Consider the following 288,358-nt stretch of genomic DNA (forward strand, 5'->3'; position numbering starts at 1 on the left):
GGGTAAGGAAGAAGCGCTGTGGGTTAAACTGGCAACAGAACAAGGAAAAATTATTTATATTGGTGTAATATACAGGCCATCTTCACAGTCAGAAGAATTGGACAGACTTAATTGAAGACATCCACAAGATAGCTAGGAAAGGGGTGATTTTAATATGCTGGACGTCAATTGGAGTGTCCCTGCTGTGAGGTCGTCTAGAAGCAAAGGGATCTTGGATTCTCTACAAGAAGAATTGTTTCAGCAGTGGGTGATGGAACCGACACAGGATGGAGCTATTCTAGACATGGTGCTTACAAACAGGGACAATGTTTCTGATGTTACAGTGGGAGATCATTTGGCATCTAGTGATCACCAAATGGTGTAGGTCAATATTAAGACAAAAGAGGAGAGGGCTTTTTCAAGATTAAAGGTCCTAGATTTTAAAAGAACTAACTTTGCAGAGATGGAGGAATTTCTCAATGAAGAGTTAGTTGAATCGGAACAGCTGAAGGAAGTAGATCAGCAGTGGCAAAAACTGGAAAAAGCTGTCAGGGAAGCCAAGAGGCAAATGGAGGAAAGGATAGTCGATATGGTAAAATTGAGGGAGAAGACATTTTTCAGATATATAAGTGACAGGAGGAAGTGCCATAATAACATTGTGAGGCTCAAAGCTGAGAGTAAGGAATATGTAGAATCCGATGAGGATAAAGCTGAACTACTTAACAATTACTTCTGCTCTGTGTTCACAGATGAAAGGCCAGGGGTAGGACTGCAGAAAACAAATGCTAATAGTGATGGATGTATGGTAGACCTGGACCGATTCTCAGAAGGCTGTGTTCATGAGGAGCTAGCTAATCTAAAAGTAGACAAAGCGATGAGGCATGATGGGATACATCCGAGGGTACTCAAGGAACTAGGAGATGTCCTGGCGGCTCTGCTGTCTGACCTCTTCTATGCTTCTCTAGAGTCTGGTGTGGTCCCGAAAGACTGGAGAAAGGCGGATGTGGTCCCTCTTCACAAGAGCGGAAGTAAGGGGGGGGGGGGGTTGAGAATTACAGACCTGTCAGTCTGACCTCAGTAGTGAGTAAACTAATGAAAACACTTCTAAAGCAGAAGATCATGAGGTATCTGTTACGTCTGTGCTCACCTCGCCCTCTGGTGGCCAGAACCGGTGGCTACTCTGGACCGTCACCCGTTCCAGATTTCAGCCTAGTCCGGTCCGGATCTTCCAGGCTGCCAGGTTTGCTTGTGCTGTTTGAGCCTGCACAGCACCCGTAGCTGCCTGGTGATTGCAGCAGCTGAGTTCCAACTGCTTCTAGGCTTATCAGCCATCTTGGAACATTTCTGATTTGCCTTTGCATTGCGTCTAAGGCCCTGGTATGTTGGTACTTGTTACACTTCTGCTAGTCCGGTTGTTTGCCTGAGATTCTTGCTTGTTTCTAGTTAGTCTGTGTTTAGTTTAGTTTAGGTTTTACTTGCTTTCCTTGCCTGGTTTCTTGTTTGTAATTCTGTGTTTAGTTTCTGTTTGTCTGTGTTCTGGCTTTGGGGCTGCTTGCAGCTCTTGGTTCTGTGTCTTGTTAGTCAGTGTTTGTTCCCTGTTTTGTGGCTATTCTGCAGCTTTCTGTTCTGCCCTTTAGCTTTCCCTTCCTTGCTCAGTCTCCTGCCTTGCTGCCCATGTTCCTCCCTTTCCCCTCTGACCCTCAGTCCCTTTGCTGCCTTGCTGTTATCCAGTCCTGCCCTGTCCAGCAAGTCCTGCCGGCCACCTGAAGCCCAGAGCTCAACTCTTGGTGAAAAGTGGCCAAGTGCAGGTGAAGTCTAACTGCTTGCCTGAGATTTGCCCTGTTTCTAGCGTGGGGTGGTAGTTTCAGTGTAGTAAATTTAAAACAAATCGGAGAAAATGTTTTTTCACCCAACGCATAATTAAACTCTGGAATTCGTTGCTGGAGAATGTGGTGAAGGCGGTTAGCTTGACAGAGTTTTAAAAGGGGTTAGACGGTTTCCTAAAGGACAAGTCCATAAACCACTACTAAATGGACTTGGGAAAAATCCACAATTCCAGGAATAATATGTATAGAATGTTGTACATTTGGGAAGCTTGCCAGGTGCCCTTGGCCTGAATTGGCCGCTGTCGTAGACAGGATGCTGGGCTCGATGGACCCTTGGTCTTTTCCCAGTGTGGCATTACTTATGTACTTATTTACTTATGTTGTGCCTTCAGTGGTGTTACAGCAAGGCTAGACAAATTTCTACATTGATTTTCAGCAATCACACACAGACAGGATGCATTTTAACAGTTTGAACAGAAGTGAATAACTCTCTCTGCCAGTACATTTGATCCAAATTCCCACTTTTATTTACTGAATTCTTAATCTAATTGCACTTTTAAACTTTATTTCACTGCAATACAGTGCCTTAGAAAATATACAGGGAGGATACTTTTATAACTGGCTGCCTAATGTTTGTGGCAAGTATGTACTGAAGTTGAACCCCTGCGTCTACACATTAACTCTTTCTTAGCCCCTTCCCCTTCCTCAGAATGCCTTCTCTTAGTTGGGGTAAATCTATGAACCCGCTGCCTGTACCTGCAGAGAATACAGGCAAAGTTACAAGAAGTCATTTCTGTGCATAAACCTCTGTTCCATATGTGATGATGGCTTTTAAAATCTCCTCCCTCCCCTGAGTGTTCACATCAGTATATTTGGTGAACTCACTGTAACAACATTCATTCTATTAGCATTGCACTGTGTTTGAGATCCATGAACAAGTGTGACTTTTAACCTCCTTCTAACAAACATTCATACACACTCTTTCAACGACACATGCATGCTTCATCGACTAGGCATATATATGCATTTTTTTTCACGGACTTTGGCAACTCGGTAGGTCTGTGAGCCAAAAAGAAGGCCACGCCTCTTCTGCATACAGTGTCTTATAAAGCTCTGCTTTTTATCCTGTGCTTAAGTTCCCACTGCTTTTACTGCTGCTGCTGCTGTGCTGTGATCCTCAGTTCAAACCAGAGCCGAGAGGACGGCTCACCAGTCTTAAGCAGTCACTAGCAGTTTTTAATTTCTTTTCGCCTGGTGAGCTTTGTTTTAGCTTTAGGAAGCATGGTGTTGTACCACAAAGAGTTTGCTGGAGCTGGCCAGAAAAGTGGGCTCCAGGTCTGGAGAGTTGAGAAGATGGATCTAGTACCGGTACCAGAAATTTTATATGGTAATTTCTACACTGGGGATGCCTACCTGGTGCTGTATACCGTCAAGGAAAACAATAATAACTTCTATAATCTACATTTTTGGCTAGGTAAGTACTCAGATGCACTGTATTTGTAAAGAGAGAAAAAGAACTACACTAGGTCACATTTTTCAAATTAAAAAACTTGCATGCTTTATGATTCATCAACTGCTATTACATAAACAGTTTTTTTTAAACATAGGTGTGTATTTGTTAAGCTAAGTCAAAACATGATGAAGAAATAACCCAAGTAAAAATAAGGTGCAATTTGTTTTGCCTCGCTCATCTTCCTGAAAGTTACAGAGAAATGTTAGAACCTGCAAGAACTCATCCTTGCTTTTTAAATATAATCCTTGCAAAAATATGCACAAAATGCTGAGTACACTGGCTGTGTCCTGGTTGATTTCATCACCAAACCTCTTCCCCTTCCCCTTTTTAGGATGCAGCACTTATAGACAGGGTGGACCACTACAAGGAAATGTCTTGAGGCAAGAAGAACCTGAAAGACACACACTGGGCTCTTAAATTTCCCCTTCAGTTGCTGCTGTTCATATCTTTTTATACTGCATAAAACTAGTTAGTGTCTATGGGATCTCCTTTCTGCTCTAGTTCCTGTGGGTTGATCCTTAATGTATTTGGAATTATACAGGACAGCTACTGTTTAGAGTGGAGGAGTAACTTACAGGATAAAGTAGTAGCCTGTAAACCAGAAAGATTAAGGTTCAAATCTCGCTGCAGTCTTTCTGGCCTTGGGCAAATAATTTAACTCACGATTTCTTCAGGTACAAACTCAGGGATCATCTTATTAAAATGCCTAACAGGCAGGCTTGATGCATCCTTGCACGAAGCTTATTTCTAGCCCAGCTGTCAAAAAGGGCTTTTTTCTATTTCTTGACTATATGGCCATGCATTAATATTAGGGTTAATGCAGGCCATTTTAAACGTAGGGGCCTTTTACTAAGGCATGTAGGCACCTACATGTGTCCAATGAGCGTCACATTGGAACTACTGGCCAGCTACTGCGTGCCCCAGACGGTAATTCCATTTTTGACATGCATCCAAAACACACGGTAGAAATTTTCTACCGCATGGCTCTTTCCTGGTGGTAATCGGCAGTGTACGTGTGCTGATGATTACCACCTGGTTAACACGTGAGACCTTACCGCTAAGTCATTGGGTGGCGGTAAGGTCTGAAGCCGAAAATGGACGTGCACTGGTTTTAATTTTGCCGCGCGTACATTTTCAGCCACAAAAAAAAGGCTTTTTTTGCAGGCACGCTGAAAAATGGACCTTCGTACATCCAAAACACGAGCCTACATCGGCACAGGCCATTTTTTGACATGCCTTAGTAAAAGAACCTCTTAATGAAGGAGCACTTACCACTTTTCGTTTAGGAGGCACTACGGTCCCCCACGTTATGGACACACTGACCAGTTATCATGGCGGAAATGCCAACACACTAGCTAATTAGTGCATCCACATCCATTCTCTGTCTCTGAGTTGCCCCCTTCTAAAAATACACAAAATAAATAGTGCGCACTTAGGGGAGAATTCTATAAATCGTGCCTAAAAAATTGGCACCAAGCCCCCCCCCCCCACACACACACACTTAAGTGCTATTCTTTGAGCTATGTCTAAAGTTAGCTGTGGTTTATAGAATAGCACTTAAGTCATGGGTATTGTGCATAAATTTAGGTGCATCCATTTGCACTAACAAAAATGTGGTGCAAATGCCCCCCTAAATTTAAACATGGAACTCCCTTATTCTATGATTGCAAGTGAAACCCAAAACCATGTCCATGATCCACCCCAAACCACCCATAACCCCCATTTTCAGGATTCACGTAAAATTTAGGCGCGGATCATGTGCATACATCTTAATTGATTCCACTTAGTTGCAAGAATTGCTTGTTAAAAAGCCAATTATTGGCCCTTATTGACTCGTTATTCAATTAAATGGCAAGCGCTACAAGTGGCCTCAGTGCATGGGAATTCCACATGCTAAAACTAGCGCAGGCCAATATAAGGGGCCCTTTTACTTAGCCATGTTAGGTGCTAACACGCACCTAATGCAGCAAAAATGACCTAACACAGGATGTGCTAACAGTGAGGTAAAAAAAAAAAAAGGTCATTTTAGAAACCCTTACACATGTAGATGGCATGCACATGTAACTGATTTTACAATGCCATAGTTGAAATGCATGATTTAAAAAAGGCACTTCTTCTGGGCATGGTTTGAGTGAACCAAAAAATTATATATGTACTTTATTTATTTTTATTTGTTAGGATTTATTTACTGCCTTTTTGAAGGAATTCACTCAAGGCAGTGTATAGATCAAACATGAGCAATAGGCAGTTAAAGCAGTAAAATTATTCAAATAACAATACAAAGTATGGCATGGTATACTACTTACAATGACAACACAATATATACTAGAACATTATAATTGGTAGTGAAGGGTAAGGCAAAGTTGTAACATATAGATGAGTAAGAAAGTAGGAAGAATTAGAAAGTAAGGTGATTGATTTGAAGAAAGTTGCACATGAGGTCAGAGAGATGGTTAAATATTATCTCAGCTAGGGTAGGAGTGGATAAACATGTCCCGCTGCAGTATGTGCAGCCCAAGTCAATCCTTGTGTGTGTGAGTGAGACTAACAAGTTAGTTACTTCTTCCGTTAAAGGCTTGGTTGAAGAGCTAAGCTTTCACCTGCTTCCTGAAGTAGAGATAGTCTTGTGTTAAGTGGAGCCTTTCAGGCAATGCATTCCAGAGTGTGGGGGCTACTCCGGAGAAGGCTCGCTTGCGGGTATCACATCGTGTAATGTCTTTTGGAGAGGGTGTAGTTAGTGAAAGTCCTTGGGAGGACCTTAGTGTCCTTGGCGGTGTGTGGAGTATCATCCATATTCTTTAGATACTCGGGGCCATTTCCTTTCAGGGTCTTGAAGATCAGACACAGAGTTTTAAATATTTCTTATCTTTCACAGGTAAACATGTAACGTTATATTAATCTAGCTGTTCTGATGACATCATAGGAGTAAAGATGGCATCTGTGACTAAAAAGAGCTAAATCCTCTTCCCCTTTAAACACCTCAGGCCAACATTCAAAGCAATTTACGTGGACAAGAGCCTCTCCTGTCCACTTAAATTGCTTCCTGACACCTAAGTGGGGATATTCAGTGGCACTTAACTGGAAAGTGCCACTGAATATCCCCTCAGACTGCCCAATTAAAAAATGGGCAGATCAGGGGTGGCACTGGGGACAGCACTAGGGAGGAGTCCCAGGTTATGCGGGTGCCAGCATCCACATAGCTAAACAGCTTAATTTAGGACAGTTCAAAAGTGTCCTAAATAAAGCCGCTTAACTATGCGGATGCTGGCTCTGAACATTGGGCCAACACACACATAACTTATATAAAAAAAGCCTAAGGCATAAGTTTGGTGCCTAAAGCTGGGCACGGAAACTGGCGATAAGCACTATTCTATAAAGGGCACACACTTTTTATAGACTAGTGCTTATCACCAAACTTTTCCAGCCCCCATTTTTGAGCACCATTTATACAATTCCCCCCTACGGGCTAGATTCTATATATGGCACCTGAAAAATCCACATGGACTAAATTTCCGCCTAAGCCTATTCTATAAGCGGTGCCTAGATTTAGGCGTGGTATATAGAATACGCTTAGTTGATATCCTAGTGCCTAGAACTACATGCATCCATTTACACCAAGGGAAATGTGGTGTAATTAATGGTGCATAGATTTAGGCGCAGAGGGTCATATTCTATAAAAGTGCATGTAAAGTTTGGAATGCCCATGAAATGCCCATTTCCCCGCCCATAACCACACCCCTTTTGGCTCTGCCCATTAGAATGTAGGTGCTGTGGACTACAGAGTACGCTAAGCGAGTTATACTTGTAATAATTAATTATGAATTAGTGCTCATTATTTCTTGTTAAGTGCTGTTAAAAACGTTTATTGGCTTCTTAAGCCAATTCAGTTACGTGTGTTGTTACAGAAAATGTTTGGATTTCAGTGTGGTGCAGAAACTTAGCATCATTTAGGAGAAGGACCCCTTAGTTTGGATTTTGAGACGTTCCAGACCCTCTTTATTTATTTTATTTGTTACATTTGTACCCCACATTTTCCCACCTGTTTGCAGGCTCAATGTGGCTAACATGGTGCCGGAGAGGTGTTGGTAGACTCCGGAGTAAACAAATACAAATACTAGGTTAAGTTATGGTAGGAAAAGGTTCATGTGGTGGGAACCACATAAGGGTTCATGTGGTGGGACCACATGAAGGAGAACAAGAACAGAAGGAATTGTTTGGTGATCATTACGAACTGTAGTGTTGTGGTGTCGCGTAGTTCAGGCATTTATGTTGGGTCAGGAGGGTATGCATTTTGAAACAGGTGAGTTTTTAGTTTTTTCCTGAATTGGAGGTGATCGTACGTGGTTTTCACGGCTTTTGGTAGAGCGTTCCACAGACAGAATATAAGCTAAGGTAAAATGTGTTGATGAATGGTTTACTTTCAGAAACAGTTGTAATTTGGGTGGAATAAATTTGTGATAATTAGTGTAGTTGGGAAGGCTATTTAAGAAGTGTAAATCATGGGGTGGGTGGGCTTAAACTTAAAACTTGTGGACTGTGTTTCCTGCAAAATCTATCTGTAGAATCTATATAAATAATGGCCAAAAACCAAGCAAAGCCAGGTAGACTTATCTGTGGTCTTTCAGTACTGGAGGCTGGATTCAAAAGACCTCATGGGAGGCTCCAGGTCCCTCAATCAGAATCTTAAACCACACCTAGGCAATTCAAAACTGTTTGAGGAAACCAGGTGGGGGAAGGGGGGTTCAGCACACTTTTTGATCAGCGGGAAAGAGCAATGCAGAGTACAAGCAGCCTTAATTCCAGATTTTGAGATTACTTGATATGTTCTTGTGGTTAGGAAACCTTCAAGCCATTTGAGTATATTTCCTCCAATCCCGAGCTTGTGGAGTACTCTCATTAATATGTTATGGTTTACCATGTCGAATGCACTAGACATGTCAAATTGAAGGAGGAGGATGTTGTTACCTATTGCTATTTGCTGCTTGAATTTGGCTAGGAGAGTGAGTAGTACTGTTTCAGTGCTGTGTAGAGGGTGAAAGCCTGACTGTGATTCATGTAGTATTGAGAATTTGTTTATGTAATCTGTAAATTGTATGGTCACCATGCTTTCCATCATTTTGATTGACAGTGGGATGAATGCTACCGGTTGGTAGTTGGTGATTTTGTTTGCTTTTTTCGAGGTGTCTTTTGGTATCGGGGTGAGTAGAATGTTGCCATGTTCCTTTGGGAAGAGACCTTGCTGGAGCATTCAGTTTAGGTGGGATGTGAGATCTTCTATGAAACAGTCAGGGGCGGATTTCAGTAGGTAGTTGGGGCAGGTATCTAGTTTGCAGTGGGTGTTGGCGAATCTATTGAGCATCTGTGCTATTATGTCAATGGTTAGGGGGGCGAAGTTCAGCCAGATGCGGTCAGTTGGGTATTCACCCATGGATGGGTCAAGTTCATCTAGGAAGTTTTCGATGTCGGAGTTGTCTTTGGGTAGCGTGTTGCGTAGGTTTACTATTTTTTCATAGAAGTACTTAGTGAGTTTGTCTGCAGGTGGGATGTCTGTGTTAGATGCAGTGATCGGGTTGGTATCTAATAGTTTGTTCACGAATTGATATAATTTCTTTGTGTCTTTGTAATCTAACCCTATTTTAGTTTTAGAGTAAGATCTTTTGGTCCGTCTTATTGCCTATTTGTATTTTCTTTGTGCTTGTTTCCATGTGTTGAGTGCTTGTTCATCTTTTGATTTTTGCCATGCTCCCTCAAATTTCCTGACTTGTGTTTTTAGTTTTTTCAGTTCATCGTTGAACCATGGTATCGAGCTATGCTTGCGTGTGGATCTCGTTCGTTGTTATGATTCTGCCGGTTTGGCTGAGGAGGAGGGGGGACGTCTCTTCTGATTGGCTGCCAGGGGTTGTGCTAACGTCAGGGGATAGTACTTTAGCCTGCAGCTGAAGAGTTTCTCTGCTTTTGTGTTACTTACTTGGTGGTAACAGGAAAGCCTGATAGGTTTCTCTCAGAACGTGCTCTAGGTTCTGACAGGGATATGTGTTGTATTAGAGTTTTCTTTTCCTTCCCTCTGGGTTAGCTGCTGCTGTGTGTGTGTGTGTGCCTAGTTCTGTAATCAGGGTCAGCTGCTCATTTGTTTAGTGGGGGCTGGGCATTGCTCAGCCTCCGGGGCTCTGGGCTGAGTGAGAGCGTTCTCCTTTGTTTGTTTGTTTTAAGGATTTCTCTTCCCAGTGTCCCGGCCTGCTGGCTCAGTGAGTTTAACCCTTTGTGTACTGTGTGTTTGTATTCCTGCCTCTGCCAGTGTGTTTGTTGGATGGGCCCCACTCCCTCTCGTGAAGGGAAGCGTTCTCTTTGATTGTTTGTTGATTTATGGCACTCTCTCTCTGCTGGCTCTACAAGCTTAACCCTTTGTGTTCCGTGTGCCTCTGTCTACAGTGGGTTTGAGGCAAAGGCTTTCTGCCTTCCTTTTGTGTCTGGTTCCTCTGGCTTCTGCCTGGGGCTCCTACCCTGGTGGGGGTGGGGTTGCTGTGTTAGTTCCCCTATCCTGCGCTAGTCCCCTGCGTGGGCGTGGCCCGCTCTGGTCCTTTGTTTCCCCCTCTGCTCTATTGCTGGTGTTCAGCGCGTGTCTGGCATCTTGGAGCCCTCTGGGTTCTTTCACCCCTCCCTGTGTGTGATTGGGTTCCAGTTCAGCCGTGAGGCTCGCACGAGTGGCTCTGTGTGCGTGGGTTCCGGTTCGGCTGCGAGGCCCGCCTGTATGCCTATTTCCCTTCTTCCTGAGGGACTGTGGGGAGGGGTAGCTTAGGGAGTATTGTGTAGCTGGGGTGTGCGGTGGTGGGTCGGTCTCCCCTTGGCCTAGGTTGGCGCCCTGCTGGCCTCGGCCAGGGCCCAAGGGCTCACGACCAACCCAACGGATTACATTCGTAGTGGTGCTATTTCATCTAATATGTGTTTGCATATTTTATCCCATTCCGAGAGGTAGTTTATGGATTCTGATTGTGCTGTCCATTCGTTGTTGTATATCAGTTGCCAGAATATTTTCGTGTCTACATGTCCTCTTGTTGAGTATGTTGAATGTTCTTGGGTTTGGTGTTCTCCCTTCCTTCGCCATTGTAGGGATATATTTAGTTTATAATGATCTTGTTTTACCTATAACTGTTTAAGGTAAGATGTTATCTGATTCTAAATCTCCTAGGTACTTGTAAATGGGTAAACAATTTATCATTTTTTTCATTTCCATTATTATTATTGTTGGGGTTGATATTCAACATGATTTAACTGGTTAGAAACAGCTTTTGGCTGGCTAAATTTCCTGTTTGGGGCTAACCGCTAATTTTCAGTGGGAAGTAGCAGATTAATGCTATTGAAAATAACCAGTTAATGCTGAACTAAAAATCAACAATTTTGTGGGCGTTCTGGGGGTGGAATCAGCACTTGGATGGTTAAGTGCCAATATTCAGCATTTAACCTCCTAGATTAGCTGCATAAATAGGATTGCATAAAAGCCTGTCCTATCTTTAACTGTAACCCATAACCGGTTGAGGGGCCCTTTTTGCTAAGGTGTGTAGGTGCCTATGTGTGTTCAACGTGCATCAAATTGGAACTACCGCCTGGCTACCACATGCGCAGGGCAGTAATTCCATTTTTTATGCACATCCAAAACACTCGGTAGAAATTTTCTACAGCGTGGCGCTTACCCGGTGGTAATCGGTAGTGTACACACACTGACATTTATAGCCCGGTTAATGCGTGAGGCCTTACCGCTAAGTCAATGGGTGGCAGTAAGGTCTCAGGCTGAACATGGACGCACGCTGGTTTTAATATTGCCGCACGTCCATTTTTGGCCACAAAAACGGCCTTTTTGTAGGTGTGCTGAAAAATGGACCTGCACATGTCCAAAACATGCGCCTACACCAGCGCAGGCCATTTTTCAGCACATTTTAGTAAAAATGACCCTAAATGCTGAATATCTTACTCAGCTATGCATTAGCTGGCTCCAGAACCCAGTAATTCAATGCTGGTGCCCAGACATGGCCTGGCATTGAATTTCTGGATTGAGCAGCAGCTGCACTTCACTGCCAGCTGAATATTGGGCCTATTATTATTATTTATAATGATAATGAAAGTAAAATTTGGCTAGTAAATAAGCAGAAGTATAATTTAAATGAAGGAACTATAAAGTGCACTCTTACAGTATGACACACCGATGTGTTTGTCTTTTCTATATTTGTAGACTCAGGGTGTGGTGCATTAGTGGTTATACAGTGTTTGCAGGTGGTGCAGGGGTCAGTAAGTGCTTGTACAGAAAAAGTCTGGAAAGGTTTCCAGCCATTCAGACAGAGTTATACACATAGGGCCAGACAGGGGCATAGCCAGACCTCGGCGGGAGGGGGTCCAGAGCCCGAGGTGGGGGGCACAGTTAGCCCTCCTCCCCCAGTCGCCGACCCCCCAACTTTTGACAAACCCTGTCGCCGACCTCCCTGCCACTTTTGACCCCCCTTCTCCTGCCGACCCTCCCCGCCACTTTCAATCCTCCTCCTTCCACTCGACCCCCGTTCTGTTGCCGACTCTCCCCCGCAGCCGCTGCTGTCTGGTACCTTTGCTGGCAGGGTTCTTAAACCCCCCGCCAGCAAAGGTACCAGGTAGTGGTGGCAGGGCAGGGTCAGCGGCAGCGGGAGGGGGGATCGAAAGTGGTGGGGGAGGGTCGGCGGCCGGGGGGAGTCGAAAGTAGAGGGGGCCAGGGCTAAATCTGTGGGGGCCCATGCCCGCATGGCCCTACCTAGCTACGCTCCTGGGGCCAGATCCTGTATATGGCATCTAAAATATAAACACATTCAAAGGGTCAGATTGTATATATGGCACTTAAAAAAATCCACGAGGAAAAAATATACATCTAAACATATTCTATAAGCGGCGCCTAAATTTAGGCGCAGTATATAGAATTGCTTAGTCAATATCCTAGTGCCCAAAACTACACACATCCATTTAAACCAACGAAAACATGGTGTAAATCCTGGTGCATAGACTTAGATGCAGAGGGCCATAACCCAAAACAATGCACGTAAATTTTAGAATGCCCACAAAACACCCATTTACCCACCCATAACCATGCCCCTTTTTGCCTGTTCGCATTAAAATGTAGGTGCAGTGCGTTACAGAATATGCTTTGGGACTAATTATTGCCAATTAATGCTCATAATGGCTTGTTCAGTGCTGTTAACAATGATAATTGGCTTGTTAATCCAATTAAGTTATGCACTTTGTTATAAAATAAGCTTGGATTTCAGCACAGAATACTAGGCGTACTATATAGAATCCAAGGGAAGTGCATAGCGCTATTTTGTAAACTGGCTAAATTATGCGCTGGTTACAGAATAGCAATAAGGTGAGGAACAAGCCTGCATTTAGGCGTGACCATTTAGGCCACTGGAAACCTAGTGTAAATACCCGCGGCTACATGTAGGCGTGTTTCTCCAAATTCTGTAACCACGCATATAAATTTGAGTAACGGATACGCACACCCTCTTTTCAGCTTCACATGTTGGAATTTATGCACACCTCTTTTTAGAATAAGCCTAAAAAGAAGTGCATGTAAATTCCAATTATTGCCAATTAGTGATGATAATTGGTTGTTATCGGCCAATTATCATCACTGATTGGCTCGTTACTCAATTAAGGTGCTCGTGTAAATTGGACATGTGCCCAATTTAATGTGTGCAGCTCTCTGCGCCTTATATAGAATCCTGGGGTTAGGGTGTAATTTATAAGAAGATACCAAAGTGCAGAGTCTGAGAATCTGCCTATTTTAAGGCTTTTCAATAAAAACAAACTAGCTCACTTTGTGCCTTTATAAAATAGGTACCCAGAACCACATTCAACAGTGTACAAATACACATGCTGCATATATTCTATAAATATTATTTCTTTATTTACGCTTGATATACCGTCATATGGCCTGTTATAGGCTTCAAAGCAGTTTACAATACAATAAAATGAGAGAGGAGAAGAGGGAGAGAAGAAAGAAAGAAAAAAACCTAGTGAAAATCTGAAACAAAGACTCCATAATACATATTAACTCCATCATTTTTGACCCAGCATTTATCTCTTGGTTGGGATCTTGTGCTATAAGCCTTAGGAGAGATGCTAGACTGGTTGGGAGTGGGGCGGGGGCAGCATCTCATCCTTGCCTCAGGCAGCAGATTGCCTTGGACCACCTCTGGTGGGGGAAATATATATATTGGGAAATGAATCTGTAGGAATATTTGTATGGGAAATGGAGAGTTGTGTGTGATACAAGGAGAAAGAGGAGTGTAGCGGTGTATGTTGGAGGCAGAAGGATAGAACTGAAGATGAGGATGGGAAAGATGACAGGAGGTATGTTTCTTGAGGTGGTCACTATGTATTGTGGGGGTAGCAGAAGGAAGGGATGGGTGATGGGATGGGATGGGGTGGAAGGAAGCATGCATAAATGTGTGTCTCTGTGTGCATGTGTGTGTCATAAGTAGTGCCATACTGGGAAAGACCAAAGGTCCATCTAGCCCAGCATCCTGTGATAGAGATCTGCATTTCACACTCTGTCTTCTCACCACTCCATGATTTTCCCTTCTCCTTTCTCTTTTCTAAAATTCTTTCAAATCCCTTTTTTCTCCTTATCAGCTCTCCTTCTCCCTTTCCTCCCTTCTCCAACCGTCTCATCTGCCTGCAAACCTCGGAGTCATCTTCGACTCATCCCTCTCCTTCTCTGCGCATATCCAGCAGATAGCCAAGACCTGTCGCTTCTTCCTCTATAACATTAGCAAAATTCGCCCTTTCCCTCTGAGCACACCACCTGAACTCTCATCCACTCTCTCATTACCTCTCGCCTTGACTACTGCAACCTACTCCTCACTGGCCTCCCACTTAGCCATCTATCCCCTCTTCAGTCCATTCAGAACTCTGCTGCACGTCTTATCTTCCGCCTGGACCGATATACCCATATCACCCCTCTCCTCAAGTCACTTTACTGGCTTCCGATCAGGTACCGCACACAGTTCAAGCTTCTCCTACTAACCTACAAATGCACTCGATCTGCAGCCCCTCCCTACCTCTCTACCCTCATCTCTCCTTACGTTCCTACCCGTAACCTCCGCTCTCAAGACAAATCCCTCCTTTCAGTACCCTTCTCCACCACCATCAACTCCAGGCTCCACCCTTTCTGCCTCGCCTCACCCCATGCTTGGAATAAACTCCCTGAGCCCATACGCTAGGCCCCCTCCCTGCCCATCTTCAAATCCTTACTCAAAGCCCACCTCTTCAGTGTCGCCTTCGGCACCTAACCACTTTACCTCTATTCAGGAAATCTAGACTGCCCCAACTTGACATTTCGTCCTTTAGATTGTAAGCTCCTTAGAGCAGGGACTGTCCTTCTTTGTTAAACTGTACAGCGCTGTGTAAACCTAGTAGCGCTCTAGAAAGGTTAAGTAGTAGTAGTCTTTCTTCTCTCTACCCCTCTCTCTCCATCATCTCATAGACTCTCTGCCATTCCTGGTCCTTCCTCATAGTTACCTTTCCTATCTCTCCCTTTCTGTGGCCCCTTTCCTTCTCTCCAAGCAACTTTTACCTCCTTTTCCTTCCCTGATAGACTCCTTCTCTCCCCTTCATTGTATAGCCTCCTTTCCTTCCCCTTTGTAGATTCCCTCTTCCTTTCCCTGATCACACAGCTCCCTTCCTTCCCCCCCCCCCATAACCCTTCCTTTGTCTCATAGTCCCTTTCCCTCACTATCTCTTTTTCATAATGCCCTTCTCACCTCCTCCCTTACATCCCCCTTCCCTACCTCTCCCTTCATTGTAGTCCCTCCATTCTCCTTACCCCCTACCTCATTACTCTTTTCATCGTAATATGGAGGGGCATTTTCGATATGATGTCTAAGTCCAAATTGAGATGTTTTGTCAAAAACGTCTCAGAAAAAGAGTCTAGTTCATAGCCATAACTGAACCAGAAAAATGTATAAATCAGAAGTTTTCAACCCAGTCCTCAGGGTACACAGACTGGCTGGGTATACCCCAAGGACTGGGTTGAAAACCCCTGGTCAAAAAATGTTACTTCAGTTATGGCTTTGAGCTAGACATTTTTAAGCTCAACATGTCCATCTGTAAGTACCATTTAAAAAAAAAACGTCCCAGGGAAAAACATAAAAAAACAAGCAATTGGGACATCTGTCTGGCAGCATTCCTAGTAAACTAGCCACACAAACATCCCAGTAGTAACCAGTTCAAGAAAATATTTAATTGTTTTACCTGGCAGGGAAGGTGTCAGGGTTCCTTTAGAGAGCTGAGAGGGCTCTGGACTCTGGTCCAGTGTTGGTATGCACATCTGAAGCAGGATAGCATTTCCGATGCGATCTGTGAGGTTCCAGGCCACCCCAAAATGAAGAAGGCTGGTTGGACTCATCAGGAAAGTTCCTAGTGGAGCTGGGGCCTGCTGGGAGCTGGGGAAAATGCTGAGGGTCGCTGTGCATGCATGCATAGCATGCGTGATGAGTGGTGAGGTCAGGAGTGATGTCGCTCGCACATGTGTATTGGAATAAAAGTCTCTTTGACTCCAGGAATGGCTTGGAGATCCGGGAAACACTGTACCATCAATGTTCCTTAAAAATAGTGGTTGGGAGGCATGTGTGGACTCAGGAGAGGGTCTTAAAAATAAGTGGCCACATTTGATTGATTTCCACAATTGTATATTCTCAAAAGTACGTGTGAATGGCACAGTTTGAATTTACTTTGGCCCAGAGGTTGCTGGGAAGTGTGAGGGGTTTCAATGGGCTCACTGATTGCCACAGTGACCCCAATTCATGTTAAGGGCAGTATGAGTAGCTACAAATTAGTATAAATAAATTTAAGATTTTCAAAGTGTATGTAAGCTGTAGGATAAAGAATGTAGGTATATGGAGTTTACAGATATGAGTTTCGGTTTCATTTGGGCTCAGTTTGCTTGTAAAACACTATGAAATGAAAGTGTGCCATTTTAAAATCTTGGGGTTTAAGAAATGCAGATTTTTACATACTTCAGATCAGGGTATTGCTCTGACCTGAATTATATAGCTAAAAATAAAATAATGAGAGTTTTAGAACCTATTTTTAATATAAAATAGGTCAATAGAATGTTATGAGGGGGTTTGTGCATTTGAAAGGAGTGTTCTGATTGGCTGCACTGCACAAGAAAGGAACCTGACAAGAAACAGTTGTAGGAGAGCAATGGACACCTTTAAAGAAGGCAAAAGTGCTGTTGGGGTTGTAAGAGAGATTGTTGTGTGAAAAATATTTTAGTGTGTGAAAGTTGAAATGAACTATCTGAGAATAAATTTATGAGTGTTATGAAGTGACTGAGAAAGAAATACTACTTGGGGAGGAAAAATATTTTAATAGGAGAGAAATATTTTCTAAAAGAATGAGGAAACAGTTGGTTTCTTCTATCAGTTTTGATAATTTTCTGGGAGACGCAATCCAGTGAATGTTTTGGAGAAATTTGATTCAACTTTGGGTATTTACAGGGACCAAAAGTCTGGTCTGTAGAGTTTTGAGTGTAAGCTTTCTGTAGAAAACCTGATGTCCCCTTCTGAGTAAATTATTGATACGAGACAGGTTGTGCTCAGTAAAAAGAAGGAAAAAACTGAATATGAACAAATTTTAAAAGTCCTAAGAATACTGAGGTGAAGAACTGATCTTAAAAAGTCAGAAAGTCATTTCAGTTGTGGGATTTTGTGCTAGTGTCCTTTCCATTTAGTAGAAAGTGTGAAAGTGTTGTATGGATATGAGCAGCGGTGTGCTGGTAAATTTTTAACAACAGGCTCTCTCCCCAGGTAAAGCCAGCCCTGCAATTTGGGTGGGGGGGGGGGGCACAGGCTTCAATCCAATTCATGTTTAATGTGGGATAAAATGCCATAAATAAGTAAATAAATAGACAGAAACTCATTGTTGAGCACCTGATTCTCATAACATGATGTCTGTTTTAGATGCCCTTTACCAGGAGAAAAAAAAAATCTCTGCGCCAATATAACAGGGTCAGGGTGTCCCTATAACCAGCCCATCCAAATGGCACTAACAAATTACTCTACCTATGAAAAGTTATTCCCTTATTATACTTCCTCTGTGTACATCTGTATGCACAAGCTGGCATGTTTGAAAATACAATTTTGTTTTTACAGTATCCACCCCTTTTTTTACAGTATCCACCCTTAAAGACACAAATCACCACACAACCCACCCAATCATATAAATACACCTCCTACACCACCCTATCTAACACCCCCTACTCTATCTTCTAATATCTTCGGCTTACCACCGAATTGTACCTAAGATCTCCTCATGACTATGTCATAACAACACTATGTAAGCCACATTAAGCCTGCAAATAGGTGGGAAAATGTGGGGTACAAATGCAATAAATAAATAAATCTATTGTAGACCTCCTCCCCGCTCCCCCGGTCTCCTGAGCTGCAGGGTCCCAGCACATACCTGAAGGCAGTAACCCTGGTGTTCTAGTGGATTCTTCGGGCAGGAAAGATCCCCAGTCTTTCCTGTCCGCTGCTGGCGCTGATCCTCCTGCTGCCGCATCGTCTTTAAAATGGCTGCCGAGACTTACAAGGACAGCTTCGCAAGACTCCAGTGGAAGTCTCGGCAGCCATTTTTAAAGAGCAATGCGGCTGCGGGAGGGTCAGCGACGGCAGCGGGCAGGAAAGACTAGGGATCTTTCCTGCCCTGAAGAATCCATTAGACCACAGGGTGGCTGCCTTCAGGTTTGTGCTGGGACCCTGCCGCTGAGACGAAAAAGAGAGGCAAACCAGTTTGCTCTGCCTGAACAACCGGCTCATAAAATGCTACAAAATTAACAACTGGCTGCACCAGCTCCAGCACACCACTGGTTATGAGTTTACTGAGAACCCCGAGGAAGCTGAAGAACTCTCCTTATAGTTAAAGTATTTTATAAAATATAATAAGGACATTCAGACAGAATTGTTTTTCCTAAAAAAGGAATTTTATTTTCTCAGCTAGTTATTCTCAGTTCAGATATCCAGTGTCATGCAGGCACATATGTAGAGACACTCACTAAGGGAATCAGATTCTTTCCTTTTATTTTTTTTTTAATTTTATATCATCTTAAGTCTTACAACCAAGTAAATACTTGTACAGAAAAGGATTACTATCAACCCAAATAAAGCAATGCATGACCTAACAAACTTCCGAAAATCACTAAAAACCAAATTGTTCAAAAAAGCATACCACAATGATCCATCCTAAATACCAGAAAACAAAACTCATACCAGGACTGGACAAAACCAAACTCTCGACACTTGATTGCTATCACTAATGAACTTTAACGTAACACCACTTTATTTCTCATTCCGGAAGTGAACTCTCTTTACTTGACTGCTTAACTTACTCTGAGGGGCATAATCGAACGGCGCCTGGCCGGCCATCTTCGAGGGCTGGCGCCTTAAGTGGGCGGAGCCAATCGTATTTTCGAAAAAGATGGCCAGCCATCTTTTTTTTTGCTAATACGGTTGGGCATGGACAAATGTCAGAGTTCGCCGGGTTTGAGATGGCGGGTTTTCGGCCATAATGGAAATAATGCTGGCGATCTCAAACCCGGCCAAATCCAAGGCATTTGGTCATGGGAGGAGCCAGCATTTGTAGTACACTGGTCCCACTGACATGCCAGGACACCAACCGGGCACCCTAGGGGGAACTTCTAAAAATTATTTTAAAAAAAATAGCTCCCAGGTGCATAGCTCCCTTACCTTGGGTGCTGAGCTCCCCAAAACCCACTCCCCACAACTCTACACCATTACCATAGCCCTTATGGGTGAAGGGGGGCACCTACATGTGGGTACAGTGGGTTTGGGTTTTTTTTGGAGGGCTCCCATTTATCACCACAAGTGTCCACCTGGCTGAAGTCCACTGCACCCACTAAAAACTGTTCCAGGGACCTGCATACTGCTGTCATGGAGCAGGGTATGACATTTCAGGCTGGCATAGAGGCTAGCAAAAAAATTTTGTTTGTTTTTTTTGGGGGGGGGGGTGGGAGGGGGTTGGTGACCACTGGGGGAGTAAGGGGAGGTCATCCCCGATTCCCTCTGGTAGTCATTTGGTGAGTTGGGGCTCCTTTTTGAAGCTTGGTTGTGAAAAAAAAGGGACCAAGTACAGCCGGCAAAATGCTCTACAAGCCTGGCTTTTTTTTTCATTATTGAGCGAAGCCTGCCATCTCGTGAGCACGCCCCCATCCCACCTTCACTACCCCACCGACATGCCCCTTGATGTTTCGCCGGCTCCGCAATGGAAAGCAGTTGAACCCAGCCAAAATACCGATTTGGCTGGGTTCAGGAGATGGCCGGCCATCTCCCGATTTGTGTCGGAAGATGGCCGGCGATCACTTTCGAAAATGAGTTGGTTTGTCACTTATGAACTTTAATGCAATACCATTTTGTATTTCTCATTCCGGAAATGGCGATCGCCATTACGGCATTATGTAAGCCACATTGAGCCTGCAAATAGGTGGGAAAATGTGGGATACAAATGCAACAAATAAATAAATAGAAAAAACCTTCCTTATACAATCACAGAAAATAAGATAGTTACCCTCAAGACAGATGGTTGGACTCTGCATTTCAGCATCATGAAGAAAAGCCAACAGAGGAAAAAGTGGAGACTCAGCTCATGTCAGAAATTGTCATCTTGCTTTCCTGTTATTTTTTTTTTTTGAAGAAGAGGTTTAGGGTGAAGATCAAGGCAAAGTCATCCAAGAAAGATGAAGCAAAGAATCCAAGAGATCCTGAAGAAAAAAACATAAGTAAAGAGGAAGACAGTTACAAAAGACTTTAAAAAACAAGAAAAAAACACATTTACTTCTACAAAAATACTCATCTATACTTAACTTTGAGAATCTGGGATCCCTGGAAAAAATGTTTTATCAGAGTTGAATTCTTCTTTAAAGGAAATTTGCCCTCCTTTGGGAGTCAGGGGCATTGCAGTGCTGGTTAGCCTTTCTAGAGGGTTCAGGTGATCCTTCCCGAGGATGCTGGGATCAGTAGTCTCTCCATTGTTCCCACCCACGCCGGCCTTTCCAGCACCCTGGTCCGGAGTTCCAGCTCCTGGATCTAACTAATCCTTCACAAGTGTCACTATATATATATATATATATATATATATATATATATATATATATATATATATATATATATATTTATTTTATTATTATTATTATTACATTTGTATCTCGCACTTCCCCACTCAAAGCAGGTTCAATGCGGCTTACACAGTAATAGGGAATACAGAATATTGTAGAGAGAGTAAAAATTAAGTATAACAGAGTAGTAGAATAGATAAGTAGGCAATGGAGAAGGGATTAAGGTGGGAGATATAGTCTGGGTCAATGTTGTTGTCTCCTGGGTATATGTTGAGTAGATGGGTTCATTAGTTTGGGTCATTTGGATAGACTTGCTTGAATAAATGGGTTTTTAGTGGGTAGAAATTATATATCTTTAGTATTATTGAGGGAGGAAGTTATTAACATGAGCAACGATTAAGACAGTTATTTTACCTCTATTTTAACACAGGTCCCATTTTATGTAATGAGACCTAGTTACTAGTAACACAGGTTAACAATAAAATAACCCAACTCAACAGTATCCCATGTTAATAACTACCCCCACCTTAAGTGTTGGTGAATTTGTTTCGAACTGGTTGCAAAGCACAAAATAGATTGCCTTCAACTATTATTTAAAGCTGTTTTCAGTTTGGTTTCCAGTGCATTGTAAGAAAAGTGTTCTTCATTCAACTTTGTCTATTAATTATTTATTCCAGTCTTACAAGGCTCTTAAGCCATTTCTCTGGTAAGATATTTTGAAGAATACCGAAGGCCTTGTTTATCATATCCAAAGTGAAAGAGAAATTTTAGTCTAAGTGAGGTTTAATAACTGGGGTCCTAGCTAGATATATCAGAGGACATATTTGTCATCTCTATCGAAAATGGGTGGTATATGTTAGCATTCACCTAGAGATCCCATTAAACAAATTCACTATTATTTTCTCTTTCAGGAAAAGAGTGTAGTCAAGATGAAAGTACATCTGCAGCCATCTTCACTGTTCAGATGGATGATTATCTTGGAGGAAAGCCGGTCCAGTACAGAGAAATTCAAGGACATGAGTCTAACACGTTTGTTGGATATTTCAAAGAAGGAATCAAGTACAAGGTATACAAACAAGAATCGAGTGAAGAGCTGTGCACTAGAGATGTGAAATTTTGTTAAAGTTTACAAACGTACAAGAATTCAAGGAGCTTTATTTACTAAAGTGCTTTAGGCACTTAATATGTGATTTACCAAGCAGTAACCACTAGCACAAGTTTGCGGTATTTTAGCAGTTACAGCATGGTAAACCACACTTTAAGTGTTTTATTTTTTTTTTTGGTATGGGATGTTAATTGGGCAAGGCATGGGTGGCGAATGAGCATGGAACTATTTTGCAGGTATCGTGTGGCAAATATCGCACGCTAACTACACTTTTGCAATTAGCACAGGATCAATTACTGCTTCCTAATTACCGTTCACTAAAGGGAATGTTAAAATGCATGACCTGTAAAACAAAATGCCAGGAACACCGCTAATAGCTGCTATGTTACTTTTGCAGCTACCGCGAAGTAATTTCCTGCAGTATACCTTGGTGACTGCAAAATCTAGCACACTTTAGGAAAACGAGCTCAAGATTTTGTTGAACAAATTCAACAATTTCTTCTTTTTTTAAATTGAAATTAAAAAACAAAATACCAATCATGAGGCATAGACAATGGGATCAATGTTCAGCCAGCGGCACTCAGCGCTTTGCCGTTATTCCTGGATATTCAATTCCAGGTCATATACGGGATCTGGCACTGAACATCCAGATTTTAATGAAGCTTGTTATTGCTTCATTGTATGCTGTGCTGTTGTAGATTGACACCCAAGTTGCCTGATAGTGCTTCTCACGGTCCATGCTCATTGAGTAAAGTTTTTAGACAAACTTAGCACATGCTGAAAACTTGGGCTCACGTCAAGTATGGGAATTAAACTTTGACTCTATTTACATCGTCTAGTTTTATTTTTTTGGTATGTCACCTTTGCTGTATGTTGTAAGTGTGATATTCGGCACTAAACAGCTATGGGTTACCACATAAAAATAGGACTGTGTTTTATATGGTCCTGTGAAGGCAGTTAACCTGGCCGGTTGAGTTCTGAATATCAGCATTTAACTGCTCAAATGCCAAATCCACCTCTGAAACGCCACAAAAATAGTCAGTTTGCAGTTTGGCATTATCCAGATATTTTCAGCGGCACTAACTAATTATTGACCCCAGTGTATACAGTGAAATGTGGAGACAGTTGTAAAATACAATGACATGCAAGAGTGCACGTGTACCTTCTGGCAGTTAGTGGGAGCAACAATTTGTAGCAGGTGTGCTTAGTCACTAGTGTATATAAGTATGGTTTCTTGTTCTTTTTAATTTCTTTTCTTCATCTTACTCCTTTAGGGCCCGATTCTATAAATGATGCCTAAAATTAACGCACATTAGGAAATTACGCCTAAGTGTATTCTAAATATGGTGCATAAATCTATGCACGGTATTTAGCATATGCTTAGGCATAGTTCATGTGACTAAATCTATGCACATCCATTTATGCCAATGAAAAGCTGGTGTAAATCCATGCGCTTAGATTTACATGCACTAGCCCATATTTTATAACACCAAGTATAGATTTTGGAATGCCCATAAAATGCCTATTTCCATGCCTTTAACCATACCCCTTTTTGCCTGCACGTGTTAGAATTTAGACATAGTGCATTACAGAATATGCTTAGCAATGTATGCATGTAAAATTCTAATTTTGTCAATTAGTGCTCGCTATTGTTTGTTAAGAGCTGTTAACAACACTTACTAGCTCGTTAAAACAATTAATCTACATGTGTAGTTATAGAATTTGCATAGATTTACACGTGGAACTCTAGGCGCACTTTATATAATCCGGGTATTAGGACATACATGGTAAATTGAGGGGTTTTTTAGGGGTCTTTTTACTAGGGTGCACTGAAAAATGGCATGCAGTAGTGTAGATGCGTGTTTTGGGTGCACACAGAATTATTTTTCAGCGCACCTACAAAAAATGCCTTTTGAATTTTTGCTGAAAATGGACGTGCAGTAAAATGAAAATTGCCATCCGTTCATTTTGGGTTTGAGACCTTACCACTAGCCATTGACCTAGCGGAAAGGTCTCATGCGGTAACCGGGCGGTAATGATTTACATGTGTTAAATGCCATTTGACGTGCATAGCTGCTGCGCACCAGAAAATAAAAATATATTTTTGGGCACATGTAGCGGACACGCGCCAAAATTGAAATAGCCGTGAGGACCATGCAGTAACCAGGTGGTAACTGCAATTTGGCACATGTTGGGCGCGCATAGGCGCCTACGCGGCTTAGTAAAATGGCCCCTTAATTTCTTAACAAGCAATTGAAAATGATACAGTATGAGGTCAATGCCTCTCTCATTTTATCAGTTAAATGATTGAGACGAATGAAAGGGGAAAGGAATGAGGAGAGCACAGGAAGTAATCAAAAGGAATTCATGGCTGGCAAAGATTTTAGTGTACCTCATTACAACACCGAATGAACCAAACTAGAACTTCCTTCTCATTTACTTCCTATCCAGGCCGGTGGGGTTGCGTCGGGATTTCAGCATGTCGTCACCAATGATCTGACTGCAAAGAGACTCTTTCACATCAAGGGCAGAAGAGTGGTCAGGGCTACAGAGGTTCCCCTTAGCTGGTCTAGCTTCAACAAAGGCGACTGTTTCATTATTGACCTTGGAGCTGTAAGTACTTCAAACTGAAAAGCAAATATTCATACCTAGGTTTGACTGTGAAGTCACTATGATTTTCTACTCACAAACAGAAAGTCACCAGAGCATAGTAACCTGCAGTATTGTTCATGTGGGTTAACACATGTGGATTAATGAATTGGCCACATTAATAATAATAGGACTGTGGCAATTAATGCTAACAATAACATAGATTACTTTTCATGACAGTGTGGTTTATTTAATCAGGTGCATAAATTAGTATTCATTTTTCTTTTTGATTCCAGTTAGTATGGCTTGGAAATCATCACAGATGATATAATAACTGTTGAAAAAGAAGAATATTTTGGGGATTTTAAATTTCTCCATAATATTAGCCTCCTATTAACTGCATTGCTATATTAAAGGGTTGGGGGGGGGGGGGGCATAGATTTGATATACAACCTTTTTGCGAGTACAACCAAAGTGGCTTACATGTACTATTTGCAGGTACTTTTTCTGTCCTTAGTTGACTCACAATCTAAGTTTTATACCTGGGGCAATGGAGGGTTAAGTGCAAGGCTTTTTTTTGAAGGGGTACTTGAGGGTACTCAGTACTGGCACCTTTTCCATTGTCTGCTAAAATTGACCCATGGACCCCAAGTTTTAATGAAAGAGCTCATGCACTACACGCCAATTCTGCCTTGTCATGGATTCTGTGACTGGTTGCAGGGGACCTGGCTATTGTGGGGTGGATCCCTCAGCGATCACCCCACCCCTGAAGGGTGGCCTAGCATTTGAGCACCGGCTCTTTTTTTGCTAGAAAAAATGCACTGGTTAAGTGATTTGCCCCAGGAACACAAGGAAGTGCAGTGGGAACTGAACTTAGTTCCCCAGGTTCTCGATCAACAGCACTAACCAAAAAAAAAAAAAAGCTAGTAGGCCACAAAATATTTAAAGAATAATTTCTCCTTTATTTCTATTAAAAAATAATATACACGGGAGTTTTGCCTATTAACAATAGCAGATATACAGTGCTGAATGAAAAGCAGAATTATTCATTCTCTTGTGTATGGAAATATGATCCCCAAGAGGTAGTAGTGCAGGACTACCACTAGGAGCACCATTTTGAAGGACAGTGCCAGCAAGGGCAGGAGTGGCTGTGAATCATTCCTGCCTAAAGGATCTGCTGGATCAGCAGGTATGAGCCAGTAGGCCCTTGAGGTTGGGATAGGAGTCCTTTGGGGAAAGGGGGCTAATAGTAACATAGTAACATAGTAGATGATGGCAGAAAAAGACCTGCATAGTCCATCCAGTCTGCCCAACAAGATAGCTCATATGTGCTACTTTTTGTGTATACCCTACTTTGATTTGTACCTGTCCTTTTCAGGGCACAGACCGTATAAGTCTGCCCAGCACTATCCCCGCCTCCCAACCACCAGCCCCGCCTCCTAACCACCGGCTCTGGCACAGACCGTATAAGTCTGCCCAGCACTATCCCCGCCTCCCAACCACCAGCCCCGCCTCCCACCACCGGCTCTGGCACAGACCGTATAAGTCTGCCCAGCACTATCCCCCGCCTCCCAACCACCAGTCCCACCTCTATCTTATCTATCTATCTATCGTGCTCCCAGGCCGATAGATTAATGCTGCTTGTTAAATGGCTCGCAAGCAGCATTAGTCCTATGTCACAGGAAATAGACAGGTTGCTGTTACTCATGGTAAATCATAGTATGGTAAGAGCTCTCCTTTTACCACACCTTGATAACTCCCCCTTCCCTTACAGTGTTTACAAAATATAATAAAAAGAAGAAAAAAATAGCAGAAAGTGAAAGGTTTAGCTGCCTTGTGCTGTCCTCAAGCAGATCTTTCACCATCAACCTGCTCAAAAAACTAAAGTTTCAACCTCATTTTGAACTTTGTAAAAGAGTGTCACACTTCTGCAGTGCATATCAGATAGAGATGTGTGAAACCTACACCCTGAAAACAAAAGGCTAGGAAATTACTCACAATGAGGGAATGGCTGCCTCTGTGTTATCCCACTTACATTGCAGGAAATAAAAACTAGCAAACAAGTGTCAGGTATCATTTCATTTTATGTATGAATTTAGTTGAACACAAAACACCACCTGAAGCTGTTTGACTTACTGGTGTTCATTTGCATGTGTTTTCTCAAGAAACACTTCTTGCCCTTCATATGTTTTGTGTCTCAGGGGCGTAGCCACGGGTGGGCCTGGTTGGGCCCAGGCCCACCCACTTTTGCCCAAGGCCCACCCAGGAATGGCGCACTTGATGTCCCCAATCCCTAGCTGGTTCGCTTCCTTCCCTCCGCTCCCACTCCCATCCGTCGAGTCCTTCAGTTCAGTTTTTTTTTTTTGTCCTTCTGCGGCGGTGCTTCTGGATTAAAAGTTATTGGTGTGTGCTACCTGTCAGCGATTCGCATACGCGGGCCGGCTTCGGGGTTCGCTCTTCCGCATCCCGCCCTCTCCGATGCAACTTCCTGTTAGGGCGGGACGCCGATGCACGCTGCAGAGGGAACCCCGTTTTTCACTGCGAGTGCGCACGCCGGTACTGGAAGCAGCGCAACAGAGGCAGGGAGGAAGAGAGCTGAAGTGCTGGGCTCGCGGGACGGGGTGGGAGCACAGGGAAAGGAGCAACAAGCAGGGAGGAAAAAGAAAGAGATGACCTTCGGGGGCGGGGTCTGGAGGGAAGGGAGAGAAGTGCTGCCCTATGGTAGGGGCAGGCTGGGTGTCTGGACATATGGGGGGGGGGCTGTAGGGAGACAGGGGCTGGAGCTGTGGGGGGAAGGGCTGGAGGGAAAGAGATGCTGGAGCTGTTGGAGGAGGGGCTGCAGGGAAGGGAGAGAAGTGCTGGACCCATGGGGGTAGGTTGGAGAGAAGGGAGAGGGGTACTGGACATGGGGGGGGGGCTGGAGGGAATGGAGAAAGATGTTGGACCCCTTGGGGGGCAGGGGGGAAGGGAGAGAGGTGTTGTACTCATGGGAGGCGGCGGCTGACTGGCTGGAAGGAAGAGAGGTGCTGAACCTGGGGGAAGGGAGAGGGAGAAGGGAAGGGGAGAGGGAGAAGGGGTACTGAACCCAAGGAATGAAAGAACAGGGAGTCAAATACTAAACACACAGAACAAGTGAGAAAAGGAGGGAGGGCAGGCAAGCCAAATGCAGGAGGGAAGAGAAGCTGGATGGGGAAAGATAGAGGCACAAAGATGGAAGGTGAGCATGAAGAGAGAAGAAATGTCAAATGGACAGAAGATCCTAGCAAGAGAGTTAAGAGAAGGAAGCAGAAACCAGAGCCTGGGATGAACATTATTTGGAAAAAAAAAAACATGACCAAACAACAAAAGGTAGAAAAAATAATTTTATTTTCTATTTTGTGATTACAATACGTCAGATTTGAAATGTACATCCTGCCAGATGTGGTGTTAGATATGGCTGGGGCCCAGGGCAGAAATCTAGGAGGGACCCCAAAGCACATTATCTGGCAGGCTTGTGGCTCTCTCTAGCCAGGAGGCCAAGGGTAGTTGCCCTAGCTGCACTCCTCTAACACCATCCCTGGCATGTGCCATCTTTCTTTTTTGCACAGTATAGGAGGAAATGTATCTCTTTCTAGTTCTCTGGTATTGTACTACATGAAAAGGCTGGCTTCTTGGGATTTCGGTTTAATTCATGTTTATATTTGTGGTCACCTATTCTGTATTTGACATTTGTGTTCTGTGTGTGTGACCAAGGTATTCTTTTAGTATGAATATTCTATGTAGCATTCTGTAGTAATTTGGCTTATTCAGTTTTCCTAATAGATGTATTGATATTTTAGGGCATCACTGTAATATTTAGGACCCTAAAATATTGTACGTAGAATCCTTGTTTTGGGAGCTAGTGCTGGAATGATAGATTTGATCTAGGTTCTGAGTAGCTTGAATTACTTTACATGTCTGTTATTGAGATTACACAAGAGACAAATATATATTTGGTGAGTTTTATGGGGAAGTGTCCTAGCCCTGCTCTGCATCCACTGTTGGGGAAGGGCCAGGGGGTTCTGTGGATGCAGGATGTATTTGGCTTCAATACCATATAAGACAGAGCTTCCCAAACTGTGGGTTGGGATACCAAATGGGTTCACAAAACCCACATTTGGGGTCACAACTTGAGTGGGCTCTCTATAGGTACATAATTGTTCTGCACCTCTGAGGGGGGGTCACATAATTTTATTTGGCCACTATTATGGGGTTGTGGCCACAAAAGAATTGACAAGCCCTTATACAGGAGAAGCATATATGTGTTGGGGGACCATGGCTCAATGGGGACTGAAGAGTGCAGTCTTTTGGACTTCCTTCAAGCTTCAGTGTGGCCTGCACTGCTACCCTCATTGAAGTTATTGGGAGCGGAGTAGGGGTGGAGCATGGGGTGAGGCAGGGCACGGGTGCATCAGATGGTGGGTTTTTCTCTTTCAGAAAGTTGGCAACCCTAGTGCTCACCCATCCGACCTGTTGGCCCACCCAAAAATTGCCTTCTGGCTACGCCACTGTTGTGTCTAGCCATTAGTGGCAACTTATCAATGGCCATCAAATTTCATCTTAATTTCTGCACATATTCATGATTTGGGATGAGCATTTTTTGGGGGGTTATTCCGTTCAATTGGGTGCCTAAAAATGTTTAGTGCATGCAAGCACTTCCCTCTAAGCTGAGCGGGAGTCCTCCACCTACAGTCCTGCTAGTGTGTGTGTGTGTGTGTGTGAGAGACAGTCTACTAGACTCCAGTGAACTTGCCTGTCCCTAGCCATTGAAAACACAACATCGAAGCACCCCCCCCTGCCCCCTGCCAGCAATGTAGTTGGGAGGACTCAGATTCTCAACCCAGTCCTCAGGACACACCTAGCCAGTCAGGGTTTCAGGATACCCACAATGAATATGCATGACACAGATCTGCATAGAATGGAGGTAGAACATGCAAATCGGTTTCATGAATATTCATTGTGGATACTCTGAAAACCTGACTGGCTAGATATATCATAAGGACTGGGTTGAGAACCCCTAGCTTAGAGGGAACAGTGCTTGCAAGTAGATTGTATCTGTGTATACCTATGAAGCATACATAGTAACGTGGAAGGGCATAATCGAACTGGGCACCCATTTTTAAGGGCGCCCATCTCTAAGGACGCCCCTGCGAAGGGGCGGGGCATCCCGTATTATCGAAACAAGATGGGCGTCCATCTTTCATTTCGATAATACGGTTGGGGACGCCCAAATCTAGACATTTAGGTCGACCATCTTGTCATTTAGGCCGGCCTTAGAGGTGGGCGACCTCGGTTTTCGCCGATAATGGAAACTGAGGACGCCCATCTCAAAAATGACCAAATCCAAGTCATTTGGTTGTCGGAGGAGCCAGCATTCATACTGCACTGGTCCCCCTCTCATATGCCAGGACACCAACCGGGCACCCTAGGGGGCACTGCAGTGGACTTCACAAATTGTTCCCAGGTGCATAGCTCCCTTACCTTGGGTGCTGAGCCCCCCAAAACCCACTACCAACAACTGTACAACACTACCACAGCCCTTAAAGGGTAACGGGGGGCACCTAGATGTGGGATGTGGGTACAGTGGGTTTTGGGTGGGTTTTGGAGGGCTCCCATTTACCACCACAAGTGTAACAGGTAGGGGGGGATGGGCCTGGGTCCGCCTGCCTGAAGTGCACTGCAGTACCCACATGACATTTGAGCCTGGCATAGAGGCTGGGAAAAATTTGGAAATACAATATTTAGAAAATCTGAAAATGAACTTTTTTTTTTCGGCTTTGCACAGGCCTATTTTTAATGATTCACCCCTCATTTGTTCCTCCTTTTCTCCAAGTGATTATAAAGTGGGGCGAGCTCCTAGCTACAGTATTCCCTTGTGTGTGATATTTAGAAACGAGAGAGAAAGGGATAGAAAGTTGTTACAGTCTACTGTTATGATCTGTTATTGTCAGTGTTGCCCAGTCAGTCATTTTCTTGCTAGTTACAGATCCTCCGATTTCAGGCTGATGGTAGGCCCCTAAAATAGTCCCTTAGGCCAGACTGAAGGCCCAAGAACAATGCTACTGCAGTCTGCATTGAAAAACAGCCCACCATATGCTGGATCTTTTCTCTGGAACTCTCTTCCTGTGGATTTTCAAGTAGTTCCGTTTTATCTTGCTTTTTGCAAACTTTTAAAAACTTAGTCATTTCAATAGTATTTTAAATTGAGATATTGGAGATTTTATTTTAATGGTATGGTATGTTTGTAACAATTTTTTCCTTGAAATTGATGATTTTAAACTGCTTTAACACAAAGGTAATTTTGTAGTATATAAAAATGATAAATCCAATCCAATCCTATCCAAACCAATAGCACTCTGTGTGACTGAGAGTGATTGTTCCAAAAATGCTACAAAGGCTTGTTTCTCTTTTCAGCCTGGATCCTTAACTCATGTATTTACTTTTTCAGGCCCAAAGCAGTGCAGTGCTTTTATAAAGAAATGTCTAGGAAAATTAGCAATGAGTGAAAGCATTCACCATCCTCTGCCCTTATTTAAAAAAAAAAAAAACTATTGCTAAACTGCTGGTCTAATAGCTAATGGAATACTAGCCACAGCCTGCTGGTACTAATATCTTAAAAGGGAGGGGAGGAAAAGATGGGTATGCGGATTGAACAGAAGCAGGCTTCTCCCATACCTAGCCTTAGACAGGGACCAAGATATGGAGAAGGGAGTTTAGTGTTGATGTAGCATGATGTGATGAATTTTCAGGGTTATTACTTTTGCTGGATACAGATATATCAAAATGTTTTGCAAAAACTTTGACTGAATCTTGCTCAGAATCAGAAAGCAGATCTTTGCTGGGAGAGAAGTCTTCTATTTGTAGTATGGACGAGAGAGGAACATGGAAAAAGTCTTATCTTGGGTGTGTGGAGTCCAGAGAAGGTCCAGAGAGTACAGCAAGGGGTTCAGAGAGAGGTACAGAGAGAGGCTCAATGAGTGTCCATCTTTTATAATTCTGGTTGAGCTGAAGTCAGATGGTGTGTACTAACCCAATCACCACTCAAAGATAGTTGAAACTGGTTTTCTGGATTTGCAGAAGGAGGCCTGGAAAACTAGATTTAGCTGGTCACATGCTTCCTGGATGACCAGCTACTGTGGTATACACCCCAGAATGTACTTGACCAGATTAAGATTGTCATTGTCTGGGAGTAGGTAGATGATCTTTTGTTATATCCAGCTTCATTGATTCCTGTTAATATACAGATCCTGTTCTTGGAGAATGGTAGTAATTATCTCTCCTATGTCCACCTAGCCTGCTTTTGTTAAACACTGGTTGACCATTTAACAGTTCTTTTGTTTCAGGCTTTCAAAGGTCTAAAGGAGTAGAGAGGGGGCCAGATCTGCTTTCTGATTCTGAGCAAACTACATTCAACGTTTTTGCAAAACATGTTGTATATCTGTATGGACTGAAAAATGGACAAAAAATGTAACAAATAGAAAAAGGTTACTTTGAAGAGGTGACAAAAAGTGATAAGATTTTAAAAGATTCAAAAAGATTGTAAACAAAAAAGTTTTCAAAAATATTATGGACTGATGATGAACTAGTTATGTCATCTACTTCCTGCACAAGTGAGAGATTCATCTCTTAAAGAAGTCCACCTCTGATGATCCCTTACAACTTAAATAGTTAATGTTTGAATTTGAAGAAACTAGAAATGTGTTACAATCATATGGGTATGGGTCATACATTTGATATACCACCTTTCTGTGGTACAAATTTTATGCATATATGATGGTATATATGCACAAAAAGTTAGAGCAACGACCTGAGAAGCAGGGGAACTGGGTTCAATTCCCACCACAGTTCCCTGTGACTCTGGGCAAGACACTTAACCCTCCATTGCCCCAGGTACAAAAAAGGCACTGTTGTGGGATGCGCTCAAGTGTCCCACTATAGTTCTGGGATCAATGCACGCCAATTCCACACAACAAAATATAAAATATTTTTAGTGCTGGGACATGTTTAGAGGAAAAGAGTAGGTGTGCCCTGCGCTAATTGAATAGCACAGGTAAATTGCTGTACACTGCTCAATTAATGTGAAGTTAGCACAGGAACCCTTTATTGCTTTGTAAATAGGTGACGGTGAGGGCTCATGTGCTAACTGGGAATTTAGCATGTGGCCATGAATGGAAAAATAGAAATTGTGGACATTTTACTGCCACGCTAAAAGTGGCCTCAGCATGCGTGAAACCCATGTGCTAAAAATAGCACAGGCCGCTTTGTAGCACAGCTTAGTAAAAGTGCCCTCTAAATATCTGTATATAAAACGTAAACCCTTTATAAAATTGTCTCCTTCATACGCAGATGGCCAAGACATATGCACAGTTCGCTTCAATATCAGTTTTGCTCCCTTTGGAAAAACAGCTAAATTGGCTTTGAAAGTGTTTTCAGACCTTGCATGCCTTTCAAGAACTATTAGAGAAACTCCGTTGCCAAGACTGTGAATGTTTTGAGATGTTTGTCTTCTAATAGCAGTTGTCATGCACCTGCGATAACTTGTAAACTGAATTAATATCACCTCTTTATCTGTGGTTTGGAAACGTGCCCAGAAACTAACCTGTGATTCGCGCCACATTAGATAGCAGAAAATTTATTTCAGAGTTATTCTGAACTGTTTTTCTACATTTCTGATCTTGTGCTGTCTGTGAGGAAACTAAACCATTATAGGAACACAATCTAACTTCTGACCTGAATGAAACACAACCCATGATATTACCACAGAATGTATGATATTTGAGTTGTGCTTCCCCTTTTTGGTCTGCCAGTGAGAGTGGGAGTTAGGATCAGTAGAATGTATTGATTTCTACTTGTGCTTTATGTGTTTTAGTGTTTTAATACATATTCCCCCAAATTCAATAACTGGTGCTCAAAATTGTGCATGCAAATTTGGGTGCACATGCCCAATTTGCATATATAATTTAATTGAAAAATGAGCCAATTAGTGCCAATAATTGGCTACTAACAATCAATTATTGTCAATAATTGGCAACCATTTGTATTTACGTGTGCATCTTCCTAGTTGGTATTATATAAAGATGTGCACAAAAATATTATAAGCATGGATCTGAAAAAAGCTGTGAACATGGGAGGGGCATTCCTAGAATTTGTGTTATAGAGTATGACAGATCCGTACCTAATTTAGGGAAAAGATACTTAATATACTGTCTTTCTCTGATTTTTGCAACTATATTCAAAGCAGTTTTCATAGTAAATACAGGTACACACCTATATCTGGGGGAATGGAGAGTTAAGGGACTTGCCCAGAGTCACAAGGAACTGCAGTGGGAATAGAACCCAGCTCCCTAGGGTCAAAGTCTGCTGCACTAACCACTAGGCTACTCTTCCACTCAGGTGCAAGGATTTATACCAGGTTTCAATTGGTCTAAATTCTTGTGCCCAAAATGAGGCGTAGATTCCAGCACTAAGCACTTTTCTATTAACGGCGCCCAACTCAGAGCGCCATTTATAGAACAGCACATACACCCATTTTTTTTGCAGCGCTCAAATTGGGGGCTTTTTACTGAATTTAACCCATTGTGTTTGGGTTTTGAAGTTGTTGGATTGTAAACTGCTTTGGATCAGGTCTCCCTTTGCGGGAGGAAGGCAGTATATAAGTTTGAAATAGACACAGAAATAAGAAAATGTGTGCCTGGTGACATTGTGAAAGAAGTTATCTTTGAAATCATTGCAAATAAATCCTCTCATTGTCATGCTATGTTTGAAGGCAGTATGTTTACACATTTCTGCATGGATTTTCCTGGCTAGTTTTTCCACTAGGAAGGGTGTGAAGGTTTAGCTCATAAAGTCTCAAACTAGAGTACAAAGTCTTTTTACCTTCACATTCAATAAAGTCTTTGTTGGGTTTGGAACATAGAGGGTTCTGTGATGTAAGAAATTCTTGATTCTTAATAAGTTCCCCAGCAACTAAACAAGTGCCTAAAATAGGTGAAGCCAATGCTAGAGTAGGGACTGTGGAAATATCTTAATGATAGAAAATAGGCAGTTTGAATGTGTGTTCTTTCTCTGAAATATTGCTTACATCCTATCCTACCCCAATCTACATGCTAAACCTCATGGACCTACCTCCCAGAAACGCCATAAGATCATCCCGCAAATTTCTCAATCTGCACGTCCCCAGCTGTAAAGGACTAAAATACAAACTGATGCACGCCACTACCTTCTCTTACATAAGCACGCAGCTGTGGAACGCACTACCTACAGCCCTGAAAACTATTGATGAAACAACTAACTTTCGCAAATCTCTGAAGACATATCTCTTCAACAAGGCCTACAAAGGGAACCCATAGCCTTAGTAAACTACCTCACCATCCCACCCAGCTATGAAAATCCACTTTCTATACTTACCCGCCTATCACTTTCCTTTTTCTTCCCATACTTACTCTCTGTTCATTACTAATTGTATCTGATATCCTGGAATGACAATAGTCATAACAAAGCTCTGTAAGCCACATTGAGCCTGCAAATAGGTGGGAAAATGTGGGATACAAGTGCAATAAATAAATAAATAATTCTGGAATTATTTTGGATTTGGATTTTATTATTCGGCTTGTCCAGATCCAGGCTCAAGGCTAATAATTATATACGTAGGTTCCACTGGTACCTCCCTGCCCAATGGAGGATGTAATGGAGGATGAAGTGACTTGCCGAAGGTCAGTGGAAGAAGCAGGATTGAACCCTGACTTCTCTTGTTCTCAGTGTGCTGATTTAATCAGTAGACTAGTCCTACAATTTTTTATATCAAATAGGAATACACATAGGAACAAATTTTGGGGTGGTTTTCTAACTTTTCCCACAATTTCTGTATATATTTTTTGTTTCAAACTTTTGTTAATACAACTTTTTAACATCTGTTAATTGATTTTAAGGATGTTCATCTGTAGGTTAATGTGTCAGATTGATTTTGCGTGTACTTATTTTTTAAAGGCATGCTAACAAATGTGTTACATTTTGGTAATGATAACACTAGAGCTGTACTGAATAGCATGTTTTACTATTCGGCCGAATACGAATAATGAGAAATATTATTCAGCCAAATATGAATACTGACTATGAATAATGGGCATTGAGCTTTAACATAGGGCCCATTTTACTAAGCCATGTAGGCACCTATGTGCGCCAAACACACGCCAAATTGGAGTTACCGCTCAGCCCTTGAGGTAATTTCAATTTTGGTGCGCGTCCGCTACTCGAATCTGAAAAATATTTTTTTATTTTCTGGTGCATGTAATGGATGTTCGCCAAGTGACATCTGATGCAGGTAGGTCATTACCGCCTAGATTCTTTACCATTAGGTCTATGGCTGGTGGTAAGGTCTCAGATCCAAAATGGACGCGTGGCAATTTTGATTTTGCCGCACATCCATTTTCAGCCAAAAAAAAAAGAGGTATTTTTTACAGGCGCGCTAAAAAATGGATCGACGTGCCCCCAAATCCTGCACCTACACTACCGCAAGCCATTTTTCAGCGCGCCTTTGTAAAAGGACCCATAACGAATAATAAAAGAAGCAATGTGAAATCAAAGAGAAAGTGATTTATTTCAGTAGGATTCAGAACAGTAGAGCCCCAAATTATTCATATTCAAATTTTAATCACTATTAGTCCAAATTCAAATAATGTAGTTGGGGCCGAATCAAATCAAATTGAAATATTCAGTACAGCCCTAGATAACACAACAGAAAACATTGGGTGTCACAGGTCTGCTTAAAAAAGTTTCCAAGTGCATCTAGATATATTGCTGATGAACTCCAGAAGAAGGATCTATTTGGAGCAATGTAAGTGTTGAGGGAAGCATTAACAGCTAATCTGAGTGACAGAAATAATCTCTCAAAGCCTGGCATAGGAATGAGTTTCATTTCTGTCACAGTAAAGATGTTACCCCTTCTACAATGGGGTGTGCTTATCCCACCATGATTCATGGAAAAACAATGTGCAATCAACTGCAAAAAATCAATTAACTTTTTTAAAAAAATTAAAATAGAACCGTTTTAGTGTAATGTGTATACATTTTTCCTCCCCTCACACACACACATACAAACAAACATATCCAACATAGTGAATAATATTTACTACTCTTGAGGGGAGGGGAGGGGGGAGCAAGGAGTGAATGTTTGGATCTATGTGGGTCCACTGTCTGTGGATGCATACACATTCTTGATAAAATCCATCTGCTTGTGCTTTCTCAGTTGTTGCACTGTTTGGTGAAATTTGCAAAATTATCTATTGTCTGATTTCACCTACCTTTAATTAAATGTGTTCAGAGAGTAAGGCCTGTGCATAAACAGCTAGAAGAAAAGATTTCACATTACCAATTAACATTGTCTGAATAAGGAAAGGAGTATAGTAGTATATCAAACTGAATAGATAAATCATACTAGAGTCTAATTCGATACAGCTTTTCCGCCATTCTCTGTCTCTGGAGAAAGATCTTGATTCATCAAGCCCTAAAACTGATAGAGGGGTCAAAAGCAGAAGACTGCGAGCAATTCTAACCCACATCATACACAGCAGCTTCCTTGAGCAAAGTCTGGATCAATAAAGATTTGGATGGTTTTATTAGTAGAAGTATAATAAAAATGTGTTTGTACAGGAACATAGTACACAGTTCACACCATATGGACTCTGTTGAAATGCTGTTTTGGCATTTATTTACATATTAAACGTGCTGGTAGATAAAGTCCATACAGCCCTTTCACTTTGCCTATCCTCACCTTCCACATCAGTATTCAGCTGGGGCAGTCAACATTTTTTTTAAACATTGGCCACCCTAGCTGAAATAAATCCAGATATTCAGCACCAATATCTGAATGGTGCCTGAAGCTGAGTATCTGGACAGAGGGTCAGTACCTGTGCTATCCAAATAGCCTGTGATATTCAACCCACTGTCCAGATAGATAACTGGGAGTCCCTTGCAGTAGTTCCTACCTCCAGCATGTGCCATTTCTGGCGCTACAAAAATATTTCTAACTCCACTGCATGCAAATCTCTCTCATGAATATTCATTATGGGTATCCTGAAAACCTGACCGGCTGGAGTGCCTCCAGGACCAGGTTTAGGAACCACTGGAATAAGTGATTTTGGATATTGGATTGTGAATGTGTAGAATTAGAGGTGGAATTTGCCAAGTTCAAAGGTTTGGAAAACAAAGCCTACAAACTAGCTCATTTATAAAGCAAAGAAAACCATTAGTTAACACCAGGTTTCTAAGGACATTGTCTGATAGGAACTAGCTACTGAAGTGTTCAGCTTTGCAGTGATGCTGGAAAACACAGAGAAGAAAACTACATTCATTTCTGGGTTACCACACAAATTTGAATCCTGAGTTGCAGAAGACCTAAAAGATTGTTATGATGCAAAGCCTGTAAAGGTGGATTTCCCAAGAGGGATAATAGAACCAAGATGATGACTTTGTGAGGGGCTCTATGGTGTCATTGTCTGCAGTTGCTGCTCTTTGTGTTCATGTAAATATTGAGGCGGAAGGGAAGGTCAATCAGCAATCCCATGTGCCATTGATAATCCCCACTTATAGTAAAGCTCCATACTGAAGCTCTATCATCACTTACTTAACTTGTTACTGGATGGGTCTGATGCAATGCGAGTCTTGGAATAGTTGCAGGGGCGTAGCCATGGGCGGGCCTGGATGGGCCCAGGCCCAGCCACTTTTGCTCCAGGCCCGCCCACCCTAACTAGCCCCAACCCAACAACATCTAAAACTCATTTTACTAACCTGACTGAAGTCGTGACTGCAGAAGCAGAGTACAGCCGGCTCAGCCTTCCCCTTCTCTTTCAGCTGTGGTCCCACCCTCATTTCCTGTTTACACAAGGGCGGGACGCTGAGAGAGAAGGGGAAGGCTGAGCCGGCTGTACTCTGCTTCTGCAGTCACGACTTCAGTCAGGTTAGTAAAATGAGTTTTAAGCTATGGCTGGGAGGCAGGAAAGCAAGGAGGACTGTTGAGGGATAAGAGGTCGGGCAGGGGGGTTGGAACTGGAACTCAGGGGGGCAGGTGGGGTTGGCGTCACTGGACATGGAGGGGAGGGCAGAGGAGAGAGGAGAAATCGCTGGGCATGGAGGGGAGGGCAGTGGAGAATTGCTGGACATGGATGGGAGGGAGGGGAGAGGAGAAATCGCTAGACATGGAGGGGAGGGCAGGGGAGAGAGAGGAGAATTGCTGGATATGGATGGGGGGAGAGAACAGGGGAGAGAGGACAGTTGCTGGACATGAATGGATGGAGGGGAGGACAGGGGAGAGGAGAGTTGCTGGACATGGATGGGTGAGGGCAGGGAGAGAGGAGAGTTGCTGGACATGGATGCAGGGGAGGGCAGGAGAAATGCTGGACATGGATGGAGGGGAGGGAAGACAGGAGGAGATGCACATGGATGAAGGTGAGAGAGGAGAAATGCTGGACATGGATGGAGGGGAGGGAAGAGAGATGAACATGGATGGCGCGGGCGGAGAGAGAGGAAAATGGTGGACATGGATGGAGGAGAGGGAAGAGAGAGAGGAAGGAGATGCATATGGATGGAGGGGGAATGAAGAAAAAGGAAGGAGTTGCATACTGACAGAGATGAGGGAAAGGGAAAAGAGGAGAAAACTACACAAGGATAGAGAAAATAGATGCTGGATGGCAAGAGGGAAGAGAGGGGGCAGACGCTGGATGGAAAGGGAAGAGAGAGGGGGTAGGCGCTGGATGGAAAGGGGGAAGAGAGGGGGCACATGCTGGAAGGGAAGGAGAGAGAGAGGGGGTAGACGCTGGATGAGGGGTTAGACTGTTCACTGCCTAGGGCAAAAAAAAAAGATGTATTTAGTCATTAAATATATCTCTTTTGCCCTGGCCTAGGCAATGAGGAGCCCATCCCCACCCAGTTTATGTTGATGCAGGGCAGCTGTTGGGTAGAATACTTAGAAATCCATCATAAAGTGCATTGTAAGGCATTATTTTGTAGTATCCCAAGAAACACTACTCACACACACACACACACACACACACACACACACACACACACACACACACACACATATATATATATAGGTGACCAAACAGAAACTTTTTCAGTGACAATGGTGATTAGACAAGCTGGCATTGGATAAGGGGATTTTTTGTAAAATGTGTCATTTGAAAATATTGAAATAAAGAGGCTCACCACTGAAGGTATAGGCTGCAGCCTTAGTTACAAATGTGAACTCCAAATATTGCTGACCATAACCTTAATAATAGCAGAGAGAGGAGTAAATGGTGAGTCATACAGTGAGATTTTAGTCACCTTGCATACTTGATAAGCCTTAAGTACTACTGGGATGTGATTTGAGTATCTCCAACTCCCTAAATGGGAGGGGAGGGGTGAAAAATAAAAAAATGATAGGTGCAAAGGGGCCAGAATGTCCTTTTCTAACCTTTGTCATTCCTAAAGATAGTGAAGGTCTACACCAGTGGTAAATAGTTTTAAACAAGAGCTTCAATAATATTTTTGAAACTCCCTCATTGCTGAGAGTATCAGTGAGGATTGTGACTGTCTTACCCTGCCATATGAATCTAGCCAGAAATCTACGAAACTCCTGAAACTATGCAGACGCTGAATGGTAAGGTGTTAGAAAAGATAAAAAAAAACAGTGATTCTCTTCAACATTTATATGTGGAAGATTTTAGAAATTTCAGAAGCCTTCCACCTTACTATCAAGAGCCTGCCATATATAGAGGACTGCATACCTCAATACAGACAAGTTGGTTAGATGCTAAAGTTAGGAGTCTATTGGCACATTAGAAAGTAAAGATCCCTAAAAAGCTTCCAGAACATAAATGCCTGCATTTTGCTTTAGCTCATACAGTCTTTCAATCATAATACACAAGTATCCACTTGGTACATGAAACATAGGAAAATACATCTGAAAAAATTATTACAATAAAAGAGAAGAAAAAAATATATAATAACATATTTATCCCTTCTTTAGACCACCAATGTCGAGAGAGTAGCTAATAAGACAAGGAGATCAATTTAGTTATTCATTACAATTAAGAAGTAAGGCCCCAAATCATACAGTCTTAATTGTAATTGGATGAGCCTAGAGTTAGGCTTAAATGGACTCACCTAGGTGAAGGCACCTAAATTAGTCAGCCAGCACTGGAAATCACTGCTGACCTCCTACAATGTCTTGTAAAAGACTCCACACCCTGTACATTTTGCATATTCTACTCTCTAAAAAATACAATTCAAATCAAAGTAGGTGTTTGTTCACTGACTTAAACACATGGCACTCTACATTTTCCTAAGTTTACAAATTTTTTGAAAGTTTTCTCAACTTTTCAATCAAACACATTAAAATTGAACACATTATTTATTTATTTATTTATTCATTCATTCTTATATCCCACATTATCCAAAAAGCAAATTTCAGCTCAGTGTGGCTTACAATATAACAGCGAGTCTAACATTATACATATAATGGAATATTAATTGTACAATTAATGATTACATAGATAAATATTTTTAAACAAGTAAGCTTTTGAAGCTTGTCGAATGGAAGAGATTTGAGTCTATAATTTCTTCTGAAATAAGATTTGAAGATATGAGTTTATGCTTCTAATTTCTTTTGGAATAAGATTCCACCATTTGGATACTAGATAACTAAATCCAGCTGTATGAACAGAATTGTATTTAACATTTGTACAACTAGACAGATGCAATAATAGGCATTTTCTTGATGTTGGCTTTGCATTTTTAGCTGATAAGACAATAGTAAATGACGGCAGAAAAAGACCTGCATGGTCCATCCAGTCTGCCCAACAAGATAAACTCATATGTGCTACTTTTTGTGTATACCCTACTTTGATTTGTACCTGTCCTCTTCAGGGCACAGACCGTATAAGTCTGCCCAGCACTATCCCCGCCTTCCAACCACCAGCCCCGCCTCCCACCACCGGCTCTGGCACAGACCGTATAAGTCTGCCCAGCACTATCCCCGCCTCCCGCCACCGGCTCTGCCACCCAATCTCGGCTAAGCTCCTTAGGATCCATTCCTTCTGAACAGGATTCCTTTATGTTTATCCCACGCATGTTTGAATTCTGTTACCGTTTTCATTTCCACCACCTCCCGCGGGAGGGCATTCCAAACATCCACTACTCTCTCCGTGAAAAAATACTTCCTGACATTTTTCTTGAGTCTGCCCCCAATGGTGATATAATCTGGACCCAACCCAAACAAAATTTTGAATATTAGTATGCATGTTTGAAACATAATTCGACTTTTGATTGGAAGCCCATGTAGTGCAGTGAGTAAAGCAGTGACCTTATTGAATTTTGGTACCCCATAAATTAATTGTGCTGCTGTAAGTATAGATTCTTTGCTTCTTACATATACAGTGCAATCCGCTTAAGTGCAAGGGTCTGAGACCAAAGAAATACATGCAGTTAACCGGAGTGTGCACTTAACAGTTGTGACCCAAAGAAGCTTGACATCTGATAAATATATGTACAGTACTGTTTATTATACTTACAGTATACAGTCTCCGTTAACTGACATTATACAGTCTCTGTTAACTGACATTAGGCTTACTTGAAGTAATCAGTCATAGTCCTCTGTACACTATTATGTCTGTGAGTTCCATAGATTAGGTCTGCCAGATGGTAAAAACTTGTCACGTCTGTGGCCGTGACCACCCTCATACTTACCCTGTTTCTGGGAGTCAGTGGCTGTGCTGGCTTCTGCTTGTCTCTGTGTCTGTCTCTGTCTTAGTTTCTCTCTGGCTCTGTGTGCTGATTGCCTTACTGGACCTCACCTGTGTGGGCTATGCCTCTTCCAAGATGGCTCCTGCTTGTCTTTCCTGTGGGCTCACTTCCTATGTGTGTCAAGCCTCTCTTTGGGGTCAGTGTACTTCCTGCTTCTGTCCTACTGCTGGTGACTCATCAGTGAGAGCCTTCGTAAGGAAGTGCTGGGCTTGCAGTCAGTGCCTTTGCATTGAAGTGTTATGCTCTTAGGCTAGGTCAAGTTAGTAGGTGTCTGCTGCACTACTGCTTAGCCTCTCTCTGGGTTCCAGCCCAACTTCTTTCAGTGTCTGTGTCTGTTGTCTTCCCGTGGGGGGTCTTCCCTGCCTCTGTTCCTGGCTTACTCTGTGTTTGGGGTGAAGCCTCTGTTCCTGGCTTATCCTGTGTTTGGGGTGAAGCCTCTGTTCCTGGCTTACTCTGTGTTTGGGGTGAAGCCTCTGTTCCTGGCTTACTCTGTGTTTGGGGGTGAAGCCTCTGTCCGTGTTTGTTCTCTGTCTGCATGTGAAGCCTCAGCCTTTGTGAGTTCCCACTAGGTGTGTGGAGCGGCTGTGGCTTCAGACCCTTGGCTTGATATTCCTGGTTTACTCTGTTTGCTCTGCTGCCGGCCCAAGACCCTTGGCCTGTTCTTCCTGGTTTACTCTGTTCGCTCTGTTTCCTATCCTGCCTTGCCTAGTCTGTGTGCTTACCCTGTTTGTATATCCTGAGTGTATATCCTGAGTCCTACCTTGCCTAGTCTGTGTGCTTACCCTGCTTGTATTTCCTGAGTGTATATCCTGAATCCTGTCTCTGTCTAGCTAGTGTTTATTGCCAGGGCGTGGTCCCTGTTTCCTGCTGCTTCCTAGCTAGTGGGTTTACCCGCTGGATATTCCCTGATCCCCAGTCTGCCTGCTGGCATGTTGCCCTAGTCTTTGCTCCTGCTAGCCTTCGTATGTCTTGTCTCCTTGGTCTGCCTTCTGGTTCTTGCTAGTGGCGGTGCAGCAGCTCCCTGTCTGAGTTTAGTTCCTAGTCTAGTCTTCCTCGTGTTTCCTAGACCTGGGGTGGGTCCTCTGGTTCTCCAGTTCTGGCCCTGTCCTACAAGTCCTGCCAGCCACCTGCACGCTAGAGCTCAACTCTAGCGGAACAGTGGCCAAGCGCAGGTGAAGCAGATCCTGTCCTGCCAGTTCCAGTTGCCTACTTCCGATCCCGAGTTCCAGTCCTGTTCTTCCGTATGTCCGGTTCCAAGATGGTCTTGCCTGCCTTTGCCGCTCCTCGGCAGGGGCCCAAGGGCTCACGATTCCCAGTGCGGCCCCGAGGACTTGACAGCATACCAAGGGCCTCGAGAACGCGACAAAACTATCATAACACTGACATCCAGTGGCCTCCAGATAGGCTCACATGGTGTTGAGACTCTCCAGCGCTCTTGCAAAAGTGTCAGGAGGTTGTTGAATTTCGTCAGCATGTGCCATCTGTTTCATCATCAGCCGTTGCCTGCGTGTAGGCGCATATCTCGACATCAGTGCTGTCGTCAGCTGTTTGTAGATCGTAATCAACAGCTATGTAGTGATGAAACTCCTCTTCAGTAACACCGGCTGTGATGTCAATAGCCTGTTGCATCCTGTTTCATCCCTCTCCACATCCTTATCAAAGCTTGCCCGCTTGTAGCAGTTCACAATGGTTGCCTGTGTAACATGATTTCAGGCTTCTTTCTGCATATGTAGGGAATCCAACAGTGATAGATTACGAGCCAGTTCAACAGCACATTTATCCTTGCCACTCTGGTCATCCATAACGCTCATCAGACGAAGTAGCACAAGAGCCCGATAATGTTTTTTGAAATTGGCTATTATGCCCTGATCCATAGGTTGGATCAGAGAGGTAGTGTTTGGTGGCAGGAAGACCACCTTGATGTTAGACAGCCTGATATCATCACTGTGTGCAGCACAATTATCACAAAGCAACAAAATCTGATGCTTTTGTGCCCACATTCTAGTCTAACTTCTTTAGCCACTGCTTCCAAATTTCCCCAGTCATCCATGAATTTGCATTAGCCTCGGGTGACACAGGAAGTCGCTTAACATTCTTGAAGCAACGGGGCTGTTTGCTTTTTCCAATGACGAGTGGTTCCAACTTCTCAATCCCATCCATATTGCAGCAAAGGAGGATTGTCAGTCAGTCCTTTGACGTTTTACTTCCTGTAGTTTTGGCTTGTTTGAATGCAAGTGTTCCATCAGGAATCGTTTGCCAGTAGAGATCATTTTTGTCAGCATTGAAAATGTCACGAGGTGCAAACTCGTTCAAGATGGAAGGAAGAACTGAAACAACCCAATTTTCAGCACCAAAGTCATCAGCGTCTTGTTTTTCACCATGCTGTTTCTTGAATTTTATGTTGTTCCTCTCCTTCCATCTTTCCAACCATCCAACAGTGGCTTTGAATTCAGTTAGTCCAAGACTTTCAGCTAGCTGATTAGTTTTCTCCATAAACAGTGGACCATTGACAGGAAACTGTCTGCTCCTGACTTGAGAAAACCACCGAAGAAGAAGAGCATCTTGTACATCCTCAGCTTTTCCCGCACGTTTTTGTTTCCTGTGTGGATTTGTATTGTTTTGCCAGTCTTCCATAAGCTGATCTTTCTGCTTCAAGATACATGAAGTTTGACTGGGATTGACACCATATTCTTTAGCAATAGATGCTTGATTTTGTTTTCTAATTTTTTAAGAACTTCTATTCATTCAGCCAGTGTTAAAATCTTAAAGTTGTGCGATGACGACTCCAGTCTACACTCTAACAATTTGCTTTCGCTTATTCTGCCTGTGGCAGTTAACCAACGAGATTTCAAATTTACCGCCCCTTTGTCACGTGCCAATCGGCTTCCATATTCCATGCGTGCGCTTATGTGGAGTCTTTCCTGCAGAAGAGCGGTCTTAAACCATGCATATAAGCGAATCTCACACTTTTCAGTGGTGTGCTAAACCAAAGTTTGTCCCCATAGAAATTGATGGCGCCAAAAACGGGACCAAAGTACGGCATGCAGTTAAACAGAGCATGCACTTATCCAACGTGCACTTAAATGGAGTGAACTGTATTTCATTACAGTAGTCCAATTGTGAAAATGTCAGTGTTTGAAAGTAATCAATGAATTCTTGTTAAAGTATGTTCTAACTCTTTTTAGTTTCCATATTGTCTTGACCATTTTAGCAATTACTACATGAATTTGGTCTTCAAAGGAAATATGTTGGACAAAGACAACTCCTAGAATTTTTAATTTTGTATCAATGGGATAAACATTTTGGTCAGTTGTGAAATTGGGATAAAAGCTGTTTGAGTGTGAGCTTGATAGTACTAGGAACTTAGCTTTTTTCTCTATTTAATTTGAGATTAAAAATCATAGCCCACTGTTCCATTAGATCTAGACCTATTCATAATGTATTTGATATCTCTAAAATGTAATTTATGAAAGGGACATAAATGTTAATGTCATCTGCAGAAATGAAAGGGTTAAAATCCATAAAATATAACGCAAGATGCTGTGATGTTCTAAATGTAATATTAATCAAGATACTGTCAGTGCTTTGGGGGGATGGAGGGGGGGAGTTGGTATCACACTGTCCTGCATAGTCTTCACTTTTAACATGAAACAACAATTCGATAGATAGATAGATATTAAAAAGTCAATATCGATATACTGTCATTGAATATCTGAGCTCTGCCTACCTCCTGGATATTAACAATGTGATTGTAATGGGCCTAATATTGGGTAAGTTAGTTTTACTGATCTGTCTCCTCCCACCCCCCCCCACCCCCTCCAAGCATCCCTTCTTCTGAAGCCCACTTCCAAGATCAGACCCCCTCCAAAAGATTTCCTCCCCCAAGATTAGTCTCCCTTCAGAAGCTGTTCCAAAATCAGGCCTCTTCCTGAAGCCCCAGCCTCCAAAATCAGGCCCTTCCCACAGACTCCTCTCCAAATATTCCTCCTGTAGGTACCTATCTAAGAATATTATTTCCCCTATCCCCTCTGTTAGTTCCCCTTGAACCTAGCTGAAGGCATCCCTGGTGGTCTAGAGTAGTCCAGGCAGGCATGATCCACACTCACTGCTGCCCATGCTGGCTCTAAGGTTCAAAATGACTGCCATGACTTCTAGCAGTAAAACTAATGGTTCCACCCAATATTCAGCCCGCTGCATGATTAGTTAACTGGGTAGTAGGCTGAATATCATTGCTATCCAGTTAACTGTCAACTCTGCTCCTGGACAGTCCCAACATTTCCTTTGGAGATAGTGCTATAGTGGCCAGAGGGATAGGATAGGATAGGAACACAAAGCGGGGATATGCTGAATATGGGAACAGTATAGGGACAGGAAATTTGAGGGAAGAAGCTAAACATGGGGCGACAAAGATGCAGAAGGAAAATGGATGACCAACACAAATAGAAAACTAAAATGACCAGAAAACAAAGGTTATGCTAAGGGCCATAAAGTCATCTCTAGTGTTTCATCAGAGTGGGAGATCTTCTATTGGGGCCTCCAAGGCCCTCTTGTTGCTTTTCATTGGAGTGGAGGGTATTAGATTGAGCTCACCAGTCCCCTCTTGGTGTTCTTGCCAGAGTGGGAGGTATGGTGCTGGGGTCTACAATCCCTTTTGTTGCTTTTATGAAAGTGGAAGTACTGTTCAGGGGCTGATGAGCCCTACTTTTGTTTTTGTGAAGGTGGGAGGTGCTATGTTTATGCCATTGAGACCCTCTTGTTGTTGGGCACATTTACTGAATCCCCTATTTTAAATATCGGGCACACAATTACCCATTCTTTTTCTCACCCTACTCCTTTCCTAACATTCTTCTTGCTCTCTCTATCTCTGTCCAGTATCATATCCCATTTCTCTCTTATCCCTAACTCCTGTATCTCTGACAGAGGACTCCCTTCTTTCTTTTTATGTTTCAACATTTTTATTGGTGACATACTGAGATTTACAAGATCCACTGTCTGATGATACACAGGAAAAATTCCTAAATTAAAGTATACTGCGCAATTATGTGTCATTGCTTACCGGCACCAATCTTTTAGCTTTTTATCCCCAGCCCACCCCTTTTTGTTATTATCTTCTAAGCTTCTTGCAAGGGTCAAATTCAAACTGCCTCCCCATCGATATTTGCAAGTCATAACATGTAGTCAACCCTTATGGAATCCCCCTCCCCCCTTTATCCTCCCCCCCCCCCCTTCTTTCTTTTTTTATTTAAAACACATTATATTCTGCCAATTTAAAATACCAATTTCTTGGCAGATCAGAATTCAGAAAACAAAGAATTACAACATCATTAACAGATAAATGAGACATAGACCTTACATCAGGTTACAAAGATAAAATAAAAAAGGAGAAGACTCTTTGCAGTTAAACTATTACCCAAGTAATGGTTGCTCACCGTAACAGAATAGCTCCAGTACTCTATTTCTCTTCTCTCCCGTTCCACTTTCTTACCATCATCCATCCTCCTATCTTATTGTCGTCCTCCTTAGCATCCTTCCTCCTCTCTTTACTTCCGCCAGCTTCCCCCTGCCTCCTTTACCCCATCTGCCCCATACCAGCATACATCCACTGTCTCCTTCCCTCTCTCCCCTTCTCAAGCATCTACCCCCTACTTTTTTCCCTTCCTTCCCTCAGCATCCTCCCTCCCTATCACCATCAAATCAACTGAGTGGTGAGAGCCTTTACTGCCTCTCCACATCATTCTGTGCCATCACTTTGATCATATTCAAAACTTACAAGGAATCACTTCCTGCCACTGATCTTGCAATTCTACTGGAAATGGCAGACTAGATTTTGAATGTGCTTACAGTGCTGGCACAAAACAAGCAGGGTTATGGAGAGTGGTGGCACAGACTTCTGATTCTCTAGCCACTGGCGGCTCATCCATCTCTCGGGTGCTGGTGCTGGAGTACCTCAACTCACTAGGCTCCAATACTTGGAAGATCATTAGGTGAGTCTGTATCAAGCTGGTCTCAAGGATCCCAAGTCTGCCTGCTGTTTCTTCTCTAATTCTTTAGCTGAAAGCCTTGATATAGAATGCAGGTCCCCCAAATTTTGGCATATTTGCCTAATGATAGAGCCAGCTCTTGATTAAGGAGCTGAAATACTCTCATTCCTCCGAAAACCTTGTCTTTTAGTTTAAAGATTTCTTTACTTTTAAAATATTTTGTTTCAAACCAATATTTCATCCTAATTTAATATGGATTAGAATGTTCTGTAACCTATGAGCAGTGTTAGTGAGTTGAGTGTGCAAACACTGAGCAAAATAGACCGGATTCATTCCGCACCCCTCCTGGGGCAGTGTATGATGTCACTAAGAGTTTGTACTTCCTGAATGTAGCTCAGCCCTTAACTATGGAGCCAAAAACCTATAGCATCAAAGTACCACCACAGAGGTGGAAATATTCTGTGATGTCTATGGAGAGTTGGATTTCCTGATATGATAGGTTAAAATACAGAAATTCAGGCAACTACAAGCATTGCATATGTTCTTGACAGTCATGAGGCTATGAACAAATAATTGATTTTCCTTATCTTCCAGTCTCCCCAGCTGTAAATGGCTAATGATAGTGAAGTCTCTCTCCTGTTTGCCATCTTCCTTGCTGTGCAGAGCAGCTGTTTCTGGAGGGCAATGACTATAAAACCGTTTAGCCCATTTTATTGCTGCAGGGTGTCCATTAAAACATGAAATAGTGTAATCAATGTCCATTCAAAAGATTTTCCTAGGAAATATATCATTTTATAAACACAGAGTTCTGCTGTTGAACCATTCAATGCTATGATTTTTCTGTGGAAAACAGATCTGAGTAGTCTCTAAATCTCATGTACTATAGAATCTTTTTTTTTTTTTTTTTAAGAATCTATAAAGACTTGTAGATAAAAAGAGAAACTGAAATTTCTTTATGTTGTTGTAACTTGTGCAAATTATTTTAAGAAGAACACCTCTAATTTCCAAATTAATTCTAGTCATTTAGAAATAAGCAATTTTTTTAAAGCAAGTGTGCACAGTAGAAATGGGAAAGCTTGGTATGACAATTTAGATCCCTTCATTATCAGTCCATTATGAAGATACCTACCAGCACTGAATGTCTTTGTTAAATATTTCCCTTGTTTCTTGATAATCTCACCTCAGTGCAGCTAATTTTTTTTATATTTTTTCATTTCATTTATTAGGCTTACATACTGCCTATCAGAAATAATCCTAGGTGGTTCACATATCAAACGTATAAAATCAGGACATAAAGCAGAAGAGGCATATTTTAGATAGATTGTAAGCCCTGTTGGACAGGCACTGTCTCTTAAGTGTTTGTGTACAGTGCTGCATATGTATAGTAGCACTATAAAAATGATAACTAGTAATAGTAGTACATATAAGCACGCCCCAGTCCCGCCTTCGCTATGCTTCCAACACGCCCCCGGGAACTTTGGTTGTCCCCACGACGGAAAGCAGTTGAGGACGCCCAAAATCGGCTTGCGATTATGCCGATTTGGGCAACCCTGTGAGAAGGAAGCCCATCTTGCGATTTGTGTTGAAAGAAGGGTGCCCTTCTCTTTCAAAAATAAGCCTGTTAGTCATCCAAAATGGCCACTAAGACATCTAGCGGTAATATCATGCTATTACTGTTAGGTACCAGGTTTCCATTTAAACATTTTGTGAATGGCCCCTGTTTTGAAACAACATTTAAATGTCTGGGCCTCTCAAGACGTTTACATGCTGCCATTTATATATGGGGTTGTCTCTCAAATAAGAGCCAAAACAAATACAGTAAATGGAACTACATAAACCAAAACAACAACAACAAAAAAACAATAGGAATACAATAAAAGCCAAAATAATGACTCTAACAGAATTAGCTAAAAGCAGACACAAAAATATATACCTTTCAATACTTACAAAATAAAAGATAATAATTTTCCTGCATTAAAGTAAGAGGGAGCAAATTCTACAGGTAAGGCGCATAATATTAGAAGGAACAGGTATAAGGAAAATGTTTCATTAGAAACCCAAGCAGTGAGATATTAAAAAAACAAACAAACCTAGTCACTAGTGTGCAGTACTCTACTAGGACTATAAGGTCACAGTGGATAGAGGAAATTACCATAATTCTAGGTATGTAAAAATCTAAATAACACATGCACACCCTTATTACAAGATTACAAGAGGACCTTATAAGACTGGGCATCTAAATGGCAGATGACGTTTAACATGTGCAAGTGCAAAGTGATGCATGTGGGAAAGAGGAACGCAAATTATAGTTATGCGATGTAAGGTTCCACATTAGGAGTCACTGACCGGGAAAGAGATCTAGGCGTCATCGTTGATGATACATTGAAACCCTCTGCACAGTGTGTGGTGGCCTCTAAGAAAAGAAATAGAATGTTAGGTATTATTAGGAGAGGAATGGAAAACAAAAATGAGGCTGCTATAATGCCTTTGTATCACTCCATGAGCTAAATAGATAATCCCCTTCTTTGCCCATTGTCTGAATATGCTGCTCCCTTGCCCCGGGAGAAATGCAGGATTATTACATATTGAGAGCAAGGGGGTGATCTTGGAAGAAATGTGATGTCTCCTACACAGCCAGCGCCAGGTAGCCCCAGTGTGCAAAAGTTGGCTGAAATGAGGTGGTCTCCAACAGTGTTAATGAAAATTCCGTAGTCCCCGGAACCAATCATTTATGTGTTGCATAGTGCACGGAACAGTTAGATATCTGATACTCAAGAGGCCTACCCTCCCCATATTCCCTGGGGAGTCTAGGCTTCTTCCCTTACCACAAGTAACCCTGCAGGAGTCTTCCCAACATCCATCTTTCATTTCGATAATACAGTCGGGGACGCCCAAATCTTGAAATTTAGGTTGTCCTTAGAGATGGTTGTCCCTAGACTTGGTCGTTTCTGATTTTCTGCAATAATGGAAACCAAGGACGCCCATTTCAGAAACGACCAAATGCAAGCCCTTTGGTCATGGAAGGAGCCAGCATTTGTAGTGCACTGATCCCCTTGACATGCTAGGACACCTACCGGCACCCTAGGGGGCACTGCAGTGGACTTCAGAAATTGTTCCCAGGTACATAGCTCCCTTACCTTGTGTGCTAAGCCCCCCCCCAAAACCCACTACACAAAACTGTACACCACTACCATAGCCTTTACGAGTGAAGGGGGGCACCTAGATGTGGGTACAGTGGGTTTCTGGTGGGTTTTGGAGGGCTCACATTTACCACCATAAGTGTAACAGGTAGGAGGGGATGGGCCTGGGTCCGCCTGCCTGAAGTGCACTGCACCCACTAAAACTGCTACAGGGACCTGCATACTGCTGTGATGGACCTGAATATGACATTTGAGGCTGGCACAAAAGATTTTTAAAGAGTTTTTTTCAGGGTGGGAGGGGTTAGTGGCTACTGGAGGAGTAAGGGGAGGTGATCCCCGATTCTCTCCGGTGGTCATCTGGTCAGTTCGGGCACCTTTTTGTGCCTTGGTCGTAAGAAAAACAGGACCAGGTAAAGTCGTCCAAGTGCTCGTCAGGGACGCCCTTTTTTTCCATTATGGGTCGAGGACGTCCATGTGTTTGGCACACCCAAGTCCCGCCTTCGCTTTGCCTCCGACATGCCCCTGTGAACTTTGGTCGTCCCACAGAAAGCAGTTGGGGACGCCCAAAATCGGCTTTCGATTATACCAATTTGGGCCACCCTGTGAGGATGCCCATCTTCTGATTTGTGTCGAAAGATGGGCTTCCTTCTTTTTTGAAAATGAACCTGTATATGTCTGATATCATTGGCTGCCTGTGTCTTTTAGGGTCGTGTTTAAGTTGGTGTTTCTTACCCATAGGGCCTACTATGAAAAGGTTCCTTTGCCATTTGCAAGTCTTATCCAACCTTATATTCCAGCTAGTACTTTAAGATTGCAAGATTGCGAAAACTAGGAAAAGTGCCTGTTTTACTTGGCACCATTTTTACGGAAGGCTCTGTCTTTGGAAGTTTGTGAGGAACAATCATTAAGGTGATTTAAATGACTATTGAAATCTTATTATTTTATTTGTGCTTTTTGGCTTATCCCTTCCAGAAGGATGATCGGGCTGAAGCCTGGGTTATCTGATTATCTTATTTATTTTTATTGATAATAGTGGTCTGTGTGAGTTTATCTTTCCTGACTGGACTATTATAGTTCTTTGTTGGTGTTTTATGTGATTTTAATATTATACAACGTTGGGGTCTTTTTCTTGTAAAAAGTTAAGCAGTATAGCTAGTGAAGGAGTAGCCTAGTGGTTAGAGCACTGGTTTTGCAATCCAGAGGTGGCCTGTTCAAATCTCTCTACTTCTTCTTGTGATCTTGGGCAAGTCACTTAATCCTCCATTGCCTCAGGTACAAACTTAGATTGTGAGCCCTCCTGAGACAGAGAAATATCCAGAGTACCTGACTGTAACTCACCTTGAGCTACTACTGAAAAAGGTGTGAGCAAAACCTAAATAAATAACTGTGACTGCTATCAGTTGTGTGCATACATTGCTCATTTAGGCACAGTCACATATGCCAGCCATAGAGGTGCACCTAACCTTTGGCGCACCAATGTGGTTTTGTGTTAATATTCTACAATGCCTTAAGTACGACCCTTTATAATGCTCAAAATGAGGTAAAAAACAGGAAGTTCCTCTACGACTATCCAAAGGAAATACCAGAGAAGTTGAAAATGACACACGACCTTCAGGAAAGGAGTATAGTTAAAATACCTTTATTATGGTACCAACATAGGAAACCCGACACAGGTCCGTGTTTTGGCAGATGTCCCGCCTAAAATTATAGTGTTTGCCTTTTTTTTTTAAATGTTAGTAAACTTTCATTTGTGGCTCACAATACACAAAAGCTTATTTAGATGAAACATTGAGCTACTGCAATGTAATATCATGTAAAGCAGCTCATTAATATATTTTTTTTTTTTTTAGAAAACAGATGCATGGAAAGAGATTTCCAGGCCCTCACTGAGGTGTAATTATGTTTTAAAACAGACCCCTGGAATTCGCTTTGCATAGCAGCAGTAGAAGAAGAAAAAGATTTAAAGGACTAGGTGCCCTCTACCAGGTTAGAAATCCCTGCTAGACCCAGTGGCGTTCCTAGGGGGGCTGACACCCGGGGCGGATCGCCGATGCGCCCCGCCCCCCGGGTGCAGTGCCCCCCACGGTGCAGCGCGACCCACCCCCGGTGAAAGGACACCCCCACCCCGGCGAAAGAACCCCCCCCCCCCGGGTGCAAAAAAAACCCAAAACTATCTATGATACTAATTTTTCTTACCAAAGTGCAAAACTTTGGAACTCATTACCCAAGTATATCAGACACTCAGGTGATTATATGCTGTTTAGAAGTTTACTTAAAACCCACTTCTTTAAATCTGTGTTCAGCTAATATGAATAGGTTTTTTTAAATAGTTGTATTAATATTAATTGTCTTGTAATGCTGCTTGTTAATTTGTTATGTAAGCCACACTGAACCTGAGCGTTCGTGGGAAAATGCGGGGTAGAAATGTCATAATAAATAAATAAATTACACTTATTCCCCTTCTACCCAACTCAAGAACAGTGATTCTGTTGCAGGTTTCCATAATATTCACAAATGGGCACACTTTCCCTTCTAGCCCAATTAGAACATCACCTATAAAGCTACTGAATAGGACTTGACCAAGCACTTCTCCTTCTGATCAAATTGCTTAAGCAACTCCTAATCAATTTATAATATTTATTCTAATTCACAGATTATTTGCTCACCAGTCTTCTGTATATTGTGAAAGGTTTTTCTAAAATCCAGGTAAACCGCATCAACAGAAGCATGCTGATCTACAAGTTATGTTGTCTATAAGAAAATAACTCAGATTTACACACATTATTTGGGAATGAAAACAATAGTAACCAAAAAAGAGCACAACCTGGGGTTTATCCTCTTTGATAAACTCAGCTTAGCTCCAGATTAGTATAGCAATGCAGATAAGAAAGCTAACAGCTATCTTGATGCAGAAAGAAAGGCATAAGCAGTGGGAAAAGGGAAGTAATATTATCTTTGCACTGATCTGCGGTAAGACCCCATGGCAAGTTTGTTATTCAGTACTGGAGGTCACATATACAAATGAAGATTGATAAGATGAGACACTTTAAAAGATGGTCACTAAAATGGTGCCTGGACTGCACTAAGGGATAATTCTATAAAGTAGGTACTAATATTACACACCAATTATGCACGTAACTGTTCATAATACTAGCATATATGCACACATACATACATATATGCTGAATACGCAGCTATGTGTTATTCCGTAAATATGTGCATATCTGCAATAGTGGGTAATTTACAGGGACGCATGCACAAGGGCAGCCTGTAGCAAAGAGTGGATGGTACACGCATTTACATATGTGTATCTCTGGAACTTAAGCAAACACACACATAGGAGCCAACTTTTAAAAATGATTGGGGGTGCTGAATTTTTTTTTTTACAAGTGGTGCATTCCCCCCTCCTCCTCTCCCTTGTCCCCCTCCATCTCCCCAATCCCCTCTTACCTCATTAAGGTTACAGCGGCAGCAGCAGTGAAAAGCGTGAGGTCTGTCTATTCTCTCTCACCTCTGTTGGCAGTAGAAATCAACAAGCAAAGCTTCATACTTGATATTTCTTCCCCTACAGTCATAACCATGCAGGGCCCCATTTGTGAAAGTTTAAAATGTACTTATAATTGCATGGGGGGGGGGGGGGACATCTTCAGTTGAGCAATCAGTATTGGATCCTGGAGAGCTACTGGAAGAAGAACCAAAAACTTCAAAATACATAACTGCTGAAAATAGAGGTATTATAGCGTTGTAACTACAAATCAGACCCATAAAAATGTGGCTGCTAAAAATTAATGTTAATTTATGATGAGAAAAAACCCAGACTCAGAAATAACTGAGCAGCACCTAGCACAGTGTTTCCCAAGTTGGTCCTGGAGTACCCCCTTGCCAGTCAGGTTTTCAGAATATCCACAGTGAATATTAATGAAAAAGATTTGCATACAATGAAGGCAGTATGTGCAAATCAGTGTCATGCATATTCATTGTGGATAGCCTGAAACCTGACTGGTAAGGGGTACTCCAGGACCAGACTTGGGAAACACTGCCATAGACCACTAGGGCTATGAAAGGTAAGCTTAGGGGGGAGGGCATACGTGGGGGAGAGGTGATTAGGATTAGAGAAGGGAGGGGAGAGTCAGAGGGGGTGAGGGCACCTGCTTCCTCTTACATGGGCCTCTGCTGATATACTGCCAGTCCCAACTGAATATTGGCCTGGACCCACATAAGATCCAGCAGCACATGCCAGTATGGCTTCAGATATTCATTGCCATTGCCTGGACAAGGCCCGGCGTTGAATATTTATTTATTTATTTATTTATTGCATTTGTATCCTGCATTTTCCCTCCTCTTTGCAGGATCAATGTGGCTTACATAAAGCCGTAGTGGCAATCGCCATTTACGGAATGAGAAATACAAGGTATTATAAGGTTTAGGGTACAAACAGTATTAAGATAAATTAAAGTAAGTGTATAAACAGTTCATAACAGGTGTAAGAAAGATCATTTAGTGACAAAGCAATTGACGCAAACAGTATAAAGAGTTCGATATTATCTTGTTCTGGTAGAGTTTTGAAATCAGGTCATTTATGAAGGATCATTATGATAAGTCTTTTTGAACAGTTTGGTCTTTAGTAGTTTCTGGAAGGCAAACAAGTCGTGCATTGTTTTTATGGTATTTGGAAGTGCGTTCCATAGTTGTGTGCTGATGTATGCAAAGCTAGATGCATATATTGATTTATATTTAAGTCCTTTGCAACTGGAGTAATGGAGGTTCAAGAATGTATCAGGTCCTATTGTCTGCAGTGGTCAGCATTTAAAAAAAAAACTATAACCACCACCAGATGAATAATGACTGGTCTATTTTTCTTGAAAAAGTTTTTAAATGAGCCTGAAGACTTTATGAAAAAAAAAATTGCTAGCTATGCTTCCCTAAAATGTACATACATTTCATACAGAGTTTCATTTATGTGAAATTCTGTGCAGATAATTTAGCTAATGAGCTGATTTGTTTGATTTTTTTTCAGTTGATCAATGATTTAGCTAATATTTTTCAAATGGCTTTGCAAACACTAACCCCTCCCCCCCATTTACTAAGCTATGCTAGCAACTGCTCTGCGCTAATGCCGACACAGCCCATTCAGTCTGAATGCTCTGTATCAGTACTGCCGCGCGGCTTAGTAAACAGGGGGTATATTACACTTTTTAGATTTATCTTGTGCCTTTTCTTTGGTAGCTGAAAGTAAGTTACATTAAGATAAAGTATGTATTTCCCCATCCCCAGAATGCTTACAATCACATTTTATACTTGAGACAATAGAGAAGGATATAACTTGCCTCAGATCACAAGGAGAAGCAGAAGGATTTGAACCCGTTCTTCCTAGGTCTTAACCCACTGCTCTAATCACTAGACTACTCCTTCCTAATACAAACTTCTGTAACTATAATTCCACATGCTATTTCCATTTTAATGTGTGAAATCACATTTGTGAAGGTACTTGCAGCTTTGGACATCAACCTCTTAGATTGCTTTTTGTAATCTAGTCTTAAAAAGTTATTTCACAGAACCTGCCCAGGAGCTCAACATTGCATGCTGCTTTGTGGAAGACCTAGGTTCAATTCCTAAGTCAGGCCATTACTCACCAGAGCATGGTAGTGGAAATTTTGTAGAGATGGTATTCAAAGTCCTGGGGGAAGGAGTCTAAGCCATCACTTAAAAGAGGTACCTGGTGGTCAAAGTCAGAGTCCATTTTAGCTGGATTTTGAAATTTGCAGCCACTTTTTTTGGGATCTTGCCAAGTACATGTGACCTGGATTGGCCACTATTAGAAACAGGATGCTGGGCTTAATGGACCTTTGGTCTGTCCCAGTAAAGCAGTGCTTATGTACTTAACTGAGGACTGTTGCTCCAGTGGCTGGGCTGAACTGCAGAACTGCCAAATTACGAAGTTCAAGAAAGGAGACTTTTTGTCCAGCCTGGATGTAAATTTACTTCCCAAAGCAATGAGATAATTGTAGTCACTGATTCTACTAATCAAACTCAGTCCTGCAGATCCTATACTGCAACAGGATAAGGTTGCCAAAAATCCAAGAATTGCCTAAAATCTCCTTCCTGGAACTGGGTAAATTGGCAACTTTGGTACTGGGAGAAGAATATTTAGGTAGGAGAAATTCACAGATAGTGAAAGTAGGTTCATGGTTCCTTGGCCTAATAGAAACTGATTCCAACTGAACTGGAAGTCGAAAGGATCAGAAGAAAACTTACAAATTAAAAAAACAAAATGTATATATATATATATATATATATATATATATATATATATATATATATATATATATACAACAACTAGTCTCGATTTTTTTTACAGAAGATGACATTCTGATCCTGTTTTTAAAATACATTTATTCTAGGTCATTTATCAGTGGTGTGGCTCTACATCCAACAAATATGAACGCTTCAAAGCTTCTCAAGTTGCAAATGGTATTCGAAACAATGAAAGGAATGGAAGATCTGAACTTATGATTGTGGATGAAGGAAGTGAACCAAGTGCCCTTATAAAGGTATTGTGAGATATTTTCTATGCATTTTCTGTCTTTGGTCTGTCTCAGCACACCACCTCTCCTTTCATGCTAATAAAATGTGTACTGTTGATCCAGTGCAGTCGTTCTCAATCGGTATGTCCTGAGCACCCGGGAGGTGTGTCACAGGGCTGGCACACAGCAGTGAGGATTTTTTAAAAACTTTGTGGTATGACTGATTCTCTCTTCTCCCCTTCCTTCTACCCCTCTCCCTCATGGAACCAGTACTGCTCCCTCTTCTTTCCTCAGCCCCCTCCCCACAAGTCCAGCACCACTTTCTCTTCTTCCTTCCCCTCCCCTCAGTCTGTCAAACCTGCTTTCTTTTAACAGTCCCTGCTGCAATAACAGGCCGCCTGAGCCAGTGCTAGATCCTTCCCTCTGCCGCATCCCACACCTCTGACATAATTTCCTGTGTACACAAGGGTGGGACATGGCAGAGGGAAGGATCAGATACCGGCTTAGGCAGTCTATTATCATTGCAGGGGCTGCTGAAGAAAGCTGGTTTGACAGATGGAGAGGGATAGGGAGGGAGAAGAGAAAGCGGGGCTGTACTTATGGAGTGGAGGGGGGTTGAGGGAAGAAGGAGGTGCTGAACTCATGATGAGGGCTGAAGGAAAAAGAGGGAGTAGTGCTGAACTGAAGAGAGGGCTGAGGAAAAGAGCGAGTGGTGTTAGACTCACAGAGGAGAGGCTGAGGGAAAAAGAGAAATTGGTTCTGGATTCACAGTGAGGGCTGAGGGAAAAAGCAGGAGTGGTGCTGGATTAAGGAGGCTGTTGAGGGATAAAGATTAAGTGGCGCTGGAATCATGAAGGGGAAGCTGAGGAATAAAGAGAGAGAGAGTTGCTGGACACGAAGGGGGGCTGCGGGAAGGAGAGGTTCTGGATTTGAGAGGGGAGCTTAAGGAAAAAGAGGAAGAGGTCCTGGATTCATAGGGGAGAAGGGGGATGTGTTGAACCCATGGGGAGGGAGAGGAAGGGAAGGGAACAGATGCTGGGGGATAGGAGAAATGCCAAACCATAAATGAGGGAACAGGGGAGAGTGGAAGAAGAAGATAGCAGACCATTAGGGGAGGGGGTGCTGGGCAGAGGGGGAGATGGTGGACCATGGGGGTTGCTGTAGGGAAGGGGAAATGGCAGATCATAGGGAGAAGGGGGGAGAGATGCTGGACCCACAAGTGATGCATGTGTACAAATCCTGATGCCATGCTTTTTCCTGGGTTGTTTAGGTGATAAACAACACTTAGCAATTGGGAGATGGGTGTCCTTCTCCCAGGGTCGCCCAAATTGGCATAATCGAAAGCCGATTTTTGACGTCCTCAACTGCTTTCCATTGCGGGGACGACCAAAGTTCACGGGGGCATGTCGGAAGCATAGCGAAGGCGGGACTGGGGCATGCTTAACACATGGGCGTCCTTGGCCAATAATGGAAAAAAGAAGGGCGTCCCTGATGAACACTTGGCTGACTTTACTTGGTCCTTTATTTTTTATGACCAAGCCACAAAAATGTGCTCTAAATGATCAGATGACCACCGGAGGGAATCGGGGATGACCTCCCCTTACTCCCCCGGTGGTCACTAACCCCCTCCCACCCTCAAATATCTTACCCAGCTCCATGACAGCAGTATGCAGGTCCCTGGAGCAGTTTTAGTGGGTACTGCAGTGCACTTCAGGCAGGCAAACCCAGGCCCATCCCCCTCCCCACCTGTTATACTTGTGGTGATAAATGTGAGCCCTCCAAAACCTAGCAGAAACCCACTGTACCCACATCTAGGTGCCCCCCTTCATCCTGGCATGTGAGGGGGACCAGTGCACTACGAATGCTAGCTCCTCCCACAACCAAATGGCTTGGATTTGGTCGTGTCTGAGATGGGCGTCCTCGGTTTCCATTATCGTCGAAAATCGGGGACGACCATCTCTAGGGACGACCATCTCTAAGGTCGACCTAAATGTTGAGCTTTGGGCGTCCCCGACTGTATTATCGAAATGAAGATGGATGCCCATCTTGTTTCGATAATATGGGGTTCCCCGTCCCTTTGCGGGGACGTCCTGTGAGGACATCCTCAGGAAAACATGGATGCCCCATTCGATTATGCCCCTCTATGTCTAACTTTCTCTGAATCAAGTAGTAGAAATCAGACTTTGAAATCAAATCCATAGTCCCTGCAAGGTAATATACAATACTGTGTCACTGTGTTTGGAAGGTACAAATACTGTATATACTTGTAGACAACAAATTATTTTGTTTCTAACGTTCAGAATTAAAAAATAAATCCTTTATGCCAGCTCACTGGAACTGTGAATCAATTCAATTCTGTATTACTCTGGGTCTTTCAGGATCATGAATCAGTTTTCTGGATCCACAGTGAATCTGTTGGGATATAGATATAAATATTTGTAAAATGTTTGATTCTCTGATATATTTTTTTAAAACATACAATAGCTGATATTCAAAACTATTTAACCGGCCAGGAATGGATCCTCTTTCCAGGGGAGAATTCTTCAAGTAATTATGAGTTCAAAGTTTCTCTAATTCAGAGCACGAAATCCAAAAAGTAATAAGCATTTAAGGCAGAGATACACAAAGAACATACTGGTTCAATATGCAAACAGGGAGTGGGGCTTTTCTCTGATTCAGCTCATAGTTTCTTAAGGCCAGAAAAAAAGAAAAAAAGCCTTCCTTCAGGATAAGTTCTTGAAAATGCCTGCCCTATTAGGCTTTCTCCAAAATAGCAGGGAAAGAACTTAGGGGTAGATGCACTAAAAAAAAAAAAACGAGCTAGCAATGTGGGTTTTAAACTGGTTCAAGCCAGTTCAACGATCAAGTAGTAAACCGTGCCATGCACAAAAGGGTATTTTCCTGTCACGGAAGCAGCTAACGAAAATGGAATGCAAATGATCCAAAGGCTATTATAATGAGCTGCACTACCGTTTTCCGATCCCCTTACCGTGGAAAAACCTAACGGGAGGTCTACACCTCTCGTTGGGGCAAAGGAAAGAATCGGAAGAAATAAATGTCGTCAGGGACGTCCTTTTTGGACGTCCTTCAATCAAAAAAAAAAAAACCCTCTAAAAAGGTATCCTTTTTGGACGTCCTTCACTTATTATAATAATTAAAAACCCACTCCAAAAAGACGTCCTTTTTGATCGTCCTTCACTCGTAGGACCCCACTCCAAAAAAGACATCCTTTTTGGACATCCTTCACTGCGTGATCCCGTTTAGCTCAGCTGAGAGAGACATGGAGGTCTCTCAGCCAATCACAGCACATTTAGCTGAGCTAAATGCGCTGTGATTGGCTGAGAGAGACCTAGGGGTGGAAGATGGACTGGTATCTAAGACGTGGACGATGGGCGTCCTCAACTGCACTCTCCTGCTAGGATCATGGAAGGGAGAAACCCGAGCCACATCTGAGCCTTCCTGCAGCAGGCCATGGAGGGGGTGAGCGGCGCGGCGTCTTCCTTTCCCGGGCGGCACAGGGAGGCGCAGGGATGGCCACAGGCAAAGCGGAAAAGGCGGACGTCATCAGGGACATCCTTTTTGGACGTATTTGGCATGTGCAGAGCAGCCAGCATAACACTTGGCTGCTCTGCGCATGCTCGACTGGCTGACCGGCTGACCGGCTTCCAAGGGAATAGAGAATGCAAGTGAGCTACAATGAGCAGCTCATTTGCATTCCATTTCCTTGATGCATGGCCATTCCCTACTGATTCTCTATGGAATTGGTAAGGGAAGGGCTCTTCCGAGGACCTTAGTGCATCTGGCCCTTAGAAAGCTACATTTTCTCTTCCCCTGTGTTTCAGTCACCATCCTGTTCTGGTCTGGTTAACAAATCTGCTTTTCAATAAAGCTCAGGTCCTCTCCTCTCTGTCAGGCCTGCAGCCCTCCACCCTCTTGCCAGAATTTTAAACTTTTCCTCACCTGGCAACCACCCACAGAGCTGATTCTTATCAAGCAGCAAGATGCATTGCCCTGTGTAACAGAAGTAAGATTAAATCCATTAGGAAGTAATCTCCATAGGCTCCCCAGGGCATGGCTCCCATTCTTCTACAGTTTCCATATTGTCTTCGGGCTGCTCAGGGAAAATGGCTTCAGACTGCTCTCCTGCTATCTATATGAAGGCTTTTCCCCAAGGTGCATCTGGGTGCCCCTCCCCCTTACAGCTTCGCTTTGGTTCTAGCACAACCTGCCTAGTCACTCAAGGAAACAGAGCCTCATCTGAACTCCTGAAGAGTTCCTCAAGAAGACTGGCAGTTATGCTTCTTTGGAGTTCTAGAATGCTGCAATCCTTGCTCTGGGACAGGCCTGGTATTCTGATCTACCTTGGGTATTGACATGTATTTGGTGCAAACTAGTGCACTTCCTAATGAGAACAGTTTCTGGTTATTGTAGAGCGGATATTCAGTGAAAGATAACTGATTATCTTCACTGAATATTTGCGGTTAGTGGCTAGCTGCTAACTGGCTTTGAAACATAGCCGGTTAGGCATGGATATTCATCACCAATCTGGCTATGTTTATTGTTAAAATAGGCTGCAAAAATAGCAGGCTTACCTTTAACTGCTAAGCGCTTAACCGGTGATGTTGCCATGGTCAAAAGTGAAACCGGATATTCAGTGCCATTCACCAGATACCATCTGGCCGGCATTTAATATCTGGTCTGAGTACCGGTGACATGGAGTCATTGCACAGCCTGACACGACCGAATATAAGGGGGAGGGGAGGGGCTCAGAGGGCTGTATAAAGACCATCATTTTATAAGTACTTGACGTTATAAAATACAGAATAGTTATTAGCACACCAGCTTGAAGCTTGCTATAAATGTTAGCTCATACGTTTCACAAGTACATGCATAAATTAAAGAATTTTATAATCTATGTAGCAATATGTAGACTCCACCCAGAGGTGTAGGCAGAAGTCCATTTCTGGGAAGGGCCTGATGATGGACTGGGGAGCCCATGCATTTCATTTCATCTCTCCCTCCCCCCCTTTGCTGGCGGGGATACCCAAGCCCCACCAGCTGAAGCAGTCCATTGGCTGAGCCTCCTCCTGTGCTGCTTGAGCAGTGAAGAAGTCAATGGCCTACTTCAGCCACTGATGATGGCACTCCCACGTATGCTCAGTTCATGCTGCTGACCTAAACATGCACAGGAGTGCCAGCGTTGGTGACTGAAGCATGCCACCAACTTCTTTGCTGCTCAAGTAGCATAGGAGTGGGCTGGGTCAATGGACTGCTTCAGCAAGCAGGGCTTGAGCATCCCCACCAACCACTCCTTGGGTGCCACAATTTTGGAGAGGTCCTGAGCCCAAAGTGAGGGGTTCCAGGACCCCCTGTGGATATGCCACTGGATATGCCCAAACTGTGCCCTTGGGCACACTTACAGTGAAAGTACGCAACATGAAATTTATGCGTGTACCTTCACATTAGTCAGTGAATTATAAGATGCCATTTATATACGTTCTTACTGCCTAAAACTATGCGAATCCTTATAAAATTATCCTTATAATGTACATATTGTCCAGCTATTTACAGAAAGTTGGCTCCTTTCCACTCAAACTCATGGATGATTCCCAATAAAAACAAGAAGTAAATTATGAAAGAATGATAAAAACTTCCTCTTTAGTAGATATGAGATCATATATAATGATAATCACATGTAGGAAGCAATCATTTTTATGTCTTTTGCCAGTACCGGTATGAATGTTTTACTTGCTGGTCAGAGGTGAGGAAAGGGGCAACTCTTGTGAAGTCAAACCATGAGATATGCCCACCTAAGGCAGTACTGTTCAATGTAAAGCTTGGGAGTCATTCGTGGCCCCTGGAGTCCTCTGGAGCAACTCTCATTGTCATTCTAAATTTTTTCCTCAATACTCTCTCTGCTTCTCTAACCAAGCTTATGTCAGAAAGGGGGAAGGGGATGGGAGGAAGAGCTACATGCTTGCAGGACATTTCTCAATAGAAGAAGAGAATGCGTTTGGAAATACCCACCCCTAATAAAAAGTTTGAAGGCAGTGTAGATGTGATGGATGTCATTGACACACACTGGTCAGCAGTGTTATGGTCCTGCATGGGATGATATTTGGCAGCTCTCCTTCAGCTCATTTGAACGCCAAGTGGCCCAACTTAAAAATTAGTGAAGACCACTGACCTAGGGGGTGGGTTGCAAACATGTCCGCCCCTATTCTTGAGCTGAAAAAGTTAACTTGGTGCTATTTAGAGTCAATCTAAAAGGAATGTTTTAGTAATCTCTTCTAGCAAACAAAATTAGAATTTATGAAGCAAACAAGGGTGTTTCCCAATGTAGTATATCTCAGGGGAAAATAAGCATTACATTGATGAACTAAAGCGGAGACAAAGAATATTTGTTCATCTTTCACTGACAACTACTTATCCCTCACAGCTGTTGACAAATTGCAGAGAATGGCTTTACCTGGGTTTATTTAATATGTTCTGATTCACCTTGAACAGTATCACCAGGTTTCAACATTTATTAGCAAGAACATGACTGTACCTTCTGTTCTTGTCTTGCTACTTTTGTAAATTATGCTTATTGCTGATGAAGAACATGACTTTATATGTGAACAAATTCCTCTACTACTTTTACTATGTTGGAATAATCTGATCGCATTTCTTTGACAGTCTCACTGTTACTTTTGTTCTCCATGTAATCATATGTCTAAGTTGAAGTTGTTGCTTAAAATATGATTTCAGAACTCTGGTATTATATATATATTTTTCTGTCTGATACTCAATTTTGTCCCAATAAAGTCTTTCAATATGTTGCTAAGGAATGGATGGCTTTAGATCCACTTCATACAGTGGCTGAAAAAAATGTTTGTAAATTCTACATATAACAATTAGAATTAAAGATTTTTTTAACACTTTTTCTTATGTGATAGAAAAAGGTACACATTAAACTGTTCTGTATTTTCTGAGTAAAGTGGTATAATAGCCATTTTAGTCCACATTTAAATGTAATAAATAGAAATAAATCAGAAGATAGGAAAGAAAATAAGATTATACCTTTTTTTAATTAGCTTTTGAAAGTAACCCTTCTTCTTCAGATCAGAAAGAAGCAAATGTTGACAAATATCTGAATATATAAGTGAAACACAAAAGCATTCTAATGACAGTCTCACATGAAGAGGATGGGGTGGGTTAGGTGAGAAACAGGGAGAGGTGGGTGACTGAGAGACAGGTATAAATGAATGGCTGATAAGAGGGTGACAAAGCAGTAGAATTTTATGGTTTGTAGTTGGATAGAAAGCCCAGATCTTGGTTAAATTCTGTCTGGTGGGTGTAAAAAAATATTTCATCTTTTTGACTTCAAGGATCTTATATTCCTGGATTGTCTTAAAATTTCCTTTTAGTATTCTCATTATAAGATTGTTTTGTAAAGTGCTATCCCACAGAGGTGACATCCTGTTTGGCATTAGAATAATTAATATTATGTCTACATTAAATTGAGTCTCGTCTTTAGCATCTGACTTGTGTCTCCAATCTAACACCCTTCTTGGTTCGATTCCCACTGTAAATATGCAATGCCTACCTTCAAACTTCTTATCATAGATGGAGAGAGGGAAAGACCATGAACCTTATTTATTGGATAGTAGTATATATGTATTTATTTATTTATTTTCAATTATACATTCACAAGAGTAACTCATTTCAGAAACACAGATCAAAAATACTCCATAAATCTTATTTAAAGAAGAAAATAACTTTAAATCTTCCTTAGACCACTACTAATAAGGAGAATCCTCAGGCTTGGAGAAAGCGAAAAGGAAAATTGGATATACAGAAACATAAGGCTTAACAGTTACTTCCCCATTAAAGTCCAAAGCTAAAACTCAAATGATCTTCTTCATATCTAGAAAACTCCTCAGTTAATCTGGTGCAAAGAAGACATATTTAACACTCCAGATTTAATCATGCATTTACATGGGTAAGCCAATAGAAAAGTGGCACCAAAATCTCTGTTCTCTTTCCTCATAACCAAAAATTGTTTCCGTGTCTTTTGAGTAGATTTTGTTTGGATAGTAGTTTTAGGTTGCCTTATTTCCTATATTTAAAATGAATATTTCTTTACAAAGGTAAAGCAAATAGCCACTGGAAAAATGTCACTTGTCCGTTTTTTCTTGTAATATATTAAGAGAGAGAAAACTATAGAATGTTAATAGAAAGCACAGTATTGGTGGATGCTGAGGTGTACAAATGTCATGGTTATTCCATATATTTATTTGTTTATTTTTTAAAACTTATAGTCTACCTATAACCTAGACAGATTACAACATTAAAACAATATAGTGCACCTAAATGATCAAACACGAGTCCCAAAGTGGCCATATATATTGAAAAACAGTGCTGACAACTCAGATCCCCATGGAACGCCTTTCTTCACAGAAACTACTTGAGAAATGATCACCACTTTTAACTTGAAAAGAATATCCAGATAGATAAGATGAAAACTAAGCAAAGATCATATATCACAATCCATACAAATATAATTTATGTAACTGTAAGACAATATCCATGGTATCAACTGCAGAGGACACATCCAATGTAATCAAACAAAAAGTTTTCTTCTCATCCATCCCATTTCGTAAGGTGTCCACAGTCAACACTAACAGCATCTCCACCCCATGAGCTACATGAAAAACATACTGATGATTATTCAGACAACCAGAATTTTCAAGAAAATCTTCCAACTGAGAAAGCACCACCTTTATTTATTTTTATCATACTAACCAAGAATGCTGAATTAAGACAAAAAAAGTAACAATATGGATATTTCAAATTAGGCAAGATGCCTTTAGATTGTAAGCTCCTTTGAGCAGGGACTGTCCTTCTTTGTGAAATTGTACAGCGCTGCGTAACCCTAGTAGCGCTTTAGAAATGTTAAGTAGTAGTAGTAGATTGCCTCAAAGAACTTCTGGCTCAGCTGCTTTTTTTTTTTATGACAGTGAGGTTCAGCTCAATAGATTAAGATTTTTCATAACTGCTATTTAAAACTTAAACCTTGGATATCTGAGATTCTTAATGTGATAAAGTGCACAGATGCTTACATCCAATAAGACTGTTTAATCGTCTACAAGATCTGATATCCACTCCTGCATTCTTATCTGATAATACAATGCTGACTCTACTCCAAGCTGCAAATCATGTGCAAGCATCCAAGAATGTGTTCTGAGTTGAATTTTATAAATATTTCACATGAGTGGGATCATTTTATAACAGGTTGTCTAGTCAGGAGCTATTATATATTATAAAGACTACATAAATTGAAGGTGAAATACACCAGTGTATAATTACACCTTCCTGAGGAGATGTTAATGTATGCATATGAAACACACATTTACATGTATCTTTTACAAACTGTGTGCAAGCTTTCTAACCCCGTCTGTCCTATTCTTGCCTTAATTATAGCCTCAGACACTCCTACATGCAAGCTGTATAAAATTGCATGTTCTCTTGTCAGTGTGCATTTAAAGAGATTCAGTAAAAAATAGGCAATACCAAAACAAAATAGTTTGACAAATAATAAAGTTGTAACTTGTTCACTCTTTCGGTATATTAGAAATTAAGGGGCAACGGGCTTGCCACATGGCAACCTGGAACTACCGCCAGCCCAACGTGGCCACCGGCGGTAGTTCTGCCTCCAGTGCATGCCATTCCCAGTGTGCTGGAAAATATTTTTGTTATTTTTACCATGGCGCTAACACACTGAGTTGCCGTGGCAGCCCTCACCGTCACTTCAATGGGTGGCGGTAAGTGTTTCCCACTGCATGGCCATGTGGAAAGAGTAATCTTACCACATGCCATTTTATTTTTAGGGGCTTTTTACCTGCTGCAGTAAAAAGGGCCCTGGCGCATGGGGAAATGGCCCCTGATGTTACCACAGCTTGGTAAAAGGACCCCATAATAACTGGAACCTCAAATCTCCTAGAAGGATAAATGACAGTTATTTTAACACCCACTACCATTCACAGGGAGTCCGTTTACATCATTGGTTCCTTCGGGAGAAAAAAAAAAAGAACCAGTGCAAAAACTACCTAATGGAGAAAAACAACTGATTAAAATAAAAATCCCTCTACTTTGCAAACCATAATACAGTGAAAAGGTATACGTTACATGTTAAATCAGGGGTTCTACTATTCTGTATACAGAATTACTGAGAAAAGCCTAGCCTGAACACTAGAGAAAACACGAAAACTATATCGCTTGCAAAAAATGCAGGATCTATCAAAAGCACTTAAATCAGCACTTATCTTAAAGACGTAGATGCTGCTCTCAGTTAACCCACTGCAATCTTTCCAGCGTTGCATCCAAAATTCTATTACTTTTTCTCCGTATAGCAGTGCACTGCCCTTCCAACAAAAGTCCAAAAAATAGATGCCAGGGAAATCAGCACTCACCCCTATTCTATACAGGGCACTCTGGGATAAGCACCCTTTATAGTGGGGATTCACATGCCCAACTTTGGGCAGAAGAACTTATTCCAGTTGAAACCTGGTGTAAATCCTAGCGTGGAACTTGGGAGTGCTTCTTCCAAATTCCATAACACTGCGTGTAATTCATTGGAATGCCCCTGACCCACCTAAGCCCCTCCCATGGCCATACTCACTTTTGCACTGCACGTAAAAGGATTTGGGTACAGATTGTTATAGAATTGCGCACAGCTAGATACACAAGCAAATCCAAATTAGAGCCAATTAATGTCAATAATTGATTTTTAACAGCAAATTCTTTATTGTTAACAGCTTGATAACTAGCTTATTTGCACATGGATCTCAGGATCATATGCAAATTTGGGTGCACCAAATTTGAGCGCAATTTATAGAATCTGGGGGTTACTGTGAGGTAATTTTACCCACAGAAAACACTTTCTAAAATTAGCCCCACAAACGTCCTTGTTTTCAGGAAGCAATTGTATGAGTGCACAATGGGAGAAACTTTTATGCACTCTTAAGAAAACAGACTGCAAAAGCCTGGGAATAAATTACTTGAGGATATCCTCCATGAGTTAAGCGGTCAGGGTCATGGATTTGATATACTGCATTTTGCTGCTGGTTCAACCAAAACAGTTTAAATTTTATATGCAAGTACTTTCTCTGTCTCTAGCGGGCTCACTATCTCAGTTTTCGTACCTAGGGCATCAGAGGATTAACGTGTTTTTGATGCATGCTGAGGTCCCCTTTTACCACAGCCGGATAAAAGGTGGGTCTTTCTTTTCTGCAGGAAATGGCCATGTGGCAAGTAAAGCACTTGCTGCGTGGCCATTTTTTTTGGTGGGGGAGCCCTTACCACCACCCATTGAGGTGATAACCAGGCAGCATGCAGCACTGCCCAAATACCATTGGGTACACACTGGTGCTACAAAAATTAAAATATTTTTGTAGTGCCATATATGATTGCGCACCAGGGGTGGGAACTACCACCCAACTGCTGTGGTAGCCTGGCGGTACTTCTTTTTTAGCGAGTGGTAAGCCGGCTTACTGCCACTTTGTAAAAGGGGCCCTAAGTGACTTGCCCAGGGTCACAAGGCATCACAGTGGGAAATTAAACCAGTTCTTCACATTCTCAGCCCATAGTTCAATTGTAAGAATACAAGGACCTTGTTATTCCTTTGATTATTTTTGGTGGTATTTATTATAAGATATGTTTTATCACTTCTGTATTATTTTCTAATATTTTAACGAGGCTAGGGGGTGGGTTATAAATTATCCAGTAAAAAAATAAAGGATAAACCAAGCCAAATTCCTTTTATCCATTTAGCAGTGAAAAATATAAAGGGTCCATTAATCCTCCATTGATCTAGTTCCAAAATATCCACAATAGCCAATAAACCGCTTTGATTGTAACCACAGAAAGGCAGTATATCAAGTCCCATCGCCTTTCCCTTTCCCTTACAAGATGGCCAGAGATTCTATGCCTACTTTTCAACAATAATTAATTAACCTTCATTAACACAGTTACCGCATTACTTTGTCCTAAATTAAAAATAAAATTATTTTCTGTACCTTTGTTGTCTGGCCATTTACTTGTTTTAATTGTGTTGGTCCCAGTCTCTAGATTCTGCTTCCCTTTGTCTTCTCTTAACTCTCTTGCCAGGGTTTCCTGTTCATTTGTCCTTTTTCTCTCCTTTTTCTTTGCTTTCTTCAATTTATTTTTCTGACTCTCTTTCTGTCCAGATTCAATTCATTCTTACTATCCATTATTTAATTCCCTGTTTTCACTATGGCTTTTCATCTTTTCCTCACTTTTGTTCTCCCCATGCCCCTTCCTCTTATTCTACAGTCTTTCACTAACTCTATCCTCACCCCTCTTTCTCTCCCCATCCTTGCAGTGTCTCCCCCTCTTTCTCTCTCTGCATCCTTCCATCCAGCATCTCCTCTTTCTCTCCCTATCCTTCCATCAGCACCTTCCCTCTTTCTCTCCTACCCTTCCATCCAGTGTCATCCCTCTTTCTCTCCCCATCCTTCTACCCATTACCCTCTCCCAATCATTCCATCCATTGTTTCCCTCTATCTCCCCTTCCTTCTAGACAGTTCTCTCTCTACCCTTTTCCATTCAGAATGTCCACTCTCTCTCTCTCCCCATCCTTCCAGTGTATTTCCTCTTTCTCTCCCTACCCTTCCACCCAGCATCTTCCCTCTTTCTGCCCCCTCCTTCCAGCATTTACCCCCTCTTTCATTTCATCCAACATGTCTCTGTCTGACCAGCTAGGGTCTCCCCAGTTTCTCCCTAGCAGCTTCCTTCTTTCTCTCTCCTGCCTTTTTCCATGTCCCCTCTTTCTCTCCCCATCTTTCCACTCATCTCTCTCTCCCTGTACTCCTCTTCCATCCAGCATCTTCCCTCTTTCTGCCCCCTCTTTCTAGTATTTTTCCTCTTTCTCTTCCTCCTTTCATCCAGCATTTCTCCTCTTTCTCTCTACATCTGACCAGCCAGGGTCTCCCCCATGCTCCCCTTCCTTGCTCCACAGCAGCCTGCCTCTCCCCTGCCCTCTTCCATGCCCCCTCTTTCTCTCCCCATCTCTCTCTCTCTCTCTCTGTACCCTCCAGCGTTCTCACTCTTCTTTCTTTTTCTCTTCTCTGATCTCTCCATGTATTCCTGCATCCCTCTGAACAACCTTTCCCCCTTCCCCTGCCCTTTCCAGCCAGTAGTGTTTCCTCTCTCCCGCCGCCCCTATGTTGCAACAGCCACAGCAAAAAAAGAAAAACAAGCATGGGGCCGCAGCAGCCTTCAGGCATGCACTGCCAACTTTGCCGTCCTCTGCCCCTGCTGATGTCAATTTTCCGTTCCGGGGGCAGAGGACCGGCAGAGCCGACTGCACATGCCTGAAGGCTGCTGCGGCCCCACGCTTGTTTTTCTTCTTTTGCTGCGACTGCCACTGCTCAAGAGAGAACAACAGCAGCTGTGGTGGCAGCAGCAGTGGCAGCGGTGGATCTCAGCAGGAGACTTTCCCATTTTGGCGGGAGTGCGAGAGATGACCCACCAAGGCGGGAGTCTTCCGCTGAATGCGGGAGACTTGGCAGGTATGAACATACTACCTCAAATCCTACAAATTAATGCCAAGAAAAGGCAATAAAGCCTTGCCAAACTCATCGGTCCTTTTATTAACCTGTGGTAAGCACTAACGTGTGGTTAGCACAGGTTAAACTGCACTGCTGTGGGACATGCTCTGGCATCCCGCTGTAGTTTTAGAATTAGCATGCGCTACCCATGCGCTAAAAAGTAAAATTTGTTTTTTTAGCTCTAGGGAGTGTTTGGGGGCACAGAGTTGGCATGGCTATGGTAATCGGTTAGCACATGGGCGCTGCCGTGCACTAATTGATTAGTGTGAGATTAGTGTGTGAGCCCTTATCGCCTACAAAATAGGTGGTGGTAAGGGCTCATACACTAATAGCCACATGCTAGTGGAGAAATTAATGCATGGTCATTATCAGAAAAATCTGCCTTTTACCGGCAGTGCTAAAAGTGGCCTCAGAGCATGGGAAAGACCCTATTAGGGCTACTTTTTAGCATTTCTTGGTAAAAGGTCCCCTCAGTCATGTAAATCAGCAGGGACTTGGTTGCAGAGAAGTATATATATATAGTACAATACAAATTTTAGTGTGGTTAAAATATTAGGGCAGCTCACTACTGTGTAATGGTAGCTTGGGTTGGACATTGAGAAAGCGAGTGAGAGCATAGCTGCCCTGAAGAGGAGCTCAGTGTGGCACAGTCCCTGTCAGCATATTCAGTGTATTTGTACTTCAAGGAAATAGAGCTATGAAGAACCACATTTTACTTTTAGAAACTTCCTGTAAGTCCTTGTGGTACAGGCCAATATTTGTCAGGGCATTCAGCCATTGACATTATTTATAAATGATTTAAAAACGTGGTTGCTTCCTGGTTGCTTTGCATGCCTGATGTTCAGCGATAAAAATGATTTTATTGCACTCAAGTTCTCAGGAACTCAGCCTTTCACTTTCGGCTCTTAAAGTGCTTAATAAAAGGTCAGCAGCTCTTATGTAAGATCTTGTAAATTAACATCAGTTTTCTTCAGCACCAGCACAGAAAGAAATTGTCAGACTGATCTGTGACTGAGTATTAGAGAGGAAGAAGCTGTGGTTGACTCACAATGACATCTGATTTATTTCCATCTATTTTTGTCACAAATAAGCAGGGCCGCTGGGGGGGGGGGGGGGGGGGCAAGATTCCAAGTGCCCGGCCTCCAAGGGTAGGCCCAGCGCCAGCAAGGTTTTGAAGGAGCAGAAGTTTCTTCCTGCCTGCCTGCTTCTGGGTCTATCTATCTGTCTCCTGCTCCTGTGTGCCAGCACCCAGATGATTGCATTAACACGATAACCTGGGCCCTGGCACACAGGAGCAGGTGACAACAGACCAAGGGAGGAGCAGACACAGGAAGGTAAGGGGCAGGCGCACTGGCCCGAGTTTGAGGGGCAGCCCAAATGGGGGGTGGGGGGAAGCTTAGCAGGGCTCAGCCCAAGTGAGGGGTAGTCCTGCCCCAGGCCCGGCTGTGTCTCTCGGCAGGCCTACAAATAAGTATCAGACTTTCATATGCTATCAGATAAAACAGTGTTAAAATGTATAAAACAAAAAAAAAATGAATTGAAAAGTGTATTATGTGATCATGAGTCATGTTTCGGTACAGAGTTCTATGTGACAACAGGTTACTAGGAGCACATGACTTACATGCAATTAACCCCCACTCATTCTCAAAACATAGGAGGTCATTTTACTAAATGGAATTAAGCCCTTAATGTGCAGTTAGCACATGCTAGCAGGCTACCACAGTACATATTAAATTATTTTGTGGTGTCTGGCCAGTTCATGGATGCTAACCAGTGCATTATCAATTCTTTTGAAATATATTTGGGAGGGGGCATGTTATGGGCAGAGAATGGGCATTCTTGCTTTATCTGGATACAGTGGCGTTCCTAGGGTGGCTGACACCCGGGACGGATCGCCGATGCACACCCCCCCCGGGTGCAGCGCCCCCCCCCCGGCGAAATGACACCCCCCTGGGTGCATTTTTACCTGCTGGGGGGGGGGGGGTGCCGCGCGCCTGTCGGCTTTGCTCGTTCCATGCTCCCTCTGCCCCAGAACAGGAAGTAACCTGTTCCGGGACAGAGAGAGCACGGAACGAGCGGAGCCGACAGGCATGTGGCACCCCCCCAGTGGCATGCACCCGGGGCGGACCGCACCCACCGCCCCCCCTAGGAACGCCACTGTCTGGATAGTGCACTGTGATTAGCATGCACTAACCGGATAAAACAGAATTAACACAGGAGCACCTACCCCATCCTAAACAAGAGACAGTAAATTTTTCTAAAATGTAAGTTGCTTTGTTTTTACTGTACTGTGGTGGACTTTGGGAATAATAATAATAATATGATATTCTTATGCACCTTATCTGTATCTACATTCTGAAATTCTTATTCTATTAATGTGAATGTCGTTGTAACATTTTGTAAGCCACATTGAGCCTGCAAATGGGTGGGGAATGTGGGATACAAGTGTAGCAAATAAATTAATAATAATAATAATAATAATAATAATTTCACATGACACTTGTATCCCACACATACCATCAAATTTCAGTGTGGCTTACAAAGAAAAGAAACTGGACCAGCTGCAGGAATTATACAAAATAATAAACCACAATCAATTAAAATACAGCTATTTCATATTTAAACATTTTATAAATAGAAATGTTTTCAATAACTTTCAGAAAGCCATATAATTGGTTTGCCTTCTAATATCAATGGGTAATTCATTCCACAGACTAGCTGCCAAATATGCAAATGTGCTGACAAAGACCTTCTTGTACACTACTTTTGTGGTGTATAATCCCCGGGATTCTATATATTATGCTTCAATTTCCATGCAAAATTTAAGTGTATTCCATAACAATGCACATAACTTAGTTAACAAGCTAATCAGTGCTGATAAAAGTATGCTAACAAGCAATTATCAGTACTAATTAGCATTAATTAAAATTTATACGCACTACTTGCTAAGCATATTCTGCAACATGGTATACATAAATTCTAAGTCGCATAGAGGGGCATAATCGAACGTCGCCGGCGAAATGGTTCGCCGGCGATCTATTTTGGCGGTGGCGGCACAACAGCTGGCCGGAACTGTATTATCGAAAAAGATGGCCGGCCATCTTTTTCTTCGATAATACAGTTTAGCCCGGCCAAATGCCAGAGTTTGCCGGGTTTGAGATCGCCGGTTTTGTTTTTCAGCAATAATGGAAAAAAATGCCGGCCATCTGAAACCCGGCGAAATCCAAGGCATTTGGTCATGGGAGGAGCCAGCATTTGTAGTGCACTGGTCCCTCTCACATGCCAGGACACCAACCGGGCACCCTACGGGGCACTTCTAAAATGTTTAAAAAATAATAAAAATAGCTCCCAGGTGCATAGCTCCCTTACCTTGGGTGCTGAGCCCCCCAAATCCCCCCCAAACCCACTCCCCACAACTCTACACCATTACCATAGCCCTTATGGGTGAAGGGGGGGCACCTACATGTGGGTACAGTGGGTTTTGGGGAGGGGGTTTGGAGGGCTCAACACTTAGCACCACAAGTGTAACAGGTAGGGAGGGGGATCGACCTGGGTCTGCCTGCCTGAAGTGCACTGCACCCATTAAAAACTGCTCCAGGGACTTGCATACTGCTGTCAGGGAGCTGGGTATAACATTTGAGGCTGGCATACAGGCTGGTAAAAAAAGGTTTTTATTTTTATTTTTTTAGTGTGGGAGGGGGTTGGTGACCACTGGGGGACTACGGGGAGGTCATCCCCCATTCCCTCCGGTGGTCATCTGGTCAGTTGAGGCACCTTTTTGAGGCTTGGTCGTGAAAATAAAAGGACCAAGTAAACCCGGCGAAATACTGCTTAATGCTGCTTTTTTTTCCATTATCCGCGAAAGCCGGCCATCTGGTAGCCACGCCCATGCCCGCCCATGTCCTGCCTTTGCTGCACCACCGACACGCCCCCTTGAACTTTCGCTGCCGTGGCAATGGGAAAGCAGCGATGCTGTCAAAAAAGCCGCTTTCGATTATACTGATTTTGCCGCTTTTGAGAGATCGCTGGCCATCTCCCGATTTATGTCGGAAGATGGCCGGCAATCACTTTCGAAAATAAGTCTGATAGTTGAAAAGTAGGCATGATTATGGGCATGGAATGGGTTGATTGTGAGCATTTATTAGGATTTATTTACCACCTTTTTGAAGAAATTCACTCAAGGCAGTGTACAGTAAGAAGAACATGAACAATAGGCAATGATAGCATGTTAGTACAAATATTCAAATAACAATACAAAGTATAGATAGTATACTACTTACAATGTCAATACAATACAATACACAATATAACGTTTTAATTGACAGTGAAGGGTATAAGCAAAGATGAAACATATAGATAGGTAAGAGAGTAAGAAGAGTTAGAAAGTAAGGTGACTAATTTAAAGAAAGTTGCACATGAGGTCAGAGAGATTTCTAAAATCTATGCGTGTTGTTATAAAATACATTCGTTCCGTGCCTAATTTATGCGTCGGCATTTACACCAGGTTTTAGTTGGCATAATTGAGCACAACTAAATTTAGTCACACGGACCAGCACTCAGCATATTCTATAATAGACACCTAAATTAAAGTGTACTTTATAGAATACGTCTTGATTTCCACACAAAAAAATCAAGGTGCAATATATTGACAAAAATCAAGGTGCAATATATAGAATCTTGCCCAACGTGTATTGTATACTATTGTGTTTTTTTGTTTTATCTGTTCCTATTTTATTATGGATGTTTTTTTATGGAAACCGCCTAGGTTTTAGGCAGTGTATATAAATTGTTTAAATAAATAAATAAATGGGAACTGTATAAATGGTGCTCAAAAATGAGCTCCAGAATAGATTGGCACTATATAGGGTGTGCGCTATTTATAGAATAGTGCTTAGCACCAATTCCCACATCCAGTTTTGGGTGCCAGACTTTTGCCTGCTCAAACCTCATATAAATCCCAACACCCAAGTTGGGCATGGAAACCCATTATTCTATAACACCGCGTGCAACTTTTTGGAATGCCCTTGACCCACTCATACCCTTCACATGGCCATGCACCCTTTTGGGTTGCACATTATGGGATTTAAGTTCTCAGTGTTATAAAATAGCACACAGCCAGATGTGCGTAGAAATCCTAATTGGTGCCAATTAATGACAATATTTGGTTGTTAGCATCCAGTTACTGATGGTTAACAGCTCGTTATTCAATTAAGTTGCACGTGTTTATAGAATACTCTTAGGTGGATTTTTCAGGTGACATATATAGAATCTAGCCCTAAGCTATTTCACTGTGTAAATATAAAATACTGGATAGGCACAATATTGCCATTGATGTATATAATTGTACACTTGCACGTGTGAAAGGCAGTATCAAGAAAAATGTATAAAAAGCAAATTATTGAACACAAAAATAACATAATTAGACCACGTTATTGGATTTATATCCCAACTGCAATTCTAAAGACAATGAACAAATAAAACTAATAGGTTGGCCAGGTTAGATCAAAACTTAAGTATGTACTCCACAACATCCCCAGCCTCTAACAATACATTTAAGTAACCATTTCCTGTGAAACAGGTTTATCAGAAAGAAAACTTTCCAAATGAGTGGGTTTGAGAAAAACGTATCTATTATTCTCATATGTTATCAAGCACTTACAAGGCGTTTTAAAGAAAAATATAGCTCCTACAGCTATATTTGTGGGTTTCAGCTGTAGGAATTCTTACAAAGCTGAGTCTGTCTGGCTTCCATCAGGAAAAATATTTATAGGTTGACCACAAAAAGGCACCTGCTTCTTCAAAAAACATAACTTCAGAAATGGACATTTTCTCAGCCTCAGTTTGAAATGTTGCCAAAAGCATAATGTTTAAATGTATGCAACCTAAAATAGAATGAGAGGTATAATGCAAACCTTATGGACTATTGGAAAGTTTATAACATGTAAGTTACAATTCCTGACTGAATTTTGCATATTTTCCAGCTTAGATTGCAAATTAGTCTTTTTCAGCCAGTAGCATAGGCAGGAAATTTTGACATAAGGTGCCTCTACATTTCCTTCCTTGCTCCTTCCATTCCCCCCCCCCTCCACACACACACACACACACACACACACACACACTGCTTCTCTCCCTACCCTTCCCTTCCCTACCTCCCATCCATTCCTGTAGCCCGGAATCAGCCTCACCCTTTCCTACTGGTACTCCTCCCTGTAGCCTAGCATCAGCCCTTCCCTACCCTCTCCCCATAGTCTGGCATCAGCCCTGCCCTTCCCTCCTCCTCCCCCATCCAGAAGCACACTAGCATTAAGTGTAAAACTTTTTTTTAACATCCTAGGTACTGCAGAGCCCACCTGCACCCAGAAACCCCCCAACATTAAATGTACAACATATTTTTTTACCTGGGCACTGCAAAGCCCACACCCACCCAGAAGCCTACCAGCATTACACAAAACCTTCTTTGTACTTGAACTTGAGCTTCTGCTCTCCCCCCCCCCCCCGATCGCTGTGCAGTTAGTGTATATGTGGTGCTACTAATGCAGAATGCTAGACAGGAGGCACAAGCTGGCTCCTGCAGTGCCCATTGGCACAGGGGGACTGAGGCTGCTGAGTGCCCAGATTTCTCCTGCACCACTCAACTCCCAGCAGATTTTCTCTGGCTCAGTGGCGCATATAAATTCTAATGCGTGCAGTTGAAAAGGGGGTGTGGCAATGGACGTGGTATGGGTGGGTTGTGGGCATTTTAAAAAACTATGCACACTACTATGGAATACACTAAATCTGCACCTAACTTAGGTGCAGGTATTTAGGCTTGGCTTTAGGTGGCCTAAATGGGTGCGCCTAAATTTTAGTCACAAGAATGGCACGTAGGCATATTCTATAAACTACACCTAATGCACAATTCTTAAAGAGTGTGTGCTATATGTACATAGGACTCAACTCTGTAAAAAAATGCACACTAAGTGCTATTCTATAAATGACACTCATAATTGGGCACTGTTTATAGAATAGTTCTAAGCGCCGGGATCCACGACCAACCAACTGAACCATGCTATAAATTTCCACACCTAAATTAGGCATGGTTCTGCCAAATTCTATAATACAGCATGCAAATCCAAGAAACGCCCTTGGCCCGCTCATGCTTCTCCCATGGCAATGCTCACATTGTGGATCCACACAGAAAAATTTATGTGCATATCTTTATAGAATAGTGACTATAAAGATATGAGCATAAATTCCAATTAGTGCCAATGATTGATTGCTAGAACCCAATTATCGGTGCTAATTGGCTTGCTAAGCAATTTAATTGTGCGCTCAATTTGGGCATGTACCCAAATTTGTACATGCAATGTTAAACGCTGTCTCACAGATTCTATATATCACACCCTGTTTACTAAGCAGCGTTATATGCATATTAATGTTTTAAACGTGCGTTAACCATGTATGCGTGTTAACTATGAACGTGCCTAAGTATCCCTATAGGCGCCTACATGGTTAGCACTCGTGCTAAGTGTAGGTGTGCTAAAAACTCTAATGCACCTTAGTAAACAGGGCCCCTAGTGTTCTGCGCTGAACCTTAAGGGGTGCTTTTACTAAGGTGCGCTGAAAAATGGTCTGCGCTAGAGTAGGTGTGTGTTTTGGATGTGCGCAGATCCATTTTTCAGTGTGTTTGTACAAAAAAAGGCCTTTATTCTGAAAATGGATGTGTGGCAAAATAAAAATTGGTGCACATCCATTTTGCGTCTGAGACCTTACCGCTACCCATTCACTTAGCGGTAAGGTCTCACGCATTAAGTGGGTGGTAATCATCAGCGCGTGTACAATGCCAGTTAAAGTCCTGTTAGTGCTGCATGCTGGAAAATAAAAAATATTTTCCAACATGCGTAGCGAACGCACATAAAAAATGGAATTACTGCTCAGGCCATGTGTTGAACATGCATAGGCGCCTACGTGGCTTAGTAAAAGGACCCCTAAGTGTATTTCATAACAACATTAGTAACTTAATTGGCTTAACAAGATAATCAGCTTTCATAACAGCACTTAGCAAGCAATAATGAACACTAATTGGCAATAATTAGAATTTATGTACACAACCCGCCAAGCGTATTCTGTAATGTACTGTGCCTAAATTCTAATGTGCACAGTTCAAAAGGGGCATCCGCTTTGGGTGGGGAAATGGGCATTTCATGGGCATTCCAAAATTTACGTGCGTAGGTATAGAATATGGCCCAGTGCAAGTAGATCCGCATGCAGGGATTTACACCATGTTTTTGTCGGTGTAAATGGAGGCGTGTAGTTTTAGGCGCTGGGATATGAACTAAGCATGTTCTACATACTGCGCCTAAGTCTAGGTGCTGCTTATAGATTATACTTAGGTGGAAATGTTTTCCGCGCGGATTTTTTAGGCGCCTTATATAGAATCTGACTCTCTATGTAGAATTAGGATAGTGTGCACCCTTTCCCAAGGAACTGCACAGACGTCTGGTCTCAGGAAGAGTAAAAAGTTAGCTCATTCTTCGTAACTAGCATTCTGGAGGATTTCATACTTTTTTTTTCTTCTCTTTTCTGGGAGTATGAAACACCCACAACGTTTTTATTGTATTGTACAAGGGAATGCAAAAAACAAAACAAAACAATAAAAGCAGGGGAAAAGGAGCTGAGGTGATTGCATCACCAAATGCAGGATTAAAGGGAAGATGTCATGGCCGTAAAACGAAGGGCAAGAAGGCAGACAGTCTATAAACCCCAAGATGACAGCAGAAGGATCAGACCATGCAAAAGTATTCTGTATATTAAAATATTTATTGACTACAACATTTAGATAATTAGAATTCTAATTCTCCACATGTAGTCAATAAATATTTTTGTCTTGTGAAATGAAGGGTAAAGCGCTTGATTGCAAAAATTGATATGTGCATGCTTTACACTTTGATTTGTATTCTCCAGCCCCCCCCCCCCCCCCATCCCCTTTCCCTCTTCTTTTCCTCTTTCCTCCCTCTCTCTTGTTTTCACTTAATTTGATTCTGAATGCAGATTGCTGCTTCTTGCATGTGAGCTCCGGTATTGCCTTACTTTGTAAAATGTTACTTGTTGTTATGTTGTGAGCTCTTGATGTTATCTGTATCAAAAATCAGTAAAAGAAATTAAACTTTAAAAATTGAAATGGCAAACCATTAATCTTTATGCATAGAATAGCATTATTGAAAAGCATATGCACATAGGAGGAAATTCAATAAATGGCACCAAAAGGTTGATGCCAAAAGCTTGAGCGTTAAGCATTCCAATGCGCGTGGATTTATAGAATTCACTCAAATTGCGCCTAGGTTGGACACCAGCATTTAAGTACAGCGCCCAAGCCAAATGCTACTCTATAAAAAAGAACATTCCCTTTAATATAGTAAAAGGGAGTAAAAGTAAAAGTAGTGAAAGATTGCCAATTGCAGGTAATTGTGGTGTTTGAAATTTTTTTTGTGTAAATTAAGGGGGAATATGATTTCATCTTCTTACTTGGCTGCATTCTCTCTGATTTGGATAATCAAGAGGGGCATAATCGAACGGCGCCGGCCAAATAGCTGGCCGGCCATCTTTGGGGCCGGCGCCGTAAGTGGGCGGAGCCAACCGTATTTTCGAAAAAGATGGCTGGCCATCATTTTCTTCGCTAATACAGGTGGGCCCGGCCAAATGTCAGAGTTCGCCGGGTTTGAGATGGCCGGCATCAGCTTTCAGCCATAATGGAAAATAATGCCAGCGATCTCAAACCCGGCCAAATGCAAGGCATTTGGTCTTGGGAGGAGCCAGCATTTGTAGTGCACTGGCCCCCCTCACATGCCAGGACACCAACCGGGCACCCTACGGGGCACTTCTAAAAATTAAAAAATAAAAATAGCTCCCAGGTGCATAGCTCCCTTCCCTTGGTTGCTTAGCCCCCCAAATCCCCCCAAAACCCACTCCCCCCAATTCTACACCATTACTATAGCCCTAAGAGGTGAAGGGGGGCACCTATATGTGGGTACAGTGGGTTTTGGAGGGCTCCCATTTACCACCACAAGTGTAACAGGTAGGGGGGGATGGGCCTGGGTCCACCTGTCTGAAGTGCACTGCACCCACTAAAAACTGCTCCAGGGACTTGCATACTGCTATCAGGGAGCTGGGTATGACATCTGAGGCTGGCATAGAGACTGGCAAAAAAGGTTTTTTTTTGTGTATGTTTTTTTTTGGGTCAAAGGGGGTTGGTGACTACGGGGGAGTAAGGGGAGGTCATCCCCGATTCCCTCTGGTGGTCATTTGGTCAGTTGGGGCTCCTTTTTGAAGCTTGGTCGTGAAACAAAATGGACCAAGTAAAGCCGGCGAAATGCTCGTCAAGCCTGGCTTTTTTTTTCCATTATCAGGCAAAGCCGGCCATCTTGTGAGCATGCCCCCGTCCCGCCTTCACTACCCTACCGACACCCCCCCTTGATGTTTCTCCTTTTTAAGCATTTTTAGTTTGTACAATTTTCTTACAGTATGATCTTACCCTCATAACATCATGGCACTTCATTCTATATGTTTAAATAAAATTGGCCATTCATATGCATTCAACTCATGATTACAGTATTATGTAAATATGGGGAAACCACTTTTTCCTTAATATCTTTATAAAACAATCATCACTATGCTAATCAAGGTTCATACTCGATAATTGGTCATATATCAATGAATATATTTATAACAACAACCGTTGAAAATGCAAAAAAAACCTCTTTAATCTTTATTTAGAAAAATCTTAACTCATAGTCATTAACATTTCCTACTTACACCCATACAGAGAGAATGATAGAGTATGGGTGTAAGTAGGAAATGTTAATGACTATGAGTTAAGATTTTTCTAAATAAAGATTAAAGAGTTTTTTTTGGCATTTTCAACGGTTGTTGTTATAAATATATAAAACAATCATGATACCACTGCATTCGGTTATGATTACATATATGCGCATTGTTGCATTTATATTTTTCAATTTTGTGCATTATTAATGTTACTATTTTATTTTTTATATTTTAAATGTATTATCAACGTTTGTTTTTTATACATATGCTTTCTGGATTTCAATTGTGTGTGTTTTATTTTTTATTTCTTATTCCTGGTATATTCTTTGTGGTTTTCAATATTGTAGTCTTATTTATAAATTTATTTATTAATAATTTATTTGTTTATGTTTATTTTTACTGCTATCTGTGTATTGATTTTAAACTTTGTGTTTTTAGACCCCTGAAGAAGGCATTTCTGCCGAAACACAGACCGTGTAGGGTCCTAATAAAACTTTGTTTGGAGCTCTTACTCCTGTGTTTTGGATGGTCACTTGGACTTGGTTTTCTTCCACCTTTTGTTTGGTGTGCTTGTGTTTTTGTGAAAGGAGTGGACCCCTCTTTTCTCCTTTGTTTCCATTGGCAAAATAAAAATTCTCACACGTCTTTGGGTCTCAGACCTTACCGCCACCCATAGACTTAGCAGTAAGGTCTGACGTGTTAACCAGGTGGTAGTCATCAGCGTGCGTACACTTCCAATTACTGCCCGGTTAGTGCCACACGACAGAAAATAAAAAATATTTTCTAACGTGCATATCAGATGTGCGTAAAAATTAGAATTGCCACCCAGGGCACACAGTAGCCGGATGGTAGTTCTAATTTGATGCACATTGTATGCGCCTTAGTAAAAGGGCCCCTGAATGGGCTTCCTCTGATTTGCCACACTGAGAATCGGTAGTGCGGCTTTGTAAAAGAGGCCCATAGTAAAATCTACATCAAAAGTTGATCACAGTATATATCACAGGTAATCATATCATAGCTGATAATGGTAAACTACTACCAGTAGTACAGTTAGGAGATGGCATTTATACGAGCCCTGGGGATTCCTTTGCATATCAGCAACTTTTACATTATGTAACGTCCTTAAGAGCGGAAGACCTAACAGCTCAACATACTCTTCAAATTCAAGCTTTATTTCAAGGGGCAGGGGAGGACCGGTTGTCAGTTTCTGTTCTTCACAAAACGTTGCTCACATTAACCCCAAAGTGGGATTTATCAGATCTGTTACACCACTGGGGCAGGGACTTACAACCGCCTATTTCTTCTTTGGCCTTTATGGACTTGGTTAAATGTATACCAACCCTTATGGTCAATGCAGACATGAGGGAATGTCAGTTTCGCTAGCTCCATCATGCATATATTACTCAAGAACAACTATTTTAAATGGGGAAATTAGACTCTCCCCTTTGTCACAAATGCCACCTGAATGTGAACATGCTATATCATGTATTTTGCAAATGTCCCAGAATACAGGACTTCTGGAGGGGATCTATCAATATTTAATTTATCTGTTGAAATCCCATTTTTCTTTCTCTCCCTGGGGTTTTTTACTGGATAGATATGAGTTATTCATGCTGCAGGGTCGGGGCATATGTCAGTTGATTAGGAAAGCATGCTTGCTAGGGGAAAAGGCCATTTTGGGGGTTTGGACAATATTGGAAATGCTCTCCTTTTGGGTATGACGTGGCAAATTTCATGCTCTAATGCATATGGAATGAATGAGGAATGGAGGGGTAATCAAAAGGAAAAAACTCTTTCTTTCTTTCTTTCAATATGAGAGGGTATATCCACCTGCAATGAGAAGTGGAATACTTAACACACTTTAGCGAGGGGAGGGCTTGTTAGCACATCTCGAAAGAGACTGTGAATGTGTGTGTGGAGGTGTAAGTGTTTTCTTTTTCTTCTTCTTCTCTCCAAATCTGTGGGGGGTCTATTATACAGATTGATTTATCCAGAGGGTCATCACAATACAGGCTTTCTGAATTTAGGTATCAGTAGTCATTGCATTAGGAAGTAGGTTAAAGGGAAGGGATGAGGAAGCAAATGGGACTTCTTTTTTTGGGGGGGAGGGGTGGAAGTCGTGCTTTTACACTAATAGAATAATGGGATGTACGGGCGGGGATTAACTTGTAATCGGAACAATTTACCTATGTAAGCCACATTGTGCCTGCGTGTGTAGGAAAATGTGGGGTAGAAATGTGCTATAAATAAATTACTTTTAACCATTTGTTCATATTTCTCATACTTTACTGTTATCTCAAGGTTTAGTTTGTAACCTGTAATGTTTTAACTTCAATAAAAAGATTTAAACATAAAAATTGGTCACAACATAAAATGGTCATTAATCATGTGTCTAAGAGCATTGCTGCTGATGGTACAACCCTGTACGAGAAATGAGCATGTGTACACAATTATCCCCAAATCTATAACCTCCAGGAAGAAGCAGGATACAAATATGAATAAGTAAATAAGGCAAATATTTGGAAATGTGTGGTGGCAGAGGAATGGGAAAGGATTAGAATGTGAAACTATGGGCCTTAAAAGAAACACAAAGAGACAATCTACACACATTAGAATTAAAGGAAGTGGTGGGGGAATGTGAAGCTGCCTGTAGAATTTGGTGTTTCATCAGTGCACAACACTGCTTTGCTTTTTTTCTCATGGATTACAATCTTAATGTGATCTTGCCAGAGGCAAGTAGGTGTACAGTCATCAATTATACTATGCCAGACAGTGGAAACAAAATAAACATACCTGAACACTCACTGAGACAGAGCATAGCATGCCTTGTATTATAATACTATACTAAGAAAACAAGGAAATTTATCAAATTAAGCTTAGAATCCAGCATTCTCTGCGTGAACAGTCGTAACGAGCTTAAAAACAACATTGTTCTTTTCATGGCATTTGATTCCTTTGTAAAATGCAGGTCTATGGCCTGAAGCCCAAGTCCATACTTTATAAAAAAATTTGGCTTCATTTGTAGAAATTGTCCTAAGTAGTAAGAGGCTAATATTGAGCCAGAGCAGTCATAGTATGATAGTATGGAGAGGGGGAGTTATCAATGTGGGCTACTGTTAAAATGAGTTACTTTCCCCTCGATATTCAGCAGATGGTAGGCAGTACCGCTAGCACTGACCCCAGCTATTCAATGCCAGGCCATTTCCGGTGACCGACATTGAATATCCAGGGTTTTTTTTGGCTGGCTCTAACTTAACTGGCTATGCCAGTTAATAGCGGGCAAAGATAGGACTACTATTTATGTGGTTCGATTTGTCCACTAAACTTAGCCAGCCAGAGCATGAATATTCGCAGATAGCCAGCTAAATCATGCGACATAGCTTGCTATCAGTTAGCAGCTAACCCCTGGATTTTATATAGCGCGCCTAGCATTTGACGTTAAAATCCAAGGGTATTCTATAATACTGTGCATAACATAATTGTCATAATGAGCTAATCAGTGTTGATAACAGCACTTAACAAGCAATAATGAGTGCTAATTAGTAATAATTAGAATTTAAGCCAAGCATATTCTGTAAAGCACTGCGCCTAAATTCTAATGTGCGCAGGCAAAAAGGGGCATGGTTATGGGCAGGGAAATGGGCATTTCATGGACGTTCCAAGATTTACACGCACTGTTATAGAATATGGCCTTCTGTGCCTAAATCTACATCCCGGGATTTGTTCCATGTTTTCTTTGGTGTAAATAGAGGCACGTAGTTTTAGGTACTAGAATATCAAGTAAGCATATTCTATAGCAGCCATTCCCAACCCAGTCCTCGGGGCACACCTAGTCCCATAGGGTTTTCAGGATATCCACAAAGAATATGCGTGAGATAGATTTGTATACTAATTAGGAAGTACATGCAAATCTAATTCATGAATACTCATTGTGGATATCTTTAAAAAACTGATCGTAGTAGGTGTACCCCAAGGACTGGGTTGGGAATGGCTGTTCAGTAGGCACCACTAATATTCAGCAGTGATAACTGGCTATCTCACGCTGAATAATAGCAGTTAGATTTATTTATTTGTTGCATTTGTACCCCACATTTTCCCACCTATTTGCAGGCTCAATGTGACTTGCATAGCACCGGTGATGAAACAAATGCAGAGTGATGTGGTAGAGAATGAGATGTATGTGTTACAGGCACATAATAGAATCGAGAGAAGAAGAGTTATATAATGTTCATTGCAGGTTATGGTTTTGTTGTGTTGCTGAGTCCAGGTACTTAAGTTGGATCAGTAAGGTATGCCTTCTCGAACAGGTTGGTCTTTAGTGATTTCCGGAAGTTGAGGTGGTCGTGTGTTGTCTTTATGGCTTTTGGTAATTTGGTAATTTAGGAGTTCTTTTACTAAACTGTGGTAACAAATGGCCTTAGCTTGCCCTTACATTGGTCATTTTATACGCTAAGGCCATTTTTACCATGGCCATAAAAATTCCATTCCTATTTATTTCATTAATGGCCACAAGCAAATGTTGCCATTAGTGTGTAGCCATGTTTAAAAATGGTCACGGGAGCCCTTACCACCAGCTAGTTTGTAGCTAGTAAGGAGGGCTCCTGTGTTAGCTGTGAGCAAACTACTAAGTGTACGGTACTGTGGATATGCTAACTGATTAGCACAGGAATGCTGATTCTCCACCCCTTACATGCCCCTCAAAATAATAATTAGCTTGCAGTTAGCACACGCACATTCCAAGACAAACACGGAATGCTTTAGGGTGTCCCATGTTAGGCTTTTTTTGCTGCTTTAGGCATGCATTAGCACCTAACACATTGGCCCTTTTACAAAGCAGTGGTAAGCCCAAAATGGGCTGACCACACATTATCCTGGAACTACCGACAGCCCAATGTGGACACCAGTGGTAATTCCAGCTCCAGCATGCGCCATTACCGACATGCCGGAAAAAAATAGATTTTATTGTACGGCGCTAACCCGGTGGTAACCAGGCATCGTCGCACGCTGCCTACTTACCACCAGTCACCACGGGAGCCCTTACCACTCAATGGGTGGCAGTAAATGCTCCCTGCCGCATGGTTACGCGGTAAGGGTTATCTTACCGCATGAACATTTTTTGGGGAGGGGCATTTTACCCACTGTGGTAAAAAGGGTCCTAGAGTGCAGGAAAAATGGCCCCCACCACTACTACCACAGAGCCTTGTTTCCTGCAGCTTAGTAAAAGGACCCCTTAGTTACTAAGAACCCAGATTAAGGTAAATTAACCTCTCTTAAAGATAGCCCACTTTGATAACTTTCCTCCTAAGTAGGGGTCCTGAATATACTTATACATACCAAGCAGTGACTGCACTGCTACTATCCATTTAGAATTAGGCCTGCTTTTTGGTGGGCCTATAGTAAATGTACCATTTATTTGTTCAGCTGCTTAATATTAGTTTTACATGGATCATTTCTGATGCCACTTTGACTGGCCATTTAGTGATTTCAATAGCCTAATTTTACATGGATATTTTTTGAAAATGCATGGGTAGGTAAAATATATGTTTGTCAGCAGCTGAGGAAAGCATAATTTGCTCTGAATATCAGGCTGAAATGTAAGGTTACAACGGTATATATGTTCAAACAGATATCCTGGCTCAAGGTTAAGAAGTAATTTCCCTGTAGTGACCATCTCAGTCAGTAAACTGTAAAACATTGGTACATTGAGAGGCAAAATTATCATTCAGATAAAAATAAAAAAAAATATTGGTCTGGCAGTGATTAACTTTTAGGTACATCACTGCTTGCAGTTCTCTAGGATTCAATATAATCCTAGCTGGAGGCCTGACAGAGATGTATGAATAAATTCCTGGTAACTACAACTACAAATTGTAGGCTCATCACCTTGAATGGAAAATTCACAGAAAACAAATACTTCAGCAAATTATTTCACTGTGGAATTTATTTTTAAAACTTTTGGGTATAGGAGTAGGAAATAGTGAAATTCACCATAAATCGAATGTGGAATATGTATGTGCATGGGAAAATATTCAGTCTGTTTTCTTTTTGGATCATTCAGAGTGTTTTGGATACTGAATGAGTTGTTTCCTTCTTTTCTTTTAAATTCAATGGGGCAAGAAATTTTGTACTCTGTGATATTTCTCTGTCCCAGGAGGGCTCACAATCTAAGTTTGTATCTGAGACAATGGAGAGTTAAGTAACTTGCCCAAGGTCACAAGAAACAGCAGTGGGATTTGACCTGGCCACCTCTGGATTGCAAGGCTGGTGCTCTAACCACTAGGCCACTCCTCCACTCCCATTGGAGCATGGTGGTTTCCTTGATGTGCGACATGGGACATTCTTGCTCAACCAACCATACTCTGCTATGGAGAATAGTTCTTAGTGCTTGGTGGTGTTAATCAGCACTGCAGCTCGCATCTGCCTAGCATTGAAATGTAGAACTCCTGACTTCTAAGAGACTTCTGCTTAAACTTGACTATATTTATTTAATGTCCAACTTGCCCTAAAACATGATACTATGGGAGATTTTCTTTGTGTTTGATGACCCTATTGGGTACGTATTATATTCAGATATTTATTTTGTACCTGGGGCAATGGAAGATTTAGGGGCCCTATTACAAAGCGGTGGTAGAGCTACCGCTGCTTTGTCATGCGCCAAACCAGCACTACTGCCAGCCCAACGCGGGAGCCAGTGGTAGTGCTGCCCCAACACGCCATTTCTGGTGCAAATGGAATTGTTTTTTTTCCATCAGGTTAGCAAAGGAGCCCTTACTATCACCTAAATAGGTGATGGTAAGGGCTCCACCCAGAAATGGCCGTGCAGCAAGTGTTTACCTACCAAAGTCATTTCCGCTTTTTTTGGCTTTTTACTCACTGCGGTAAAAGGGGACTTGGCTTGTTAAAAGGAACTCTAAGAATTAGATTCTATATATGGTGCCTAGAAAATGCACACGGAAAACATTTCCACCTAAGCATATTCTATAAAGGGCACCTAGATTTAGGTGCAGTATATAGATTACACTTAATTGATATCCTAGTGCCTAAAACCATATGCCTCCAATTACACCAGTGAAAACGTGTAATTCCTGGTGCATAGATTTAGTTGCATTGGGCCATATTCTATAACTACGCGCAGTAGCATCCATTCCTTTAGCAGTCAAACTGATGGAAGGAATGGTGACTAAGCAACTTACCGATTATTTAAATAAGTTCATGATTTTACATGAATCACAGTCAGGATTTCGATCTAACCACAGTACAGAAACTGTACTGACCACTCTACTAGCCAAATTTAAGCAAGCAATATGAAAGGGAGAGAGCATACTTCTCCTACAATTCGACATGTCCGGTGCCTTTGACTTAGTTGATCATGAAATTCTGCTAAATATTTTAGAATACTTTGGAATAACAGGAAACGTATTTAACTGGATCAAAGGTTTCTTAGCAACTAGAACATACCAAGTGATATCAAATTCGACAATGAGGCTCATTTTCAAAGCACTTAGCCTCCCAAAGTTCCATAGAAACCTATGGAACTTAGCCTCCCAAAGTGCTTTGAAAATATGCCTCAAAATCATCACCTTGGAAATCAGAATGTGGTGTCCCTCAGGGATCTCCACTTTCACCGTCCCTTTTCAATTTAATGATGACGCCATTGGCCAAAACATTAGCAAACCAGGCCTTAATCCTTTCATTTATGCAGATGATGTTACGATTTATATCCCATTTAAACATGACCTAACAGAAATTACTAAAGCAATAAACGATAGCTTCCATATAATGAATTCATGGGCGGATGCTTTTAAATTAAAACTCAATGCTGAGAAAACACAATGAGGCTCATTTTCAAAGCACTTAGCCTCCCAAAGTTCCATAGAAACCTATGGAACTTAGCCTTCCAAAGTGCTTTGAAAATATGCCCATAGTCTCATTCTTTCATCACAACACAATAAGTACAAACCCACTAAGTTAAACATCCCTAGCTTTACTCTCCCCTTCTCAGATACTTTGAAAATTTTAGGAGTTACAATTGACCGCAACCTTACATTAGAAAACCACGCGAAAATCATAACAAAGAAAATGCTCCATTCCATGTGGAAACTTAAGAGAATTAAACCTTTCTTCCCAAGAGAAGCGTTCTGCAGACTAGTGCAATCATTGGTGTTATGCCAACTAGACTACTGCAATGCCATCTGTGCTGGGTGCAAAGAACAAATTATTTAAAAACTTCAAACTGCACAGAACACGGCCACCAGACTCATATTTGGCAAAATGAAATATGAAAGTGTTAGTCCCTTACGAGAAAAACTACACTGGCTCCCTTTAAAGGAACGGATCACTTTTAAGGTTTGCACCCTGGTTCATAAGATAATCCAAGGTGAGGCTCCAGGATATATTTAATCAGGTGGGATAATGTGGGGTACAAATGCAATAAATAATAATAAATAATATTATGTCAGACCTTATTGACCTACCAACCAGGAACTCTACCAGCTCATCATGAACATTCCTGAATCTCCACTACCCAAACTGTAAGGGACTGAAATATAAATTAACATATGCATCCAGCTTCTCTTACATATGCACGCAAATTTGGAATGAATTACCAAAATCTATAAAAATAACACACAACATCATGACCTTCCGTAAACTATTGAAAACTTATTTATTTAAGAAAGCATACAACAACTCCTCATAAACTCAAATTAACAAAACACAATTATACAACATGTATTCTCTATATCTCAACTGTTTTGCTAATTATCTTGATTTCCAGTTTAATGATCCTAATTGTTCAAGCTATTTTTTGTCATGATTGAAGTTTAACCTATTACCTTTAGCTCTTATCATAGGACGAACTTTCCTCTTGTAACCTAACCTAATCTGGCCCTTTGCCCCAACTATGTATTTCTCCTATCCGGAACTGGTAATCACCACTTGCGGAATTATGTAAGCCACATTGAGCCTGCAAATAGGTGGGAAAATGTGGGATACAAATGTTATAAATAAATACATTTTGAAATTCCCCTTTTTGCCTGCACACATTAAGCTGCAGTGGGAATTGAACCCAGTTTCCCTGGTTTTCAGGTCACTGCACTAACCATTAGGCTACTAATATCATACATGAACTTATATTCCACCCGTTTACCCTGTAGGATGTAATATATATAGGTGCCGGAAGGCTGGTGATAACTTTAAGGTGAATTCAGCTGCAGTAAAATTATCTGGTTAAATTTGACTGGATAGATTTAGGTGAATGTTCAACTGAATACTTTGCTAAATATAGCTGGTTATCCTACCTGCTCAGCAGCTTTTTTGAGTATTGGCCTCTGAATTTTTTTTCCCTTTTTCCTTTTTTTCTGTGTTCTTATATTGGTTTCAAAGTGAAGTGAATTGGACATCATGAAGGAAAAAAAAAAAAAAACAGATCTAGAAAGGTAACCCTCTCCCCACTGGAGCTGCTGAATAGGACTGAAATTTTCTTTTAGCTAGCATAACATGATGTTGGCTGAACTGTTGTGGAGTATTGGAGGGTCTCAGATTCCAGAGCTAGGAATCTAACACATTACATGAGCTTGTCAACTTTTATATATATATAAAGGTTAAACAGGTGAAAAAAAGTGTCTAAGCACAGTAAAACATTAAAGGAAGATTATATATTTCTTGAAATCTTACATTATAATATGTATTCTTGTTTCTAAAAGAACCCACAGTTTGATAAAATCCTATGTGAATGATGGTTAGTTAATTACAGAGTTATGTGCAAAGTAATATAAGCAATGCATTTGTCTTTGCGGGAAGGATCTTAAGTTAAAAGAAAACCAACAGAGCAGTTGGCTAGAGATCATATTTTAAAAGGCTAGCCAGAGTTCAAAGATGGAAGTTTGGGGAATTGCAAAGACTTTTCCCTCAGACCACATGAATGGATCTTATTTAATAATACTGAAAAGTTATAGGTTCAAATAGCTATTCTCGTTACATATTTGGTGGGCTCCTTTTTGAACAGTATTCTTTCCTTTTACTAGCTGTGCAGCCAAATCCCCCCAAAGAAGTGAACCCATGCTACTTACCCCCAAGGATAAACAGTGGCTTTCCCCAGGTCTACCTTAATAACGGTTTATGGACTTTTCCTGTATGAAGACAGAAATGGAGAAAAGTAGAGTTCAGATTGAAAGAAGAGTCTGGAAAAGTTAGGAGAAAAGAAAAGAAAAAAATGCAAAGCAGATACAAAGAGCAGGAAAAAAAAACGCTGACTTTTTATCATTTCTTTTGCAGAGAAGGTGAGCTATAACAATTAGGTTAATTCTTAGACTTAATAAAGAACACACAAATGTGTACCCTATTATAGGACAATTAACTGTTGAATGAAAACTATCTACACATGAGCCAAAGATTCAAAGGTTATCAGGAGGTCTAGAGCTGCCAAGTTACTCAGGTAACTCACCTCAATATGAGCAATCACCTGTCCTGTAGGACCTGCACAGAGATACCATGGTAAAACACAAACTTCAATGAACAAAGGGAGGTCACATTTTAACATGCAGGCCTAAGTGTTGATGTAGAGTAAATATTGCACTTGAAAGAAGCATTGCAGTAGTCCAAAATGTAGGGGACAATTCATGAAAGTTTCCTTTTACTAAGCTGTATTATGTGCTCACCCAAATGTATTACAGCATAAATGGCCTAATACAGAACACGCTAAAGCATTACATGCTAGGTTTTGCAAAGGGGGCATATCAGGGGTGGAGCATGGGCATTCCTGCACTAACTAGTTAGGGCATCTACATTACTGTGTGCTAACTGGTTAGCACATGGATAATTCAGGAGCCCTTACCGCTTACAAAATAGTTGATTGTAAGTGCTTCTGCTGAAATTTTCCAAATTGGACGCATGCTATGGGCAACTTTAGTGCAGGAACATTAATGAAACTCATAGAAAATTGGGGTTTTTACAGCTATGGTAGAAATGGCCTTAGTACAAGGGAATGACCCGTGTAAGGGTGCACTAAGGCCATTTGTTACTGCAGCTTAGTAAAAGGACTCCGAAGTTAGTAATTAATTCTTTTAAAACAAATAGGAAAAAATATTTCTTTTCACTCAATGTATACTGAAGCTCTGGAATTTGTTGTCACAAGATGTGTTAAAAGATGTTAGCATTGTTGGGTTTAGAAAAAGTTTGGATAAGTTTCTGGAGGAAAAGTCCATAAGGTAGATCTGGGGGAAGCCACTGCTTGCCCCGGGATTAGTAGCATGGAATGTTTCTACTATTTGGGTATCTGCCAGGTACTTGTGACCTGGATTGGCCACTGTTGGAAGCAGGATACTAGGCTATATGGACCATTAGTCTGAACCAGTATAGCTATTCTTCATAGTCCTATACTCTCTTCTGGCCTGGGGGCCTAGGGCATTTGTCTTGTTCGCACCCCTCTAATGCTGGCCCTGCTTCCAGTATAATGTAGTCACTCTGTAAATCTAAAGTTATTGTTCCATAATTTCATTCTTTTCTGCTGCAATTAATTTTCAGCCTACATTTAATATATAAATGGAATTACATAGACACTATACAGAGCATAGTTGCTCTCTCACTGCACCACCATGCTAAAACAAAACAAAACAAAACAAAACACTGAATTATCTAAAATACTTATAGTAATCTGATTTGAATTTCTTTCATAAACTATACACAACAATAAAATCAAGTGTAGAAACCTATTTTCTCTGCATGAATAGCTATAATGGTATCAGCTTAAGCTACATTGTTATTTTCATGTCATTTGATGCCTTTGCAATGTGTATGAGTGAATAACTTGTCTGGGTCGTGCATAGAGTAAGGGTAGTGATGGAATTTGAATCAAGGTTTATAGGTTTCATGGGTCAGAGTTCTAAGCAATAAGCTGGCATCTGCCCCATAAGATATCTTATGTAATCTTCATTATTTAAGATATCTTATACTTCCAGGTAGGAGTTTTCTGTAATCATTGTGCCAAATATTGAAATCAAACAGCCACACACTTTGCAAAGGGATCTTAATGTTTTGCAATTTAAAACTTGATAACAGCTTTTGGATACTCGAAGCACTGGACATGGTACAATGAAAAAAGTATCGTCAAGTGTGTGATATGATTCACAGCCTTCAGAATATATTTTACTCAAGATTAAAACTAAGTGAGAACATCTGATGGGACTTTGAGTACAACAATAATTACAACGTGTATGATATGAACATGTATGGGTGGGTTGCCTGAGTGAGAGTGCATGCTTGGTGAGCAGAAGAGAGTTCCATGGAAACTACAATGTTATTCAATAAATTTGTGCAAATGTATTTGTAATAAATAATATAACTAAAACATATATTATTCAGTTCTGGAGTACTTTAGGTGATTGTGCTTTAGTTAAAATTTAATGCCAAGAAGTGCAGAGTGATGCATTTGGGGTGCAGAAACCTAAAAAAGAGAGATACTGAATAGGAGGGGAGAATTTAGTAAGCTCGATTCAGGAGAGAGAGAGACCTTGGGGTGTTGGTATCCGAGGATCTGAAGGTGAAGAAACAATGTGACAAGGTGCCGGCCATGGCCAAAAGGATGCTAGGCTGCATAGAGAGGGGTATAATCAGCAGAGGAAAGGAGGCATTGATGCCCTCCACAAGTCATTGGTGAGGCCCTACTTAGAATATTGTGTTCAGTTTTGGAGGCTGTATCTTGCTAAAGATGTAAAAAGACTGGAAGCGGTGCAAAGAAAAGTTACAAAAGTTGTTTGGGATTTGTGTTGCAAACTGTATAAGGAGAGACTTGCTGACCTGAACACGTATACCTTGGAGGAAAGGAGAAACAGGGGTGGCATGATACAGACGTTCAAATATTTGAAAGCTATTAATCTGCAAAAGAACCTTTTCCAGAGACAGGAAGGTGGTAGAACTAGAGGACATGAATTGAGGTTGAAGAGGGGCAGATTCAGGAGTAATGTCAGGAAGTATTTTTACATGAAAAGGGTGGTAGATATGTGGAATGCCCTCCTGTCGGAGGTGGTGGAGATGAAAATGGTAATGGAATTTAAACATGCGTGGGATAAACACAAAGGAATCCTGTTTAGAAGGAATGGATCTACGGAATCTTAGTGGAGATTGGGTGGCGATGCCGGTAATTGGAGAGTAAAACCAATGCTGGGCAGACTTCTACGGTCTGTGCCCTGATCGTGGCTGAATAAATATGGATGGGCTGGAGTGTAAATTTTAAGGGGCTTCGACATCAGCTTCAGAACCTTTAGTACAGGAACAGTTCTGGGCAGACTTTTACGGTCTGTGCCCTGGAAAAGGCAGGGACAAATCAGACTCAGGTATACATTTAAAGTAGCACATAACATTTAAAATGAGTTTATCTTGTTGGGCAGACTGGATGGACTGTTCAGGTCTTTATCTGGCGTCATTTACTATGTTACAATATGTTACTAGGAGGAAAGGCTAAAGAGGTTGGGACTCTTCAACTTGGAAAAGAGATGGATGAGGTGAGATATGATTGAGGTCTACAAAATCCTGAGAGGTGTAGAGTGCATAGAAGTAAATTGATTTTTTTTATCGTTCCAAAAGTATAAAGACACTCTGACAAGCATGATAGCCCACCTGACACCCACTAACAAGCATGATTCCCTGCTCCCCCCCCCCCATCAAGAACCCTACTCAATTCCACCCTAGCAGCCATAATTTTGAACCCAGAACCAGGCTGAGCAGGAGCAGAGAGAGAGACCTTTCCTACTTGGTCCTGCTAGTCCTCCCTGGATGGCTCCTGGGTACGTCCCAGGGGTTATTAGGTGGTTTCATGGAGGGTGAGAGAGGGTCAGGAAGGACTGGGTGGGAACTCTTGATCAGGGAAGGAACCCAATCATGTTTGTCAGTGAAGATCAGGAGAGCTGTCATGCTTGTTGAGGTAGATTGGGAGGGGGGATCTAGCTTGTCTGGGAGGGATCAGGAGGAGCACCTTGCTTTCGAGTGTAGGAATAGCCAAATAGTGCAGTGGAGCTGAGAACCAAGGGTACTAGGTTCAATTCCCATTGTAGCTACTGGGCAAGTCACTTAACCCTTCATTGTCCCAGTACCAAATCTTAAATTGTGAGCCCACTACGTTACTTGTAATGGGAAGGTGGTATATCAAATCCCTTTACCCTTGTTGGGGGGGGGGGGGAGTGGACAATCATTGAGGAGGGTGGAAAGCAGGAGTAGCTAGAGACAGCTGCACTGTTGGACTGACAATGGATCTGCTGCACCTAGTGCCTCCTCTTGAGGTGGCAGTATTTGTAGCAGCACTATGGGCTGTCATGAACCATGCACTAGCTGTCACCAGCAGCCACTCCACCCCTACTAGCATTAAGCTGCTAGCACAGAAGTTTTACCACACTGGCTGTTTTAACATGCATTATTCGTTAGCACAGGGGTTGCACTAATGTTTAATACACAGTAAAACCTGTGCTAGCTGCTTAACACAGCTTAGTAAGCATGCCCCATAGTTCTTACCATTATTTATATTCTAATTCTAGATAAATATTTATTGAATTTAAGATATTTATTATTCAACAGAATTTAGCAACCAGCTTTTCCATTGCAGGAAGCAAACAGTGAAATAATCAAATATATTTACAGAAGTGACAGTTGTCACATTCTATATATCACAGCTTCAAAATCAGAGCTGAAAAAAAATACGCCTAGGCATGTTCTATAAACTACGCCTAAAGTTAGTCATGGTTTATAGAATATGCCTAGCACCCATCTGCACAACTAAATTTAGACATGGGCATTTATGACAAGTAAATCTTGGTGTGAATGCCTAAGCCTAAGTTAGGTGCAGACCAGGTGTATTCCATAACAATGCACATAGAGGTCATTTTACTAAGGTGCGCTGAAAAATGGCTTGCGATAGTGTAGGCGCGGGGTTTTGAGAGTGTGCTGATCCATTTTTCAGTGCGCCTGTAAAAAGGTCTTTTTAAATTTTTGCCGAAAATGGACGTGCAGCAAAATCAAAATTGTCGCGAGTCCATTTTGGGTCTGCGACCTTACTGCCAGCCATTGAACAAGCGGTAAAGACTCACACGGTAACTGGGCAGTAATGGCCCACACGCATCAAATGCCACTTGACCCGCGTCCAATACACATGTCTGAAAATAAAAATTATTTTTCAGACGCGCGTATCGGATGCATAGCAAAACTGAAATTACTGCAAGAGCCACGCAGTAGCCGGGCAGTAACTCCATTTTGGTGCATGTTGGGCATGCATAGAGCCTTATGCAGCTTAGTAAAAGGACCCCATAGTTTTTAGAAATTCCCACAACCTGCCCATTCCGCACCCATGGCCACGTCCCTTTTTCAAATCTGCTTCTTATAAGTTACGCGCATCACTTTATAGAATACTCTTAGACAGTTGTGCATGTAAATTCAATTTAATGTCAATTAGCATCAATAATTGTTTGTTAAGTGAAAATTATCTGCGCTGATTAGCTTGTTAAGATAATTATGTTGCTTTCGCTAATCAGAATATGACATGATTTGTACATGCAACTCAAGTTGCATTATATAGAATCTGGGGGATAATACTTAAATGTGAAGTGTATTATTTGGCATCTTTTGTATGCCGAAGTGTCATTCAGCCAATTAAATTGCTTGTAGCCATGTTAAGACCTGAATATGTACAGGGTACTAGAAGTGATTGCTGCTGTACGGGGAAGTATAACTAAAAACTGAGATACGTTTCTGTCACCACATGAATTCTAACATATATACTGTGCCCTGAGAATTTAAAGCAGTGAAAAATGTTGCTTTGCCTTCTTAAAAGGATGCATCAGTTGTTTTCCATAGAAGTTAACAGATGTTTTGATTACTCTTAATTAAGTCAAAATGCGGCCATTTGCAAAGCATTTAGGGGGGAAGTTATCAACATGGGCTACCATTAAGATGGGATATTTTGCCACAAATTTAGCTCAGGGTCCCATTTTACGCACTAACCCATCTTAATGCTAGCCCACGTTAACTTCTCTTAGGGCCCCTTTTACCAAGCTGCAGCAAAAGGGGTCCCGCACTGGCTTCGGCGCGTGTTTTTGATGTGCACCGAGGCCTCCTTTTACTGCAGCGGGTAAAAGGTAGGTTTTCTTTTCTTTAGGAAATGGTCATGCGGCAAGTGAAGCACTTGTTGCGTGGCATTTCTGGGGGGGGGAGCCCTTACCGCAGCCTATTGAGGTGGCGGTAACGGCTCCCGCACTAACCCGGCAGTAACCAGGCAGCGCACAGCCATACCGGCCTTTTTAGCGAGCGGTAAGCCTGTGTTGGGCTTACTGCTGCTGTGTAAAAGGGCCCCTTTGTTTGCTCATACACTTCCTAGTGCTTTTCCAATTATATTATTGCAGCTCAGTTCTCTCAGTCATTCCACAATACCAATTGCACCAACTTCTGGTTATTCAAAACACTGCCATTAAACTTATCTTTGGAGCTAAGAAGTTTGATAGTATAGCACCTTTTTTTTTTCTTGTGGATCACTGGCTTCCTATTTATTTTTGTTTACTATTTATGTTATTAACTAGGGGGGGGGACTTTTACTAAGCCCTGGTAGAGTTCTTAGCTCAAGGTAGAAATCAACTGACGGTAAATGCGGAAACACCCCATTTTTTTACACAGTTTTCTTCTTCCTTACTTTTACCAACCAACACGTACTTTGCATTCTGCTAATCAGCATCTCCTTGTTCCCTTTCACCTTCAGATTTATTCTACGTGGTGTTATTCTGCTTGCTTTAGTGTTCTTGCTCCTACTGTATGAAATTCTTTACCTCTATATCTTCACTCTGAAGTATCCTTTCTGAAATTTAAAACTCTATTAAAAAATATTATTCTCACTGTGCTGTGCTGTCCACTTCGGCTTGATCCCTTCTTGCCCTGTAGTTGCTTTCTTGTTTTTTTTTTTTAATGCTTTTCATCAACCCTGTTTCACTGTGTCACATTGTTTTTGCACTTCCTCCCTTCCTTTTGTATTCTTACTTAGGTAATTTGGACATTTGTTTCCATGTAGCCTAGCTCCTTTTGTATCTTTCCTAACTCCCATATATTATTTTTATTGTTGTAAACCGCTTTGATGGACCCACTATTTGTGGTATATTAAATAAAGATGGAATATGCTGAAATGTGAACTTCATTCTTTAGATGGGCAATTCTATGCATAGGTGCTCCAGTTTGTATGCCCCCTTTTGTGTGTAAATGCAGGGAAAAGTAGCATTTATTTGTATAAACACCCTAAGAGTTGCAGCCTGCTACTGACATATGGGTGTGCATGTGGGTGCAAGATGGACAGGACATGAACAGGGATTCCAGTTATCTTTATGTAACACCCCTTTGCCTGGGTGCTTTCTTGGTCTGGGGTCCAAGTGGGCTGGAGCCTCCATAAAGGGCAGACTCTCTCAGACTCTCACTCAGTCACTCGCTTGGCGCGCAGTATCTCCATCTGGGGAAAGAAAGGTTAGCGGATGGGGTGACCCTCTTCTCCCCAGGAAGCTCTGGTTAAGGAAGCAAACTGGAAGTTAAGCATAGGCTGTCTTGAGGGGGCAGCCATACACAGTCCAGTCCAAAATAATCATGCCACAGTCCGCAGTCTGTAATGAATAACTGGAATGCTTTATTTCAACTCTGCAACCAGCAACTTCAGTCAATTCAATAGTAGAATATTCCAACAACAAAAAGAATTACACCAAACCCTTTCTCTCTCTTCTGTGGTTTCTCATGAAGGAATCCCATCTCCTTTACTTCCAGGGATAGGAAGTAACCTGTTCCGGGGCAGAGGGAGCATGGAAACCAACGACACTGACCGGCGCGCGGCACACCCCCCAGCGGCGTGCACCCGGGGGGTTCTTTCACCGGAGGTGTGTGTCGCGCTGCACAGAGGGGGGCGCTGCACCTGGGGGGGGCGGGGCGCATCTGCGATCCGCCCCGGGTGTCAGTGCCCCTCGGAACGCCACTGACATTTCCCCAGTGTTTTGTTCCATAAACATTCTCATGGGCTGGGTTTCCTCCTACCCAGGGTCCTCCCAGTCACTCCCCCCAGTGACTCTCCACCAGGGATTCTATTTTTTATCAATCCCTATCTAATAGGGGATTACACTTATAATTTACAGAATACCTAGGTTATGTGTGGCTTTACCTCACTTGGGCATCGCAATAGGTCTAAAGTTGGGGAAACTGCAAACACCTAAATGTAAAGCATTCCCATACTGGATTCAGCTACAATTCAATAATGGAATCTAAGTGCAGATAGAATAGGCTGTCACCACATGGCATTTCAGTATCTAAAACAGGGGTTCCCAAATCCAGTCCTTGAGGTCCACAGCCCAGCCTGGTTTTCAGGATTTGCACAATGAATAGGTTTGAGATCTATTTGCATTCACTGTTCAACTGCATGAAAGCAGATCTCATACCTAGTCATTGTGCAAATCCTGAAACCAGGTGGGTTGTGGACCCTGAGGACTGGATTTGAGGACCCCCTGGTCTAAAAGGAGGTACCTACTTCTACAATTGTTTCCTAATTCAGAAATGATACCAGAATAATAAGATTTGAAAATCAGGTAAGTTGTCTGGATAAATATCCATCTGTCAGCAGCGTATCTTGAAGATCCTGCTTTGGAATTCCAAGCTGTGCTATGAGCAGAACTATGCAAACAGAATTATTAATGCATAAATATGACTATTCCAACATGACAAACTACTGAATTCTCTTTTATCACATTCAGTGTTTATGTGATTATTGAAGTTGTCTTTTGAAAGCTCTGTATGAAGACTGGAGGCTTATTTACAGTAAGGACACACCCAAGATGGTTAATATTTACCCTGAATTATTGAATTATAAATAGTGGTTTAGGCTTTAAAATATACAAGAAGACTACACAATATCATGTGTTTATATGCAACCATCAATAGTATTAGTTTCAGAGTGTTTAAAGCTGATTCATTTCAAAGTAACCAGGTTGAGCAATATTCAAACTGCAAAGTGGCTTGCTCTGGTTTCATTACAAGTCCTACGATTATAATGCTGCATTCATTCATACAAAATATCTGAATCGTGCATTAAAATGATAAAGTAACACAGACTAGTGATGTTCATTCATTTCCATTTCATTTCTCTTCACACATAAATTTATTTTGCACATATAAAGATAGTATCAGGACAGGGTAGCCCAGCTACTCATATGTATACACAACTTTTTCATATGAAAGATTCATGTGTACTTTAGACAAGATGAAAACAATTCAATTCACTTTCAACAGACAGATATGCAGTATTCTTTTATATGTCTGACCCCGATGTCTTATTAAGGATCCTACCATTATTTTACCTGTAACTCTTACCCAACCCACGGTCCCCACCCATCCCATATCTGTTATCCCTCCCTCTAGGGATAACAGGGGTGATGGAGCCCTAGATGAGAATGTCTGAATGCAGGACCATTAGAAACCTCTGCTTATACCTGGTAAATCCTATCAGCAAAATACATAAGCATCTGCAATTTCATAACAATGCTTTCTATAACTATGTAGTGGATAATTTACAAATCACCCCTGCAGGTAAAACAGTGTAAATGGGCTTTAGAAAAGAGCTTATCAAATATGTGGGAAAAATGTAGAGGGTTTTCCAGGTAAAGCATAAGTATTCCTGGGGGCAAGATTTGGATGCGGTTTTTACCTTTGCAATATTTTTCAAAATTCATGAGTATGCATGCAATAAGCAGTACTTTTATCAACAGTTTTCAGATTGCTTATCCTATCCTATATAATAATTTCCACCTCCAACGTTCCTTGTCTGGCTGCCTGGGTTTGTAACATCTCCTGGCTGCCTGGGTTCATAACATCTCCTGACGTCAGCCAGCCTCCAGCGTTCCATTCCCCCTCACTGTCCCTCCCTCGCGTCAAGACGTAATGACATTAGAGGGCAGAACAGTGAGAGGGAAGGGAATGCTGGAGGCAAGCTGACGTCAGGAGGGATGTTACGAATGGAATGGAAGCCAACGTCAGCCAGCCAGAGAACGTTCAGGTACAAATCGAGGGGAGGAATCACGGGACATCGAGGGGAGGAAGGGAGGGAAGGGCAGGGCAGAGCAGAATTGATGGACATGGAGGGGATGGGAGGACAGTAGAGGAGAGAATTGCGGGACACGGATGGGAGGGCATGGAAGAGGAGAATCGCTGGACATGGAGGGGAGGGGAGAGAGAAAAAAAAGCTTACATGACAGCCTTCCTAGGGTCCGTTTCATTGTTAAGGAAATGGGCATAGTTCCACTAGTTTGTTCAGAATACTCTGGAAGGGGTGGTGTTGGGGTGATGTTTCGGGCCCAAGCCTTTCTTTGATATGTGTTATAGTTTTGGAAAGTATGACAACAGCAGTTTATATTTTAGATTATGATAGCAGTATTTTAAGTTATATTTTTGTTATTTGAGGATGTTTTGTGTTATATTGATATGTATGTTTTGATGGAAACTGCCTAGTTTATACAGTAGGTGGGTTAGAAGTGTTTAAAATAAATGTAGGTGCAGGTGCCTAAGTTCCAGACATATTTATATAACTTATAGTACTTGACCATAAATAGTTTACTTTAAGAAACCTAGGGCCCTATAGCGCTAAAAACAAGCATGCACTAAGCGTAAGAGATGCCCATATATTCCTAAAAATGCTAGCATATATGCCCATATATTCCTAAAAAAACTGCTTAAAGAATGTATTTCTGAGATATTTAGTAGCATAATATTCATTTTTAGTGGATTACAATTTTTATGAAGAAAAGTTGCACTGAGAGAGTCACTCTGTGCTCTGCCCCACCCGAAGGGTTGAGAAGGCCACTGCTTACCTCTGTATATGAGCAATAAGGGACCTTGGTATCTTGTTAGATTCTTGTGACGTGGACTGACCGCTGTTGGAGACAAGATCCTGGACTTGATGATACTTTGATCAGACATAACATGGCATATATTGGATGAGTAACTAAATCTAAAAAAATTGGTTTAAAACTTTACACAATATATTTCATTGAAGGGCTTAGAAAATCAATTAAACAAGACACCTCAAATACTCCCATTACATATACTATAAAGAATCCTCTACCATATTGGGAGTTCCATTACTATCATCAGTGTCAAAGACTAGGGGGTAAAAAATAGTGTTAAAAAAATCTAATCGGAGAAAATCAAGTGATTAAAAAAAAAATCTCTATCACATCTATCCCAATAAATCCCCAATGCAGGAATATATATGTAAAAGTTGAAAGGGTTCTGCAAAATTTTCATTTCAATTCAGTTCCAATGACAAAAAAAGCAAGATTGCCCACACTTGTTTTAAGAGGAGAACAATACTGTCTCACAGTTCCATGGTTTCCTTCAATGGCAACACTCTTACAATCATTACTACTGAAGAACCCTGCAGCAGGGCAGAGCCAAAGATGGAGGCTTTTCTTTTTTTGTGCAGACAAAGGGAAGGGAAAGCAGGCCTACTCGGAAAGCAAACTGGCAGCTGCCAGGGCCAATGAGAAAAAAAATGATGTGACAGGCACTAAGGCAGGCCTAGCTAGGTATATCTTTCCCAAAGAGGAAAGAAAGGATCACATGCAGGAACTGGGCCTATGAAATTCAGAATCATAGCTAGAAGGAAATAACTGCAGTTTGCATGCATGATCCCCAAAATAGAAAACAATACAGTATTTGGGGATCAATGCAGTATTTTGGAGCAGAATTCCACTTTTTGCCTGATGTATTTATTTCCTTTCCAGCTCTTGCATAGCTAACTGGATTGGTAGACGTATTCTTCAAAATAGATTTTTTTACAATGGAGTTTTCAGTATAAATGGAACAACTACATAATGATAGCAGTACATTTATGAGCAACAGAAAGAAATGCACAGTCTGGGACACATGAAAGTAAAAATCCTGTGGTTGAATTAACTGTACCTATTTAGTCATGTCTATAACTCTTGAGTTTTGCAGAACTGAGACTTTTCTCAGTTTACACCATTCATCAGTTTTGATCTGCAGCGCTGCCTTCTCTCTAATCAGTCCAATGCCTTTTTCCTTTTGCAATCCAGTCATATCTCTAGTTGCCCAAATGATCAAGCTCTTATCTTTTTTCACAAACTGTTTCTTCCTTCCTGTTATGATTTGTGTGACCCTCTTCTATACTGCAAAACAGCTAAAGTATTTTTAATATTGGAAAACAGTGACTCTGCTTTCATGCTTATTCACTGCTGTGTATAGATAATGCATCAACTCTTAGTCACTTGTCTATAAAGAAGGGCAACTTCATTATATGCACCCAACTATACCCATCAGTAGTGCAATACATTCCTTATATGCTTGGTATTTTTTACTGAATTCAGTGCATATGAAAGTTGATAGACAGATATACTGAAAAATGTCCTACAGTATATTTATTTATGCCATTTGATATACCGCGCATTAGCCTCAGCATAGGCAACATGGCAGTTTACAATAAAAAGGAGTTAAGAGAAAAGGAGGTACTAGACAGAATTTATTTAGATTTTGCTTATACCTTTTTCAGTAGTAGCAGCTCAAGGTGAGTTACATTCAGGTACACTGGGTATTTCCCTGTCCCTGGAGGGCTCACAATCTAATTTTGTACCTGAGACAGTGGAGGGTTAAGTGAAAAGTGACTTGCCCAAGATCACAAGGAGCAGCAGTAGGATTTAAACTGGCCACCTCTGGATGTCAAGACAGGTGCTCTAAACACTAGGCCACTCCTAAAGAAATTGTTAAACACAAATCCCCTAATTCTATAAAATTGGGCACCAAACTTAATGCATAGTGCACAAATTTATGCGCACACTATAAAGAATAATGACAGTTGCATGCACAACTTAATTTAATAATGGACTGTTAGCTTCAATTAACAGAAAATTATTGGCTTAAATTGACACCAATTAGCACTTGAGCTTGCAACTTCTAGAATAGCGACCAAAGGCAGTTGTTTGTGCAATTTCTATCATGCACAACATCTAGGGGGTCATGGAAGTAGGAGGAGCATGTGCAGGAGTTAGGTGTGCAGGTTATAGAATACTAGGGGTTAGGCACAACTACTTACACCAACCTTTGTCATGGCTAAGTGTTTGCATCTAAAGTTATACGTTAAACTGAAGACTTATACTACTATTCTGTAATGGCATTTCCACGCAGAACTGTCGTTATAGAATTCACTCTTAGTGCGCATCATCCCAACACCTAAAATGTGGCACTCTTTTTTGAATCTACCCAAGAAAACCCAAGTATTTCACCATCCTAATTTCAAATGTTTACGATCCTAGGCCCCAGAGCTCAAACCTTCTAGCCTATTCTGAATAGCGCCATAAAAATACTTCTGGAACAGCACAGAACAATGCTCAGTGCTAATGAGAAGCAAGTATAGGTGCACTTACAGCATTGACTATTAGGGAGTTCAGCAGGAGGAATGTGTTTGGCGCATGCACAGAAGAGTTCTTCAGTAAACTTGGCTCCTGTGCACATGCGCCTGGTAAAACCCGAACATGAAACACACATGGGTGGATGTGAATCATTTTTTTACTCTTTCCAAAAATACTAGGACTAGGGGGCATGCAATGAAGCTATTAAATAGTAAATTTAAAACAGATCGGAGAAAATATTTCTTCACGCAACAAATGTAGCCGAGCAGAGACCTAAGTAGTGGAGGAGGGGAAGGACTCTAGGAAGAAGTAGGTCTTAAGTAGTTTCTTAAAAGAAATGATTGGTTTCTGATGTAGAGGGGCAAGTTGTTTTAAAGTTTGGGTCCAAAGGCGGAGATCCTCAAGGCTTTGAGTTGAAAGACAGAGGGTGGGGGAAGGGTCAACAGGTTCTTATCCACAGACTGGAGACAGCAAAGATGGGTGTAAGAAATGATGAGAGAAGCAAAGTAGGAGGGAACAAGTGGTTGACAGGATTTATAGACAAGAAGGAGGATTTTGTTTTTCATGCAAGCAATGACCAGGAGCCAATGTTCATAGAGGAGAGGAGTTCACATGATTCAAGTGGGTAGCATTGTGCAGAACTTTGACAGCAGTTGACTGATTGAGCTGAAAGCATTTGAGGGATTGAAGAGGAAGACCAGAGTAAACAGAATTACAGTAGTCTAGGTGGGATATAACAAGCACAAGAATGAAGGGGCCTAGGTATGAAGATGAAATAAGAGGATGAACAGCATGGAGTTGTGAATCAAGAATGATTCCAAGAACCTTGATATAGTCTTTGTACTGAATATATAGCCATCAATGGAGGAAGGGGGAAGAAAGCTATTGACTGGAGGGGGGGGGGGAGGATAGATTTACATTTTGCAGAGTTAAGAAAAAGAAAATTACTCAAGCCAATGAGAAAGATGAGGAAAAGCAATCATTAAGACCAGAGATGGCAGTGGGATCAGTGACATGACATAAAATCTGAATATCATCTGTGTAGCAGAATGGCGTGCATAAATGATCTTGAATGATCATGAGAAGTGGGACAACAAAGGCATTAAAGAGGATGGGAGCAAGTATTGAACCCTGAGAGATGCCTGAGTGAACCGGAAGTGGAGTGGTAGAAGAATCAAAGTTGAGCTGGTAGGTACAGTCCATAAGGTAACTAGTGAATCAAGATAGAACAGTGCCAGTAACACTGAGAGAGTGATCCACAAGGTCAAAAGCAGAGGAGAGGTCAGGTGAGACCAGCATGACTGAGAAGTGATGATCAGGAACTGTATGAATGCTGCATACGTCTAGTAGTGCTAAAAAAATGGTAAGTAGTAGTAGTAGAGTTTCATTACTATAATTTGGCCTGAATCCAGATTGATAAGGATGAAGAATATTGCATTGCTCAATATATTGAGAAAGTTGGAGTAGGACAATGTTCTCAAGAATCTTGGAGAAAAAAAAGGGGATTAGAGATTGCACAAAAGTTCACAGGGAGAGAGGGATCAAGGTGAGGTTTCTTCAGTAGAGGGTGGCCGAAGGCATGCTTCCAAAGGGAAGGAACAAAACCATCAGAGTTTGTGGGGTGGGCAGTCAAAGCTTTGTATTATCAGTGTAATGATGTGGTATTGAAGTCCAAATGTGGCTGGGGTGATGGAGGATTGATGGATGAATGGAAATGGAATGGTTTGCTCATGAGCGGCAGTGCCATGAGTTGAGGTACAGCATAGCTTCACCATGGGTCCCACTGATGACTTTATAAAGAATATGCAACCATCAAAGAGCTAGTTCATCACCAACTAGATCCAGTGGGTTGGGAAAAGCTACAATGGGCTTAACAGTTGTATTTCATGTTATTATTACAGGTTATATCTGGAATTTTGTTATGTGTAATTTTGAAACAAATAAAACTGTGGCTAAAGTTTTGCCACAAATTAAGTTGAGAGTAGTGATTTGGACAAAGGGAGTGTGTGTTTGAAAGAAATGGCTAGTGCAAACGCCAGTGCTAATGCTTTTTGTGTTGGGGATGACATGGGTGGAGCAAGGGCTTGGAAGGCGTTTTGCAATTAACACACTGTACTTACAGCGTGCTAACTGCCTAATGCAGAGTTAATGTGGGACCATTTACTGCCTCTTAAATAGGAGGTGCTAAGTGTTTCTGTGTTAGCTGTGAGCAGGTACCACACTTTAATCCGAATGTTAATACATGAGCTGAAATAAAAACAATAGTCTATGAAGCAGTCTACATACTGCTCAGCAAAACTGGCTAGATCTGTTTTACTCTGGATTCAGACCTAGTAGTTATGGAATGGAGACAGTATTTGTATCCCTCTTAGATAATCTTCACAAAGATTTGCTTCTGTGTTAGTACTGCTGTTAATAGTGCTTCTGACACCATGAGCCACAATATCATGCTAGCATGACTGGCCAAAACAGGTATCAGTGACACAATACCTGCTTAGTTCAGATTCTATCTCTCATATAGGGAATAGACCATACTGTTTGGCAGGACCTCAACACCACCAAGGGCAGTGTACCACAAGGGAAAGGGGAAAGGGAAATGGGACTTGATATACTGCCTTTCTGAGGTTTTTGCAACTACATTCAAAGCGGTTTACATATATACAGGTACTTATTTTGTACCTGGGGCAATGGAGGGTTGTGACTTGCCCCAGTCACAAGGAGCTGCAGTGGGAATTGAACCCAGGTCCCCAGGATCAAAGTCCGCTGCACTAACCACTAGGGCTACTCCTCCACTCCTGTCCCCTATTTTACTTAATATTTACCTCAGGCCACTAGATGAACTGATTCAGTTGATGGATATTCATCTGCACATCTACACAGATGATGTGCAGCTACTCATACCCATTGAACCAGACTTACCTACAACCCTGAATAAACTGCCTTTTTAACAGCAGTTTGAGAAAGGATTAAACACAACATTTGCTTGAACCCAAGTAAAACCCAAGTAGTCGCATACCTGACATCAAAATCTCTTTTCAGAGCTATGAACTCCCCTTTAAATCACAGGTCAGGAACCTTGGGAATGGGATATAGCTGGACTCAACAGGCTGATTTCCCAAATGCAAGCAACCTCTTTCATCTGCGACAACTATGCTGTCTCTCTCCATACATTAAGAAGGCAAGTCTAGGCTCAAACCATGATAACATCAAGATTGGATTACTGTAATGCACTACACATTTGGTCTGACCAGAAAGGGTTTTCACCAGCTCCAACTGATTCAGAATGCCATTTCACAACTGATAAAAGATTGTAAGCAAAGTGATCATATCACACCATTTCTGCAAAAACTTCTACTCCCTAAGTGCATCATTTTGCACTTCTTTGCATTGAATTTTAATTGCCAAACATTAGACCATTCTTCTAGCTTCTGCAGATCCCTTTTAATGTTTTTCAATCCCTCCGGGGTGTCCACTCTGTTACAAATCTTGGTATCATTCTCAAAAAGGCAAACTTTACCTTCTAACCCTTCAGCAATGTCACTCACAAATATATTGAACAGAATCGGCCACAGCACTGATCCTTGAGGCATTCCACTACTCACCTTTCCCTCCTCTGAGTGAATTCCATTAACCACCACCCTCTGGCATCTGAAGGGCTTGAGTATGGGGGGGGGGGGGGTGTCATGATGTGGTATTGTGGTGGGGGGGAGAATTTGTTAAAGGAGAAGGAACATTTCTACCATGGGAGAGGCTTGGGTTAGGGGAATCAGATCATGGGGGATTAAATGTGTGTGTGCGGGGGCAGGGGTTCTGAATTTGGAGCAAGGATTCTGATGTTGAGATGGGTTGGGGCTTGATTTGGGAAGTTGGGTCATCATCGAGGTGGGGGAGCGTGTGAAGGGCGCTCCTATTCAGAGAGTTCAGGTTTCACTCCCTCAGCTTCTCTATTCGAGCTGCAACATCTGCTGGGCCATGTACAGCAGGGCCCATGCAATAGGCATCTGTGCTGAATTCATTGTAGATGCTCAGCACGCTCTCTGCACTTGCCACACAGGCTTTGCACCTACTGTACCTTAACTTTTGCACCTAAAGTGTGATAAGTGTAAAAACACTATAGTAAACAGGCCTACCAGTTTTAGTTCTTTTGTTATGCCATATTTCCTTGTGGAACATTAAAGTGATTTACAATAATAATAACAAAATGGTAGCCAAAAGATCTCATCCCCTAAACGCCGAAGAGGATAGTGAGGTCATGACCACCAGGCATCAAGGTGGAAGATTGTTTATGCCTTTAAATTCATTGTGCATCATGAGATTAGCACAGTCAAACCACTCGTTTGAGAATGCTGGTATAGTGCTGGCAGCTTTCACAGTTTGGCCACCATGCCCAGCAGAATGGATTTAGTTTGCTGCTTCGCCTTACATAAGGCCAAGTTCTCACCTTGAACAAGAAGACATTAGCCTCCCTGTGGGGCAGGCCAAGCTCCACTTATGTCTGCATCCCCTTTAGATCCTTTGGGTTTGGTGGTGGTGGAGTTCTATATAATGCCTACAATCTAGGGGAGCAGAAACACTAATGTGTGCTTACCTCACATTAAAATCCACTACTTTGGGGTGCGCTGAGGTGTCACACGGTAGTCTTGTGTTTGGCATGCGCTACCCACTCGCTAAAACAGAGAAAATATTTTTTAGCACTGGGGGCATGTTTGGGGGCAGAGAATAAGCATGTCCAGTGCTAATTGGTTAATGCAGCTGCATTGCCACATGCTAACCAATTAGCGCATGGTTAGCACAAGATCCCTTACCGCCTAGTAAATAGGTGGCAGTAAAGGCTCCCAAGCTAATGGCCCCGTGCTAATTAGGAAACAGCCATGCTAAAAGTGGCCTCAGCACATGGGAAAGCCCCAGGCTACTGATACCGCAAGCCACTTTTTAGCACAGCTTAGTAAAAGGGCACCTGAGTCTGGGACTAAGGAAAGTTTAGAATTAAATTAAATGGTTTAATGTACAAGTATTTTTATGGTTGGATAGAAGGTAAAAGTAAATAGGTCCAGGAAGTACTTTTGCATGGCATGTAAATAAAAATGTTAAAAATAGTTACTGGCTCCATTTGCTTTAACTGCTTTCAGAGGAGATAATCATAGAGTAGATTTTTGAATGGTCTTACTTAATTTTAACCAGAAGTCCTAATTTTAGCATGGAACTCACACATGGCCTCCTGAGAGTGGGCTTTGTATATGTGTGCTACTTCCTTCAGATAGCTGTTTGAAAGGATGGGCGGTGGGGTATTTTTGCTTAAAGTCTTTTTAGCTTTGATGTGGTAAAGTACTTGTTTCATGTTAACAAGATATTGAGTCCTTTTATAAACCAGTACGTTTTCATTACTCTGCATGTGGTGAGCTAGCTCTTTAGTAATAGTACACACCAAAAGAAAGAGTTCCCTGTAGTTAAAAAAATAATAGCAGCCAACCTTCACAAGAATGTCAGCTGTTTTTTTTTTCTTTTCTTGTTGTTGAGTTTTATTCCTAGGCCTGTATGCATTTTCTGTCTTGCTCATATATCCCTATTAGTTATATTTGTGTCATTATTTTAAAAAAATGTATACATCCATTTACCAGCCAGTGAACATCTAATTGAATGTTCAGCTCTTACATTGGTAGCATTGGTCTGAACTTCTGTCTGAATGGTCTGTTACTATAAAAAAGGGGCAGAGTGAGCACAAAGGAAAGGTGGGCCGAGAAATTATTCAGGTAGTAGCAATATTCAGCCTCTCTCTGGATAAGTTATACATTTACCCCTTGATATTCAGCCGGCGGCGGTCAGTGTTTTTAAAATGCTAATCGTCAACAGATAACTTATCCCCTGTTATTCAGTGCCAGGCCTTGTCCGGGCACCAGCACTGAATACCGGGGGATAATTTTGGGCGGCCTGGCCACCCAGAGCTTATGTGGGCCCCAGGTGAATATCGGGCCAGGACCCGCACAACATTTTTTTAAAAATTCCCGAGCCCCTTCCCTCCCTCCAACAATGCACTTTCCTTCCCCACCCCCATCCCCAAGTCCATACAAAAAAGGCCCAATCTCCCAACATCCAGGTAGCCCCCCCATGGGCCTACCTGTACCCTGGTGGTCCAATGGTGGTCATTGGAGGTAGGAGCACAGCCCCCTTACTCCTGCCCCTTGCGATGTTGTTCTAAAATGACTGCCGTGACCTCTTGTGGCAGTTCGCTGTACTTTGTATAGTACAGTGAGCTGCTGTGAGAGTTAGCAGTAGCCATTTTAGAATGGTGCTGCAAGAGCAGGAACAAGGGGGCTGGTCTCCTGCCCCCAACGACCACTGCTAGACCACCAGGGGTACAGGTAGGCCTGGGGGGCTTACCTGGATGACTGGAGACAGTGGATTTTCCTAGGAGAGTTCTTGCCAGAAGGGAGAGGGAAAGGGTATATTGTCAGAGGGCAGGAGGGGGTTCAGGGGCTCTTTGTTGAAAAAAAAAAAAGTTATGTGGATGCCAGTCCGATATAAAATGCCAGCACCCACATAGCTGAGCGGCCTTATTTAGGACAGATTTTGATCAATGGGACACTGTGTTAACAGTGTACAAATTAAATCACAATGATAGAATGGATCAACTGGAGGGGGGGGGGGGTTGCACTATTTGTTAATGAGGGAATAGAGTCAAACAAAATAAAGAAATATTCTACATGAAGCAACAGCGTGGAATCCTTCTGGATAGAAATTTCTTGTGTGAAAGAAAAGAGTATACTATTAGGGCTGTACTACCGTCCGCCAGGACAGAATGAACAGACAGATGTGTTTACAGAAATTAGGAAAGCTGGCAAATTGGGCAAAATTATAATAATGATTGATTTCAATTACCCCAATATTTACTGGATAAATGTTAGAACAGGAAGAGCTAAGGAGGTAAAATTCTTAGATGTAATAAATGACTGCTTCTTGGAACAACTGGTCCAAAAACTGACAAGAGGGGAAGCTATTTTACATCTAGTACTTAGTGGAATGCAAGGCATGGTATGAGAGGTAATGGTGTGGGATTCACTGGGAAGCAGTGATCATAACATGATCAAATTTGTGCAGATATCTGAAGTAAAGTCACTAAGGAAATCCATTGCAGCAGCATTTAATTTTCAAACAAAATGAGGACAATGGTTAAAAAGAAGCTAAAAGAGTTGGCTGCAAAGGTTAGGACTTTAAAGCAGGCATGGACATTGATTAAAAATAGCATTGTGGAAATCTAGGTGTATTCCATGTATTAACAAAGGTGGAAAGAAGAGCAAACGACAGCCAGCATAGTTAAAAGGTGAAGTGAAAAAGGCTATTAAAGCCAAAAAAGGATCCAAATGAAGAAAATAAAAAGCATCACAAGCTAGTTGCAAAACATTGCTGTGGAGATAGAACCTTGTGGTAACACCTTTTTCAGGTACATGGTCTAATGTTTGTCAATTAAAATTCAATGCGAAGAAATGCAAAGTGTGCACTTAGGGAGTAGAAATCCACGGGAGACGTACAGTGGTGGAAATAAGTATTTGATCCCTTGCTGATTTTGTAAGTTTGCCCACTGACAAAGACATGAGCAGCCCATAATTGAAGGGTAGGTTATTGGTAACAGTGAGAGATAGCACATCACAAATTAAATCCGGAAAATCACATTGTGGAAAGTATATGAATTTATTTGCATTCTGCAGAGGGAAATAAGTATTTGATCCCCCACCAACCAGTAAGAGATCTGGCCCCTACAGACCAGGTAGATGCTCCAAATCAACTCGTTACCTGCATGACAGACAGCTGTCGGCAATGGTCACCTGTATGAAAGACACCTGTCCACAGACTCAGTGAATCAGTCAGACTCTAACCTCTACAAAATGGCCAAGAGCAAGGAGCTGTCTAAGGATGTCAGGGACAAGATCATACACCTGCACAAGGCTGGAATGGGCTACAAAACCATCAGTAAGACGCTGGGCGAGAAGGAGACAACTGTTGGTGCCATAGTAAGAAAATGGAAGAAGTACAAAATGACTGTCAATCGACAAAGATCTGGGGCTCCACGCAAAATCTCACCTCGTGGGGTATCCTTGATCATGAGGAAGGTTAGAAATCAGCCTACAACTACAAGGGGGGAACTTGTCAATGATCTCAAGGCAGCTGGGACCACTGTCACCACGAAAACCATTGGTAACACATTACGACATAACGGATTGCAATCCTGCAGTGCCCGCAAGGTCCCCCTGCTCCGGAAGGCACATGTGACGGCCCGTCTGAAGTTTGCCAGTGAACACCTGGATGATGCCGAGAGTGATTGGGAGAAGGTGCTGTGGTCAGATGAGACAAAAATTGAGCTCTTTGGCATGAACTCAACTCGCCGTGTTTGGAGGAAGAGAAATGCTGCCTATGACCCAAAGAACACCGTCCCCACTGTCAAGCATGGAGGTGGAAATGTTATGTTTTGGGGGGTGTTTCTCTGCTAAGGGCACAGGACTACTTCACCGCATCAATGGGAGAATGGATGGGGCCATGTACCGTACAATTCTGAGTGACAACCTCCTTCCCTCCGCCAGGGCCTTAAAAATGGGTCGTGGCTGGGTCTTCCAGCATGAAAATGACCCAAAACATACAGCCAAGGCAACAAAGGAGTGGCTCAGGAAGAAGCACATTAGGGTCATGGAGTGGCCTAGCCAGTCACCAGACCTTAATCCCATTGAAAACTTATGGAGGGAGCTGAAGCTGCGAGTTGCCAAGCGACAGCCCAGAACTCTTAATGATTTAGAGATGATCTGCAAAGAGGAGTGGACCAAAATTCCTCCTGACATGTGTGCAAACCTCATCATCAACTACAGAAGACGTCTGACCGCTGTGCTTGCCAACAAGGGTTTTGCCACCAAGTATTAGGTCTTGTTTGCCAGAGGGATTAAATACTTATTTCCCTCTGCAGAATGCAAATAAATTCATATACTTTCCACAATGTGATTTTCCGGATTTAATTTGTGATGTGCTATCTCTCACTGTTACTAATAACCTACCCTTCAATTATGGGCTGCTCATGTCTTTGTCAGTGGGCAAACTTACAAAATCAGCAAGGGATCAAATACTTATTTCCACCACTGTATGTGTTAGGCGGTGAGAGTCTGATATGTACAGACGGGGAGAGGGATCTTGGGGTGATAGTATCTGAGGATTTGAAGGCGATGAAACAGTGTGACAAGGTGGTGGCTGTAGCCAGAAGGTTGCTAGGCTGTATAGATAGAGGTGTGACCAGCCGAAGAAAGGAGGTGTTGATGCCCCTGTACAAGTCATTGGTGAGGCCCCACCCGGAGTATTGTGTACAGTTTTGGAGACCTTATCTTGCTAAGGATGTAAAAAAAATTGAAGCAGTGCAAGCTACAAAAACGGTATGGCATTTGCGTTACAAAACGTATGAGGAGAGACTTGCTGACCTGAACATGTATACCCTGGAGGAAAGGAGAAACAGGGGTGACATTATACAGACGTTCAAATATTTGAAAGGTATTAATCCGCAAACGAACCTGTTACGGAGATGGGAAGGCGGTAGAACTAGAGGACATGAAATGAGGTTGAAGGGGGCAGACTCAAGAAAATTTTCAGGAAGTATTTTTTTGTAATGCCCTCCCGTGGGGGTGGAGGAGATGAAAACAGTAATGGAATTCAAAAATGCATAGGATAAACATAAAGGAATCCTGTTCAGAAGGAATGGATCTCAGAAGCTTAGCGGAGATTGGGTGGCAGCACCGGTGTTTGAGGTGCGGGGCTAGTGGTTGGGAGGCAGGGCTAGTACTGGGCAGACTTCTACAGTCTGTACCCTGAAAATGGTAGATACAAATCAAGATCAGGTATACATATAAAGTAGTGCATATGAGTTTATCTTGTTGGGCAGACTGGATGGACTGTACAGGTCTTTTTCTGCCGTCACCTATTATGTTACTATGTATCAGAAGCAGAAATCCAGTGAGGGAATCTGTGAGACCATTAGATCATGAAGAAGCAAAAGGGGAACTCAGGGAGCACAAAGTCATAGTGGACAGATTGAATGAATTCTTTGCTTCGGTTTTTACGGGAAGAAGACATAAGAGATCTACCTGTACCGGAACTAGTTTTCAAGGATGACAATGAAGGTGTAAGAGATCTACCTCTACCAGACATAGTTTTCAAGGGTGAAGATGTGGAGGAACTGAAAGAAATCCCATGAACCTGGAAGACGTGGAGGGACAAAAGCGAACTGGGCACCCATGTTTTCCTAAGGACGTTGTTGCAGGACGTCCCGGCGAAGGGGTGGGGAAACCTGTATTATTGAAACAAAATAGGCGTCCATCTTTCATTTCGGTAATACGGTCGGGAACGCCTAAATCTCAACATTTAGGTCAGCCTTACAGATGGTCATCCTTAGAGATGGTCATCCCGATTTTTGGCCATAATGGAAACCGAGGATGCCCATCTCAGAAACTACCAAATCCAAGCTCTTTGGTCGAGGGAGGAGCCAGAAATCGTAATGCTCTAGTCCCCCTTACATGCCAGGACACTAACCGGGCACCCTAGGGGGCACTCCAGTGGACTTCAGAAATTGCTCCCAGGTGCATAGCTCCCTTATCTTGGGTGCTGAGCTCCCCACCCCCCTCAAAACCCACTCCCCACAATTGTACAACACTACCATAGCCCTAAGGGGTGAAGGGGGCACCTACATATGGGTACAGTGGGTTTCTGGTGGGTTTTGAAGGGCTCACATTTACCACCACAAGTGTAACAGGTAGGGGGGATGGGCCTTGGTCTGCCTGCCTAAAGTGCACTGCACCCACTAAAACTGCTCCAGGGACCTGCATACTGCTATGATGGAGCTTGGTATGACATTTGAGGCTGGCATAGAGGCTGGAAAAAAATATTTTAAAAGTTTTTTTTAGGGTGGGAGGGGGTTAGTGACCACTGGGGGAGTAAGGGGAGGTCATCCCCGATTCCCTCCGGTGGTCATCTGGTCAGTTCAGGCACCTGTTTGAGGCTTGGTCACAAGAAAAAATGGACCAAGTAAAGTCGGCCAAGTGCTCATCAAGGACGCCCTTCTTTTTTCCATTATCGTCTGAGGATGCCCATGTGTTAAGCACGCCCCAGTCCCGCCTATGCTATGCTTCCGACACGCCCCCATGAACTTTGGTCATCCCCACGATGGAAAGCAGTTGAGGGCGCCCAAAATCGGCTTTCGATTATGCCAATTTGGGCGACCCTGGGAGAAGGACGCCCATCTCCCGATTTGTGTCGAAAGATGGGTGCCCTTCTTTTTCAGAAAAAAGCCTGATACTGAGCCAAATTGACAAGTTAAAGAGTAATAAATCACCTGAACTGGATTATATACACCACAGGGTACTGAGAGAACTCAAACATGAAACTCCTGACCTGCTGTTAGTGATTTATAACCTGTCATTAAAATTGTCTGTAGTGCCTGAAGAATGGAGGGTGGCCAATATAATGCCGATTTTTAAAAAGGATTCCAGGGAGTCTTGCTTCATCAACTGTTTCATTTCTTTGAAGGCGTGAATAAACATGTGGCTAATGGTGAGACAGATGAGGTACTGTATCTAGATTTAGAGAAAGCTTTTGACAAAGTTCTCATGAGAAATTCCTGAGAAAATTTAAAAATCATGGAATAGGAGTCAATGTTCTTGTGTGGATTAGGAATTGGTTACTGGACAGAAAACAGAGGGTAGGGATAAATGGCCATTTTTCTCAATGGAGGAGGGTGAATAGTGGAGTGCCGCAGGGCTTTGTACTGGGATAGGTGCCATTTAACATATTTATAAATGACCTGGAAATCAGAAGGACAAGTGAGGTGATTAAATTTGCAGATGACACAAAACTATTCAAAGTTGTCAAAACACATGCAGATTGTGAAAAATTGCAGGAAGACCTTAGGGAACTGGAAGACTGGGCATCCAAATGGCAGATGAAATTTAATGTGGACAAATGCAAAGTGATGCACATTGGGAAGAATAATCTGAATCATAGTTACCTGATGCTAGGGTTTACCTTAGGAGTCAGCACTCAAGAAAAAGATCTAGGTGGCTAAAAAAGCAAACAGAATGCTAGGAATTAATAGGAAAGGGATGCAAAATAAGAATATTATAATGCCTCTATATAGATCCCATGGTGTGACCACACCTTGAGTATTATGTTCAATTCTGGTTGCTGTATCTCAAAAAAGATATAGCGGAATTAGAAAAGGTTCAAAGAAAAGCAACTAAAATGGTAAAAGGGGATGAAACTCTTTCCATATAAGGAACAGCTAAAGAGGTTTGGAAAAGAGGTGGCTGATTGGGGGGGGGGGGGGGTGTTGATTGAGGTCTACAAAATTCTGAGTGATATAGAATGGGTAGAAGTGAATCAATTTTTCACTCTTTCAAAAAAATATAAAGACTAGGAGACACTCGAAATTACATGGAAATACGTTTAAAACAAATAGAATGAAATATTCTTTCACTCAAAGAATAGTTAAGCTTTGGAACTAATTGCCGGAGTATGTGGTAACAGTGTTTAGTGTATCTGGGTTTTAAAGAGGTTTGGACAAGTTCCTGAAGGAAAAGTCCATAGTCTGTTATTGAGATGGACATGGGGAATCCACTGCTTGCCCCTGCATTGGTAGCATGGAATGTTGCTATTAATTGGGTTTCTACCAGGTACTTGTGACCAAGATTGGCCACTGTTGGAAACAGGATACTGAGCTAGATGGACCATTGGTCTGACCCAATATGGCTATTCTTATGTTCTTATTCTAGGGTTGAGAGAAGATGCTGGTGTGTGACAGTGGGAAAAGGGGTTTATGCCATTGTGAGAAAGGAGGACAGACAGTGTGTTGGAGCTGAAGCAAGGGCATATGCAGCAGAAGGTGGAGATGGAGGAGAAGACAGATGGATGCTGGGGTAAGTAGGGAAGGCATAGGTAAATGAATATTGGAGGAAGACGTAGGTGGGCAAATGCTAAGGAAGGGAGTATGGTGGTTGAGATGGGGGAAATAGATGCTAGTGGTGGGGGAGATAGGACAATGGATTACAGTACGACTGTACAGTACATGCCTACAGTACATGCCTACCTGGAGTACAGTACATGCCTACCAATATAACATCATTATGTCCTACTATTAATGGCTTGGCTCTGGCACTTGTACATTCTTTTCTGTACCTTGGAATTTGCCTAAAGTTTCAACTATTTTCAAGCCCTAGTTTCCGCTGTCTCTAAATCTTGTTTCCATGCATTGCAGCTCATCCAACCTACCTGAATGTAACTCACCTTGAGCTACTACTGAAGAAGGTGTGAGCAAAATCTAAATAAATAAATAATAGCTTTGACTCCTGAGGGGATGGCAAGGAATAGAGAAGATTAATTGTGGGGATGGGTCTGAATAGAATAGATCTTGGTAGGTATGGGGTTAGATTGCATTAGGAACAGGTGGGGATATGTGAAATTTCTGTCCCCAAGCAACTCTCTGAACATCCCAATTTTTCCATTGTCATGAAAACAAAATGAGGGTACCGACTGTCACTAAGGCGAAGGATGACAATCCCCAGAATATATATAAAATAATGCAATGCAAACTCCTTCTAGTGTGCTGCACCTTCCTCAATGACTGTTCTGTACTAGTTGCACTGATCATGCTGCATTGATGACGCGGATACTCAAAGGGAATTTTAAAACCATTCCAGAACAAAAAGAGGTTTGAAGTTAAAATAACCAAATATGTTTGAAACTAGCAAGACTATCATTGGAATGCTTTTATGATTCACATATGTTTCCTAGCATTGTCATCTTCTGCTCATTCTTTCCTGATTTGAGGAAGGATCTCTAGCTCCCCAAAACTGGTGAAAATTATATTTAGTTAGTCCAATACAACGTTATTACCGTATACTATTTGGGGTTTTTAACTTTTGCTTTTATACACTAAGACAAATGAGATCAGCACAGCCATCTTGTGAGCACCGTAATTGTTTACAGTGCCAGGGTAGCATGCTAGGTGGGAAGGGTATGTTTATGTGTGTGATGCAGTGTGATATGGCTGGATTTCATCAAGGTGGATTCCCAATCCTTCTTCCTCCCATCCCCCCAATGATTTTGTTGGGGAATCCTCTCCTCTTCTAGAGCCGGGGATCAGCACACCAACATCTCCTTGACAGATATTGATAGGTGCTACTTTGCCAAGGAAAGCTGCCAGTTCTGGTGTTTAGATACACAGTACATTTTGTGAATTACTGAGCAACTTTTGTAAACATACTTTTCTGATTATTTGATTTCTATTTATTTAAGTTCTATTTGCTTTAGTGTCTTTTTAAATGTAGAATTAGTATGTATTATTTAGTATTTTGCAGGTTCCTTACTGAGATACACTACAGATGTGCATATGGTCTAGAAGCCATCATAACTTTCTATAAATAGTTACCATTCTTTATGGAGAATACTGTGTAGCCAGTACTATGCTTACTGGAAACCAAACCTGAGAATAACCCATTCTACTGAATTAAATTTACATATAAAGTCAGACAACAAAGTTAAGTATATCAACAGTTTTCTTTCCTCTCTTCTCTTAAACAGAATTGGTGGCCAGTGAAGCAAGTACAATTTATTCTTGGCTGATACATTAGCTTAGCACTTGCTTATATTGAAAAGCATATTATATTCAAAAAAGCTTACCCGAATGATTGTAATTAAATTTTCAAACCAGCTATTTGATCCTGATCCTGTTGACTGTTACCCATTTAGACTATATTTCCCAATCTCCTTATGCACCTCCCTATCTTTCCTTACCAACCTTCCTACTCTTTCCATTTCCCTCTAACTTTCCTTCCCATCCTTACTACTCCTTAACCTTCCCTATCTCTCTCTTCCATTTGTTACCCTTCTTTGTTTGCACTTATATCAAACCATACAACTATATGTTTACTACAATTGTAATTATTCTCCAAACTCTGTAATTGTATTTACTATGTAAGCCGCATTGAGCCTGCAATATGTGGGAAAGCACGGGGTACAAATGTAATAATAATAATATAATAATCTATATATATAAAAGGCACCATGAAGCCTCCAGCCGGAAGTGTGAAGCGCCAGAGATATCCGGTTTCCCCATGAGTGAAGGAAAACAGCACAGCAGGAAATCCCTCTCTCTGTAACAGTGAAGGACTCAGAGGGGGGAGGGGAGACAGATGCCCTCACTCTCTCTCTAACACAAAGACAGAACAGCAGGAAACTTAACACTGAAGGACTGGACTCCGAGGGGGGAGGGGGAGGGAGAGATGGCAGAGGGCAGGGACACACACTCCCACATGCACACTCTGAAGAAAACCTTGCTAGCCCCCCATTTCATTTACATCAGAAACGGGGCTTTTTTACTACTACTACTACTACTACTAATAATAATAATAATAATATATGAAGAGATTCCCACTTTGAACCCACACATCAACTGTATAGTGTGTCATCCTAATATACCATTTAACTTCAATGTCCTATAGATTTTGCTGTTGCTGTCAGTGTTATGTAAGTGACACGTTCTTGTCAGCATTGTTCTGCTGGTTGGACTAACAATTCACATCTATTAAGAAGAAATTATATTCCGTAATTAGCTCTCACCATCAAGCATTCTAAAAGGTCTAGAAGAAACAATAATGGTCCTTTGACCTCCTAGTCAGCCCTGGAGTTTGGTTTACTTATGAATTGAGTTACTTTCTTATGTGTCTGATTGTAAGCAAGCTCTTAAGTAGTAATGATGATCTTTGGGTAGGGATAGGATTGACAGATGATGTCCCATTGGGAGGAAGTGAGTGTTTTTACAATAGGACACATTAACAACAGGAAATGTTTGCTCCTCAGTAACATTTCTGTGTTTATAAACTTCCTGCTGGTAGATTTATATTTAATTAAAAAAAAATATATATACATCTTATAGCTAAGATAAACATATTTCATTACCGTCACAATTACCATTTTGATTACTCAAGCGGTGCCAAGTGAAGAAGCAATGTGCAACTGAAATAAACAATGTTCAGGAAAACACAATCAGGACTCCATAAAAATAGAACCTGTCACCTTCACACTGAGGATTTTTTGTGTCAACAAATCCCCAAACTGAGAATCCAGCTTCAGAAGGAGCAGTAATGTTAAAGCTTTTTTTTCTCACTCTCACACTGTGCATTTTGCTGGTTACCAGCTTTTTCTGTGTCTTCCTACTACATGAACACTTTTAACAGAATTGACTCACTATCCACATATATAATCACAAAAACTTCCAAACCCAAAGCGGATAATATAACAGATACCAAAAAGCTTACTCAAAGAATTTTATGAAAAGAAAAGGAAAAGGCGTTAGAGTTCTGTGGTAATACAGCAGCCTAGTGGACCAATCTGTGGGATGCTCTGTTAGTGCTCAATTGAGGCTCATTCAAAGCTGTCCCCACTAGACCTCAATCTATCATTGGCCAAAAACCCTTTCAAATGTTTTTCTTTATGATTGTTAAATTTTACCAATTGTTTTCAAAATTTTTTATGTATGAAACTATATGCAGAATGCAGCAAGAAAAGAAGGCGGACATCAGTTAAAACACTGCATCCCTGATGAAGCCTGAAGGTGAAATTGGCCCCGTTGGGTACAGATAAGTGTGCTGCATGCTGCATATAGTTTTACACATAAACATTTTTGGAAATAATTGGTAAACTATAACAATCATAAAATGTTTATTGAAAGAGTTCTTGGCCAATGATAGATTGAGGTCTAGTGGGCACAGCCTTGAATGAGCCTTGATTGAGCAGTAACTGAGCATTCCACAAACCAGTCCGCTAGAGTGCTGTAATACCACAGACTTCTGAGGCATTTTCCTTTTCTTTTAATAAAATTGTTTGAGTAAGCTGTTTAGCATAAGTCATATTATCCACGTTGGGTTTGGAAGTTCTTACTACATTAGCCACTTAAAAGTATATGCGCATATACACCCTTGGGTAGATTCATTAGTAAAGGGCACCTAAAGTTAGGTGCGTGGATACAGGGTGCTAGTGCAAACTCTTTAATGACAATTCCATGCAGAAGGCTGATACAAATGCTTACACCTAACCACTGGAGCCTAAATGCTGAGCAAACCCTGACTCCTCATGCCCCTCCCTTGGCCATACCCCCTTTGGAATTGTGAGCTATCAAAATTAGACACTCTATAGAATAGACATAGAACAATTACATACCTAACTTCTAATTAGTTCCAATTAACACTTGTTAAAACAATTATTACTAACTTCAATTAAGTTCTAATTGAGCCAATTAGTTTATGTGCATAAAAGACCATATTCTATAACTGTACGCTCAATTGCCACGCCTATCTTTGGGCACCATTTATAGAATGAGGGGAATTAAGAATTTCTTGATGGATGGCTAATGCATAACTCACTTAGGGGCATGTTCAGTAGAGTGCACTAAACAGTTAGCATGGGTTTTGGTATTATTCCTACTGTAAGCAGTAATCTGCTCCTATAGGTTAATCTTCCATTTGTGGGTAGGGTTAACAATCATGATAATGAATCTTGATGTTTTGGACAACAAGGGCAAAAGGAGATAGGTCCCCTGACAAAATATAGTCCAAAAGCACAAAACGTAGGGAAGGACCAATATGCATCCAACACACAATTAAGACCAGAGGTCAAATGTCAAAATTGTATTATATAAGTGAAGAGATACATTAAGATTAGACTCAACATGGAACTATATTTCAGCAAAACAATGCTTGTCTCAGGAGTCTGTATATCTGGAAAGAAAAACCATGCTACATTTCCAATATCTTTAGAAGATATTGCAGCATTGTGTCTTCCAAGTTTTACATGATATTTATAAATAACATTTTGGCAGTACAATCTTGAGAGATACGTGCCTACCAATATAACAACCTCTGAAAGTATAGCCTAAAGCATGCTTAGCAGAAGCAACCATCTTCCCAACCCTAAAAGCTCCAAAAAAAGCACACAGAAAATGCCAACTGGAATAATAATACTTCAAAAGGAGACCTACAAATCTCACCCAACACACTACACAAAGCCACTATACCATCCAATAAAATTGGCAACTGCACTAAGCGGGAAGAAGAATTAGCACTCCGTACATAACCACATATCAATTTCTTCACAAGGAAAGCTTCGGTAGGATCAGGAAAAAAAAACCCAAAACATTTAATTTAGAGAAAAAGGCTAAACCAGGGCTCTGTCCTTTCCTGGTTCTCTTCCTACCTCTCTCTCCACACCTTCAGTGTTCACTCTGGTGGATCCTCTTTTACTTCTATCCCTCTGCCTGTCAGCGTACCTCAGGGTTCTGTTCTTGATCCCCTCCTCTTTTCTGTCTACACTTCTTCCCTTGGTTCATTCATCTCATCCCATGGCTTTTTCTACCATCTTTATGCTGATGACTCCCAAATCTACCTTTCTACCCCTGCTATCTCACCTTGCATCCAAACCAAAGTTTCAGCGTGCTTGTCTGACATTGCTGTCTGGATGTCTCAATGCCACCTGAAATTAAACATGACCAAAACCGAGCTTCTCATTTTTCCCCCCCAAACCCACCTCCCCACTCCCCCCCCATTTTCTATTTCTGTTGATGGCTCTCTCATTCTCCCTGTCTCCTCAGCTCAAAACCTTGGGGTCATCTTTGACTCTTCTCTCTCCTTCTCTGCTCATATCCAGCAGATCACCAAGACCTGTCGTTTCTTTCTTTACAGCATCCATAAAATCCACCCCTTTCTTTCCGAGCACTCTACCAAAACCCTCATCCACACCCTTGTTACCTCTCGTTTAGACTACTGCAATCTGCTTCTTGCTGGCCTCCCACTTAGTCACCTCTCCCCTCTCCAATTAGTTCAAAACTCTGCTGCCCGTCTCGTCTTCCGCCAGAGTCGCTTTACTCATACTACCCCTCTCCTCAAGTCGCTTCACTGGCTCCCTATCCATTTTCGCATCCTGTTCAAACTTCTTCTACTAACCTATAAATGTACTCACTCTGCTGCTCCCCAGTATCTCTCCACACTCGTCCTTCCCTACACTCCTTCCCGTGCACTCCGCTCCATGGATAAATCCTTCTTATCTGTTCCCTTCTCCACTACTGCCAACTCCAGACTTTGTGCCTTCTGTCTCACTGCACCCTACGCCTGGAATAAACTTCCTGAGCCCCTACGTCTTGCCCCATCCTTGGCCACCTTTAAATCTAGACTGAAAGCCCACCTCTTTAACATTGCTTTTGACTCGTAACCACTTGTAACCACTCGCCTCCACCTACCCTCCTCTCCTCCTTCCTGTACACATTAATTGATTTGATTTGCTTAATTTATTTTTTGTCTATTAGATTGTAAGCTCTTTGAGCAGGGACTATCTTTCTTCTATGTTTGTGCAGCGCTGCGTACGCCTTGTAGCGCTATAGAAATGCTAAATAGTAGTAATAGTAGTAGTAGTAGTAGTAGTAAACAAGTCAAGGCCTGCCCCAGACTACCAGATGACCAGTTTTCCGACTGAGCAAATAAAATAAATTGCACTGCAACTGGAAGCGATACCGAAAATTGGCAACTCACACCACAGTGTTGCACAAAATATAAAAATCTCAGCCACCCAGCTAAATAATTCTTCCAAGTGTTGGAAGCTAAAGTTCTCGAAGATCTCCACAGGCTCCAGGACCAAAGTTTCTCTGGCATCAAAGTGGGAATCCGATCCGCTGACAGAGATAGTGCTCTAAAACGAATCCACTGCATTAGCTAATCCTGGAACATGCCTAGGGAAATAGAAATATTAAAATATAGACAATGCTGAACAATAAGGTGAAGCAAAGCAACTAACAAAGGACATCTAGCAGTTGAATTGATTGCCTGAACATCTGCTACATTGTCAGGGAAGAAAACAACAGGTCTGTCATGCAATCACTTGCCCCAAATTACTATCGCTACCCACACTGGGAACAATTCCAGAAAAGCCACATTAGAACACCAGCCATGCTGTCTCCACCACAATGGTCATGGCTGTGCACATCACACCAACCAAAATAAGCACCAAATCCAGTGTCACCCAACACAGCAGTAAAAAGACCCAAATCCACATTCAAAATGGGATCACCTTGCCAAATTCTCACTCCATTGAAATGAGCCAGAAAAGAATTCCAAAGCAGCAAATCATCACATACAGCCCTACTCAGGTGAACATGACAATGCTTTTTGAGCAAATATTTACTAAGAAAAGCCAGCTTGCGAGAAAAAACCCTTGCGATAGGAATTACCCTCACTGAAAAGTTTAAGTGACCCAACAAAACTTGAATCTAATGCAACGTCAGCTTCTGATTTCCACAGATCACCACAAATCAGCAAAAGCCTCCACTTTTGCACAAGGTAAATGAGACTCCATATGAATGAAATCCAACTCAATTCTCAAACATACCAAAGAAGAAGCCGGTCCTTCAGACTTTTCTTCAACCAAAGGAATTATGATCTGAAATGTCCAAACTAGCTGTAAACACTGCACACTACCCACAGGACCCACAAACAAAAAAGAATCTAAATAATAAACAACAAATCAAACCCAGAAACCTCTGGGCCGCTCAATGTATAAAGGAAGAAAAAATGTTGAAGTATGCACGTCATACTGCACAGCCCATGGACATATATTTATCAAAGTAAAAGAAGCCATCAAAATTAAAAACCAACAGAGGGAAAGATTTGGGATGAATGTAAAAGCCGAAATACAGATTTAATATTTGCCTTCTCAGTTAAGAAGCAGGACCAAGCCACAGCACCATCTCCACTGCCTGGTCGAATGAGGCATACTGTACTACTACTACTACTACTACTACTACTACTACTACTACTACTACTACTACTACTACTACTACTACTTAGCATTTCTATAGCGCTGCCAGGGTTACGCAGCGCTGTACAAGTTTAAACATGGAGAAGGACAGTCCCTGCTCAAGACAGCTTACAATCTACAGAACAAAGCTCCAGGTCAATAAAAGAATTGACACTCACACCCAGTGATAAGACAAATTATGTATCAATCTATTCATTCCAGGATCCTTCGTCGATACAATACCAAGCGGCGATAAAACCAAATCAAGAGAAGGAGGAGCAACAAAAGGACCGGCAGTACAGCCCAAACTCAAGTCCTTATCTAATTTTGCTTGGACTACATCGCAAATAGCAGATACCAATGGAGCATTACAGCAACGGTGACTCAAAACTGGACCTGAAAAGGAATATGAAACCCCTGGGAAAACCTCTCCCATAAAAGTTGAACAGCATGAACATCAGGATAGACCTGCAACCAAATCCACAATATATCTAATTTAACTGGAGCCAGGGCCTTGAGAAAATCATCTCCCAAAAAAGGGGAGCCTACCCCTTCCATATTGTCCACAGCCCCCATTCCCCAGTCCAAAATATCGAAAGGTAGCATGGTTGCCAACACACTGGCTGCACCGGTGTTGATAACAACATCCAGTCTGGTCACATCTCCTCAAATTTAATTGAAAAGGAAAATGTACCATCAAAATAGGTAATGCTGTGCTTGACTTTTTAAACCAAAATAGGCACCTTTCTTGGAGATTACTAAGGGCCTCTTTTCATGAAGTGTGATAAGGTTTTAATTACTGCTGGCCCACTCTATAACAAAAAATAACAAATCAGCATGGCAGTGCAACCCTCCATCCCCTTCAACACATTTCCTAGCTTTTCTGGCCCCTCCCAGATACATCACCCTGATACCCCTGCTGCATGATGCGCCTTCCTTTCTCATCTACAACATTCGATCTCCTCACCCAACCCTTCTTCCATTCACTCTAAGATGTATGCAGGCATGTAATGAGGGTCCAATCTGGGGCTTCTTCATTTGATAAGAACATAAACATTGCCAAATTGGGACAGACCAAAGGTCCATCAAGCCCAGCATCCTGTTTCCAACAGTGGCCAAACCAGATTACAAGTACCTGGCAAGATCCCAAAATAGTACAATACATTTTATGTTGCTTACCCTAGAACTAAACAGTGGATTTTCCCCAAGTCCATCTTAATAACAGCTTGTGGAATTTTCTTTTAGAAAGTTATCCAAACCTTTTTTTAAACACTGCTAACTAACTACTTTTACCACATTCTCTGGCAACGAATTCCAGAGTTTAATTACACTTTGAGTGAAGAAATATTTTCTCCGATTTGTTTTAAATTTACTACTTTGTAGCTTCATTGCTTGCCTCATAGTCCTAGTATTTTTGGAAAAAGTAAACAAGCAATTTATGTCTACCGGTTCCACTCCCCTCATTATTTTATAGACCCCTATCATATCTCCCCCTCAACCATCTTGTCTCCAAGCTGAAGAGCCAAAGCCACTTTTGCTTTTCCTGATAGGGAATTTGTCCCATCCCCTTTATCATTTTCGTTGCCCTTCTGTGTATCTTTTCTAATTCGACTATATCTTTTTTAAGATGCAGTGTCCAGAATTGCACACAGTATTCGAGGTGCAGTCACACCATGGAGCAATACAAAGGCATTATAATGTCCTCATTTTTGTTTTCCATTCCTTTCCTAATAATACCTAAGATTTTATTTGCTTTCTTAGCTGCAGCTGCACACCAAGCAGAGGGTCATCAATGATGACATCTAGATCCTTTTCCTGGTCAATGACTCCTAATGTGGAACCTTGCATCACATAGCTATAGTGTGGGTTCCTCTTTTCCACATGCATCACTTTGCACTTGCTCACATTAAACGTCATCTGCCATTTGGATGCCCAGTCGCCCAGTCTTGTAAGGTCCTTTTGTAATTTTTCACAATCCTCTTGCGATTTAATAGCTTTGAATAACTTTGTGTCATCAGCAAATTTAATTACCTCAGTAGTTACTCTCATCTCTAGATTGTTTATAAATATGTTAAAAAGCAGTGGTCCCAGCACAAACCCCTGTGGAACACCAATGTCTCCCCTTTTCCATTGAGAATACTGATCATTTAACCTTACTTTCTGTTTTCTAACTTTTAACCAGTTTTTAATCCACAATAGAACACTACCTCTTATCCCATGACTCTCCAATTTCCTCTGGAGTCTTTCATGAGGTACTTTGACAAATGCCTTTTGAAAATGTCAGTTTAAAAAAAAATGGTAACATTGCACTTGAATATAGATCCCAGCAAGTTTACAGATTACCTGCTCCTACTTACTCTTTGGTAATCAGTTTTAGGATGGATTGCACAGTGATATTTAATTTCTAAACCAGCTTATTTCCTATCTGATGCTTTGTACACACTGCTGGGTACACAAATGAGAAAAGAAGGATCTGAGCTCACCAAGTATTTGTATGATCACAATTCAAATTTACTTGTTATCTCTGACACACCAATGGTCAACAAATATGTAAAGCTTTTAGTGATAGCAGTGCTATTGTTTTTACATTGTGTTCAATTATGCATGGTCATGTTGGTTAAGGGTTTATTTCTGACTTTTCAGTGGCACCTGAGAGCAAGGGGAGCTTTCTTAAATTTTGAAATTTGTATTTTCTGGTTCGTTTATGAGTAAAGTAAGAATGACTTATATAGAGATCATGTCCATCCCTCTATCTGTGACCTATTAGCAATAGATCAACCAAAAAGAATGAGCTGATATTTGAGAGACTGCATGTAGAGACTTAGAAAACATCAGTGCTTGATTTTTACAGTTGCCTTGTATTATATTGATTTGGATTGGAATTAACACCTAGACCCCTATTATAGGACATGGTCAGACCTCTGGGACCCCTTTTATTTATTCCATATTATTCCCCCCCCCCCCCCCCCATGTAAGGAACAGAGGAATGCAATATTGTTTTACAAGATTTATTTTAAGGCAATGTCCATTTCATATCTGAATGACCATTGAATTTTCCATCTAACAATATGATTTTTCTTGGTGTGTAATCAAAATCACACTTAGTTCATTCCATTCTTGACCGGCTTCAGGCCTTCTCGCTGTTAAACAGGTACTAACCAATATTCAACCTGCAGGAGGCAGGCCAGCTAAGTGCAGCGACTGACACTGAGCAGTGCTGGGCCTTTTCCAGTGACCAGTATTGAATATCCAATTTCTTTTTTCAGTTGGTTAAAACTTAATCAGACAGGTTAATATTCAGCGCTGGCCAGTTAGGTTTATAGTGGCCAAAGATAGGACTGCTATGTAGGTGGTCCTATTTGGCTGCTAAACTTAGCTGACAATGCGCTGAATGTTCGCAGCTAGCCAGTTATATCGCATGATATAGCCAGTTAACCCCTATGCACTAAGCGGTAATATTCAGCAGAGATAACCAGTTATCTCGTGCTGAATATCAGCGCTTGGCCGGTTAAATAATTTTGAATATTGGTCAGGTAGAGTTCTTCACAAACTCTTTTAAATTACAAAATCTGTTTATTTCCCTTTCCTGACCAAAATCTATGAATGTAAAAGCTCTGTCAGTTCGTAAGTTGTTAAAAATCCTAGACATTGTTCCTTTCCTGTTTGCCTCTGCAACCAATCTTATAAATAAGAAATTTAGATTCCGGTCTTTTCTAGATTCTTTTTTTCCAGTCCACTAAGCAGGTAATATTCAGCTAGTGGAAGTCAGTGGTTTTGTAAATGCTGACTACTGCCACCAAAATTTTGCCTAGATACTCAATGCCAGGCCATGTTTGGGTACCAACATTAAATATTTGAATATATGCAGATAGATGGCAAGTACCCGGATATGTACCAATATTCAGCCCTTAACCAGCTAAGTTAAACCAGCCAAATAAAGGACTGCATTGGCCTGTTAACTTAACCAGTTAAGGGCTGAATATTGACATTTATTCAGTTAAGTGCTGACTCTGTCCCGACTAGGCCTCTAGACTGCCCACACAAGCAATAAAGGGGATATTCAGCAGTACTAAGCAGGTAACTGCCACTAAATATTCCCTCAGAGCCCACTCAGTGCCAGTTAACAGGACAAAAGGCTCTCTCAGGGGCGTAGCCACGGGTGGGCCTGGGTGGGCCCAGGCCCACCCAGTTTTGTTTCAGGCCCACCCAGCAGTGGAGGCAGCGGAGCGGAGGGAGCAGGCTGAGCTCCGATCCCGCATCTGCCCTGCCCGCCCGCCGTACCTTTAAATATTACAGTTTTGCTGGAGTCGCGGGCAGCTGGCATTGAAGACATCGGCAGGCTTACGCCGGTTCCAGCAGCCTTCCCTTCCCTCGTTGCAAGTCGGATGATGGCTCCGCCCTCGTAGAAACAGGAAATACGTCAGAAGAGGGCGGAGCCATCATCTGACTTGCAACGAGGGAAGGGAAGGCTGCTGGAACCGGCGTAAGCCTGCCGATGTCTTCAATGCCGGCTGCCCGCGACTCCAGCAAAACTATAATATTTAAAGGTATGGGGGGGGCCGGAAGGAAACAGGGCAGACAGGAGAGGAGGGTTGCTGCACATGGTGGAAGAAGGGGTGAGGAGAGGGCAGGGGAGAGGAGGGTTGCTGGATGGAGGGAAGGGGAGAGGAGGGTTGCTGGACATGGTGGAAGAAGGGGAGAGGAGAGGGCAGGGGAGAGGAGGGTTGCTGGATGAAGGGAAGGGGAGAGGAGGGTTGCTGGATGAAGGGAAGGGGAGAGGAGGGTTGCTGGATGGAGGGAAGGGGAGAGGAGGGTTGCTGGAAATGGTGGAAGAAGGGGAGAGGAGGGTTGCTGCACATGGTGGAAGAAGGGGAGAGGAGGGTTGCTGGATGGAGGGAAGGGGAGAGGAGGGTTGCTGGACATGGTGGAAGAAGGGGAGAGGAGAGGGCAGGGGAGAGGAGGGTTGCTGGATGAAGGGAAAGGGAGAGGAGGGTTGCTGGATGAAGGGAAGGGGAGAGGAGGGTTGCTGGATGGAGGGAAGGGGAGAGGAGGGTTGCTGGACATGGTGGAAGAAGGGGAGAGGAGGGTTGCTGCACATGGTGGAAGAAGGGGAGAGGAGGGTTGCTGGATGGAGGGAAGGGGAGAGGAGGGTTGCTGGACATGGTGGAAGAAGGGGAGAGGAGAGGGCAGGGGAGAGGAGGGTTGCTGGATGAAGGGAAGGGGAGAGGAGGGTTGCTGGATGGAGGGAAGGGGAGAGGAGGGTTGCTGGACATGGTGGAAGAAGGGGAGAGGAGAGGGCAGGGGAGAGGAGGGTTGCTGGATGAAGGGAAGGGGAGAGGAGGGTTGCTGGATGGAGGAAAGGGGAGAGGAGGGTTGCTGGACATGGTGGAAGAAGGGGAGAGGAGAGGGCAGGGGAGAGGAGGGTTGCTGGATGAAGGGAAGGGGAGAGGAGGGTTGCTGGACATGGTGGAAGAAGGGGAGAGGAGGGTTGCTGGATGGAGGGAAGGGGAGAGGAGGGTTGCTGGACATGGTGGAAGAAGGGGAGAGGAGAGGGCAGGGGAGAGGAGGGTTGCTGGATGAAGGGAAGGGGAGAGGAGGGTTGCTGGATATGGTGGAAGAAGGGGAGAGGAGGGTTGCTGGATGGAGGGAAGGGGAGAGGAGGGTTGCTGGACATGGATGGAAGAGAGGGAAGGGAGAGAGAAGAAATGCTGGACATGGATGGAGGGAATGGAAGAATGAGGAAGGAGATAAGATGAGGGAAAAGGAAGAGAGGAGAAAAACTGCACATGGATGAAGAAAATAGGCAGAAGCTGGATCCACTAGACAGTCAAGTCTGCAGAGGACCCAGCTTTTACTTATGGATATAGAGCAAGAAATGAAGAAGAAAGGAGGAAAGTAAAGAAATAAATGGAAAGGAAGCCCTGGAAACGGAGTTAAGAGGACAGATAGCAGCAGAATCGGATTGTGGGCCAGCATGATCAGAAAAACAGTCACCAGACAACAAAGGTAGAAAAAAATCATTTTATTTTCATTATAGTGTTTGGAATATGTCCACTTTGAGAATCAGGTGCTCAACATTAAAAGTTTATATTTATTTACTTATTTATGGCATTTTATCCCACATTAAACATGAATTAAATTGGAACCTGGGATCATTTAATTTTTTTTTCCTGGAGACAGTAATGCATTGCCCCCCCCCCCCCCCAGGCTCTCTCCCCGGCTATAGCCAGCTCTGCAATTTTGAGGGGAGGTGGACGGGGGGGGGGGGGGGGGGGGGAGGTGGACGGGCGCAGAGGTGGACCGGGAGAGAGCCTGTTGTTAAACATTTACCAGCACACCACTGTCTAGTGCCCACCCATCCAACCTGTTGGCCCACCCAAAAATTGACTTCTGGCTACGCCACTGGGCTCTCTTACCCGGTTGCCAACAGCTAAGAGTTCAGAATCAGAAAGTCAATACAGATATACAATATTAAAAAACAGAGAAGGGATGACTAATCCTGTTCTGAAGACATCACAGCCAGTCAGGTTTTTAGGATATGTATAATGAACAGCATGAGGCAAATGATTATTACTGGGTGGCCAATGTAAGAATTTATTTCATGCATATTCTTTGTGGTTATCCTAAAAACCTGACTTTTTGTGAGGGCCCCCGACACAGGATTGGAAAGCCTGAGATAGAGTGCTACAAGAAGATTTTCCTGATGTTGCTGCATTGTTAACTGAAATGGCAATTTTGCTGTCTTGGTTCTTTTTTCATTCCAGCAGCCAACATGCTGTTTTACGAGAACAGGAGTGGCATCCTCACAGGTTATTAAACTCGTGACTTCATGGTAGCTTGCCAAGCCGGAGATAGTCTCAAGGATTTTCTGAGGAAAACCACAGCAGTAGTTCCTGAATGCAACAAGCTTGTTTATTGATATTACAGAGGTGCACTTTGATGAGCAATGACCTTAATCATGGACACATTCATATTATGATACTTTACAGAATCAGCAATGTTTTCTAAATTAAACTTTCTCACAGCCTAAAGTTATGTTGATTTTTATAGACAATATTATTGAAAACAAGTGAAGCAGAAACTAATGGAATATTGTTGCTTACTACACACTGAAATTGGGAACCCTTAGTAGACTGCATTTAGCAGTCAGTATGTGAACTGTGGGTTGTTAGGACATGGCCATGGTATTAGTGACTGTGCTGGTGTGACACCTAGGACTAAATTCAGTAAATGGCGGCCAGATACGGGAACTGAAAAAAATGCACGCTGAGCGCTATTCTATAAACCTATCGTTTATAGGATAACCCTCCATTGCCCCATGTACAAAAATATAGATTGTGAGCCCTCTAGGGACAGAGATTGGTAGTAGTAGTAAAGGTAAAAGTGGACCTTGGTATGGTGTGGGATATGTGTTGATTTAACTTAAGATGAAAGTGGGAAGAAAAAATAATATATAAAAAAAAACAAAGGAATAATAGAAAGCTCTCTTATTGGAGATTATCTATCAGTCTTGGCATAGCAAGGAAAGGCAAAATTAATCTTATTCCTGGGAACATTTCTACACTACCACACCACTTACTCCTTTTTCATCTAACAATATGACTTTTTGAAACTACCAGTCAGACATTTTTCTTGTGCTTACTAACCTCCTTATGAAATTATTATCCACTCTGTGGTCTGAGAAGTCCATGGAAAATTTAAATTTGGTCTCAAATCATTTCTTTTGTTTCAGACCTTCTCAGACCTTTGTGCCAGATGGACTTTGATTTACTATAATGGAATCTACTGACAACGTACCTAAATCAATTATCCCCTTATCTCCTTGTGCGTCTGTGTTAGGTTTTTTGGGGGTGGGGGAGGGGTTGTTTTTTTTTGTTTTGTTTTTTACTTATTGATGATGGTTGTGAACTGTTTTGCTGTAATTATATGAAGGGCACTTTGTTAAGTGGTATACTTCACCACACTTTAGTTTTGATTAGAGAATATTTTATTTATTTTGTATTTATTTATTTATTTATGAATTACTCCCCTAACCAGTCCATTGTTTTCTGATAACCATCCTAACAGGTAAATAAAGAAGGATTTATACATAACTATATACATGTTTTTTTGAGGTTTTATTATTGTGATTATGATTAAGATTTGAATCTAATCTAATTAGTCAATTATAACCAGCTATCCTCTGGATTCAATATATGGCGCCAATCCAAGATACGCACCCAACTAATTGGCACCGAAGTGAAGTTGGGAACACATCTTGTTAGGTGACATTCTATGACAATGTGTGCCCAAATCCCATAGCACGCATCTCAAGAGGGGGTGTGGCCATGAGAGGTACATGGGTGGGTCACAGCATTCCTGAAGTTTGAGTGCATTGTTATAGAATACCGAGGATGTGCACTTAAACAGGGTGCCTGGAATTAGACCTGGTTTCAGCAGGTATAAGTCCGGTGCTAAATGCTATTCTGTAGTGGGTGTTCATCTTTGAGTGACTATTATTGAATCACATTGAGCGCCGATTTTTATTCTGTGCCAATTTTTGAGTACCATTTACTAAATCTAGCCCTATATCCCTAAATAGGTTCAAAGGGGCGAACAATCAGATATTATTAAAACAGAGCAATAATGGAAGAGTAGCCTAGTGGTTAGTGCAGCAGACTTTGATCCTGGGGAATCAAGTTCAATTCCTACTGCAGCTCCTTGTGACTCTGGGCAAGTCACTTAACCCTCCATTGCCCCAGGTACAAAAACATAGATTGTGAGTCCTCTAGGGACAGAGAAAGTACCTGAATATATATATATATATACAAAAAGAGTACAGTGCTGCATACATCTAATAGTGCTATAGAAATGATTGTTAGTAGTAGTATTATCCATGATAATGCAAACAAGACAAACATAATAATGCATAGAAATGTTTCACTCTAGCTGTCCTTAATCAAATATTTGTTAACTAAGTGGGTTTTCAGTACTTTACAAAAAGAGGTGTAGGTGGGAAGTTGTCTCAAGGCTGGTGGTAAGCTATTCCAAAACAGTATTGCCCTATAGGAGAAAACTCTTGAAACAAATCCCTTTAAGTGATGGATAATCCACCTCAAATTTGTGTAAAAATCGATTGGCCCTCTGTCCATATGAAATGTGGATCAGCTCAGTATGATGTACTGGTGGTAACCCATACATGATCTTAAATATGAAACAGGAAGACTTAAACAAGATATGAGCTTTTTAAAATTATTATCTGGGTGAGGAATCGGAGGCAGACTTGTTCATATAGCAGTAGGGAGAATCAGACTTTGGGGAGAGAAACCAAATGTTTGCCACTACTTTTTGAGGATGATAGGATTAGACCTATGTTTGTTGGGGGATCTGGGAAGAAGCCACAATGGGCCCATATCCTTTGGTGGTGGGGAGGCAGGAAGAGGTCTCAACTGTGCTCATGTCTTGTAAGGGGTACAAGGGCTGCTATTGTGACTGCATGCACCCAGACAGGACTGCAATTTAGTCACCATCTTTATGGGTGTGTGTGTGTGTGGGGGGGGGGGGGGTCAGAAGGTCTAAGGTCTTTCAATATAAACATAGAAACAGAGAAAAATGATGGTAGATAAAGACAATATGGCCTATCCAGTCTGCCTATCCATTTCATGTACTCTCCCTATCACTCCCTTAGAGATCCTATGTTCTTGTCCCAAGCTTATTTTAATTCAGAAAACTGTTTTCGTCTCCACCACTTCCACCGGGAGGCCATTAAACAAATTCACCAGCCTTTCCATATTCCTCAGGTTACTTCTGAGTCTATTCCCTTTCACTTTCATGCTATGCCCACTCATTCCAGAGCTTCCTTTCAATTGAAAGGGACTCGCCTCTTGTGCCACATAGGTATTTAAGTGTCTCTATCATATCTCCCCTCTACCATCTTTCTTCCAAAGTATGATATTGAGATCTTTAAGTAGGTCCCCATACACTTTATGGCGAAGACCACTGACTATTTTAGTAGCCGCCTCTAGAAAGACTCCATTCTGTTTATGTCTTTTTGAATGTGCAGTCTACAGAATTGTAAACAATATTCTAAATGAGGTCTAACCAGAGTCTTATACAGGGGCATCATCACCTCCATTTTCCTACTGGCCATTCCTCTTCCTATGTACCCAAGCATCCTTCTAGCTTTTACTGTTGCATTTTCTACCACATCTTTCTGAGGATCCATGATTCTACTTGATTCTTTCAGATAGCAAGGGATGCAAGATAAGGATGCAATTTGGCTCATCTTTTGGTGGATTCAGGCTCTGGGTTATTGGGCTATAATGGATCTGCAGTCTTTTAGGGTCCCTTTTGCAAAGCGTTGGTAAGCCGAACGCAGGCTTACTGCATGCTAAAATGGTTTTGAGCTACTACATTTCTTACCTAGTAGCAAGATGCAACATATATTTTGTTGCTACAGCTATTAATTCTCATGTTGGCACGTGGATTATATAGAGGTTTACCTGCTAGTTTAATTTTTTTTTCTGTCAGTCTGGAAAAATATACAGTTGTTACCTTTCCTTTAGTTTGCTCTGCATTACTATCTTTGAATGTTTCCCACTACTCCTCCAGGTCTCACTTTCTTATCTGTTATTCTAAAATCCAAGGCCCATTGCATCAGGCAACTCTTCGCTCATCTCTTGAGAGTGTAAGCGTTCTTTTTGGCTGAAGTCTTCATGTCATTTTATACATGAATCTTGCAATGGCTGAAATGTTAGCATTAGTTTTCACAGACTGGTGTCAGTGCAGCAGGAACTTGATAGGTGCACTTAAGGTTGTATTTTCCTGCCAGACGTAGGAGCTAATTTAGGGGTCCATTTACTAAAGCTGCATTAGCTACTAATGCGTGCCTAACGCAGACAAAAATGGCCTAACGAGGGACTTACTAAAGCATCATATGGTGGTTTTGGAATGCCCATGTAGTAACCACCGTTCCCCTAAGCTAAGCAGGAGTTCTCCACCTACAGTCCTGCCAGTGGGGGGTGCTGTTTTGATATCATATTTTCAATGGCGAGAGACAGTCAAGCTCTCCCGGATTCCAGGCAACCTGCCAGCACTTTCTAAATTGGTTCTACAGAATGTGATGAACTTTCAAAAACTGAGGGCTTGAATAAGGAGTAAAAAATATTCTGCCATCTGTTATTAATACCACACAGTAGTACTGCTAAAGAGTTATATTACTGCACTAGTGAGATCAGGTACTATAAAGTGCTGAATTTGTAGATAAACAGGTTGCTGCTGAGAGTGGTCTGTTGAGTGCCCAAGAGTTAAGTGACCTTGTATGCCATTTTAGGTGTTCTGCTGCTACTATGCTACATTATGGAGTGATATATTGAAGTTTAGGAACAGCTTCCAAAAGCAAATGTTATACAATATGGCATTTCATTTTAAAGACATCTTTTCCTTTTGCTTCGCTTTTAAAGGTTTTAGGGAGAAAGCCAGAACTTCCTCCAGGAGATGACAATGATGATGAAGTTGCAGATGTTTCAAACAGGAAAATGGCCAAATTATACATGGTAAGAAATAATTGTTCTTCTCTCTCTGTCTTTTCTATCTATCTATCTATCTATCTATCTATCTATCTATCTATCTATCTATCTATCTATCTATCTATCTATCCAGTGCATTTTTTCTAGCAAAAAAGGTGCCAGTACTCAAATGCTAGGCCACCCTTCAAGGGTGGAGAGATCAGTGAGGGACCCACCCCACAATAGCCAGGCCCCCTGCAACCAGTCACAGAATCTATGATAAGACAGAATTGGTGTGTAGAGCCTGAGCTCTTTCATTAAAACATGGGGTCCATGGGTCAATTTTAGCAGACAATGGAAAAGGTGCCGGTACTCAGTACCCCCAACTACCCCCTCAAAAAAAGCCCTGTATCTATCTATCTATCTATCTATCTATCTATCTATCTATCTATCTATCTATACACACACACACACACATACACACATATATACATCAGGTCTATATTCAGTAAAAGGTCTGAGGAATAACTGGAAACATCTAATCTAGATGTTACAAATTATTCCTATATTCAGTGGTGCTATGCGTTTATCTAGCACCACTACATCACTACATATACATGTAGAAATTATACTTATAAGAATCTGCACAAATTTTATAGGGATGTGCATTTGTTTGAAATGACAACAGCATATCTCATGTCATTTCATGTCTTGGCAAACAAAAACAAGCAGAAAAACACAACAGTTTGGGGTCCATTTACTAAGCTGTGGGGAAAAGGGCCCTGCGGTAGCTGTGGGGGCCATTTTTCCTACAAGTCAGAGCCCTTTTTACCACAGTGGGTAGAAAGCCCCCCCCCCAAAAAAAAAATGGCAGCAGGGAGCATTTACCACTACCACTGAGGTGGAGGTAAGGGCTCCCACAGTAACTATTAGATTATAAGCTCTTTGAGCAGGGACTGTCTTTCTTCTATGTTTGTGCAGCGCTGCGTACGCCTTGTAGCGCTATAGAAATGCTAAATAGTAGTAGTAGTAACCTGGCAGTAACCGGGCAGTGTGCGGTGATGCCCGATTACCACTGGGTTACTGCTGTTTTTATTTTTTCCACAGGAATGGTGCATGCTTGACCCGGAACTACCACCGGTGGCCGTGTTGGGCTTACCACCACTTCGTAAAAGTGCCCCTTTGTGTTTATTTTTCTTGTGCTCTTATAGAGGTAAATTCTATGTATGGTGCCAACAACATCAGCAGGGAAAAAGGTGCTATTCTCCATAATATGCTTAAAGTTAGACACAGTTTACAGAATAGCATTTCTGCTCAGGAATTTTAGGCATGGCCATTTGGACCAAATAAAATGTAGTGCAAATACCCACGCATAAATTTAGGCATGGCTGCCCTTATTCTCTAACTAAGCACCTAACTTAAAGGAATGCCTCCAATCCACCCATGACACTTCCATTTCCACACCCCCTGTTTTAACTGACGTGTAAGATTTAGGCACAGTCCCAAAACACGTGAGCATGAGACTCAGAGTTCATGTGATCTAGATACTGGAACTTTGTTTGGCCATAAAGTACATCTTCTAAATGATTTGCAGGCTACTGCTGGGGTGTTTAAAGCCTGTTGGGCTGGACTGACAACATTGACAAGGAAAGAAGCGGTTATATTGTTTCAACCTCAGTCATTACTTCAGTCTACATACAAGTATTTCAAGATATTATCTTCTTTTTAATTATGTATTTGCATTTCAATTTACATCAAATACATAATTCTTTGACAGGAAATTCAGATTAATGGAACAAAGAAAATTATACATTCAAAAATGGAAAACAAAACCTAAACATATTCCACCTTGAACCAGGGGATCCAAGAGCAGTAAATCCATAGAAAGATGGATATGTTCAGGAAGAAGGAAAATAGAAGCAATAAGTACAAAATCAACCTCTCCTAATATTCACTGGACCTGAAATTAAACAGTCAAAAGTATGAGGTTACCATAATCGCCCTCTCATCCAGAACATCTTGGCAAAAAGGGTTCCCAAATTTTCTTCCATTTGGGCAACGCTTTTCTTTTCACAGCAGTCAGTCTCTCCATCTCACACATACCAATGCTCAATAAAGACTTCTTAAAAATTAAAAAAAAAAAAGTATGAGGTTATATCCTTTCCTTCAAGAAAAAGTCTCAATTGAGAAGACTCATAGAAAATATATTGAGCATTCTGATAGACAATGCAACACTTACAGGGAATTCAAAGTTAGAAAGAAGTTCCTAATCTAATAACAGAAGAATGCAACTCCAAGAACTTCTTCCGTCTAGATTGTGTTCATTTAGAAGCATCATGAAACACCTGCACTTTCTCACCCATGAATGAGGTATATGGGGTCTTAAAATATAATCTCAGAATTGAATCCCTATCCTGAAGAAAAACTAAATATACCAGTAATGTAGCCCCAGTAGTCACAGTTTTCTCTGAATCTGATTTCAATATATCAGAAATTGCTTAAATCTATAGGGACCTCAGATATTGTTTTTTTTCAGTAGAAGTCACATAAAAAATCCTTTGCAAAGGTGGCATAGCTGCTTCTGCAAACTCCAATGCTGTTTGTAGGAAATTATAAAATCGTTTTCTCACTGACATCAATCTATTCTGAGGGAAATTCAAAAATTGCAAATTAAGTCCCCCTTTGCATATTTTCCAGGTTTTCCACTTTCCTTATTATCATAGACTTATCCCGTATTAACAAAGGTTGTGAGTATTTTAAATCAATAACAGATTTTTCAATCAATTCAGTTTTTGCAGTACAGGAATTAACCTTAGACTACAAATCTAGCAATTTAGTTGAAGAAGCTATAAAAGTAGGAGTGAAAGAGGAGCAAACTTGGTGTAAACTCACAATGGCCTCCCAAAGTGTATCCAGGGTCACTGTTTGGGGTTTCACTAGCAGTTTCAGAGGGAGCACAACCACTGAAGGTGCAGACAGAAGCTTTGCTGATGATAATATCGCTCCAGATCTCATCTCCGCTGTCACCGCCAGAGTCCTAGCATCTATCTCCCTAGAAAGCGGTGATAATGATCTCACAACTGCTGCAGATGACAAGATTGTACCAGGAATCAGCATCTCAGCGCTTCACGCAACACCGACTTCTCCGGTATCCTCCATTATCAGCAGGGAGCTAATCTGGTCAGCACTTCCAGGTATCAGGGGAGTATCAGGTCCTCTCAGGCTCAACAAAGTCTCATTGTCCAAACTGGGGCTCTTCCCAGCCGCAGCAGCAGAAACGCCCTACAAAGAAGAGACAACCGCAAAAGATGTAATAGCAGTCTGCCACATACTACCAGGAAACGGAGCAGATAGAGGAGCTCCTCTCAGCTTCCCCCTATGTTTAGGCATCTAGCAAGGCAAAAACACCAACAGAGGAGATTAAAGATAGTTGCCAATGCAGGAGCTCCTGGAGGTAAGTCTTACTCCGGCACCATTTTGGATCTCCTCCCAAGATATTTTCAATGTGTTAGTTTTGTTTAAGACATTTTACGATGTGAACTGAGAGATATAAACCTTGGTTTACCTTTTCCAGCACCATTTTGTATATTAACATATTTTCGGTGTATTATATATATTGGTATGGAGAATATTTTGAAGAGCATCTTATGTAGATGAAACCTGGAGATATATTTTGTTTAGTGTATTCCTCAATTAGTCAGTCAACCATTCATATTTTGTTAGGGAGTGGAGAAGTAGTGTAGTGGTTAGAGCAGCAGACTTTGATCCTGGGGACCTGGATTCCCACTGCAGTTCCTTGTGACTTTGGCCAAGTTACTTAACCCTCCATTGCCTCAGGTACCCTTTGTTATTTGCACCCTACATGACTTAGAGGTAGGGAAGGGAAAGGGACTTCATATGCTGCCTTTCTGTGGTTTTTGTAACTACATTCAAAGCAGTTTACAGAGAGGCATATTTTCAAAGCACTTTGGGAGGCTAAGTTCCATAGGTTTCTATGGAACTTTGGGAGGCTAACTGCTTTGAATATAGTTACAAAAACCACAGAAAGGCAGCATATGAAGTCCCTTTCCCTTCCCTACCTCTAAGTCATGTAGGGTGCAAATAACAAAGGGTTATTGCCCTAATGCTGCTTGATAACTTCCTCCCTTAGGGGTAATTCTATAAAGTAGGTGCTAACATGTACAGTGGTGGAAATAAGTATTTGATCCCTTGCTGATTTTGTAAGTTTGCCCACTGACAAAGACATGAGCAGCCCATAATTGAAGGGTAGGTTATTGGTAACAGTGAGAGATAGCACATCACAAATTAAATCCGGAAAATCACATTGTGGAAAGTATATGAATTTATTTGCATTCTGCAGAGGGAAATAAGTATTTGATCCCCCACCAACCAGTAAGAGATCTGGCCCCTACAGACCAGGTAGATGCTCCAAATCAACTCGTTACCTGCATGACAGACAGCTGTCGGCAATGGTCACCTGTATGAAAGACACCTGTCCACAGACTCAGTGAATCAGTCAGACTCTAACCTCTACAAAATGGCCAAGAGCAAGGAGCTGTCTAAGGATGTCAGGGACAAGATCATACACCTGCACAAGGCTGGAATGGGCTACAAAACCATCAGTAAGACGCTGGGCGAGAAGGAGACAACTGTTGGTGCCATAGTAAGAAAATGGAAGAAGTACAAAATGACTGTCAATCGACAAAGATCTGGGGCTCCACGCAAAATCTCACCTCGTGGGGTATCCTTGATCATGAGGAAGGTTAGAAATCAGCCTACAACTACAAGGGGGGAACTTGTCAATGATCTCAAGGCAGCTGGGACCACTGTCACCACGAAAACCATTGGTAACACATTACGACATAACGGATTGCAATCCTGCAGTGCCCGCAAGGTCCCCCTGCTCCGGAAGGCACATGTGACGGCCCGTCTGAAGTTTGCCAGTGAACACCTGGATGATGCCGAGAGTGATTGGGAGAAGGTGCTGTGGTCAGATGAGACAAAAATTGAGCTCTTTGGCATGAACTCAACTCGCCGTGTTTGGAGGAAGAGAAATGCTGCCTATGACCCAAAGAACACCGTCCCCACTGTCAAGCATGGAGGTGGAAATGTTATGTTTTGGGGGTGTTTCTCTGCTAAGGGCACAGGACTACTTCACCGCATCAATGGGAGAATGGATGGGGCCATGTACCGTACAATTCTGAGTGACAACCTCCTTCCCTCTGCCAGGGCCTTAAAAATGGGTCGTGGCTGGGTCTTCCAGCACGACAATGACCCAAAACATACAGCCAAGGCAACAAAGGAGTGGCTCAGGAAGAAGCACATTAGGGTCATGGAGTGGCCTAGCCAGTCACCAGACCTTAATCCCATAGAAAACTTATGGAGGGAGCTGAAGCTGCGAGTTGCCAAGCGACAGCCCAGAACTCTTAATGATTTAGAGATGATCTGCAAAGAGGAGTGGACCAAAATTCCTCCTGACATGTGTGCAAACCTCATCATCAACTACAGAAGACGTCTGACCGCTGTGCTTGCCAACAAGGGTTTTGCCACCAAGTATTAGGTCTTGTTTGCCAGAGGGATTAAATACTTATTTCCCTCTGCAGAATGCAAATAAATTCATATACTTTCCACAATGTGATTTTCCGGATTTAATTTGTGATGTGCTATCTCTCACTGTTACCAATAACCTACCCTTCAATTATGGGCTGCTCATGTCTTTGTCAGTGGGCAAACTTACAAAATCAGCAAGGGATCAAATACTTATTTCCACCACTGTATGTGCTGAATACTCCTATGTATCTTCAGAATAATGTCATATGTATGTAAATGTCAAAATTCTATATAAGGGCTATAGCGTTTAAGTGCCTAACTGCAGCGTCAAACTGGCTAAGTTGAGCGGTCAAAATAGGCTGCTTAAAAAGCAGGCCTATCTTTGACCGCTAAAAAGTTAATTGGTTAGCACTGAATATCGGCATAGCGGCCAAAATAAACCTGGATATTCGCCGGAAATGGCCCGACAATTGAATATCTGGATTTAATACCGGCAGAGTACAGCAAACGCACTGCCCACTGCCGACTGAATATCAGGCCCTATGTTCCTTTATGGAATAGGCTCCTAACAGATGCCTTCTGAGTGCCTAATAGCATTTATTTATTTAATTACTTATACTTAACATTTGATATTCTGCACAAGCCAGCAATGGTGTCTATTCAGTTTACGGTAAAACCGAGAACTTCCCATGACTAGATGTCAGACACAGGGGCAGAAATAGAATTGCAGAGGACAAAATGGGGGGGGGGGGAGTTAAAAGGGGAGCTAGAGAAGGATGGAGGAAGGATAAGGAATAGGTGCATTTTATATCATTAACCTCCTTAGAGTATTCAACATATATATCGCAGTAGGTGAGTTAATATATTAATCAACTTTGTTATATGCCAGGTATCAGATGCCAGTGGATCAATGAAAGTATCAGTAGTTGCAGAGGAGAATCCATTCTCTATGGACATGCTTCTTTCGGAGGAGTGTTTCATTTTGGATCATGGTACTGACAGAAAGATCTTTGTGTGGAAAGGTAAGAACCGAACCAAATCCTATTGTGCTATAATTATAGATTTCTTTAGGGGTTCTGCATATAATCAGAAAGTTTCCATGCTAATAATTGCAAAAAATGGAAACTTCTGGCATAGAAATAGAATTAAAAAACTGTAAAGAATAAAAGATGGGGTGCTCAATTAATAAAAGAGATAATCTTAGAGGAAAGTATACTTGAACTGGGATGTTTTCAATTGACAAAATTTTTTGAGAGTAGATTTGACCCCCGTACAGACACATCAGAGAGACTAATTAGGCACTGACAGAAAACTTTCCAGATAGATAACTGTGGAAAGAACAAAGGATCAGCCTTCCAGCTTATGAGTAGTAGGTAGAGGTGTGCATATAAACATATCAGTTTGGATTATTTTTGGAAATTTTGGTTGGTTGTTGGACATTTTTTGGTTCATTTCAGACAATAATAGGTATAAAATTTCATCAATGCACATAAAATGTTTTAGTGCAAGTAAATCAAGGAGCCTTCTTAAGGGGTCAGTGGTCTTTCTAGGCTCATGCCCCACTCCAAAGTTTGCCTCCCCAAAACAGATCCCCTACCCTTTAGCCTCCCATCCCCTAGGATCCCTTATTTGACAGTTTGACTCCTAGTTGTAGTAACATAAGGCTACCACCAGGGATTGACTAATGCAGTGTTGATGCTGGTAACCTAGTGGGCAGGAAAGGATGAGGACTGTTCTTCTCCCCCCACCACCACTCCGCTAGACACCTGGGATGGCTCCAGTGAGCCTGGAGGGACTCTTTCAAGGGGCAGGGGGTCCAAGGGGTTCTTTTGAGAGGGTGAATGATCTTTTCTGGTGGGAAGAGGACCAGGGTATGTCTTCAGGGAGTGGGGGATCTGTTTAAGGGAATGTATTAGGATGAGGGGCTTGGATCAATGAGCTCATTCTTTCTGGGAGGAAGGTGGACTGTTATTAGGGAGTGTTGATTAAAGGGGGACTGTGACCAGGAGGGTGTTTGGTGGGTTGCAGCTGTGATTTGGGGATCACAGAGTGAGCATGATCCTAGATAGCAAGAAGGCTCCCAGAAGCTATGGGCCACATGTTAGCGGCCTGATGCTCTCAGGAAGTAAATATAATTCAAGGAGCTTTTTTTTTTTTTTTTAAGGAATAACACAAATGAGACTAGAGACATCCTTTAATAAATTTAAGAGTGGATGTGAGGGAGTCAATAGGACGCTGCCCTTCTCCCTTGATAGCACTCCCTCACAGTGTCAGAGTCACCTTAAAACTTACAGTCTCGCCCGCGAGGAAGTGATATGGGAGGGGTGGAGTTGGGAGGGCATGGTCCAGGAGCTATAAAAGCTAAGGCCATAGCTAGGTTAAGGAAGCCCAGAGGGAAGTAATGATGCACCATGGCATGTGTCTCTACCACTTATATGTGAACCGCAGTTGCTTACATTCAGGGAAGCCAAGTTCCACTTGGAACCTTGCAGATTTTGTACTTTGACTTGAGTAATTGCTAGAGACTTCATTGGTAACTTTGAGGAATAAGGCCAGGAACATGTAAAGTGTGCTGCTGTACTGAGAGGCAATAAAGCACATAGAGGCTTTGCAGGAGCAGGCCACACAAGGACATTGTTTTATTTATGTACTAGTTTTATGTTATCTTGTTCCTCTTACCTGTGAATGGAACAGGACCCCTGACCTCACAGCTGTAACAAATGTTCTTTTCCTTCCTTTACCTGCAACTGTGACTCTGTCTTACCTGGGCTCCAGGCCTGCCATCATTCATATTACCACAGTGGACTTAAAACATATTTCTTTACATGTGCTTTTGATCTTTAGGCAAGAATTATCAATGTGGACTGCTAAAGACACATTTACTGTTAACCTTAGTTATTAGTAATTAGGTTTCATTGCATAAAATGAGACATGAACTAAAATAGCACAAGTTAGAGCTAAAATAACCCATCTAAACAGTAGCCCACATTGATACCTACATTCCTTAATCATTTATTACACAGTTTAGCTAAAATCAGTGATGGGCTAGTGGGTGATGGTGGATGCATTGGGAGATCAGGATTGGAACATGCAATAGTGTAGCTTTTCATGTGTTTTTTATATATTAATTATTGCATATATCCTGACATCTAGTGGTGGATGGTTCAAATCCCACTGCTGCTCCTTGTGATCTTGGGCAATTCACATAACCCTTCATTGCCTTAGGTACAAAATTAGATTGTCCCCTCCAAGGACAGTGAAATGCCCAGTGTATCTGAATGTAATTCACCTTGAGCTACTACCAAAAAAGGTGTGAACAAAATCTAAATAAATACACACCCTCTACTAATCAATTAGCTACATATTTTGAACAAAAAGTAACTAACATTAGGGGGGCTGTGTTTCAACTTAAGGCCACTGACATTCAATCTTGCTTCAAGCATCCTAGTTCGAATACTGGTATTGCGGCTGACCGATTGTGGTTCTCCTTTCTGTTACCTACTCATGAGACTGTCAAATTATTTCTCACAAAGCATTCTTCCTCACATTGCCTTCTGGATGCTTCTCCGAGTTATTTATTAAAAACTGCACCAGCAGGATTCAATGACGTTCTTCAAGCTCATATCTCGTTTATGCTAACTCAAGGGGCTTTTCCTCAGCAGAAAGGTTCCATAATACTTACCCCAATCACTAAGAGTGCTTGGGCTTCATTGGGAGATGTTACTAATTACAGGCCTGTTGTTTTTATCCCATTGTTGACTAAAGTAATGGAGGGAATAGTTGATAATCAGCTTGTGAATCACCTTTCGTCTTTCTCCCTCTTGCATAAATCCCACCATGCACTCAGAAGGTTTAATATGCTGATTTTTTATTTGTACCTGGGGTAATGGAGGGTTAAGTTGACTTGCCCAGGGTTACAAGGAGCTGCAGTGGGAATCAAATCCCGTTTCCCAGGATCAAAGGCTGCTGCACTAACTACTAGGCTACTCCACTCCAGTTTAATAAACAGTTTGACATTTCAGTCAGCCTAGTTCACAGCAGTCTTTTTGAGTTTTCCTGGGAAGAAATGAATGAAATCCTACCCACTAACACATATCTTCCCCATGCAGAGTCAACAAGCACCAATCAATCCAGAGTCTGATGGAACCTGCTTAAGGGAGACTACAACCAGGTCGGCCATAGTCCCAAGAATGCTCCCAATGGGGCTTTATACTAATAACTAAGGTTAACAGTAAAATATCATGCCTTATCGGTAGCCCACATTGATAGCTTCCCCCCCCTAAATATCTATTCCTTTAGAAAATACACTAGACTGATACATGTTAAAATTGATTTTGTGCACACTTGGGAGTAATTCAATAAAGAAGGTGCTAACTTGTTTGCAGCAAATATATACATGATTGTATAGAATACCAGAAAATAAGCAAATAAGAGATGGATAAGGGTAGATATGATTGAGGTCTACAAAATCCTGAGTGGTGTAGAACGAGTAGAAGTAAATCGATTTTTTACTCATTCCAAAAGTACAAAGACTGGGGGACACTCGAGGAAGTTACAAGGAAATACTTTTAAAACAAATAGGAGGAAATATTTTTTTCATTCACTGAATAGTTAAGCTCAGTAACTCTTTGCCGGAGGAGGTAGTAACAACGGTTAGCGTATCTGGGTTTAAAAAAGGATTTGGACAAATTCCTGGAGGAAAAGTCCATAGTCTGCTATTAAGACAGACATGAGAAGCAACTGTTTGCCCTGGGATTTGTAGTATGGAGTGTTGCCACGATTTGGGTTTCTGCCAGGTACTTGTGACCTGGCTTGGCCACTGTTTAGAAAATGGGATGCTGGACTAGAAGGACCATTGGTCTGACCCAGTATGGCTACTCTTATGTTCTAAGCATGCATGTATTCATATACTATGTAAATGCCCAAAATCTGGCTACATACTATTCTGTAAATATAAACATATCTTTCATAGTATGTATTTTACAGGTGGGTGTACACATGGGCAGAGACTGGGCAGAATTCACACTTAACATGTGTAACTCATAGAATACGATAAGTTTTGCATATATCTCTGGCATCTAGGTGCAAACATTTACAACAACTTGGTGACTGGTTTAAGTGTTCCTGTCTAACCACATAGGTGTCTATATATACAGTTATACTAGAATTCTGTAAAGGACAGTAGGCTCCAATTATGTGCCCTCTAAACTCCTAAATCTAGATGCCCTTTTATAGAATTACCCTCTAAATATTTTAATGCGTGCTAATGAACTAAATGTGCACTAATGAATCCACATCCCTAGTGGGTTGCATTATATTCACTATTGTTGGTTTGTAGGTAAGAATGCTAATCCAAATGAGAGGAAGGCTGCCATGAAAACCGCTGAGGAGTTCATACAGCAAATGAATTATCCTGCCAATACCCAGGTAACTATGAAACTGAACATACAAGAGATTTATTCTGGGGTTGGACTACCTGACATTCACCTCCTGCCTCCCCATTATGTAGCTGAAGATTGGGAGTTTACTTAACAAGAAGATCACAGTCAGATTGCCCGCATTTGCTTTTTCAGGTGAATTAGGCCAGATATGCAGACAAGGGGCGGCCAGAGTTTTCTGAGTTCCTCAAAATATCCTGCAACTCCCCATAGCTGAGAATCCACAGCTCTGCTCTAGAACTCAGACTTGTACACTGTTAGGAAACCCTCTGTTTTTTCATTAGCAGGTGCTGGGTGAAGAGTGCAAGCAGGGTAAACTTTGATAGTTGCCAGTGCTATGCAAATCGGAGTTACTGATCCAAACTCTGCAGCATGTAAAAAGGCCATTGGCAATGAAATGGAGACAGGATAATGAAGGGGCATTGTGCTGAGTAGATGATAATAAGAGATGAGCTGGGTGAGGGAAGTGTACAGGAAGAAAACAGCCAGGTTGGATATAGGGACAAAACTCTTAAGAGACAGATTGGCAGTAAAATAGAAGCAAACAATACAGCTTGTGAAGAGGGTGCTAGGTTGGGAACAGGGACACAGGCTGCTTGGGGTAGGAGAACAGAGATGTCTTTGGAGAGAAGAGTGAAAGGGGCAATAGAAGCAATTTAAGTTACAAAGTAGAAAGACCAAGGGGCCCTTTTACTAAACAGCAGTAAAATTTGTAGTTACCATGGACATAGGACTTTACTGTGCAATAGCTGCAACTATTGGGGGCATTCCTAGTGTTTGCTGTTACAGGTGCCACATTAAAGTTGCAGCAATCAAGTCCTTAGCACCTCCTATTCAGGATAGTAACATAGTAGATGACGGCAGAAAAAGACCTGCCTGGTCCACCCAGTCTGCCCAACAAGATAAACTCACATGTGCCATTTTTTGTGGATACCTTACCTTGATTTGTACCTGTCTTTTTCAGGGCACAGACCGTATAAGTCTGCCCAGCACTATCCCCACCTCCCAACCACCAGCCCTGCCTCCCAACACTGGCTAAGCTTCTGGAAGGATGCTGTGCAGTGCTAATTGCAAAAAGTGCTGTTTAACATGTGGTATTTGCAGTACACTAACCACAAAACATTTTCCGTACCCATTCTGTGCCCATGACATGCCCCTTAACACAAAAAGCACATGATGCACGGTTTACCACACTGCAAAACTATTACAAATCCCTTTAATATGGTTGTCTGCTAGTAGTTACTATGCAGTAAGCAGCATAAACGCAGGGAAAATCAGATGAGAAATGCAGTTCAAAGTTTGTTAAATTATGGAATCGAACAGTTTTTGTGGATGTGAAATAAGGATTATGCATATCAGTAGAATTCAGGAAGCATAAATTTTATAATTTGGTAAAATGATTCTTCTCCCAAGGCAGATGATCTTGCCCAATAATTTAAAAGCAAAATCAACAAAATCAGAGAAGTTCTTGGTACTTACCAACTTGACATGATGGAACTTGGATATGCTCCCTCCGAAATTAAAGATGTAGTGGTGACAAATAGAATCTAGACTAGTTTTAATCATTCTTCCCATTCAGAGGTTGCCTCTTGTTTGAAGAAATACTCTATCTTTCATTATCTTCTGGGCAACAGTCCAATATACTTGATGAAAGATGCCCATGCTAATTTTATTAGATATCTCATATGATCCTTGAAAAAATTGTTTAATGCTGGTCTTTTTTCCTGGTTCAGTTAGTCATATTATTCTTACTCCCATCATTAAGAAGCCCTCATTACAAATTAATGATGTGAATAATATAGACCAGTGGCATCTATTCCATTGTTAACTAAGGTGGTGGAAGAATTAGTTGCAAAACAACTGGCTACCTAGACCATTTTAATATCCTGCACAAATTTCAATCTGAATTTAGTTGAGATTATAGCACAGAAACAGTTCTGGTTGCTGTATTATTGGAGATCAGATGTGTAATCAGTTTAGGCAAATGAATAATTTTAATGCAATTTGACATGTCAACAGCATTTGATCTGATGGATCATGGGATTCTGCTGAACCTATTATGTTACTATGTTATAGATGGAGTAGTCCTAAAATGGTTTCAGGATTTTTTTAAAAAATTGTTCTTTTCAGCTAATAATGAATTATGTTACGTCTTTTTCATAGGTGCCAGATTGTCGGATCCCTCAGGGTCCTCAATCTACTACTACTACTACTACTACTACTTATCATTTCTATAGCGCTACAAGGCATACGCAGCGCTGTACACCATACACAAAAAAGACAGTCCCTGCTCAAAGAGCTTACAATCTAGATAAGACAGGCAGACAGACAGAACAATTAAGGGTAAGGGATAGAGGTGAGGATAAAAGGACAGGGCAAGTGAGCAGTGGTTAGGAGTCAAAAGCAGTGGTAAAGAGGTGGGCTTAAATTTTGGACTTGAAAACAGCCAAAGAGGGGGCTAGACGTACAGGCTCGGAAAGTTTATTCAAGGCGTGAGGTGCAGCAAGATAAAAGGAACGGAGTCTGGAATTAGCAATAGAGGAGAAGGGGACAGATAAGAGAGATTTATCAACAGAACTTAGTGAGAGACAAGAGTGGAGAGGTACTGGGGAGCGGCAGAGTGAATGCACTTATAGGTCAATAAGAGAAGTTTGAATTCAATGCGGAAACGGATAGGGAGCCAGTGAAGTGACTTAAGGAGAAGGCTAATGTGAGTATAGTGACTTTGGCGGAAAATGAGTCGAGCAGCAGAGTTTTGGACTGATTGAAGAGGAGAGAGATGGCTAAGAGGGAGGCCGGTGAGAAGCAGGTTACAATAATCAAGACGAGAGGTGATAAGAGTGTGGATAAGGGTTCTGGTAGAGTGCTCAGAGATGAAGGGACAGATTTTGCTGATGTTATAGAGAAAGAAACAACAGGTTTTGGCAATCTGCTGAATGTGAGCAGAGAAGGAGAGAGAGGAGTCAAAGATGACCCCAAGGTTAAGAGTAGATGAGACAGGGAGAATGAGAGTGCCAACCACAGAAATAGAGAAAGGGGGGAGAGAAGAGGTAGGTTTAGGTCTTGAAGTCTCCCCAATATTGTTTAATATTCTATTGGCCCCATTAGGTAACAAATTATCCAGGGTGGGCTTCTGACCTTTTATACATTTGGATAATATCACACTGTATATTCCTTTCTCTGGAGATCTTATGAAGGTCATCCCAGACATTAAATGAGGTTTAGAGATTTTGGAAGATTGAACTTTGACGTTTAGGTTAAAGCTCAATAAATATAAAACTAAATTTTTAATTCTTAATACCATGTTCAATCCTAGTTAATGATTCTAAGAGGGGCATTTCTAATATGATATCTAAATCTGATTTTGGATGTTTTGCTGAAAATATCAAAAAATCAAGTGGTGAACTTAGCAATTTTTGAACCAGAAAAAGATCTTTTTGTTTCAAAAATGGCCATCTTTGGTGGGGAGGGGATCAATGACCACTAGGAGAGTAAGAGGGGTCATATCTTAATCCTTCCAGTGTTCATCTGGTCATTTAGGGCACCTTTTTGTGGCTTGGTCGTAATTGAAACAGGTCTAGACCAAAATGTCTAACTTTTAGCCCTGGACATTTTTGCTTTCTTCCATTATTGCAGAAAAATGTCCAAGTTTTGGGAATACACAAATGTTGCCTCCAACACACCCCTTGTGATTTGGACACACTACAGATAAATTGTATAGAAAAATGTCTTTAAAAGGTGTTTTGAAAATAGAGATTTGGCTGTTTTGGACAAAAATACATCCATCTGCCACTTTGTGCTACATTTTGGACATTTTTCTGTTTCAAAAATGAGCCCCTAAATATGAACTGGAAACAAAACTTAAAATACTAGGCACTCTATTTGATAATTTTATCACTTTTGAACAACAGGCACAAGTGGTTTACATCGAAGGTGTTTAAATTGCTGTGGGAACTTACAAGAATCAGATCTTACTTTGAACCGGAATCATTTCAACTTATTGTTCAAGCAATGATTCTAGGCTAGAATGGGTGGCAGAGCTGGTGGTTGGGAGGCGGGGCTAGTGCTGGGCAGACCTATATGGTCTGTGCCGGGGCTGGTGGTTGGGCGGCGGGGATAGTGCTGGGCAGACTTATATGGTCTGTGCCGGGGCTGGTGGTTGGGAGGCGGGACTAGTGCTGGGCAGACTTATACGGTCTGTGCCGGGGCTGGTGGTTGTGCAGCAGGGATAGTGCTGGGCAGACCTATACGGTCTGTGCCAGAGCCGGTGGTGGGAGGCAGGGATAGTGCTGGGCAGATTTATACGGTCTGTGCCAGAGCTGGTGGTGGGAGGCGGGACTGGTAGTTGGGAGGCGGGGATAGTGCTGGGCAGACTTATACGGTTTGTGCCAGAGCTGGTGGTGGGAGGCGGGGTTGGTGGTTGGGAGGCGTGGATAGGGCTGGCCAGACTTATATGGTCTGTGCCCTGAAGAGGACAGTACAAATAAAAAAGTAGCACATATGAATTTATCTTCTTGGGCAGACTGGATGGACCGTGCAGGTCTTTTTCTGCCGTCATCTACTATATTACTATGTAATGGTGTTTATATGTGCTGTAAGCAAACATTTTTAAGGAGAGTGCAAACATTGCAAAATACAGCAGCCCATTTGATATGCCAGGCACCAAAATGTGATAGGGTTACTCCTTTGTGAAGCTTCACTTGTTACCAGTTGAGGCTAGGATGATATTTAAACTCTGCACCTGGGTATTTCTAATCTTATATGGCCATGTCCCTGCTTTACTACTACTACTACTACTACTACTACTACTATTTAGCATTTCTATAGCGCTACAAGGTGTACGCAGCGCTGCACAAACATAGAAGAAAGACAGTCCCTGCTCAAAGAGCTTACAATCCAATAGACAAAAAAAAAAAAGTAAGCTTTATATATTAGCACTGATAAATGTACCAGCTAGAAATCTTGGGAATTTCTTCAAATGATTTTTACTTCTCCACTATCCAAGTGTAAGCAAAATTAGTTATAAAACAGTATTTTCATCATTGGTGGAATTCTTTACCTTCCACACTGAGATGTTTAACTGATTATAATTTCATATGTGTGTGAAGAAATTTGTTCTTGCTAACAGATGAAGAATGATTGTTGAATCTGGTAACTGATCTAAAATATGTTTTCCTTGTAATTGATCCTGAGAATGCTCAGTTACTCTTGATGTAAATGTCATGTCACAGGTGAATTTAAATATAAAAGCTTAAATTAAAAAAAAAAAAAAAAAAAGAATGTAAGCAATCTGAAAGAAGCTCACCAACAGCAAAAAGGAAGGGATTTTGCTCTCACCCTTTGTCAGTTGTAGCTCAATATGAGCCAGATTCAATAGGTGTTTTCATTTCCCTAGAGGGCTCACAATCTACATTTCTGTTGGAGAAAATGGAGGATTATATGACTTGCCTAAAGTCACAAGCAGCAGCAGTGAGATTTGAACCAGTCGTCCTGGGTCTTAGCTTGATGCTTTAACCATTAGGCTACTCCTCCACTCAAAATGAATCTAGGTAGACCTAGAAACATGAGCAGTTATCTATAATGAAGTCAGAACAGACTTTGTTAATACTAATGATGATTATGGCAATGAATAAGTAAAATGCACTGTCCCCTGTTCTGTTAGTCCATTGTCACTTCAGAAGTATACGGTAGATATGATTACTTTTACCAGCATTTTGTCAAATCCTACTACTTTGCATCTATAAGTAAGGATTATGTTTTTGAGTTGTTAGCACCCTCAATGCATGCCAGTTGCATGGTTTGGGAATCCTTGTCTTTCATTTGTACAATTCTCTGCAGAAAGAAAGAATAATAGATGTTGATGGATGAGAATAACATGGTTTATCCGATCTCCCTTTAATACTTGCTAGGTCCTACTGGATCAGTGGTTGCTTCCTTTCGTTGGTCTGTTACTAAGATTCCTGTATATCTGTTTTCAGATATACAAACATATCTTTTTCAGAAATGGGGACGCAATAGAACTAGAGGACATGGATTGAGGTTTCAGGGCAGTAGGCTTAGGAGACTGACAGAGATCTAGGCCCCTGGGCAATAAGGATCATAGGCCCCTAACCACCTATCAAAAGTGATTAAACTAGACGGAGGTTCTGGGAGAGTGGATTCCATTCTGCTGTGGGCCGTCGGGCACTGCCCCATTATCACAGCGGTCAGTTCACCCCTGCTTAGGAGTAACATCAGGAAATACGTTTTCACAGAGAGGGTGGTAGATGCCTGGAATATCTTCCCAGTTGAGGTGGTGGAGACAAAAACAGTGGCAGAATTTGAAAATGTGTGGGATAAACAAAGATGATTCAAATATAGAAAGAGGATAGAATCAATACAAAACTTAAATGTCCTTCACACTGTAGACAAGTCATAGGGGAGTATAACTGCGTGGAGCGGCAGATATAACTTTGGATGTCTTGTTGGGCAGGCTAGATGGATCATACAGGTCTTTATCTGCTGTCATTTATTATGGTGGTTATTTTCAAAGCATATGGATTTCTCAAAATACCCAAATGGATGTGCATGTGCTTGAAATGTCCAAACCCCAATTTTGCAAAGGCAGAAAAGGGACGTCCAACACTGAAGTACATCCAAATAACAAGGGGGCATGTTCTGAACATGTTTTGGGTAGAAATAGGGAGCCAAAAATCAAGACATCCAACAGCGATTACCAAATTGGGAGAAACATCCAAGTCTAAAAAGAAGGATGTCCTAAGGTAGACCTGTTTCACTTCTATGGTACAAAAAGGTTCTCTGGTTGAATAGATGACCACTGAAGGGATTAAGGCATAACAGCTCCTTAACCCCCCAGTGGTTACTGCCCCCCTCTCTCTCCCCTGAAAGTGAAACTGAAAAGGGATACCTGGCTCTATGACAGCTTCATGTATTAGAGGCATTTCTAACAAACAAGCAAACATGTCTGAGAAGTAGCCTAATGGTTAGTAGAGTGAACTAGAAGCCATAGGACTCAGGTTCAAATCCCACTTCACTTCTTTTACTTTTTTTTTTTTTAGTGCGAAAAATTGCTTACTGTACCTGAATATATAAGCCGCCTGTAAGCCTGGAGGCTATTGAAGTGGTGTGCATTAAGGTGTAGTAGGTATTTTTCTGTTCCCGGGGAGAAGGCTCACAATTACAAAATAAGAGTGAAAGTGGGATTTGAACTGGGCGGGGGGGGGGGGGGGGGGGGGGGGGGGAGGGTCCATTGATTCACAGTCGACTACAGAAAACATTAGTTTGCCCCTCTGCTCTGCTTGGAAATCTGTGTGGCCATTTACTAAGAAGGAGGTCACACTGACATCCATACATCCATTTCCCTTGGGGGTTTTTTTTGCCATTCATAATTGGGACAGTTCATGTTCATGCTGGACATTTCCAGCGTACGGACGGACTTCTCACACATTTTCAAACAGGAAATCTTGATATATTTCCTGTTTGAAAATACCTGTGAGATAGATGTCCCTATTCTGACTTAGATGTCCATTCAGAAGTGCTCCTCCTTGCTGCTATGTTCATTATACTTGAATGTTTGCTATTTTTTTGGTCTCACCACCTCTGCTAGGCTTCTTTATCAGATGTCTCCTCTTTCCCTCCAATTCCACATCAAAACCTAGTCCACTGGAGCTGCTCATACTATAACAATAACATTGTGTCAAAAAGTAAGATATTACAAGACAGTGATCCCAAGAGATTTAAATCTGCTTGATTAACTATAGTAGTTGATTGGAAAAAAATTCTATTCACCATTCTTTTAACTCATTTATAAAAATAAGTAATATGTAAATAATTATGTCCCACAGATTCAAGTTCTTCCAGAAGGCGGAGAAACTCCAATCTTCAAACAGTTCTTCAACAACTGGAAAGATAAATATGAAAGTGAAGGTTTTGGGAAGGTGTACGTCACATCAAGTATAGCTAAAATTCAGCAAATCCAGTTTGATGCCTCAAAATTACATGAGTCTCCACAAATGGCTGCCCAACACAAAATGGTGGATGATGGCTCAGGTGAAGTTCAGGTAATGACTATAAAAATGCATAATAAATAATGAATCCTACCTCCAAATGAAACACTGAGCTCATTTCCTGATTCAAATTCTAGTCTCCAAGTCCAACATTAAATTCATAAGACCTCTGCTTTGACATGTTTCTAATTCCCCAGATTTCTCTGCCAACCTTATAGCACAAATGGAAAAAATGTTGGACTTGGCAAATGTTCCTAGTTGCATTGATTTCACAAGCTTGCTTATCCTTCAGAGATAAAGATCAAGGTTGGTGGCATTGTATCAGCTGAGATTCAAAGTCACTTATCTGTAACATAGGCATTCACACTCCATACTCACACTAAAAAGACACCACCTTTTCCAGTGGCAAAACATAGCCATAGCTTCTTTACTGATACAATCAACATTAGTGATTCCCAGATATCTCCATCTAGTCACTTCCTTCATCCTGCAATTCAATTCCCTCTTTTACATTTCATTTCCCGAAGCCATACATCATCTCTCCTTCCTGCTCCACAATCACATTTGGCCAATCGGTAACAATCCAACCGCAGTGGGGTCCCAGAACCCTGTGAAGATGACTTCAACCTCTGGTGCCATTAGACTGCAGAATCTTACCCCTCTGCACTCCACAGTGGTGTCATTCATAGGTTTCACTCATAACTCTGTCGAGCAAGGACTGTCTCTTCATGTTCATATGTACAGCACTGCGTACGTCTAGTAGCACTATAGAAATGATAAGTAGTAGTAGTAACCTCATAACCCAAACTGTACTATAACTTAATTTATTGGATTTGAAGATCATACCCAACACTTATGTACCACGATGCTTCAACTCACCAGTTACACCCTCCCGAACTCCCCAAACACCTCTCCACCTGCTTTCACCCTTCCACATACTTAGAGAATGCCCCTTTTGTGCCCAACTCCTGAATTCCCTTTGGATCATCTTGCCATTGGCTTCTGCACCTTTCATGTGCCACTGACAATACCCTAGAACCCAACAACAGAGCATGAACTCTTGCTCTTCCTTTCCAATCCTTTCTCTCAAATCATATCTCTAACCAGACCATATGTGGAGCTCATAAGTAATGCCACACTGGGAAAAGACCAAAGGTCCATCGAGCCCAGCATCCTGTCCAGGACAGCGGCCAATCCAGGCCCCCCCCTTGCCTATATAAGGGGTTCCCCGTTAGCAGGTGCTGCTAAATGGATAAGTGCCAGCCAGCAGAATATTCAGAAGCAGTGGCATTAGCTGGATAGTGGCATTGAATGTTCCCTCTGACTTCCTCAGTACTGTCTGGACAGTGTCAGTCAGTTTATGGGCAGAGCCAGAGGATATCAAGTTAGCAGTCTGAATATCACCACTAATCGGTTAGGACTGATAGTCAATGCTGATTCTCAGATATTCAGTGTTGGCTGGTATCCAGATACTGATACCGAATATCTGGTAGTTTTTTTTACCCGTGGCAGCTGGTATTTAAAAAAAAAAAATGCTGACCTTTGCAATCTTAATACCAGCTCCCTGAATGTTAGCAAGTGTCTTTTAAACAGTGTGTACCATATATTTTGTAGGTGAAAGGACCCCTTGGGACCACTCATACAAATATCTTTAGGGTATACACTAATACATCAACCTGAACAAATAAAGACTGAATATGTTGGTTAATTGTGAAGCAGTTCTTTGATATAGGATCCATCGGGGTAATTCTATAAAACAGATGATAACATTTACATGTGGAATAGGCATATAAGTGATTAGAATAATGACATATACATATGCATATATACACATTCACACATAAATGTCAAAAACCAACCTAGGCTCTATTCTAAAAATATGCTATGTATTTTACAGGTAGGTGTACACATAGGCAGAATCTGAGGGGGCATGGGTGGCATTGACACTTGTTATTTATAGAATACTGGAAGTTATGTGTGTAACTCCAGCTTTTAGGTGCATAACTTACACTACCGTATGGCTGGTGATAAGTGCTCAAGCTTAAGCACATAAGCTAGTATATACCTGGTTACACCAGTATTCTATAAAGGAAAGGAGGCACCTCCTTTTCTTTATAGAATAGGTACCTTAATATAGGAGCACAGTTATAGAATCACCCACCATCCCCCGGATTCTATATATCATGTCTAGCGTTCCATGCTGAAATCCAAGTGTATTCTATAGCAATGCATGTAAATTAATTGGCTTCACAAGCCAAACAGTGTTTTTAAGTGCACTTAACAAGCAATAATGAGCGCTAATTGCCAATAATGAGAATTTACGTGCATAACTCGTTAATCGTATTTGTATCGCAGAGCACCTAAATTCTAATGCATGGAGCCAAAAAATGTGTCTGGTTAAGGATCTGTATTACTCCCAGATACATAGAAATTCTTTGAGGGTTTTCCAGGGAAACCAACAGTAAATCAGTTTCCATCTGTTTTCTCCCTATTTAAATGACTACTGCTATGATCCTAATGTATAGAGCTATTCCTCCCTTTCTTTTTGGTACTCTATCTCTTCCAAAGAGATGTCCCAATTTTGGTTTCTAGTATACCAAGATTCGGTCATTGCAACATTCTACCTCTACCTTGCTGACCTCCACATCTGTGATTTCATGCATTTGCACACGTAAGTCTGAGATGATGTTCCAACTCCCTCTGTTTTTATTGTTTTTGCTTTCTTTTCTTTTTTTTTTTTTTCATGAACAACTTAGGCAGCTACCTCTTCTCTAACTTTTCTTGTTTTCTCTGGCATTTTATTACCTGAAATGTTTTGGGATTTTATCCTTTCAAGACTTACTTTGTTTAGCTCAGCTGTTTTTTGTTTATTTTGTGTTTGTTTGTTTGTTTGTTTGTTTTGTTTGTTTTTTCCTTGTGGTAGACTAGTTTGTGTTTCTCTGTAGGTTTACGTGGAGGGGCATTTTCGAAAGGGACATCCAAGTTGTGATTTGGACATCCTTGCAAAATGGCGAAATCCAGGGGTAGGGAAACCCGTATTTTTGAAACCGGATTGATGTCCATCTTTTGTTTTGAAAATACCATCAGAGACGTCCAAATCCTTAAATTTGGACAACCCTGGATTTGGATGTCTCTAGACATGGACGTTTCTAACTTTCGGTGATTTTCGAAACCAAAGACGCCATTTGGGCGTGGGGGGATCCAGCATTTGTAGTGCACTGGTCCCCCTGACATGCCAGGACACCAACCAGGCACCCTAGGGGGCACTGCAGTGGACTTCATAAATTGCTCCCAGGTACATAGCTCCCTTACCTTGTGTTCTGAGCCCCCCAAATCCCCTCCAAAACCCACTACCCACAACTGTACACCACTACCATAGCCCTTACAGGTGAAGGGAGGCACCTATATGTGGGTACAATGGGTTTCTGGTGGGTTTTGGAGGGCTTGCTGTTTCCTCCACAAATGTAACAGGTAGGGGGGGTATGGGCCTGGGTACGCCTGTCTGAAGTGCACTGCAGTACCCACTAAAACTGCTCCTGGGACCTGCATGTGCTGTCATGGACCTGAGTATGACATCTGAGACTGGCATAGAGGCTGGCATGACATATTTTTAAAGATGTTTTTTGAGGGTGGGAGGGGATTTGTGATGACTGGGGAAGTAACAGGAGGTCATCCCTGATTCTCTCCTGTGGTCATCTGGTCATTTCGGGCACCTTTTTGTGCCTTAGTCATAATAAAAACATGTCTGGGTGAAAACGTCCAAGTGTTCATCAGGGACGTCCTTCTTTTTTTCAATTATGAGTCAAGAACGTCCAAGTTTTAGGCACGCCCAAGTCCCGCCTTTGCTATGCCTCTGACACGCCCCCTTGAACTTTTGCCGTCCTTGCGACAGAGTGCAGTTGAAGACGTCCTAAATTGGGTTTCAATTATACCGATTTGGACGTCCCTGGAAGAAGGTTGTCCATCTTCTGATTTATGTCAAAAGATGGGTGTCCTTCTCTTTCGAAAATGAGCCCAATAGTAACATAGTAAAATAGTAGATGATGGCAGAGAAAGACCTGTCTGGTCCATGCAGTCTGCGCAACAAGATAAACTCATATGTGCTACTTTATATGTATACCAGACCTTGATTTGTATCTAACTGGAACCAAGACTACTACTGCTACACAAAAATGGCTAACAGCAATATAACCACACATATGTAGCCTTATATGTCTTTTTTCTAATTTATTTTTACTTTTTTCTTCTTTATTGCCCTCTGCAAATACCACTCATTTCAGGCAATTACATTTCTTTTGCCAGGTGGCATAGCACTTTTTTAATCGGGCATCTCTATTTTTATTTTGTGTGTGTGCTATTGCCTATCTAAATAGTGCTACAACTTCAAATAATAAATCAATAAACGTGAAGTTATTTCTGAACATTTTTTTCGGCATACACACTAAATCCTCGCTTCACTCTCCACAGCCGCTATTATCTCCAACTGGCTGACTGGCTTCCCCTGAAAACGCCCGATGATTTGTATCTGCCATTTTCAGGGCACATACCATAGAAGTCGGCCCAGCACTAGCCCCGCCTCCCAACCACCAGTACTGCCACCCAATCTCTGCTAAGATTCTAAGGATACATTCCTTCTGAATAGGATTCCTTTATGTTTGTCCCACGCATTTTTTAATTCAGTTACTGCTTTCATCTCTACTAACTCCTGTGGGAGGGCATTCCAAGTATCCATCACTCTCTCTGTGAAAAAATACTTCCTGACATTTATCTTGAGTCTGCCCCCCTTCAACCTCATTTCATGTCCTCTTGTTCTACCGCCTTCCCGTCTCTGGAAAAGGTTTGTTTGCAGATTAATACCTTTCAAATATTGAACGTTTAGTTTAAATGCTTGTCTAAATAGGACATAAGATTTTGTCTACTAACTGTAGTACTGTTCTTGGATGACTACAAGCCATCTCTTTGTTGAACATTCTTATCCTTTAGTTATATTGCAGGTCACAATCCAGCTCATTTTCGAAAGTGATTGCCGGCCATCTTCCGACACAAATCAGAAGATGGCCGGCGATCTCCTGAACCTGGCCAAACCAGTATAATCGAAAGCCGATTTTTGGCCGGGTTCAACTGCTTTCCATCGTGGAGCCGGTGAAATATCAAGGGGGCATGTTGGTAGGGTAGTGAAGGCGGGACGGGGGTGGGATGGGGGCGTGCTCACGAGATGGCCGGCTTCGCCTGATAATGAAAAAAAAAAAAGCCAGGCTTGACAAGCATTTCGCCGGCTTTACTTGGTTCCTTTTTTTCACGACCAAGCTTCAAAAAGGGGCCCCAACTGACCAGATGACCACCGGAGGGAATCAGGGATCACCTCTCCTTACTTCCCCAGTGGTCACCAACCCCCTCCCACCCAAAAAAAAAACCATTTTTTTTTGTCAGCCTCTATGCCAGCCTCAAATGTCATACCCAGCTCCCTGATAGCAGTATGCAAGTCCCTGGAGAAGTTTTTAGTGGGTGCAGTGCACTTCAGGCAGGCAGACCCAGGTCCATCCCCCCCCTACCTGTTACACTTGTGGTGGTAAATGGGAGCCCTCCAAAACCCACCCAAAACCCACTGTACCCACATGTAGGTGCCCCCCTTCACCCCTTAGGGCTATGGTAATGGTGTAGAGTTGTGGGCAGTGGGTTTTGGGGGGCTAAACCACCAAGGGAAGGGAGCTGTGCACCTGGGAGCTATTTTTTTTAATTTTTAGAAGTGCCCCTAGGGTGCCCGGTTGGTGTCCTGGCATGTCAGGCAGAGGCAAATCTGGCCTCCGGCGGTAGGGGGGGCCAGAGCCAGAGGGAGGGGGCACATTTTAGCCCCCCCCCCCGCCACCAACGATTCTCTCCACCTCCCTCTCGCCGCCAGCCCTCCCCCACTGCTGTTTCTTACTTTTGTGCCGAGGTCCGCTTCCTCCTGCACCTTTAAAAATATTTCTTCAGCTGGCGGGGGACCCCAACCCCCGCCATCCAACCCGAGGTGACGTCTTTCAAGTTCTTCGTCCACCGTGGCCGATGTGCTGGAGTTGAGCGGCTGAATCCAGTTCGGAGTCTGACGTCGTGCGGGAGGGGGGCCCCATGCAGATACGTCCCTGATGTCAGGGGGGGCCAGTGCACTACAAATGCTCGCTCCTCCCATGACCAAATGCCTTGGATTTCGTCGGGTTTGAGATCGCCGGCATTATTTTCCATTATTGCTGAAAACTGATGCCGGCCATCTCAAACCCGGTGATCTCTGACATTTGGCCGGGCCCAACCGTATTAGCAAAGAAAAAGATGACCAGCCATCTTTTTCGAAAATACAATTGGCTCCGCCCACTTGCAGCGCCGGCTCCGGAGATGGCCGCCCATAGAGATGGCTGGCGCCGTTCGATTATGCCCCTCAATGTACCCTAAGCCTTCTTCCCTCAAACATGAATCAAAGGTATTTATGAAAAAAATTATTTCTACTCCTGTTGTACTGTAGGCAGAAAGCACTTCCAATAAGATCACAAGTTCAGTTACCTGTCCAACAGTTCTCCTCATCTCTCACAACTGCTTTTCAGTAATTAGGGATAGGGAAAGGGGATGGGATATTGCCTTTCTGTGGTTACAACCAAACAGTTTACGTATTATATACAAGTATTTATTTTGTACCTGGGGCAATGAAGTGATCTCCTGGACTTCTGATGCAGATCATATAGGCTGAAACACGATCCATGTCAGGTCTTAGTGAAGATCTAATAAAGTTATTTCCTTTAGACACCCTTGACATTTTGTTGTTTTTTCAGCTTCTCCACTGTTTTGTGCTGTTGGACTGTATCCGTGGAAGATTGTTCTTCTATCTGTTGCTTTTGAGAGTTTCTCTTGAGCCATCAATAAGAGGGACTGGCCTACTTTGCTGGAAACCTCTGTACCAGTGATAGAGGATAAAACCATTCCTGAGTTCCATAGGATTAGAGAAGCTGAAAGTTTGTTTAGGGGGTGATACAGGATTGGAAATAAACTTTCTTTGAATATTTTAAAAACAGAGATGATGATTATAAATAGATTTGCTTCCAGTCTTCAGTATAAGCCAGTAGAATCTCAATGAATATCCTTCCCTGTTAAAGACCAAATAGTGAGTTTAGGGGTTGTTTTAGATTAACAATTAACTATGAAAGCACAGGTATTACAAGCATGGTGTAAGGCAGTGTTTCCCAAGTCCGGTCCTGGAGTACCCCCTTGCCAGTCAGGTTTTCAGGATATCCACAATGAATACATATGAACTTGATGTGCATATTCATTGCTTCCATTATATGCAAATCTTTTTAATGCATATTCATTGTGGATATCCTGAAAACCTGACTGGCAAGGGGGTACTCCAGGACCAACTTGGGAAACACTGGTGTAAGTTGTTGCAAATTATACAGAATGCTTCACCAAGGCTGGTTGTTGGGATACAGAGGTTTAAGCATATAACTCCAGTGTTGAAATCACATCATTAGCTTCCAGTATAATATAAAATCCAATTCAAATTGTTGGTTCTTATTTTAAAGCCTTGACTCGTATATATGATACAGGCCCTGGAAATTTACCACCCACATCAGGCATGAAGATCTGATGGGACAAAACAGCTTTCATTGGCTTATTTATCTAAACTACATTATGTGGTCACAAGAAAGGCAGTATTTTCCATCACATGTTCTCTTTTATGAAATAAATTACCAGAGAAGTTATGAGAGATGACAGAGTTTTCCATATTCAAGAAGCACGTGAAAACATTTTTTTTTCTCTCTGGGATTTCCACCCTAGGAGGCAGATTTGAAAATATGTTGTTTGTGATATTATGTGCTGTTTTTAATTATGTATGTTTTTTGTTACCCTGCTAGATAATAGATGGGTTTGAAATAAGAGAGAGACATAAATAAGAAACTATTACTTATCATGTAATTTCCCTTTTTTTTAAGACAGACAGCTGACAGATGAGGGAACATGGATTTTGGATTAAGTACATAAATACATAAGTATTGCCATACTGGGACAGACCAAATGTCCATCAAGCCCAGCATTCTGTTTCCAACAGTGGTCAATCCGTGTCACAAATACCTGGCAAGATCCCAAAAAAGTACAAAACATTTTATGCTGTTTATCCCAGAAATAAGCAGTGGATTTCCCCCCAAGCCATTTTAATAATTGTCTATGGACTTTTCCTTTAGGAAGGCATCCAAACCTTTTTTAAACCCACTAAGTTAACCGCCTTTACCACATTCTCTGGCAACGAGTTTTAGAGTTTAATTACACGTTGAGTGAAGAAACATTTTCTCCAATTCATTTTAAATTTACTACTTTGCAGCTTCATTGCATACCCCCTAGTCTTAGATTAAATTATTCTTGCTTCCAAACCTTTAATCAGGGCAAGTTAAACAGATCACATAGAGATAGAATCTCCTACAGAGGGCTCATAACCTAAGCAAGTGATGTATCTTGTCCAGGATACAAAGCACATCAGTGTGAAAAGCGAGACTGGAATCTTGGATTCCCTAGCTGTCAGCCTGTTTCCACATTCAGTTCTACACTTAATTCAGGATCAGCTATCACAGATGAGGAAGCAAGGTGGAAGAGCCTGTATATTTACAAAGGTTCAAGTACCGATCTCTACAGAACAATTTCCCTGAAATTCTATAAATGGCACATAAAACTGTGTGTGCAAATTTGGGTGTAAGCCTAATTTGTGTGCACAATTTAATTGAATAATGAACCAATTAGAACTGATAATTGGTTGCTAATAATTATCAGTGTATTTTAATCACAGGGATCCATGCATAAATTGTATGTGTGGCTTCAAAAAGGGGGCATGGGGGCATAGCCATGGGAGGATCAGGGGCATTCCTACAATTTATGCATACTGCTATAGAATAAGGGGGATCTGTGTCTAACTTATACACAATGATTTATACTAGGGTTTACTTGGTTTAAATCCTCACATCTAAATTTAGGCAACAATTCAGTGCTAAGCATATTCTATAAATGGTGCCTAACTTTTAGCGCCATTTATAGAATAGCGTTTAGCTCATTTTTTTCAGTGCCAATTTTTGGGTGCTATTTATCGAATTTGGTCCTTTATGTATTCAGAAGAAAACTAGAAAGGGGTTATTTTCTTATTGGGAATTCATATATGTTATATGTATTCTTTAGATCTGGCGTGTTGAAAGCAATGGCAGGATTCCAGTAGACCCTGAGACTTACGGGCAGTTCTATGGTGGTGACTGTTACATTATTTTGTACATATATCCAAAAGGACAGATAATCTATACTTGGTAAGTTATTAGTCTCTTTACTAAATTTTGTCAGAAATTCTATCTTATCCCTTGTACTTCAGATTGTCCAACTATACTATTATTTCTCTTTTTCTGACTTGATTGGTGCATCCCGATAAAGTATTATGCGATCCTGTTTGATAAAAAATATTGCATGAATTCAAATTATTATTAGGACTCTTGACATAGCTCTGTAAATCCATGCCATAATTTTTGTTATCATATTACACCCTTGCAATCTAATAATAACTTTATCATAGTATAATAGCTGTTCCCGCTCCTGGTCACAGCAAAATGCAAATAGCAAAATAGTGGGATGAATGCAGCACACACACCCCCACCCACCCTCACTCCATATAAAATACTCATCAGTCTCTTTTTAACAAATGACGCCAATCTAAAGTATTCTTAAAAGGGCCAAGGTACTCTGAATTTTAAGGAATACATTGCGCCACTGGCTCTAGTATTTCAGACTCCCCTTGCTCTTCTTTGAGAGGCCCTGAGTTGAGGCACTTGATTGGTGCTTCTAAAATCCATAATGCTGGTCTCATGCTGCAGAAGGGGAACAGACGAGCCAACATCACTGCTTCAGCTGCTCGGCACAACAGCAGGACTTGCAGTTTGATTTACTTTAAACTACTATGTTATTGATCTAATATCCAGGCTTGAAAGCGCTGACACCCAAATAGGAGATATGAAGGACCTCCTTTAGTACAGTACAAAGCTATGGCTAATTTTGACAGCAGCATTCCTACCAAAAATAATATACAACTTTTGTGTGTTTTCAATTATTCATGTAAATATAGTATATGTAAATCCATACCAAATTCATGCCCCTCCCACCAGGCTAATATTCTTCATCCATGTGATTTGAGAAGATTTTTTCCTTTTAATTATTGTGGCAACATTTCTGTTACTTTGGATCTCTTTCCCTTACACAGGCAAGGAACAAAAGCAACAAAAGACGAACTAACAACATCTGCCTTCCTGACTGTGCAGCTGGATCGTTCATTAGGAGGGCGGCCTGTGCAGGTGGGCACCCTAGATCTCATTCCATAAAGGGAGATCTGCAGCAAATAATATTCATTTATTTGTGTTAGTATACAGTGGTAAGATCCGTGTACTAATAATGCACACTAGCAGAATTCGCACACACTAGTAAATCAAACTTCAACATAAGCGTGTTCCAAAGCCCCAGGAATGGATGGCTTCCCGGTTGGGTTCTATAGAACTTTCCCTAGTGTGTTGGCACCCAAACTGCAACTATTATTTGCATCTATACAAAATGATCCTGTAGCACATCATACATTTTCTGAAGCAATGACTGTAGTTTTCTCCCAAGCCAAATAGGGACCCACTGGAGGTCAAAAACTATAGACTGATTTCACTAATTAATGTGGAAGCTAAAATATATCCTAAGATACTGTTTATGATACTATTCAGAGTCCTCACTAAACTTCTTCACCCAGATCAAATTGGTTTCATTCCAGAAAGACATTCCTCTTCCAGTACACGACTTCTCCTTAATATATTAGACCAATCAAGCAAGTTCCATCATCAGTTGCAGCTTTATTGTTATACACAAAAAAAGGCATTTGACTGTGTTGCACAGCCGTATTTATTTAAATCAATGGAATGGTTTGGGATTGGTTTTACATTTATCAATATGGTCAAGGAGCTTTATGAATATGCACGAATATGCTCAATACACAATTTTCTAATTATATATAATTATAATATATATCTATATTTGTATCTATATCTATAAATTTTCTATTCACACTGAATATTGTCCCCTCCATTGTTCTGATAATCTTTTTTTATGAAATTTCTCTTTACTAACACCGTGGTATCTGATGATTTGGCAACAGTATCACAAGGGTGTTTACATGATCCATTTGAGTAACACAGGGATATGATTTATGATGTTCTTGAGTATCTGTATCCCCCACATTGCGTGTGTTTGATGTCATTTGTGATGCAGTCCATTTGCAATGTTCCTTTTTGCTAAAGGATGTGAGAGGCTACAAGGATTTGCCTGAAGAAAAGTCAAGCAAAAGAAGCAAAGAGAAAGGGCCTGAAGCAATGCTTATTAAAAACAAAACAAAACAAAATATTTTCAGAAGTTTCAGTGTTCCTGCAGGAGAAGAAATAGGATCCAGTTGTTTGCCTTCAAACTGATGGCAGGAAAATGAGGTTAAAAGCGAAATATGTTCTGTGGTATTCAGGGGCACCAGAACACCATTTTGTTTGGAGCTGCCAAACAACACAATTTCCGGCACCATCCTCAAGTTCTCTAGTTGGGCAAAGTATTGGTGGAGCCATGGCCCCTATGGTCCAATCTATTTTGCTAGTGGTATTTCAAGGAAATTCTTTCATTCCACCCAGAAAATAGCTCCATAGTGCAGCACAGCCTATTGTTCTCATGTGGTCATTTTTGCACAAACAGCTGGTTTACAATCTCTGTAGTATCTACTGCAAGAATGGAAATAACATTGCAAAAACAGTTAGTGCATGAGTTTGCTAATTTACTGCACTAGCATGACATATACCCCCCCCCCCCCTGTTTACTATGTCGCACAGGAATGCCAACACAGCCCATTCAAAGTAAATAGGCTGTGTTGCCATTAGTGCATGGCAGCTGCTAGCTTGACTTAGTAAATAGGAGTGTTAGTGCACTAATTCCCACATTTATTGTGTGGAGAATTGGAGGAGGAGAATAAGTATGGACTGCACATTGCAGTTAGTGAACAGTACTTAGTGTGCACTTTCACTGCAGTTAGCATAGGTGCCCTACCTCCTCTTGAAGAACATGCATTTAAGTACAAATGCAAAAGAACTTAAAACTCACTAAAGATCTTTTCTGTGTGGTAACTGCAGGGAACATGTTGGGTGTGTTTCCAATAATTATGGCATAGCCTTTCTACTTACATGCATTAGGGATGGACTGTCATGTGAAACAAATGTGGTTTGCTGATTATAGTGTGCACTATCAGGAAAGAGTGTGTAAAAATGTTTATAGTGCACACTTTTCATAAAGTGTGTTCACTATAATAGTGCACACTATCAGGACAGAGTATGTAAAAAGTGTATATAATACACACTTTTCTTAAAGAGTATGCACTATTTGCACATTGTGAGAGGAATTCAATAAATGCTACTCAAGCATGAGTGCTGGAAAACATCAGTGCTAAGCACAATTCTATAAAGGGCGTGCTCCCTTTATATAATAAGGCTTAGTGCCGATTCCTGCACTCAACTCTGGGTGCCAGACTTATGCCTGCCTAAACCTGGTGTAAATCCCAGCACAAGTTGGGCATGGAGACCCATTATTCTTTAACACTGTGTGAAACTTTTGGAACTCCCTTGACCTGCCCATGCCCCTCCTATGGCCACACCCCCTTTTAGGTTGCACACTATTGGATTTAGGCTCCCAGTGCTATAGAATAGTGCACAGCCAGATGCACACGCAAATCCTAATTAGATACAATTAATATAAATAATTGGTTTTTAATATCCAATTATTGCTTGTGAAGTGCTTGTTAGCCAATTCTATTGTGTGTGCATCTCTGGGGACATGTGCACTCTTTTCTGATCATGCATTCATGTGCATGCATGATGATTTTCGCATGTGTATACTATTGGTACTAAGGGGGCAATTCTATAACTCAGTGCCAAGATGTGGGTGCCACAATGGAGCACTTAGTGCCAGTTTCATAATGACTTCATGGTCTGCCTAATCCGCTATAGAATACTAGTGAGAAGCCATATTGGTGCACTAAAATGTAAGCATGTCCACTTCTAACAGGTCAGCAGCTTACATTTGTGGGTAAGGAAGGCTTGGTTAACGGGGAAAAAAAGTATCCTCTTGGTTTGGAAAGGGTATGCCACCCAGGTGTACTAACAGTGGCAGAACTCATTCCCTAGTCTAAGGCAAATGGAGTACCAGCAGGTTGGCAGGGACTCAGGATGAAAGCAGGGAAGGTAGTATTTTCTAGGAATATGGGGCAAATATATACAGACACTTTTCAACTGGTTAATTGAACTGTTTAATTTTGATCGGGGAATGGATTTTGGAAAAGAGTTGTTGACTGCTGTAACTGGGGACAAGGGAAACAAGCCATGGGGTAGAGAAGCTGGTAGTGTCAAAGGGGTTATTTAGGGGTGTGTTCAGGGTGAAGGCAGATTGAGTGGGGGGTAGGGTAAGGGGTAGATTTGAGAGATTTGATATGCAACTTTGTATGTTCAGGAAGTGGACCTTCAAAATCAAAGGTTCACCTTCTGGTTGCTCAGTGCTTAGGGTATGGGTTTGGGGGAGAATCACTAGTCTGGATTATCCCTTATTATAAGCATGGGCTTGGATAAGTATTGGGAGGTGGTGTTTATTTGCATTTCTAAAGGGTGGTGGGTGTGTTACTAGAGAGATGTGGGTGTGAGAGGGCAAATAAGGGAAATTTCAAAAATTGTGACACAGATTTTATGTGTTTCTTTGATAGTTTATTGATATGTTCTACCTTTGCTGTGCTAAGATCTGCCATTAAGAATAAAAATTAAGCATAGAAATTATAACCTTTGTACCAATTGCCCTAACAGTGACTTTTTTTTTTAAATATTACCAGAGTACTTTTAGAATAATTCATCTTTGGGTGCCAAGGATGCATTCAACTATAAAATAAGTACTTCTATGGGAAATGTAAATCAACGGAAAAGATTGACAAAAATATCAAAAAGTAAAAAATGTATATTGCAATGGAGATATTCAAGTTTAAATAAGAGAAAGTACTACCTTATTAAATGAAACACATTTACTGCAGTCTCATTTTATGTAAGGAGACCTGTTTGCTAATAGTACACATTAACATTATTAACCACACAACATGGTAGTGACCTTTAGTAAACCTAGCCCAAATAGACCAAAATTAGCAATGACGCTAAAAGATATAAATGGATTATTTCTGTTATGTAACTTGTTTCACAGGTCCGAGTGTCTCAAGGCAAAGAGCCAGCTCACCTGCTGAGTTTGTTCAAAGACAAACCGCTCATTATTTACAAGGAGGGGACATCGAGAAAAGGAGGGCAAACAGTTGCTTCTCCCATTCGCCTATTTCAGATCCGCAGGAACCTGGCATTCATCACCAGGATTGTGGAGGTAACTTCACATGCTTTATACAGTACACAAGCTACAAAGAGGGAAGCTACCCAGTTTGGATTGCAAATTTGGTTTTCACACTGTGGTGTTTTATGGCAGGCAAAGGAGTAGCCTAATTGTTAGCGATTTTGAGTTTAAAAACAGGTTTGGTCAAGTTCCTGGAGCAAAAGTCCATGGTCTCCTATAGAGATAGACATGGGGGAAGCCATTGCTTGTCCTGGGATTGGTAGCATGGAATGTTGCTACTACTTGGGTTTCTGTCAGGTATTTGTGTCTGGAATGGCCACTGTTGGAAGCAGGATACTGGGGTAGATGGACTAAGTCTGACCCCAATGGCCATTCTTATATTCTTATGAAAACCAGAAGGCCTAGCTTCAAATTACATAGCAGGTCCTTAGGCAAATAACTTAACCATCCATTGCCTTGAGATGGCTAGGTGCGGCACTGGCAACCTCACCCCACTAGCATTAGTACAGAAGCTTGCATGGGCTTCCTTCTGCATTTCAAATTAAATAAAAACCATCACCTTTTAAAGAAAAAATCATGGGAAATCTTCTCTTCACAAATACTCCAATGCATACTCCAAGCTGGAATTAGTTTTTCAGCAGTAAGGGCGACTTTGTTTTGTGTGTTGTTCTCTGAGCATTGGGAGGGAATAGGAAAATGCCTAATTAACATCTGACTACATTTGCATGCTATTTGCGCTAATCTTTGGTGCACACATTGTCTCCTGGCCTCTAAGCATTCTGCAGTCCCTAACGCCAGCATTAGTCTGGCACGAATTGCCTTTAGCACGAACTGAGCATGCTTGGGGAGTGCAAGCGTTGGAGGCTGGAGGCACTGCGCTGTGTTCCTCGCTCCTGAGGCTGTACAAAGAGGAAGGGGGTAACTCAGGCAGGGGATTTCTTCAGCGATGGCACTTCAGCTACCCCACCAACCATTGAACAGCAGGTACTGCAGCTTTGGAGGGGGCCTGAGCCCAGTGGGGGGCTCAGATCTCCAAGACCCCTCTCCTACCCTGTGGCTATGCCATTGATTAAAGGCCCAATATCTCCCATCTCCAGATCCAACTCTCTCTGCCTCCCCTCTACCCCCAGGTCCATTATCTCTCTCTCTCTCTCTCTCTCTCTTATCTCTTTTCTAACCCCCCTCCCACACTGAATCTAAAACCTCAGTCTTTTTCATCATTCCATCCACTCTCTCCACCATAGGTCTATTATCTCTCCTTCCTCCCTCCATCTCCCTCTCTCTCTTTCTATGAGCCCAACATCTCTCCCTTCCTCCATCCTTCTCTGCCTCAATTGGCATTTCCCTTCCCCCCCTCACCCCCCCCCCCCCCCCCCCGTGCACAGTCCAGCATCTCTCCCTCCCCTTTTGGCCCTGCCTGTGGTTCTCTCTGAATTCCATCCTCCCCCACCCATGCTTCTGTCTCAATGCCCTCCCTCCCTTGCCCGCCCACAGGGTTAGTCCAATATCTCTCCCTCCCCTCCCGGATCACCAGCGTCTCTCTCTCCCCTTCCCTTCTAACCGAACCCAGTTTACCTTTGCAGGATGTCTTTGCCCTGCAGCACCAGTGGCAGCTGCATTGAAAGGCTGCCTGTGGCTTGCACCGGGCCTTTTGCTCTGACCCTCTTTTGAACAAGAAGTTGCATCAGAAGGAGTGGGATAAATCAGAGGAAAAGGCCTGGTTCAGACTGCAGGCAGCCTTTCAATGTGGCTGCCACTGGTGCTGCAGGACGAAGACTTCCTGCAAAGGTAAACTGGGTTGGGTTGGGAGGGAAGGGAAGGGGAGAGAGAGCTGCCAGCAGTTCGGGAGGGGAGGGAGAGATGTTGTACCGACTATGCCTGTATGTAAGTGGGGAAGGGAGGGAGGCAGGTTACTTAATAATCACAATTAAGGGGTTTTTTTTTTAATCATGATTGATAATTAACACATTAATCATGGCATTAACTGTGATTAATGTACAGCCCTACTTCTTTAGTCTAATAAGTTACAAGTCTGGGTGGCTAGTAAAAGCTCAGTATTTCTGCATCCTACATTTGATAAGGTTTGTCTTGAAGGTTCTCTTTAGCAGCTAAAGGGTCAGAAGTGGGAAATATGAATCTAAGAGATGGTTTCAAGGAGGAGTCTAAGTTTTATAGTCAGAGGAGGATTCTGCTGCTACCAGATTCTCCCACAAGATTATCCTTTTGTTCTACAAGTTTCCTGCATCTTCTATCCCTTGCCATCATATTCAAGGACACCAGTCTGCCTGCCTACATAGAAGGTCAACCAGAAGGTTTTATTCTATTGGTGGATTATAATAGCAGCAGTGCAGATTCATACAAATCTTCTTACTGCTGAATTCCTCAGGCTGCTACGAAAGAAAGAAAGAAAGACTGTAGGGAGTATCCTGTTTTTCTGAAATATATTTTTGCTTGGCAGTAAACATAAATGCCAGACTGTAGGATTCCAGCAGCAGAACATGTAGGGGGTAAATGTATAACAGGGCACCTAGGTTTTCAGCCTGTTCTAATAAATACACATATTTAGGCGCCTATTTATAAAATACTAGTGTAAATCCTGCAGAGATGACACTTACATTGCTAGAACGGACATTACACCTGCTCGAGAGCATTGAAATACACATGTAAATTTATGGTATTTTCTCATTTATGCACATACTTTGTGACTGGGCTAGGATTACTCCTTTGGTGAGCCCTGGGCAAACAAGTGCATTGCCCACTCCCCTCCATTGTAATATAAATACATTTAACATTTCCCACAAATGGGTTCCCATTTGATTCTGGCCTGCTGAAAAAATCTAGCAGAAGAGGAACTTGGAAGCAGCAGGTAAGAAACACTGTTTGCTGACTCCCTTTGCAGACTGGAGGACATGCCTTAGGATCTATGGAATTATACATCTTTGAGACGGCCCCTTCTAAACATTTGAGCCTTAGACATGTGCCTAATGTGCCCATGCCTGAATCCTGTCCTGCTTTTGACTCCATCCAAGCTCTGCCTACCTGGCATGATTTTATGAGCCATTTTGCCTGCGTATATTACCACAGGCATGCAAAATGATTTCATAAAATTACCCCCCTAAGAAGCATATTTACCAAAACCTGTTAACATGCTTCTGCATTAGGACAGGCTGCAGGTTTTATAGGTCCCATTAATTTTACTGGGGCCTATTTTAATAAATAGGCTGCTTAGTGAACACATACCACAGATCAATTGCAAACAGCACCACAACAATGAAGTAAGTAGGAAAGGAAATAAAAGTATTGACTTAAGACTGTTCCAGATGATAGGAGCTAGGGTACTCCTCCTCTTCTGTCTGCTGTACAGAGTACACATCACTTTGTGGTTTTCTATTGTGTGGGGATATTCAAACAGATACCATGGAAGAATTTTTAATTTTCTGATCAGGTTGGACAGGAACACCTTCTGGGTAAACACTGTGGTTATGACTTCAAATGCAGGTCAGTAAATACACAGTGTAAAGACACGGAATGGCATTACAAGGGAATTTGGTAAGATTTAGACACAAATGCTAAATGTCTTTGAAAGGATGCCAGGAAGCCCTTCACCCATCCCATAGCGTGCCTAAGTGAGTACTAATTACTGTCCTGCCTTCTAGAGATGGCATTGATTCAGAGACAGGGGGCCACTGGGGCGATGCTCAGAATTCTCATGGCAAGCCAACAGTGCAGAAACCATACTGCCAGAACAGCGCAGAAACTTAGTTTGCCAGTGCTCAAAGGAAATGGTATTCAAATTGTATGCATGCTGTAAAAGCAAAAGCAAGGGGGGAACGTGCTTGGCACATGTGCAGAAGAGTTTCGTGGTAAGCTCAGCTCCTGTGTGCATCAGGGGCATAGCCAGACTTTAGCGGGAGGGAGGGCCAGAGCCCGAGGTGAGGGGGCACATTTTAGCCCGACCCCCCCCCCAGCCATTTTAACTCCCTGCTGCCATTTTTTACTCCCTTCGCCGCCACCACCACCTTTCACCCCCCCCCCCCCGGCGCCAACCCTTTCGACCCCCTCTTCCTGCCGCCGCAAACCCTCCCCCACTGCTGGGTACCTTTGCTGGTGGGGGTCCCCTGCCAGCCGAAGTCCTGTTCTCCGGCACGGCCGCATTGCTGATCTGCAAGGGCAGGCTTCTGTTTCTGTGAGTCTGACGCCCTGCACGTACAAACAGAAGCCTGCGTGGCCGCGTTGCTGATCTGCAGGATGTCAGACTCACAGAAACAGAAGCCTGCCCTTGCAGATCAGCAACATGGCCGCGTAGAAGAGGACTTTGGCTGGTGGGGGTTGGGGACCCCCGTCAGCAAAGGTACCTGACGGTGGTGGCGGGGGAAAGTTGGCGGCGGGGGGGGGGGGGGGAGTCGAAGGGGTTTCCCCCGTGGCCCCACGTAGCTAAGCCCCTGGTGTGCGTGTGCCTTTCAAACCCAAAAGTGAAGCACACGTTGGTATCTATTTTCTGCGCCTTTAAATTCTTTTTTTTTGTTTGTTTTCACTTGGAAGGTTTATATTTAAACACTGGAAACAGGCGCCAATGTGTGCTTTCACTTTGGGGTTTGATCTGACTCTCAGTATCAGAGCTTAGGGGCTTGCATGGGCTTCCTTCTGCTTCCAAATTAGATAAAAACTGACAGATTTTAAAGAAAGAATCCTGAGCAATCCTCTCTTCAAACACCCTAACGCCTGTTCCAAGCTGGCATTATTTTTTTTCAGTGCCTGTCTTTTGCAACAACGTAGGAAATGTCAACAGCATATTCCATGCCATTGTATATCATTAAAAAATAAAAATGAGCAGAACAAAACAATATCTTGTTTTGTGCACACTTTTTTCCCTTATTTACTAAACCGCGCTAGCAGCTGCTGTGCGCTAATGCTGACACAACCCATACATTTTGGATGGACTGTGTCAGCATTACGCATGGCTTAGTAAACAGGAGTTTTGTAAAATGGCACATTATTTGCAAAGCAGACCAAAAAAAAAAAAATCAAAGGGAATGTTATCAATGTGAGCCATCATTAAGATGTTTATTTTATTAACCCCATTTATTAATAACAAGCAAAAAAAGCCTGTTTCTCCAAAAATGAAACAGGCCCTAGGAAGGCTCTCGTCTAAGCGATTTCTCGTCTCTCCCCTGCCCTCCTTTCCATGTCCAGCGATTCTCCCCTGCCCTGCCCTCTCCTCCCATCCATGTCCAGCGATTCTCCCCTCCCCTCCATATCCAGTGACTCGCCCCAGCCCCCACCTGCCCCCCTTTTAAACACCTTAGTTCCAGTTCAACCCCAGCCCTCACCTGCCTGCCCTCTTCTCCCACAACAGCCCTCCTTTTCTTCCTGCCGCCCTTCCTTTAAAACTTTTATTTTACCTGAAGTTGCAGCGGCATCAGTAAAAGCAGCAGGCTCTGTTTGGCACCGGCCTTCCCGTTCCTTCTCTCTGTGTCCCACCCTCCTCTGAAGTAATTTCCTCTTTCCACGAGGGCGGGATGCTGAGAGGGAAGGGAAGGCTGGAGGCGAGCCAATTACATATACCTCATTTGCATATGGTTACGAACCCAGCCAGCCAGACAGCCAGGGACGCAGATTGACAAATTATTATATAGGAGATGGAGTGAGAGAAGAAGGTCTTTTTCAAAAAATTATCTCGTATTACCTGTCACGGAACCCATTTTATTCCTTTGAGCCCTGTGGCAGATTACATATGCAAATTTGCCCCCTTATTGTTATCCTTAAAGAAATTACAAAATAATGTATGTTTGTCAGATATTTCAAGGAACTTTTTTCTAATTTTATACCCAACATTCTAATGCATTCTTGGTTGTTCATTTTTTTTAGGTTGATGTAGATGCAGGTTCATTAAATTCCAATGATGTCTTTCTTCTTAAACTGAAAAATAACTCTGGCTTTACCTGGGTAGGGAGAGGAGCAAGTCATGAGGAGGAAAAAGGAGCTCAGTATCTGGCAAACGTTCTGAGATGTAAAACTGCTACTATCGCAGAAGGCCAGGAACCAGGTTTGTTCTGAGTTCCTTACTTCAATTAACTGTATTGCTTTATAAGGCACCTGCAGAACTTCCACAAAACAAAATATTGAAAACTGGATGTCCTAATGCAGAGCCTTCCAAACCTGTTCCCATATGCTCATATCCAGTCAGGCTTTCAGAATATCTACAGTGAACATGCATGAGAAATATTTGCCTATATGAAGGCATGGATAAGCAGCTTTATCTCATGTATATCTCTTGTCATATACTGAAAATTCAGCTAGCAGTGGGATCACCTGTATAGGTTTTTGAAGCCCTGTACTAAGACATTTCTCTCATTTCATTCTACCAGGAAAGTACTCAGTATTTCAGGCCCTGTTATCTATTTTGATCTCACTAGTATGGTGAATGGGAAAAGTAGTTTAATAGTGGTGGAGATGAAAACAATAATGGAATTCAAACATGCGTGGAATCTTAGCAGAGTTTGGGTGGCGAAGCCGGTAACTGGAAAGAAAACGGGAGCTGGCCAGACTTCTATGGTCTACGCCCTGATCATGACTGAATAGATAGGGATGGGCTGGAGTGTAAATTTTAAGGGGCTTCGATGTTAGCTTCAGAACTTAGTACAAGAACAATACTGGGCAGACTTCTATGGTCTGTGCCCTGAGAAAGGCAAGGACAAATCAAACTCGGATATACATGTAAAGTATCACATACCATGTAAAATAAGTTTATCTTGATGGGCAGACTGGATGGGCCGTACAGGTCTTTATCTGTCGTCATTTACTATGTTTACTATGTAATAGCATGCAGTGATGTTTCATGCAGACTCATTAAGGGTGTATTGAAAACCAGACCAGTTAGACATCCCTGATGCAGGCCTTGAGTCACTCAAAATCAAGAACTTTCAAAGCATCTGTCAAAAGACATTCATAGACTCTGGCTCTGTATTGTATAATCAGGAGTGGACTGACCAGTCGGACATCTCCCAGAGGTAGGGCTGGCACTAGATATGATGGAGCCCCCAGTGACAAGAGGGCCCAGGGCGATTGCCCTGTTTGCCCACTCCTAACACTGACCCTGCCCAGAGAGCTGGTTAGCCATGCTGCTGGCAATTGTGGCGTGGAAGGCAAGTCAACAATAGCAAAACTGTTGTATCCCAATGATAAAAGATTTGGTGTGGCTGTGGCATTAGAATCACTATGACCCATATGCACATCTACCGTTGAGGCAGTGGACTTGGACAGAATGCTTCACTGGTTGAAATTAGTAGTTATAGATGTAGCACAGTTAGTACAAATTGTGAGATGAGGAATAGTTCATGAGCCACAGGCCTGGCAGTTAGACGAGGAGGAAGGAGAAAGATAGACACTAGTGAGAAGGGAAGGGGGGGGGGGGGGAGAGAGAGAGAGAGAAAGAGAGGGGGGGGGGCTGTAAAGGACAACTTATTCTGACCTTCTGGCCCTTCTGCATTTTCTAAGCTATTTGCCCAGGCTGATTTTTTTTTTTCAGTTTGCCGCTGTGTGTAATGCATTATTGGTTTAATCATGATATGTATAAACTGTATTGTCCCATTTCCAATGTGTAAAACTACTGCCTCTCCTTTTCCCCCATTTCCCTTTCCACCCTTTCCCTTTCAAAACCTACATCTGGATTTGGGTGATTTGAGCATGTATTTACGATGGTGTCAGCTCAGATTTCACGTTTCATTTCATTTTTTTTAGTTCTACGTTTTTTTATTTATTAGGATTTATTTACCACCTTTTTGAAGGAATTCACTCAAGGTGGTGTACAGTAAGAATAGATCAAACATGAGCAATAGGCAATTACAGCAGTAAAAATATTCAAATAACAATACAAAGTATGGCATAGTATACTACTTAATACAAAAATGGAAATATCTTCAATTGTCTAGAGTGCACTAAACATATATCAAAAAACTCATGAATGCACTCTTGCTATACACTCTGTGAGAAATTGCACAATACTGATATATATCATATACTTTATAAACTAGCCTCAATAGCCCAGGGAACCATTAATTAGGACTCCACTGAATTGGCCTGTATCATGGGCTCCTCCTCCTTTCCGAAAAAACATCCACAAGTAACAAAAAACTCCCTACATAAGGAAGAAAAAGATCTTGTGAATAAAAAAACGGATGGAGGGGTGTTTTAATGATCTACTTCAAATATCAATGTGACTATAAGTGCATTATATCACAGAGAGTATTGAATGGAAGTAAAGAAAAAGTATGTATGATCACTTCGCAGTCCTCTTAAGGCTATATACTGAAGCGATATTCAAACAGAGAACCTTCATTCATTCATTCATTGCTTGATTAGAATCTTTTTTTCATGTTGAAATAAGCCACTTATCTTAAAGCCTGGGAATATTGTCACTTCTATCCATCAGAGACAATCCATCCAAAGTAATTGTAACCGGTTCTCAACTCTAGTTTAAATCCTTCAGTCCCATATAGTTCCGGTTGCGAAGTGAAATACTCAAACGTGGGAGCTGCTAGAGCAGTAAAATCTGCTCAGCCATGATGTCTTCTTAATTTTCTCGACAGCAAGGGACCCCACTGTTTCGCGTTCTTCGTCAGGAGAAATATACAAAAACAATTAAATGTATTTCTTTTCTATCCATCGCGAACCTCGGTTCAGAACATGGCGGCTATTAATATAGAACGCCAACATTAGTAGCTCCACCCAGTGGGAGTTCCGTGATTATTTCAAACAACCAATCACTGAACTAGCCTACTTATATCCTGTTGTCCAATCGCTTCTGTTGAAAGATTTAAAGTGATACAATCATCATTAAGGAAGGTTAATATGAATTTTGTTATACTATGTAGTTTGAAATTGCTTTAAAAAAAGTCTTAAATGTCCATGAGGAATTGTCACTCTTTATGATTGTTAACAAGTTACAATAAAGAATATATATACACATATGTATGGAAAAAAAAATTTTCTCTTCGGATGATAATATATTCTGAGAATACACCTTTTTAAACATTAAAAAAATGCTTCCCATTCCATCGGTCCGTTTAAACCTTCTGGATAAACAGTTTGCAAATAATAAATCCATTTCTGCTCCTTTTGATGTAAAACACGAGAAACATCCCCTCTTCTGTTGTTATTTATTAGTTGCTCAATAATTAGACAACGTAGCTGTTCAAATTTATGATTCCTTTCTATACAATGTTTAGCCAGAGGCATGTATGTTTTGCCCGATTGAATCGCATGCTTGTGTTCCGAAAGTCTGATTTTAAACATGCGTTTAGTCTGACCTATATACCGTAAGCCACATGGGCATGTAATCATATAGACTACTGCTTTTGAAATACATGAAGTCACTCCTTTTAGATATACCCAATTTTGTTTAATTCTATCCCAAAATTTGTTTGTTTCCTCCATAACTGAACACATAATGCATTCTCCGCATTTCTTATGACCACGTGTGTCATTATCATTCTGCCAAACCTTTGTTCTAACATCAGGATGGCATAGAACCTCTGCTAAATTTGCACGTCTGGAATATGATATCATACATTTTTGTTTAGCAAACATTTGATGGGTGGATAGTATTTTCCAGTTCTTATATATAATATTAGCCACCCTGGGTGCCATAGATGTATACTGCATGATGCAAACCGCTTTTTGATCTTTTGCAGTTTGATGTTCCTGAGATTTGGGTTCTAATAAATATTCTCGATGATTGTACAAAGCCCTTTTATAAGCTTGTTTCACAATTTTACTAGGATACCCTCTTTCCATGAGTTTATCTTTCAATCGGACAGCTGAATCTTTGTATTTTCGTGAATTATCACAGATACGTCTATAACGTAAAAATTGTGCAAATGGGAGATTATTTCTAATATGAATTGGATGCATACTGTCATAAGATAGTAATGAATTACGGTCGGTTGGTTTAGTAAAGACATCAGTTTCAAACTTATCTCTATTTATATTGATCTTTACATCTAGAAAGCTAATTTCATTTTTATGAACCGTGTGTTGAAATTTAATCGTAGGGTGGCATGCATTCAAATCAATCAGAAATAAATCCAACATTTCTAGAGAAGAACCCCATAAAATGAAAACATCGTCGATAAATCTCCACCAGCATTTAGCATGTTTGTACCGAGGAAGCTTATATATAACCTCTTCTTCCAGATGTGCCATAAATAGATTAGCAACTGCAGGAGCAAAAGCTGCTCCCATGGCAATTCCAGATAGTTGCAAAAACAGTTCTCCATTAAACAAAAAATAGTTGTTAAATAAGGACAACTTCAACAACTTCAATAAAAAATCTGTAGGAACAGTCACTGGTTTAGGACGTTGTTCCAAAATCAGTTCAATGACACTTAGTGCCTCTTGTTGGGGTATCGCGGTATAAAGAGATTGAACATCCAATGTAACTAAAATTACTGTGCTGGGTTGAACTGATAAATTTTCTAATTTTGTTAAAAAATGAGTCGTGTCTTTGATGTAAGATTTGGTATTAACCACTAAAGGAGCTAAGAAACCATCTATATATTTGCAGGATCTTTCTAATAGGGAGTCTCGAGCTGACACTATGGGTCTACCTGGGGGATCAATAAGAGTCTTATGAATTTTAGGGAGAAGATAGAAAATAGGGATTTTGGCTTCCTTATGATTTAAATATTTCATTTCATTTCTAGTCAAAAATCCAGTTTGAAATGCCTCGATAGTAATGGCTGACATTTCTTCTAATAAGCTGTCAGTAGGGTCTTTATCAATCCTTTGATACGTCATGATACAGGCCAATTCAGTGGAGTCCTAATTAATGGTTCCCTGGGCTATTGAGGCTAGTTTATAAAGTATATGATATATATCAGTATTGTGCAATTTCTCACAGAGTGTATAGCAAGAGTGCATTCATGAGTTTTTTGATATAGTATACTACTTACAATGTCAACACAATACATAATAGAACATTTTAATTGATAGTGAAAGGTAAAGCAAAGATGGAACATATAGATAGGTAAGAGAGTAAGAAGAGTTAGAAAGTAAGGTGGCTAATTTAAAGAAAGTTGCACATGCATTTGATTGTATTAAAAAAATTGCATGGATTTCAAATGACACACATAATAGCAATATAAAACATACACCACTACTAATCATTTCTAGAGTGCTACTAGACATATGCAGCCCTGTACACATTATAGGCCAGGTTCGATATATATGGTGCCTAAAAAATCTGCATTGTACACATTTCCACCTAAGCGTATTCTATAAGCAGCGTCTAGATTTAGGCTTGGTATATAGAATATGCTTACAGTGGCGTACCAAGGGGAGGGCGGTGGGGGCGGTCCGCCCTGGGTGCACGCCGCTGGGGGGTGCCGTGGTGCGCGCCTGCTCCTCCGAGTTCGCTAAACTTCATTCGTTCGCTGCAGCTTCCTCTACCCCGGAACAGGTTACTTCCAAAATGGACGCGCAACAATTTTCATTTTGCCGAATGTCTGTTTCCGGCAAAAAAGAGGCATTTTTTGTAGGTGCGCTAAAAAATAATTCTGCGTGCACCCAAAACACGCGTCTACACTACTGCAGGCCATTTTTCAGCGCACCTTAGTAAAAGGACCCCCAATGATTCTAACTTTGTGAAAGCCTTTTCTGTAATGGGACATCATGACAATGATAATACTAGGACTAGGGGGCTTGCGATGAAGCTACAATGTAGTAAATTTAAAACGAATCAGAGAAAAGTTTTCTTCATTCAATGTGTAATTAAACTCTGGAATTCGTTGCCAGAGAATGTGGTAAAGGCGGTTAGCTTAGCAGAGTTTAAAAAAGGTTTGGACGGCTTCCTAAAGGAAAAATCCATAGACCATTATTAAATGGTCTTGGGGAAAATCCACTATTTCTGGGATAAGCTGTATAAAATGTTTTGTACTTTTTTGGGATCTTGCCAGGTATTTGTGACCTGGATTGGCCACTGTTGGAAACAGGATGCTGGGCTTGATGGACCTTTGGTCTTTCCCAGTATGGCAATACTTATGTACTTATAATGAAAATAAAGATGAAGATGCAAGTGATGTATTAGTAACATAGTATATGATGACAGATAAAGACTCACATAGTCCATCCTGTCTGCACAACAGGACAGCCAGAGCCACACCTAGCACTCTACAGAGTGGAGCAGCCTAGTGGTTAGTGTAGTGGCCTGAGAACCTTGGGGAATAAAGTTCAATTCCCACTGCAGCTCTTTGTGACCCTGGGTAAGTCACCTAACCCTCCGTTGCCCCAGGTACAAAACTTAAAATTGTGAGCCCACTAGGTACAGAGAAAGTACCTGCATATAATATATGTAAACTGCCTTGGCTGTACCCACAGAAAGGCAGTATATCAAATCCATGACCCTTTACCTTTCATCACAAATAGGGCAGTCAGCAATTTGCCAGAATACCAACCAGTGGTACATTTGTGCTTGTATCATTTTGGTTGCAATATAGGCACATTAATTTTAAACACTTGATTAAACCATCAGCCAATAACATTGCAAACTGACAATGCTTTACTCGCTATCAACCATAAGGTCTCTTTCCCTCCCCCTCTGAGATACGCTCATAGCATGTGATACGAATGTGATTCAAAATATACATACTTGTTCTTACTCTGCCCTTGCTATTCTTGGGCCACAGACCAGAGAAATCTGCCTGGCACTAGTCTTACTTCTCTACCACTGGAGTAGCCATCAAAGCCCACTCCAGCCCATCTAAATCTGCCTTTCCATAATTGAGACACAGACTGTAGAAGTCCACTCAGTGCTGACTTTAATTCCCTACCACATTAGCATCTAAGCACTGCCAAGTTTTGGTTTGATTCCATTCTCTTTCCGTATAAGGATCCTATGTGTTTAAACCACATATTTTTGAATTCTGTTACCATCTTCATCTCCACCACCTCCCTGGGAGGGTATTCCAATCATCCACCACCCTCTCTGTGCAAAAAGTGCTTCCAGACATGACTCCTAAGCCAGCACTACTTCTAATGCAGATGATAATGACAATGATGATGGTAATGCATTCTTTGCTATAAGGAAATCAAGTGTTTCACAGAGAGATTCCTATGATCGATACCTACAGACACTGTAAACTTAAAAAAAAAGTTAATAAAAACATTAAAAAAAAAAAAAAAACATCAGTAATACTGATTTGAAGGAACATTTTAACAAACTGAATGCTCCACTTCCTGCCAGTGTACTTACTGAATGCCTTTTAGCTGTGTTGGTTTAATAATGACTTACAAGTGCACCCGCATAAGTGACAGCCATTTCTAAAATTTAGTTTTACTAAAAGCAAATTAAATTGAATTGTAGAACACTAAAGTTGTCGGGATAAAAATTGTAACAGCACTTACATTTATTGTAATCGTTGCACTTTTACTTTTATTCAGAAAGTATTATATTAGGCAACTACTTTTTACTTTCACTTAAATAATTTTTGTAATGTGTTTGTTTTACTTGAGTATTAAAACATGCATTTATTTTTAGTTTTACTTAAGTACTTTGACTTAGTACTTTGAATAACACTGGGACTGGGAAAACTGAAGAGGTGATGGGGAGGGGAGATAGCAGTATAAGAGAGATAGACATGGTGAAAGAGTGAATGATGAATAATAATAGCAATATGAGTAAGGGTGTTTAAGTGAAATAGACATAAACAAAGCAAAAAATTGGAGAAATGGATGAGCATCAGCCATGTTGATTGAGCTCTAAATGAAACGTAGCAAGCATGCATACTTACTATGTGTTTTATAGAGGAATTCTGGAAGCCTCTTGGTGGTAAAAAAGAGTACCAGACCTCAGCCCTGCTGGAAACCCAGGCAGAAGACCATCCAACTCGTCTCTATGGTTGTTCTAATAAGACTGGCAGATTCATTGTAAGTATACAGTATGCAAAGTAATACCTCATTCTCACTTACAGAACAAAAATTGTTTACACATTGTTTAGCTAAAGTATCAAGAATGAAATCTACTTTTTTTTTTTCAATTTGTGACAGAGACGTTTTGGACTGTCCTAGATTTCTGCCAATTCTTTCCTGGTACATTATGAGACCTGCAGTACTGATTTCAATGGATTAAAACATGTATTGGAAATACTACGCTGCTCTGGGATGTACGTTTTTACCCAGGACCACCCAAAAAGTCACCCTCCTGGAATCGATAACTTAGCAGTTCTGTAATGAGAGACACTGATGGGCTGCTGCTCAGAACTCCCGTGCTACAGGGAACAGAGCCCAATCCATACCATGGGAATAGCGGTAAAACTTAGCTCTCCAATGCTCTATGCAAATGGCATGCATGCTGTGAGACCAAAAGTAAGGGGGAGGAACGTAACTGGTGCATGCGCAGAAAAGTTTTACAGTAAGCACAGCTCTTGTGCACATGCTCAGGCAAATCAGGAAGTGAAGCGCACATTGATGCCGTTCTTCTGTGCCTTTAATTCTAACGTAATCCAGGTCTCACTCGTACGCTAGCTCCGACCCCGGGCCACAAAACAGATCTCAGTTCAGTCTCACATTCAGGGCCTATCTTCCCTAACTCATCAGTTCCAGCACACATGCAGTCGAGCTTGGGAGTGGGTCAATAGTCTGGAAAAAGTGTTCTGGGGGTTTTGGAGACACTTTTCCAGTTCTAGGGTCCACTCAACTCTTCAGTCCAGGAACCACACAGCACTCTGAAGGGTTTAATAATGAAACTCAACATTTATTGTAAACACTGCAACAGGCAGACTTTAACTCTCCTTCTCAGCATAGTCACTCACATACGGATGATCAGAAGCAAACGCCGGCACTAGAGGCTGTTAGCGCCATACTAGCGCCTGCGTTTGCTACCGTCCCATGATCAGAGTCCCCGAGCGCGTGAAACAACGTGCTCACGGGCTCTGAATGCAACTAGCATACACAACAGGGCTCTTAGCGCAAATAGCATGCAAATGAATGCTAAACCTATTCATCCCCAATGATCAGCGACCAGCGCGCCAAAGATTGGATCGCTAGCCGCGGCAAACCCTAACGCCAGCTCCGAGCTGGCGTTAGGGTTTGCAGACCATTGAGCAGGAATGGTGAGCCCTGTCCTCATGCATTTGCATGCTAGCAGGCCCCCATTCCCCCCAATGAAGCAACCCCCCCAGGAATCGATGACCCCCCCCCCAGTGACAGGGGGCTGGAGGTCCCCCCGACGACCCCCCCCCCAGGTTCAGGGAGGACTGGAGATCCAGTGGGTCTCCAGCCCTTCCCCCCTAACTCCCCTCAGCATTTCTAAAAAGTCTCTGGTAGCCCAGTGGGTGTCCGATCCCCCCCCTCCAGCGACAGGGGAGCTGGAAGTCCACCGGACCTCCGGTCCCCCCGACACCCCCCAACACAGTTCAGGGAGGGCTGGAGATCTAGTGGGTCTCCAGCCCCCTCCCTAAGCCCCCAGCATTAGCAAGGGGTCCCTGGTGGTCCAGTGTCAATCCCCCTACCCTCACCCCCTACTTTGAGTTCGCGAAGGGAGGTAGCCTGCCTACCTCCTCTTCCTTCAACGCGGCCTGCAAAATGGTGGCATCCAGCCCTGTCCAGTGTATCCTGGGATGCGCTGGGTGGGGCATCACACCAAATAAGCCCCATTTTGCCTTGCTTGGGGCAGGGGTAGTTGGGGTTTGGTGGTGCAATGGACCTCCAGCCCCTGTGTTTGACAGGTCTGGACTTTTGACAGCCCAGACCTGTCAAACAAGTGCAGGAGGATTGTGCTGAGTGCATGCTCAGGCACAATTCTCCTGCACTTCTACTCCATGATCAAAGATATTTGCGTGCTTAAATTTGCATGTCATTATCTCTGACCATAGGTCTAATAATGCCCCACGCTGTTCGAGCGCTATTTTTAGAGCACTGTTTTGAACAGCGCGGGGCTTTTGATCATCTGCCCTTCAGTAAAACTCCAGCACAATTTGATCTCAGACTTCTGGCATTCCCGGAAGGAACACCTTTTCCATTTTCTCCTCAGGTATATTTACAGGGACATTTTCTTTCAGAGGCTATATACATATTCACAAGGCTCCTGTCCATGCCTATCCTGAAGGGATATTTTAGTTCCAAAGGCTGCACTCCTCCTCACAGTATTACTTCTCTATATCAGACTCAGACTTCCTTAGTCTGACCCTCCTCCAGCAGTGACCCCACTCTGGATCCACCCTTGTCCTGGGATGAGCTCTCCCTAGCTCCGGTCCCCTGCTCCCAGGCTGAGCTTTTCTCTACCAACCCGTAGCACATGCTGCTCCTGGTTGTCATTTATGGAGCTGCAACTGGCCTCTTACAACCAAAGGATCTCTCTGCTTTCCACGAGTCTTCTTTCCAGGGCTTTTTTGAGGGGATACTTGGGGGTACTGAGTACCAGCACCTTTTCCATTGTCTGCAAAAATTGACCCATGAACCCCAAGTTTTAATGAAAGAGCTCAGGCTCTACACACCAATTCTGCCTTATCATAGATTCTGTAACTGGTTGCAGGGGGCCTGGCTATTGTGGGGTGGGTCCCTCAGTGAACTCTCGTCCACTCTCTCATTACCTCTCACCTTGACTACTGCAACCTACTCCTCACTGGCCTCCCACTTAGCCATCTATCCCCCCTTCAGTCCATTCGAACTCGGGTGCACGTCTTATCTGCCGCCTGGACCGGTATACTTATATCACCCCTCTCCTCAAGTCATTTCACTGGCTTCCGATCAGGTACCGCATACAGTTCAAGCTTCTCCTACTAACCTACAAATGCACTCGATCTGCAGCCCCTTACGTTCCTACCCGTAACCTCCGCTCTCAAGACAAATCCCTCCTCTCAGTACCCTTCTCCACCACCGCCAACTCCAGGCTCCGTCCTTTCTGCCTCGCCTCACCCCATGCTTGGAATAAACTCCCTGAGCCCATACGCCAGGCCCCCTCCCTGCCCATCTTCAAATCCTTGCTCAAAGCCCACCTCTTCAATGTCGCCTTCGGCACCTAACCACTACACCTCTATTCACGAAATCTTGACTGCCCCAACTTGACATTTCGTCCTTTAGATTGTAAGCTCCTTCGAGCAGGGACTGTCCTTCTTTGTTAAACTGTACAGCGCTGCATAACCCTAGTAGTGCTCTAGAAACGTTAAGTAGTAGTAGTAGTAGTCAGTGATCACGCCACCCCTGAAGGGTAGCCTGGCATTTGAGCACCGGCACCTTTTTTGCTAGAAAACACACGCTGCATCTTTCCCTCCTCCAGGTCAATGCTAACAGGGGATTATACTAAGTTTAAAAAAAAAAATTGTAGTTGAAAGGCTGTTTAAGTGCAGAAAACAGGTGCCAATGTGTATTTTCACTTTCAGGTATGCTTGGACTAGCATACATTTGTTTTTCACTCCCAGCACTTAGAGGCTTGCATGGGCTTACTTCTGCTTCTGTAGTAAATTAAAACCTTCAGATTTTAAGCTGAAAAAAAATTAGAAATCCTCTCTACAATACCCCAGTGCCATCTCTGATGTAGCATTAGGTTTCCAATGGTAAGGGCAGGGTTTGTTTGTGTGCTGTTCTCTGAGCTTTGGAAGGGAATTTGATTACATTAAATACAATTTGTGCTGATCTTTGGCATGGCTGTTGTTTCCTGCACTGCAGCCCTCTGAACATTCTGCGCAGATAACTCCATTGCTAATCGGCTTTAGCTCCGGTGTTAGGTTTTGAACATCGACCAATGAGTTTCTAAGCCAGGCTGGCACTGCTGGTGTTTGGTGAAATATTCAGCTATAGTAATGTGGTGGGGGACGTTGTCCCTTAGCACCACCTGCTGGCTCACTCTGGAACTGCTGTTCCAAATACAGACAAAATAAACATAAAATGTGCTTTTAGCTAGGCTGAGAATTTTTGAAAATGTGGCTATAACTATAATTCATTTTATTGATTAAAATGTAAATAAGTCAGGCCCACAAATACCCAGTATACCTGAATATAAGTCACATTGAGCTACTACTGAAAAAAGTGTCCACAAAATCTAAATAAATAAATATACATTTTTTCTATATATTTAGTGTATGAAAAGTGAGATAACAACCCATGTCATTCTATTATAAATGTCACAGGGTGGTCAAATATACACCCATATAGCCAGGAATTCAGTCACTATCATTGTGAAAATCTTTTAATCTCCAAAATCATGTACAATTTTTCCAACTAAGTGGGCGTAAATAACTAACTTCAAAAACCTGCTGTAGTTTCTTATAAAATTGGAGTATTATTTTTACTTCTTAAGGCTGTACACTAACCCATTAATTCTAGGGGGTGAACAATAACATCAGAACATAAGCATTGCTATACTGGGACAGACTGAAGGTCCATCAAGCCCAACATCCTGTTTCCAACAGTGACCAATCCAGGTTACAAGTACCTGACAGGATCCCAAAACAGTACAATACATTTTACGCTGCTTACCCTAGAAATAAGCAGTGGATTTTCCCCAAGTTTCATTCCTTTTATTTAAAATGAGAAAAAAAAATTAAAATAACAGTATCAGATTGATTTCACACATCCCTTGCTAATTCCTTTCAGCCCCCCTGCCCCATACATCTTATCGAATCCACAGGTAAAAAGATGGCCAAAACAAAACCACAATTGTTCAGATTACACTGGGTAATGGATCCACACTTCAAAATGGTATCCAGTCTGAGGCCTATGTCACTTTGAGATCCAAATTGAGCCTCGTTGTATATCAATCTGCACCATTAAGTAAGGTTACCATATTTGCGGAGACAAAAAAAGAGGACAGAAAAAATAAAAATGGCTGCTACCTGTGCTAAAGAAATATTTAATTGTAGTTAATGAACACACATCAAATTGTGACTTACTTACAGTAGACATTCTACTTTTCAAGAACTTCTGGATTTGAGTTCGACTGAGTCTGAGCCTAAGTGTACTTATTATAAGAGTGTATAATCCCTTTGGCTGGCTTCTGAGATACGTGTGAAAGTCTTTGCATGACACATGCATAAAATCGTGCTGCACGAACAAAATTCCTTTGACAGATTCAACCATCAGCAATGCCTTTTTCTCTCTGTAGCACCCCCATATGTCGAGACTGACTAATAAGCCAGAGATGGTTTCTGTCATTATGGGGCCCTTTTACTATGCCAGGTAGGCGCCTACGTGTGCCCAACATGCGTAAATTTTTATTTTCTGGTGCTTGGCACTAACTGGGCATTAAAAGGCATTCTACATGCACAGACCATTACCACCCGGTTAACGCATAAAAGACCTTACTGCTAAGTCAATGAGGTGGCGGTAAGTTCTCAGTCCCAAAATGGACGTGTGACAATTTTCATTTTGCCGCATGTCCATTTTCGGCCAAAATAAAAAAGGGCATTTTTTACAGGGGTGCTAAAAAATGGATCTGCGTGCATCCAAAACCTCTACCGGAGAAAGGCACCCAGCTCCCGATTTGGGTTGAAATATGGGCGCCCATCAGTTTCGAAAATAAGGCTGATAGTAACCTTAACATTAAGTATGGGAAGTATGGGCTCAGTGGGAAAGAGATGACTGGGGAGTACTCCTACCCCTTTTTCACCAGTTGAAGGAGAAGACTTGGGGGCGAACAAAAGAGGGAAGTTGAGATACTGGCTGTAAGCCCTGGAGAGGGAGGTAGGAAGGGTAATACTGATGGCATATGCTTTTTCAGCACTGGCTGGCTGCTGCTTGATTTTCAAAATATGTTTTAAAGTTTATTTTCAAAATGAAATGACATAAAATAAGAAATTTCACTGACGTTTCCTATTTTCTTATAAACAATAAAACATCTAATTAATTCTCAGTCTGCCTACTCATTCTGTCAGGTCAATATTCAGAGATTTATGCATTTAGCAGCGACTGCTAATGAGTAAGTCTTCCATGCATAGATTTGTGGCAACATTATCGAGATAGTACCACTGCAGTTCTCTCTGACCAATGTGGTGGAGTTAGAATGGATTGAGGGTGGAACATGCTCAGCTGTACCGATAGCGATAAAAATAGCTGTGCTAAGTTAAACCACATAACTATATATACAGCAAATGAATATAACCACTATTCCTCGGATTCTATATATGGCGCCCAGAATTGCATGGTGAAATTTGTGCTTGCATCAATTAATTGAGTAACGAGCTAATTAATATCAAGAATTGGGTGCTAACAACCTATTAGTGAAGTTACTTGGAACTCATTAAAATATGCACACGCATCTGGCTGCATGCTATTCTTTAAGGCATGGTGCCTGTCTCTAATAGCACATATTCAAAAGGGTACTTGGCTATGGGTGTGGCAGGGGTGTTGCAAAATTTTGCATGTGAAATTATAGAATATGACCTCAGCACACCTATCTTGTGTGCCAGCATTTATACAAGGTTTCAGCAGATGTAAGTCTGGCACCTAAATTTAGGCATGGGAATTGGTGCTAAGCACAATTCCATAAAGGATATGCGCCTTTTATAGAATCGCACTTAGTACTGATTTATTTCAATGAAGAGTTTTGAATGTCATTTCCTGAAGCCAGCCCTATGGGCCTTATTCTATAAAAATTATGCTCCTAAATTTACACTCTTAAAATTTATGCTCCTAAATTTAAGAGCATAATTTATGCTCCTAAATTTGTTTTCCTAAATTTGCAGTCATAAATGTGGGAGCATAACTTATGCTCCTAAATGTATGTAGGAACAAAGATTATACCCATAATTTAGGAGCATAAATTTAGGAGCATAACCTTTATAGAATAAGGCCCTGATGCTTATATGCAGTGCTGGATAGCAGTGGTGGAGATTAAAAAAAAATTGATCTGCATCACTGCTAGATATGGCCCCAATTATTATAATGTTTATAACTCTCAATCCCAAATAAAAAAAAGGGGAATGTAGATAATACACAGCAAAAATATAAACCTTCCCTAGTTGCGAAAAGGGGAGGAATCAACCACAGAATGATAAAGTGAGGTACAATATTTGTGTAAAAGGGAGCACTCAGGGGTCCTTTTACCAAGCTGAGGTACGACTGGTAGCGTCCCTGCGCTACCAGTGGGGGCTGTTTTTGCTGTATGCTGAGGCCCTTTTTACTGCAGTGGGTAAAAAAGGCTGCAAATAGCAATGGCCCTGTGGTAAGGTTGCTCTTACCACGTGGCTATGCGAGGGAGAGCACTTACCATAAACCCACTGAGGTGACAGTAAGGGCTCCCACACTAACCAGATGATCACCAGGTAGCACATGGTGCTGCCCGATTACTTCCAGGTTAGCGCTGCGCCAAAAAATAAGGGCCAATTTTCCTTAGTGTGGGAAACGGTGCGCACCGGGGCTAGAACTACTGCCAGTGCCCGCTCTGGATCAGTGGTAGCTCCAGACTAGCGTGCGTTAAGCTCATGTTTGGCTTACTGCTGCTTTGTAAAAGGGCCCCTCAGTTTGTCAACCATGCCAGCAGTCTAGAGCAAGCCTCGCTGATTAAGGCAGGCAATTAGCTCATGTTGTGCTCTTCAACATCAATGTGCCTCCCTCGTATATATGAAACTAAATTAAATTTACAAAAGTGATCAAGTAAACAAAGTGATTCCTCCTCAATTTATAACTGAAAACAAAATAATACATTTAAAGAACATGCCAGAAGCAAAGACTTGGCTGGGTACTCCGAGTTTTAAGTAAAGATTTGATTGCTAACATTTCTATCCTGCCTGATTTTACTAAACATACTGTGGACATGTGTAAAAAGATTTTGGCACTTCAACTGAGGCTTAAGGCTCTGAGGTTCCCTTTTACCGAGCTGCAGCAAAAGGGGGCTGGTGCTTTCATCGGTGCGTGTTTTACACATGCGCCAAGGCCCCCTTTTACCGCAGCTGGTAAAAGGGAAGTCTCGCCTTCCTGCAGGAAATGGCCATGCGGCAAGTAAAGCAGTTGCCGCGTGGCCATTTCAGGGGGGGGAGCCTTTACTGCCATCCATTGAGATGGCGGTAAGGGCTCCCGCGTAATTATTTATTTATTGCATTTGTATCCCACATTTTCCCACCTCTTTGCAGGTTTAATGTAACATAGTAACATAGTACAATACATCATCAATAGTGGAAATAAGAAGGGAATAGACGTTTGGTATTACAGAAGGGTTTGGGGTTACATGATGATGAAAAACATGATAGTAAAATAACAAGAGAACATTTTAAGACAGTATTGGATACATGTGGGGAGATCATATGTGTTAATCTTTGTTGTATGTCCTGTTAAAGAGATGGGTCTTCAGTAGTTTGCGAAAGTTGGTTAAATCATAGATCATTTTTAGGTTGCGCAGCAGCGCATTTCAGATTTGTGTGCTCATATATGAAAAGGTTGATGTGTGCATTAGTTTGTATTTTAGACCTTTACAGTTAGGGAAATGTAAGTTAAGGAATGTGCGAGATGATTTTTTAGCATTCCTGGGTGGTAAGTCTATCAAGTCTGACATGTAGGCTGGGGCTTCGCCGTGGATGATTTTGTGAACTCTGGTACATATTTTGAACGTGATGCGTTCTTTGAGTGGGAGCCAGTGTAACTTTTCTCGTAGGGGTTTAGCACTTTCATATTTTAATTTTCCGAATATGAGTCTGGCTGCTGTATTCTGGGCTGTCTGGAGTTTTTTGAGTATTTGCTCTTTGCATCCAGCGTAGAGTGCATTACAATAGTCTAGGTGACTGAGTACCAATGATTGTACCAGGTTACGGAAGACGGTCCTTGGGCAGTATTGTCTTACTCTTTTTAATTTCCACATTGAGTGGAACATCTTTTTGGTTGTGTTTTTCGTGTGACTCTCAAGCGTTAGGTGTACACTCCGGCGCTACAAAAATACAGTAGTACCAGAAAAGACGGTGCACTAGGGGTGGGAAGTACCTCCAGGCTGCTGCGGTAGCCCGACGGTACTTCCTGTAAAGCAAGCAGTAACCGCCACTTAGTAAAAGGAGCCCTGAATGCAAGATATGGTCTTTTACCACATGAAAATAATATGAAACACAATGTCATTAAAACTTTTATTGATGCTGCTATTATAGAGAAATTTATCCAAGGCCACAACCTGAATTGCGCAATTCATATGTTATCAGATGATCAAATTGTTCATATTATGTTATAAGGCTGTTTTACTACCTATTCAAATGTTATTCATAGGTAGAGGTTCAGTTGAAGCTTACCTCTGATCTTCCATTTTCTCCTCTCACTCCTAATTACGCCATAAGGAGTTTTCATATGGAAATACTTGTTATTTCTGATTCTGTTAGTTGTTTTGCTTATACTTTGTTGTACATTGCAACTAGAAACAGTTATAATATTCTATGTATTATAGTCATTTTACTTATAGGCATGACTGTATTATGCTGTGTTCTTTCAGTATAAAATTAGTCTCTCAATGTAAAAGGAATCACTCATCCTTTTAAAAGGAAAAAGAATTCTATTTTATTTGCAGAACTGATCTACTTCTATAGCGTTTAGTCAAGAAACTCATTTATCTGCCCATGAGTCCACTAAATTGAAATCTAATTGGTTTCAAGATTGCTTCTTTTCTCCTGCCTTAAAAAGAAAAAAAAATGGTGTTGCTATTTTAAAGCTCCTTTTTGCAAGGGGCAGTAAAATGGGTCTTGCAGGTTTACTGCGCACCAAGGCTACCTTTTACCGCTGCCAGTAAAAGGTGTTTTTCCTTAAAGGGTCAGTTAATGGCCATGCGGTAATTTAAATAATTGCCATGCAGCCATATACTTCTGGAATCCTTACCGACTCGAGGGCTCCGGTGGTAACCGGGCAGAACCTGGCCCTATCCAATTACCACCGGGCATACTCCCAGTGATAGGAAATTTTAAAAAATTCCTAGCACTAGAAACAGAGCATGCCAGAAGCCGAAACTATTGCTACTACTACTACTACTACTTAACATTTCTAAAGCGCTACTAGGGTTATGCAGCGCTGTACTACTACTACTACTACTACTACTACTACTACTACTTAACATATCTAGAGCGCTACTAGGGTTACGCAGCGCTGTACAGTTTAACAAAAAGGACGGTCCCTGCTCCAAGGAGCTTACAATCTAAAGGACAAATGTACAGTCAGTCAAACAGGGGCAGTCAAATTGGGGCAGTCTAGATTACCTGAATAGGTATAAAGGTTAGGTGCCGAAAGCAACATTGAAGAGGTGGGCTTTGAGCAAGGATTTGAAGATGGGTAGGGAGGGGGCTTGGCGTAAGGGCTCATGAAGTTTATTCCAAGGATAGCGTGAGGCAAGGCAGAAAGGGCGGAGCCTGGAGGGTGGTGGAGAAGGGTACTGAGAGGAGGGATTTATCCTGTGAGCTGAGGTTTCAGGTGGGAATGTAAGGGGAGATGAGGGTAGGGAGGTAATGAGGGGCTGCAGACTGAGTGCATTTGTAGGTAAGAAGGAGAAGCTTGAACTGTATGCAGTATCTGATTGGGAGCCAGTGAAGTGACCTGAGGAGAGGGGTGATATGAGCATATCGGTCCAGGCAGAATATAAGACGTGCAGCAGAGTTCTGAACGGATTGAAGGGGGGATAGATGGTTAAGTGGGAGTCCAGTGAGGAGTAGGTTGCAGTAGTCAAGGCGAGAGGTAATGAGAGAGTGGATGAGAGTTCGGGTGGTGTGCTCAGAGAGGAAAGGGTGAATTTTGCTGATATTAAAGAGAAAGAAGAGACAGGTCTTGGCTATCTGCTGGATATGCGCAGAGAAGGAGAGGGAGGAGTCGAAGATGACTCAGAGGTTGCGGGCAGATGAGATGGGGAGGATGAGGGTGTTATCAATTGAGATAGAGAGTGGAGGAAGAGGAGAAGTAGGTTTTGGTGAAAAGACGATAAGCTCGGTCTTGGCCATGTTTAGTTTCAGGTGGCGGTTGGACATCCAGGCAGCAATGTCGGATAAGCAGGCCAATACTTTGGCCTGGGTCTCCGCAGTGATGTCTGGTGTGGAGAGATAAAGCTGGGTGTCAGCAGCATAAAGATGATACTGGAAGCCATGAGATGAGATCAATGAGCCCAGGGAAAAGGTGTAGATTGAAAAAAGAAGGGGTCTAAGGACAGATCCCTGAGGAACTCCAACAGAGAGCGGGATGGGGGTGGAGGAAGATCCATGAGAATGTACTCTGAAGGTGCGGTGGGAGAGATAGGAGGAGAACCAGGAGAGGACAGAGCCCTGGAACCCAAATGAGGGCAGTGTGGCACAGTGGCGTACCAAGGGGGGGGGGGGCGGTGGGGGCGGTCCGCCCCGGGTGCCAGTGGGTGGGGGGTGCTCCGCTCCCGCCGCCTCCCGTGGCCATTCCCGCGGCGCCGCACATTAAAAAAACCGGCGAAGCAGCGTCGCAGGCAGCGCCTCGTGCCCTGCTTGTAAAAAAAAAAAAAATCAAATCTCCTTTCTTGTCCTCGTCTTGATGTCTTGACGTCAACTCGGGCCTTCCAATCAAATTGATTGGAAGGCCCGAGTCGACGTCAAGACGAGGAGGAGAAGGAAGGAGATTTGATTTTTTTTTTTTACAAGCAGGGCGCGAGGCGCTGCCTGCGACGCTGCTTCGCCGGTTTTTTAACGGGACTGAGGTGGGGAAGGAGAGGGGCGAAAGGGACTCGGGTGGGGGTGTTCAGAGGGGAGAAGGGGACTGGGGTGGGGGTCTCAGACAGGGGAGGGGAGAAGGGGACTGGGGTGGGGGTGTTCAGAGGGGAGAAGGGGACTGGGGTGGGGATCTCAGACAGGGGAGGGGAGAAGGGGACTGGGGTGGGGATCTCAGAGGGGAGAAGGGAAGGGGAGGGTAGAAGGGGACTGGGGTGGGGGTGTTCAGAGGGGAGAAGGGGACTGGGGTGGGGGTCTCAGACAGGGGAGGGGAGAAGGGGACTGGGGTGGGGATCTCAGAGGGGAGAAGGGAAGGGGAGGGGAGAAGGGGACTGGGGTGGGGGTGTTCAGAGGGGAGAAGGGGACGGGTGGGGAGAAGGGGACTGGGGTGGGGGTTTTCAGAGGGGAGAAGGGGACTGGGGTGGGGATCTCAGACAGGGGAGGGAAGAAGGGGACTGGGATGGGGATCTCAGAGGGGAGAAGGGGAGGGGAGAAGGGGACTGGGGTGGGGGTGTTCAGAGGGGAGAAGGGGACTGGGGTGGGGAGAAGGGGACTGGGGTGGGGGTCTCAGACGGGGGAAGGGGAGGGGAGAAGGGGACTGGGGTGGGGGTGTTCAGAGGGGAGAAGGGGACTGGGGTGGGGATCTCAGAGGGGAGAAGGGGAGGAGAGAAGGGGACTGGGGTGGGGGTGTTCAGAGGGGAGAAGGGGACTGGGTGGGGAGAAGGGGACTGGGGTGGGGGGTCTCAGACGGGGAAGGGGAGGGGAGAAGGGGACTGGGGTGGGGGTGTTCAGAGGAGAGAAGGGGATAAGGGGACTGGGGTGGGGATCTCAGAGGGGAGAAGGGGACTGGGGTGGGGATCTCAGAGGGGAGAGGGGGAGAAGGGAAGGGGAGAGGAGAAGGGGACTGGGGTGGGGGTGTTCAGAGGAGAGAAGGGGACTGGGGTGGGGGTCTCAGACAGGGGAGGGGAGAAGGGGACTGTGGTGGGGGTCTCAGACAGGAGAAGGTGAGGGGAGAAGGGGGCTGGGGTGGGGGTGTTAAGAGGGAAGAAGGGGGCTGGGGTGGGGATCTCAGAGGGGAGAAGGGGAGGAGAGAAGGGGACTGGGGTGGTGGTGTTCAGAGGGGAGAAGGGGACTGGGGTGGGGAGAAGGGGACTGGGGTGGGGGGTCTCAGACGGGGGGAGGGGAGAAGGGGACTGGGGTGGGGGTGTTCAGAGGGGAGAAGGGGACAAGGGGACTGGGGTGGGGATCTCAGAGGGGAGAAGGGGTGGGGAGAAGGGGACTGGGGTGGGGATCTCAGAGGGGAGAAGGGGACTGGGGTGGGGATCTCAGAGGGGAGAGGGGGAGAAGGGAAGGGGAGAGGAGAAGGGGACTGGGGTGGGGGTGTTCAGAGAAGAGAAGGGGACTGGGGTGGTGGTCTCAGACAGGGGAGGGGAGAAGGGGACTGTGGTGGGGGTCTCAGACAGGAGAAGGGGAGGGGAGAAGGGGACTGGGGTGGGGGTGTTAAGAGGGGAGAAGGGGGCTGGAACTGGGGGCTGAAAAAAGGGGCAGAGAGAGTGAGGGGACAGATCCTAGATGGAAGGGGGAGCAAGAGGGAGGGCAGACCCTGGATGGATAGGAGAGGGAGGGCAAATGGTGGATTGAAGGGGCAGAGAAAAAGGGCAGGCAGTGGATGGCAGAGAGAGAGAGAGAGAGAGTGAAGACAGATGCTGGATGGAAGGAAGACAGTGAAAAGAAGATGAGGAAAGCAGAAACCAGAGACAACAAACTGTAAATAAAATATATTTTTTTATTTTTTTTTGCTTTAGGATAAAGTATTGTAGATGTGTTAAATGTTTATAATAGAACATGTAAATAAGGTAATCTTTTTATTGGACTAATTTTAATACATTTTGACTAACTTTCGGAGAACAAAACCCCCTTCCTCAGGTCAAGATAGGATACTGTAACAGCACTATACTGTACTGACCCGAGGATGGAGGTTTTGGCCTCTGAAAGCTAAATGTATTAGTCCAATAAAAAGGTATTATTTTACTTTCTATATTTGTTTTATTTCTATTTGTTAATTTGTAAAGTGGTGATTGGTACTTGTTAGTTTTTTTTCAAATTTACATCTGCTGTCTTTATATTTTGCACAGTACTAGGGGACAGTTTCTGTTTCTGTGGTGTTGCATTGTATGCAGAGTCTGGCATTGGGGGTTCAGTTTAATTTTTGTCTAAATAGAAAGTTTATGATTACTTATTCTATAGTGGATTAGGGTGTATCTGTGTTTGTGAAAAAGACATGGCTTTCAGTTGGCATTGACTGTGCAGGATCTACGATCTGTACTATTCTGTCTGGTTTCGTTTTACAATAGGTGAATTGATGTTCTAGTGCTTACTGTAGTGTTTAAGATGCTTTCCTTTTCCTTGTGTGACTCGTAGAAATGACTGCTTATGGTATGGTAGAATTGCTCTATAGGTCCTGAGTGTTTTGTATTCTCGGCATGCCTAGTACTGGATTTGGGGGGGGGGGGGGGTGTTAAAAAATGACCGGCCCCAGGTGTCAACTACCCTAGGTACGCCACTGGTGTGGCAAGAAGTAAATCATGATTGACAGTGTCAAAAGCGGCGGATAGATCGAGGAGGGTGAGGATGGAGTAGTGACCTCTGGATTTGGCAAGGAACAGGTCATACTACTGCCAGGTTGCTGAGCGAGACCGGTAGTAGTACCAATTTCCCGCGCAGAAACACAGCAGTAGCCCTACCGCTGGGTAGTAAAAGGGCTCCTTAATCTCTAAGGGCCCTTTTGTTAAGCTGCACTAAAAAGTGCTCTGCGCTATTTTTAGCGCATGGGTTTCCCGCACGCTGAGGCCACATGTAGCATGGCTGTAAAACGGCCACAATTTCTTTTTTTCCATTAATGGCCACGTGCTAATTTCCCAATTAGAATATTGCATCAGTGTGGGAGATCTTACCGCCACCTATTTTGTAGGCAGTAGGGCTCCCACACTAATCCTGCACTAATCGATCAGCACGCGCCAATGCCCACACGCTAACCAATTAGCGCAGAACACACCTCCAAACACGCCCCCTTTTTAACCTTTATATGTACTCCACTATTTTAAACATTCTACACTTTTGTTGTATGTATTTGAATTGAGCCATGCTTTGATTAAAGTTTCACAGTACCATCACTGACTGTGTGTTTTTCGTTGTCATCTTCACTGTGCCTCTTTGTCATTTGTGCTGATTTACAAAGATTGGTTCTTCAGTATTGCTTTCTTTCTTCTGATCCACATGTACCCCATCTCCTCCAAGACAGCCTCTGTTCCAGTGGCAGGTGAAGGCAGAGGTGGTGCTCCACATGATCCTCAGCTATCTGTCATAGGGAAGATAGGGAGATATGCAGGAGGCAATGGTCCCTTTCTGTAGAGATATCCCCTTCCTAAGAGAGGTTCTGCTGCTCCTGAGGTGGTACAGAGAGGATGGAGTGGGCAGGAGGGGGGTGTTGGACTGGGGGTGGGGGCAGCTGCTGCTTCATTCTCCTCCTCTCCTTTCTTCCTTTCGCCAAGGTTTGCCTGAGCCGGCCCTGTGTCGGCCACTCTGGAGGGTGATTCAGCTGGTTGATGACCTACAAAGGCAGGAAACATGGACATATTGTGTGCATGTGACACTGTAATATTACTCACCTACATTTGGTGTCTTACCCCCTGAAGGTAGTCAGCTTTCCTGTGCCACAGATAGTGTCCCCTTTTTCTGTCTGTATGAAGACAAAGGGTAAGAGGGAGAAGGAGGTTGATGGCAGGTATGTGACAGATGTTTCAGAATGCTACATTTTTTTTGTTACATTTGTAACCCGCGCTTTCCCACTCATGGCAGGCTCAATGCGGCTTACATATTGTATACAGGTACTTATTTGTACCTGGGGCAATGGAGGGTTAAGTGACTTGCCCAGAGTCACAAGGAGCTGCCTGTGCCTGAAGTGGGAATCAAACTCAGTTCCTCAGTTCCCCAGGACCAAAGTCCAACACCCTAACCACTAGGCCACTCCTCCACTATAAACATAAACATACACACTATAAACATTGTTATTTGCAGTGGGGCTTTACATAAGGAATTGAAACCATAGGGGAAAAGACTGTTGGGGTTGTTTCAGTCACCTCATTCCTAGGTAAGGACATACATAGCAATAGATGTTTCGCACTCATACATAATAGATAGTCCTCCAATAGATTCAGATGACCAAGATATAGAGTTGTGTAGAATATGATGTAGCCCAGTGGTTAGAACAGTTGAAGTATCTTACAGGTGTTGTGGGTTCAAGTTCCACCACTGGGGCCTATCACTTGAAGTTGTTCACTTCGTCCTCCATTGCTTAACTTAGAGAAGTAGCATGCAAAAGATTGCATCCTTGTACAGGAGTCACAGCAGACTGATGCTTTCATGAACCTTAGTCTGCTTGCTTGTACTTACCTCCCTGGGATAGTAGGCTTTATTGTTGTACCTCTCAGTCAAACTGAACCAGCTCCTCCTGTAGGAGTTACATCTCCTTTTTCTGTGACCAGGTATAATGAAATACCTGTCCGGCTTGGTGAGGAAGAGCCTGGCCAGCAGCAGTGTATCTGCCTCTGAAATGTATACACTGTCCCCACATGGATGACATCATGATGTTTTGCATGCTGATATTGACACTTAGGATTAGCGTGGATCAAGAATTTCATGCTAAATGGAGTGTGCCATATATAGAATCACGCTCAACATAAACGTTGGCTCAATTACTTAGCTGCTCAGGTCAGTGATCACTCCAAAGTTCACGCTGAGTGTGATTTTATATATGGTGCACTCCCTTTATGGAATCATGCTAAGCACATGGATTATTAGGCACAGATGTTTTTGGTGCCAGTTACAGAATTTACCCTTTATTGTTGTCTTGCTTAGTAATCACCAATATTTGACATTGGTTATATACATTAGATATGTAATAAACAATGCATGTTCTATGTTGTTCTACATTGTTTGTTCTGTTATGTTTGATGTAATTTTGCAAAACACAATAAATAATTGAAACATATAAATAAATAAACCCACCAGGACAGTGAAAATGCCTAGTGTACGTGAATGTAACTTACCATAAGCTACTACTGAAAGCTGTGAGCTAAATTGAAAGAGTGCAAGCTTTCCCTGCACTGCTCTGCTAATGAGCCACAGCCTTGCTCTAGCCTAACCACCTGTAGTGGAGAGAGGATAATTGTAATGTATGCCAGTGCAATGTCTGATCTCTGGGCTAAGACTGCCAACAATAGTGCTCAGTAGTACAAAACTATGTTGCTGGCTTTACTAACATAGAAAATGGTCCACCAGAACTGTACTGAGAGCAGCAACTCCATTTACAAAAGCCGTCTTTTAAGTGTCTAGCAATCTGAGCCAGCTTTGAGCCAGTGGGCTATTGGTGAAAAGTTACATGATCTCTTAAATCATTCGGTTTGCTCCAATTCATTTTTGTATATCTATTTTTCTCCATTTAGCTTTTGTTAGGATGAGGTTGGCAAACTAATTATCAAAATACGTTTTCTTTCACACCATTAGATCGAAGAGGTGCCAGGAGAATTTACTCAGGATGATTTAGCTGAAGATGATGTCATGTTGTTAGATGTTTGGGACCAGGTAAGAAATGTTAAGCATTTAAATCATAGTTCTGATATGTGAAAGGTAAAATTGAGTCAATATTCAAAAGGATGAATGAAGGGGAGCAAGAATAAAGTTTTGGTTCTAGCTGAAAATGCAACAACATTTTCAGCCAAAACCAAAATAAGAGCAAACACAAATTTTGGGCCAATTTTGGTACCAAAACTGAAACAGAAATTCAGTCAGCCTCTACAGAGGACATGTCAAGGTAAATAATAGACCAAAGGAAACAGAAGAACAAAACTCCACATTTTGCAATGCAAACACAATGCTGTGGAGATGACAAGAGTAGTCAATGGTACACTAAAGTTCTTTAAAAGGTATCTTCTAGGTATCTTCTAGGAAACATATCAACTCGACACAGGCCGTGTTTCAGCTCAATAGGTCTGCCTCAGGAGTCAAATGAAAAGCATCACAGCAAAAAACACTGACGTGTTTCCTAGAAGATACCTATTAAAGGACTTTAGTGCACCATTGACAATTCTTGTCGTCTCCACTGTGTTGTGTTTGCAAGGTAAACAATAGAGAAGAATTCAAAAGAGGTTTGGACAAGTTCCTAGATAATAAGTCCATAAACTCTAATTAGCTAGGTAGACATGGTAGAGCCATGACTTATCCCTAGAAATGAGCTGTGGGAAATAGATCTGCTATTTAGCATCTGTTGGGTATTTATGACCTGAACTGGACATTGTCGGAGACAGGATGCTGGACTCAATGGACCTTGGTCAGCCTATGTTCTTATGTGGTTGTCAGCAGCTGATGAACGCATATACAGATAGTATGGGCTGAATTTTTGCCTGAATGGTCCTATACCAAATATTCTATAACTTAGGGGTAAAGGGAGAGTACAGCCAAGGTGGGACTAAAAATTATCCATATAGAGGACAATTATATAAAGGGGTACCTATATTTAGGGTTCTTATTTACATTCAATTCTATAAAGGAAAGTATGTTTCTACTTTCTCTAATAGAATACTAGTGTAATTGGGAGTATTTGCATATTATGCCCTCATTTTAGAGGCACATACACATGAAAATACCAACACTCACATGTGTATATAGCATAGAAAGCCTGGTATTTACTCGGGTATGTCCAATATATATTTATGATTAAAAGGGGCATGGTTTGGGGGGGTCTATGAGTGGGATTAGGGTAGTACAGAATGTTGCACATCTAGCCCCCATTTCAGAAGGGGAATACGTGTGTATGCCCTGACACCTGATTTGGAACCTACACCCGAGCTTACCCACAGACATCTTGTGGCAATGTGCTAGTTTGGACTGGAGGTCCGGCTGCACTTACCTCCTGCCTATATGAGCACTTTGCCACAATATAGTAACATAGCAAATGTTGGCAGATAAAACCAGTCTGCTCAACAAGGTGACCAGAGTCAAATCTGGCACTCTACACAGGTTTCATTTCTTTATGATTTAAGACTGGTATACTTTATCTCTCCCTGCCAATTTTGGGGCACAGACTGTAGAATTCTGCCCGGCACAGGTCCTACTTCACAAATACTGGAGTTGCCATGGACTTGATCCTGATCTGTATAATATCAGCCAGTTTAAGGATAAGTGCTTTTGAATATATGATTGATAGAGGTTAATTCATAGCCTTTCCGGCATTAATTTAACATGATTACTAGATTTTGGACTGGCCTGAAATTAGTCAGCTGTTAGCATTAGGGATGTGCATTCGTTTGAAATGACAATTCCCATATTGTTTCATGTTGTTTACAGCCAGAAATAATAGGGAAAAAGCCCTGGAATTTCTATGTTTTTCCTGTGTCAGAAACCATACGTACATACTCTTTGGAAAAAGTGCACACTCTTTCCAACATTGCCCCTATAATGTAAAAAAAAAGGAAAGAAAGGAAAAAAGAAAAGCTGAAGTAGATGAAAATTCCCAGAAATGATACGAGAAACTAAACAAAACAAATATTTTTAAGCTGCATACAATTAGTTAGTACATAAATCTCCAGTGTGTTGGTCCTGAGAAACCACAAAATAAAAAGCCTATAGCAAACATGGAAACAAGTGAATATTCAAATATCGAGACTAGACTGATTTCCTACAAAATAAAACATTTTCAAGTTCATATTCAATATTGAACTCTCTGGGAGAAGTTATCAACATGGGCTACCATTAGGACAGGTTATAATACCGTTAACTTTAGTTATTAGTAACTACAGTAGGTCTCATTGCATAAAATGGGAGCTGTGCCTAAAGTAGCATGAGTTAGAAGTAAATAACATATCTTAACAGTAGCCCACATTGAACAGTAGCCCTTCTAAATAAAACATAACACTGAAAAGACACATTTTTTGTAGTTATTTTTCAAATGTTCCCCTCTTCCTGCCCCTTGTTTTGCCGTCTTTCTTCCAGCTGCTCTGTGCTATACTATGAAATGGATACATAGGCTAATATAGTACTTAATACAGAGGACAGTGGCTTCCCTAAGCATTGTGCCAATAAAATGTTATTGCAGGTCCACATCTACAGTATCACATGATGATATTAAAGAATAGAAATGTATTAAAAAGATTTCTTCACGGTTCATTTCTTCACAGTTCCTGGAAATTATTGGGTACTGATGAAATTCAGTGCCAGTACCTGAATAACTGGGCAAGTTAGACCTGCTATTTATATGGTTCTACTTGCGCAGATAGTTATCCTGGCACTATCACTGAATATTAGGGGTCCCCAGTTAACTGTCAGGACTGCTCAGACTCTGCCCCACACACTGCCCCTGCATTAACCAGATAGTGCTGCCGTGGCTAGAGCAAATGTTGAGTGTAACTATCCAGTTATGTGCCACTGAATATCTAATCCTGGGTCAGCTAGTGCTATTTAACCCTGCAGGAGCGTCTCCTGACTGATCAAATTGCTTTGCATATTGACCCCTTTTTATTCCTGAACATATCAAAGAATACAGAACATTTCTGAAAAGCAGGGGCTATCAGCAAAGAGACAAGTACTGCCAGCACCAAATTATCTTCTTTCAAACAGATCTGAAATTTAAGAAACTGCATCTCTTGAGTCCTTGTACACAGCAAAACAAGCCACTTTACAATTATACCACTCAAAGAGAGGCTCCTGCCTGGATAAATCCTGCTGAGCGACCCAGCACCTGATTTTCAGCGGCACTTAACCAGTTAGTGCAGGTGACTATCGCCATTAACCAATCATCTCCTAACTGGTTAGTTTAGGAGCTGTCTGGGGACAGAGCATGGGCATAGTGTCCATGTAGCAGATTAGCTGCGATTTTCAGTCTGCTTACCAACCAAGTAACCGCATAAGGCTGTTCTAATATTATGCATTACAGTTAACTGGGCAACAATCTGAATATTGGCCAGTGCCCAGTTAACTTACGGGTGATCACTGATACCTAGATATTCAATGCCAGGAGCCACACATGCCCAAAATTAAATCTCTGGGGTCAGTTCAGCCCATGGCTGAGAGCGGCTCTAATGCCATATGCTACTGCGAGCTGAATATCGAGCCTACAGTTTTTAATAGCTTACAATTAAAAAAAAAACCTAAAAAACATGTTCCCTAGCTTCCAAAAAAAGCTCTGATACATTCATTGACCGGTCCATTATGTTTGTACTTTGAATTTGACAAAAAAGGAATTAGTAGAAGATCCCTTGGAAATAGAATTAATAAAAACATCAGACTGTTTTTCCCTGGTACAGATATTTATTTGGATTGGTAAAGATGCTAATGAAGTTGAACGAACTGAATCTTTGAGATCAGGTAAGAAAATATGTTTTGTGTGCCGGACAAGAATAAAAAAATAACATGGGATAATTCCATGCATTGAAGAGTTAAGGGCAATTCTATAATAGGCCATCTACAATTTGGCACCTGGAGGGCATCTAGAGGAGCCTAGTACATAAAACAATGTAGGCGTCTATTTTCTTTTATAAAATACTAGATTAACCAGGTATATGTGTAGTGTAGGGTATTACCACAGAAGCAAGATAAGCCATAGTACCAAGGTATAGGGCTTTGTGAGTTAAACATAAAATCTTTGACAGACATCTGTATTGTACTGGGAGCCAATGCAACTGATGAAAAGGGTCGGGGGGGGGGGGGAGGTAACATGATCATAAATTTGAGCCTTACATAGGAAGCATGCTGCAGATTATGATCATTAACATGCATTTTTTAAGCAATCTAAGAGCAAGCATTTACACCAGCTCTATAAGAACATAAGAATAGCCATACTGGGTCAGACCAATGGTCCATCTAGTTTAGTATCCTGCTTCCTACAGTGGCCAAGCCAGGTTACAAGTACCTGGCTGGTGTAAGTGGTCATGTCTTAATTATATGACTGTATTTATAAGTAGGCACCTACTTTATAGATTGGGATCCACATAGATACCTTCTTGGTGCCTAGAAATAGATGCCTCTTTATAAAATTGCCCTCCACACACCTACGTTTATGCAATATGTGCTAAATTTTATATTTGGCACCAAAAACATTGTTTCAGATGAAAAAGGCGACTACTCATATTCTACAAACAGCACCTAAGTTTACGTGCAGTTTATGGAATGCACATAGTGCCGTCCACATGACTAAGTGTTAGGTGAACCCATTTACACCAATGAAAAGCTGGCGTAAATGCCCATGTTTAGCTGTAGGCGTGGAAGGGGTTATTCTATAACACTGCATGTAAATTTTAGGAACTCTCACAACCTGCTCATACTCCTCCCATGGCCACACCCACTTTTGAGATGTGCATGGTAAAATTTACGTGGACTACACTATAGAATACGCTTAGTGAGTAATGTGCGTAAATTCTAATTAGTGCTGATAATAGCTTGCTAGCATCCAATTCTTGGCACTGATTGGCTTGCTACCCAATTGAGTTGTGCATGCAAATTAGAATACACACAGATTTGTGCATGCAAATCTAGTCACACTATATAGAATTTGGAGGTATACGTACTTGTAGACACATTTTCTAAAATATATGCATATGCATCTGTTCTTTCTTGTACAAACACTAATACAGTTACAACTGTCTGAAATAGGTGCAGATGTATACAGCTAATTTCCCTGGGGTAATTTTTAAAAATCTATTCTAATCTAATTCATGACTTACAGACCGCTCAGATCTGAACAAAAGGTTCTAGGTGGTTTACAATTCAAAACTCACCAAGGTGAGAAATGATAAAATATTAAAAGAAAACATAAAAATGATCTAAAATTTATCAAATAAAAAGGTTTTAAACTTTTTACAGAATTGCATATAATTTACTTCTACACAAATCATAGTAGGTAGATTATTCCAAATAGTAATGGCCTGAAATGAAAACATCAAACCTAACTGCTTCTTAAACAGTATACTCTTAAAAACTGGATATTTCAATTGCAAACTATTGTGAATTTGAACAGAAGTATAAAAACAACAAATAAAACATTGGATAAGCAATACACATGTCTGTCCACAGGCTCACACGCTGCCTTTATTTGCACCTATGTGCCTTATTAGTCTGGGCATTCTGTTATAAAATCAGTCTGACTGGTTCGATTTAGGTTGTTCAGTCATGACCAGAAGAACTTAGTGTTGATTTTTAAAGCTATTTAGCTATTTGCCTAACTTTCTTACCCTGACCTAACCGAGATCCCAGACTTGCCTAAAATTTGAACTATATATATCTACCTAATAGACTAGAGAGGTTAATTTTCAAAATCATTTCTATGGGTAAAAAACAGTTTTCAAATTCCCTATCTGATCTGCAGGCAAATTAATTTTTTTCTTTATATCTTGCAGCCAAGCAGTACATCGAGACAGATCCTTCTGGAAGAGATAAGGGCACACCTATTGTCATCGTGAAACAAGGCAATGAACCCCCTACATTTACAGGATGGTTTCTGGGCTGGGACTGCAAAAAATGGCAAAACTGAGTCTTCAAAGACAGACTCACTGAAAGCAGCAGAAACCACAAAGCAACTGTTCTGTAGCATTTCTAAAGCATGATCTTGCAGTTAACGAGATCTTTAAATGAAGCCATGTAAAAAGCAGCAATTGAACATTTCATTCAAACAGGAGCCATAGGATTTAGTAGTTCAGACACATGCACGCAGCCACCACAGTGGCGGATGGCTTTGCAGTACATTTCTCACAGCCGGGTGGCAGGAAGGCACTTGCTGATGTCTTTTTTTTATATATCTTATATTTCTGTCATCCACTTGCACTCCTTAATGTGACTTGCAGATACTGAGGTGAACCTGATTGCTGGCTCGCAGTTGCCCTGTGCTAAGGACAAGGTCCTAATCCAGGAGACAAAATTCTAAACTGCTTCAATAGGAACTAATTTCTTTGTGCACTGCTTTCCAAAAATTCAGTGACTAGAGGGTACACAATGAAGCTACTAAGTAATACAGTTAAAACAAATCAGAGAAAATATTTCTTCAATCAATATATAATTAAATTCAAATATGCTGAACACTTGTGCTAGAGAATTATGCTTACCACAGTCCATAATTACTATCACAGATTTAATTTTTCTGTAGAAGCACTTTTATTCATGGTATGAGGCTGCCTGAAATTTCTCCCTACCTGTAGCGAATTGGATAATCTGGCAAAAGTGAACCCATTGAAAATTGCACTTTCAGCCTAACTTTGTGGCTATTTAAGACTGTGCCCTTGACTTCCTATTTCCAGTGGATAGTTTCCAGGGTCAAGCAAATTCTAAAAATGAATATAGGGCATAATTTTCAGCAACCACAGCCACCAGATAAAGTGCCCATAGTATTTTATTCACCTATTCAGTGGTGCTATATGTTTAATGAACGGAGCTGAATGTACTTGCAAGGCAAGCAGTGACTGCATCACTCCTTCAAAACATAGATTTATAGATAGGCAGAATCTAAGATTTTATAATAAATACATTAGTCCTGTTTTTTTTCTGCCTGCTTTGAATATCAAGCCATTAATTTTTATACAGCAGCATTGCTACAATTAATTTAAATAGATTGTTTTTCTGCTATTGTTGACATCCATTCTTCTGATTCTACTTTACCAGAGATGACAAGTTCCCAGTTCTAGGCTGGAGATTTTGGCCCAGTCCTCATTTTGAACTTCCATTCTAAAGCAGTGTGGGATTTGTAGTGCCTCATCCTGCCCACTGAAATCAGTGCCGCAAGTTCCATAATGCACCAGGATAGGGTGGTTAGAAATCCATGACTGGCCTACAATCTCTAGCCTGGAACTGGGTAAGGAGATAATGACATTGGAACTTGTTGAAAGTTCTGCCAATGTCTTCATTTCTGCCATCACATATTCAGATTCATTGGGATAATGCCCAATGGGCTCAGTTCACTGCCACCGATTTTGGACTCCAGAGGACGAACGTATCTAGCTATTTCAGTTTTGGTGAACTGCATTGCAAAGAAAGAGGGTGATTGGTAGCTATACAGGGTAGTGAAAAGCTCTTTAGCATGGCAGAAGAATGAATATTTGTGGTGCAAAAGGACTCACTAGAAATGTTATGTCAATCTCTGCACCCCACCCACGAATCAGGCCACACACTTGCAGACTTTTAGTCACAGAGCCCTTTAAGATAGACAGATTCACTGATGTTTAAGGCTGGAATATCTCTGCAAAAATTCATGCTACATTTGCTGCTCCCATTATATTATATAGGGATAACTTCTTAACACACATCTGCCAGTGTATGCATGGAAAGTGCCTCTTAATAAATCGCCCCATGTCTACAAGTGCCTGCAGTGACAAGAACACATTAGTACTACTACTATTACTTATCATTTCTATAGCACTACTAGACATACACAGCACTGTACACCGAACATGTATGAGACAGTCCCTGCTCAATAGAGCATACAATATAATCATACTTCTATATGGCTTGAGTACAGGCATATTCGGGACTCATGATTTTTGCACGTTCTTTAAAAAATATGCCCGTCCGTGAGCTGCAGCTTTTCTGGGGCAATTTTATTAAGACACCATAAAGTCCCATTTTAGACAGAGTATATAAATCAGAATTGAAGCATCCAAGTTGGGAAGCTACTTTATAATTCTGTATTTGTAGTATTTGAGTTAGTATTTGAGAAGAGGATCTGCCTGTTGTAAAATACGTGGAGGAATGCATGTGAATGTACCACTTGTGTGTGGCAGAAGCATTCATTTTTCAAAGATAAACACGGCCCGGCTACTGTTTCCAGAATCACCCCTTTCTCTACCAGCCCTTTCTTTGCTTACAGTTCTCTTACATCTCCTGTAATTGTCTTGTCTCAACACTGAATTTCTCTTTCTACCTTTCTTGTCAATTGGCGTTCTTTTTCTATGTTGGAAAATATATCTATATCTATCTATAGATATAGATATATATCAAACAAAGTAAACTATAAACCATGGATAACATCAGCTGAGGAAACACAGCTACATAAATGTCCACGTGTATAATGTACATACATATATGCCTATCATAGATTTTTAGAGTGGTTTTTCACGTACTGCTGTGCACCAGCAACCGTTTCTGACTTTAGTGTGGATAATCATTGTGATGAGTTGTTGCATTGTGAGCAAGTACTCAAGCATTTAGTGTTGCTTGAATTGACCCCTGAGGCAGGCATTAGGTTACGCCGAAATGTAGCCCGTGTCGGGTCATCAATAAAAGTGCACTTGTTCCCTTCTAGAGAGCCCTTTGTGCTTTTTATTGGACTACTTGTCTGTGTACTTTGAACCTCTCCGTTCCATGCTGCTATCATAGTATCAAGACATGCATGTGCCAACACGAAGACATCCATGTGTGCTATCTTGGTAACATACCCATCTATGTGCTGCCAATTAAGAACAGAACCTACAAATGTCCAGCACAAGTGATCTGAGGGGACAAAAAAAAGTCTCTGGGGACTAAGAGGGTGACCTCCCCTAATTCCTCCTGTGGAATACAGTTAGAAACCAGCATTATTCTGAAACCTAGACATCCCAGGGAATAGACATAAATTCCGATGCTGATCTCTTCAGACCAGGGGCTCACAACCCAGTCCTCAGAACACACCCAGCCAGTCAGGTTTCAGGAAATCTGCAATAAATATTCATGGATAAATTTGCATGCACATCCTCCATTTTATGCAAATCTGTCTCATGCATAGTCATTGCGGATATCCTGAAAACCTGACTGGCTGGTTGTGTTCCAAAGACTGGGTTGACAACCCCTGCTTTAGACGCAGACATGCATTCCCTTCCTGAAATGGGGAATGCACATGTATTTTTTGGCTTTGTCCTAGTCCTGCCCAAACTACAGCCCCTTGCCATGAACACATGCTTGCAATGTGAATGTGTATATCCCAGCTTTCCAACATCAGCAATTAAACATGTATGCAATACTGTTGGAATGTAATTGTATTTTACATGCATTGCCTGTCACCTATTATTTCTCTGTGATTACTCTGTGACCTCTGATGTGAATTACTTAGAGAGGTCACACAGCTATGCAACTTCCTGTGGGGGTTAGATGCAGCAGACACAGCACATGGAGCACATGGAGCTCATGATCTCTCCTAACCTGAGAGGATCTATGGTGGTGTGAGCATCCATTACCATCTAAGCACATGGAAGGAGCTGATAATACAAATGTATAGTAATATGTATATATAAGCCTGTCTGATTATAATCTAACTACAAACTGTGAGTAAACAGATGTTTTGTTACTTCAACTTTAAAGTGACTCAGCAGTGAATTATTCAGGGGTGAATGAGAGAGAGATGAAGAAAGAAATTAACATTTCTAAAGCTGAAGCTGTGTGTACTAAAATCTGCTAATTATTTACAACAAATAATCCAACAAAAGGGTTATGGGCCCAGGGCCAGGAATTGAAAAAGAAGAGAAATATTACCAGGCAGAAAAAAAAAGGGCCACATTTTTCTCTTAAGTTTTAAAGGAAAGATTCAGTCTGTCTCTCTCTCCCCCCACACAGCAGACAGAAGGCTAAGAAAATGGCTGAGGGAGGAAATTCACCATTGTTCTATTCTCTCAAGGTGCCTAAATTAACTGAGTTTAATTATCGGCAGTGGGAACTAAGATTCATATGTCTCCTTCGAGCAAAAAGATTAAATATATGCTTAGACCAAGACAGAACAGCTGAAAATATGGCTGAATGGGACAATGCAAACTATTATGTGAAGTGCATGCTTTTGGAAGCTCTCTCAGAGAAACAAGCCATATTAGTGGAGGGAAAAGATACACCAAAGGACATTTTATATAAACTGAGAACTATGTATGCAACTACATATGCAAAGCAGCAACCAATTTGGTTGGCAGAGTTGAATGAAACCAAATTAAGGGATAAAAGTAAATGTAATGATCACATTATGTATCTTATGTCTTCATTTCAAAAGTTAGAACTTTCTGGAATTCCCATGTGTGATGCATTGAAAAGAGCATTTCTTTTTACCTCACTATCAAAGAAGTTTGATGTTTTTAGGTCTGTAAATGAGGCCATTGAAGGGCAATCTTTTGAACAGGCAACATCAAAACTAAGGCAGGAATGCATAATAAATGATTCTGAGGAGATGTGTTCTCAAAGTCAGTCAGAGAGAAATGAAACAAATTTCTTGGCAAAGAACAGAGGAAGGCGGAGCTATGGGAAAACTCCACCCAAGGGCAAGCTGATTTGCTACTCATGTGGAAAGGAGGGACATGTATCTAAATGGTGTAAGGAAACACAAAACACTCCCTCTAGCTCACCTAAGCCAATGGAACTAAAGAATTTTCAAACCAGGAAATGTATGAAGGACAAAGATAAACACAAGGGCTTTCTAATGGCAGAAAAATCTTTGACTATGGTAAATAATAATTCAAATGAAAGTACTTGGATTTTGGATTCGGGGAGCACATGCCATTTAACCAATTGTAAAGATTTCTTTCAGGAAATGTGTCCAGAGGAAGGTATTCTTAAAACTGCAAACGCAGGGACTGCTAAGATCCAAGCAAAAGGTATTGGATTCTTAAAATGCAAAGTGTCTAATGAAGTTAAAGAAATTCCTGTAAGTGATGTCTTGTATATTCCCCAAGCAGTTTGCAATATGCTTAGTGTATCTACATTAGATAAGAAGGGATTTGTGATTCATTTTGAAAACAGTAAGTGCACAATCTCTAAAAATGATGAAGTGTATGCTGAAGCTTTTATGCATAATGATGTTTATAAGCTGAGCATTTCAGGTGAAGCCTCACATATGGCGCAAGTAAGGAAGAATGATGGTAAATGTAGTCTGGAAATCTGGCATCGCCGCCTGGGACATCGTGATTCTAAGGTGATCCAGGATCTTTACAGTAAGCAACTGGCCACCGGCATTCAGATAAGTGCAGATGCTGGTAAAATTGAGAAATGCATAGACTGTGTTACTCAAAAAGGTGTGAGACCCTCATTTCCTGCATACACAGGAAATAGGAGTAATAAAGTACTGGACTTAATACACAGTGACTTATGTGGACCGTTTAATATCCCATCATTGGGAAATAACAGATTTGTGCTAATATTCTTGGATGATTTCTCTAGATATTGTGTGGCCTATTTGCTGAAAGAAAAAAGTCAAGTCACAGACATGCTGAAGAAATACGTAGCCATGGTGAGCAATAAATTTGAAAGAAAACCAAAGGTTCTTCAGACCGACAATGGTGGTGAGTTCACTTCACAAAGCATGCGCACATTTCTAGAACAAGAAGGCATTCAGCATATCACAACAGTAGCTTATACACCAGAGCAAAATTCTGTTGCAGAGAGAAAATTTAGGTCAATTGTGGAAATGACCAGATGTATGCTGTCAGATAGCAATCTCCCTAAAAGACTATGGGGGGAAGCCATTCTCACAGCAGTGTACCTACAAAACAGAATGCCAACTAAAGGCGCTGAGCGCACACCACATGAGACATGGCATGGTAGGAAGCCAAACCTGTCACACATAAGAACATTTGGAAGTACAGCATATGCTCATGTACCAAAGCAAAGAAGGCATAAGCTGGATTCCACAACAGAAAGGGGCATTTTAGTTGGCTATGCTCCAGGACACAAAGGATATAGAATTTTGAATCTGAAAACTGGCATTGTTGGCATAAGACATGTTACATATTTTGATGAAAACAAGAGGGTTGATAAAGGCTGGATTATCCCAGATGAGCCTTATCATCCAGAATATGAAACTAGAACCATAATAGACATGCCAGTGTATATAAATGCCATACCAAGGCAGATGTCTGAAAGCAACTCATCTGTATCTAACGAGGAACAGGCAGAGGAAACAGACACAGAAAGGATCATTGAAGAAGACAGTACAGTTGGAGAAGGGGAATCAATTGGAGAAGAACTCTCAGATTTAGAGGATGCGGAAAGGTCAGACCAACCTGTTGTCAGACGCTCATCCAGGGAAAACAAAGGTGTTCCACCCCCAAGACTGTCTTACCTAACAAAGTCAGCAGAAGCTCAAGAGCCCTTAACATGGGATGAGATTGAGAAAATGCCAGCAGAAGAAGCTGCTGAATGGCATAAAGCTGCACAAGAAGAAATTGATGCATTGGATAAAAATAATACTTGGATTCTTACAAAATTACCTCCTGGCAAGAAAGCTATAGGATGCAAATGGGTATTCAAGTTAAAAAGGAATGCACAAGGAAAAGTGGAAAGGTATAAAGCCAGATTAGTGGCAAAGGGATATCTTCAAAAATATGGAGAAGATTTTGATGAAGTGTTTGCACCTGTAGTGAAACACACGACAATTAGAACACTTCTGAGCATTGCAGTCTCAAAAGGCATGCAAGTCAACCACATTGATGTGAAAACAGCATTTCTTCACGGAGATATAACTGAAGACTTGTACATGGAACAGCCAACAGGTTTCATAAATACAAAACAAAGACAGCTAGTGTGTAAATTAAACAAAGGTCTTTATGGATTAAAGCAAAGTGCAAAATGTTGGAATGATAAATTGCATGAAATATTGACAAATTTAGGATTTAAGCAAGGTGAAGCAGATAAATGCTTGTACACTAGGTGCACAAATGGACAATATGCATACATTTTAGCTTTTGTTGATGATCTGCTCATTGCAAGCAAAAGTGAGCAAGAGTACAAGGACATTGTAAAGTGTTTAAACCAGAATGTTGAGATAAAAGAACTTGGTAATGTGTCATACTATCTTGGTATAGAAATTGAGAAACAAAATGATGGTTCTTATCTTCTAAGCCAGAAGCAGAAAATAAATGAGCTTATTGAAAGTTTAGGTATGCAAGATGCCCAAATTGTAAGCACTCCCATGATCACTGATTTTCTGAAGGATGAAACAGTAAGAGAACCTTTACCAGATAACATCCAATATAGATCAGCCATAGGTAAGCTTTTATATCTAGCTACCACATACAGGGCTGATATAGCAAATGCAGTAGGAATTTTGAGCAGAAGGGTCAGCTCACCTACCAAATCAGATTGGACTGCAGTTAAAAGGATGGTAAGGTATTTAAAGGGTACCATTGATTGTAAATTAAAGATTTCAGCCAATAGTAATCCAAAACTAATATGTTACTGTGATTCAGATTGGGCAGGGGATCATTCTGATTATAAATCCACAAGTGGATATGTGTTTATGTATGGAAATGTACAAATTTCATGGGCCAGTCATAAACAAAGTATTGTGAGTTTGTCTTCTACAGAAGCTGAATATGTGGCCGTATCGGAAGCGTGCAGAGAACTGATGTGGATTGAAAAACTTTTGCTGGATTTCGGAATAGCTGAAAAGAGACCAATCCAGATAATGGAAGATAATCAGAGCTGCATCCGACTGTCACAGAATGACAAGGTTCAGTCACGCACCAAGCACATCGCAACGAAATACCACAACGTGCGAGAGTTGGTGAAAGAAGGGGTCATCAGTCTACACTATTGTCACACCAGTGAGATGACAGCTGACATCATGACCAAACCGTTACCCAGAGAACATTTTGTGAATCTGCGTATAAAGCTTGGACTTTGTATGAATAAATAATTGCATGACAGTTATGCATGAGAAGGGGTTTGTTGGAATGTAATTGTATTTTACATGCATTGCCTGTCACCTATTATTTCTCTGTGATTACTCTGTGACCTCTGATGTGAATTACTTAGAGAGGTCACACAGCTATGCAACTTCCTGTGGGGGTTAGATGCAGCAGACACAGCACATGGAGCACATGGAGCTCATGATCTCTCCTAACCTGAGAGGATCTATGGTGGTGTGAGCATCCATTACCATCTAAGCACATGGAAGGAGCTGATAATACAAATGTATAGTAATATGTATATATAAGCCTGTCTGATTATAATCTAACTACAAACTGTGAGTAAACAGATGTTTTGTTACTTCAACTTTAAAGTGACTCAGCAGTGAATTATTCAGGGGTGAATGAGAGAGAGATGAAGAAAGAAATTAACATTTCTAAAGCTGAAGCTGTGTGTACTAAAATCTGCTAATTATTTACAACAAATAATCCATTTTATGCAAATCTGTCTCATGCATAGTCATTGCGGATATCCTGAAAACCTGACTGGCTGGTTGTGTTCCAAAGACTGGGTTGACAACCCCTGCTTTAGACGCAGACATGCATTCCCTTCCTGAAATGGGGAATGCACATGTATTTTTTGGCTTTGTCCTAGTCCTGCCCAAACCACAGCCCCTTGCCATGAACACATGCTTGCAATGTGAATGTGTATATCCCAGCTTTCCAACATCAGCAATTAAACATGTATGCAATACATGGGTCTACAGTAAATGCTGGCTTATGCACATGCAAATCCCAAATAGGGCTTCAAAAATAAGCATCAAATGTACTTTGTAAACAAGTCTAAAGTAAATACCTGCTTGACCTCCAAACATATGTAACCTCTTATAAATTGCCCTCTATGGACATAGTTTTGATACTTATTTTCTTTTCAGCAAACATCTAGTAGCACTATAGATATGATAAGCAGTAGTAGTAGTAGTTTTGCTTAGATACCAGAAATAGGACCATCCACTAAATGAGCAACGTTATTCTATTTTATCACATGTCAGAAGATGGAAAAGTGAAAAACTCCAACTATCTAAAAATGATAAATTTACTTTCTGATGGCAAAACCTGCTTTTGAAGAAAAAGTGATCTTTTTTGAATAACAGACTGCAAAATGCACCTTTTGAAAAATCCTACACCTTATATTATCAGCCTGACACTGTCACATACCATGTGTGCCCCCCTCTTGTATTGTTAATATTTTATAGTCTTTTGATGATCCTGTAAACTATCCAGAATACCGTTATAGCATGGGGAGTTTTATAAAAGGCAAACAGCCCAGTACACTCAGAGCTTTTGCTAGCTGGATGTTTTTATTGGTTGTTTTATTGTTCCTATATTACATCATAATAGAGAATGCAGTGGGAACGACCAGACCGGTGAACCAGGAATTTATCAAAAGATGTCCTTTATTCAGCGATGGTGCACAATTCATTTCAGTTCAGGGTGATATACTGTATTATGAGAGATAACGGGACTCAACACAAGCAATATTGCGGCATCAAAGCCTTCACCAGGAGTTTGGTTTTCACTTTTTAGATGCTGCAGATAAGGAAAGAGGCATTTCTTTGCTAATGATTGCTCAGATCACTCCTTTGATCCTTTTATAGCTGTGTTCATATATGACAACCTCACTAGGATTGTTGAATAAAGGACATCTCTTGATGAATTCCTGGTGCACCCACCTGGTCATCCCATTTGTTCCCTCTGTATTGGTTTGTGTGGGATTACTTTGGTTTTCTTCTTCCTGTGTATGTTACATCATATACCATAGCGATCCTTTTTCTAATGGGAAACTAATGTTATCATAAACCCTAAGGAAGAAAAATATGGCAAATGCAACAGTTCTTAATTCTGTATACTTTTCTTGTCCATTCTCTCTTTGCGTAATATTGCTTAGCTACATTTTGAATCTTGAGGTCTAAGGTCCTGTGCACTGAAAATTGTGCTAAAAAGATTTTAGCATGCAGATGCTAAAAACCATTTAACCTATTTTACTGAGGACAGAATTTGGAGAGCATCTGGCCTCTGAAGTGGAAAGCTATCAATGTGGGCTCCTGTTAAGAGGTGTTATTGTACTGTTAACCCCAGTTATTAGTACCTAGGTTTCATTGCACAAAATGTGCTAAAATAGCACGAGTTAGTTGTAAAACAACATGTCTTAATGGGAATCCATATTGATAAGTACACCCCTAAGAAAGGAGCTGAAAGAAGAGTCTGCCAGAGGAAGAATAACCAAACCCAAATCTCCCAAGATGTCTGCCAAAGAGAAGAATGACCTGCATGAGAATTGCCTTGGTCCATCCATTCTATCTATTGCAGAGATTGGAAGTTGCCAGACCCTGGAGAGAAAGACACTGACCTCTCACCATCCCCCTCTACTACCCCTCTATATTTGTTTGTTGTTATTGTTGCTTTTTTTTTTTTTTTCTTACTACAGCTTAGTTTATTGTGGTTACATGTGTATCTCCAATATTTAGGTTGGAAACACACCTGATCTGCCCCTGGGCATCAATGGCACATTGACAGGGGTCCATTTTGTAGCCTCACTGAGCCTGCAGTTGTCTATGGACAACCTGTCCACATCAATAACAGTAATGATAATTGCTTAGTGGCAGCAATGCAAGTTCAGGCAACTGAGGACACCAGTATCCTACTTTGTGGCAGGGACTCCATCCATTCCACACAAGAATGCCATCTTCAAAGGCCATGGACCAGGATTGGGAGGACATGCAAACTTGGATAGGAACTGGCTGCCCCTTGACCATCCCTCCTAGGTTCCACTTTGTGTATTCTGTGATGGACTTACAGTACCGCAAACTATGCCATCTGAAACCATACAGGACATAGAACTCAAGCAGTGCAGCACCTAGTGCAATCATGGTATTCAGTTTGAAATTCTGGGAGGGACAATCATTGCAATAGTTACAATCTTGTGCCTTATACATTTAGTAGTGGGGAACAATGTTTAAAATAGTATTGCTCTCATTGAACTTTTAGTTTGAAAATCTATTTTCTTGTCTAAATAAATATGAAGTTTTTGGAAGTACTGAAGTGTGTGGTGATGTCTTTTCTCTATGGCCTTTTCCATCTCTATTTTTCTCTATATCCTTTGTCCTCAAACTTCACACTTCATAGGAACATAACCACATCAGAATCACCATCTACTGCTTTAAGAGCCTAATGTCATCAACTGACAATCCTAAAACATCCTGTTATCTAACCCCTAGAAATGGTCTGGTCGATATTCAAACCAATTTACACGGCCAGGAGAGGCTCCTGGCTGCTTAAATCACTTTTGCAATGCTATCTGCTGAATGTCAGCACTGACTTCTAGACTGAAAGTCAACTATTTTGTGAGTGGTGTGAAGGCGGAGCCATCACTTATTCAATCAATATTCAGCACTTTACCACCTAAATTAAGGGCCAAATCAGACTGCATAAAACTCAGTCCCATCTTTATGAGGTGTTGCTTAGGGAGTTAAGGTCTGAGTATCGCACTTAACTTCATAAAAGATAGACAGATACATAATGGACTATCTTTCAAACAGTCCCATACAATATTGTTTGTGAAAACAACATCAATCAGTGTTTGCTTCAGGGAAAGTTGGTCCTAGTCTTGGACCCAACTCTCCAATAAGTAGCAGCAGCATAAAAGCTATGAGGAAGGGAAAGGTCTTGCTCAAGCTGACTCTCTGGGCACTTTCTCCGGTGAGGTGTCAAGACAGCAGCTCCCAGCCTTATATTTATCAGGGGCAAGCCATTATGGAAGAGTGAATATAAATGCCTCTGGGCAATAGTCAATGAGCAGTAAAAGACGTAACCTTGTACAGTGCACGGTACTGACCCACGAGGACTATTGCAACAGTGTCTTCACTGGATGTAAGGCCCAAATCCTGAAGAAACTTCAGACTTCCCAGAACACTGCAGCCAGACTTATCTTTGGCAAATCCAAATTCGATAGCACAACACCTCTTCAAGAGAAGCTTCACTGGCTTCCCATCAGGGAAAGAATAACCTTCAAAGTACATACTCTGATTCATAGGATCATACACAGAGAATCCCCTAGTTACATGAATAAGCTTATTGACCTCGCTTTCAGAAACAGCTGTGTCTTCACGTACTTACCTTAACTTACACCTTCCCAATTGCAAAGGAATCAAATACAGAACCATCTATGCAGCCAGCTTTGGAACGCATTACCAAGATCCATCAGAGCAATTAATGACTATCTACCTTTTAGGAAAATGTTGAAAACCCATCTCTTCAAGCAAGCTTACCCAAACTACCCGACCTAACCCATACACATTACTCTTGTTCTGACGATGTCTATAACTTAACCATGTCACTCTAACTACTCCATACTCCTAGTCTTCCCTTCCCCATCTTTCCTACGCCATACTCATCCCTATCTCTTTATCTTATCTTCATTACTCCTTCCCATGTTAACTCACACATTCTCAAAGCCTTCTATTACCATGTTATATTACAGTTGTAATATTCTCCTGACTCTAACAATTGTAATTCTGTTTATTATGTAAGCCGCATTGTACCTGCTTTTGTGGGAAAGTGTGGGGTATAAATGTAATAAATAAATAAATATTGTACATCGATGAAACAAGCCATCCTGATAACCAAATCTAATAGGCGGTGGAAAATGTGAGAGCCACCAAATATCAGTATCTATGTACCACAGGTTGCTGACTCCCATGGTAAAGGACTAATGCTGCTTGCAAGCCATCCCACACATAATATTGACCAGATAGTATTAGTCCATGGACCAGAGAGCACTGAGTTGCCAAGCCAAGGCTCAATGCTTCAGGGAAGCATTTGAAAGGGGGTGTGGCGCTGTCCTCCCACTCCCAATTAGCACTAACATGCCTCCTGAGCAAGACCCCCAATCCAGTCATCTTACTGAACAAGCTCCCCAGATCCAGTCATCCCCATCCAATCCTGTCTCCCCCTACTGTCAAGCCCCATACCACCCTCCCCCCAAAGACAAGCTCTACAGCCCTGTGGTTATATTTTATTCCATGGTGGTCCAGTGGGTCCTTTTGGGAAAAATGACCCCTAGCAGTGGTGCTGTGAGACTACTGCCGAAGGGGTGTCATTTTGAGGCATGGTATTGGAAGGGCAGGAGTGATTGGGGATCACTGCTACCCAATGACCAAAGACCACCAAGGAATAAATTATGATCACAGGGGTGGGAGGGGCTTTGAGGAAAGGGGGCTTGCCTTTGGAGGGTGGGTGATTTGACCGGGGGGAGGGAGGATGATAGTGGGGTGTCTGGATCAGGGGTGCTTGCTTGAGGCGGTGTCTTCTTTGGGGGGGGGGGGGGTTGTTGGGATCGGCTGGGATCAGTAAGGGTTGGGAGCCCTAGGAAGTGATGGCCAGGATCATCAGGCTGAAATTTAGATTCTCTAGTGTGGTAAAATAACCCCCGTTTTTAGCAGGGGTAATTTCACCTGCTATACAGCAGCTTTTGTTGTGCATCCAGTGCACACTGCAAGCTGTGGTATAGTAATGAGTGGCTTTACAAGCATTTGCATGATTTACATCTAATTTAAGGGCAAATAGTGTGGTTATTGCCCTAATTCGGCTTGATAACTCCTCTTGCCATAAATGGCCCCAAATTACAAAATGCCGTTCAGAACAACTTTTACACTCAATGCCACCTTCTGCATTCAATGTTGTATCTGGATGCAAGCATAAAATGACCAAATATAAACATAAATACAGACAATAAGGTAAACTTGGAAACAGTAAATTGAAACTGAGTAATAGGATTACTATGAAACAGGATCAAAAATATACACATTTAACAGCACTTTAGAGCAATCATACAACAGAAATATGATAAATGTCAATACAGTACAAATGATCGACCTTTTGACCTCTGGGACATCCTAGCTCCTCCCCTAGCTTTCTCTTACAGGGACATATTTAACGATGTTGCTGCTAGGGCATGTCTGCCCCCCCGAGTAGGCACCTAGGGACTCTAGGGTCAGCAGAATGATGTGATCTCGTCACTTGAAGCCCTCTAACTTTCATCCTGCAGAGTAGTAGATCAGTTGCTTTTTTTTCAACTGATCCTGTTTCAGAAAGCTTAACCCAGTTTTTTTTTTAAGCTTTCTAACACCTTTATTAGAATAAATAATACATTGTTTTAGCAGAGCTCTAGTACTTGCAGTCCCTCCTAGTGCACATCCTCCTCTGCCCCCCCCCCCCCCCCCCCCATCACACTCAGTTACTGAACAGATGGACCAGCTGGGAGAGGTTGCCAATTCTTGAACTTCTCTCTCCAGAGTTTTCTCTTGACACAGGCAGTAGTTAAAAGAGATTGTCACTGCTTGGAAGCCTTTCCTACACTATTTTCTGCTCTCCTTGTTCTTGTCAGAGCAGAGTCAAAGGGGTTAGTGGTGTTATGACATTGATAGTGAGGGCAGGAATATAGGTTATTTGTCCATTGCTTGCACTGCTTTCTTTGCCATCATGAGCAGTGAACAGAAGTCAGATGATATTAATCGTGAGGCGGGTCTCTAGCATTAGTTGGGTATCACTGAGTTTAAACTACTTCTTAATGCTATGCCTTCAATCCATCTTCAATCTTTGATTAAAACCTAGCAAGTTATTGGCCCACTTTGCATCTTATAACATAACATGCTCAATTAATCTTCTGTTGAATTAATTAGGGAGCCACCAAATGTGCTAATGTTTTTTTTTCCTGTCATCACAGCAATTGTATGGAATGCATTACCAGATGACCACATCTTTGAATAATGTTTAGACTTTAGGCATTTAGGGCATGTGTTTAACTTTTTCTTTTGTTGCTGTTGTCATTGTTTGGGTATTTTCAAGGTATTTTTAGTTCTTAGCTTTTATTGTTCATTTTTGTTTATGTTGTTTTTCTGGGGGGCTTTAAAATTTATTTAGGATTTTGCTTAGTTGTTATTGATTTCTGTTATTTTCCACTAAGAGTTCCTATGATAGCCACAATTTAAAAAAAAAAACTCTCTAGTGTACAGCACTGCGTACGTCTAGTAGCGCTTTAGAAATGATAAGTAGTAGTAGTAGTAGTAGTCTTTGTCTGCACACTGGTAACAGTTGGATGAGACAACAGCACGTAGCAGTTCTAGTGGGAGAACACCAATTTGATTCATGTAGGCCATGTGCTATGTATATGCGGGTGATGGACCAGAGCCATACCTCTGCCCACATCTTACAGGTGAACAGGGAAGTTGCAAAAGATTAACTAGAAGACAGGAATACATATTTTTTGTTACAGATGGCAGCATCAATATGATTGGGACAGTGAGTAATAATGACTATGAATCTGATGTTATACACACTTACTGCATTTGGCATTAAGAGATGCCCTTGGTGGTAAGGATGGAAGCAGCTCTGCTGTGTGAAATGTGACAGAATGATATAGGAAACGAATGGGTCATTTTGACAGTATTGAGAAGAGTAGCTATGGGAAATGCAGTAAGTAGTGCATTTGAACCATCTTATACAGGATATAGGAGCCAGGTGGACTTCTACCGTACCATTGATGTAGAGGTTAATGGAGCAACAGACAGCCCTTCTTTAGTTGTTACAAGATGCCAGCATCAGCTTAGATCACACCCAAGGCACTAGGGTATGATGTGGGAATGAATAGCAGCTCTTCAAAGATGTCATTCTCATAGTCAAGTCATATAAATATAACTCTCAAAGTAATTGGCAAAAGAAAACTCTCAAAAAAACACAACAACTGTAACTCTGTGAGGTGCATTCGTATTGTTTTAAAGGGTAAGGGAAAAAGCCTCTGATTCAAGCCCAACCTCCAACCCAATAGTTATAAGTTAATAACAAGGGTGGAGTTTTTATGTATATGAATGTTGGGTATATTTTTCGTCATAGGCAAAAAACCCTTTGATATACATAAATGCTATCTCCACAGAGTATATGAGGGATCCAACTAAAACATGAATGAATGAAATCCAAACTTAGCTTTCAAGTGCAAGTGCAGGGAAATGTATGAGTCATTGGTTCAGCACGCTGACTCTGGCCATAGTTTCGCTAGAGAAGTGCTGTATCAAGGCGTGAGTAACCTTCAAAAAAGATAAAAAGTGAAATCAAAATGTGATATCTAAAAAATGTGATACCTACAAAAATAAACATAGCTCAGTAGAAGACCAAAATCAAGTCAAATTAAACTGTGCAAGAAGTGAAAAATGCTGGATCCTAAAAGATAAACTTGTTAAGAAGTCATTGAAACAGGAGTACTTGCCAGAAGTAATCACTCACGAACAAACTTCCTGCTCGCTAGTCCCTGGCAAAGATGGCTGCTGCATTGTAATTTAACAAATCCGATGCCTGAAAAACATGATGTCACATTCTGTAGAATAATGCAGGGCAGCTGTTCTCTATCTGCCTAGGAGTCACTTAAAGGGATAGTCACCTAAGGTTCTAAAGTCATTTAAAGGAGTATGGTACTAAATCCTAAAGTGAAATAATTATTTATACAGAATCAAACAAATCTTTACTCTCTTTCCTACCTCTCTCCTTTTTCATGGAAAGGGGGGGGAGGGGGGAATAGGAAAGAGAAAAAAGAAGAAAAAAGCCTTAATCCATTTCAGAAGGAAAAATCAAAAAAGAAAAACCTGAAAAGGAAGGAAATCCAGAAAAAAAGGAGTTCTTACAAACAACATTTCCAATCTAGTCTTAGGTTGAGACCCTGAGGTTCTTCCATATTGAGGGTAAAGATCCAAAACTGTTCTCTTTGCAAAAGTCGTGTTAATCTGTCAGTGCAATCCACAAGTATCAGGTCTATGGCACAAACCCATAATGAGGGAAAATCATGCCCCATCCTGAGACAGTGGGATACAATAGGGGCCTCTTCCCTCCACTGTTTAAGACAGGATTTGTGTTCTGAAATCTGTTTTTTGAGGGGACGAGTAGTGTCGCCTACATAAATTTTAGGACATGGGCATATAATTATACCACATGAACAGAGGTACAAGTCGTCAAATGTTTCAAAAAGAACTTTTTCTGTGTGATCGGATGTATAAAAAAATCTTTCAATTTGAGTGTGTTCTGACAAAGAAAACAATGAGTACATTTCTGATGGCTGCCCTTCAAATTACATATAGGTATCGTTTTCGTAATATCAGACGGACTGATTAATTCTTTTAAGTTCCGGTTCCTGGTATATGCAAAATGGAGATATGTTTGGGAAAAGAGAGGTGAAAGATTCAAAACATCCCAATGTTTCCTAATGACTCTTTGGACTTTAACTATCCCTGGTGTATGTTTGAAAATACAGGTCATATAGTCCTCCGACGTACTCCCCATAGGTTTGGGGTGAATAATAGGTCTCGGTTGGTAAAATGAGCCCTTGTGTATGCTTGATGGATGACGTCCTTAGGATATCCTCTTTCTGTAAGGCGTGCTTTAAAGGTCTTTGATTCTGTTTTAAAGTCCATGGTGTTAGTACAGATATGACGAAACCAGAGAAATTGTGAGAATGGAAGACTGCGTTTCAAGGAGGAAGAGTGGTCACACGCAAAATGGAGGAAGGTGTTTCGATCAGTTTCTTTCTCATAGTCAAGTACATGAGGAGAAGATGCCCAAATTTGCCTAGAATTAGTTCTAGAGTTAGGCATGGTCGAACAACCAATTTCTACCACAGGATCACTACAGACCTCCTGAAAAGTTTCTTCTAACTTACCCTGAGCATGCATCACTCAAAGTGCTTGACCGCCCTTAACCGCCCATGCCAAAACTGGCTAGTTTGTGGGCAAAGTTAGAGCAGAGTGGAAGCTAAGCTAGCTAGCAGCAATTTTCAGTCCTCTGGCAGAGTGACCACATAGAGTTTGGACAGTAAAAATGTTGTCCTAACTTTATGCAGAGAGTTAATCTCTTGCTTAACAGAATCTGAATCCCTTGATCTGAACATCAATCAATGCTCAGTTAGCTTACAGATCCTGACCTGGTATCGCCACTCACCAAATCCCTCCCAGAACATCCTGAAGCCCCACCACCTCCAATCTTCTCTACCTCCCTCTCACCCCCCAGGGAGTGAGGGGGTAGGAGGGGCATCAAAATCAGAGGGGAAGATGTGCTTCTGGGGGGGAAGGAAGATTGGAGGGGGGCTTCAGGATGTCCCAGGGAGATTGGAATCAGGGGGTGCAGAGGGCACCTGCATCTATTCTGTGGGTCCCGGCTGAATATTGACTAGGACCTGCATAAGCTTCAGTGTCCAGCTGGAGTCTGGACTTGTGGCTAATTTTGCCTGTGGCAGTCAATGTGTAAACATAATGCTGACTGCCCCCAGCTGAATATTGACTGGTCAATGTTAGAATCAAAGTGCTTTCCCTGTTATTTCATTTTCCATTAAGTCAAAAACAGAATGGAAAAACTGAAATCATTTGGAAAATGAACTGAATGAAATTACAGAAAAGAATAAATGAAAAAAAAAACACCTTTTTTTTCTATGGACATCATTAACCTTGTTTTCCACACACATACTTTTACATACATATATAGTAACATAGTAGATGACGGCAGAAAAAGACCTGCACGGTCCATCCAGTCTGCCCAACAAGATAACTCATATTTGCTGCTTTTTGTGTATACCCTACTTTGATTTGTACCTGTGCTCTTCAGGGCACAGACCGTATAAGTCTGCCCAGTACTATCCCCGCCTCCCAACCACCAGCCCCTCCTCCCAACCACCGGCTACATGTACCAAGGCTGGTTGTGTTCAGAAAGCTGTTTTACGTATGTAAACACAATGCATATTTCAGTGATGCCTTTTTGCTGTCTTAAATTAAACCACAAAGATATATAGGTAGGGATTGAATATCACCAGCCATCTATACAGTTAGGGGGAATCTCTACACACTGCCCTCGCCCTACCCCGGCTCCATCTAGATAGTGCACTGAAAATTCTTACAGACTACCTCGACATTAACTGTATAGTGCCACTGAAATTCCCAAATAGGGGACATCTCTGTTGCAGTTCCCTCTCTGTAGACAAGTTCTTTTGAATATCTGGCTCCAAGCTACAAAATAAATCATCAAGGGGCATAGCTATCAATGTGTGCAACTTTTAAGATGTGTAATTTTACCACTGACATGTTATTTTAGCAGAAGTCCTATTTTATGCAATAAGACCTAGTTATAATAAATGGGGTTGACAGGAAAATAACGTCTCAAGTAAAAAAACGTAGATTAAGAGCCCACTGTGGACAGAAAAGGTACCTGCATATAATATATGTAAACTGCTTTGGTTGAACCACAGAAAGGTGGAGGAGCATTTTCAATATGATGTCTAAGTCGGACTTTGGAATTTTTGTGCTAAAGGTCCCAGATCTGAATAGAAAACACTTCCATTTTCAAACGACAAAACATCATCTTTTTTCAAAATGCCGTTTGTAACAGGGATTTGTGCTCTGTGCATTTATTTATTTTTTTTTAATGTACAAGTGAAATTAAAAAAATAAATGTACAAGTGAAAAATGTAGAAAATCAAGCCTTTGGGATGTAGGAGGGGCCAGCATTTTTAGCACACTGGTCCCCCAGACATCCCAGGAAAGCAATGAGGCACCCCAGGGGACACTGTTGTGGACTTCATATAAATGCTCCCAGGTACACATCTCACCATTGCTCCCTTATGTTGTCTGCTGATCCCTCCAAACCCCCTTAAAACCCTCTACCCCCAATTGTGCACCACTACAATAACCCTTATGAGTGACGAGGGCACCCATATGTGGGTACAATGGGTTTCTGGTCAATTTTGGAGGGCTCACAGTTTTCACCACAGGTGTAATAGGTAGGGGGAGGTATGGGTCTGGGTCCACCTGTCTATGGTGCACTGAAACCACCATTACTACACTATTTCAGGGACCTGCATGCAGTTCTAATGGACCTGGCAATAATATCTGAGGCTGGCATAAAGGCTGGTGAGTGCTATTTCTATTCACATTTTGGGGTGGGAGGGGGTCAGTGACCACTAGGGCAGTAAAAGGGGTCATCCCTGAATCCATCCAGTGGTCATCTGGTCATTTGTGGCAACTTTTTATGTCTTATTCATTAGAAAAACAGGTCTAGACCAAAACTTTGACGTTTTCACTCTAGACGCTTTTGTTTTGCTCCATTATGGCTGTAAAACATATTAGACACACCCTAAACACTCCTTAATCCTGCCTCTGAAATGCCCCAACACGCCCCTTTGTGATTTGGATGCACTGCAGACAAAATGCATAGATAGATGTCTGCAAAACAGGTTTTGAAAATACAGTTTTGGACATTTTGAGAAGAAATCTATCCAAATGGTGCATTACACTTTTGGGGTGTTTTTTCTCTTTCAAAAAATGAGCCTCACAGTATATCAAATCCATGACTCTTTCCCCTTCATTGATAATGCTTTCCCTTCTTGCCTAAATGTTCCTAAAAGCCAGTGTAAATATATGGAGTTTATCTGAAAGTGACCAATATGCAAATGTAGAAAATTAAATAATTATATTCTCAACTTTGCTAATACTGATATCTCATCATTGTTAGATCACTTAATATTTCTTGCTAAGATCCAGCTCCCCAGAAACCACTAGATGGTGACCTAACACCAGCCTTCTAAAACTTGAAGCACTAAATTCTATGCTGTTCTGTGAACTGAACTGATAGATGCCCTGATAGAATTTTAGCTAAGTAAAAAGAACACAATGGGCCTCCAAGAGTGGGTTGACAGCAGAACTTTATTGAAGGCCCCGACACTGGCCATGTTTCAGTGGAATGCCTGTGTCAAGGGTCATCAATGTCAGTAATACAGTCTGGATAATAGCCACTGTTCTTTCGATATCAATGGGCAATGCTACCACATATAAAATTATAGTTATGTAATTCAAGGTTAAACATTAGGAGTCACCGACCAGGAAAGGGATCAAGGCGTCATCGTTGATGATACGTTGAAACCCTCTGCTCAGTGTGCGGTGTCCGCTAAGAAAGCAAATAGAATGTTAGGAATTATTAGAAAAGGAATGGAAAACAAAAATGAGGACATTATAATGCCTTTGTATCACTCCATGGTGCGACCACACCTCAAATATTGTGTTCAATTCTGGTCACAGCATCTCAAAAAAGATATAGTGGAATAAAAAAAGGTACAGAGAAGGGCGACAAAAATGATAAATGAGGTGGGATGACTTCCCTATGAGGAAAGGCTAAAGCGGCTAGGGCTCTTCAGCTTGGAAAAAGACAGCTGAGGTGAGATATGATAGATGTCTATAAAATAATGAGTGGAGTGGAACGGGTAGATGTGAATCGCTTGTTTACTCTTTCCAAAAATAGTAGGACTAGGGGGCATGCAATGAAGCTAGAAAGTAGTAAATTTAAAATGAATCAGAAAAAATATGTCTTCACTCAATGTGTAATTAAACTCTGGAATTTGTTGCCAAAGAATGTAGTAAAAGCAGATAGCTTAGCGGGGTTTAAAAAAGGATTGGATGGCTTCCTAAAGGAAAAGTCCATAGACCATTATTAAAATGGACTTGGGGAAAATCCACTGCTTATTTCTAGAATATGCAGCATAAAATGTATTATACTGTTTTGGGATCTTGCCAGGTACTTGTGACCTGGATTGGCCACCATTGGAAACAAGATGCTGAGCTTGAAAGACCTTTGGTCTGTCCCAGTATGGCCATACTTATGTACTGATCAGTGTAGCCAGTTCTCTCAACTGAGGAAAGCAAACACTGCCAGGGCTCTCTATTGAAGCAATATAGTATTAGGTGAATTGTCTCTCTCTCTCTCACAGCAGAACAGGGAACCTGGTTTAAGAAGGCAAATAGACATCTATGTAGGCGTTATTTTATGAAGACAGAGAGTTGCCAATGTACCATTATAAAATACTAGCATAAACAGCAGAAATTGCATCTACCTTGCAGGTGGGAACACTTACACCTGCTCTTTAGCAGAAATAAATGCTCCTACCTAGATTATTCACATACTTATGTAGATTTTTTATAATCTATGCAGTGATGTGCTAACCCTGCCCAAACTCTGCCCTTGTAGAAGCCTACTGGTAAAGCATGGACCATTATGCCATAGCACACAAGTTTATACCAGTCATATTGTATAAGGCCATTCTTGAGCACATGTGTAATCAACACTTTATAAAATTACCTCCCAAATGTCCAGTCTTCTCCAAAGCAGAGACTTCAAACTTTCTCTCTCTCTCTCTCTCTCTCTCTCAATCACTCTCTTCCTCTGAGAGAGAAAAAAAAATCTGTTTCTGAGAAAAACATTCTCTCCTTCTCTCTCTCCCTCTGAGAAATACATGCAAACATTAACTTTTTAACCCCCCCCCCCCCACCCTGTCAAGATCAAGGTCAATCACTTAGCAAGCAGTAACTAGGGACTCCATGGTATTTTTATGGCCAACTTTATATAGTATGCTCAAGAGCAGGAACTGGAAAAAAAATTGTATGTGTTTACTCCTCACTGTAAAACAAAAACCAACATAGATTTCAAAGCTTTGCAATAAAAATGTTATGTAATACATATTTTACAAAGTTTAACTTTTAGCAACCATTAGATAGTGGACTGAGCAATGCCAGGATCTCAGCTAGCATCCACGTTATACAGGTTCTGAATAAAAAAAAACAGTGAAGGTGACTCAGAAATAAAGAGACGATGCTCTAATGGTCTTAAAAGATTTACTGTCCAACATCAAAGACTCAACACGGCCGTGTTTCGGTCCACTGGCCTGCCTCAGGAGTCTCCTAGTGTTGTCTGTATTAAGCTGTTTCTATCAGATGCTTCAGAACTATATGTAGTAAGCTATTTTTCTAGCCTTGCATTTGGCGGGAAGCACTGCGCACCAGTAAGTGCACAACTATATAGTTAGGTTGAATGTCTACAAACTGCCATTGCCCTACCCCAGCTCCATCTAGATAGTGCACTGAAAATTCTTACAGACCACCTCGATATTATTTGTATAGTGCCACTGAAAATCCCAAATAGGGGATATCTCTGTTCTTGTTCCCTCTCTGTGGACACATATATGTAAGATCTGTGCTGGTTTTTTAGACCTTGATGAAGTGGAAATTTGTTAACAATTGTTGGAACATTTAAGGCTTCTTAATAAAGGCTTTATAGAGAGAATCACTGAGTAGCCCCTGATGCAGCCCTGCTGGGCGAAACACGGCCTGTGTCAGGTATTATTTTATATGCAAATTGACTAATAAAGTTTATATACATCCATTACTAATCTGCTCTGTTGTCTTCCGTCCTGTAGTAATACCATGCAGATAGTTCCTATGGGAATTATTGTGGTTACCATGGTATTACCGCTTTGCCCAATACCGTGTCACATCATCACCTCCTTTTTCCTATTGCACATTCTTCTCCCTATGCACTCAAGCATCCTTCTAGCTTTCGCCTTTTCCTGTTTGGCCAACGTAATATCATCACATACAATCACACCCAAGTCTCACTCCTCTTTTGTGCACAAAAGTTCTTCACAATTTACTTGGGGTTTTTGTAGCTCCAATGAATGACCCTGCATTTTTTAGCATTAAATCTTAGCTGCAAAATTCTAGACCATTCTTCAAGCTTCACTAGGTCATCCTTTATATTATCCACACCATCAGAGGTGTCTACCCTAATGCAGATTTTGGTAGCAACAGCAAAGAGGCAAACCTTACCAGATAGCCCAAAGAACTGGCCCAAGAACTAAAACTTGAGGTAGAGGCACACCACTAGTAACATCCCTTTCCTCTGAGTGAGCTTCATTTTCCACTCTCCTCTGTCACCTTCCACTCAACCATAAGAAGCTTTTTAAATTCTTATTTTCATACTTTTGTCTCTATAGTCAATACTTTTTTTAATTGCAGTAGAATTATCATTATAAATATTTTTTAAGATCCAGTCATTCAGGTGGAAGATAATTTATTTGCAGATGTTTAAATGTTATAAAGGTCACCTCTATAAAAACTGATTTATTTGTTTTTCAGTGAGACAGAAATGAAGGGGATGATTAGCAATTTCCTTGTATAATGTAATCAGTAAAAGACAAATCAAGGATCTCTCATAAGCAGTTGACATTGTGCTCTATTCTTTCTAATGCTGACGTCAAAGGTAATCAATGGCTATGAATTGCAGCTATAAGGTCTTTATTAAGAATGAGTTCTTGTGTTTTTAATTTACATATTTATCTGTTCTATATATTGAAGAATATTGTTTTCTACAATAAATGTAATAACTTCAAACAGATTGGGAATTTTAAGGGATCTGGGCACCAGCAACATGTACCAAACCAAAATATTTGTAATAATTAGGTGGTGGTTAGATTCAATGTTATTTAAGATTCAAGAGAAAACCAAAATAGCCCATAATCATATATTTGGGGATCAGAACTAGAAGAGAGCAGTACCTGATGGTGGAGGTTGGGGTGGGGGGGGGGGGGATATAAACTACTGATGATCAGTAGAGAGGTTTCCAGATGATCATTTCTGATGATCTCAAGATAAGAGCATAGGATGTGCAATACTGCATCTGATCAATGGTCAATCGAGCTCAGCATCTTGTCTCTGATGGTAGTCAATCAGGGTGAATTGGAAATAGCCAGAAGATCCCTCCCTGTGGCTCATTTTGATGATTCCTGCCTAGTTAATAAGTGGGCCTACATTTCAGAAACTTGACCAAAACATTTTAAAATCTGGCTATGCTATTAGCTTTGGCCACATCCTCCAGGACCATAGTTGTTAGCAGGATATAAATATTATAAATATATAAATAAACATATTAAACGACAGCAGATAAAGACCAACATGGCCCATCTAGTCTGCCTAATAAGGTGATTAAGGTTGTAACTGCCATTCCATGCATATTGCTGGCTGTTTTGTTTAGGGTTGTAATTGCTGCTCAGTGCAGGTTACCTCCCTTGATGCATTTCAGAGGTGTGAAAGTCACTTTAAGTTTGCTTTGAGCAAAAATGCACTATACTTTGACTCCATTCTCTGGCAATATAAAGATCCGCTGTGTTTTTGAATTCTATCATGAAAAGGGTGGTTGATGCCTGGAATGCCCTCCTGACGAAGGTGGAGAAAGAAATAGTGGTGGAATTCAAAAAGGCGTGGGATGAACACAGAGGATCTCTAATTAGAAAATGAATGGTATCTCAATTGGTGCTTAGATGGCAACTCTGGCTATAAAAGGGCTTATACAATAGCCATTCAGTTTAGGATGGGCTGGAGAAGGCTTTGATGAACACTCCAGTAATTTGGAACATGAAGTCAGTGCTGGGCAGACTTTTATGATCTGTGTCCAGCAAATGATATGACAGATTCTGATAGGCTGGAGTGGGCTTTGATGGCACTCCAGTAGTTGGAACATAAGGACAGAGCCGGGTGGACTTCTATGGTCTATGTCCCAGAAACACCAAAGAAAGACCATGAACAAATTTATAATCTCACATTCATTGTTGATTTTAATCTTGAATTGATAATGAATGACTGTTGGGTAGACTAGATGGACCGTTCAGGCCTTTATCTGCCGTCACTATGTTACTATGTAATCCCCCATTATATGGTGATTACTAGAGTTTGGTATCAGCTGTCTGGAGTCACTGGGGGGAAATCTGGGTCGTTCCGGGTGGGAGGAAGCCCAGCCCAAGGGGGAGTGGTGAAGAAATAAGTTGCAGAAAGAGAGTGGGCTTAAGAGTTGATTGGTAAGGGAGGTAGAGCTAGAGGTAATAAAGGTTCCTGTTTTGGTAGAAGTGGGTTTTGGTTGCCTGTTCCTCCACTGGGACCCTTGAAGGAGAAGGGGATCCCAAAGTGGCTAAATAATCTCAAGCTAAGGAGTGGTTGCTGCCCCATTAAGTGGCAACTGTGAAGGTATCAAAACTGAGAGTGGGTAAGGAGAACCCAGCCTTAAGCAGGAATCTGGACAGGAGAAGACTGTTCAAGGTCAGGGTGAAGCTCCAGAAGTGCATCGCTGGAAGAAGGACAACCTGAAGGGTCTGTGCCTGAGAAAAGCAGATTGGAATCAGAGGAGTACATTAACAGGCTTGGATTATTACCAGCCCCTGTGATGGGTAAAAGGACAGGCATACTTGTAAATGTGTAAGTACTGGAAATCCTAAAAAGATCAGATTGGAAAAGTGGATTGAGATTGTGATATACACTCTTGACTAGACAGGAGAAGTTCTACTGTACAGATGTAGTTTAATACTGCTTTTGACTCAGTAAAGTTACATTTGCATTACACAAAATCTTTGGAGTGCCGTGTGGTTTATCCCTGAAGGTGGGGCGAGGACATTGGCTTCCTGAACTGGTAAATAACTGTGCAAAGCCATCACTTAAACTGCCCCAATCCCCAGATCTCTATTCCGGACCTTGACCCACTCCCAATCTCGAATTGGATTGACTGTGGTAAGTGGAGTATGTGGAAAGAGTGGAGTGTGGTGTGAAGGAGAGTTTTAAAGAATGTTTTCCCTGTGACGCGGGTCATGAGTGATTGGAGCCAAGCTAGTAGTTGTAGATGAGACCTGGGTTACTGCTTATGTCATGACCTCTACCAGGAGGACATTCCAAGCAGTTACTGCTCTTTCCATGAATATTTCCTGATGTCGTTTTTAGATTGTCCTCCTTTCAGCTTTATTTCATGTCCTCTGGTTCTATAGTTTTCCAGTTGTTGAAAAAAGGTTTGTTTGTTCATTAATACCTATCAACTATTTAAATGTCTGCTCTCTGTCTGTCCTTTCCATTGGAGAATACATACCGGGCTGGTGTTAGACATGCTGGGGCCCAAGGCAGAAATTTGCATGGAGCCCAAAGCTGCCTTCAGTTTTGAGTAGGTTTAGGGTCCCTTCTGGAATGGGGGCCCAGAGCAAACACATCTTCTAATACAGACCCTGTACCAATTTAGTCTCTTTTCATTGAACAAGTCTTTTTTTTTATACCCTTAGCAAGATTCACCCAACAAAACTGACCACAGTACTCCAAGTAAGGCCTCACTAATGACCAGTACAGAGTAACAGGGCCGCCGAGAGGGGGGACAGGGGGGACAAAAGTCCCGGGGCCCGGGCCTCCAGGGGGGCCCAGCGCTGCCTGGCCCGCCCTCCGTCAGTCCCGGAACTAACCTTAAGCCTCCTTTCACTTCGCAGCAAGCAGCAGCAGGTCAGGCCACTCCTTCCTTCCATGCCCCGCCTTCGCCTGACGTAACGTCCGCGAGGGCGGGTCACAGAAGGAAGGAGGAGAGGTCTGCCCTGCTGCTGCTTGCTGCGAAGTGAAAGGAGGCTTAAGGTTAGTTCCGAGGGCCCGGCCCGAAAGCGGGTGGAGGGGGGCCCGGCGACCTCGGGTGGGTGGGCGGCGGGGGGACCCGGCGATCTCAGGTGGGCGGCGATCTCGGGTGGGGGGGCCAGGGGCAGCCTTGTCCCGGGCCCGGCTCCCGGCGGCCCTGCAGAGGAATTATAACCTCCTTTTGTCTTCTGCTTATGCCCCTCTCTACACAGTCTAGAATTCTTCTGGTTTTGGTCCCTGCCTTACTATATTGTTTCACCATCTTCAGATTCACAGACACTATCACCCAAGGTGTGTGCACATCAGTCTTTCACCCACTTTCACATATAGACTTTAAAATCTCTACACCCTAGGTACATCACACTTCACTTCTTTACATTAACTCTTAACTGCCAAAAATTAGACTCATTTTGAGGGGCATTTTCGAACAGGGATGCCCATCTGTAAGGGCGTCCATCTCAGAGGACGGCGCCACAAAGGGGCGGGGCCAACCATATTTTCAAAACGAGATGGGCATCCTTCTTTCATTTCGATAATACGGTTGGGGGGCGCCCCAATCTCGACCTAAATGCTGAGATCACCGGGTTTACAGATGGGCGCCCTCGGTTTTCCCCCATAATGGAAATCGATGGTGCCCATCTCAAAAATGAATAAATCCAAGGCATTTGGTCATGGGAGGGGCCAGGATTCGTACTGCACTGGTCCCCCTCACATGCTAGGACACCAACCGGGCACCCTAGGGGGCACTACAGTGGACTTCCCAAATTGCTCCCAGGTACATAGCTCCCTTACCTTGGGTGCTGAGCCCCCCGACCCCCCCCCCCCAAACCCACTCCCCACAACTATACACCACTATCATAGCCCTAAGAGGTGAAGGGGGCACCTAGATGTGGGTACAGTGGGTTTCGGGTGGGTTTTGGGATGGGCCTGGGTCTGCCTGCCTGAAGTCTACTGCATCCAATAAAACTGCTCCAGGGACATGCATATTGCTGCGATGGACCGGAGTATGACATTTGAAAGTGGCATGGAGGCTGGCAAAAAAAAGTTTTGAAAGTTGTTTATGAGCCTTCTATGAGAAACAGGATTAAAGGCTTTACTAAAAACCAAATAGACCACATCAAGCATATACCCTCAAACTGGTTCTCTAGGTACCCAGTCAAAAAAATCAACAAAAAACAATCAGCTTCACTTGGAAAACTCTGTCTATAAAATCATGTTGCTTCAGGTTTTACTACCCATTGGACTCTACAGTAGAAATCTCACTATTCTTTTCTTCCGAAGTGTGTCCATTACTTTTCCCACCAGTGGGGTAAGATCTAGCAGCTTGAAGTTTCCCACCTGTATTACCACTTTTGTAAAGAGGGACCACATCCCATCCCGAGGAATCTCTCCCATCTCTGAATATTTATTATGTTTATTATAATGTGCTTAATCACTTTTTTTTACAGCATTTATCAAAGTGATTAACATAATAAAAATTAGAAATAAGAAAAGAACGCCATTATAAATATAGAAAAGTCAGCAGTCACAATAAGAAACAATCATCCTGTTTTCATTAAAAACAGAAGATGCCTAACTCTCTTCTCCCCCCCCCCCCCGCCCCCCCCAGGAAGTCCAGGCAGTTTAGGAAAATGCCATGATGGAAAGGTGTATCTTAAGATGTGCTTTAAATTTCTTTAAACACACCCTTAAGAGGACCTACCAAGTTTTTCTTCCAAAAACATAGAACAAAGTTATTTGTTTAGCATGTCTGATTTTTCTTTGTCACTTCCTACACAGCAGTCCTCAGCATCTCTCAGTCTTACAATTCCATCTCTGGACTTCCTCCTCTCCCTGACATATACTTGAAAAAAGTCTTTCCACCTCCCATTTTTCTTCTGCCCATGCTTTTGCCATCCTTTTGGGGTTTTTTTTTGTCTCTGAGCTTTATTCAATATTCTTTTCTTCATTCCTCTTCTTGGGTTCTTCTGTATTTTGTGAATGCTCTTTTGCCTTTATTCTTTCACCTACTTCCTTGGAGAACCATATTAGTTTGCTTTATTTACTTTCTTTAGATAAAGATTTATTCATAGCCCCTTTTCAGCTTGGTCTAATGCCTTTCTACTTTCTTTATTTCCTCCCATCCTATCAGCTCTTCCCATCTGATTACAGTGAGCATCTTGAAATCAGCTATTTTAAGATGTGTGTGTGTGTGTGTGTGTGTGTGTGTGTGTGTGTGTGTGTGTGTGTGTGTGTGTGTGTGTGTGTGTGTGTGTGTGTGTGTGTGTGTGTGTGTGTGTGTGTGTGTGTGTGTGTGTGTGTGTGTGTGTGTTTAAGCCTCGTGTACCTTAGACCACCCAGCCATCCAGACAGCTAATAGGAATACATTCCAAAGCTTAATTGTGTGTTGACTGAAACTAAAAGTCTTACATTTATTTTAAATCTTCTACTGTTTACTATCATGGCATGTCCCCTCATCCTAGTGCTATTTGAATGGGTAAATCACAATGACCTATATACATGTTACACACCATTCATAGATTTATAAACCTCTATCATCTCCCCTCTGATTCAACCCTTTTTCAAGCTGAACTGGCCTGGCCAGTTTAACCTTCCAGATGATCCAACACAGTGAAGATGACAAAGAAACCACACAAAGTCAATAATGGTGCTATCACAACTTTATTCAGAATTGGGCACATATGGACGGTAATTTTATAACAGGTTAACCTGTAGCTGTGAAGGCACATGGATGCATATGGTATTTGTATTTTATAAAAGCAAAATTTGTGCCTATATGCATTTCTAAATTACTCTAGGGAAAGCAGGCACATGCATTTATAACTGCTCTGAGGCAGGTGTGACTGTCGTGTGTATGTGCAAGAAAGAATTGGAACCAAAAGGTAACCGAACACAAAAAGTAGTAACAGCACACCAGGAAGCAGGAAATGGAGGAAGGCTTGACAGGCAATGGGCTAAACAAACAAAATGTATTGCTGCAATGCACTAGACTCGACATGGCACCGCGTTTCGGCACAGATGTGCCTGCCCCAGGAGTCTGGCAATGAAAGGTTCTACACAAAAGGAACTATGCAGTTGGGTAGAACAGTGTTTGAAGGTCTTTAAAAAGACCATGTATGAATGGATAATGCTCTTTTCAAAACACTACTGTAGTGAAACGCTTAAAGGTCCTGCAATAGGGGTAAAAAAGGTACCTTGTAAATGTGCTCTGTAGACTGTGTGGATCTCCTCCACATTGCCAAACTCCTGAGGTAGGTACATCTGTGCTGAAACGTGGTGCTGTGTCTAGTGTATTGCCTTCTTCCATTTCCTGCTCATATTATCATAAGGTATAAAAATACTTTTACAAAAAAAAAAACTTCAAAATGTATTTTAAAGAATATTCAAATAATGAATTACAAATATAATTATTCTTTGAAAAGTGCTCAGTTCACACGTCAGCCATAATAAATGTGACTAGCTGAGTAGAGAACCATCATCGCACTCTTGGCGTTCTCAAATATGGGATCAAACTCATTAACCCCATGCAGCATCCAGCAGCAAAGAAATGTAATTGAATGCCTATGCTTGTGCTGTAGATAGCATGAATGTGTACTTTAAATGTTTACATCAACTGATATTTATGTTAAATAGATATGCTTATGTTGGGTATGCATATCCCATGTTATGTGAGTTGGAACAAAATGCTAAACTAATATCAAAACAACACTTGGATGTAATAGTAAATAGTCAAGTAATATGTCCACTGATAAAGTAACGTTCACTTCTTAAAGCTGAAAAATCACGTGGTTAAACCGCTGTGTATGGGTACTTATCTGCAAGCTTGTCCAGTGTTGTGATGGACGCCAATGTCACGGGGATGGATCCATTCTCAGTCCAGAAAGTGCTCCCCCCCCCCCGAAAAAACCATAAAGAGCAAAATATTGTGTCAAGATAAATGGAAGACTACACGTCCCATCCTATTAGTCCTCAACTCAAGCTGATACACGTTTATCTCACTACTGATTCTAGCTGAGTTTCAATGAGTCTTCATCAGGAAGAATAACCCATGGGAACTCCAAACTATGCTCAATGAATTTGATCCCATATTTGATAACGCCAAGAGTGTGATGATGGTTCTCTACTCAGCCAGTCACATTTATTATGGCTGACGTGTGAATTGAGCACTTTTCAAAGTATAATTATATTTATAATTCATTATTTGAATATACTTTAAAATATATTTTGATTTTTTTTTTTTTTTGTAAAAGCATTTTTATACCTTATAATAATATAATTGAATTAAGGGGTATAAGTTTAAATTTACAGTTTCCTATTTATATATTTTGTCATAACTTATAATAAACACAAATGATTGCTGATGCCATCTTTGTTCTATCTTTTCTGTGCATTGGGATTGCCCACACATATATCGTGTAAAAGTAAGCATTATGATTTTTGTGTGCCTATTTTTACATGCAGATACTCCTATTTTATAAGATCTTATTTAAGTGCAGAAAACACTGTTCTACATCAGTGACATAGAGGGGCATAATCGAATGGCGCCGGCCATCTATATGGCCGGCGCCGTAAAACGGCGGCCGAACCATATTATTGAAAAAAATAGCCAGCTATTTTTTGTTTCAATAATACGGTTGGAGCCAGCCAAATGGCTTTAGAGATGGCTGGCATCGGTTTCTGGCCATAATGGAACCTAATGCCGGCGATCTCAAACCCTGCCAAATGCAAGGCATTTGGTTGTGAGAGGAGCCAGCATTTGTAGTGTACTGGCCCTCCTGACATGCCAGGACACCAACCAGGCACCCTAGGGGGCACTGCAATGGACTTCAAAAATTGCTCCCCGGTGCATACCCCCTTACCTTGTGTGCTGAGCCCCCCAAATTCCCCCAAAACCCACACCCCACAACTCTACACCACTACCATAGCCCTAAGGGGTGAAGGGGGCACCTACATGTGGGTACAGTGGATTTTGGGGGTTTTTGGAGGGCTCAACATTTACCACCACAAGTGTAACAGGAAGGGGGGATTGGCCTGGGCCCACCTGCCTGAAGTGCACTGCACCCACTAAATAGTGCTCCAGGGACCTGCATACTGCTGTCAGGGAGCTGGGTATGTCATTTGAGGCTGGCATAGAGGCTGGCAAAAAAATTTTTTTTGGGTGGGAGGGGGTTGGTCACCACTGGGGGAGTAAGGGGAGGTGAGCTAAGCGTGCTGTGATTGACTCAGAGACTTCCAGGTCTCTCAGCTGAGTGAAGGACGTCCAAAAAGGCCGTTTTTATTATTGCGGGGGGGGGGGGGAGGGAGGACGTCCAAAAAGGATGTCTTTTTGGATGGACATCCTCAACTGCACTCTCCTGCTGATCGAGCCGCAACAGAGCCTTCCTGTCTCAGGCCGTGGAGAGGGTGAGCAGCGCGGTGTCTTCCTTTCGGGTGGCACAGGTTTTTATTAAGTGAAGGACGTCCAAAAAGAAAGTCTTTAGAGTGGGGTTTTTTTTCAGGTGAAGGACGTCCAAAAAAGGATGTCCCTGACAACATGTTTTTTCTTCCGATTTGCCCCAACGAGAGGTGTAGACCTCCCATTAGGTTTTTCACGGTAAGGGGATCGGAAAACCGTAGTGCATCTCATTATAATAGCCTTGCAATAACCTTTGGATCATCTGCATTCCATTTTCATAGCTGCTACCGTGATCGGAAAATGGCGCCTTTAGTGCATGCCACGGTTTACTACTTGCTCGTTAATGGCTCGTTAAGTTTAGTGCATCTGGCCCTCATTCTTTGGGAAGATCTGTTCAGAAAAAATATTGCATAGATAACAGGATAAAGCCAGAGTTTTTAAAGCAAGGAGTTTTAATCATCCTGTTTTTTCAATTGTTTTTAAATCTATTGATCCACCTGTTTTCTCCCCCACCCACCTATATTCGGCAGCATTCAATCTCAACCAAAAGGCCAAGAGGAGACCTGTTCTCAACTCATAACACAAAACCATCTGTTAGATTGTGCCTAATCAAAAAGCTGAGAGGTGAATGATGTTTGAGTGCAAAGAGAGTGATAGAACTTCATCTGCAGAACAAAGCTCTGATCACTTTAAGGCTGCCTCAGACCAGATAGGCCCAGCACTGACCTTACCCATCTCTTAAAAAACTGCAAAGTTTCTTTTAAAGTCTCTGAAAGAACTTTTGACTGAGAAAATTGGTGCACTTAAATTCCTACAAGGAAGGATATCAAAGGAAAACAATTTAAAACTGAATGCTGTGTAACAAATGCATTCCACTGAATGCAGAACCTTCAATAATGAATGGATGTGGATTCAACATGACACAGCCCTCTCTTACAGAGACATTGTATTCAGATAGCATACTAAAAACATTCTCTCCTCCAGAAATAGCACTTCAAACACAAAATCCAGATAGTTTTGGCTATACTTCATGTAAATAGTAAAAGAAATTTATAAAACAAGGATGTCAATATATAATTATTTCTCCTTCACCTACAGGCATCTATTTACTAATGATGTTATCACACTTTGAAGCTCAATTTCAAAAAGTAAAAATGTCCAAAAAGTGGCACAAAGTGGCAGATGGACATTTTTCTTGCAAAAACGTGCAAATCGCTATTTTTGAGACATATATTGTTAAGATGTTTTTTTCTATGCAGTTCATCTGCAGTGCATCCAAATCACAAGGAGGCCTTCGGGGGCAGGATTTGGGTGTTTCAACGCCTTAGATGTTTTTCTGCCATAAAGGAACAAAGCAAAAAATCCACGGCTAAAAGTTGGACATTTTGGTCTGGAACTGTTTCAATCATGACTAAATCACAAAAAGGTGTGCCAAATTACCAGATTAGCACTGGAGTGATTATGGCATAACCCCCCCCCCCCCCTACATATAGGTAATACCTGCAGGCATAAGGGCTATTGTGGTGGTGTAAAGTTGGGTACAGTAGGTTTCTGGTAGGTTTTAGAGGGTTCTCTATATAATATAAGGGGTTAATGGTGAGTTGTGTACCTGCAACCCAACCTAAAAATGCCTCTAGGAATGCTTCCTCTCAATATTGCTAAAGTCCACATGAGAAGTTTCCATATATGGCATACTGGACCTGCCTGCTGCATCCCAGGATGCACCACATGGGGCAGGGGGCCGCCATTTTGGAAATGATGGCCTGGAGACAGGAGTAACTGGGCATTGCTCCTGCCTCATTCAAGCTCCAGGGAGGGCTTGAAAAGGAGGTCAGTGTGAGCAGGGTGCCACTAGACACCAGGACAATTGTTTTGTTGGTAGGGAGGAAGAGGGGGGCTAGACATGTCAAGGAAAATGTCTTTTAATATCGCTGGGGTGGATGGGAGGGAATCAAGTTGGGTCATTTTGTGGGTGGGACAGTGCTGGATTGGGGCAGAGGGGAAGGAGATAGAACTGATGCCAATTGCTGGGGCTCTGCACCAACCTCAGATGCAGTGGTAGATATCTGGCATTGAGCTCCTTTGACAGACATCAGCACACAGCCCTTTGTGCTGCAGGGTAGCTGATAGGCTCTTGAACAAGCATTTTACCATGCTGTGCTCTGATGTCTATCGTGGGAGTAAACCTCAGTGCAGAAACCCTTCTAACATATAGCGGCCATTAACGGGCAGGTAAACTGTTATGGGTGTCTGTTCACGCTTTCCAAAAATACTAGGGCTAGGGGGCATGCGATGTAAATACAGTGTAGTAAATTTAAAACAAATCGGAGAAAATCTTTCTTCACCCAATGCATAATTAAACTCTGGAATTCGTTGCCGGAGAACGTGGTGGTTAGCTTAGCAGAGTTTAAAAAGGGGTTAGACGGGTTCCTAAAGGACAAGTCCATAAACCACTACTAAATGGACTTGGGAAAAATCCACAATTCCAGGAATAACATGTATAGATTGTTTGTATGTTTGGGAAGCTTGCCATGTGCCCTTGGCCTGGATTGGCTGCTGTCGTGGACAGGATGCTGGGCTCCATGGACCCAGTGTGGCATTACTTATGTACTTATGCACACTGTAGCCCGTGGTAGTTTTCTACATTGGTCCCTGAATTCTCATTTTCCTAGAGCAGCCCAGTCATGTGCCTTTCCGGGTTCAATGCAGTTGTTTTCTGTTGTCAGCAAAGGATACAACTATGAAACTCCATAGTTCATAGTTATATTCTATTCTCCTTTCTTAAATATAGTCTTTAACTGTTCAGTGAGAGGTTAGGGAAATAAAAAAGGAGATGGACTAGAAACACATACACACCAGATAAACTATTTGTTCTTCCAGCAAAGTCCGTAGCCTCTGCTGTGAATGAAATGAGATGCTTTTCCACTTTGTTAAGACACTTGGACCTCTCTTGATTTTTTGTTTTTGTTTTTGGTTCTGAAGGGGTACAAAACCTTTAACAAAAATTCAGTCAAGTCCTTAATCCTCTACTGAAGAAAAAAAGGATTATAGTGGATTAAATGGAAAGCTATATTCACATGATGCTCTAACATTTATGAAGAGAAAGGAGCAAAGAAATGGCAAACTGCCATCCTAATTTAAATTAAACTCACAGTTCTAACTGGCAGCAGCTGTTGTGAGCGAAGGTTCTCTCCCGATTAAAGTGATTACAGCAGTGTCTCAAGCTGCGGGTGCTTTTAGCAAGTAAGACCCCAGTGCAGGGCAAATAAATTAAAAAGAGATGGTGCTGTGCTAATGTTGATCAGAATCCCAGCAAGGCACCGCTCTGGTGCATATTAAGCATAAATGCAAAGAGCTGGACTAAGGGAAGGAGATATATAACAGTAAGGGGAGTCATAAAATAAGATTTATAAAAAAAAATTGGTTCAAAACTTTAAGAAATAAAATGCAACATTTGAAAATAAGTAATCTCAACCAATACAGCAAAATGAGCTTTGCTGTGGCTAATGTATACATGAAACCAGCACAGTAGTAGTATAACAATCCATTCAAAGCGAACACATGGGGAGTAACTATTGACATGTCTATCAACTTGGGGATAAGCAAACTGGGCTAGTGCGACTGGAAATTGTTACTGTAGGGAATGTCCTGTGATTCTCACTAGTATTCCTCTTCCTTGAAAAGAACAACAGTGGTAGACTGAGTTATGTCTGAGGGCGCCCCTTTCTGCATGGAATGGAGTAATGTAAGAAAGGAAAGAAATTGAGAAGAGTGTGCCCTGTTTTGTTTCCGGTAGTCCATGAGGTACTGGCCATTTTTGTAAGCCAGTTTTAGCTCCCTTTCATGTGTTACCCACGTTACTGAAAGTGGACATTGTACAGCATTCTGCCAGCTCTGACCTACTGCTAATCTCAGTACCAGGGAGACTCTTTGCCAGTGGGGCACAACCTCTGATCTGCAGTTAAGTGTGAGTAAACGTGCTTATTCGAATAAAGGACGTTTTCGGAGACATTAGTCTTCAGGTGTCAACTGGTGTGCCAAGGTTATACAGCAGCAACAAGTCCTAGAGGCCTGGAGCACTTTTAGTGGGTACCGCAGTGCACTTCAGGTAGGCAGACCCAGGCCCATCCCCCCTACCTGTAACACTTATGCTGGTAAATGGGAGGCTCCAAAATCCACTGTACCCACATGTAGGTGCCCCCTTCACCCCTAAGAGCTATGGTAGTGTTGTACATTTGTGGATAGTGGGTTTTGGGGGAGGGGGTTGGGGGTTGGGGGCTCAGCACCTGTGGTAAGGGAGCTATGCATGTGGGAGCTGTTTCGGAAGTCCACCGCACTGACCTCTAGGGTGCCCAGTTGGTGTCCTGGCATGTCAGGGGGGGCCAGTGTACTATGAATCCTGGCCCCTCCCACGACCAAATGGCTTGGATTAGGATGTTTTTGAGCTGGCCGGTTTTAGTTTCCATTATCGCAAAAAAAAAAAAAAAACGCCTAGCTCAGAAACAAACAAATCCATGGCACTTGGTCCGAACAAACCGTATTTTCGAAACAAAACAAAGACGTCCATTTTTTTCGAAAATACAGTCTGTCCCTCCTCTTCACATACCAGTTTTCGTACATAGACGCCCATGGAGATAGGCGTTCACGTTCGATTATGCCCCTCTTTGTGTCTCTGTAAAGCACTGCACATGCCTGGTAGCACTATAAAAATTACTAATACTTTTTTCATTTATTTATTTATTTATAACAGATTATTACCCACCTGTTTGAAATTATTTCACCTATATTGGTGCACAGCACATTAAATAACAATAAAAATAATGGGCCTAGAGACATAGGGGTAGGTATTCAGTACTATTTAACTGGACAGGAGAGTTCTGGTACCCGGACTAGAATCGGCACTGAACGTTTGGGATCAAATCAGCCTATGTTGGTCAGCTCTTTTAAAAAAAAAAATCTGACTCCTGTAGGCTAAATATTGACTATATTGCCCATAGTACATATAGGTCTTACAGAATAATATGAGAAAATAACATAATTAATAATAACTTCCTGGGGAAAATCATCAGAGTGTGTGAAGTGAGTAGCAGGCACTAGTGCGGATGGCTGCTGTGCCCTGTGAAGGAGGTACTACCTGTTTCTTTAACTAGCCTCACTTCTGCAGAATGTGAGAGAGTCATCAGAGTGCATGGAGTGAGTAGCAGGCACTAGTGTAGATGGCTGCTTTACCCTGTGACATCAGAAGGAGGTCTTACCTGTTTCGTTAACTAGCCTCCACTACCACAGAATGCTGCCAAGGGTACATGACCTTTAAAAAGATACAGCATAATTAGGAAAGGTTCAAAGAAAGGTGACCAAAATTATTAAGGGGTTGGAACGCCTCCCATACGAGGAAAGGCATAAGAAGTTAGGGCTCTTCAGCATGGAAAAGAGAAGGCTGAGGGGGGATACGATAGAGATCTACAAAATACTGAGTGGTGTAGAATGGGTAAACATAAATTGATTGCTTTTACTGTTTCAAAAAGGAGGACATTCATGGAAGTTTCATGGTATTACTTTTAAAATTACCAGGAGGAAATATTTTTTCATTCAACGAATATTCAAGCTCTAGAACTCGTTGCCACATAATGTGGTATCAGCAGTTAGTATATCTCAGTTTTAAAAAAGTTTAGGCAAGTTCCTGGAGGAAAAGACCATAGTCTGCTATTGAGAAAAACATGGAGGAAAGCCACTGCTTGTCCCTTGGATTTGTAGCATGAATCTTGCTACTATCTGGGATTCTGACAGGTACTTGTGACCTGAATTGGTCACTGTTGGAAGCAGCATACTGGGCTAGATGGACCACTGGTGTAATCCAGTATGGCTATTCTTCTGTTTGTATGAGTTCAAGGAACCCTAGGAACTCTGGGTCTCTTTTACAAAGTCGCATTGCTGATTCTTGGTGAGGCAAATGAGAGGAAGCCCATTCAACTCCTTCCTCTCATTTGCCGCACGGGAATCACTAGCGTGACTTTGTAAAAGAAGCCCTCAGTTTTGAAATCATTGTGCTACAGCTCCACTACTGGTCATTTGTGGTTCCTTATGTTTAAAACTTTTCTTCTACAGAGAAAATGTAAATTATATACATCTGACTGGTCATTTAAAAAGGCTGATACACTCTGATTTAATGAAAGCAGTGAATCAGGGTTTCAAGTACACAAGAATGTTGCAGATCCCATGAGCACCGCTCAGGCCATGCTGTTCAGTTCTTCCAGCTTGAAATATTTACTCCACCTCTGAGATGTAAGTCACATCAGAAGAAAAACAGGGAAAACTCATGACTTTTCAGTTCTCACTGTGGGTTGAATTATTTAAAAATTGCTGGTGCGTCTGTCTTAATGTATGCAATTTAGTTGGTAATTCTAGTTGCATGAATTAGGAGTTGCTGACAATTTAAGAACTAGCTTGATGCATGCTGTGCACTCACACAAGTACACACATGTATCTTTGCCTGTTACAATAATTTCAGCTCTTTTTTCCCACCCCATCCTTCCCAAAGGAGTGGCCATTTTGTATGATGGCTTGCCAGACAGGTGGATTTCTTGGATGACAAAGGATGTAATCACGTTTTTTACCTCATGCTAGGAAAAACCTTTGCTCCTTTTCCCTCTTCCAGAGCAGAAAGCTTTATTCCCCACCTCAGATTGCAAGACATCAACACTTAATTGCAGCTCTTAAGGCAATGAATATTCTCACTTTCTAGCTGTTACAGTTTTTATGCTTCCACGCCCTAACCACTTGTACTTAACAAACCCCATGTAGTCTTTTTTTTTTTTTAATTTATACTTTCCAAACTTTACAATAAAAGACAAACTTGCTAAGTAAATCAGACAGAATATTATGAAGTTATCACATTCATCTTACAAAGATACATTAATGCCCTTTTTATATCACAAAAAAAAGATGAGACCAAGGCGTTACTAAGAATAAATGGGAAAACATTATAGGTAAATATAACTAAAGAACAGACTTTGCACATATCAATCTTCCTTAATTTCTTACAACTTTAAACATTAGTTAGAATGTAGAAAAATCATAACTTCCTAGAGTCAATGAATACTCTTAACTGCTCTGGCTGGAAAAATATATATTTTAAACCTTGATGTTTCACCACACATTTGCTTGGGTAGTTCAAGAAGAAAGAGGCTCCCAATTCCTGGGTCTCTTTCCTCATGCTCAAAAAAGATTTCCTAATATCCTGCGTTTGTTTTGTTACGTCCTGAAATATACGAACTGTTTTACCATAAAACAAGTCATTTATTCGACGAAAGTATAGTCTTTTTATAGCTTCAACATCTTGCAAGAAAACAAATTGAACCATTAAAGTCATTCTTTCTGATTGATCCGATATAGTAGCTTCCAACAGTTCAGATACATTTAAGTTTGTTTGTTCCATTAAATTTACAGGTTTATCAGTTAGGGATCCTGCTTCCAAGGAGATCTTATTCATTATATAGTAAATTTTGTTAACTGCAGGTAAAGTTTCTGGGGTATATTTCAAAATTTCTATTAAGTATTTTTTTTAAGGCATCCAACGGTGTTACTCCTTTCTCTCTTGGAAAATTCAGAATCCTCAAATTGAGTCTTCGATTATAATTTTCAGTTTGATCAATCTTTCTTGCTATTATAGTTTTTGTCTTTTATAATTTCTGAAGATAGGTCTTGCAGTTTTTTAACATCTTGATTGAGCTTTGTAGTTTGAGCTGTAAACTCCTTTTTTATACCAGTCAGAGATTCAGAAAAGGCATTCATTGTACTTACAAGAGAAGATAGTTCTTTCGTAGATTTGTCCACATTCATCGCTAATTGTTGGAGAACACTCCAAATGTTCTCCAAAGACACCGACCCAGGTGCAGATTTCAAAAGCTTCCCTTCTAGGCTCGGGCCCTCAGGCCTTTGCGACCCGTCTGGTATCGCCGCTCCAGCCCCTTCAATTAGGGGTTCACCGTCGACACCCTCTTCGGATTCGAGGGAACCTCTCTGGTTCCGGCGTCCTTCTGGGTGGGGCGGTGGTTTAAGCGCCGGAGGAGAAAGAGTGGGGGACAGCGGGAACACTCACGGCGTCTTGGGAAGAAGTTCGCGAGATGAACTGCTCAATCGAAAGCTGTTGCGGGGATGAGGTCCGGGGTATCGAAGCTTTACCCCGGACCATACCCTTCCGTAACCTTAGTATGAGGCATAAACAAAGAGATTTAGATTTTAAGACGCGATCGAATCGAGGAGATCAGAGCTCACTCAACTACGTGCCGCCATCTTGGAACGCCTCCCCAGCATCAACCCCATGTAGTCTTGCAGGTTGAAGGTTTTTGTTTGTTTGTTTGTTTTTTGCTAGAAACCTCTAGAATAGAATAAACCAATCAATTTGTTCTTAAAGAAGCTTATAGAACCAGCTAAATTAAATTGTGAGGTATTTAGCATAATCTCTATGTATTTTTATTTTTTCCAACCCAACATTCTGTCATTCTGTCTGTCTGGGAACAATATAACTCTCTGGAAATTTAGTGTGGATGAAAAACCAGTGAAAAGACACATTGAATTTGAAAATGGGCCAGATCAAACAGGGTTTTCATTATTATGAGAGAAGCCTCTTCAACGTTCTGTCTTTAAGAGGTAAGCATGTACTTATTCATGATCTTATCCACCACTATTCTCTTGACTTATTATACTTCAGAGACTTGGTTATCTGATTAATATTTTCTACCTCTCCCAATCCCTTCCCCCTGGCTATTTTTTGTTTTAACCTCTACTCTAATCAGCATGGCAGGAGGGGCAGAGGCTTTGCTGTCTCTTCTCATGATTCTGTCCGATTTGACCTCTTTACCTCCCTTCTGTGCCTCTGGAAACTATCTTTTTCCATCCTTACTAATCTACCACTTCAGTTTCTGCTAGCTTACCTTACTCCTCTGATCACTGCTGCCAATTTTCAGGATCTTCAGGCTCTCTTCCACCAGTTTGTTCTCTAATTTCCCAAACACTGTAATTCTCAAAGGCCCTCATGATCAAAAGCAAGCTCCGGCGCTAGAGGCTGTTAACGCCATACTAGCGCCAGAGTTTGCAGCCGACCCATGATCAGAGCCCTCGAGCGCCTGAAACAGCGCACTTGAGGGCTCTCAGCGCAAGTAGCATACAAATGCATGCTAAACAGGGCTTCTAGCGCAATTAGCTTGCAAATGCATGCTAATCGGCGCTTAACGCATTCATCCCCAATAATCAGCGACCAGCACGCCAAAGATTGGGTCGCTGGCCGCAGCAAAATCAATGCCAGCTCCAAGCTGGCATTAGATTTTGCGGATCATTGGGGAGGAATGGTGAGCCCTGTCCAGCATGCAGTTGCATGCTGGCAGGCCTCCCCTTCCCCCCAAAGCAAACGCGAACGAGGGGCTGGAGGTCCAGTGGACCTCTGGTCCCCCCGATGATCCCCCCCCCATGTTTACAGAGGGCTGGAGATCCGGTGGGTCTCCAGCACCCCCACCCCCTGAACCCACAGAAATCCAAGTGGCCACCTCCTGAAAAACGCTGTCCTACACTCCCACCCAGCAATGGGGGGGGGGGGGGCTGGAGTATCGGTGGGTCTCCAGCCCCCCAAATCCCCACAAATCATTGATTTGCCGCCTCCGGACAAAGGATCGCCCACATGGTGATGTATCGATGGAGGTGGGGGCTGGAGGTCCAGTGGACCTCCAGCCCACCCCAACTCCTCCCCCCCAGCATTCTACTTAGATTCCCTGGTGGTCCGTGGTGTGGTGTGGTGTGGTGATCCCCCCCTCCCGACCCCCCTACCTTTTGTTGGAGGAGGGACGCAGCCTGCCTGCCTCCCTCCTTTTCTAGTCAGTCGACGCCCAAAATGGCGGCGCCCAGCCCCGCCAATTGCATCCTGGGATGCGCTGGGTGGGGCTACAGACCATGTAAGGGAGCGATTCCCTTACATGTAAGGGACCCACCGGATCTCCAGCCCTCCGTGAACATGGGGAGGGATCGTGGGGGGGACCGGAGGTCCACTGGACCTCCAGCCCCCACCCCCCATCGCTGGGTGGGAGGGTGGGAGATGGTTTGCCCGGCGGCGGCGGCCTCGTTGTTCAGGCCTCGGCAGGCTGTTTGACAGGTTTGGGCTTTTGACAGCCCAGACCTGTCAAACAAGTGCAGGAGGATTGTGCTGAGCGCATGCTCGGCACAATTCTCCCACACTAAAACATGATAATCAAAGATAATAGCGCTGCTTAGATTTGCATGCATTATCTTTGATCATCGATGCAGAAAAGCCCTGCGCTGTCCCGGCGCTATTTTTAGGGCGCTGTTTGGAACAGCGCGGGGCTTTTGATCATCTGGGCCAGAGATTTTAATCTCTATCTTGATGACCCTAATGCCATCCACACTAGATACTTTCTGGATCTCTTACACAATTGAACCAGGATATGTTGACTCTTGAACAGAATACAAAAGTTTTAGACCTTAAAGTTGAAAAGTTAGAGCAAAGGGATAAAGAAATGGTATTGGAAGTCAAAAAACGTCAAACTCCACAAGAGAGTATGATGAAAGATCTGGTTTCTCTGAGAAGAAAAACGGAAGTTCTTGAGAACTCTGTGAGGAGTAATAACCTTCGCTTCTTAAACTTCCCAAAACAGCTGACTAAATCTCCTAGAGAGATGTTAAAGAAATATTTAATAGAGACATTTGAAGTGAAAGAAGAGGTTGTTCCTCCCTTCTCCCAGGTATTACCTGCCATTATTAGATAAATATAACCAGAAACAAGATTTGAATATATCTGATTTAATTGAGTCATCTGACAATGACCCAGTTATTCCAACAACGTTGACTGCGACGGTAGCATTGCCACCAGACAAGTTTTGGTTAATGAAAATGTACTTTAAAAACAAGGACAAATTGTTTCTTGGTCAAAAAATACAGATATTTCCAGACGTCTCTAGGGAGACGCAAAAGAGACAAAAACAATTTCTATTGATGAAACCTGGTGTTCTTCAGCTGGGAGCATATTTTTTCTTAGATTTCCATGTAAATGTGTGGTGAAATACCAATCCTTTAAATATGTTTTTTTTTTTTTAATCCAGCCCAGCTAACAGCTTTCTTAGCATCTAGGCAAAATAAAGAGGTTTGAAAATGTCATCTTTCCTGAGATATAGATAAATATAACACCGAAATATTGTAACCTCCAAACCCCTCATACCAGAGCCTTAAGATATTTCCTTAATACAATTCCATTTTCTTACATCTTGAATCTTATATTGTGGACTTGAGTGAGAATTTACATTATGGTTTTTGTTTTGTTTTGTTTTCTAATTTCCTTAAACTATAATGGAAAATGTATCACTTTTCAAACAAAATTGATGCTTGATTGTAATTGTAAAATTGCTATAAATAACAAAAAAGAATATCCTCTCACCATGTGGTCCCAAGGGCATAAGATGAAGGTGAAAGGGGGACAGACTTAGGAGTAACCTGAGGAAATACTTCTTCACAGAAAGGGTGGTGAATTCATGGAACAGCCTCCCGGTGGAAATGGTGGCGACGAAAACAGTATCTGAATTCAAGAGAGCTTGGGACAAGTACATAGGATCCCTAAGGGAGTGATAGGGAGAGTAGATGGCATGGATGGGCAGACTGGATAGGCCATATGGTCTTTATCTACCTACATTTTTCTCTGTTTCTAAAAGAAGGTGCCCACTTACAGAATTATCTCCAAGTTGTAGTGATTGCTTAGTTTATACTAATTCCTTATAGATCTGTGAGTTCATGCATCCTCATGCTGACAATTGGTATCTCCCTAAAACACAATTTTTTCTTCATTATTACTATTATTACTTATTAATATTTGCTATATCATCATTCTCTGGCTTGCAGGTTGATGCGGTTTACAATTCAATAAAAACATTAAAAAAGATAAGAAGGGAACTCCATAAAATATAGGAAAGAGACATTCATTCATAACAGATAGTAGATTGTATTACAAAGAAAGGCCACATCCCATCCATGACCCTAAAGCTCCAGGCCCAGCTCTCTAGAGGCTCTTTGAAAAAAAAATTAGTTTTTAATTTTTGTTCTATTTTATTATATTGAAATCCAAGAAATCCATGCAATAAACTCAGCAACAGAATCAAAAGCTACAAAGATCCCCCCCCCACACACACACACACATATAGACACAGAGTTCAAGCTTCATGTCAACTAATAAAACTAAAAAAAAGTAAAAAGCAGAGCAAGGGTTAGCCTATCACTAAAACAAATGCAAATATAAGACTCATCATGCACAGAAATCTACAGAATCTTGCCACCATGACGCCTATTGCAAAAAACAATCATTCTCACATTGTTCAATGCAGTCAGGCATTCCAAACAGTACATTTGAATTCGAGGCATATTTTCAAAGCACTTAGCCTCCCAAAGTTCCATAGAAACCTATGGAACTTAGCCTCCCAAAGTGCTTTGAAAATAAGCCTGATAGAGACTCACCTTCCAAACACATAGACTTACAAAGTTACATATGCTACTATATGCGTCATTTCTTCGAATATGTGAATAAACTTGTGGATAAAGGTGAGCCAGTTGATGTATTGTATCTGGATTTTCAGAAAGCATTTGACAAAGTCCTTCATGAGAGATTCCTAAGAAAATGAAAACTCATGGGATAGGAGGCAATGTTCTGTTGTGGACTAGGCAATGTTCTGTTGTGGATTAGGAATTGGTTGATGGATAGAAACCAGAGGGTAGAGTTAAATGGCCAATTCTCTCAGTGGAGTGACCTTACTGGGACTGCTGCTATTTAACATATTTATTAATGATCTGGAAATGGGAACAAGTGAGGTGATTAAGTCTGCAGGCAACACAAAACTATTCAAAATTGTTAAAACGTATGCAGACTGAAAAATTGCAGGAAGACCGTAGGAAATTGGAAGACTGGGCATTCAAATGGCAATAAGATTTAATGTGGACAAATGCAAAGTGATGCACATTGGGAAGATCCAAATCATAGTTATTTGATGCTAGGTTCCACCCTAGGAATCAGCGCCCAAGAAAAAGAACTAGGTGTCATTGTGGACAATATACTGAAATCTTCTGCTCAGTGTTGGTGGCTTCCAAAAAGGCACAGAGTGCTATGAATTATTATGAAAAGTATGGAAAATAAGACAAAGAATATTATAATGCCTCTATATTGCTCCACACCTTGAGTATTGTGTGCAACTCTGGTTGGTGTTTCCTAAAAAAGACATAGCAGAAATAGAAAAGGTTTAAAACATGGCTCTATCAGATCCTCAATAAACAGTCAGATCCTCACTCTCTTCTTGTGACCCACTTCACTCCTTTGACTTGCCACTTTTTATTTTGGATTTTCCTTCTGTTCCTACCGTCACAATGCTAATAACAATGCATGCCATCAGTCATACAGCACAGTGTACAGGCAGGCAAAATAGAAAAATACATGGAAAGACAGTCTAATGGTTTGGAACTGAACTCATAGCACTGTGCTATGGAGAAAACAAAAATAAAGGCTTTAAGTTAATATAACCTGTTGCTTTAAGAGCTATATAAACATTTTAGATAAGAGGAATATTGTACTGTCTTTGACTCTGTTTAAAAAATATTTACATCTTGTATTTATGGAAAACAAACCTATATAAGTGTGTTACCACTAAGAATAACAAGATCATTTTCATGAGAACATTACTTCTCCACTAACTAATGCAATTCACAAGGCTCTCATAAAATTATACACTGGCACACATTTTCTTTGAACAGCAAAATACAATGTCTTTTCATTCTTTCTGTGTCTTTTCCTAATCCATTACTCTTGTGTCCTCAGTTTTCTAGTTTCAAGTCAATTTGTATCCTCTTGGTTCACGCTCAGTGCAAATGAACTACTCAGGGAAGACACTATTCTCAAGAACACAGTTTGTAGAACCTGAAGATTGGAAGGTGGCCAATCCGGGAAATTACAGACTGGTAAACCTGACATCAGTGCCAGGCAAAATAGTGGAAAATGGAACAGAGTCAACATGGATTCAGCCAAGGGAAATCTTGCCTCACCAATTTGCTTCACTTCTTTGATGGAATGAATAAAGATGTGGAGAAAGGTGAGCCAGTTGATGTAATCTATCTAGATTTTCAGAAAGCTTTTGACAAAGTCCCTCATGAGAGATTCATGAGAAAATTAAAAAGCCATAGGATAGGAGGCAATGTTTTGTTATGGATTAGAAACTGATTAATAGATAGAAAACAGAGGGTAGGGTTAAATGGCCATTTCTCTCAATAGAGGCAGGTGAACAGTGAAATGCCCCAGAGATCTGTACTGGGACTGGTGCTATATAACATATAACATTTATAAATGCTATGGAAATGGAACAATGAGTGAGGTGATTACATTTGCAGATGAAGCAAAACTACTCAAAGTTGTTGAAACACATGCAGATTGCGAAAAATTGCAGGAAGACTTTAGGAAGTTGGAAGACTGGGTATCCAAATGGCAGATGAAATTTAATGTGGACAAATGCAAAGTGATGCCACATTAGGAAGACTAATCCAAATCATAACTATTTGATGCTAGGGTCCACCTTAGTAGTCACCACCCAAGAAAACGATTTAGGTGTCATTGCAGACAATATGCTGAAATCTGCTCAGAGTGCTTCGGTAGTCAAAAAAGCAAACAGAATGCTAGGAATTATAAGACAAAGAATATTATAACACCTCTGTATCATTCCATGGTATGACCTCACTTGAGTACTGTGTACCATTCTGGAGTGGAGGAGTAGCCTAATACTGCAGTGGCCTGAGAACCATGGGAAATGGACTCAATTCCCACTGTAGCTCCTTGTGACCCTGGGCAAGTCACTTAACCCTCCACTGCCCCAGGTACAAGTAAATAAAGAGTGTGAGCCCAATAGGGACAGAAAAAGTACCTGTTGTGCATGTCTAGTAGCACTACAGAAATGAGTATTAGAAGTAATGCTCACTGTATCTCAAAAAAGATATAGCAGAATTAGAAAAAAATTCAAAGAAAGGCAACCACAATGATTAAGGGGATGGAACACCTCTCATATGAAGAAAGGTTTAAGATGTTAGGGCTCTTCAACTTGGAAAACAGATGGCTGAGGGGGATATGATAGAGGTCTACAAAATCCAGAGTGGAATAGAACAGATAAACATGAATGGTTTACTCTTTCAAAGACTAGGGGACACTCCATAAAGTTACATGTTAATACTTTAAAAAAAACATAGGAGAAAATATTTTTTTACTCAATGAATAGTTAAGCTTTGGAACTCGCTGCCAGAGGATTTAGTCACAGCCACTAGTGTATCTGGGTTTGAAAAAGGTCTGGACAAGTCCTGGAGGAAAAGTCCATAATCTGCCATTTAGAAGAACATGGGGGTAAGCAACTGCTGATCCCTTGGATCAGTAGCTTTGAATCTTGCTATTCTTTGGGATTCTGCCAGGTACTTACGATTTGGATTGGCTACTGTTGGAAGCAGGATAGTGGGCTGGATGAACCATTGATCTGAACTAATATGGCTATTCTTATGAGCTTTGCAATCTCTTGTCATAAAACCAGAAGTATGATGGTTAAAAAGATGCTTTAAACAGAAAATACAGCAGATGTTATGTTGGCACCGACTAAATTTCAGCTGGCACCCATATAACAATGAAAAAGCAGTCTGGAGCCATGGGAGCCTCCTCCCACCCCAAAATAGTCCCCTGCTTCTCTTCCCCCTCCCCCAGCCTGCAACAATCAGAACCCCCCAAACTCCCCCTGGAATGTCCCTCCAACTCTCAATACCACTTTTGCTCTAGATAGGTCCTACCTTACAACCCTGATGGTCCAGTGGGGGTGGTGGAGGCAGAAGTGAAACTCACTTGCTAATATCCCTTGCAGCCGCCTGCTGAAAATGGCTGTTCCAACCTCTCACGGCAGCTCGCAGTACTTCTGTAGTACCACAAGGCTACTACGAGAGGTCGTGGCAGCCATTTTCTTCAGGCAGTTGCATGGGACAGGAGCAAGTAGACTTTGCTCTTGCCCCCATCACCCCCCACTGGACCTGCAGGGATGGAAGGAAGGCTCATGAGGCCTATTTAGAGCTGGGGGTTAGGGGATGGAGGGCATTCTGAAGGGGTTGGGGGTTTCTGATTGTCACAGGCTGGGGAGGGTGGAGGGAAACAGAGGGGCTGTTTCAGATGTGAGAGGGGACTCCCAGGGCTGCAGACTTGTATTCCATAGTTATAAGGGTCCTGGCCAATATTCAGTGCTGGCACATGTATAACCAAATGGTCAAAATTAGGTCATCTTTTGAGCTGTCCTAATTTTGGTCACTTAGCTATGTGGCTAGCAGTGGATATTGGCCAGGAACACCATAACTGCTGACTCCTCCCCAACGCCACCCTCTGTTCTGCCCCTGACCTGCCCACTTTTTTGAGGGTCAGTTACAGCTGATATTCAGTGGTGCTGCCTGGTTAAGTGCCACTGAATATTAGTGGTTGGGAGGCCCCAGGAAATTCAAGCAGGCAGGAGCCCCTTATGAGCCATTTTTATTGTAGCCATCAAAAAGGGCTATTCTCTATTTTTTGAATATATGGCCATTTGCTATTGTTAACATTAGCACGAGGCCATTTAACAAATTACCTCGGGAGTGCTTAGCACCTCCTATTAGGAGGTGCTAAGGGCTCCTGCATTAACCCTGTGCTAACCACTCACTGGCCCTGACATGCTCCCTCAAAAATTTAAAAATAAAGACCTCACACTTAGCACGTGCAAATGATAAAACTAATTCAAACACTTTAGCATGTCCCACTTTAGGCCATTTTTGCTGCATTAGGCATGCGTTAACACTTATAGCAGCTTAGCAAAGGTTCCCCTTAGTATGTAAGGGCCCAGCGCTTAGCACTCAAGAAAGGATTTACTGCAAAACACATTAAATCATTTTGTGGTAATTTCCCTGTTATTGCATGCTAATCATTCAATAAGTATTTTAAAAAATATTTTTGTAGAGGGGTGCCTGTCATGGATGGAGGGTGTGCATTCCTGCACTATCAGGCTAGCATGTTCTGATTAGCACATGCTAACCAGATAACAGCATAAACACGGGAACACATGCATTAACCCAGCAGGTAGCACGCACACTAATGGCTACATTAGTGCACAGCCTTCATTAAAATATTTTTTTTAAAAGCTCAAACATGCTCTCCCCTGTTTACAATGCCAAGCCAGCGGCTACTGGTGTGCTAATGCTGACACAGCCCATTTACTTTGAATGGACTGTGTTGGTATTGCCGCACAGATTTGTAAGTGGAGGTTGTGTAGAATCTGGGCTTGGCACGGGGAAAATCCCATGATAACTTGCACTGAGCCGAGATTCTAGCACATTTTGACAATAAGGCTCCTAAGTTAATAAAAGTTTAGCATGCTAGCTATTCTATTTGTAGCCATTTTATCTAATATGGTACATACTCATTGGCATTTTTTTTCTTTACTTTGCCTGGAAGTTTCCCTTTGATCTTTTGCATTTCTCTTCAATCTGAGCCAGCACTTCCTGGAGCTAAATACCATGAGCCTACTTTCACATATATCCAGGATAATCCTCCTATTTTCATCACCCATTCATCAAATATAATCAGCATAATGGCAGTCCTCTGAAGGAAATCTCTGCAGGATCCAGTACAAAATTGACCTTGGGTAATGTGTGTTATTTATGGCTCATATCTCTTCCCTCCTCCCCCCCCCCCCCCCCCCCAAAAGACGCCACATTATTTATTGTCCTTAGCCTAGTTCAATGAACAAGTAGCGTAGTTCTTCTAGTCAGTCAGGTTTTCTGTAGGCTGACTACAAGAATCAATGCAAATATTGTCCAAAAGTTTTGCACATGAGCTATCAATAGTCACTATTATGGGTGGATGAAATGGGAGTCCACTGAGAGTGTCCAAGCCAATGGGCTTTGGAAGAAGGAAGAAATGGGCCCAGCCGACACCAGAATTGGAGCAACAGCTCCAATGAATCTAGCTGAGATGGGAAGATGCACTGATGACTAACTCTTGCCTGGAATGCTTTTCTCCCTAGCAAGGGTTGAAGCAGGACCAGTCCAATGAGGTCTGATGCCCTAAGTAATCTTTGAGCCATCTGCTCCCCTTCTGCATAATCCAGCATTTCCTCTTTCCTACGTACGCCCAGCATCTCCCCTTTCTCTCTCTCTACTTCCCATCAAAAGCCCAGCATCTCCCCTTTCCCTCCCCATTCTCACCAAGTCCCCAGCATCTCTCCTTCTATTTGCCACCCCCCCCCCCCCCCCAACATACACACACCAAGTCTAGCATCTCTGAAGTAGTAGAAGTAGCCAAATGGTTAGAGCAGTGGAATAAGAATCAGGGAGTCTGGTTCAAATGAAGTCCAAAAGAAGTAGAGGATGACACAAATGATGATCAGCCATGGGGATGAAGTCAGGAAATGTTTATTAGAAGCACCATCAATACAGACCTGACACGTGCCGTGTTTCGATGGGTACAGTCACCTGCGTCAAGGATCACAGATCTGACTACATAAAACATAATTTAAAAAATACTAAAAAGTGTAAAGCTAAACATCCATATTATGTGTTATGTATAGCATAAAACAATAAAGAAAGCATAAAATATAAATAAGTATACTGATGCCTAAAAATCACACATGGGTAATAAAATCACACATAAGTCAAAGTAAACAGAACATATATGATTAAAAAATATAAATACAGGACTATAAATAATGTATAAAAGATAAAAACAGATATGATGCACATACCTCTAAAAAGGCAAAGCACAGTGAAATGTACAAATAGAACTTGACTGTTCACTTTTACGTATATTACTCATGTGTGATTTTTGGGCATTAGTATACTTGATTATTTATGTTTTTATGCTTCCTTTACTGTTTTATGCTATTAATGTAATACATAACATGTAATATGGATGTTAAATTATACACATATTCATATTTTTTACTTATACTTTATGTAGTCAGATGTGTGACCCCCCCCCCCCCCCCCCCCATGCAGGTGGCTGTGCCCACTGAAACACAGCCTGTGTCGGGTCTATATTGCTGGTGCTTCTAATAAAGACTTTCTGACTTCATCCCCATAGTTGGTCATCATTTTTGTCATCCTCTACTCCTTTTGGACTTCTGTTGTACGGATGTAGAGGTTGTTTCCTGTTTTCTGTTTCTGACCCAGTCTGGCTTAAATCCCACTGTGGCTCCTTGAGGTTTTGAGCAAGTCACTTATTGGTCCATTGCCTCAAATACAAACTTAGATTACAAGCTCTCTGGAAACAGGAAAATACCTACTCTACCTAAATATAACTTTCTTTGAACTACTCCTGAAAAGGATGTGAGCAAAATCCAGAATTCCCTTTCCCTTGCCCTATCATCTCTATCCTTTGTCACCTTCCACCCCACTCACTGCTATCCCCAGCCTCTCTCTTCCTGGCTGCCCTGAAGGTGGAGCTTCTGAGCACAAGCTCAGCATGGGAAGGATGTCAGAGGGAGCATGAACTAGCATAGCTTGAGCATGCACCTGCACTCAGATGTCCCATTCTGTGCATGCCACTTTACAGAGCTTCATGGTGGCCAGGAGAGGTGAGGAGGCAGTGGCGTCAATGCAGAAGGGAAGGAGCAAGAGAATATATGAATTTAAATTCCTGCACATTCTCTTGGACTAAACGGGTAATACTACTACCTTATCTGAGATTTCTTAGCATGATAAACATTGAGGCTGGTATTCAAAAGTCTTCTTGAGGTATCTTTTGGAGTTAGCCTGACGTGCTGTTGTTTCCTAAAATACAAGACTGGTATGAGGGAGACCCACATCTGTCTGAAACTTAAGGAGGCACAGCCTGCTGGTGGACTTTTGGGGTCCTCTCCCACTTTTCAGCCCTCAGCCCCAAAATGTCTTAACATCAGTTTTCCTACAATACCTCACCCTCCACTTCCTCATACTCAGTGTTTATGTTTGTATAACCAACTTAATAGGGCAAAATGTAGTTGCCACCAAAGAAACAATGCAGGAAACATTCTAGTGGTATGATTTGACTTTAGCCAGGCAGCACTGATGTTCAACGCTGTCCAATTAAAGTTGACAGGGCAAGTTTCATCAGGTTTGCCACATGTCCTACAGTTCAACAGATACTTTTAGCTAGTTCTATTCAGCAGCACTGAAGTACCACTGAACATTCTGAAAAGTTAACCAGATCAAGATATCTGATTATCTTTGTTATCCATCAATATGGCCTCCATTGACTTTTATTACATACAATCACATTAGAGGAAGCAAACTAAAGTTTTTTTCCATAATAATTCTGCCTTATTCTAAATGATAGTTCTTATAAAATTAATCTGAATCATTTATTTTTCTTTAGTTGCATCTACCTCTGGCAATGTTGGACTATTTCCATATAACTTAGATCTGACACTGGCTTTTCCATTGTAAATCATAATTGGATTCAAAAGGGGTTGGCAGGATTTAGCTCTCCTGTTTTCAATTAGAGTAATTGGATAAATAATTAAAGACTAACATATATTCTTGGATCAGCAAAAAATATTTGATATATTTTATAAAGTTCAGGGGAAAGGCAAATCTATAACTCACTATAAAAAGTACCTCCAAAAGTTGTTTTTTTTTGTAACGTGTATTTATTTATTAAGAGGCCTTTGTACAATGCTGTGCTAAAAAGTTACCTACACTATTTTTAGCACATGGGTTTCCCGCACTCTGAGGCCACTTTTAGCGTGGCTGTAAAATGGCCGCAGTTTCTTTTTTCCATTAATGGCCATGAATTAATTTCCCAATTAGCGTGTGGCCATTATCGTGTGAGCCCTTACCGCCACCTATTTTGTAGGTGGTAAGGGCTCACGCGCTAACCCTGCGCTAATTGGCAGCATGCTGTGATTTGCCTGTGCTAATCAATTAGCGCAGAGCATGCCTATTCTCTGCCCCCAAACACATCCCCTGTGCAAAAAAATATGTTATAATTTGTAGCGCAAGATTGGCATGCGCAGATCCCAGAACTACTGTGGAGCATCTGAGCAGGGAACATGACCAAGGCACAAAATAGTCTATAGTCTCTTCAGTACTGGCATTCAAGAACAGTTCTCTACCTAAGAGGGAAAAAAGACCGAGGCACAAAACGGTTTGCAGACAACATCAATGTAACAAAAACATTGAATACTCTGTTGACAGAAAAAAAATTTGCCACCACATCAGCAGCTACTGGAGCATGCTAAATTAGATCTCTACCAAATAGGAACTAGGGCCTAATCCAGAGTTGCCAAGAGGGGGGGCAGGGGGGACAAGACTCCCCAGCCTGACCTCCAAAGGGGGGCCCGGCGTGAGGGAGCAGAGGCTTCTCCCTGCATGCCTGCAGTGCTTCCAGGTCTGTTTTTTTCTTATGCTTGTGTGCCAGGACCTGGATGATTACGTTAACACAATAACCAGGGTCCCAGCACACAAGAGCAGGAGATGACAGACCGAGGAAGGAGCAGAGTGATACAGGAATGTAAAGGGATGGCGGCAGCCGTGGCCCAAGTGTGCGGGCATGTAGTGCAGAGGTGGCCCAGGTGAGGTCTGCCTCGGACCTGGCTGTGTCTCTTGGCAGCCCTGGTCTAATCACAATCAAAACTTCCAGAAGGGAATTGGAAAACGTGCCAAACTGAGTTGTATGATGACACTGCAATTGTTCACCTAAATCCCAAAATAGAAAAAATATTTCTGACCCCAACAGGGCTAAAGGTACCTGGAGAGAAAAGAATGAAAATGTAGCTGGTACTAAGGGTTTCTGCAGGCTGTCATCTTCTTCACTATCTAGATGTTGTAACAGTTGAATGAGATGTTCATTACTGTAACTAAGACTATTGTCCCAGCTTTGAAAGGCCAGGGTCTGGTTCCAGTGAAAAAGATCCAGTAGCAATCCGCCTAGGCAGAGAACTCGAAATTCCATAGGAAGAATAGTTGCAAGGAGATAGTGGGAAATTGACCACGGGCTTCAAAAACAAGGGCAACAATCTTGATGACCAGCCTGCAAAGACCACTTATGGATCAGTGGATGGGCATTGTGAACTTAAAAAAGAATATGTATGAAATGATCTCCATTTCTGTGCTAGCCTATGAAAGATAGGAAGCAAAGAGTAGGGTTGAATGGTCAGTATTCTCAGTGGAGAAGGGTAGTTAATGGGGTCCTACATGGGGTCTGTGCTTGGGACCGCTGCTTTTTAACATATTTATAAATGACCTAGAGATGGGAGTAACTAGTAGGTAATTAAATTCGCATATGACACAAAATTATTCAGGGTCGTCAATGTCGCAGGAGGAGTGTGAAAGATTACAGGAGGACCTCGCGAGACTGGGTGATTGGGCGTGCATGTGCAGATGAAGTTCAATGTTGACAAGGTGCAAGTGATGCATGTGGGTAAGAGGAACCCGAATTACAGCTATGTCATGCAAGGTCCGCGTTTAGGAGTTAAGGGCTAGAAGGATCTGGGAGTCATCGTGGATAAGACATTAAAAACTTCTGCTCAGTATGCTGCGGCAGCAAAGAAAGCACACAGAATGTTGAGTATTATTAGAAGGGAGGAAAACAAACCCAAGGATGTTATAATGCCGTTGTATCGCTCCATGGTGCGACCCACATCTCGGTATTGTGTTCAATTCTGGTCGCCGCATCTCAAAAAAGATATAAAGGAATTAGAAAAGGTGCAGAGAAGGGCAACGAAATGATAAAGGGAATGGAACGCCTTTCCTATGAGGCAAGGCTGAGAAGGTTAGGGCTCTTCAGCTTGGGAGAAAATCGGCTGAGGGGTGATATGATAGAAGTCTACAAGATTAATGCGCGGACGTAGTATGAGCGGACAGATGTGAAGCGTTTGTTTACACTTTCAAACACAACAACAAACCAGGGGACACAAGATTGAAGCTAGAATATGGTAGATTTAAAACAATGGAGAAAGTTTTCTTACTCAGCGTGTAGTTAGACTCTGAAACTTGTTGCGGAGACCTTGTAGTGACAGCCGCTGGCCTTACGAATTTAAAGGGGGTTTGGACAGATTCCTGAGGGAAAAGTCCATTGAACATTTTTTTTTTTTTTTTTTTTTTTTTGAGGGGGGGGGGGATGCCGAGTTTCTGAAGCCTGGATAGCCCGCTGTCGAGGACAGGATGCTGGGCTTGATGGACCCTTGGTCTTTTTCCCAGTATGGCGGTTGCTTATGTACTTATGTACTGTAGAGCAAAGAGAATTCCCAGAGAGATTTGAGGATATTGAAAGCTCCAAAATATTTTTTGGGACACTCAGGTATTCTAGAAAAATTGTGTTCAATTCTAAATAATGTAGTTAGATATATGATTCTTAATAGCTGAAATCTCTAGGTACAAGAATAAAACCTGCATGTAATCACTAGACACCAAACTGCAGTCTTACACACTCAAATCTGAGTTATGTAACAGTGTTACAAGACATTAACATAAAAGTGGATATTGGAGATTTGATTATTTTGTCCTAACATTAAAGACTCCTGAGGCAGGCCACAGGCCAAAACACAGTACTGTGTTGAGTATTTGATCGATTATAAACCTTCTGAATATCAAGATCGTTGTCCTCGTTTTTGAAACTAGAGATCAATTTCTCACTATTTCCTTGCAGCTAAAGTTGATCAAGCATGTGAGGCTAGTTGGTGAATTCAAGGTGTTAAGCTTGGCTGAATCTGGGTCACCAAGCCTGGCTGAAGTACAGGCTGCCAAGCTTGCTCAAGCTCGAGTTGTTAAACTTGGATGAATTAAGCAGAAAACTATGCTGAGATGATACCCAGTGGAACCTTGAAGATAAGCTTGGCTAACAGACCCAAATAAGCTGAGCAGGAGAAGTTGGCAAAACTAGCTGAAGCTAACAAGGCTAAACTCTCTTGAGCCCATGAAAGCCATGAGAAATAATAGTGGAGCAGGAGAATGAGAGCAGCTCAGGAGAATAAGGACAACTGAACTAAGTGACTGCAGGATTACTAGTACTTATCATTTCTATAGTGCTACTAGACATACACAGTGCTGGACACATTATATTACAGGTACTTTTTTCTATCCCTAGTGGGCTCACAATCTGTGGGTGTGCCTTTTGTTTTGTTTTTTTTTGTACTGGGGACATGGAGGGATAAGTCATAAGGAGTTGCAGTGGGAATTGAACCCAGTTCCCCCAGGATCTCATCTCACTGCACTAACCTTCAGATTACTCCTCCTAATGTCCAGTGCAGAGAGCTGCATACCAACTGGCACTTCTAGGAGGAGACAAGGTGCATCAAAGAATGTAGACCAAGCAGGAACCTGTATTGTAGGAAGCAAAACTCAGAGACAAGGACTTATATCGAGAATTCTCTCTGTGCAACTATAAGAATACAAACATAGGGAGGATGAGCCAAGATGGTGATGAGGGAGGACGCACGTTAGGTTTGGCTCTTGCTGTCTCCAGTTCCTGTGGACTATTGGCGTGCTGCCTGTGGAATATGGGCAAGAGGAAAGGAAAAAACAGTGCTTATCCCTCCCTGAGCACTGCTGGAAATCCCACCATGTCCCAGCCTACCTTGGAGCACTACGGGCTCACAACGTCGGCGACATCAGCAGCTACTTCGGGGAACAGCAAGGCGTTTTCGCCGGATACTAGCGGAGGAGTGACGCTCAGTCCTCCTGCCAGGCGCCACCCCCTCCAAGACCCGGAAGCGATCATGTTTCGCCGATGCTACACCGCGGGATTCGCCGGAAGTGGGTCTAAGAACCCGCGGAATGCAGGGAGGGCTAGGTGCAACTTCGACTCTGGTTGAAAAACAGCTATCGGTTTGGAGAGTGAGTTCTCCTCCCCAAAGACACCCGGAGCGGTTTCCGTCGAGGAGCTGGGGTGTTGGTGAAGCCTACAATCGTTACAATGGATGTTTTATGGGAGGCTTTGCAGAGCGTGAACACCTCACTTCTTCAGATGTCTAAACCTTTTCAGGAACAAACAAGTGAGTTTAAAATCTTTATCAAAGCCTGTCTAGAAGGATGGAAGCCAGGGGAAAAACTTTGAAAACATTAAATACAGATATGGTTTCTCTGAAAAAATCAGTAAACTTGGTAATTAAGGATAATTTTGTTTCCTCAAAAAAATTGGAATTTTTGGAGAACCAAATGAAAAAAAATAACTTACGACTGATTAATTTTCCTAAACATCATACATATCTGCACCTGAACTCCTCAAGAGATATTTCTCAGATATTTTGCAATTCCTGCTGATAACCACCCGTTGGTATCAAAAGCGACTTATATTTCTAAAAAGACTTCTATGACTGAAAATGTTGGATATGAATCTGACGGATATTTTGGAGAAGTCAGAGATAGCAGAGAGGGCTACTCTTATAGCGACTTTCGCTTTTGACTTAGACAGGATAATATTTGAAATTTTATTTTCGCCATATGTCGGATAATTTCTTGGATTCTAGGATAAAAAATTTTCTGACATTTCAAAGGAAACACAAGCCAGGCGCCGTGAGCTCTTGGCTTTTAAACGAGAGTGGTAGCCCTGGGTGGGACCTTTTTGGTCCGTTTCCCTTGTAAATGTTTTATTTCTCTAGATTCAAATAATTACCTTTTTCTTGAACCCAAGAAATTACCAGAATTTTTGGAATTAAGAGAACAAATGAAGAAGCCTCTTCAACAGCTTCCTGTAATTATTCCGCTACGGCTGTAACTTCTGATTGACCCTCCTCCCTCTGAAAGAATAGTTAGTTCTATTCATGTGATTTTTCTTTTCTTTAGTTATTTCATATCTTGGGTCTTCATGTCTGAGGTCAATTATTTCAAAGAATTATATGTGGGGGCAAACTTATTGCTTTTTTTCTTTTCTTTTTTGAAATTTCCATTTCTGTACATTTATGATGGTTATTGTGAATGTAATAAATAAAGATAAAAAAAAAATACAAACATAGTAAGTACCAGTGGAGAAGCCCCTGAGATGTTGTCCCCTGCAAATTGCAGGAAGAGATCCTCCCCTATCTCTCGATTAGGCCTTTGAAAGGCAGGTGGAGTGGAACTGCGGCACACAGAAATTGTTCAGGAGCAGGTTCCGAGAGATGCATCTTGTCCACCATTTGTGGATAAGCTGTCGTCCAAGGTGAGGAACATGAAGAAGGCTCTGAGTGACGGCATGAAGGACATGGCTACTGAGATGAGCATGAGGTAAATAGTCATAGAGATGCATAGGATGGTGGATATTGTGTGCCAAAACTCCCAGCAAACAGTCCATGCTTTCCCAGGTTATCTAGGTCGCTTTCCCCTCTCAAGCCCTTCTTCCCATATAGTAACATAGTAGATGATGGCAGATAAAGAGCTATATGGTCCATCCAGTTGGCCCAACAAAATAACTCATTACATAAGGTATGATGTAATACTTAATATATATATAATCTTGATTTGTCCTTGCGTCCTTGCCATTTTCAGGGCATAGAACATAAAAGTCTGCCTGAAACGGTCCTTGTTCTAAACTCAGAAGTTGTCACTGAAAGCTCCACTCCAACCCATCCAAACCTATTCAGCCATGATCAGGGCACAGATGATATAAGTCTGCCCAGCATTAGCCTTGTTCTCCAACTTCAGAAGCTGAATCTGTCCAGCCATGATCAGGGCACAGATTGTAGAAGTCTGCCAAGCACTGGCTTTACTTTCCAGTTTTCGGTGTCCCACCTAATCTCCACTATGCTTCTTTGGATCCATTCCATCTAAACAGGATTCCTTTGTTTATACCCATGCATTTTTGAATTCCATTACCATTTTCATCTCCACCATCTCCCACAGGAGGGCATTCCGGGTATCTACCACCCTCTCAGTGAAAAAATACTTCCTGATATTATTCCTGAGTCAGCCCCTTCAACATTAATTCATGTCCTCTAGTTCTACCACCTTCCTGTCTCTGGAAAAGGTTAGTTTGCATGCACAGTCTCTGGAAAAGGTTCGACAGTATGCACCTCAAATTATCTTCTGTGTTGCGTAGGTCTCCAGGGAGACAGGACCACTGTGCCCTTTCCAATCTACCCTGTACCAGGTTTATTTCCTCAAATCTCATGTTGCCTAGTAGGTGTGTTTTGCATTTTCCCTTCTTATCCCATGTGTGTGACTGCTGTGACCAACTCTAATGGTGTTTCCCTGTCTCCCCATCGCATGGCAAACATGTCCCAGTGGACCACCAGAAGGCATGGCAAGTAGCGGTCCCACCCCTCAAACAGACATGTGTCCCCCATCAGCTGTCTTGTTCCATTCGTGCAGGTTTCCAGGAACCAAAGAACAGTACCCACTATTCCCCTACCCTGCAGCCCGAACACTGTTGAAGCATAGTAAGTGTATGTCCCATTTTCCCCCCTTCCCATCCAAAGTGACCACTTCTAATGCTCTGTGCCTTCTCCACCCTCGCAGCCAACGACATGTCATGGCGGCCTCCAAGCAGGCATGGCAAATTGTGTCCCCCAGTTTCTCAAATGCTCTCCACCCCTCCAGCAGATACTGTATGTGTTCCTCTAACTTGTGTGCTGTTACTTTTATGCTGGTCCTCCAAGAAGCCTGGAACACTGTCCCTCTCTTCAACTACCTTGTATCCGGTGTACTGCTGCAAACTCCAGTGATGCATGGTAACTCCCATTTCCATCCCATCTTGCAGCACCATGACAGCCTCTAATGCTATTTTACTGTCTCACCCTTTGCAGGCCATGGCTACATCTCAGTGGACCCCACACCAACCAAGGTAAGTCGCGGGCAACATTTTCTCCCAACGTTCACCACCCCTTTGGCACACATCTGAGCCTCTAATTTTGCTGTCTTGTCCTTCTATGCAGGCTTCCAGGAAGCCAGGACCACAGCACCCTTTCCCACCCACCCTGTATCCAGTGTATTACCCAAACAGGCCAGCTCGACAGCTTCGATGAGTGTTGATGGAAGTCTTCAGGCCTTTCCCCCTTGGTTCTGTTTGGTTATGTTAATTGTTCGCCCCCTCAATATTTTTACCTATAAATTATGACTGCATGTTGTCCACCTCGTTAATCTAGAAATAATGTGAAAACAATGTACCGCTACATCATCTTTTCATGTGCACTCTGTTAAAATCAAATTTAGTAAGACCTTTCGTACAAATGTGAGGTGTAATCAAACTTTCATTGTACTGTACTTACAATTATTTTTACTGTTAGGAAACGTCTCCCCCTGTTGCAACGTTATCCCATGCATTTTTTAATTCCATTACCATTTTCATCTCCACCATCTCGCACAGCTGCACTAAAAGTGGCCTCAGAGCACAGGAACCCCACATGCTAAAAATGGCACAAGCTACTTTTTAGCACAGCTCTGCAAAAGGGCCCCTATGTTTGCTAATGACAGAAAGTTATTCAAGAGTTGCTAAATCAGAAAAGGATTGTTAAAAATTGCAAGAGGACCGATATCTGACTGGGAGATTGGGCATCCCAGTGGCAGATGATGTTTAATGTGAGCAAGTGCAAAGTGATGCCTGTGGGATAGAGGAACCCAGACTATAGGTACGTGATGCAAGGTTTCCACATCAGGAATCAGCCCAGGAAAAAGATCTAGGTGTCATCATTGATGATACGTTGAAACCCTCTGCTCAGTGTGCAGTGGCAGCTAAGAAAGCAAATAGAATGTTAGGAATTATTAGGAAAGGAATGGAAAAACATGAATGAGAATGCTATAAAGCCTTTGTATTGCTCCATGGTGTGACCACACCTCGAATACTGTGTGCAATTCTGGTCACTGCATCTCAAAGAAGACATAGCAGAATTAGAAAAGGTACAGATGGTGCCTCTTTTGACCCCTTATTCAATATATTGGCCTTACAGCCTATGCCTATGCTGATGACATTCAGATTCTTTCCCCTCTGGATCCCTCAGACCTGCACAACATACACATGCTCAACTCTAAACTGGCATGGATCACATCCTGGCTCACCATCATATATTAAAGTTCAAGCTAGACAAGTTGAAAGTCCTCTTGTTTTCTACCCTTGCTGGCTTGACTCTGCCTTCCACATTTACTTCGTGACACTCAGGCTCCAATAGTCACTTCTTTAAGGTTTCTTGGCATTACCTTAGATTCTGCCCTTAATTTTAAAACACATATTTCCATCTTGGTATGACATTGTGTTTATAACTTCATATGATTCACTCCATTAGAGCTCTTCTTTGGCAATCAGTCCTTCAAACACTAGTCCACTCTATTGTTCTCAGTCGACTATTGTAACTCACTGTACAAGGTCGTAGGCAGAATGATCTTCACCGCATACAACTGATTCAAAACACGTCCATCAAGCAGATTACAGGCTCAATGAAATTGATCGTGCCACTCCTCTCCTCAAGACTGCACACTGGCTTCCAATAAACCACCGAATCACTTATAAAATTCATTTTCAGCCTAGCTAGCTTCTTGAGATCATATTCCCCCTCCTGGGCCCTTGTTCATCCCAGCAAAACCTTTTCATTGTTCCCTCTTTCAGGCAGATAATCTATGAAAACACAAGTCATTCTGTCTTCTCTGTTGTTGGTCCCAACCTCTGGAATGCACTTCATTCTCACCTACACCAGCTTGACTCTCTACAGAACTTCAAGTCCCAACTTAAAACATACCTCTATGTTGATGCCTTCATTTAGGAACGTGATGGTTCTTCCCCTGGGGAGACCTGCTGGACACAACTATTGCCTCCTCTCCTTCTGAATCGCTGTCCCTTTCTTCTTTTCTATCACATATTGTAGTTCATTATATTATGCTCCTCCCCTCTTTTCTTTCTTCCCTCTTCTTTTTTAATACGGCTTGGATAGTTTCCCGATCTGCGATATAGTAAGTTCTAAATAAACTTGGAAACTTACAGAGAAGGGTGACAAAATTATAAAGGGATGAGACAACTTCCCTATGAGGCTAAAGTGGCTAGAGCTCTGCAGCTTGAAGAAAAGACGACTGAGAGAAGATATGATAGAGGTCCATAAAATACTGAGTGGAGTGGAATGGTAGATGTGAATTGCTTGTTTACCCTTTCCAAAAATACTAGGACTAGGGGGCATGCAATGAAGCTACTAATAGTAAATGTAAAACAAACTAGAGAAACATTTCTTCTCTCAATATGTAATTAAACTCTGGAATTCATTGCCAGAGAATGTGGTAAAAGCAGTTAGCTTAGCAGGGTTAAAAAAAAAAAAAGTTTGGCTAAGTCTTTAAGTCATTATTAAGATAGATGTGAGAAAACTCCTCTGCTTATTTCTAGGATAAGCAGCATAAATCTGTTTTGGGATCTTGCCAGGTGCTTGTGAATTGGATTGGCCACTGCTAGAAACAGGATACTGGGCTTGATGAACTTTCGGTCTGTTCCAGTATGGCAAACACTTATGTTCTTATGTAACCATTTATCCCTATTCTGTCTTCTATCTTTTAATCAGTTTCCAATCCACAATATAGCATTGCTTCCCTGCACATGACTTTTTAAATTTTCTCAGGAATCTCTCATGAGAAAGGTCAAGAAAATCCAGCAACACATATGTGGGGACTATGTGGCTCCAAAATAACTCGTGCCTTCACAAAAACAACAGGCGCTCAGTGACCCCAATGTAATACCCTCCACCCTTAGAAAAACAACAGAATTTAGCAAAGACAGCAAAAACCTTACAGTTTTACAAAATTTACATCAATGACTCTTTCTAATCTGCTGTCTCTTTGTACATTGTACTCATAAACGTTTCCCCTCTCTTGTTCCCTGCCCTCCCCTCTACTGCCTCAGTTCTCTTCCTCCCACCCCTTCATCCCATCTCTATCTCTTCCCTTGCAGTCACCTCACCCCCATTTTCCTTGTTCTTCACATCGCTCTCTCTTCCGATTGCTCCTCAAGCCTCTACCTTCCACCTCTTCACCTTTCAGTCCCCTCCCCTTTCATATTGTCCCCAGAAGCTTTCTCCCTCCCTCTCACTCCCTTCCTTACCTTTGCCCTTTGCCTACCACCCCTTCACCACTCCTCTCTTTATTCTCTTTCATTCTGCTATCCTCTCACCCCCCAAGCTCCCCCTCTGCTGCACTCTAATTTCACACCCTTTTCTTTTCTAACTCCCCATTTCCTCCCACCCTTTCACCTCACATCCACTTTCTGCCCCACCTTCCACTGTCTCTGCACCCATGTTCTTACCCCCTCCCCCTGCCTTTCCCACCGTTTAACCAGGTCAGTATTTCCTATCCAAGCCTCTTTTCTTTTCCATTTCTATAGTATTCCACATATCTCTTCTCTCACTGTCCAACAGAGCTCATTTCTCTCTCTCTCTTCCCCCCCCCTCCCAATCCTCAAATTTCACCTTACTTACTCTAGCCCTCTGCATGCTCTCCTAGTTACAGAAGGAGTTGGGGGGGGGGGGGGGGGACTCAGTGGCAGCAGAGCAAGTTTGTGTACTTAAGGGCAGGGGGACTAAGCAGTTTGGCAGTGGCAGACTTTTGGATGCCTTATCTGCAGTGGCAAGTGCTGGGGGGGGGGGGGGGAGGAGAAAGGGAAGCTTCCAAAACCTAAATGGGCTGTAAGTACAGGTCTGGAACAATGAGGCAATAAAGCACTGGAGACTAACCAACAGCTGCATAACATAGGTTCCCCTGCATGCTGCATACTCTTCTCTGGCCTGCTGTGTCTGAAGCTGTCTACTCTACTGCTCCACTACATATCTGGTTGATGCTGAGTCTTCTGTGCTTCTTTTACCGGTGTGGGAAGAGAACAGGGGCTGCTTGGCGTATAGGAACAGCATGGGTTGGGATATAGCCTCAAACTAGCCCATCCCCCACATGCAATGCTTTCCCACACAACAGGGAAACAAAGTAGCCCAATTGGGCGTGAAAATAGCCCAATCTGTCAATAATATTTGCTAGCACTGCTTTCAGTCTGTAAACATGCTCAGAGGGAACCTGACAGAGTTTCTATAAATGTGATTACAAAGGAGGCAATTATAAATAGCACACATCATTTGTAAGGTATACAAGCACTTCTATGTACATTATAGCTAATTTTTGAAGGAAACCCATCTATATAGTTTCTCTTTGAAAATCAGCAAACTGCAAATTATAAGCTCTTAAAGCCCCACACACTTTGTACCTGGTATCTGCGCAGGCGGCTGAGAGAATGCAAAGTAGCATATAGAATTTTGAAAGAAAAATGAACATATGCTGTTTTATTCCCCTAGAAACAAACTCCTGGAAAGGTCTCTTTTTATCTTTTCTCAAAGTATACACACTATGGAAGCCTGTCCCAATGTTTAGCCAGAGAGGAATTTCCAAATAAGCCAATTTACCCAAGCATATGTCTTCCTTCTGGCAAGATTTATTGATTTAAGTTGTATTCATACATATGAGATATCTGTCAAGTTGAAAAAGTCATCATATTCTCTCCCTGTGCCCTTGGACCAGCAGTGCAGGCATGTTACAAAAGATGACCAGAGAGGAGAGCTCCAAGGCTGACTTCTGGGGTATAGATCAGTGCAGTCACACAGGCCACCATATCTGCTATGCTGGCAGCGACTCTCCTGCAAGTACTCTCTCCCTTAACAGTGCCTTCTGGCTGTAATCATAAAGGTGCAAAATGTGGCACTACTTGGACATGGGAGGTTCATCCAGTAAGCAGATCTGTTCTGCATTAGTACCACCACCAAAAAGCCCCTGAGAAAGCACCCCAGGATGGGAGACTGCATGGGAGTGACCATTACAGGAGGGGTTAGACTGATATTATCATGGGAAGAAATTGGGAAGATAAACAAATGCAAGGGTTTGGGGCAGGAGAGATTATGTTGGGGTCAATGAACTCTAGTAACTCATGTTGTATTGCAGGGGATTAGGGTCATCAAGGCCCTTAGCTAAGATTACTGGATGCCCCTGATCTTCAGAGATTGTCTGAGTAGTTGTTTGTCAGTAATTATTATGTCTTCAGTTTGGCAGGTAACCATCAACAATCTTCTCTCCCCTTGAAATGAGATAGGGAAACCTCTCTTCTTCCCTGTCCCCAGGAAGAGCACAGCCAGGATACTCCATCTCTCTCTAGCGCCCATATCCCTAGGCATAATAATGTGTTGGCCTGGACTCAGTGGCGTACCAAGGGGGGGTGCGGTGGGGGCGGTCCGCCCCGGGTGCACGCCGCTGAGGGGTGCCGCGGCGCGCGCCTGCTCCGAGTTCGCTAAACTTCTTTGCTTGTTCGCTGCAGCTCCCTCTGCCCCGGAACAGATTACTTCCTGTTCCAGGGTAGAGGGAGCTGCAGCAAACAAGCAAAGAAGTTTAACGAACTCGGAGCAGGTCGCGCGCCGCGGGCACCCCCCCCCAGCGGTGTGCACCCATGGGGGGGTGTCATTTCGCAGGGGGGGGAGGTGTAATTTAGTGGGGGGGGGTGCGCTGCACCCGGGGAGGGGTGCATCGGCGCTCCGCCCTGGGTGCCATCCAGTCAAGGAACGCCACTGCCTGGACTACAGAGAGACCATTCAAAATCCTTCCTGTCTAGCCATCAGTATCCCCCAATAGCTCTCCCATCCTCACCCCTTATGGGCCACCTCAATCAATCCCTCTTTCAATGAAAGATCCACTTAGATATCTGTTCTCACTTATTTCTGCGTTCTTCCCTTCAAGTCATTTCAATCCTTATGTCTTTCTCTATCTGCTGGTTACAGAAAAGCAGCACCTCTGAAATATATTTACTCTACTCAGCCATGATGCCAAAGAATTCATGATCTTTCATGAGATTCTTGTGCACCATGTAGTTCTTACTATATTAATGACACTTCCACTAAGCAGAGCAGATGTGTTTCAGAAGCACCATTGTTTGGGGATATGCATTCATTTGATTTTTCTTTACCTTTTCATGTTTTTTAACCCAAATGACTGGGGGAAAAAAACCATGAAATGTTTGTATTTTTAGTTCTAAGTTTCTTGGTTTATTTTATGATGTAGTGTGCCCTTTCAAAATAATGGTATTTGCTTCCAAATTCCTACTTCTAGTAGTCTGAAGGGTTGCAAAGGTACTTGGACCTGCAAGAGACATGATTTCTTCTGTTGTTCCTATTTTCTTCCTCTTCCATAAGAATCTGGTAGCATTCAAGGAATATGTAAGTTAGCACATGTTTATGCTTCAGAAAGCGATGACATTTTCCTGTGGAACACCCAGGGTTTAACTGGTACCAGAACAAGAGGGAACAGAGCTTAAAAACTCTCTGCGAAAGCAGCGACAGCAAGACTGACTCATACCCAAGAAGCACTGGCATCTAGGACAACTTGAGTGGGGAGAAAGCACCACACTCTCCTAGTTCCAGGAGAGCATGGCCCTGACTCTGACCCATTCCTGCTGTCACTTGGAGGGAAAACTCAATCCTGCTCTTGACCTGTCCTCAGCCCTTGTGTTGGTGTCCACCTCACCATATGGAGAAGCCACCTCATTGCCAATCTCCAGTAACCTTTCTTCAGTTCATCATTTCTGGCACCAATGAACACCCCAAGCTCCTTATAGTGACTATGCATGATTCCAGCACTGCCCTTGTTTAATGTCACCAGAAGATCGGGCTGGAAGACGTGGAGCCAGGCAGTTGAGCCTGCATCAGTCTGATGATGGGTGTCATAATCCAAACAACCACTGATAGAAGTACAGGAAACAACGCACTCGAGGGCTCTTAGCACAAGTAGCATGCAAATGCATGCTAAACAGGGCTTTCAGTGCAAGTAGCTTGCAAATGCATGCTAATCAGCGCTTAAAGCATTCATCCCCAATGATCAGCGTCCAGCGCGCCAAAGATTGGGTCGCTGGCCAACGCAAAATCTACTCCAGCTCTGAGCTGGCGTTAGGGTTTGCACCGATCATTGAGGAGGAATGTAACATAGTAACATACATAGTAGATGACGGCAGAAAAAGACCTGCATGGTCCATCCAGTCTGCCCAACAAGATAAACTCATATGTGTATACCTTACCTTGATTTGTACCTGCCTTTTTCAGGGCACAGACCGTACAAGTCTGCCCAGCAGTATTTCCCGCCTCCCAACCACCAGTCCCGCCTCCCATCACCGGCTCTGGCACAGACCGTATAAGTCTGCCCTCCACTATCCTCGCCTCCCAACCACCAACTTCTCTTCCCCCACCTGCTCTGCCACCCAATCTGCGCTAAGCTTCTGAGGATCCATTCCTACTGCACAGGATTCCTTTATGCATATCCCATGCATGTTTGAATTCCGTTACCGTTTTCATCTCCACCACCTCCCGCGGGAGGGCATTCCAAGCATCCACCACCCTCTCCATGAAAAAATACTTCCTGACATCTTTTTTGAGTCTGCCCCCCTTCAATCTCATTTCATGTCCTCTCGTTCTACCACCTTCCCATCTCCGGAAAAGATTTTTTTGCGGATTAATACCTTTCAAGTATTTGAATGTCTGTATCATATCACCCCTGTTCCTCCTTTCCTCCAGGGTATACATGTTCAGGTCAGCAAGTCTTTGCTCATATGTGTTGGAACGCAAATCCCATACCATTCTCGTAGCTTTTCTTTGCACCGCTCCCCTTTTTTTTAACATCCTTCGCAAGGTACGGCCTCCAAAACTGAACACAATACTCTAGGTGGGGCCTCACCAACGACTTGTACAGGGGCATCAACACTTCCTTTCTTCTGCTGATCACACCTCTCTCTATACAGCCTAGCAACCTTCTCGCTACAGCCACCGCCTTGTCACACTGTTTCGTCACCTTCAGATCCTCGGATACTATCACCCCAAGATCCCTCTCCCCCTCAGTACCTATCAGACTCTCACCGCCTAACACATACAGTGGTGGAAATAAGTATTTGATCCCTTGCTGATTTTGTAAGTTTGCCCACTGACAAAGACATGAGCAGCCCATAATTGAAGGGTAGGTTATTGGTAACAGTGAGAGATAGCACATCACAAATTAAATCCGGAAAATCACATTGTGGAAAGTATATGAATTTATTTGCATTCTGCAGAGGGAAATAAGTATTTAATCCCTCTGGCAAACAAGACCTAATACTTGGTGGCAAAACCCTTGTTGGCAAGCACAGCGGTCAGACGTCTTCTGTAGTTGATGATGAGGTTTGCACACATGTCAGGAGGAATTTTGGTCCACTCCTCTTTGCAAATCATCTCTAAATCATTAAGAGTTCTGGGCTGTCGCTTGGCAACTCGCAGCTTCAGCTCCCTCCATAAGTTTTCAATGGGATTAAGGTCTGGTGACTGGCTAGGCCACTCCATGACCCTAATGTGCTTCTTCCTGAGCCACTCCTTTGTTGCTTGGCTGTATGTTTTGGGTCATTGTCGTGCTGGAAGACCCAGCCACGACCCATTTTTAAGGCCCTGGCGGAGGGAAGGAGGTTGTCACTCAGAATTGTACGGTACATGGCCCCATCCATTCTCCCATTGATGCGGTGAAGTAGTCCTGTGCCCTTAGCAGAGAAACACCCCCAAAACATAACATTTCCACCTCATGCTTGACAGTGGGGACGGTGTTCTTTGGGTCATAGGCAGCATTTCTCTTCCTCCAAACACGGCGAGTTGAGTTCATGCCAAAGAGCTCAATTTTTGTCTCATCTGACCACAGCACCTTCTCCCAATCACTCTCGGCATCATCCAGGTGTTCACTGGCAAACTTCAGACGGGCCGTCACATGTGCCTTCCGGAGCAGGGGGACCTTGCGGGCACTGCAGGATTGCAATCCGTTATGTCGTAATGTGTTACCAATGGTTTTCGTGGTGACAGTGGTCCCAGCTGCCTTGAGATCATTGACAAGTTCCCCCTTGTAGTTGTAGGCTGATTTCTAACCTTCCTCATGATCAAGGATACCCCACGAGGTGAGATTTTGCGTGGAGCCCCAGATCTTTGTCGATTGACAGTCATTTTGTACTTCTTCCATTTTCTTACTATGGCACCAACAGTTGTCTCCTTCTCGCCCAGCGTCTTACTGATGGTTTTGTAGCCCATTCCAGCCTTGTGCAGGTGTATGATCTTGTCCCTGACATCCTTAGACAGCTCCTTGCTCTTGGCCATTTTGTAGAGGTAGAGTCTGACTGATTCACTGAGTCTGTGGACAGGTGTCTTTCATACAGGTGACCATTGCCGACAGCTGTCTGTCATGCAGGTAACGAGTTGATTTGGAGCATCTACCTGGTCTGTAGGGGCCAGATCTCTTATTGGTTGGTTGGGGGATCAAATACTTATTTCCCTCTGCAGAATGCAAATAAATTCATATACTTTCCACAATGTGATTTTCCGGATTAATTTGTGATGTGCTATCTCTCACTGTTACCAATAACCTACCCTTCAATTATGGGCTGCTCATGTCTTTGTCAGTGGGCAAACTTACAAAATCAGCACGGGATCAAATACTTATTTCCACCACTGTAAGTCTCTCGTGGGTTTCTACTCCCTAAATGCATCACTTTGCATTTCTCCGCATTGAATTTTAATTGCCAAACCTTAGACCATTTTCTAGCTTGCTCAGATCCCTTTTCATGGTGAGCCCTGTCCAGCATGCAGTTGCATGCTGGCAGGCCCCCGTTCCCCCCCAAAGCAACGCGAACAGGGGGCTGGAGGTCCGGTGGACCTCCGGTCCCCCCGACGATCCCCCCCCCCCCATGTTTAGGGAGGGATGGAAATCCGGTGGGTCTCCAGCCCCCCAAACCCCCATAAAATGTCAAGTCGCCGCCGCTGCCGGCCAAACCCTCTCCCACCCTCCCACCCAGCGAGCAATGGGGGGGGGCTGGAGGTCCACCCCAACCCCCCCGCGTTGTCGTACCCAATCCATGGTGGTCCAGCGTGAGTAGGGAGTAGTGACAACCCCCCTTCCTTCCCCCTACCCTCTCACACCCTCCCACCCAGTGAGCGAAGCCACCCCAACTCCCCCCCCCCCCCCCAGCGTATAACAATCCCTGGTGGTCTAGAAGTAGTAGAAGTAGTGACAACCCCCATCCCGCCCCCCCCCACCTTTAATTGGAGGAGGGACGCAGCCTGCCTCCCTCCTCTTCCAGTGGACGACATCGCAAAATGGCGGCGCCCAGCCCTGCCCATTGCATCCTGGGATACGCTGGGCGGGGCTACAAACCAATTATAATCTCTCTGGGCTATTCAAATCCACAAATTAAGAATTGTGTGTGTTAGGGAGTGAGACTGTTCAGTTCCAGCCTTGGCCCCATGGTCCCAATAGTTGACTTGCGGCCTTAGCCCTAACTCCTTTCTACAATCCCCACAGTTCTACTTCAGTTTTGATTAAGAATTAAGTCACAAGCACACCTCATCAGGTTTGAAAGCACACCCATATCCCATGGCACATTGTTTGGGAAACACTGAACTAATACACCTGGAGTTCATTCAACCAGCAAATCTCCTAAAATAATGTATGCCAGTGGTTCCCAAACCTGGTCCTGGAGGCACCCTAGCCAGTCAGGTTTTCAGGATATCTACAATGAATATTCATGAGAGAAATTTGCCTGCACTGCTTCCACTGCATGCAAATTTCTCTCATGAATATTCATTGTGTACATCCTGAAAACCTGACTGGCTGGGGTTGCCTTCAGGACCAGGTTTGGGAACCACTGATGTATGCCCATCATTTGCTAGCAAGGTCACTTTGCTGTCCCATGAATGATATATGGCCAGACCCCAAGAAAAAGAATATATAGACATAAATCTTACTTCAGAAATAGCATCAAAAAACTAGTAGGAAAACATTTAATTTTCCAAACCACTATCAGACCCTATATATATGTATGGTGTACAGCGCTGCATATGCCTTGTAGCGCTATAGAAATGGTAAGTAGTAGTAGTAATATATAGAATTCTGACACCATCACCATAGGTCTGCACAGAGACAATGGCTTAATGGCCCAAGACAGGTGTGCATTGACTGAACTAGTCTCATATTATCCTATAATTGTTTTCTTTTTCCAACCAGTTGTCAGCTTAATGATGTTGCTATTACCACTCCCTTTATATACTTTGCTCTTCTTAGCATCTTTATGTGTCTCTCCCTCATCCAATTCATCTTCATGTACATTTACTCTCCTCCTGAGCTACCCTTCAAGCATCTGATGAACTAGACACCAGTCTTCAGAAGCACATGCTTCAATAAATTGGATAGTCTGTGTTACTCCTTCAGAACTTGAAGCACATACTAATTGTACTCATGCTATGAGAACGCTGCAGCTCAAGCTAGAAAGGGATAAGGATGGAAATTAAAGAGCATTGGAGCATACTCTGGTGGGCCAATGCTCAGAACTCTGGCGCTGTAAGGAACAGCACCAAAGAAAACCCTTTCCAATGCTCAACACTAATAGTAAGCAAATTATATGCACGCTGTTAACGTTGAGTTTTGGAAAGTTAAGGCAGAGGAATGTCCCTCAGGCATGCGAACATGAGCTGTAAGGTAAGCAAAGGGCTTGTGCTTATGCCCAGTCAATCTGGGGACAAGGAAGTCCAATGCATGGGGAAGAGGCACTGGTGCCTTCTGGGACAAGTATGATCTCCAGCACAATACAAGAGAATACTAAAAAATGTAAATAAACTTTCCCCACTTTTCTTTTTTAGGAACCACGACTGATGATCGGACAGCAAACCAAAGTGCCTGCGGTTAGGAAGTCAGGGAGAAACTGTGAGTGGATCTGCAGGTGTTTTACCCTACAGAAGCTGGCTGCTGGCAAAAGATCTGTTAAACTAGGTCTACGTGGAAAGCTCATTCTCCCAAAGCCTGATCCAGAGCAAGCCTTCAGCCCCCTATTCCCTGGTAATCCTATTCTGCTGGAAACCTAAAACACCAGCTCTGAGCTGTGGTTAGGTTTCCATCGGTAAAGGCAGAGTTTGGTTTGTGCACTATTTCTAAGCATTGGAGAGAATATCTAAGGATCTCAATTTGTATATGATTGACTATAATTATGCTAATCTTTGGCATGCACACTGCCCCCAGTGCTCATTGTGTGCTCACTAATGCTGGTGCTAATCACCTCTAGCACCAGTGTTAGGTTTTGAGCATCAGCCCATGGGGAAAGCATAAGGGCAGAGTCAGCTTCTGCTGTAAAGAGATGTGTAGCAGTGAGGAGCAAAGACACAAGGATTGGAAATTAGAAATCAGAAAAATCCATGATTTCAGATTAGACTGATAAAACATGTTCGGGGAGATTTTCCTGGATATGGAGAAATCATAGATTCAGATTAGACTGATAAAACATATTCGGGGAGATTTTCCTGGATATGGAGAAATTATAGAGCTCCATATCCACAGGGACAAGAAAGACAAACTGAGCTAGTCTTGACTCTATACCAGAGTTTAGCAATCTTTCTGTGGCCATGAACCCATGTCACAGAAAGCATGCGACCCTGGGAGGCACAGGATAAGCATGTTCTATGGAATGCCCACTTAGAACATGATCTAAAATGTGGATTTCATAACCAAGTTTAAGGTACAGTCCTCAGTTTGTGAAGATCTGTTCTACATCATTCACTTTGGACTTAGGCTACCCCAAATTGGGGCACCATTGCTATGGCCAACAGGGATCCCCAAGTCCTGCCAATAAAGGAAGTCCCTCCAGCAGCCGCCAGCTCCCCAAAGCTGGCAGTCAGCAGCATGTTGTATAGGCCACTACCACATCAGATCCCCATCCCCCCGCATGCACACAAGCTGAGCATGAGAGGAGGGGGGTGTCTGGCACAGTGATGGCCCATGAAAAGTTTCATTGATTGCCAGCATTGGGAAGATTCTGGCTACCAGAGGAGATCTTCAGCTGGTAGGCCTTGGGGATCCACGCCAGCTCAGGTATTTAAAGTTTGAGTTGAGGGTCGGGGGGGGGGGGGGATACGTAAGTAGAACAGGGGCAGGGGTAAGTCTGGCTATGCCTCTGATTCCATTGCATTGTATCATAGGCTAACAAAGCCATGCTCTGCCCAAATGTTTGCCCACCTGGCATCAGCAACTGGAAACAACATAGGGAAATACAGATGCAGTTGTCAGCCTGTGGAAAGAATGGATAGAAGAATGTATATGATATACGTGCAAGAAATGGTAGTGAGAACTGGGTAAGAAGGAGCACAGGGCCGGTCCTTAGCAAGTGCGGGCCCTGTGCAGGCCAATTGGTGGGGCCCCATCCCTAGCCCCTCCCCACCATAGCCCCCGTCCCACCATAGCTCCGCCCCACCATAGCTCCACCCCATTGACTAAGATTATTCCATTTTTAGAAAATTGTTATTTAGGCAATTTCAATAAGACAAATGAAGCTAACTTGTACAACTTGTACAAAAAAACTGATTGAAATAATAAGCCCAGTGCTATCATGAACACCCCCTCCCCAGAAATTCAGTTCAAGTCCACTACAATTAGTAGTTCCAATTCTCATAACAAAGGAGAATAAGGAAAAATACTAAGAAAGATCCAGTAACTTTCAATTCCCCTATTTTTAATTTAAAAAGGTTCCTTGGAATGGATTTTAGATGTGCTCTTTCCTCTCCTAAGCTGAACATGCTTAGAGAAATGCCCCTCTTTCTTGAGGCTACAATGCTAATTTGCTTTGGAAACTCAAATTCTCCTAAATCCCATGATCTGGCCAGCTTAGAAAGATAAGTACCTTTAGATGGACAATTTTTAGTCTGCCCTCTTGGGATTCTTTAGGGTTTTCAATAACTTTGGGCAAATTAACAGTAAAGTCTGACACTACTAGCCCTCTATCCACTTGCCCCTGTCCCCACCCCTCACATCCACGCACTCACAGTAGCTAACCTCTTGATCTTTTCCTGTCACTTGCCCTTCATAACACACTGAATTTTGACTTAATCACTGATGGGAGAATAATAGACTACTGCAATATGGCTCCAAAGGGGTTGACTCTTCCTTCTTCCTTATAAGAAAAGCTATCACATACCTGGCTTGCCTTGAATGTAGTGGCACAAACTTGCTCCAGCTCGAGCTCCATTTTGACTGCTTATTTATTTTTAAGTCACACTCCTTGCACCCTGCTCACTCCGACCACGCTCCAGGTAGCTTTCCCAGCCCGCCAAACAGGAAATACCTCATCAGAAGGCGGGACATTGAGTGGGAAGTAAAAACGCTGGGTGAGCCGTCGCTGCAGCTCTCTGTCGGGAGCCGGGGCCATCATGCTGGCACTGCACTATCTGTCGGGGCCGTCGTGCAACTGTCGTGGTCCAGGGAGGCGGGAGGCTGCTGACGGCGGGCTCAGTGGGGGGGTGGGGGGGGGGGTGGGCACCATGCTGCACGTGGCGGGAGCGAAGCGGGGCTGATCGAGCGGGATCATGATGTGGTCGTCCGAGCAGGGGTCAGTCGGAGTGAGGCAGAGTTGAGGCACGCTGCGCGGGCTCTCCCTAAGCACGGGGCCCTATGCGGCCACCTTGGTCGCCTCTGCCTAAGACCGGCCCTGGGAAGGAGACCAAGTTTGGTTTGTTCATAGCCACCCGCACACCACAAGGTTCTCTGTTTGCTTCTAGTGTGCATGAAATGTAACTTTTTCTTAGGGATACTGGATTATCTCTAGGGAAGTAGTGGATAAAACCAGGAATGACAAAGGGTACCAGTGCTGACTGCCTATATTTTTGCATATTTTTATTTATTTATTTCATTGTGATTTTACAGTTTGAGATATTTATCTTGAACATATTTTGCAACGGCATACACTATTTTTTACAAATGGATTTTTTTTCTACTGGGTGGAACAGGAATAGCTCAGGACCCCTGCTTCCCTGGACAGAATGCAGATGCCAAGACAGCAGCAGTGAGAGGAGGAGGAGCTGGTGGCCACACAGAACACGCTATATAAGAGGACAGCACTACAGATTGCACGGGACGCTGCCCTGTTCTATAATACCACGTGTCCACCACATGCTACCACTTTCTGCTAAGAATTCATCATATTGTTCCCACACAGCCAAGCAATTTTTGAGCCCTTTTTTGTTTTGTTGGTCTCCCAAGTTACCAAGTCACAGTTCTGACCTGTCAGGGAGCAAGTTGACCACACGTTACCTACAGAATAGCAGAATACCTCTGCGGACATGCTAGTTTGTAAGAGGAATAGTCACTGAGCGGCACTGAATGATTAGAGGCTGGCCGAAACTGAAATTGCAGTGCTACCAAAACACATCACCTGGTTTCAGCCAAAACTGAAACCAAAAACTCAAGTTTGGTTGTGTCAACGTAAACCAGTGAGGGCTGCTGGGGATTGTCAGAGCTTGCAGTCTGAATCCCACTGCTAAACCCACATTTCCAAGCCAGAATATAATTTCAATAATGAAAGACCGTATTTTACTTGCAAGTAGAATATCCTCCACACACTTGGAATGCAGCTAATGAAAACCTGAAGCTAAAATCCACAGTGCTTTTACAGTGGTTGACTTTGCACCACACTTGGAGTGACGGCTAACGTCATAACTCCATAGAGAAGTTAATTTCTAAAGAGCTTATCATCCCAAATTTACAGACTTAAATTCATGCTAAAAATAAAGCATTTATCTGAAGCACACTATTTACCATATAAACCATTGTGCAAGATCATCCAGTTACAGCAATCATTTTGAGAGCAGAATCAGAATGGGCAGGAGTAACTGGGCACAGATCCTGTCCCAACCACACCTAGGATTGTTAAAATGGGCCCGGGGGAGGGGGTGCCTGGAAGGAGGGGCAATTCCTGTTTGGGGGCAGGGAGGGAGACAAATGGGACAAAACAAATTTTCAGCTTTTACCAAAAACACATGGAGGCGTATTTTCAAAGCACTTGGACTTACAAAGTTACATGGTAACCTATGGAGCTCTAAGTCTAAGTGCTTTGAAATGAGCCCATAGTCATTTTTGTCAGAAACTGAAAACATGACCGACAAAATAACCTTTCGACCAAAATGGAAACTGGGTAGAAAATTAATTTGGACAGATTTCAGCACTGTAACCGAAACTGAAATTCAGTCGGCATGTAGATTACAGTCGGGAAGCTGGCTGAGGCACCACACCTGCTAATTATAGAGAAGAGTTGCCCCAGGCTGTACTGATCTTACCTGTCTGAACTGCTGGACCAAGTAAGTGTAGTGTTGTGTGTGCTGCCAAAGGGTGGTTGGTCCAGGGTGAAGCCCACCTAAAGCAGTGTAAACACAGCAAATGTGTCCATTTTCTTTTCTGCATTAACACATAGGTGAATGAAGCAGGAGGAAGGTAGTGCAGGAATAGCAGTATTATCTTCTTGCCAACTCAGCAATAGTGGATGTAACTCCAGCAAGTCAAGAATGAAAAGTAATCAAGTGGCCTGGCTGGGACTAGATGAAATTAGAATACACCTTCTGGGTAGTACTGATGTGTGAAATGCTGGCTGGCATTGGACTTACAATACAGGAGCTGCAGTGGATTGGGAATGGGAATAGAGGGTCTCACAAACCAAACATCCTGATTTAGGTAGAAACCCTGTTCCCCTGCTCCAGGCAACTCCCAGGCATCTCTCTAGCCCTCCCAGCTGACTTGCCACCTGTCCTACTCACCCAATGGCCAACAGATGGGGGTATGTGCAAAGGTTCTTCACGTATAGTCCTTCCATCCAGTGGGTGGGGAAGATATTATGTACTTTGCAGAATGGTTTTCTGTTGTTTGTACTACTTTAAAAGCAAAGGATTGTTGAGTTATGTATTGGCATGACAATCTGAAAGTTAGGCACTGACTTCCAGTGTCTGCAGACTCTTTATTTTGGAAAGGGTAATCTATTGTCAAGAACTATCAGAAACTGCCCAGATTATTTCTAAAATAGATACTTGCATATCCTTTAATAGTTTGACTACCTATATGAGTAGATTTTAATACACAAAAAGAAGTTTTTGCAAACATTTAATGGGACTGGGAGAAATAAATAATAATTAAAAAAAAACATAAATAACATAGTTATCTTGCCCAACCACTGTAAAGCACAGCATCATAAAACCTTTGTAATTTAATCAATTTAATCTCTAACAACTGTTAAATGTAAAGCACATTTAACCGAAACTCGTTTTTTGATAATTGTGGGATACAAGCATGAATACATAAAATAAATGAGGGTTCCGGGACGGGAGCAGGCAAAGTCCAACACCAAATATTCGCTGTCATGCAGAAGAGGCACCCGGGAGCTTGAGTGAAAAATACTCCTACACCGGCTGAGGGCTCAAGGAGACCAATAAAGTTTCAGATCAGAGGGAGGGAGGAGCAGTAGGAAACAGGACAGAGGTTAGCTCAGCAGGTGGAGCCAGTGCTATATATACGTGTGTGCGCAGAGATTACGTCGGGGGTGAGGTTTTATGAGGTGCTAAACGTCCAAGTTGGGAATAAACCGTTTAGCTGCTGTGTGTTTAATAGTGCTTTGCCTGAATCTGTAAAGGTTGTCGAGACAACACGCTGAGCCCGATCACGGCCAGAAGCACCGCCTCCTTGAGGAAGTAGCGCGCACCCGGAGAAGCTGGTGTAAGCTAAGCGTACTCTGATTGGCTAAGAGACCAGGCTGGAACAGCTCAAGCAGAGAGTTCTGAGAGGGGGGGATTTGTAGCTGCGTAGTGAGTGAAGCGGCCGTTTGGGTTTTTTTTTTTTTTTAATATCAGTTGGGAATTGAAAGCTGAAGAGAGAGGTTGCTACTGTTTTGAGCTCTTGTAAGGAAGCTTTACTTAGCCAAAGGGTAATGTCGCTGTTTCCATGGCAGATGTGGCTGCTGTGTTTTTTTGAAGTGAAGGAATGGTGCTTTTTGCTTGAGAACAAACGGCCGTTTGAGCCACTACTGCGCTGAAAGTAAGTTTGAGAGAGAGAAATTGGCAGTGGGCTTTTTTTTTTTTTTAAATATATATATATATATATTCTAAGGGTGATTAACGAGTGAGAAAATGTCTAAGTTGGAATGTTTTTGTGAGTCACATGGTGCGAGTGAATGAGTCAATTTAAACTGAAATTAAAGCGGATTGTGAACATTTCTTTTGGAAGGAAACGAAATACCTTTTTTTCCCCCCTGTGGAATTCCGTGAGCAAGCTTTGGCACAAAAAGGAATTACAACTGTTTATTAGAATCTTGAGAGGCAGCTCTTAGGTTCCTGGACTGTGCACTTTTTTGCTGAACAGAATTCCAAACTTGAGTAGCTGGGGGAAACTGTAGAATTGACTGGTTAGGTAACAGGAGACTGTTTACATAAAGGTAGTAATTTTATTTTATTTTTTAGGGTACATGGTTCCCGAGCTGTTTGAATGACTCCAAGTGGAAAAGCCAAGAAGCCTTCTTGATTTGGATTTCTCATTGTTTAAGTGAATTGGTTAATTGGAAATGGGTAATGGATTTTCGGATCAGACTCCTCTCTTGCCCAGCTTACCATCTTTTCAGGCTTTACACATTGTTATCTTGGGATTGGACTCTGCTGGGAAGACCACAGTGTTATATAGACTGCAGTTCAATGAATTTGTAAATACCGTCCCCACAAAAGGATTTAACACTGAGAAAATCAAAGTTACTCTGGGAAATTCTAAAACTGTGACTTTCCATTTTTGGGATGTAGGAGGGCAAGAGAAACTAAGACCACTGTGGAAATCTTACACAAGATGCACGGATGGCATAGTATTTGTGGTGGATTCTGTTGACGTTGAAAGGATGGAAGAAGCCAAAACAGAACTTTATAAGATAACTAGGATATCTGAAAATCAAGGGGTACCAGTGCTTATAGTTGCTAATAAACAAGACCTAAGAAACTCGCTGTCTCTTTCAGAAATTGAGAAGATGCTGGCACTAAGTGAATTAAGTTCTGCTCCATGGCATCTCCAACCTACCTGTGCAATTATAGGGGATGGACTAACGGAAGGACTTGAAAAACTATATGATATGATTATTAAGCGAAGAAAAATGTTGAAGCAACAGAAGAAAAAGAGATGAGTTTTATCTTAAGTCTTCCATTATTGTGGCAAAACTATTTCTCTAGTCAGAATTTGACACACTGTTGGTGTCCAAGGGCTGGCTTGCCTGTTAAGCTTAGTTGTATGTTTAAGCTATTGGTGCAGGAGTCGGGGGGGGGGCATTTTTGCACGTACAGCTCCTCTTACAGTTTTTTTTCCCCCAACGTGAAAGCTTGAACAGAGCACCAGATTTAA

At 42.1% G+C, this 288,358-nt stretch overlaps 2 protein-coding genes across 5 annotated transcripts in view; both read left to right on the forward strand.

The window, feature by feature from the left end:
- Positions 1-2,967: 2,967 nt before the first annotated feature.
- On the forward strand, positions 2,968-211,512 carry SCIN (scinderin). The gene is made up of 16 exons (XM_030201180.1): positions 2,968-3,279; positions 21,379-21,533; positions 24,024-24,185; positions 57,483-57,632; positions 137,724-137,816; positions 144,208-144,340; positions 148,657-148,745; positions 156,601-156,816; positions 165,949-166,070; positions 167,012-167,102; positions 171,049-171,219; positions 177,055-177,232; positions 184,988-185,109; positions 202,359-202,436; positions 206,153-206,213; positions 208,241-211,512. Exons 1-16 carry the CDS (start codon positions 3,087-3,089, stop codon positions 208,372-208,374), a joined length of 2,148 nt encoding a protein of 715 aa, XP_030057040.1. The 5' UTR covers positions 2,968-3,086; the 3' UTR covers positions 208,375-211,512.
- Positions 211,513-286,535: 75,023 nt separating this feature from the next.
- The window catches only part of ARL4A (ADP ribosylation factor like GTPase 4A), a 3,059-nt gene continuing 1,236 nt past the window's right edge, over positions 286,536-288,358 (forward strand). The window contains exons 1-2 of one of the 4 annotated variants that reach the window (XM_030201210.1): positions 286,536-286,702; positions 287,443-288,358. The exon at positions 287,443-288,358 is cut by the window's right edge and continues 1,236 nt beyond it. In XM_030201210.1, coding sequence (XP_030057070.1) covers positions 287,544-288,143 — 600 coding nt within the window. In that variant the 5' untranslated portion in view covers positions 286,536-286,702; positions 287,443-287,543 and the 3' untranslated portion in view covers positions 288,144-288,358. Of the gene's footprint in view, positions 286,703-286,757; positions 287,021-287,442 lie in introns of those variants that run through there. The other 3 variants (XM_030201193.1, XM_030201201.1, XM_030201218.1) reach the window with 3 other exon arrangements.

Source organism: Microcaecilia unicolor, chromosome 1, assembly GCF_901765095.1.
Source record: "Microcaecilia unicolor chromosome 1, aMicUni1.1, whole genome shotgun sequence".
Taxonomy (NCBI): Eukaryota; Metazoa; Chordata; class Amphibia; order Gymnophiona; family Siphonopidae; genus Microcaecilia; species Microcaecilia unicolor.

Bases quoted from the DNA above. Each gene is read 5' to 3' on its own strand.
- SCIN (XM_030201180.1), top strand. From the start codon at position 3,087: ATGGTGTTGTACCACAAAGAGTTTGCTGGAGCTGGCCAGAAAAGTGGG. The intron at 156,817-165,948 runs GTAATGACTATA...TGTATTCTTTAG, and splicing joins ATGGCTCAGGTGAAGTTCAG to ATCTGGCGTGTTGAAAGCAA. The intron at 166,071-167,011 runs GTAAGTTATTAG...TCCCTTACACAG, and splicing joins GGACAGATAATCTATACTTG to GCAAGGAACAAAAGCAACAA.